The sequence below is a fragment of the Chelonia mydas genome, chromosome 2 (assembly GCF_015237465.2).
Source record: "Chelonia mydas isolate rCheMyd1 chromosome 2, rCheMyd1.pri.v2, whole genome shotgun sequence".
NCBI lineage: Eukaryota > Metazoa > Chordata > Testudines > Cheloniidae > Chelonia > Chelonia mydas.
The window spans coordinates 254,181,921-254,468,613 of record NC_057850.1 but is presented as its reverse complement, the minus strand read 5'-3'; the positions used below and the strand labels follow the sequence as shown (position 1 = coordinate 254,468,613).

The following is a 286,693-nucleotide window of genomic DNA, read 5'->3' as shown; positions in this document are numbered from 1 at the left end:
TTGCTGAGGGTGCAATCCACACCATCCTCCAGATCATTTATGAAGATATTGAACAAAACCGGCCCCAGGACCGACCCTTGGGGCACTCCACTTGATACCGGCTGCCAACTAGACATGGAGCCATTGATCACCACCCGGTTTGGTTTCAGTGGAAGTTGGGAGCCTAAATCCTTGTGGGGATCTGGCTTTAGCACTTTGTTCCCAAGTCGGCCCGTGATCGCCAGGTGTCTGGGAGCCGCGGACTCGGCTTACAGAACTGGGTTCTCATTTCTTTTTCAGGGCCTTTTTCCCCTCTCGGATGGTGCAGAGCTGCAGGGATGCTTGGAAAGGAACAAACCACCATGCTCTGTTATTCTCTATCCAGGCACTTCCCTGGCACTCGGCATGGCAATTCTGCAGCACCTTAGGCACATGGCTGTGATGGCAGGGTCTCTGCCCGCTCCGTGTATGTCCCGCATTTGGAAAAACCAGTCATTGAATCAATCTGTTCATAGCAGACAATCTGAACAGCCCTGACCGCTTACAAGGCTGTGGCCAGATGACTCAGCAGGAACCACAGACAAGTGGAGTCGGCATGGGTTTTTCCTTTGCACCAGAAATCAAACCACGTTAACACAAGCAAAACCCCTGGCCTGGGACTCAGCTCACTCCTGGGAGCCGGGCTGTGGTTCCCTGTCTTCCCAAAGGCAGCCTCAGCCCTCGGCCTCCCGCAAGCAGCCCATTATAGCCCTTCCCCTGACCATCCGTGCAAGCAGAAGTTGAGCTGAGGTGAACCCCTTGTGCACCAGAGTAGCACCGCCTGCGTGCATAGCCCCATCCAGCCGTAAATGCCCTGCGTGGACAAGGGAAAGCCTGACACCGTACTGTACTGCTTCCTAAAATCAGGCTCAGAAGGACCAACGAGGGAGAGCAAGTCCCATAGCCAGGGACTTGCTACGGAAAAAACTCCCAGGATAAGCCACGGGGGACCTAGTAGCAGCTCAGCTGATCTCTGCCCAGACGCCCGCTTGTGGGAATCCTACGCAGGTCCCACCTCTGCCTAAATGGCCACCCAACCACCGACTGCTGGCTGTAACCCCACATGGCTCTGCAGAGCACTGGGGGGCCTGGCCCTGCTTGCCTCCTCCTCCTGTTGACTCAGTGGGGCCAGCCTCAGGAGGCAAGCAAGCAGGTTTGGGGCCTGAGGGCTCAGCAGCATTTCTTCAGTAGCGTGCACCTCAGAAATGACCTCGGGTCACATGGCTCTTGCTGACAAACACACTCAGGGAGGTCTCTCCTCAGGCGCCCAGTTTGCTGAAGGCCAATACCTGGAAATCAGGAGGGCAGAGGACCAAATCGTTGAACTCTGTCTCTCAGTGGCTGGCCCTGAGCCTTGGGATAATTCACTCAGGAGCCTCTCTAGCTCTTCCCTCCGCTGCCACAAACCAGTGGGTGAGCTCCAGGTGAACTCGCTGGCTAAGACCCAGCCCGGCATCCTCAAACGTCGGCTTTGGGTGTCTCAGGGATCGTTCCCAGCCAGGTGAAGTCTAGCCAGGCGCGCCTCAGCACAGCAGCCGAGGGGTCCGCCTTAAAGGCTCGTTTAAGCCACTGAGTGGCTGCAGATCAAACATTTGCCATCACGTGCACAAGGAGGCACGGGCACGTTTCTCAAGACGTTATTCCGAGTGTGCTGCAATGGTGATAAATGAGAACGACCTGGGCAACCTCCTTCTGCTCACAGGCTACTCCTTTAGCTCATGCAGTAAAGCCCGGTGCTGACAAATTGTGGATTCAAATCCTGCTGACGATCCCTAGGGCAAGGGGGGTGTTTATACCTGCCTAAGTTCGTTTTGTCACTGGCAACAAAATTTTAAGGATCCTTAAGTCCAAGGGACTTGCCCCAGACCTTCCAGAGGATCTGTACCACTTGATCAAGAAAGCTTTTGCTGTTCGTAAACATCTTGAGAGAAACAGAAAGGATAAAGATGCTAAATTTCGTCTATTCTGATCGAGAGCAGAATTCACAGGCTGGCTCGTTACTACAAGACCAAGAGAGTACTCCCACCCAGCTGGAAGTACGAGTGATCCACGGCTTCTGCTCTGGTTGCATAAGAGTTCACTCTTCTTTTTACTGAAAGAATAAAGTCACATTAAAGACCAACCAAAAAAAGAAGAAGTATTATTACAAAGCACCCTTCAGTTTACAGTAACAGAGAGACTGGAGCGGTTATTTAACAGGATATTGTCTATTGATAAGTGTTTTTACGTGCCCAGCAGTGTAGTATCTGGGCACCAGCAATGGTGTAGGAGCATTGGGCCAAATCTTGAAGTCTTTACGCCATGATTTCAAATGGCATTTTGCCGGAGTCCTGGTGACTAAGTATTAAACTGAGTAAAGATTTCAGGACTCAGCCTCGTCGTTCAAGAACATGGTGTCTTCCCCAGGGCTGTCAAAAGAAACACTCCATGCATATGAAAAATTCCACAGCTGGGTTACCGAGAGCACTTCTGATTGTTCCACAGTTGAATTCCTTTTCTGCTGTAGCTGCCGTTTGTTTGTCTATTGTCTCCACTTCACTCAGACTGGCCAGCTTGGTTTCTTTTTGATTTCTATGAAGTGAGCTGTAGCTCACGAAAGCTTATGCTCAAATAAATCGGTTAGTCTCTAAGGTGCCACAAGTCCTCCTTTTCTTTTTGCGAATACAGACTAACATGGCTGTTACTCTGAAACCTATGTATAGTCAGTTTCTCTTGCGCATTCTCACGCACTACTAAGCCAATGCTGTTGTGTTAGGATTTCCAAGACAGCAGGAGAAGGTTTAACTCTTCAGTCTGTGCCACTCACCAAAACAAAAACACAGACAGACCTGGTTTTGTTGAAAATCCTGACATTTCCATGCGGATTGTCGATTAGGTTTCATAAGACGGTATTTAAAATACTCCATTTTGGCATAGTCCCTTTAAACTGGAAGCGAATGGAGCTTGTTGTATTTGATATGGGCGATGGTATGAGGCCATGCAGAACCAGATTCTGAGCTGTGGCCAAGGAGAACTCTGTGCAGCTCAGTGGGAGAGATACTGGCTTTAAGCTGCTTTTGTGCTCCCCTGGTCTGGACTGATCTGAGTTAGGTCTTTCCCAGGCACAATTTAGGGTATCCTCGGGGCTGCTCTAAATTGCACCGGTTGCCATTAACAGCTGGGGATCTTCGAGACATGGGGATATCCCAGCCATGCCTCCTTTTTCCCCAGCCACTCTCCCTGTATGGGTGCAGTGGAGGGTATCAGAGCAGCTACACTGGCTTTGTGTCCCTAGAGGATCCCCTTACACGTGAGTGATCTGGATGTGGCTGATCACACCAGCTCTAGGGCAGCTTTGTGCCAACGGAGTAGTGCAAAGCTCCCTTAACGCAGCCCTGGCTCTAGCCCACAGGCCCTAGTCCAACAGTATTTGCCAAATACTATTCAACAAAACACTCAAGCACGTCCCTATTCAGCAAAGCCCGCTGACTTACATGCTGAATTAGGCACATGCTTAAAGTGAAGGGTGTGCTTAAGTGCTTTCCTGAATCAGTGACAATGGGCTTTATTTTGGCTTTGTGACACATGCACAAACCACTCCCATGGGTTAGGAACCTGATTGTCATTTGAAAACATTCAAGGAATAGCTCCAGCAAACAAACAGGAGCCCAAGGCATATAGACATTCAGGCTTCCAAGCTAGTTACACAAGTATCCTGGGCCCAAATCCTCCATGGGAGTGTGATGGGATCCACTCTCTGCTGGAGGCGCCTTCTCCAGGCCAACCTAGGGATTAGTTCTGCCAGGCATTGCACTCTCCTCTGGTGGTGTCTTCACCCGTCCTGTCTCACCCTGCGGCCCCTCTCGCTCCAGGAACTGCAGCCTCCTCTTCGTGACTCGGCCCTCCGGCTAGATCTCCATATGTATTCCCCTTCCGGAGGTAGCAAAGTCCGTCTTGACCACCAGGCTCAGGCAGTCTTCCTGCTCACTGCCTCACCAATGCCCCTTCAGCAGCAGCGGGCAGGGGGACCCGGGCTTGCCCTCCACTCCGGTTCTAGCTCAGGGGCCCTCTAGTCAGCAGCCAAGGCCTGCACTGTCCTACCTTGCTGCTTTCCCCTGAGCCTTCTCCTACCTTTCAGGATTCACCAACTTCCCACCACCCTCCTCTAATGGAGCAACTGCAGCCTACTTCTGGGCAGCTTCCTTCGGTTGCCTGTTCCTCCTTACCTGGGCACTGTCAGCAGTTAGGGCCCCGCCCTGCCTGGCTTTTCCTCCAGCTGCAGCCTGGGCAGTTAATAGGCCTACCTGGCCACCTTAACCCCTTCCTGTCCTGCGTGAGGTGGACACCCCAATCACAGGAGTGAAATGCCTAATTACCTTCAAGGTGCTGGGCCCTAGTTGCCTTATCCATTGACTGTGTATTCGACCCAGTCAAGCAGGCCGGTTTTGAAGCTTTGTGACTGTGAAAACCCAGGAAATCCATCTGGTTGCCCTAGTAATTGCCAAACACTCATCATTGACCCCAGCCCAGTATTCATCCAGCAAGACACAAAACATACTCCCTGTTTTAAGAAGAGACAATATCATCATTATCTTGAAGCTTACAAAGAAACAGCGACTGCCGTGTTAAGAAGGAATGTGCTTCTATTCCTTCAGCGCTGTGATCAGCTGGATTTTCAGTACCCAGCTCCGTTGCGTACAAGGGAGCTGACTTGCCAGATACCCTTCCCTTTAACAGTCCCACTGCCCTGCTGACTTCCGGCTTTGTAGCAGGAGCAGTGCTATGTATTCAGAGGTAATTATATCAGTGAGCAGGTACTTATGGCAGTGAGCAATGCATGGCACGAGCAGGCAGCAGGTGGGGTAGAAAAGTTCCTGTTTGTGCCAGGGAAAGTGAGAGCTGGTGAACGGGGCAGAATCCTCTGATGAATCTATTTTGGATAGCTCCAGGCAGCTCTGCATTGCTGTGTGTGGTGCTCAGACACTCCAGTGACAGCAGCTACATTCAAAACAGGCTGAGCCTGAGAAAAGAGGGCAGTGAAACACTGGGAAGTGGGCTAGCTGAGTTCTAGGCCCATCTCTGCCATTTGTTTTCTGTGTGGCCGTGGTCAAGCCACGTAATTGCTCCGTGCCTCAGTTTCCCCCACTGTTAAATGGGGTACGGGTGCTGCTGCAGGAAAGTTGCTACGGACACTTTGCTTTTCAAAAGCATCTTTTTCAGCTATTGCACACCCAGCAGGGGCAAATTCAGCCCTGGAATGAAGTCAGCCCAAACCAGGGCTGGATCTGAGCAGCACAAGCGTCTTCACATAACAGAGCCAAAACCAAATCACTCCCTAGCAACCAGACCTTTGGATCGAGCTCCACGAAGCCGCAGCAAATGCCATCCCGAGGCAGGTAGAAGGGTAGGAAGACCAAAAATCTCAGCTCAACCCTGCCACTGGCTGACCCCGTCTTTCCCTGACACAGCAAGAGAGCTCCCCCTCCTGGCCTCCCAAGTCACTTGCAATGGTTGCTGCCTCTCTCAAGGGGCTGTCAGGTGTAACAGCAGCGAGAAGATCATTGTCTTTATGGCACTTGGCTGAGCAAAGATTTGAGTCTGAGTCCCGCTCGCCTGAGGCCTGTCCGGTCCAAGCACTGAGCCCCAGCGCTAGCGCCCCCGTTTCCCATGGCGTTTCTACACATACTGCTTTTATTCTCTAAAGAGCAAAGGACACAACAGTCCCCTTGAAGGAGACTGGGGAGTCGGGGAGGTGGAGGGGAATCATTGTTGCAGTAATTGGAATTGCCCGAAGAATAAATGAGCCGCATGTTAAAGAAGCCCAAAGAGATGGGCAGAAGGTAGGGTGACCGGATATCCAGGTATTATCCAGACCGTCCCAATATTAGGGCTTTGTCTTAAAGATGCAACTCTATCCTCCCACCCCTGGAAAAAAAAAGTCCTGATTTTTCACGCTTGCTAGCTGGTTTGCCTAGCAGAAAGGTTCTTACAAACATGACCAGTGCCATGGAAATGTGACTCATCCAGCCTATCATGGAGAGGTATTTCAATTGTAGAAAATCTTTCTAGAGGCAGTGGGAGAAGGGATGACACTGTGGAGTGAAGTACAGGCTTTCTTAGAAGGCCAATGGATCAAGTGCAGGTCTGCAGGGCTCTCGCCCCGGCCCCCAATCAGTGGGGAATGGGAGTGGATCCAGACCTCACTGGTTTAAATGGCATTTTCCAGTGCTCAGGATCAGGCCCCTAAGTTGGCCTGATCCAATTCCCATCTAAGTCAATAGGTGTAATTCCCGCTAGATCAAGCCCTAAGCCACCTGAGGTCCGATTCTGCTGCGTCTTGGGGCTTTGCGTGGACTGGAGGATGCACGGCCTGTTCCCTTGGTTCATTGCAGGCATCCCCACCCCACCCCAGTTCTAGGTCCCAGCCTTCCTCTCTTTAAATCACCAACTGCACTTTGCATCAAGGCCCAGTGGCATTTTGGAGGCAGGCCTTTTCAGAGCTGAGGGCCATTTGTCAACACTGCCCCGGCTTCCCCTTCTCATGTCAGCCGGACAGTGAGTTCAGAGTTTCTCCTTTATTCCCGACAGCCAATAATTATCTCCATTTCCTTTTTCTCTTTATCAAAAGAGGCCATTCTTCAGCCAAAAGGGATTACCTGAAACTGTACATCATCTGCTGACATCATTCATGGCGGGGGAAATCTACCCCTCCGGGCAAACAGCCATCACAAGGCTTAGGCACCCGGCAAGTCCTCCTCCAGCCCAGAGTGGTGCATAGCCCCCTGCCCAGGGGTGGTTCTCACCCGGTGTGCATGAAGGCTCCCACACAGCTGGCATCCAGGGCCTATGCCCGGGAGGTTTTTTTTCCAAACGAGCTTCTCGTGGGTGTGCTGCATGCATTCTGGCCACGCTGAAACTCTGTGATTCATTGAGCAACCGTGCCGCTTCCTGTTCCCTCGCCCCAAAATAGGGGCCTAAAAATAGATCCTCTTTATACATCTGGAGGAGAACTGAGCTGGAAAAGCCAGACATAAAGTGGCCTTTTATTGTTGCGCTGTTGGAACTGGTCAGCCCAGGGCCGATACTCCTGTGCTGGAAATGAACGACGTCTGCTAAACGTGTTTCTCCTGGTAAATTAATGAAACTACAGGCTACCTGCAAACCAAAAAATAATCCAGCCAAAGTACAATGTTATGGAATGGCTTGTCTGTATGGGCTCTACTGCCCTCTACTGGATCGACTCAGAACTGCTCAACTGTGTGGCACAATCTCTACATTACAAGCAGCGAATGGGGATTCTCCTTTAGCTCATGTGGTAAAAGCCTGTGATTTTGGAATTGGGCTCTAAGGAGACTGGGTGTGCTGGGCATCAGTGTGGACAGCTCAACAAAAGCCTCTCGTCAATCTGCAGCCGCAGTGGAAAATAAAGCGATCCAAGTGTAGGCTGCGTAAAGAATGAGACATAATAATACTGTACCAGCAGGTTATAAAGAAATGAGCCAGGCTTGCCTGCAGGGTGTTCAGTTCTGGCCACCGTGTCTCAGAAAGACTAGAGGAGAAATCCAGGGGTTTCAGAGCTGGAAAATGAAAATGGCTAGCAGTCTGGATAAACTTCCATAGGCATGAAGAGAGGCTGAAAGGATTGGGGCTGTTTAATTCTGAGAGGAGACGGATAGAGAGGCCTGATGATAAAGGTTTACAAAATAAGGAATGACACAGAGAAGGCAAAGCAGATGCTACTAATCACCCCCTTGCTATCGGTTATGAACAAGGGAACATTCAGAACAATTGGAAGGCTGCTCATGTCAAATAATAAAGGAAAATCCATTTTTTGCTCAAGGCACAATGAGCCTGTGGAACTCATTGCCACTGGCTATCACTGAGTCCGAAAGCTCAGTAGGATTGAAGCATTTCTATGAATAATATGAACATTCAGAGGACTTTTTCAGAGGAAGTTTGGATGGGCTATAAACCCTCCAGCTTCAGGGCATAAACCAAGCTCTAAATATCAGAGGTCAGGAAGTAACACTCCATTAGGGCAATTTATCCCTGGCCTGCCTCCTGAAGGCTTTCCTGCACCTTCCTTTGAAGCAGCGGGTGCTGGCTATTGTTGGAAACAGAATCCAGGGTGGGATAAAGCCCAGGTCTGATCTGCTATGGCAGTTCTTCTGTTCCTAGGGAGTTTTTTTCTAGCTCCAGGTGCAGAGATCTCTGTTGGAGCTGACGGCTCTGGGTTCTAGTCCTGGTGTGATTGGTTACTGTTCTGCAACACAGGGGTTTGTTTCACAATGCAGCCGGGGAAAGGCGGGGTGGGAGGCGTCTGGTGTATGCAAAGGTTAGGGCACCGTTGAATCACTGCTGGGAAGGCCTTTGTCTTAGGAGGATCCTGTCAGGGTTGTTTCCTGACCTTTGAGCCATGGAACATACCTGTGCCTGATTTATACCATTAACAGAGATTTCGAAGGCTAATGAAGTCATCTCCACTTCCTCTCGCCTCTTGATTGAGACCAACGCTCCTGCTTAGACCTGTCTCCACAGCAGTAATTAAAGGCTTTATTGAGCTGAGGGAGGGAGGGAACCAGGGGGAAAGGGAAGGCAGTTCATCCTCAGGGTGTTTCCTGAGTGAAAGGGACAAGGGGGGAGGGGAGCGGTCAGCTGGATTAGCAGGGACCCACTGGTAAATCGGAAGAATCAGGGGCTCTTTCAAAGAGATTTCCCTTTTCCAGAGGCTTCTAGGTGCTGCTGCAGCACTAATTAACAGTAACAAATATTTTTATTAATTATATCTGTCTGAGGAACACCTTGAGCCCACCCCAGCCCCTCTTGGATTTCAGCTGTCCTTCCCCCTGCTGCCAGGCCAGCAGAGAGCACATGAGTAGGGCCCTTCGTTTTTCTTTTATTTAATTTCCCCAGGAATGTATCAGTGTTTATTACCACAACAACAAAAACAGGTGAAAATCAGTGCAAAACATTATTTACACTTTTTCTGGGTAAATATCGGGTTTATTCTAGTGGACGGAAAGATGCGGGGGGGAGGGGGGGAGAAGAGTATTCCCTAGATTCATGCTTTGAATCCCGTTCGTCCATGTGGCTTGCTACGGAACTAAAACAGAGCTCAAAGCACAACGCCACCTCTGAGTTTAAGAAAACAAGATATCTCTAATCCCCAAATCAAACTTTTCATCTGAATGAACAGGTTACAATCTACTGTTGTAGACTTAGAACTATTAGCCTACAAATATTTACATTTAACAATTGGGGCCACGCCATTTGCAGCGCATACGCCTAACTTCATCCTTTTCTCCTGGTTTTGTTTCGTTAAAACTTTCAAATACTTCCTTGTGTTCTGAACCATATTCGGACACGGATTTTCTTTTTCTTCCCATTTTAGTGTGTCAAATCTTTAAACCGTTATCTGCTAATAGCCTAAAATGTGTACGTGGTGGGCGTGAGAGTCATCAGCGCGTTCAGATGGGCGTGCACTTCAGAGCTGGCGTGCGCATTTGTTTATTGTGTGTAGCTTCTAGACTAAAGCATGTTATTGGTTGTACATTTGAATGATACAAAAGTAGGGTGAAAATCGGAAAAAACTGAATAACCCTTTTTGTAAAACCTGCAAATTTTTCAGTAAAAATCAGTTTAATCTGGAAATGAAGGGGCTAGCACGGGAGGAAGGTGTCCCAACCAACCCGGGCCATCATTCCAGCTCACCGCATTGGCAAGGTCAGGCTTGACAAAGCCCTAGCTGGGATGATTTAGTTGGGGATTAGGTCCTGCTTTGAGCAGGGGGTTGGACTAGATGACCTCCCTCTTCCAACCCTGATATTCTCTGATTCTAAGGTTCCCCATAGGAAAACTTGATCCTGGTAGGGAAGCCCCCAGCCATGGGGCTCTCTGCTCTGGGGCTCCTCACATGGGCATGATACAGTCACAGGATTCCCCACACAGGACCTGGAAATGGGGTGCTTCTGGCATCTGAGGGCATCTTCTGGGTGCTGATGGGCCAGGACCACTGCTAACCAATACTGTCTCATTGTTTCCTCATACTGCCCCATTGGTCTGGCTCCATCTGTTGTCTTTTGTCATAGACTTAGATCATAAACTCTTTGGAGCCCGTCTGTTTGTTTTGTGTTTGTACAGCACCTGGCACAATGGGGTTCCCAGATGCTATGATAATACAAATCATCATCATCTAAGGTGGGTGCTGGGACTACAGTCGCAGGGGATGAACAATCAAAGCTTCAGATAAATGTCTAGCAATTCAGGAGCCCGATTCACCCTGGGTTACTCTGGTTTTGTGCCGGCGTAACCCCATTGATTTCAATGGAGTTACACCAGTGTCAATCCAGAGCAACACAAGGAATACTTGATCTGGAATTGCTGCTGTGCAAGTCAGCCTGAAGACCTTCAGGCTCTGGTTTGGGTTCTAGCTGACTGGCAAACCCTAAATGCCTCATGATGTCATCTATCAAGTGTCAGGCAAGGGACTTTGGTCCACAGGGGAAAGTCTGGCCCTTGGGGGCTGCCAGCATTGGCACTGATGTAGCTATGCTGGGGCAAACCTCTCCTGTGGTCATGCTGTACTGGTGTAAAGTGGGCCTGGCACCAATGTAATGTACTCCAGTCGTTTACCAGAATGAGCTGAGCCACCGTGAACCCCATCTCACACGCATGCAGCGCATCTGCTTTCCGGGGCCGTGCAGCTGCGTCAGTGCAAACTTCCCCAAGGGAATCAGACCTTGCGTGTCCAAACTGGCCACTGGCAGCCCCAGAGTCCTGAAGGTGCAAAGATGGTGGACCAACCACCTCCGCTCCAATGCTGTGGTCGGCTTGGCCACGCCCCAGGACTGGGGGCAGACCCTGACAGAATTTGAGGCACCCCACTGGGAGAGTGCATCAGCAAATATATGCTTGTGGGCCTGATTCTCCTTTGCCTGGGTCTCGGGCCTGATTCTCCTTTGCCCTGTACCTTGGGCCAGTGCCCAATGGCTGTGAAACACGCCCAGATCTGAATGGTAGCAGGCTGCACTAGATTTGCTGCACCGTAAATGACAACACAAGTGGCAGGGCGGCTCCGGATCAGGCCCCCTGGCTTTCCTTTTGCCGTAGCTGGAAAGCAAAGATGCCAGATTGGCTGCAGCTGTCAGATTTCAAAGCCGCTTTTTTACGGTGCTGAAATTTCACAGTGGCTTTCCTACAACTCCTAGCCCAAGCTTTCTGGCCTGCGCTTATGGCCCAGGCCTAGAACCCAATGGATCATAAAGCTTCATTTCCCATAGTTAAGCACCAGTTAACACATATGTGACAGGTCCCTCACTGCTCTGCACTTTATTACGTGTGTGGGGTGGGGACACGCAATTCCTCTTTTATTCAGTCGTTACTTTAGCTTCAAGGGGACATTATTTTCCTCCCCTACTTCCTTTCTCACTTGCAGCATGAAATCAAGATTAAAAACACGACCCAGGGCCTACGGAGAAGGGGCGCTCGCCTAAAAAACACCCCCACACTTTTACAGCCCTTCAAGTGTCCATCATAAAGCAATTGTGGGCTCTAAAAACAGCTCCCCTTGTAAAAAAGCAGCATCCCCACCCAGACCTGTCATTTCACTCCAGCAGCAAAGAACCACCTGGCCTCAGCCCCTGGAAGTAGGTAGCAATCATTGGGATAAAAATGGGTTTATTCCTCCCTGTAAACCCATCTTGTCATTTTCAGCAGGGAGTGAAATTGACCAGTGATTTTCCTAATTAACCAGAGGTGTCAACTCTCCCTCAGCAGAGACACCTGTTCCTCCTGTTTTCTTATTGTCATGACACTTCCTCCTTCTTGCCCACCATTTGAAAAGAGCTCAAACTGAGCTGAAAGAGGAACCAGACTGGACCAAAGGGCTAGATCCGTCCAGTCGCAAATTTACTTCTGACTTGAAGGGGAGCAGGATCGGGCCCTTGCTGAGCAGAATGAGGGAAGGGGACTGGGCGCTGAATCAACATGCAGGGGCCATCGGCCTGCTGCAGCTGCAGAGAAAATGATTAACACCTGGCAAAGGGGCAGGTGTCGCTGTACTGCCAGGCAGGGGCTCTCAGGGTGGATTCAGAGATTGCCACGCACAGCAGAGGCATATTTGAGACAGATAGGAGAACAGACAGGGTAGGTGAGATGAGTATGGATGTAGACACAGCAGCATACTAGGAATTGAGAGAGATGTTAGCTGAGGGGGTCAAGGATGAAGCAAACAATGAAGGTCTGGTCCCGGATCCTCAAAGGTATTTAGGTATTTTGAAATCAATGGGAGTTAGGCACCGAAATCCCTTTGAGGATCTGGGCCTAAACTCCTCTCTTACATTGCCAGGCGACGGCTAAGACAAGCCGGCCAGGCAGCAGCCTCTTGCATTGACAGCGGCCTGTGCTGGCTTGCTCTCTGGAAAAACAAAGGCCGCCAAGCTCTGGGGCTGTCACTCCAGCACCTTCCACCAGCCTGACCGTCACTCCGAATTTCTGAGAAGAGGAAAAAGTAAAACGACCGAGGCAAAAACGCTGCAGCCAAAATGTTATGGTCACCATTACGATCACTGAATCAGTTCAGATTGAATGGCTCCATGGAAACAACTGGGCTCGCTCTAGGGGTTCTGTGGCTTTTCTCTCATCACAGGTACCGTCAGCTGCAGCGTGTGATGCAAAGCATCTCTCAGCAGCGCAATGGCTCATCGCCAAGGAGAGGAGGGGAAATCTAGGGCTATGTTCCTCTTTAGCCAGATGCCTATAACTACACAGCACAATTACAAAGCCAGGGCTTACCTAGCTTCCTCTCAGGGAGTGTGGGCGTGGCTAGCGCAGGGGCTTTGGGGGAATCGCATGCTGTAGATAGCTTTTCCCCTCGGTGGTTGCCTGCGGAGAGTCCACCTGCCAGGCCATCGCCAGAGGGGAATTAGAGAGCTTTGCGTCTGTTTCTGCTACCACACCTCGTGCTTGGGGTAGCATTTTTGGCACTTGCAAAGCACAGGAGTCCGTACAGGGAAACACATCAAGTGAAATAAGAGATCAAGAATCTGGATAGACAACTATTTAAAAGGTGCTTACATGACCCACGTCATGAGCACTTCCCAGGCCTTCATATGTTTACCCTGCCAACACTCCTGTGAGCTAAGGCAGTGCTGTTACCCTCAAGTCATAGATGGGAAACTGAGGCACAGAGAGACTAAGGGTTAGATCCACAAAGGGATTTAGGCACCTAACTGCCACTTTTAAGTGACCAAGTTCAACATGTAGATCCTCAAAACCAGCCTGTATGTGCATAAATCCTTTAGGTGCCTACGTTTCTGACAGTAAAGTCACCTAACGAACAGAATGTTGGGAATCATTAAGAAAGGGATCGATAAGAAGACAGAAAATATCATATTGCCTCTATATAAATCCATGGTACGCCCATATCTTGAATACTGCGTGCAAATGTGGTCGCCCCATCCCATAAAAGATATATTGGAATTGGAAAAGGTTCAGAAAAGGGCAACAAAAATGGTTAGGGGTATGGAACAGCTGCCGTGTGAGGAGAGATTAATAAGACTGGGACTTTTCAGCTTGGAAAAGAGACGACTAAGGGGCGATATGATAGAGGTCTGTAAAATCATGACTGGTGTGGAGAAAGTAAATAAGGAAGTGTTATTTACTCCTTCTCCTAACACAAGAACTAGGGGCCACCAAATAAAATTAATAGGCAGCAGGTTTAAAACAAACAAAAGGAAGTATTTCTTCACACAACACACAGTCAACCTGTGGAACTCTTTGCCAGAGGATGTTGTGAAAGCCAGGATGGGCAGGGATGGTGTCCCAAGCCTCCGTTTGCTAGAAGCTGGGAATGGGCAACAGGGGATGGATCACTTGATGATCACCTGTTCTGTTCATTCCCTCTGGGGCACCTGGCATTGGCCACTGTCAGAAGACAGGGTACTAGGCTAGATGGACCTTTGGTCTGACCCAGTATGGCCGTTCTTATGTTATGTTCTAACATTTGGCCAGTGGGCATGGGCAAAGCTGGCCGCAGCCTGACAGCGCTGAGCAGTTCAGTGTGAGCCTCAGACTAGGGAGTTTGGGAGGAAATAGAGTCTTTGGGTTAAATTCAGACCTAATGTAAACAGGTCCAACTCCATGTCAGTCAGGGAGTCCAGACACTTCCACCTGTCTGGATGAGATCCCTTGTTTTTAAAAGTTTATCTGCTCCTGGTGCGTATTTGCCACTTGAAGTTATTCTCCTTAGTGACATCGTATTTGGTTACTGTGAAAATTACAGTGATGTCCCATTAATCAATTAAGAGGGTGCATAAACAGATAGATAGAGCAGAGTAGCTAACTAGGTATCAGGAGACCAGGATTTGAATCCTGGCTCTGCCACAGACTTATTGCATGGCCTTGGGTAAATCACTTCACCTCGCCACCTTATTTCCCTCATCTGTAAGTGGGAATGGCATGGCAGAAGTACTAGGTGGTGCTATTACACATGGTCTTAAAGTTCTTAGTGCGCGAGCAAGCTTTCAGTCCATGGAAGAAAAATTGTGTTGTTTTGTTATGAAGTAGTCCTTTGAGAGAAGCTCTCTGAGTTTGCTCTCTGCTTTATTCTCTATAATTGGTGGCAATTCTTGGGCCAGAGTAGCTTCCTGGGGCACTGGTGTGTGGGCTGAGATTTCTGCTGGAAGGGATTTCCTGCATGCTGTTTGTGACCGTCTCTGTGCCAGGACTGGCATATATGTGTACCTAAAACAAGTTCAACTTAGTGTATACTCACACTCCATGCCACTGATTTTTCCTCCCCTAGGAAGCCAATCTGAAAACCCCCAAAATTCTGCTACTGCTCCACAGATGGGTGCCTCTGGGGTTAGTGACGGGATGTGGTGGTCGGACAAAGGGGCAAGCGGGAATAATGAGAGCCACTTCCCAAGGGCTTCGTGAGGCTTAACTCATTCATTTTGGGGAAGTCCTTGGAAAGCCTCCCATGGAAGGCATTGAAACGAGGCCAAATACTGCTACGAATACAGAAAACAGATGCTAGAACAGTCATCTCTAAATGTAGGGCCAGACCCTTAGCTAGTGTAAATCGGCTTCACTCCAACCCAGATCTTCAGTTGGTGTAAACCAGCACAGCTCCACTGAAGCCAGTGGGGCCAGATCCTCAGCTGATGTAAACCAGCACAGCTCCATTCTAGCCAATGGGCCTGGATCCTCAGCTGGTGTAAATCAGCATAGCTCTACTCAGGGCAGTGGGGCTAGATCCTCAGCTGGTGTAAATCAGCGTTGCTCCATGTGCTTCAATGTAGCGCTACTGATTTCAATAGTTACAGCATTTTACGTCCGCTGAGGGTTTGCCCCCAGATCACCTGGGTTCCTGTTTGAAGCTCTCTGGCTAATGCCCCTCATTGCTGGACACTCTGAGCACCTGGTGCGGGTCAGGCTGTTGTCCCGGGCGGGCAGTGAGGTTTTTTTCTTTTATGTGCCAGTGAGTTTTTTATGCCTGGAGCCCTGGTTCCTGCCTCCCGTTAACCACAGCCCCATTTTCACACACGTGTCACGGCGCAGATGGGCAGTGCACTCCTTTACGCCAGCGTACTTAGAGCTAAGCGGCGTTGCGGGGTGGCCAGGCGGGTTGCCCTGGGGCTGGACCTTAGCCAGAACGTGGGTATAAGTGGAACAGGAGTGAAACTGGCACCCATTTGCCATTCAGTGGGCCCGAGTCCCTACCCTGGGCTAGCGCAGCATTGCACACCATGAGGGGAAGTTGGTTGATAAGTTCACGGAGCACAGGTCCATCAATGGCTATTAGCCAGGATGGGCAGGGGTGGTGTCCCTAGCCTCCATTCGCTAGAAGCTGGGAATGAGCAACAGGGGATGGATCACTTGAGGATTCCCTGTTCTGTTCATTCCCTCTCGGGCACCTGGCACTGGCCACTGCTGGAAGATGGGATACTGGGCTAGATGGACCTTTGGTCTGACCCAGGAGGGCTGTTCTTATGTTCTTATGGCTTTAAGTCCCCTTCATGGTCTTTAGATTCTGGGGCCAGCTGGGGATCAGTCTGAGGCCTGCTCTAATCACAGCCTTTACTCCAAGGGGCAGTTTTGGAAGCTGGGGAAAGCTAGAGCACAGAGACAGCCTGCCCACGCACCTTTTCCCCTGGGAATGTCTCCTGTGCTCAGGGCCTGGAGGCCGTGGCTTAGAAGCTGCTGTATGGCTTTAGACCATCCCCGGATTCCCCTTCTGTCAAGGGAAGCTCCAGCCAGCCAGTGATGCTGGATTTCGGTTTCTCTGTGCCACCAGAGCGGGGACCAGTAGCCGTGCCCAGGAGTGCCGCTTCCACCCCCAGGGGCAGAACAGAGGTGATATGAAACATTACACTCCAACATGAGAGTGTAAAATAAAGGAATGGGGCCTGTCTCCATCTTACACTCCCTGTGCTGGCCACGCCACCTACTTGGTTTCCCTTGGCACCAGGGTTGCCATGAGACAAGGGAGGACGCCTGGCATGAGGACAGCAGTGTAGCTGAGCGCGGGATTGGCCCCCCAGTGACTTCGACTGCAATCCTTGCTTGCTATAGATTGAGTTAGGCTCATGGCATCAAATATGCCTGAATTTCTAGATGTTTGCTCCTTATTGTGTTTAAATCCCATATTAAAACTGATTTATCCCATGGGATAGAAACACCTGGGACTGAAACTGGGCTCCCCATTCCTGCAGTGCTTCTCTGATAGCCCCGTGGCTCAAGCACTGAACTTGGGGGTCAGGAGATGGGGCTCCAATCCCAGCTGTGCTGCTAGCCAGCTGTGTGCCTTTTGGCAAGTCACTTCTGTGCCTCTGTCCCCCATTTTGGGGGTGATGATAATGACTGTCCCTTGCGAAGCACAGTGAGATCTATAGATGGGGAATGCTATAAAGGAGCGAAATGTTGGACTTTCAGCACCGTTATCAAGCCACGTCTGACAGTGCTGCTGCCAGGCAGGCTTGGGCACTTTGTATAGGAACTGAGGAGACGGCCCCTTGCCAGCATCCAGACTAAAGAGCTTGGCAGGCCACAAAAGAGGTGACTAGAGACACTTTGTATAGAGCTAATTCCACACCACACCTGCTCCCAGACCAGTGCTTTAATGGGTAGGTCCCTCCTAGCCATAAGTAACGGCACACCTGATCACCTCATTGCTTCCATCAAAGTCAGTCAGTTCTGCAGAGCTGATTGCCCATTACAGCTCCTAACCATTTTTTAAATTGCCCTTTGTCTTAAGTCTTCCCCTGAATGAAAGTGCCACAGTGCTCCAGGAAAGATACTCTGGGCCAGAACCTCAGCTGGTGTAAATTGGCATCGTCCCAGCTGCATCTGGCTTCGGTGGAGTTGTGCTGATTGACACCATCTGGGAGACTCAGCCCATGTCTCGCCCTGACGGGTGCCCCCATCGGATTCTGATGTACGCCGAAGGGAGAGAAGTTGACAGGCATGCCCTGCGCACAGAACAGGCCCTGCCTCCTGCCATCACAAAACAGTGGCGTGGGACTCCCACCATGCACGAGAAGGCCGTTTCTAAGGTAAGCTGGTCCTACAGGCAGGAGAAGACCCAATGGCCGGAAGCTGAAGCCAGACAAATTCAAACTGGAAAGAAGGCACCAACTTAACTAACCCCGGGAACAAACACCCAAGGACTGTGGTGCATTCTCCAGCTCTTGCTGCCTTCAGATCAAGATGGGCTGCCTTCCCGGAAGGTGGGTGTGACTAAAGCACGAGTTAGCCTGCTCAGTACCGGGGTAACCGGGTGAGACACTGCGGCCCGTTACGGATATCAGACGAGATGCTCATCTAAAAGCTTTAAATACTAAGACCGTGACTAGTTCTCTCTGTACAACCGGCAGCCAGTGCAGTGAGCGGCCCTGAAACGCCCCCCTCCCCCTCTCCTGACTTATAACCAACTTCTTCCCATTCCCTTACACCCCGACATACAGACACCGACCATCCTGCCTCTGTGGGAGAGCACAGACCTAGTCTGGTTGGGTTACACATGCAGGGGCTGCTAGCAGAGGGGAAATGAGGAGTGACAGGGCCACCTACAGGCAATGTGTACGCACAGCTAGCCTAGGTAAGAGTATTTTGCCCCTGCTGAGGGGCCGGCTGATATGCAGATAGGCCGGCTGATATGCCAAAAGGAGGGCACCACTGAGGGTGGCAAACCAGTCTGCGCCTTTCCAAGCACTGGGCTGCGAATACCTAATCACTGGTGCCAGCGGTTCAAGTCCCAGCAAGGTCAAGGCAACTCTGTGGTGTGTTCAAGGTAAGTAAATTGAGCAGCATGCAGTTTTCAGTGTTCGAGCCCTTGGGAGGAGACCTGGGGCCAGTGTGGACCTTAATCATCCCAGGCGCTTTTTGTAGCTTGATCCCAGTGTCTCCTCCCTGTTCTGCTCTGCACTGCCCTCTGTGCTCCACCCTAGAGGTGGGTGCATTTCAGATGCCTTCTAGTTTGCTTAGGAGAGCAAACGCTCCGAAGTCGGGCACTGGCTGGGCCTCCGCTCAGGCACTGACCGGCAATACAACACAGTCTGTCTCAGCCACGCAACCGGCACGGCTGTTAAGGCCATTGGCTCCCCACTGCTATTTCACCACGTGTGTGAGCTGTTGTCCCCCATCACCGTGCATATCCCAGCAGGGCCTATGGGCCCCATTCTGAGCGTAGAGCCCTACTCTGCTGGGTGCTGTACAGAAACGGGGTGAGAGAGAGGCCCTGCCGCACGAGTTAACAGTCCAAACAGACAAGGCAGGCAGAGGGCAAGAGGGGGATTGTGATGGGGAGCCACAGTTGCCAATGGGGTGCAGAGCTAATGAATCCTGGGCCCTGGGAATCCCTGCACAGCCAGAGACAGACAGACACACACACCCCACTGGCATTCACAGGCTCCTTTGTTTGTGGTCTCAGCCGAGGCCAATGCCCGAATAAGCCACATGGCCCCTGCAGGGTTCAGCCCTACTTGGGTGGAGGCAAGTCCCCCTTGTCGCCCAGCCCTTTCCCTAGGCCACTGATGAAGTGCGGAGCGGCCAGGTCCTGCAAACCCCAGAGGGGCCAGCGGCTGGCATCGGGCTCCCCCTGCCCCGGCTTCCTGCCTTTGCCGGCTGGGCCAGGCTCCCACGCGAAGCCCCTTCCCTGCTGGGAGGAGGCCTATTAATCAGATGGAAAACGCTGGAGCCAGACTGGTAGGGCCCAGCGTGGCCTTTCCTCCCCCTCCCCTTCCCACCCAACAATGGGATTCATTTGCAACACCCCCCTCAACTCCTCAGTAGCCCCCACCCCACTGCCCTGAAAAGGGGTCGCCTTCTTTAATTGACCTCCTCTTATTCTTACAGCAACAGGCGCCTCCCCTGCCCACCCCCCTCCCCGGCCTCAAACTGCCTGGATTGCACAAGCCTGGAGGCCGAGGGGGAATCGGGGGGGGAGACACTGGTGGGGGGAGCGGGGAGCCAGATTATCCCACAAGTCAGCTGGCCCCACCAAACTCAAACGCTCCCTGGTGTACTGAGAGTGAGCCAGCCCCACGTGTGGACCGGTAATACCAACTGCTAGGAAAGTTTAAAAGCATAGAGGGGTGGCAGGGTTCCTCTCTCCCAGTGGGAAATGCATCCTCTTCCCTGGATTAGCGCCATATTCTGCTGACATCGACCAGAGGGCTTGCTATGGTGCCAGCTGCCAGGACTGCTCATTGCTCCGCGGAGCACCCGGACTGGGGGCGTTCGCCGCTGCCTTCAGTGGGAGCAAGATTGAAGCGGGGCAGGGTGGGAGAAAGAGCGCCCATGCTAAGATCCCTGCCTGGCCTCTCTAAAGCAGGGTTTCATATGTAACAGTGGCACCCAGCTCTTAGATAGCAGTAGGTCTCAATATGCTTTACAAAGGAGGTCAGTGCCATTATCCCATTTTACAGGTGGGGAAACCAAGGCACAGGGCTGTGACATGACTTGCCTGAGGTCACCCATGAGGGCAGTGGCCAAGCAGGGAATAGAACCCAGGTCTGCCAAGTCCCAGTCTCGTGAGCTACCCCCTAGACTTCCCTCTGGTTCCATTCAGGGCCAAAGGGAAAGTGCCAGCCCCACATTTAACTGATAAATTGTAGAAGTTAGAGAGACAGAGTGACTAGAGGCTCTAGTCCAGGGGTTCTCAAACTGGGGGTTGGGACCCCTCAGGGGATCACGAGGTTATTACATGAGGGGTCATGAGCTGTCAGCCTCCACCCCAAACCCCGCTTTGCACTCAGCATTTATAATGGTGTTAAATATATAAAAAAGTGGTTTTAATTTCTAGGGTGGGGTCACACTCAGAGGCTTGCTTTGTGAAAGGGGTCACCAGTACAAAAGTTTGAAAACCATTGCTCTACTCCATGCCCCAGGGGTCCGTACAGGATGGGGCCTGCCTGTATAAAGCAGGGCTTGGGCCTATGGCTAGCGCTAAACAGCCCAGCCTGGGGCCTCCAGCCCCGGCGGGGGGAGGCTATTGTGCAGCGTCTTCTCTAGAGCTCTTCACCAATATCCAGCCCCAATTCCCGATGTCTTTGGCAACCTGGCAAGACTAAACGTCAGAGCTGGGTTCCCACCTCTGCCGCTGACTTGCTGTGTGACCTTGGCCAAGTCTCCTCTGGGCTACCAAGACAATCAAGGCAGCAGCTGCCCAGGCTGGTTACCAGGGCTGGGCTGGGCCCCATTTACCACAGCAGGGAACAGCTGTCGTCGAACCAGCTCCTCGGAGCTGCTCACAGCGAAGGGACTAGAGCGAGGCACATTGCAGCAGTCCAGCATGAAGCAGCTTTGTTGATTCCTCCCTTCCCAATTTCCCATTGATTTACCCCATTGACCCTTCTCTCCCATCCCATCCGTAGTCCTGCCAGCCGAGAGCCAGGATCCACTCCCCTCTTCTCAGCCAGCACACACGTACACAGGAGCCCATCGAGCAAGGGGAAGGAACAGCTAGGACAGTGGCTCCTGGTGCTGGAGGAACCAGTTCCTCGGGGGGAGCAGCCATCCAGAGGCCAGGAGGTTTTGGAAGCTAGATTTGCACCTGGCAGCTCCCAGGCCGGTGCTGCCACACCAGTCCCATTCACAGGATTGCCTATCCTTTAGTGGCAGAGCGCGTCACGGCGACAGCTACGCAGCCAGACGTCCCTTATTTGCACCCACGGCAAGGGCAGCTGCCATGCAAGTTTTCCCCGCCCGTATGACGCAGCCAGCAGGGGCATTCACTGTTGGTGTCCCTGCCTAGACTGACACCACAGAGGCCGGCTGCACTGATGGTTCCGTGACTCAGCCCGTTTCACACCCTGCCCTGGTTTCCTAGCAGATGATGGTGTCAGCAATACAGTGACCAACTTACACATTCGGGGCAGATGCTCCAACCCCTCCTGGAGAATCCCAACCCCAGCCCACTAACAGGCACAAACAAAGCTATCGAGGGCCAGGGACATCTGTCTACTGCAGGCATGAGGGCCCCTGGGCTCAGCTCTGGAGAGCACAGGCAGAATTGCTGCAGGGGCAAACCGGCCTGGCTTCAGAAGTCAGGGGAGTTGTGCCAATATACAAACAGCAGAGACTTTAACCCCACAGGACGACCTAGCAGCTATTCTGATCTCACTTCACAATCAGGGACGTTGCGGCACGGTTACTAGCTGTTTGTCCAAATACAAGTTTAAGTCTCCTAAACGTCTAGTTATTTTATTCCTGTGGGGGGGGAAGGGGGGGAGTTTACAAAACTTCCTGTGTAAGAATGTTTAAAAAAAACGGGGGAAATTTAAAAGAAAAGTGTCAGATTAAAAAAAATTTAAAAAACCAACTAAACCCTTCAGCACAGTAAAAACACACAAGGATAGCAACATCTTTTAGGCTATTAAAGCAGAAACTGTTCATCTCCAGCTGCCTGGTTTTCAGGGACACTCTGTTTACTTGCTACGTTTACCCTCTGCTTGAAACGGACTAGATCCATTGTCCATTTTTGTTGGACATCATGTTCCAGGCTGCTTTAACCTTGCTGGTTCTCATGCACTAACACAGCGGGTTGAAGACATTCACCTCAGGCAATAGTCAAAACCCAAACAAGATCTCTCTTCTATTACATTCTCTCCCCAAGATTTTCAGTAAAATTCTGGTTTAACAGGAGGTTCTGTAGTTGACGTTGGTTCTCTAAAATATCTAACTCCGGGCACACAAGTACTTGACAGCGACCTGATAAACATTTCCAAACAAAGGCCTCCATTCTGCAAGAGGTTCGCTTCCCCGGCATACAGTTATCCCCCTGCAGACATACAGGAGGGATCTGTGCACCTGGCTTTAAACCCTTTGTGGGCACAAGACACAGCGGGGCAGGGCAAGCTCAGCAGAATCAGAGAAATAGGCCCGTGGAGCAGCCTTGGCCAAGCTAAGGGCTAGACTCCTCTAAAAAGCTTTACCGGTGTAACTGCAATTATACTGGCATAAGAAAGTGCATATGCTGGTATAAATGTGTCTACACTAGGCATCTATGCTAGGGCATCGGTAGCATAGATAAGGGCATAAAAAAAACCCCCACCAACCTCTGGGCCAGATCCTCAGCTGGTGTGAACTGGTGCAGTTCAATGCACTCTCAATCCAGTGACTTCACAGCTGCACTGATTTGTACCAGCTGAGGATCTGGTCCTGTAACTTCGGTTTGGACAGCATCCCTTTAAACCAAGGCCGAGCAGTTCCAGTCTCTCCTGCACTTCCCTGCAGCTCAATCATCTGAGTCAGTGTCATGGCGCCGCTTGGCGCGGCGGTCTGGGGGGGACTCTCTGCCGTTTCCCTTGCCCCTGGAGGTTGAGTGCCGGCTATGGCGGTCCCTGCTGCCACTCCTGTCATTCCTGTGGGCTGGGAGATGTCGGCGAGGGGGGCTCCCTCCCATGCCCTCGCTGCTGGAGGAGTCCACGTCGTGCCGCCGCCTGCCGGGCTGCTTCTGTGCCTCTGGGCCCGGTGATGAATGGCTGTCACGCCAGCCGTCTGCAAGCCGCCGGGAGGATGATGAATGGTCCTTGGAGGGTGGGGCTTCCCTCCTCCTCCTGCAACAGAGAAGATGGGTCAGAGCCTGCGGGTGCAAACCCCGCAGCCCCTGAGAGGGGAAGAGAACAGACCCTCGGAGCAGGAATGGAGAGAGACAAGTGATAAGGGACCAGTCCCTGTATGCTCTAGCCTGGCTGAAAGGATGATGCAGGCAATGCTGAGATACTGCTCCGCACAGGGGAACGTAGCCCAGGGAAGAATCCTACCCTGTCTGCATCTTCCCCTTCCCTTGGGCACGATCCCGCCCCCAGCCTTGGGGCTGGGCTACGGGGGACCCAATTCTAGGACAACGAGAACAAAGTTCTTCCAAACTAGGAGCCAGGTTCTGCTTTCAGTTACACCCAGCTAACCCTGCTGCCATGCCCAGTGTCAATGCAGTTAACCCTGGATTTACGCCTCTGACAGAGATCAGAGTCTGGCCCTAGAAAAATTCATTCAGGGGGAGTTATTCTCCTGCAAAACCGTTCATACTCGCTGTCCTGTTAAACCCAGTTCATTTCAGTCCATGGCCAGGCCTCCAGGCTGGAGTGACAGCAGTGCATTCATAATCAACCGTAGGTCACAAGGGCTGCTGGATGCATAGGGGACACCCAGAGAAATCTCCCTGATCTGCACAATGCTCATCAGCATGCCCTATGGTTTGCATACAAAGCACAGAGCCCCTCAGCTGAGATTTAACAGCTGCTGCTATGGAGAGGCCGCCTATTCCTGGGACTTCATTTCTTTTGCCGCAATATACTCCAGGACGTTTACTGCTATTAACACGTGGGGTTAGCGTAAGCCATCACCACTAGCTACACTGGCAGATCCCCTGGGGAAGGGTGTGCTGCACTGCCTTGAAATACCCCCTGTGCTCCCTCACCCAGACATTGGCCAGGGCTCTCCATGCCCCTGGTGACTTGGTTTTGAAAAAGGCAGCATGGGGGCTCGAGTCAGACCACTGGTGAAGGGACAATCTCCACGTCACCACACTCATGGCATGGGTAAGGGGTGTTAAATGACCCCAATGAGCCAGCAGGAGAAGAGACAGACTGCTGGCGGTCCCCTTTGGACACGGCCAGTTACTCTGTAGTCTACACGGGAAGGAATATTAAAAAAAAAAAAAAAAAAGCAGCCGGGTTGGTAGGTTTGTTTCTGGGATTCCACAGACATGTCCCTTATACAGAGTGCGGCAGCTCTTGGCTCACAGCGCCCTCGTGTGTTAAGTATTTGCAAATGCGTCAAAAAAAACGTGAATGCACTAAAATGTAACCTTCACACGCCAGGTAAGCATGGGCCAAATGAGAAAAGCCCTTGGGATCCCCTAGTTCTGATCTCACACAGGTGTTACCCCTGGGTAATGCCACGATCCTCAACTGAGTTACTCCTGGATTACACTGGTACAAGCGAGAGGAGAATGTAGGCTTGTTTATGCTAAGAACTATCCGCACTGACTCCCGTATACTGTGTGTGTGGATTGTGGTGAAGGCTAAGGCAGTGGGTCTCAAACTTTTGTCCTGGTGACCCCTTTCACACAGCAAGCCTCTGAGTGCCACCCCCCTTATAAATTAAAAACACTTTTTAAAAAAAAATATATTTAACTCTATTATAAATGCTTGGAGGTGAAGCGGGTTTTGGGATGGAGGCAGACAGCTCGTGACCCTCTCCCCCACATGGACAAACCTCACGACCCCCAGTTTGAGAACCCCTGGGCTAGCGAGTCCTCGTCCTGAGCCAACACCCCATTGTGTGAGGAGCTGTACAAAAGCAGAACAAGACGACAATCCCTGCCACCAAAAGATCTTACAAACTATTCTGTAAGATATTAATATTGAAACAAAATGTTTTAACCGTGGCTTCTCTCCTGCCATATGGGGTAAAGGTTTCAAACAGTGCGTAGAGAAATACTTAAAAAAAAAAAAATTAAGAGCAGGATCTTGTTTTTAAATGAGCAAATAGCTAAATACTACCTAGACCCCGCAATTATACTGTAAGTTACAGTCAGACCAAAGTCTCTGTCTAGCCTTGATCCAACATCCTGTAGCCATGGTTCTCAGTTCAGAACTGGAGAGATGCAGGCTGGTTTGTAGTATAGTACTGCAGCAAGAATCCATTCTAACACCACTGATTAAAATCAGAGAGGTGTTCTGCCCTGGACTCGGGAGTCTGAGATGTGGCACGCTCGGTCGAATGGTCCAAGGAGCAGTGTGCTAGAGACTGCATGGAGAGAGAAGTCATTTAGCGCCTGATGGATGGACGATTTGTACTGGTGCTTGGTTGGGGGCATAGCTAGTATGGAAGTTAATCTCAAGCTGCTACACGGAGGGCTGGGGAAGAGGATGACGCACTGAGATTGGCAAGAGGCACAGAAAATACCTACCCGCCACAACAGAAGAGCATTCAGCAGGTTACTCCATTGAATGTTTGCATTTCAATCCCCACTGGAGAGGGCGGGGGGGCTGGCTCGGTACGACGTGCCAATCCACCCCACCGATGCCCCCCCAAGCCTTTTTACTACCCGCAGGGCTAGCAGAGAGACTCTCAGGTGGTGGGGTGCAGCCACAGGTCTCATCAGCTTGTTGTCGGTGATGCGGTATGGGGGGAGCGCCGTAGGCTTCCCCAGCTGGGTCAGACGAGCTAGCGCTCGTCCCCAACACTACAATCCACACCTGGAGCAGCTGCTGCACGTGGGCTCACGGCATTGTACAGGTGTGGCACAAATCAAGGTGCTACCTCACCCAATGCTGCTAACGTCAGAGAGTCTTCACAACAGGTGTCCTACCCCGGGGAGCGAATCCAACTACCGTGCGTCGAGCCCCAGCTTTAGTCAGTCCCAGCTAATGCAACAACCCCTTCTCCGCCTCCACCCACGGCCAATCTGTAAAGCTAGGTTACAAGAAGAAAATGAAGTGAGCTGTAGCTCACAAAAGCTTATGCTCAAATAAATTGGTTAGTCTCTAGGGTGCCACAAGTACTCCTTTTCTTTTTGTGAATACAGACTAACACGGCTGCTACTCTGAAAGAAGAAAATGGTTTCCCTCCCGCCCCCCACCTCCCATGACACACACACTTTGACCTCCCTTGTCTGGGGAAAGGAGAGAGCACAATGCAGCAGACACACTTGCCACACAAAGGCTGCGGCAGGGAGGCTTTCCAGGCTGCTTGCTCTCTACGCACTTTCTAGCAACACAGCTGTGTCGCTACACGCCGAGAGCTCTCCCTCTGACAAACAAAATCCACCCCCCAACGGGGGGCAATAGCTTTGTCAGCAGGAGAGCTCTCCGGCCGACAAAACACTGTTCACACCGGTGCTTTTCGTCGGCAAAACTTTTGTTGTTCGGGGGCTGTGGGCGGGGGAGGGGAGTGTGTTTTTCGCACCTCTGAACTACAAAAGTTTTACTGATGAAAGTGCAGGGTAGTCAAAGCCTGAGTTTGTGAGCTCCAGGGTCAGGAAGGGGCTCAACACAGGAGTAACTGAGTGAAATTCTCCAGCCACACAGAACGTCAGAAAGTTGGTCTTGGTGTTCTAACACTGGAGTCGGACGACATGATTTCAAGTCCCAGGTCTAATATCAACTTCCTCTGTGATCTGGAGCTCTGTGCCTCAGTTTTGCCATCTATAAAATGGGGCTATAATACCTAACACACTTCATGGAGCTATAATATCTAACACGCTCACAGGTTATACAGGAGGTCAGACAAGAAGATCTAATGGTCCCTTCTGGCCTTGGAGCCTACGACTGCCCTTGTGTTTGTACAGTGCCTAGCAAAATGGGGTCCTGATCCCTGACTGGGGTCTTTAGTTTGTGTTGGCCCTGCTTTGAGCAGGGGGTTGGACTGGATGACCTCCTGAGGTCTCTTCCACCCCTAATCTTCTATGATTTTAGACACTGCCATGAAAGAGAAAGATAGCAGCAGCTATGGTACCTTTCCCCATGATCTGGAGAGGGGGAGGAGGTGGTGGTGGCTGCTTCTTTCTTGTGATGTTTCTCCTTTTCCTTCTCTTTCTTGTGTTTTTTCTTCTTTTTCTTCTTCTTCTCCTTTTTGGATTTCTTGCTGCTCTCGGGCCTGCACGTTAAAGAAACAGGGAGACATGCTAACGGCACCGGCGCTTCTTTGAAAGCGCAGCTGCATTCGCTGTCCAGGGGCAAGTTGCCAGGTCTCAGCCCAGCGCCTGCCCTCAGTGGCTCACTCCTGTGGATCACTCCATGAAAGTTTTGCAAGAACGGGTTAAGCCCTGAGCTGCTCACCAGCTGCTGCAGCTATCTAATAATCTAGCTGTGTGACTGGTGGCTTCACTCACATGGTATTGTCTCTTCCACACGATTGGTTAGCCCAGTGATTCTCAACCCGCGGGCCGTTTGCGGCCCAATCAGCGCCCAGTTGCAGCCCGTGTGACATGCTCAGGGGCATACAGGTAGCATTTATAGTGTGCGGATGCGGCCCACATAACACAGAGAGCTGCAGGTGTGGCCCACCCTGGTAAATAGACTGAGAACCACTGGGTTAGCCTCATCTTTATGAAACCACTTCTGCGCGGAAGGAAGTTAGTTTGGGATTAAATGAATCCGAGCTGCTAGCTGCAACTTTGCAGATGTCCACACGCAAAAGGCTTCGCTGGCAGGGAGCTCTGTGAAATCAAAGCGGGTGCAGACGCAATCAGAGGGGAATCTGATTGACAGAGACACCCGGCTGTGGGTGAACAGCATCTCACGATAGCCCACCGCAGCTCCCGCTGTGCGTCAAGCACAAGTGGGTTGCTCTTACCATGCCTCTTCCGCCTTTTCTTCCTTGCCCACTTTTCTCTTCGCCCCTGAGGCCTCCGGACTGTTTGCCGCTCTCTGATGCTAGATTTTCGCAAGACAAAATGATGCACGAGACCGTCAGGCTGAGCGTGCCCATGGTTAACAACACAGAGCAGGTCCCACTGTATTATTGAGCAATACCAAGATTAAACAAGGTGGCAACGTAGCGGGGGGGGGAGGGGGCAGGGCTGGCAGCGTGGAGCTCCTTCGTTCTCACTCCGACACCAATTCCCTGCTATGTGGCGCTGTCCACTGCATATAAAGGTTACACCCTGCGAGTTAGGTCACAGCCATGACAGCGTTGGGGCGACAGCTGGTGCTGACCGGCAGTGCCTCCCTGCAGGAGGGCAAAGTGGCACCATCTTAGACCCTTGCTCTAGGGATCCTCTCTCTCGCCCTCAGGCTCCTCCCAGCCACGACCTCAGCTTCTCCTTGCATTTCTACTCACCCCCGCATCTCTTACCCTCCAGCTCTCACGCCTATCTACCCATGGGGCGGTTAGGGTTACTACACCAACTCGGCTGCAAGAGCAAACCCCCAATGCTCACAAGAAGGGACTTGATATTGTAGCTCCCGCTTCTCAGCCACAGAACTGGGCTGACCCCAAGCCAAACTCTCCTGAAGGTTGGGGGATGTGTCCGTACCGAGGGATTTGCCCTGTTACAAAGATAGGCGCTGGCTGCGAACTTTAGAGTTAGTCTGAAATGCTCCCAGAGTTCAAGAAGGTCAGGGGCCCAGAAAGCCAATTCAGGCTTATTTCTGTTATCCAGGTAATAAAACTATATCCCTCCTGCTCAAAATCCTGCTCCCATGACATCAGTGACAAAATTCCAGATCCATTTGAACAGATGGAGAAAGGACGGTCTCTAGTAAAAGCCCTGGCCAGGGGCTGAGGACAGTTGGGTTCAATTCCTGCTCTGCCACAAACTTCCTGTGAGAGCTTGGGCAACTCACTTACTCTCTGTGCCTCAGTTCTCCCATGTATAAAACAGGGCCAATACTTCTGTACCTCACAGGGGTGCTATCAGGATAAAATCCACTAGTGATCAGGAGGCACTCAGATACTAGCGAGGAGGGCCACGTCAGCACCTACACAGACATGCGAGTAGGATCAGCCCCTTTAAAAAAAAAAAAAAACCACACCCCAATGCAGCCCTCACAATTTGCACGAGCAATGGGGAATGTGAAACTAACCCCAGAAAGTTACACTCTGGGAGTTTCGCTTGGACGGTAAAAATGAGTGTAGACGCAGCAGGGATCAAGCCTCTCCTATGCTCTGCAAAGCACCCAGCATGCAGAATGACTAGCACAGGGTGGAAAGACTTACAGTAAAAACAGAAAGCCCCAGTTTGGCAGCCTCTTTGTCCTCTTTGGAGAGCATCATTCTGCCGGCACCGCCACTGGGGGGAAAATAAAAAGTAAAGATACACACACATACAAGAGCATACTGCAGGATTTTCTCTAGTCACCATGAGGGATGAGCCAATGACACTTTTGGAGCAATGCCTACTGGTTAAAGCAGGGGACTGGCAGTCAAGAATTCCTGAGATCTGTTCCCGCTCGGCTACTGAGTGACTGCGTCGTCTTGGCAGAGTCATTTAACTTCTGTGCTGCCTCAGTTTCCTCTTGGGGCATGAGGATTCATCGGTGTTTGGAAAGGCCTTTGAAAACTCTCTGATGAATGTGCTAGACCGGGGCACAGTATTACTGTTATTACTGTTAGCTTTTTTGACTACTGCTGTGCATTGAGCAGATGCAGAGAACTATCCACGATGGCTCCAAGATCTCTTTCTTGAGTGGTAACAGCTAATTTAGACCCCATCACGTTTACGTAGAGTTGGAATTATTTTTTCCTCGTGTGTATTACTTTGCACGTATAAACACTGAATTTCATCTGCCATTTTGTTGCCCAGTCACCCAGCTGTGGGAGAGCCCTTTAACTCTTCACAGTCTGCTTTGGACTTAACCATCTTGAGTAATTTCGTATCATCTGAACATTTTGCCACCTAGCAGTTTATCCCCTTTTCCACATGGTTTGTGGTTTTGGGGTCACCAGATTTCCTGCTTTAGCCACCAGAGGTTCTAAAGAGCGGGGAAAAGCACTGGAGTTCTTATGCTAGTGGAAAATAGCCCCATACCTGGAACTCCCCAGCCCCAAGACATGGTCTGTATCCTTCTCATCGCGCTCTGCTCCGTCACGCTTACAGACCTCAGCGAGATCCTAGGAAGGAACAGGTTAGAAGGAGCAGTAAGTCCATGGAGCTGACCAGTTAACCACATCCATGTATTAGAAGAACTGGGGGCGCTGAATTCTTCAATACTGTATTTTCCATAGTCAGGAGCACCCCTTGTGGAGCACTCAGGTGACCTGCATGTCCCCAGACTGAATGGAAATAGGAACAAGCTTTCAGTTGACTAAACCATGAGGCCCCACCATCACCACCCCATTTCTATGGCCCTTTTCAAGCAGCAGATCTCAATGCACTTTGCAAAGACAGGCCCCGATCCTGTAATGGACAGCAACAGGGCTGACCAAAACGGTCTCGTTGAAGTTAATGCACAAGTGCAGCAAGTCCACCCCATTCTGCCAGTGGGATGATTGGGACCATAGGCACAGATCCCAGTGGGGTTGAATCAGGTATGTTCAGAAAGGGCAACTCACACTGACTTACCTGTGCCACATGGAAATTCAGCCTCCCAGGGCATTTTCAGTAGGAGCCCTCCCTCTTTTCCCTTCCCTGTTGGGCACCAACCGATCATCACTCTCAGCCCAGGAAGTGGTTATGTTCCAGCACTACTGTTTGTACCCTGTACACAGCTTGTAAAGAGCTGGGGAAGCCTCTGAGATCCAAGGGGCTGCGTGTAACACTGGTACTCTGCTAAGCCTACAAAACTGCTGTGGGACAAACAATCATCCGAGGGAGCAGCTGACTGAGCATGGTCTGGAGGAAACAGCACTAGAGCGGGAGTCAGGACACCTGGGTTCTATTCCTGGCTCTGCCTCTGACCTTCCAGGCAAGTCTGTGCCTCTCCTATCCTCTGCCTGTCTTGTCAGTTTAGACTGTAAGCGCTTCAAGGCCGGGTCTGCCTCTCCGTGTGTTTGTACAGTGCCTAGCGCAGAGGAGTCCTGGCCTCAGCAGGGGCTGCTATACAATATTGTTCTATAAATAAATAAGGTCCTGATTGCACAGCCTCTGAGCACTATAGCAATAGAGTGATTCATGGGCAGTTCACAGAGAGAGGTAAATTCTGCCTAATACATTTCCAGTGAATCCCTCACTTCCATCTTTTGACGTCTTATTCGTCATTAATGTTGCATAGAGGCAGAATTTGAAAGTTAGCAAGTCCCGATGCAGCGTCTATTCACAGCAGTGTATGCTCATTCCCACTTAAGTGCCAATAATGACAGCCAGACCCGGGGGGGCGGGGGGGGGGGGGGGGAATAAAAAAAGAGTTTTAAGGTGTCATCTGGCCGGCAAAACCAATAGAGCTACAAATAATCACTCCCCAGTGGCATGTACACCATTCAATTTTAGCTCTGCCAGATCCCAAGACCCAGAACTTTAAAAATCACCTCATTCTGGTTACCATCTTGCTTACAACTTCCTAGTTCTGACCTGAGTCCAGCAGCGGATGTCTCTAGAACCAGCTACCCCAACTGAAGCAGCTTTGTACAAAGCACAACTCAACTAAAGCTCAGGAGACACTGGCTATTTAAGTCATGTCAGACTAAGGGCCTGTCTATAGCAGGGAAATTAATTTGGATTACGGTAGGGTGTGAATTTAAAGCTGAATAGCTATACCTGATTAATGCCCTAGGTGAATGCTCTTATTCTGGAATAATCCTTGTCTGTTCAAAGTAACACACACTTTTTCCAGAGTACAAGTGTCCATAGAGGGAGTTAATCAGGAATAGCTGTTCCAGACTATGTAGACAAGCCCTTAGATTGGGCAAGGAAGCACGATGGTAATCAGAGTGATGTGATTTTTTTTTTTTAAAATAAGAACTTATATTTCATGACCCAGCAGGGCTGGGAACATTTTGGAAGCAGCAGTAGAAATGCTTTATGGACCAAGTGAACTTTCTCAGAGCCCCAGTCATGAATCCAGGCTCCAAAATAAAGTATTAAATGTCAGTAGGCTCACGAGCCAAACCCAGATAACTTGGTATGGAGAGGGCCTGCGGCCCTGCTAGAGCGCCACTTCCCGCTCCCTCCCCTGAATCTCTCGCACAAAGACCCCACCTCTCACACTCAGACGCCTACCGTACCTCTTTGCTCAAGCCCGTGGGCTGTTTCTTCACATTCTTGTAGCCCCTGGAAGAAATAAAATCCAGATGAGTTACAAAAGCAAGCGATGGCTGAATCACCTGTTCCGGGAGAGGGGCTGGGAGAAAGGGAGCGAGACACCAAGACTGCTTCTCCATCGGTTGAATTGTTTGAAGATCACCAGGTCACTAGACACAGATTTGCTATTGCCACAAGACTGCAGGGGGGCTCAGAAAGTTGGGACGTTTATCCAGTCGAACCTGTTTGGTGCTCACAAATGCATTTTTATGTGGTTCTCAGACACCACGGCGATGGGCACCCTAGAAATATCAGACAGAGCTGGTTGCCTACAGTTCCACAACACTAGATGAATTATTTGCATTATGACAGTCCCCAGAGGCCCTAACCAAGATCACGGCCCCATTGCGCCAGGTGCTGCACAAACACACACAATAAGAGATCAAAGAACGTATTAGCTAGGTAGCCACAACAGAGAAATGGTGGAAGAGGAAGCAGAGGTGACTTGCCCAGCTGTAACTACAGATTTCAGATCAGATGAACCAAACTTCAAGATGCTTTTTAAACTGTGGTTCTCAATATGTCATAGGCCTTGGAGAGGTCACCCGTTAGACCCACTTGCCACAGACTTACAGAGCCGCCATCATGGCCTCCTGCTCGGCCAGCCGGACTGCAGCCAGCTCGGCTTCTCGGGAGATCTGCACGTCGCCTTGCTTCCCCTTTGCGTACCAGGTGAGGTCTTTGCCCTTCTGCCACCTGCCCACTGGAGCCATCAGGGAGTTGCCTGCCATTTAGAACAAGAGAAGCCTTCAAGAGACCTAAAGTGTTAGGCCAGTATGAAACATCACTTCTAAAACAATGCAAACGGACTAACGATAGATCACGCAGGGCCCAACACATAGGCACAGCACTGGGAGTCAGGACACCCAGGTCTTCCACTGACCTGGGGGGTGACTGCGGACAAGGCACTTCCCCGTCCATTCCTCAGTTTACTCATCTGTAAAATGGGACTACTGATCCTGAACTCCTCTGTAAAGTGCTTTGAGATCTACGGGTGAAAAGTGCTATGTAATATCTAAGCGTTATTCTTGACAAGGTCCATGGTGTGATTCAAGGGCTCCTGTATAAGTCTAGGGGCTGATCTTTTATTCTGAGGCGAAAAGACAGCATTTGGGCCAATTTGTCCCAGCCATTCAGCTTCCACTAATAGCAAACAATAACGTCTTACATTTCTATAGCACTTTTCATCCTCAGGGATCCAAAAGGGCTTTGTAACTCTATATGCATCACTGCACTGAAATGCGACCACCTCTGGGGTGGATGGTGGCAGCTAAACAGCACACAGCACAATGTACAACTTGGGGAGAGAGGGTGCCAGACCCCAGGGCAAACCACAAAGCCTACAAAAGTGCCATTTAATGAACATACAGGGCGAACAGGACCTCAGGTTTTTATATCACAACAATTCCCAAAGTGATTTAGCAGCAGTACTGACTGTATGAATAGGGTTCACTTTGCCAGCAGTGAAATTCAGCCACCTCTAAGTTGCTTGCTAAGGGAAGTGGTTAATTCTCCATCAAGTAGTTTCTATAAATGGAGATTGTTTCTAAAAAGATGGCCAAGCTGCTTTAATTCCAACCCAAATAATTGGGTTTCCCACAGGAATCACTTGGTGAGGTTACATAGGAGGCCAAATTAGATGGTCAGAATGGTCCCTTCTGGCCTTAAAAATCAACGAAACACAGTAGTGTTTAAGACCACCACCATGACAGCTCTTAGGACATAAAGCAAAGAGCAACACCATCTCCACGTTTATAATATTAACACCAATATTCCCGTGTGTCCAGTTCCTAGTTACCACATGGACATGACATAAAATAACTGTCATAGCTGGTCCCCCCGCGTCGGCAGCCTCAGCAGAGAGACCAAATCCTCCTGTTGGCTCCAGAAGTGGTACTCTCAGGTTGGGATCAGTGCTCATGGGGGAATGGCAGCAGGGAAGGTGAAAGCATGGTGCCCATGCCGCGTGCGTCCTGTAGGTATACCAAGGACATCAGCCTCCAGCGCTGCCTGTCAGGCACCTTTCACAAGAGCTGAATTCACACAAGACACTTTATGCAATGACAAGATCAACTCTTACCCAGGTAATTTTCCCTCTGTTTATCCGTCTTCACATCCTCCCAGTTGAACTGGTCCTGCCCCCCCCTCACTCCTCCCCTGGAGGAGCCGAACATGGTGCGGGAAGAAACAGCCCGCGGCGCTGGAAGTGAAATCGATCACCACGAGGTGCGCAGATCTCTGCCCTGAGTCGTCCAGATCTAGTAAACAGAGCAGGACAATCCCGAGGGTTACAGACCACATCCGACAGCCAACCAGCTTCCGCCAGACCCACATCATGTCTTCCCCCTCTGGCGTGCGAGCCATGATGGGACGGTGGCAAAGGACTGATTTTCCTAGGAGGGGCACTGACTGCTAGAATCTGCACTAATTCCTGCAGCTGGCACAGGGTGCTGTGAATGGCAGCTTCCCGTGTTAGCCTGCCCCCACAATACCTCTGTGGGGATTCACCCCCCCAGAGACAGACAGTGGCATTTCAGCTGGAGGTGCCTGCTCTCGTCTGGCTGGGGTTCTACAGAGGATCAAATGAGAGTGCATCCTTTGGGCACCCCCACTTTTTGGCCCTGGGAGGGAGAGGCTAAGGCTGTTTTCTGCCAGCATGATCTTCCCACTGGCGAGCTTTCCTCCGCCCCTGGGTTTACACTGGCAGACAGAGGTGGAAAGCTGAGCTGAATCCATTCCACTGTCCACGCAAAGTACTTGGTGGCACCGTCCTAGCCCTAGAGAAGAGCAAGAATAGGTGTCCTGGGGCAGATTCCTTCTGCCATCCATGCCCTTTGCAGGCTATCCCAAGGCATGTGGAGCAAAAGAGGACACAGGTCACATCTAGCAGAACACAGGAGTTGCACGCCAAGGGAGACTCTCAGTTCTTTAGGGCACCATCCTGACAGAGGCAGTGCAGTGCTTCAGAGGAAGGCAAAACACCCCCATAGTGCCCCTGGCAGATTTTTCACTGTTGTATATGAGGAGGAGAAGCTCTTCCTGACCCCCGTGGCAATCAGCTTGTGCCCTGAAGCATGAGATTTGATCTACCCCATATCTTAGCATGTAGAACTATTGGTATTTTTATACTGAGCCATGAACACGAACACACACACATACTACTTTGCAGACTCCCGGAAACACGAGTTCCTCCCAGGAGAGGCCTCACAGGACTCAGAAGCAACACAACCTGCTTTCCCCACAGTAACAAGGAACAAACCTCTGTGACACAGAGTTCCTCTAGGTTTTCCATCTTTTCCACGCAATGACCAGCCCCAAAGTCTTCCTCCCAAGCAACATGCCCCGGGGGAGGGTGTGGAGAAGCCTGGCTCTAAATTACCCCTTCCTTTACATTTCCCAGGATATCCAGATCTTTCTTTCAGGAGTAGCAGCCGTGTTAGTCTGCATTCACAAAAAATAAATGGAGGACTTGTGGCACCTTAGAGACTAACAAATCTATTTGAGCAGAAGCTTTCGTGAGCCACAGCTCACTTCATCGGATGCATTCTTTCTTTGCATCTCTGCTTTAGGCCCAAACACGGCAAGCTCACCCACTCTCAGCCACGCTGACCTACAGGATGGGGGCGCGGGGAGGGGGGGTGTCTTAGGGATGTTTATTTTTGCAGAGCATGTTGTCAGCACAGCCATCAACCATAACAGGGATCGACAGACGTTATAACTGCTCCTGGACGTTGCCCGGCCCTTTTTTCACATCCAGACACAGCGTGCAAACATTCCTTATGAGACAGCAAACCAAATTCTCTCCCGTAGGCCTTTAGAAAGGGGTCATAAGGCTGGTGCCTTCTTTCTGCAGGTAGCAGAGTTCCTTTCACCAGGATTTTAAACCCAACCACACATGGCTTTAATGCCGGATCCCAACCCCCCCTCCAAGCCAATGCCTCATTACCGGAAGACGTTGCGTGCAGCAGTCAAAGGCAAGCAGGCTCAATGCCCGCTTCATGCTCCGCCGGCCCGGCTGGGCCCCTCGCTCCACGTCTCCAGTGCCTCTGTCCCTGCAGCTGGGCCCTCCCTTGCAACACCCTACGGTACTGCAAGCAAAGGAAACCCCCGGGTTCCTTCCCCTCGCGGGGGGGCTGAGCCGCTTCCAGCCCGCGGCAAGGCTGCAGAACGCGGGTCAGCCGCGCGCCGGACCCCGGGGCAGCGATTCGCAAGAAGCAGGACTAGGGCTACCGCCGTGCCTAGGGAGCTACCACTGCGATGGGCAGCCGCGCGCGGGGGGAGAGCGCGCAAGCGGTACCAAGTGGCTGCAGGGGCGGGGGTGCGCAGGCAGCAACTCGGTGCCTTCGGGTGGGGAAGGGAGACCACAGCCCTTGCCCCCGTCCGGGCGGGGAGGCCGCGCGAGCCTGCGGAGGCTGTGCGCACGCGCGCAAGTGACTTCGTGCCCCTGGAGTGGCACCGGACTCCTTGTTTTTTGCAGATTGATTGGAAAGGCCCTATAAAATATGAATATATAAGACCCTATACAAATAAACCAGATGCATATAAAAGGCCTTATGAAACATATGTTAATATATAAGACTCTATAAAATAAACTGGGTGTATACGAAAGGCCGTATGAAATATATAGTGTATGAATATAAGATCCTATAAAATAAACTAGATGCATATGTATGGCCCTATATGATATACAATATGAGACCCTATTAAATAAACTAGGTGCATATGAATGGCCCTATGAAATATATAGTATATGGGATCCTATAAAATAAACCAGAGAGTTATATATGCAAGTTAATTCACTTTTGAAAATTTTAGATTTAGGATTTTTGTTTAAAGATTTATATATACACAAAATGTGTCAGAGTATGATGAGAACAACTCTGGGTGGGTTCCAAAAGGGGGAGAACCCCTCGCCTGTTCTAAATCCCCAAAACGCCAGGCTGGTCAAAATAATTGAGTTTATATTGACGAAGTGAGGAAGCTTTCGGTTGGTCAGAAGGCCTTTCCCAAGATGGAGAAGTGTAATACGTTTGAACTAACCAGTCCTTCTCAAGCACACTTAGTTGAGAGGACTTGTTTCTGTAAGACTGGGGAGTAAGGCTATGACTACACGGTACTTTTGCTGGTAAAACTTTTGTCAGTCAGGGGTGTGAAAAAAACACTTGCCTGACTGACAAAAGTTTTACTGACGAAAAGCACCCAGTGTGGACAGTGCTTTGTTGGTGGGAGATGCTCTCCCGCAGACAAAGCTACTGCCGCTCGTTGGGGGTGGTTTTAATTTGCTGGCAGGAGAGCTCTCTCCTGCCGGAAAAGAGCGGCTACACAGGAGACCTTACAGCGGCACAGCTGTGCCGTTGTGCGGTATGCAGTGTAGACACAGCCTAAGAAAGAGCTTCCACATACTCTCTGATATTCTTCCAAGGGAGAGTTGCCTAATGCTTACAGAAGAGGCTGAGCATCAGGACTCTTCTATTCCTGGTTCAGTGTGGTCAAGGGCATGTCCCTTAGGCTGGGATTTTCAAAGGAGCCTAAGGGAATTAGGTACTTAATCCCTACTGAGTCAGAGCCTTAAATGCCCTATACCTCACTTTCCCTAACAGCTAAAATAAGGAGAATAATATAGGTACGAATAAGAACAGGAGTACTTGTGGCACCTTAGAAACTAACAAATTTATTAGAGCATAAGCTTTTGTGGGCTACGGCCCACTTCATCGGATGCATAGAATGGAACATATAGTAAGATATATATATCAGAGGGGTAGCCGTGTTAGTCTGTATCAGAAAAACCAACGAGGAGTCCTTATGGCACCTTAGAGACTAACAAATTTATTTGGGCGTAAGCTTTCATGGGCTGTAGATGTGCTTGTTATTGGTTGCTAATAATAAAAACATTTTTTTAGAACACTTGTCATCCATAGATCTCAAAGCCCTTTACAAAGGAGGTTAGTGTCATGAGTTCTAGGCCAGTGCACTATCCATTTGACCACACTGCCTCCCTACAGCCATTGGGCTGTGAAGGCGCATTACTGAATGCTTGTTGGAACATCAGGGTCTTTACTAATTCCACACATCTCATCCTCGTCCCTGGGAGTCTGATGTAGCTCCCTGATCAAATCAGTGAAAAGATTCCTATATTTATTTATTTCACCATCCGAACAAAAGCCATTTGTGACCAGGGTCCCAAGGGAGCCAACTCAGGTCACTCAATTAGGATGAACTGCAAAGAATGGGGCAGGCAATCTGCAAAGCTGGTGGATATTCCGATACTTAGATTTACCAAACCAGCACAAAACAGCTTCTATAATACCTCACTGGTCACCCAGAAGCCAACAACATAGTTCCCTTAAAGCAACCCAGCCTTAGGCCTCCACCCAGACACCCAAGTCAAATATGATGAGGATTACTGAAAATCATATTCGTCATATAAAAAAGTTCTACCAATCCCAAAGGATCGGACACATTACCTCCCAGGTTAATGAATATTCCAGATCTTACCCAAATACACGCTTACAGCCAATTCTTATTAACTAAACTAAAATTTATTAAAAAAGACGAGAGAGAATTGGTTAAAAGATCAGTATACATACAGACATGAGTACAATTCTTGAGATTCATATTCATAGCAGAGATGGTGAGCTTTATAGTTGCAAAGAGTTCTTCCAGAAATAGTCCACAGGTTACAGTCCAATGTTTATATTCAGGGTGTTCCACCTCAGGATTGGGATCTCAGCCTTACGACTTAAGATTCCCCTGCATGAAGCATCAAGCAGGTCTGAGATGACAGGGTCAGGACCCAAGGGTCTTTTATACAATTTCAGGTCCTCTTGTGACATCTCGGAGTCCCTAGGCGAACAATAGGCACTCATGGGGACTTTGAAGTGGACTCATTTCCTAAGCATCACCAGTAATTATCTACACAGATTAACTGTGATAAATGAAGGGGGGGAGGGGGTTAAGCCCCAGTTTATGAACACCCAGCCAGCCAGTTAGCTGTAAAATCCCTCTTGGTAGTCTGTTCTCTGCTTGCTTTACCTGTAAAGGGTTAACAAGCCCACAGGTAAAAGAAAAGGAGTGGGCACCTGACCAAAAGAGTCAATGGGAAGGCTAGAACTTTTAAATTTGGGAAAAAAACTTTCCCTTTGTCTGTTGTTCTCTGGAGAAGGAGATACAGAGGAGCAATGCTGTATGGCTTGAACCAGGTATGAAAATTCATCTTCCATACCTAGAAGAAATTATTTGGATAGGGAATGTTGAGACAGACACAATCAGGTTTATTTTGGCTTGTGGATCTCCTCTGCTTTTGTTTGCTTGTAACATGGAATGGCCCTAATTACCATTCACAAACTTTCTAACATGTCTTTAAAGGTTGACTCTCGGTTATTTGGCCTGCAAGCTGCTTAACCCTTTCTGGCCATGTGTCAAACTTGTATAAGAGCCGTTGCAATTATATAACAGTGGTAGTAACAGTGGTTTGCATGGTCATATTTTAATCAGACAACATCACACCATTGCTTCAAGCTTCTGTCTGTAACTGATCATCATAATATCATTGATTTTGTTTTAATTCTTAGTTTTACAGTAATGGTAAAAAGGTCATGAAAATTGTTGCATTTGAATAAGGTCTGACCAACCAGAAAAGACTGAGATATGTTAATCTGGGCCCTTAAATTCCTAGATTTGTTTCTTAAATATGTACCTCCAGTAAGTAATATGGCCCAGATCCTTAATGGTATTTAGGCAGCTAATCCCCATTTATTAATTGGGAGTTAGGTGCCTAAACACCTTTAAGGATCTGGGCCTATGTTCTTTAACCAGGAATTTTCATAAGAACAGCCATACTGGGTCAAACCAATGGTCCACCTAGCCCAGGTCCTGTCACTGACAGCGGCCAGGGCAATTTCAAGTGATCCATCCCGTGTCGTCCAGTTCCAGCTCTCTGGCAGTCAGAGGTTTAGAGACACCCAGAGCACAGGGTTGCAACCCCTGACTATCTTGGCTAATAGCCATTGATGGACCGATCCTCCATGAACTTATCTCACTCTTTTTTGAACCCAGTTATATTTTTGGCCCTCACAACCACCCCCAGCAATGAGTTTCCCAGACTGACTATGCATTGTGTGAAGAAATACTTTAACCACTGTCTATTAATTTCATCAGGTGAACCCTAGTTCTTGCATTATGAGAAGAGGTAAGTAACACTTCCTGATTCACATTCTCCACCCCATTCATGACTGTACAGCCCTCTGTCATATCCCCCCTTAGTTGTCTCTTTTCTAAGATGCACTGTCCCAGTCTTTATAATCTCTCCCCTTTCAATCAGCTATAACTAAAGCAAAGATTATGTCACAGAATCCGTGAGTTCCAAAGACCTCCATGACATTTTCCGCTTTAGCCCCGGTGGGGCCCCTGCAGCTCCCTGCTGCCGTGGGTGGCAGGGGACCCCGCAACTCCCAGCCACTGCGGGTGGCGGGGGGACCCTGCTGCTCCCAGCTGCCGGGGCCAGCAGGGGGACCCCGGAGCTCTCAGCTGCTGTGGGTGGCAGGGGGACCCGGCAGCTTTGAGCCACCGTGGGTGGTGGGCGGACCTCACAGCTTCAAGATGCTAAGAGGGCGGGGTGGGGGGAGAGACACAGCGGCCGGTGGGTGCTGGACTCCCCTCCCTCCCCATTTTGTCACAGTTATTTTTAGTAAAAGTCAGGGACAGGTCACAGGCCTCCATGAATTTTTGTTTATTGCCTGTGACCTGTCCCTGGTTTTTACTAAAAATAACTGTAACAAAATCTTAGCCTTAGTTATAACCAGCACTTTGTCCAAGCATTCTTTCTGCAGTTTTTAGGAACAGAGGAATTGCCATATTGGAACAGACCTGTGGTCTATCCAGTCCAGTGTCCCGACTCCAACAGTAGCCAGCACCAACTGCTGCAGAGGAAGGTTCAAGAAGCCTCCTAGTGGATAATTATCTTGCCCACAGGGGAACATTTAAGTTCACTAAACTTTTATACCATGAAGTTGTTTGTAACGTTCTCCTCGCCACCATCATGGAATGCCCGTGCAGATACCGCTGTGTCTGGCCAAAGAGCGCCGATGAGCCAGCTCACGTTCCTGCCAGTCTATGGGCAGAACACACAATGCCCTTCAGTGGCAGAGAGTGGCAGGGAGCACTGCAGGGGCAGGTCAGGGAGTGCCTCTTATTAGAGACCACTTCTGGGTTGGTGTGATGGGGTGCCCACCCCACACAGGACTGGAAGGGGTTAAAACGGCCAGGCCAATTAACTCCATAGGCTGCACCAGGAAGAGGAGGCAGGGAGCAGGGAACTAACTGGAAGCAGGCTCAGATGGGGGGGTCTGTATAAAGCCAGGTAGCTGGCAACAGAAGAAAGGTGCAGGGAAGTAGGCTGCAGTCACTCCCTAAGTGGAGGGAGTTGGGAGGCTAGCAAACCCAGAGAGGGGAGGAAGCCAGGAAGGTAGGAGAAGGCTCAGGGGAATAGCAGCAAGGAATAGGAGTATGACCAGAGGGTCTGTCAAGGTTCCTTCCCCACTCTGAACTCTAGGGTAAAGATGTGGGGACCTGCATGAAAACCTCCTAAGCTTACTTTTACCAGCTTAGGATAAAACTTCCCCAAGGTACAAACTATTTTACCCTTTGCCCTGGGACTTCCACTGCCACCACCAACCATTTATCTGGGTTTATTTTTATTAGGAAAGCATCGTTTGGAAACATCTTTCCCCCCCAAAATCCTCCCAACCTTTGCACCCCACTTCCTGGGGAAGGTTTGGTAAAAATCCTAACCAATTTGCATAGGTGACCACAGACCCAAACCCTTGGACCTTAAGAACAATGAAAAAGCATTCAGTTTTCTTACAAGAAGACTTTTAATAGAAGTAAAAAAGAATCACCTCTGTAAAATCAGGAGGGTAAATACCTTACAGGGTAATTAGATTCAAAACATAGAGAATCCCTCTAGGCAAAACCTTAAGTTACAAAAAAGATACAGACAGGAATATTCATTCTATTCAGCTCAGCTTAATTTTCTCAGCCATTTAAAGAAATCATAATCTAATGCATATCTAGCGAGAATACTTACTAAGTTCTAAGACTCCATTCCTGTTCTGTCCCTGGCAAAAACATCACACAGAGAGACCCTTTGTTTTTCTCCCTCCTCCCAGCTTTTGAAAGTATCTTGTCTCCTCATTGGTCATTTTGGTCAGGTGCCAGCGAGGTTACCTTTAGCTTCTTAACCCTTTACAGGTGAAAAGATTTTTCCTCTGGCCAGGAGGATTTTAAAGGTGATTACCCTTCCCTTTATATTTATGACAGGGCCCCTGAGCTGGCATTTGGAGTAGAGGGCTGGCCCAGGTTCCCCTACCAGTCACAGGGAACGTGGTGCAGTTGATGCAGTAAATGGAAGACTGCCATTTCCTATGGAGGGACTTTCATACCCTGCAAAGGGGGAATAGGTATTGTGACCTGGCCGGAGGGATGAGTCATGAAGAGGAGCCTGCGGTTCCTGGAATAAGAGGGGTCTGCTGCGTGAGAGGATGGGAGAGATGCTGACATGGGAGGGTGCTACGCTCTTCCAGAGCTAATCCCCAGGACAAGGTGCCACCAACAGTGAGTGGACCCTGTGACAGGTGGTGTTGACTAGGTGTGGAAAGAACTTCATCCAGCATTGCTCAGCCTCATGTACCATGTCCAAAAGTGAGGGAGTGGGAGAGAAGTTAAAGGGAAGGGGAAAATAGGATACCTCCCCCCCCCCCCGCCACACACACACACACACACACATTTAAAAAGCGCTTGTGAAAATTACAAGGAAGCCAAAGGGTTAAATGGCAAAGGCACCAAACTTGTTTCTGGGCTGATCTTAACATAGGCCATTAATCTCACAGTTTAAAGCCTATTTGCATTAAATGCCATCCCAAAGGAATGCAAGGTCTGTGTTTTGTCAGAGATAATTAGATCTACAGTCTTAACCTTGTGCAGCGACAGCCCCCATGGATCCACACCTGCACACACCGTGTGCATCATATTATTTATCCTTTATTCAGCACCGCAATCTTTACAGATATTAAAGCTCAAACCCTGCTCCAGGGTCCTTACAGTTGAAGCCCCCAGTCCTACAAACACACACACGTTTCACTTTCTTCAGCCCCACTGAAATCAATGAGAGGACTACCCATGTGAGTCAATTTAAACATGTGTGTAAGCTTTTGGTTGATCCGCTCCTCAGTTTAACACGAGGAGCAGCAACTGAGTAAGGGAGGAAGGTAGGAGATGGCTGAGCAAGCGCTGCAGCATGAAAAATCATAAGATTGATTGTCGTAGATGCAGCATAGCTGTCTCCATGTCAATTTTAGTTTTGCTGCTTATCTGCTGAACAGTTTACAATTGCTGTATGTTTTGTGGAATGGATAGGAGGAGACGGCTTCTCTCTAAATACTCCTGCTGATAATAGCTCATCTTAACTAATTAGCCTCTTACAGTTTGTATGGCAACTTCCACCTTCTCTGTATGTATATATATATATCTTCTTACTATATGTTCCATTCTATGCATCTGATGAAGTGGGGTGGGGCCCACGAAAGCTTACGCACTAATAAATTTGTTAGTCTCTAAGGTGCCACAAGTACTCCTGTTCTCTAAATACTGGTTTGGGAGACCTGGGTTCAAGTTCCAGCTCTTATTTTTGCAGAAGTGCTTATGTTATATTGGTGCCTATCACCACAGTATCAGAGTAGTATCCTCAAAGTGTGTATTGAGAACTCTATTATTTAAATCAAAACTATTTTGTGAATCCATCTTCCAGCTATGAACCATACCCCTCCCTGCCCACACACTCTCGGTATTTGATCTTTACTATGTTGTCCCCATTTGTGCTTCTGGCAAATGTTACCATTGTCCAGCCCCTGGTATACCACAAGTCCCGTGGGCTTGGAGTCTGTGAAATGATGTGCTTTCTTAGCTGCCATTGAAGTCAATGGAAACTGTGGGTCCTTCTCACTTCTCAGAATCAGGCTCATTATTTCTCATGTAAGCAGGGTCTGAATGAATGCTTCCCTGACAGCTAGCTGGGAGGGGAAGAGACTATGGGTGTTTTATGTAAATACAGTTTGCTCCTGCTCTGTTTACAGCTGGGCCCAAACGTGGGAGGGGAGGGTCCCTAGGTCCCCACCAACAGCTGGGTATGGTACCGGTGCTCAGGTAGGCCTCAGCAGGACTCCAGGGCAGACCCCTTTTGTGGAGCTGCTCCCATGCAGCCAAGTGCCATGGGCTCAGTGGCACAGGATCAGGCTCTTTCCAACGGGGGTGGGAGAGGGGAGGCTATGGCAGCCTGTCTGTCCTATGCATTGTATTACAGACTGGGGCAATCAGCTCCTGATCTCCCTGGCTCCTGGCCCTGCTGAGGAACGATGGGTCTCTGCTGGCCTTTCACTTGCCCTGGGACCCCTTGGCCAGCTGGGAGCTGGTGGAAAGCAGAAGCAGCAGGAGGCTGTGGGCTTGGAGCTGGACCTGCTTGGCTGCTGGGTGAAGCCATCCCATTTCACAGGTCGCCTGGCCCCAGAGCCCAGCTCGCCCTGCTTTGGGGCCCACCAGCGACGGCTCTGAATTGCCAGCCAAGGAGGGCACCAGGCAGCTGGGGTCCAGAGGAAGTGCAGCAGGTCACTGGCGGGGGGACATGCTCAACGAGCCAAGGAGGTCAGCTCCCTGGGGAGAGCCAGAGCATGGATCCCAGCAGGAAGGGGGCCCTGGTCCGTTGCTGGCTCACATGCACAAACCATCAACACCAGCTGAGGCCCCGGCCTGGACCTGCTGCAGTGCCCCTCCCCCCGGCCTGAACCCAGCCCCGGCCCAGACCTGTGGGGGAGGGGTGTCTATCCTGCAGCCCCAGCCCCGGAGCTGCCGGGGCGGTGAGAGGTGCTTCTCCCCACCAGCCCAGGTGCTGCTGCTGGAAGAGCGAGCTGGGGGGAGTTCTCTCTCTGCCATAGCCCCAGAGAACCCTCCTGCACCCCAAACCCCTCATTCCCAGCTCCACCCCAGAGCCCGCACCACCTGTACCCAACCCTCTGCCCCAGCCCTGAGCCTCCTTCCACACTCCGAATGGCTCAGCCTCACCCCCATGCATTTTGTTATGTGCACCACTATGGAGGCGATAAGGAAAGGAGGACTTGTGGCACCTTAGAGACTAACAAATTTATTTGAGCATAAGCTTTCGTGAGCTACAGCTCACTTCATCGCATGCATTCAGTGGAAAATACAGTGGGGAGATTTATATACACAGAGAACATGAAACAATGGGTGTTACCATACACACTGTAACCAGAATGATCAGGTAAGGTGAGCTATTACCAGCAGGAGAGCGGGGTGGTGGTGGTGGTGGTGGACCTTTTGTAGTGATAATCAAGGTGGGCCATTTCCAGCAGTTGACAAGAACATCTGAGGAACAGTGGTGGGGGAGGAATAAACATGGGGAAATAGTTTTACTTTGTGTAATGACCCATCCACTCCCAGTCTCTATTCAAGCCTAAGTTAACTATATCCAGTTTGCAAATTAATTCCAATTCAGCAGTCTCTTGTTGGAGCCTGTTTTTGAAATTTTTTTGTTGAAGAATTGCCACTTTTAGGTCTGTATCGAGTGACCAGAGAGATTGAAGTGTTCTCCAACTGGTTTTTGAATGTTATAATTCTTGAAGTCTGTGTCCATTTATTTTTTTACGTAGAGACCGTCCAGTTTGGCCAATGTACATGGCAGAGGGGCATTGCTGGCACATGATGGCATATATCACATTGGTAGATGTGCAGGTGAACGAGCCTCTGATCGTGTGGCTGATGTGATTAGGCCCTATGATGGTGTCCCCTGAATAGATATGTGGACGCAGTTGGCAACGGGCTTTGTTGCAAGGATAGGTTCCTGGGTTAGTGGTTCTGTTGTGTGGTTGCTGGTGAGTATTTGCTTCAGGTTAGGGGGCTGTCTGTAAGCAAGGACTGGCCTGTCTCCCAAGATCAGAGAGAGGGATGGGTCGTCCTTCAGGATAGGTTATAGATCCTTGATGATGCGTTGGAGAGGTTTTAGTTGGGGGCTGAAGGTGATGGCTAGTGGCGTTCTGTTATTTTCTTTGTTGGGCCTGTCCTGTAGTAGGTGACTTCTGGGTACTCTTCTGGCTCTGTCAATCTGTTTCTTCACTTCCCCAGGTGGGTATTGTAGTTGTAAGAATGCTTGATAGAGATCTTGTAGGTGTTTGTCTCTGTCTGAGGGGTTGAAGCAAATGCGGTTGTATCGTAGAGCTTGGCTTTAGACAATGGATCGTGTGGTGTGGTCTGGATGAAAGCTGGAGGCATGTAGGTAAGTATAGCGGTCAGTAGGTTTCCGGTATAGGGTGGTGTTTATGTGACCATCGCTTATTAGCACTGTAGTGTCCAGGAAGTGGATCTCTTGTGTGGACTGGTCCAGGCTGAGGTTGATGGTGGGGTGGAAATTGTTGAAATCATGGTGGAATTCCTCAAGGGCTTCTTTTCCATGGGTCCAGATGATGAAGATGTCATCAATATAGCGCAAGTAGAGTAGGAGCATTAGGGGACGAGAGCTGAGGAAGCGTTGTTCTAAGTCAGCCATAAAAATGTTGGCATACTGTGGGGCCATGCGGGTACCCATAGCAGTGCCGCTGATTTGAAGTTATACATTGTCCCCAAATGTGAAATAGTTATGGGTGAGGACAAAGTCAAAGTTCAGCCACCAAGTTTGCCGTGACATTATTGGGGATACTGTTGCTGACGGCTTGTAGTCCATCTTTGTGTGGAATGTTGGTGTAGAGGGCTTCTACATCCATAGTGGCCAGGATGGTGTTTTCAGGAAGATCACCAAATGACTGTAGTTTCCTCAGGAAGTCAGTGGTGTCTCGATGACAGCTGGGAATGCTGATAGCGTAGGGCCTGAGGAGGGAGTCTACATAGCCAGACAGTCCTGCTGTCAGGGTGCCAATGCCTGAGATGATGGGGCGTCCAGGATTTCCAGATTTATGGATCTTGGGTAGCAGATAGAATACCCCTGGTCAGGGTTCCAGGGGTGTGTCTGTGCGGATTTGTTCTTGATGTGTCACACATCACCTCCAAAGTGGTGCACATAACAAAATTCATTCCACACATGGGTGGGAAAATTTAGAGGGAACACTGCTGAGGATGTGAGGGAAATTCCCAAACCTGAGCCATTCTTTTTACGTGACAAATCTGAGGAACTGTTCCACACTGAGCTGTCAGAGGAGGTTTTGGAACAAATTGATAATCTAAACAGCAATAAGTCACCAGGACCAGATGGTATAATCTAAACAGCAATAAGTCACCAGAACACCAGGACCAAGTGTTCTGAAGGAACTCAAATGTGAAACTGCAGAACTACTAACTGTAGTTTGTAACCTATCATTTAAACCAGTTTCTGTATCAAACGGCTGGAGGATAGTTAACATGATGCCAATTTTTAAAAAAGGCTCCAGAGGTGATCCCAGCAATTACAGGCTGGTAGGCCTGACTTCAGTCCTGGGCAAACTGGTTGAAATGATTGTAAAGAACAAAGTTGTCAGACTCAGAGGAACATAATTTGTTGGGAAAAAGTCATCATAGTTTTTGTAAAGGGAAACCATGCCTCACCAATCTACTAGAATTCTTTGAGGGGGTTAACAAGTATGTGGACAAGGGGGATCCAGTGGATAGAGTGTACTTAGATTTTCAGAAACCCTTCACAAGGTCCCTCACCAAAGGCTCTTAAGCAAAGTAAGATGTCATGGGATAAGAGGAAAGGTCCTTTCATGGATTAGTAACTGGTTAAAATATAGGAAACAAAGGGTAGGTATAAATGGTAAGTTTTCAGAATGGAGAGAAGTAAATAGTGGTTTCCCCCAGGGGCCTGTACTGGAATATTTAACATTCATAAATGATCTGGAAAAAAGGGTAAACCGTGAGGTGGCAAAATTTGCAGATGATTCAAAACTACTTAAGATAGTTAAGTCCAAAGCAGACTGCGAAGAGTTACAAAAGGATCTCTCAAAACTGGGTGACTGAGCAATAAAATGGCAGATGAAATTCAATGTTGATAAATGCAAAGTAATGCACATTGGAAAACATAATCCCAACTATACATATAAAATGATGGGGTCTAAATTAGCTGTTACCACTCAAGGAAGGGATCTTGGAGTCATTGTGGATAGTTCAAAAAAGCTAAGAGAATGTTGGGAATAATTAAGAAAGGGATAGATAAGACAGAAAATATATTGCCTCTATATAAATGGAGGCCCACATCCATGGTACGCCCACATCTTGAATATTGTGTGCAGATATGGTTGCTGCATCTCAAACAAGGTATATTGGAATTGGAAAAGGTTTAGAAAAGGGCAACAAAAATGATTAGGGGTATGGAACAGCTTTCTTATGAGGAAAGATTAATAAGATTGGGACTTTTCAGCTTCGAAAAGAGACTGCTAAGGGGGGAATATGATAGATGTCTATAAAATCATGACTGGTGTGAAAGAGTGAATAGGGAAGTGTTATTTACTCCTTCTCATAACACAAGAGCTAGGGGTCACTAAATGAAATGAATAGGCAGCAGGTTTAAAACAAACAAAAGGAAGTATTTCTTCACACAATGCACAGTCAACCTGTGGAACTCTTTGCCAGAGGATGTTGTGAAGGCCAAGACTATAATGGGGTTCAAAAAAGAACTAGATAAATTCATGGGGGATAAACATGGACATCACTGGTTATTAGCCAGAATGGGAAGGGATGGTGTCCCTAGCCTCTGTTTGCCAGGGGCTGGGAGTGGGTGACGGGGAATGGATCACTTGAGGATTGCTTGTTCTGTTCGTTCCCTCTGGGGCATCTGGCATTGGCCACTGTTGGAAGACAGGATACAGGGCTAGATGGACCTTTGATCTGACCCAGTATGGCCATTCATATGTTCATACAAACAAGACTGGAAGAGACCTCGAGAGGTCATCTAGTCCAGTCCCCTGCACTCATGGCAGGACTAAGTATTATCCAGACCATGAGATGATCCTGGTTGAGGTATTTTGATGAGTCACACTGGAGGATCTTGCACAGCCAGTGCCCACAATATATCTGATTAGTGGATAAACAGAGACTTTAGTCTCCAGGACTGTCAATCCAGTAGCTTTCACCAACACTAAACAACACATACATATGTGGTTGCTGGTGAGTATTTGCTTCACTCATATATATACTCATATATACTCACCAGCAACCACATACCACACAACAGAACCACTAACCCAGGAACCTATCCTTCTAACAAAGCCCGTTTCCAACTGTGCCCACATATCTATTCAGGGGACACCATCACAGGGCCTAATAACATCAGCCACACTATCAGAGGCTCGTTCACCTGCACATCTACCAATGTGATATATGCCATCATGTGCCAGCAATGCCCCTCTGCCATGTACATTGGTCAAACTGGACAGTCTCTACGTAAAAGAATAAATGGACACAAATCAGATGTCAAGAATTATAACATTCATAAACCAGTCAGAGAACACTTCAATCTCTCTGGTCACGCGATTACAGACATGAAAGTTGCGATATTACAACAAAAAAAACTTCAAAACCAGACTCCAGCGAGAGACTGTTGAATTGGAATTCATTTGCAAATTGGATACAATTAACTTAGGCTTGAATAGAGACTGGGAGTGGCTAAGTCATTATGCAAGGTAACCTATTTCCCCTTGTTTTTTCCTACCCCCTTCCCCACCCCTCAGACGTTCTTGTTAAACCCTGGATTTGTGCTGGAAATGGCCCACCTTGATTATCATACACATTGTAAGGAGAGTGATCACTTTAGATAAGCTATTACCAGCAGGAGAGTGGGGTGGGAGAAGAGAAAACCTTTTGTAGTGGTAAACACCCATTTTTTCATGCTTTGTGTGTATAAAAAGATCTTCTGTACTTTCCACAGTATGCATCCGATGAAGTGAGCTGTAGCTCACAAAAGCTTATGCTCAAATAAATTGGTTAGTCTCTAAGGTGCCACAAGTACTCCTTTTCTTTTTGCGAATACAGACTAACACGGCGGTTACTCTGATACATATAAAAGAAACAGATGCACAGAAGAGAAAGAATCTTTACTCAGCTATGAACTTTCTCGTTATAACAGTAAGTTACAATCTCCTTCTCTGCATGCCCAGGTTGCCAAATCTTCCCTTTACACTTCCACAGATCCTCAGAACAAACTCATTTCTTCTTCCAAAATTTTCTGTAATCATCCAAATTAAACTCATCATCCAACACTTCCTCCTGTTTGCTCTTAAGCCTTCTGGGATCGCGTTTCCGTAACCTCGCTCTTCTTTCAGCCTCAGAAAGAGTGTTGATGTCTACAGGCATCTGGAGGGCAACAAAAATTAATAATCAGACAAAGGCATCTTATTCAAATGCCTCACTGTTCAAAAGGAGAGAGATGGGATATTGTTGTGCAGAGGAGTCTGCCGCAAAATAAAAATCCCAATAGAGGTTAATCAAATAGGAATCATTTTATTAACACGATGCTCTTACTGACTGCTGGGGTTTCACTGGTTTGGGGGCAGATGCAGAAGTTATTCTGCATTCATCTGTTATCCCGAGGATGTATGATGTAGTAGCGAAAGGTCAGCAGAACACAAACATCTAACCTTCCAAACAGGGGTTGACTGGGCAATGGCAAAAGTAATGTGGCATGTAGAGGTTGCAGTTATTAGTACTGTGCAAAATAAGCTGAAAAAAATAATAAGTGGAGGAGGGATTGGGTTTCTTTTCAATTAGGAAGATTGCATTTTTAAGTGGATTTATTACTGGAGAAAAGTGTTGGGAAAACAGTTCTGCGGAATGTAGTCCTGTGCTTATCCACACTAGAGATACAGCACTGGCTTCCTCTCACCCCACCAGCCATGGTGCATCAACCCCAACTTGAATGGACCACGTCTAGACATGCAATGATAATTCAATTTGACTCATTCAGTACTAGGCCAATAAGAACCATTTGTGGTGGTGGGTTTTGTGCTGTGGACACCTACCCACTGGGAGCTGACCCAAGACCCACTAAACTCGTACGTAAGATCCATCAGATGGCAATAACTTTCAGTTACGGGACTGGTTTTATGCTGGTGACCTCAAGGTGAAAGGCATTTTATCCCATTATTAATCCCCATAGCCATCCAGACTCTGACTCACCTGCTCTTGTATTCAAGTGACTTTCCAAGGGGTAAAGGGGTTTGGTTCCTGGAATCACCACATTCCCCCCCAAAAGGCCTGTATCTCAAAGACCTGTCTTTGGCTAGAGGAGGCTGAGATCAGCAGGAAGGAGGGGGTCAGGGGTTGCCTGAGAAATGCCTGGAGCATGAGGTAGCTTCTGAACTATAACCACACACAGCACCCAGACAGGACATCCATTACATTTCTAGGGTAGGGGGGATTTCAGCCCCATATTCTTATAAATAGGTGAGGGGAAATTAAAAAATTCTGAAGATTAGCCCCCTCCATCTTCTGTAATCCATCTGAAGGGAAGGCGGGGAAGGGAGCCCACTTCATCATTCAGGCCAACACCTGGAGCAATGTTAACAGGCTCTAAAGGGAGATGCACCCTGCCCTCAACGAGCAGGGATTAATGAATGTAACTGGCCGTCTGAGGGTGGAAGCGTCTGGGGAAGCAAACTAGGAAGAAATTGGGATAGAGCTGAACACAACTTTCCAAAAATCTAATGCGATTGCTAATTAGTACTACTTCTACAGCTTCACAAAGTGTCTATGATGTAGGAACACTGGAACAGTCACCCCAACAGTATCTAATGATCCATCTAGCCTTATGTCCTGTTAAATAGATGACCATTAAAAATACTGGTGGCTCTGCCTCCTTGGAGGAACTTAATTGAACCTCATGTTTCAGGATAAGGAGACAACTCTGCCCCCGGACAAATGCATTTGGAGGTTTATCACCTTTCTCTACAGCATCAAAGTGGTCCATCCAGTCTAATATCCTGACCACCAATGGTCTGATCCAATATGGCAAATCCTATGTACTCATCAGTGACCGACACAGGATGCTTCAGAGGAAATTGTAACTCCACCCTTCTCGTTACGCACCTACTTGTGCAATACTCAATACAACCTCCATCCCAGCAGTTCTATTAAAAATTAGATTTTGCTCAATTTCTTACTGTAAGGATCCGCCTTGGCTCCTTATAGCGGATGTGAATAGCAGATCCATCAGGCCTGACCAAGAGCACGGGGTAGGACCTGCCGTACGTCTGCCTCTGAATGCGGGCGATGGACGTCCTGTTGGAGTTATATTGGCTGAGGGATGTATGCAGATGGCAAGCAATGGGGAGTAACCTGTGCATGGCATCCTGACGCAACAAACTAAGAGGAATTAAAACAGGGCAGGGTTAGTTATTCTTCCCCTCCATTCCACAGGGAGGCAGAGGAAAAGATAGTCAAGTTCAGTAGACCAACATACATAGAATCATAGAATATCAGGGTTGGAAGGGACCTCAGGAGGTCATCTAGTCCAACCCCCTGCTCAAAGCAGGACCAATCCCCAATCAAATCATCCCAGCCAGGGCTTTGTCATGACTAGGGCCCAACCAAATTCACAGTCCATTTTGGTCAATTTCACGGCCAGAAGGTTTAAAATTGGTCAGTTTCACTAGTTCAGCTGTTTAGATCTGAAATTTCAGGGCATTGTAACTAAGGGGGTCCCTACCCAAAATATGATCGTGGGGGGAGGGGGGGTGTCAGGGGATTGCCACCCTCACTTCTGTGATCCCTTCGCAGCTAGGCAGCAGCCCTGGAGCTTCCTACAGCAGGGGGAAGAGGCTCCCGGAGCTGGAGGTGAATCTGATCTCCCTGTGCTGCTGGGAGTGCCCTGCCGGGGGCTCCTAGCTGCTAGCCCCAGCCAGTGGCGGATAAACGCATGGGCACTCCAGGAGCCGCTGGGGGCAGAAGCCCCACAGCCAGGCACCCTGAGAGGCAGAAGCCTTAAGCTTAGCTCTGTACAACCCTCACTTCTGCGCTGCCACTGGAGGTAGGTCTGATCTCCCCACCAAGAGCGGCCATGCAGGGGAAGGACGAGTCCTGTCCTTCCCCAGCTCAGCCCAGACTAGCAGCTAGGAGCTCCCAGCAGCATGGGAAGATCAGATTTCACAGGGAAGGGCTTATTTCTTGTTCCTTGACATGTTTTTCATAGCTGTGAAACTGGTAGGGCCTTATACATGACACCATGTCACAGAACATGGACTAGAGACGGAAGAGATTTATACTCCTCCAGCCAGGCTACTTTTAAATGTCCCAAGCAAAGAAGCTTCCACCACAACCCTGGTAATATTAACGATGATGAGCATTTACATAACATTTACCTTCAAAGTGGTTTACAAATATTAAGTAATTATATTAACAATAACGATATTTTTGCTTATACAACAATTTTACACAGGACCTAAGGCATTTTTCAAAGGAAAGCAAATGCTTAATGGAGAAAACAACAATCAAGGAAATTGAACCACACAGTATTTAAGTGGCTTGGGAGGATTAGAACTCCAGGCCAGGATTAGAACTCAAGTTCTGTGCACAGATGAACAGACTAAGCCCCTCTTTTAGATCCCACAATCGGACAGATCTCATCTGCAAATCCTTGGTCCTGTAGTACAGCCTGACATTTTAATGATCAGTTTTTCTTTCTTCAAATAAATAAGTCATTTGTTGATGACAGGCCTCCAGGACAAATTGCACTAGGTTAATTTATATCATGTGACTAGAATTCACAGGGCCTTGGATCACCAATTTTCACAGAAAAGCAAAGTGGAATAATGTAAACAGCAAAAATAGGAGAGTACAGACAGGCAAGGAAAATGGTTAGAGCCATGGAAAATCTTCCTCATTAAGAGGAAGTGTAAAGATCAGGACTTTTTCGTTTAGAGAGAAGAGGAGCATGAGGGGCACAATAGATTTGGTTTCACTGGTCCTGGTCATAGAACTCTTAACTCAAGTGAACAATACCACTGACATTCCCCAGAGTGCAATCTGGACTGCTCTGTCCCCTTAGTTCTCCAGCCTGGCATGCCTTTTATACCGTTTTGCTGATGAACAACAGCCCCTGTAGGCTCTCCTCACTCTCAGCCACCAGCATGTAAAGTCACCCCCAGCTGAATACATGAATGCTATGCCCAGCCATCCATGAATTACATACAGGAGGACACCATGCATACCCTTCAGCCCCAACCTTGCTCCCCAAAAATGTGCATCTTATACTATTCAGGACCCTCCTGGCCAGTATAAGCTCATAGATAGATATTCATTACCCATTGTTGGAATGAAGACTAGGCGCTAGGCTTGTTGACCTAAGATTCTCAAAAACAACGAGGAGTCCTTGTAGCACCTTAGCGACTAACAAATTTATTTGGGCATAAGCTTTCGTGGGCTAAAACCCACTTCATCAGATGCATAGAGTGAAAATACAATACACCCAAACCCGCTCTCCCACCCGAGCCCAGCCATGAGGGTCCCCCCAGCCCACACACCCATCCCCCTCCTTCCCAGAGCCCAGCCATTGTACCCGCAGCCCAGACACCTGTCCCCTTACCACCCAGGGTTCCAGAAAGAGATACAGCCTGTTGCTGGTTCCCAGCCAGGCTTGTGTGGAGTTTTCTGAGCGCCACTGTCTCCTTCCCTCAAGGCATAGAGGAAGTTACAGTTGCTAGGAACCCTCTACTCTCTCCCCCTTCCCCGCCCCATGTCTTCTATGTGCAAACTGGGCTCTGCCAGGCCCAGTGGCCTCTAGTTGCGGCCAGCAGCACTGCAATCCATTTCTGTGGGGGAAAGGAAATTATGCGCAAAACCCATTAATTTCTGCAAAATTCGGCATTGCACAATGGTGCAGAATTCCCCCAGGAGTAACATTTCAACCGGATAATAATATTCAGCAGATTATGAGTTTTCAAATGATACCTCACAAGGCATACTTTGTACAAAATATAACAAATGGTGAACATGGGGTACAGGGTGTCAACGCCTGATTTCACTGGGGCAATCTGGGCAATAAGGGCTGGAGGATCAGATCCTGTCTTAACGAGAATAACGACAAACTTTATTCTTGGTCATAAAGGGTCTGATCTTTTGAGGTACTGAGTACCTACTGAAGAGATAGCCCATTTATTCAATCAAAATTAACACCAGGACCAACATCAGCCAGCCCTTTAGCCAAGTCACAGTATTTGAATGTGAAGCTTACCCCAGAGTCCTGCTTACTGCTGCCATCCTGCTCTTAGGTAAAACCACAGAAGTCCAAGGAACCAGTTCAATGAGGGCTGTGCCTGGAATACTGGATTTAATTGCTGCATGAAATTATTCCATAAAGTTCTTCAAGGTAAATGATCCAACTCTTACACCACAGCTCTGCACCATACATGTTCTTCTCTTTGTAGGTAACCTAATGACCAAATGGGCCAAAAAGAGATGGATCAAGCAAAGCAGCCTTTTCTTGTGACTTTAATCAAATCTCTTCTGAAACTGCCCATTTTTTTAAAAAAACAAAAAACCTTGAAATTCTGAGGTAGCTAATTAGCATTTTGGAAAGTGCTTTAAAATGAAAAGTTAGTGTAAAGGAGGATTCTGAGAACTGATGATTTCACCTTCTTTCTCTGCAAAATTATAGCATATGGCTGCTCAAATCAGGCCAATCTGTGCTTTGTGTTCTTTGATCGTTCCAGGTAGTAATGGTGCAACTTGCATTAAAGCAGAAACAGAAGATAAGGAAGATATCCAATGTATGACATTTAATTTTCGGCAGCAACATTTCTCATAGTCACTAGCAAGTTCACTTAATTCTTCATCAGATTTTATTATTAAGTCTAAGGAAAATAAGGTAATTCCCAAACACATGTCATCTGGAAACTGGCTAATTTCTAGTAGCCACTGGATTTGCTTTGCCAAAGGAGAAGGAACTGTTTTCTGACGGCTGACAGATGAGTCACACTGGGACTCTGCAATGGAGCAAACCCATCTGCCTCTGCCTCTCTGATCCCCCAAACCTCCCTCTCCTCCTCTGACCCTGCTCTCCTCCTCTGATGGTGGTTCCCAACAACTCCAATATACCAAGGATGAGTACAGAGCTCAGAGCTCTGTGTGGCAACACAATACTGGCAGCTGAGAGGAGAGAATGAATGGCAGGAGGAAATTGCTTTGGCAGGGAGGGATCATTGATGGTGGAGGGGAATCACGTGTCTGGTGAGGGGAAAAGGAGAGGTACCCAAAACATGTACTGTTCCCTTCAGTATCCCAAGGGTTAACACTCTGCTCCATATTTCAGTCTAATTGCACCTGCAGGGTTCCTGATGATCCTGTTATACACCAGGTCTGTCGTGTGGGATTACGGGTATAATCACAGGAGGGGAGCAGTATAGCCAGCACACATTTCATACAGCTGGCTGCACCCCTGAATGCATAGGGTAGGCTGCAGTTTGGCCCGAACACCTCATACATTCATATCTACCCTTGTATAGGAAGAGGTTATTTCCCCCCCTTTACTACAGTGGGCCAAATTCAACCCTGGTTGAACTCTTTAATGGGGCAACACCAGGAATGAATTTGGCCCAGTATTTTCCACATATAAAATCCTTTAGCCATTCTGTGCCATCTCTGGATACAATATCGAGGGTGCTGTGTGAATTTTAGACACCAATTAACCAAAACCTGGCCATATTGCAAGCTGGGATCTCTGCGTAGGAGCCTCCTTCCTATAACCTTCCATGACTAGTCTGTGTAGCAGGGTCACGATTAGGCTCACATGCAACAACTTAAGACTGCAATAGCTTTTCACTTGTCTGACTCTAAAAGCTCCCTAATGCTCCCATGTAACGGAGTTATAGCCTGCCTCTGCCTCCCCTACCCTTGCTCTGCACGTAGCACTCACACATGCTAAACACATTACTATGTGTTATTTGTGTTGTGGCAACACCTGAATGTTTCAAACAGGATCAAGCCACATCTCAATAGGCTGCTGTACAAACACCTATCCGATTAAGATCTGATACATCCTGTGCTGGGGTCTCCCCTCTTGCACTTGCAATGACAGATTAATTGATTGAGGTGTTATAGCTAGAACTCCTATGATCCTAAAGCATCCCAACAGTGGGAACCCAGGAAAATAAAACCTCAAGGTCTGAGAAAAAAAGAAGTAGGGAGAAGCAGGGACAGAGTGATGGGCAGGGTGACAGGCAGGGTGTTGGGCATATATGGTGTAGCAGGGCAATAGGCAGTGACAAGAGCAGGGTGACAGGCAGTTATAGGGGCAGCCAGAGCAGGGTAACAGGGATGTGGGGGAGGGCCATGAGGATAACAGGTGCCCCAGGGGGCATGGCAGGAGAGGGGAGGTGGGTCACCCAGGGAACATGGAGGCAACAGGGCCAGGGTCAGAGAGGTAGCAGGACTATGGGGCATAGAGAGAGCTAAGGCAGCAGGTGCAGGGGGCGGGCCATGGAGCACAGGGTGGGCTGAGATAGCTGCATGCAGAAGGGGGCTGAGGTAGCAGGTATAGGGAGCATAGGGCCCTGGGAGGCAGGGGGTGATGTGGCAGGGGAGGGGGGGAATGGCTGTGGAGCACAGAGGAGGCTGTGGTACTGGGTGCAAGGGGGGGACAAGCTGAGGTAGCAGGTGCAGGAGGCATAGGGCCCTGGGGGTGATGTAGCAGGGTAGTGGGGGGGACGGGGACAGGCCGTGGAGCAGAGAGGGGGCTGAGGTAGCAGGTCAGAGGGCACAGGGCCCTGGGGCACAGGATGCAAGATAGCAGGGGAGAGGGGGGGAAAAACAAGTCAGGGGGCACAGAGGGGGCTGAGGTAGCAAATCAGGGGGCACCTCAGCCCCCCTGTGGCCCCCAACCTGCTCGCTCGCCCCTCCCCCCTACGCCCCAGGGCCCCGTGCCCCCCGGCCTGCTCCCCCCCCTGCGCCCCAGGGCCCCGTGACCCCAGCCTGCTTCCCCCTCCCCCCGCGCCCCGTAACCCCAGCCTGCTCCCCCCTCCCCCCAGGGCCCCGTGACCCCAGCCTGCTTCCCCTCCTCCCCCCGCGCCCCAGGGCCTTCCGGCACGGGGGGGGGGCGCTGAGGTCCTGGGCGCAAGGGCGGTGGGGGGGGGGGGGGGGAAGCTGAGGCAGCAGATGCAGGGGCCGCAGGGGGGGCGGCGGTATCCCGGCGCGGGGGGGGCCACAGGCCTTACCCCATTGTGAGGCTGCCCGGGAACCCCAGGGGCGAGGCCTGCGGTTTGGGGGGGGCGAGGTCCCGCGCCCCAGCCAGGAGACGCCCGCGCACCAGCCCCGCGGCCGTCACGCCCCCGCCCTCACGGCTGCCCCCTGCCTGAGGGCTTAGCCCCGAGGCCCGCTTCCCGCCACCGTGCCCTGGCCGGCCTGGCAGCGACCCCCGCGGGCACACGAGCGGCCCCTTCCCTCGGCCGGGCCCGCCCGCGCGCAGCCGCGCTCGCTGCCGCCCGCCCCCCGCTCCGCACCGCGGCCCGGCCCCTCGGGCGGCGCCCTCTCCGCACGCAGCGCCCTCGGCGAGGCTCGCTCCCCCTCACGGGACTCACGCCCGGGCTCGGAGGCGTTTCTTGCGCGAGGCCTCCCGCCCCAACAACCACCGCGCGCGCGCCCTTCCTCGACCCGCCCGCCGCCGTCAGCACGCGGCGCCGGCCCGCCCATGAAGCAACGCGCCGTCTCCAAAGACGCGGAGCGCGCCGCCGGCTCGCCCACGTGGGAGGGGGAGGGGTCGCGGTCGCGCGCGCGCGGTGACGCGTGCAGAAGGTTGGCGGGGGTTTCCCCCTAGCAGGAGTCTCCCTGGCCCGGGGGGCCCCGCCCGGCCCCGGCTTCTCCCATGAGTTGGCGCCGCCTGTGCGGCGTGGCAGCGGCGGGTGAGTTCAGGGGAGAGGGCTCCGGTTCCTCCTCCCTAGCGCCCCCCATGCAGCCCCAGGGCTCCCCCCTACAGTCCCCGCTTTCCTCCCCCCCTACAGCCCCGGCCCCCCTGCCCTCGCCTTCCTCCCCCCTCTACAGCCCCAGCCTCCACCTTCCTCCCCCCAGCTCCCTTCCCCCCGCCCTCGCCTTCCTCCCCCCTCTACAGCCCCAACCCCCACCTTCCTCCCCCCAGCTCCCTTCCCCCAGCCCCCGCCTTCCTCCCCCCTCTACAGCCCCAGCCTCCACCTTCCTCCCCCCAGCTCCCTTCCCCCCGCCCTCGCCTTCCTCCCCCCTCTACAGCCCCAACCCCCACCTTCCTCCCCCCAGCTCCCTTCCCCCAGCCCCCGCCTTCCTCCCCCTCTACAGCCCCAACCCCCACCTTCCTCCCCCCATCTCCCTTCCCCCAGCCCCCGCTTTCCTCCCCCTCTACAGCCCCAACCCCCACCTTCCTCCCCCCATCTCCCTTCCCCCAGCCCCCGCCTTCCTCCCCCTCTACAGCCCCAACCCCCACCTTCCTCCCCCCATCTCCCTTCCCCCAGCCCCCGCCTTCCTCCCCCTCTACAGCCCCAACCCCCACCTTCCTCCCCCCATCTCCCTTCCCCCAGCCCCCGCTTTCCTCCCCCCCTACAGCCCCAGCCCCCCCGCCCCCGCCTTCCTCCCCCTACAGCCCCAGCTTTCCTCCCCCCTCTACAGCCCCAGCCCCCACCTTCCTCCCCCCAGCTCCCTTCCCCCCGCCCTCGCCTTCCTCCCCCTCTACAGCCCCAACCCCCACCTTCCTCCCCCCATCTCCCTTCCCCCAGCCCCCGCTTTCCTCCCCCCCTACAGCCCCAGCCCCCCCCGCCTTCCTCCCCCTACAGCCCCAGCTTTCCTCCCCACTCTACAGCCCCTGCCCCCACCTTCCTCCCCCCAGCTCCCTTCCCCCAGCTCCCGCCTTCCTCCCCCTCTACAGCCCCAACCCCCACCTTCCTCCCCCCAGCTCCCTTCCCCCAGCCCCCGCTTTCCTCCCCCCCTACAGCCCCAGCCCCCCCGCCTTCCTCCCCCTACAGCCCCAGCTTTCCTCCCCACTCTACAGCCCTAGCCCCCACCTTCCTCCCCCCAGCTCCCTTCCCCCAGCTCCCGCCTTCCTCCCCCTCTACAGCCCCAACCCCCACCTTCCTCCCTCCAGCTCCCTTCCCCCAGCCCCCGCCTTCCTCCCCCTCTACAGCCCCAACCCCCACCTTCCTCCCCCCAGCTCCCTTCCCCCAGCCCCCGCTTTCCTCCCCCCCTACAGCCCCAGCCCCCCCGCCCCCGCCTTCCTCCCCCTACAGCCCCGGCTTTCCTCCCCCCTCTACAGCCCCAGCCCCCCCGCCCTCGCCTTCCTCCCCCCTCTACAGCCCCAGCCCCCACCTTCCTCCCCCCAGCTCCCTTCCCCCCGCCCTCGCCTTCCTCCCCCCTCTACAGCCCCAACCCCCACCTTCCTCCCCCCATCTCCCTTCCCCCAGCCCCCGCCTTCCTCCCCCTCTACAGCCCCAACCCCCACCTTCCTCCCCCCATCTCCCTTCCCCCAGCCCCCGCTTTCCTCCCCCCCTACAGCCCCAGCCCCCCCGCCTTCCTCCCCCTACAGCCCCAGCTTTCCTCCCCACTCTACAGCCCTAGCCCCCACCTTCCTCCCCCCAGCTCCCTTCCCCCCGCCCTCGCCTTCCTCCCCGCTCTACAGCCCCTGCCCCCGCCTTCCTCCCCCTCTACAGCCCCAACCCCCACCTTCCTCCCCGCATCTCCCTTCCCCCAGCCCCCGCCTTCCTCCCCCTCTACAGTCCCAGCCCCCGCCTTCCTCCCCTCCCTACAGCCCCAGCCCCCCTAGCCCTCGCCTTCCTCCCCTCAGCTCCCTTCCCCCAACCCCCGCCTTCCTCTCCTCCCTACAGCCCCAGCCCCCGCTTTCCTCCCCCCAGCTCCCTTCCCCCAACCACCGTCTTCCTCCCCCTCTAAAGCCCCAGCCCCTGCCTTCCTCCCCTCAGATCCCTCCCCCCAACCCCCGCCTTCCTCCCCAACAGCCCCAGTGCCCCCCATGCAGCCCCAGTGCCCCCCCTACAGCCGCCGCCTTCCTCCCCCCAGCTCCCTTCCCCCAGCTCCCGCCTTCCTCCCCCTCTACAGCCCCAGCCCCCCCCCGCCCCCGCTGTCCTCTCCCCAGCTCCCTTCCCCCAGCCCCTGCCTTCCTCCCCGACAGCCCCAGTGCCCCCCATGCAGCCCCAGGGCCCCCCCAAACCCCGCCTTCCTCCCCCCCACAACCCCAGCGCCCTCGCAGCTCCCTTCCCGCAGCCCCCGCCTTCCTCCCCCCCTACAGCCCCAGCTCCCCCGCAGCTCCCTTCCCCCGCCTTCCTCCTCCCCTGCAGCCCCAGCTCCCTTCCCCCAGCCCCTGCAATACAGCCCCATCCCTCGTGCTCCCCTCCCCAGTACAGCCCAGCCCCTATGTACATCCCCCAAAACAGTCCCATCCCTAGTGCTTCCCCCCAGCTTCCCTTCCCACAGCCCCCATACCACCACCACCACCTCCTCCTCCTCATGTTCCTATTTAGCTCCAGAAGGTGTTCCTGGCTTTATTCATTTTGTTCTGGATGTCCTGGTTTGTTCTACCGACCTCTGGTGTCTGTGCCTTGTTGTGGTGGGACAGCTTGTGTGCTCTAATGATCCCCAGAGTCTGTGTCGGTGGGGGCTTTTTGCTCCTGGTAGGTTCAACCATGCCGAATTGGTCTGTGGGGGAGGGCTGGACCAAAAAAAAAACCCAACACCCTGGTCCTCCAGGTTGGGGATTAGGCAAAGGGCTAACAACCCTGTCCCCATAAAAAGCAAAATATGTTTCGGAAACAGCACCGGAGAAATCAACCATTACTGTGTGTGATGGCCTTCAGGAGTGAATGACCTGTATGACTGCCGGTGGTGAAAGGCGAAAGGAAGCCACTGGCATGAAGACTGAAGTGCTCAACACCAAGACAAAAACTTGGTTTTTGGAACGTGCAGACAATGTATGAAACAGGGAAGCTAGCTCAGGTCACAGCAGAGATGAGACGCTACAGCTTACACATCCTGGGTGTCAGCGAGAGCAGATGGTCAGGCTCAGGAAGATTAACAGCTTTGTGAGAAACTTTGCTGTTTTCTGGATGGGATGATGGACAACACCATGAGAGTGTTGCCATCCTTTTGAAGAAGGGAGTGAAGCATTCCCTGCTTGAATGGAAATCCATCAGCAGCAGACTTATGAGAGCCAGACTGAAAGGAAACACAATAATATCTCTCTGATTCAGTGCTATGTTCTGACAAATGACAGTGATGAAGAAGTAAAGGACAAATTCTACCTTACACTACAGGTGGAGTTAGAGAGAGTACCACACCATGACCTAATTATCGTCATGGTGTTGCACCAATAAAATAAAAACCAGCAGGATCTTATTAAAGGGAAAAAGGCAAAATACCACATTTATTGTGAATACAGAAAGAATCATAGTAAGCAGTTAGTTACAGCTGTAACATTCCATTCAATCTCATCTTTATTCACACATTCATTCATACACACACACACACAGATTCTGCAAGGTTGTTATCATAGTAAGCAGTTAGTTATAGCTATAACATTCCATTCAATCTCATATTTATTCACACATTCATTCACTCACACACACACACACACACACACACACACACAGGTTCTGCAAAGTTGTTATCATAGTTACCAGCCTTAGAGTTGCTCATGCCAAGCCACTGGCCAGGTGGCCTGGACATGAGGAGGGAGCAGGGCCTTGTCAGATGCTCATCTGATGCTCCTGGAAGTTGGTTTGCAGAATCAGACCCCAAAGTTCTCACTTTTTAGAGTCTATTTTTATAGGAATTTCTTTCTATGCCAGTCTATGGGAATTGCTGCATCATGCTGTTGCTGAATCAATCAGCAGATGGCACATTCCTGACGGCTCCAAGATGTTATCTTGTTCTTTGGTTCTCCCATTCTTGAGGCTGTTGGGTGGATTCCAGTCTGCCCTCCGGGGGTCCTCTGGTTATTTCCACTTGACGCCTTCTTCAGCCGATGGACACTGGATTCTTAGGCTGGCACCTCCCTGATCATTCAGTTATTATCCACACCAAGCATCCATCCACATACATCCTCTATCTCTATTTTAATCACAATTGTTAATACAACAAAAGGGCGGGGAGTCTCTGGGTGCTGTTTCTATTGTTAGAGTATTGCTTTGAGTCTCTGTGAATTGCTTTGAGAACAGACTCTGTCTTAGAATGTACTAACACAACTAGCAGCTTGCAAGTTTCACACACAGAGGGAGAGAAACAGTACCAAAAACCAAGAGACCTCTTAATTAGTAATACCCTGGAATTTAAACTATGGGGAATCAAACTCATTTGTGGTTTTAATACAGAACTTCTTTAATATGATCCAACATAATCCCCCTTTTGACACTAAGATTTATAATCGTCAGTGTCACTTTCTATGTAGCCTATTCAAGAGAAGGTACTGTGAGGCAATTTGAGTTTGTGATTCCAATTCATGCCACATACACGATCCTAGTGATGTATCTTTACTACAAGGTTCTGGGGCAACAGGCAAGGTGAGGCACACCCACTTTTGAGGAGTCCATTCGGTACAACCTCTAGTGTCCAATAGCTTCCCTCCCTCCCCAGCCCACTGGCTCGAGGTCCAGGGTAGCCAGAAGGATCCCATGTGTAATATGGGTAGTGGGCTAACCTTCAATACCTTTGCCTCCAGGGATTGTTGATGTGCAATTTTGACAACAATTTCTCCCATTAACAAGTCTGGTTTTACAATACTGGAAACATATTGCATCCATTCATATTGATAAGTGTCAAACAATGATCTCTTTCTTTTTTAACAAATGCATCAAACCCTTAATATTTCCCAATATGACCCAGAACATTTTGTGTTCCAAAGTAGCTAGTGCAAGTATCTGCATTTCAGTGCATCCCATAGCTATGGCTGTGTAGTTTCCTATTTCTAATTTTTTTTTTCTTATGGATAAGCCATGTGATAGTATTAAGCCATTACTAAAGATTCCATCGGCCTTTTAGGTTACCCAGACCAATTTGGACCAAGTCTACATTGGCATGTACTTGTTTTTGTATCAGGCTGTCCTGTAGTTGGGACAGAAAGCTTAATTTATTTTTAAGTTCCTGCAGGTCTTCAGTATTTTTTTTTTTTTAAACACACAACAGTGCTAGCAACAAGACAAAACACAAGACAAAACATAGAACACAAAACACAATTTCTATTGTGACAGTAGATTCATGGTATTGGGTTCTTTTCAGCTGGCATCAGCTTTTCCTGATTTTCTGAAAGACAAAAAGAACATGTTTCTACCCCTTTTGGGGTGGCAGATTATTGCTTAAAATATTTCTTTTACAAATACCCTTGCTGATTGCAGGCAAAACAGAGGAATTGCCCCCACATTTTCCTGTTTTTGTTCTATAGGCAGGCCAGGTTTCAATGGCTTTTATCTTTTAAGGGTTACGGGGAAATTATCCCACTGTTTAGTCATTAAATCCCTGAGTTTTCCTTCTTATACAGCAGACCAAGTTTATAATGTTTTTCCTGCTGTGTTAAGCTTTAAGTTTTATTTACAGGTAATAACTGAGAAGCATCATTACCATACGACGTAAAAGGGTTTTTCCAAAAATCATACACACTATTCATTGTTACAGGGATACTTATTATCATTAAATTTATTAAAATTATCTTGTTATCCCATGCCTTTTATTTAGACAATTTGTTTGCTGACCAGGTATGTCCTTTATCTGCAGCTCCTTTGTGCTGCTAGTTCTTTCCTTCCTTTATCATTTAGGTAATTTGCATTTTCACAGAAGCTTCCTGCTTTTGGATTTAAAGCCATCAGCAGCTCAGAGACTCTATCTTAAAAGGGGCACAATCAACTTTCACCAGAGTTTTGATTACTTTTAACTTCTGCTTCCAAAACACACAGCAATCTGAAAAAGAAAACCCAACCTACTGTGGCTCCCTTTGGAGCCCTAATAGCACTTTAATTAAGTAGCATGGTATTTTTGCATTTCTTTTGCCCCTTCTACAATATACCCTGCACATGTTCTGGGGCAAATGCACATTCCTTCCATAGTTTAGCTTCTGTAACATTATCCAGATCCATTTTTACATAAGGTGTCACTATTTCTTTTTTTTGCTTAGAGTTTTCATGTACCTTTATCAAAGTGACAGTCTGATTACTCAGAGCCATTTTAAGACTCAGTGTTTCTAACATTGCTTCTTCTTGTTTTGTGCACCTTACCCCTGCTGTTGCTTCAGAGAGGCACTGTCTTTTTTTTTTAATTTTTTTTTTTTTTACTACAACTCTCATCTGCTATTTTGTTACAAAAACAAACAAACAAAAAACAAACAAACAAAAAGAATCCAGAATTTTTTTTTTTTATATTCTCCTGATTTTGACTGCCCTGCTGCAGCCACAACTTAAAAACATTTTAAATTTTGTAAAGCATTGAGTTACCTTTTAAGGGTTAAATGCCAAATCCCAAAGCCAAATAACACTAATTACCTGTGTCTAGCAAAAAGGTCTGTCAGTTTTGCAACTTTGAATTAAAGAGTCAAATGGATTTTTAGTGGCATTATTTAAAACAAAAACAAAACCAACTGGTCCTTAGAACTTTACATATTTACACACACACAGACAGATACATACACATTTTCTTTTCCTTAACATCCCTTCCACACTGCTCTGTTTTTTACATCTTACATTCCCTTTATACATTTGAGGCAGTTAAGTTCCAATAGAATCCTCTTATGTTCTTTTAGCAAATTTGACTAAATTGTTCAGTCAAATGATTTTAATCAGATAGTTTATTTTTGCTTGGCTAATTTACAGACATTCCTTTGGAAAAGGGCCCATTTTTCTTTCAGAATGGCTGCAAAGAAACCAAGAATGCTCTTTCTCTAACACTTTTCCTTTTTAACATTTTCACAAAGTTTAGCTGCTTAATTCCCTCCAGCCTCTGCAGAGTTAACTTTTTCACTCTTTTTGTATTCCTGGAGTGCCTCTTTCACTATTTTCAGCTGGCTTTGGGTATTTGTAGCCAGCACCTTCCAATTGTCTGCTCCCTTTTCCATTTGTGCCTTTTCCTCTTTACATGAAGACAAGCTGAGGGAAGAATCCTTACATGCCTCCCACAACAACCAAATTGCTGCTGCATCTCTTTTGGCAGCACTAGAAGGTTTGTATATGAGGATATACTGAGCCAATCTATCCTCTAGGTCCGAAATAGTGCAGACATCAGCTAGGGCTTGTTTAGTCCAAGGACTGTGGCCAAATTTTTGAAGGATTTGTTTAAAAGGTGTAATTTCTTTAACAAAAGGTGAGGTTGGAGTTCCTTCTGATTCCATTCCTCCCTCTGGTACTGGCTTACCCTGTTTTCTTTTAAACATCTTAACATGGATATTTCAATCTCTTTGTCACTGATGGTATTACTTAGCAAGTGACACAGCCTAGATTCTGAAATCATAGCTTAATCTATGCGTTTTTCCCCTGCTACCTTCCCGGAGGCCAGCAGGTCCCCTGCTACCTTCCCGGAGGCCAGCAGGTCTGGTTAACCTATTTCTCCCTGCTACCTTCTCGGAGGCCAGCAGGTCCGGTTAACCTGTTCTTCCCTGCTACCTTCTCGGAGGCCAGCAGGTCCCCTGCTACCTTCTCGGAGGCCAGCAGGTCTGGTTTAATCTAATAGAAATGCCTAGCTCACTAGAGCTGGCGGTGTGCACACCAATATTTACAATAACTGAGGTTTTTTACCAATATTCCCCCTTTCGCAATTCTCCACCAAAATGTTGCACCAATAAAATAAAAACCAGCAGGATCTTATTAAAGGGAAAAAGGCAAAATACCACATTTATTGTGAATACAGAAAGAATCATAGTAAGCAGTTAGTTACAGCTGTAACATTCCATTCAATCTCATCTTTATTCACACATTCATTCATACACACACACACACAGATTCTGCAAGGTTGTTATCATAGTAAGCAGTTAGTTATAGCTATAACATTCCATTCAATCTCATATTTATTCACACATTCATTCACTCACACACACACACACACACACACACACACAGGTTCTGCAAAGTTGTTATCATAGTTACCAGCCTTAGAGTTGCTCATGCCAAGCCACTGGCCAGGTGGCCTGGACATGAGGAGGGAGCAGGGCCTTGTCAGATGCTCATCTGATGCTCCTGGAAGTTGGTTTGCAGAATCAGACCCCAAAGTTCTCACTTTTTAGAGTCTATTTTTATAGGAATTTCTTTCTATGCCAGTCTATGGGAATTGCTGCATCATGCTGTTGCTGAATCAATCAGCAGATGGCACATTCCTGACGGCTCCAAGATGTTATCTTGTTCTTTGGTTCTCCCATTCTTGAGGCTGTTGGGTGGATTCCAGTCTGCCCTCCGGGGGTCCTCTGGTTATTTCCACTTGACGCCTTCTTCAGCCGATGGACACTGGATTCTTAGGCTGGCACCTCCCTGATCATTCAGTTATTATCCACACCAAGCATCCATCCACATACATCCTCTATCTCTATTTTAATCACAATTGTTAATACAACAAAAGGGCGGGGAGTCTCTGGGTGCTGTTTCTATTGTTAGAGTATTGCTTTGAGTCTCTGTGAATTGCTTTGAGAACAGACTCTGTCTTAGAATGTACTAACACAACTAGCAGCTTGCAAGTTTCACACACAGAGGGAGAGAAACAGTACCAAAAACCAAGAGACCTCTTAATTAGTAATACCCTGGAATTTAAACTATGGGGAATCAAACTCATTTGTGGTTTTAATACAGAACTTCTTTAATATGATCCAACAATGGGAGACCTGAATGCCAATGTGGGTAAGGACAGCACAAACGATGACAGAGCAATTGGAAGACATGGGTGTGGCACCATAAATGCAAATGGAGAAAGGCTTGTTGATTTCTGTAATATGAATGACCTAGTCATCGGTGGAGCCCTATTTGAACATGGTGAAAGTCACAAACTGATGCGGTGGTCTCCAAATGGCAGAGATAAGAATCAGATTGACCATATCGCAAAAAGAAAAGGAGTACTTGTGGCACCTTAGAGACTAACCAATTTATTTGAGCATAAGCTTTCGTGAGCTACAGCTCACTTCATCGGATGCATGCTGTGGAAAGCACAGAAGATCTTTTTATAGACACAAACCATGAAAAAATGGGTGTTTACCACTACAAAAGGTTTTCTCTCCCCCCACCCCACTCTCCTGCTGGTAATAGCTTATCTAAAGTGATCACTCTCCTTACAGTGTGTATGATAATCAAGTTGGGCCATTTCCAGCACAAATCCAGGGTTTAACAAGAACGTCTGGGGGGAGGGGTAGGAAAAAACAAGGGGAAATAGGTTACCTTGCAAAATGACTTAGCCACTCCCAGTCTCTATTCAAGCCTAAGTTAATTGCATCCAATTTGCAAATGAATTCCAATTCAACAGTCTCTCGCTGGAGTCTGGTTTTGAAGATTTTTTGTTGTAATATCGCAACTTTCATGTCTGTAATCACGTGACCAGAGAGATTGAAGTGCTCTCCGACTGGTTTATGAATGTTATAATTCTTGACATCTGATTTGTGTCCATTTATTCTTTTACGTAGAAACTGTCCAGTTTGACCAATGTACATGGCAGAGGGGCATTGCTGGCACATGATGGCATATATCACATTGGTAGATGTGCAGGTGAACGAGCCTCTGATAGTGTGGCTGATGTTATTAGGCCCTGTGATGGTGTCCCCTGAATAGATATGTGGGCACTGTTGGCAACGGGCTTTGTTGCAAGGATAGGTTCCTGGGTTAGTGGTTCTGTTGTGTGGTGTGTGGTTGCTGGTGAGTATTTGCTTCAGGTTGGGGGGCTGTCTGTAGGCAAGGACTGGCCTGTCTCCCAAGATTTGTGAGAGTGTTGGGTCATCCTTCAGGATAGGTTGTAGATCCTTAATAATGCATTGGAGAGGTTTTAGTTGGGGGCTGAAGGTGACGGCTAGTGGCTTTCTGTTATTTTCTTTGTTAGGCCTGTCCTGTAGTAGGTGACTTCTGGGAACTCTTCTGGCTCTATCAATCTGTTTCTTCACTTTCGCAGGTGAGTATTGTAGTTGTAAGAATGCTTGATAGAGATCTTGTAGGTGTTTGTCTCTGTCTGAGGGGTTGGAGCAAATGCGGTTGTATCGCAGAGCTTGGCTGTAGACAATGGAATGTGTGGTGTGGTCAGGGTAAAAGCTGGAGGCATGTAGGTAGGAATAGCGGTCAGTAGGTTTTCGGTATAGGGTGGCGTTTATGTGACCATCGTTTATTAGTACTGTAGTGTCCAGGAAGTGGATCTCTTGTGTGGACTGGACCAGGCTGAGGTTGATGGTGGGAGGGAAATTGTTGAAATCATGGTGGATTTCCTCAAGGGCTTCTTTTCCATGGGTCCAGATGATGAAGATGTCATCAATGTAGCGCAAGTAGAGTAGGGGCGTTAGGGGATGAGAGCTGAGGAAGCGTTGTTCTAAGTCAGCCATAAAAATGTTGGCATACTATGGGGCAGTGCCGCTGATTTGAAGGTATACATTGTCCCCAAATGTAAAATAGTTATGGGTAAGGACAAAGTCATAAAGTTCAGCCACCAGGTTTGCTGTGACATTATCGGGGATACTGTTGCTGACAGCTTGTAGTCCATCTTTGTGTGGAATGTTGGTGTAGAGGGCTTCTACATCCATAGTGGCCAGGATGGTGTTATCAGGAAGATCACTGATGGATTGTAGTTTCCTCAGGAAGTCAGTGGTGTCTCGAAGATAGCTGGGAGTGCTGGTAGCGTAGGGCCTGAGGAGGGAGTCTACATAGCCAGACAATCCTGCTGTCAGGGTGCCAATGCCTGAGATGATGGGGCGCCCAGGATTTCCAGGTTTATGGATCTTGGGTAGTAGATAGAATATCCCTGGTCGGGGTTCCAGGGGTGTGTCTGTGCGGATTTGATCTTGTGCTTTTACCAGCAGGAGAGTGGTGTGGGGGGAGAGAAAACCTTTTGTAGTGGTAAACACCCATTTTTTCATGGTTTGTGTGTATAAAAAGATCTTCTGTACTTTCCACAGTATGCATCCGATGAAGTGAGCTGTAGCTCACGAAAGCTTATGCTCAAATAAATTGGTTAGTCTCTAAGGTGCCACAAGTACTCCTTTTCTTTTTGCGAATACAGACTAACACGGCTGTTACTCTGAAAATTGACCATATCATGATCAATGGCAAATGACGACGCTCACTGGCAGATGTGAAAGTGAGAAGGGGTGCAGCTGTTGGCAGCGACAACCACCTTGTGACAGCCTCCATGAAGCTAAAACTGAGAACTGTGGGTCCACCAAACAAGGGACATAGATGTTATGATATTGAGAAGCTAAAGTCCCTTGAAATACAGAAAGCCTTGGTTCTGCAGTTAAAGAACAGGTTCCAAGCACTTGCAGACCTTGATGAAGAGGAGGGGAATGCAGATGAGGAGATCAACAAGAAGTGGGACAAAGGAACAGCAATATATGAACAGAGCTGTTAAGCCTGTCTAGGCTTCAGGCAGAAGAAAAGGAAGAAGTGAATCACACCCAGCACATGGAACGCCATGGAAACCAGACGAGCCCTGAAGAAAAAAGTTTTTAGACACAAAATCCCAGAAGCTAAAGGACAAATACCACAAGCCGTATAGCAAGGCACACTGGGAGGTCAAATGCCTTGCGAGAGTGGACAAACAGTATTATATTGATAATCTGGCAACACAAGCAGAGGATGCAGCTGCTCGTGGTGGACAAGGAACCATCTACAAAATGATGCAGCTTCTCAGTGGTAAACAGCAGACACCAACAAGCACTCTCATCAGGAACAAACAAGGACACCTACTAACAACCGAAAAAGAACAAGAAATGCGCTGGACATAGCATTTCAAAGAATTGCTGAACAGGGAGCCACCTAAAGAGGAAGCAAACATCCAGGAGGCAGAAGAAGATCTTGATATCAACACAGACACCCCGACTAAGGAAGAGATCATTTAAGCCATCAGATCCTTATAAAACAGGAAAGCTCGTGGCAAGGATAACTTGAATGCAGAATTGTTCAAGGTAAATCCTAAAGTAGCAGCATCTATCCTGGCGCCTCTATTTACATCAATCTGGGAAAGGGGAAAAGTGCCAGAGAAGTGGACCAATGGGGTTATAGTGAAGATACCAAAGAAAGGAACTCTGTGATTGTAATAACTGGCATGGTATCACACTTTGCTTGGCACAGATAAAAGTATTGTGTAAGATCATAGTTCAGCGTATATCAGAGGCAGTTGATAGTGTTCTCAAAAAAGAGCAAGCTGGTTTTCGGAAAGGGCATGGATGCACAGACCAGATCATAATAGAACAGTGCTTAGAATGGCAATGGCAACTCTACATAAATTTCATAGACTTTGAGAAGGCTTTTGATAGCATTCACAGGACCAGCCTATGGCGTATTCTGCAGGCATATAGAATTCCTTTCTGCATAATCAATGTCATCAAAAGCTTCTATTTCAACTTTATATGCAGTGTTGATCACAGCAAGCTCAGTTTTGAAGTCAAAACAGGAGTATGTCGGCGTGTGTCATGTCTGCAATCCTCTTCAACATCGCCATCGACTTGGTAATGAGGCGTACAACAGAAGACCTGCCAAGAGGCATTAAATGGACACTCTTCTCATCCCTTGAAGATCTGGACTTTGCAGATGATGCCGGTCTCCTATCACATACCCAGCGCCATATGCAAGAAAAAACAACTCAATGCACTCAGCCAGCAAATTGGACTGAAAATCATCCGTAATAAGACAGATCGCAGATCTTTAATATTGCCTCGCCATTACCAGTGTGGATAGAGGATTATGTTCTCACCAGTGTAGAAACATTCACATACTTGCACAGCACCATCAGCCAGGATGGTGGAACAAGCCAGGACACCCGGAACAAAATCAATAAAATCCCATAACTCTCCTCCCTCAATATAGGCCTCTCCCCAGGGCTCCCCTCAGCCCCCATACTTCCCCTCCCACAATACAGCCCCATTCCCAGATCCCTTCCCTGAGCCCCTGTTTGCCTCCCCAAATACAGCCCCATCCCAACGCTCCCCCCAGCCCTGTACCTCTCGTCTCCCAATAGGCCATTCCCAGTGCTCCCCCCGCGCTCCCCTTCACACAGCCTCCTTCTGTCCCCAGCTCTCCCTCCCATCCCCCAATACAGATCCATCTGTAATACTCCCTCTCCCGCACAGGTTCCCCTCCCACAGCCCCCCCCCATGCCTCCCTCTCCCCAGCATTTGCCCCTAGCTTCCTGACCCCTGCACCCTCACTCCCACAGTCCCCCGTGTTCTCCTCCAACAATACAGCCCCATCCTCCGTGCTTCTCCCCGAGCTTCCTGCTTGAGCTCCCTTTCCACATGCACTCCAGCTCCTCTCAGCCCCCTGCCCCTTTTCCATAGGCTCTCCCTCTCCTTGCCTCTCCTTTCCTATCCCACCCTCTGGCTGCAGGGAGAACTCTCCCTCACATTTGTCATAGTACAGGCTATGGCATTTTAAATATCTGACAGCTTCTGCCCCAAAGCCCTTTGCATGCTGGGCGTGCATGATGCCAAACTCAGTGTGGGGCTAGCCGCCATCACAGCCCTCTGCTTGGTATGGCAATTTCCTACTGTGCTGATGCACTGTTGACACCTGAGCAATAGTGTTGAAGTGAAGGAGAATCCCCTATGCTCCAACCTCCAAAATGCAGTCTCCCCTAGAAGGGAAATTTGGTCTCTGTTTAGCTGTACGTAGAAAAATCACCCAATAATACAGCTCAGGGAGTGAAAAGCAGCAGCATGTCTAATTAAAACTGTAGGGAGAGGCAAAATGGAAATGCCCATTTGGAATCATGATGGTAGGATCACAGTCTTGCACTTACAAAAACTGCCCTGGATTCTTTTAATGACTCCAGGAGGTCAGGGACTTGGCTTTGCACCAAGTCCTGTATGTTAGCAGGGTCATCAGTTGCAGCATAAGGAGCCCAAAATCCCTGGCCCGGCAAGCTCTGTGTCCCCTGTGAGTGAGAATTCCTTTTTACAGGGTTATACAGAACCAGCTTATGGTTCTTGTGTTGCATTCATGTTCAGAATAGAAATGAAACCACTTAAACATCTTGGGCCACTGAAGAAACTTTCCTTCACATCCTTGCCATTCATGTGAGGAGAATTTTCTTGGACCCAGCACATCCTTAACCAGTACAACCCATGAGTCTGAACTGTAATGTGCACCTGGGGCCCCCACTGAAGTTAATGATCTCTGCATTCAAGAACAGAGTTTGTGACCTGCGTAATAGTTTACCAGATAAGCAGGGCCGGCTCCAGGCGCCAGCTTTCCAAGCAGGTGCTTGGGGCGGCAATTAGCATGGGGCGGCAGTCCGTGTCCTGCGGTGGCAATTCGGCGGCTGCTTGGGGCGGTAAAATTGCTAGAGCTGCCCCTGCAGATAAGACATTTTAATATAACCCAATGTATCTGCCACCAATGCATGCTTTAAAGATGAGTCCCTTGGCACTGACTTGTGCTTTAGAGGAAACCAATGTATTTCCTAGTGGGGTTGTAAACCGTTTTATCCTTTTGCAGCAAACATTAAACCCTGTGTCGTGTTAAACTCTTCATGTGTTTCTCTGTTTGAATAAATTGCAAAAAATGTCGGGGACTTAATATAGGGATGGAACAGATGTCCTGACTCTGTCTGTGACATTGAGGGGAGGAAGGTTGTATTGTTGTGGGACTGGGGGGTGGGTGGGTAATATTGTTCCAATTTATTTCTGTTGGAGAAAGGAGGCTGCTTATATTTAGGGTTTTTTTAGAGCTCACCCCTTTGGTTTTGACCCATTTAGGAACTGGCTTCGTTGGCAGGAGGTCTAGAGAGTAAATGATCTTCTAATTTTGAAGGGATTTTGAATTATTGCAGAGGAAGATGAGTTTTTCCCCCCTCCTCAACTGTGGTTTTGTGCAGGATTGATTGGTTTAGCGATGGGATGGTAGAGAGTATGTTAAACATTCAATCCCGTGAAGAGAGAGACTCATTAAATGGGTTGGGATTATCTCGGTAGAGTTTTGACTGTCCCTCCTTTCATTTTTGGGGGGCGAGGAGTGGGAAGCTGTATATTGGATTGCATTGTTGCCATGCCAACTTGCTCTGAAAGTCCTTCTTGGTATGTCTACACTGCAATAAGGCCTGAGCCCATGTAAGTGGATTCTGACTTGGGCTGCAAGGCTATAAAATTGCAAAGTAGATGTTCGGGCTCTGGCTGGAGCCTGCCGGAGCTTGAGCCCAAATGTCTACACTGCAGTTTTATAGCCCCGCAGCTCGAGCCCTGTGAGCCTGAGTCAGCTGATGTGGGCCAGCTGCGTGTGTCTTACTGCAGTGTAGACATACCTTCGGTGTCTAGTTGCTGCAACTCTTCTGCTCCTTGGGGCTCTTGTGTCATTACTTTATGGATGCCTGGAACAGGTTTCTAGTACTTTTCCGTCTTTTCTCAACACTCTGTGGAAGACTGGCCTTTTCTCCCTATTTGTACCTCTTTGTTTTTCTCTCCCTCTGCCATTACTTAACTCTGGGCTTGTCTGTGCTTAAAACACTGCAGCTGAAGACACTACCCTGATGGGAGGGATTCTCCCATGGGCATAGGTACTCCTCCTTTCTGAGAGCTGGTAGCAAGGTCAACAGGAGAATTCTCCCATCGACTTGAGTGCTATCTACGCCAGGGGTTAGGTTGCTTTAACTGCTTCACTCCGGGGTATTGATTTTTCGCACCCCTTCCCTCAGTGACCGTAGACAGACCTATTTTTCTAGCATAGACAAAGCCTTGGTTATAAAAGGGCCCCAATATTTGGGTATTTTACAGTGTTTTGTAAATAGCACTGAGTTCCCTGCATATGCACAGGGGACTTATGGTATTTATATGGCACATCAAATCCTGGCCCTTCCCATCCTAGTCTCTCTCTCCCTCCCTCCTTGTTAATCCTCAGCATCCAGTGTACTTTTCTCTTGCACTTATTAGTGCTCTTTGCCTCTAATGCCTTTTCTCGTAATGTATTCCACAAACCCGTTTCACTGCTGTCAGTGGAGATGATTTTCCATCTCCTTCTCCCCTGAACTGACAAAACTCAGGAGCGTGCCCTTATGAAACAGTGTTCCATAATGCTTAAATTGGTTTACTAGTGAATTATATTGATTTATCCTAATTCAGTAAGTAAGAGAGAAACAATTTGTGAACCGGTTTAAATAACTGGTTTAAGGAAGTTAAACAGCAACTACTAAACTAGATGCTTTTAAATCAGCAGGTTCAGGTAACTTAAATCCAGGAGTTTTAAAAGAACTGGCCGTGGAGCTCTCTGCACTGTTAATGTTGATTCTCAATAAATCTCAGAACACTGGGTAAATTCTAGAGCACTAGAAGAACGTGAATGTGTCAGTATTTAAATAGTAAACAGGACGATCCAGGTAATTATAGACTTATCAGACTGACATCAATGGTCGGCAAGATAGTGGAATGGCTGATACAGGACTTGATTAATAAAGAATTAAAGGAGGGTAGTATAATTAATGCCAATCATCATGGGTTTATGGACAATAGATCCTGTCAAACTAACTTAATATCTTTTTTTAAAGAGATTACTAGTTTGTTGATTAAGTATATTACATAAATACTATTACCTTTGACTTCTGTAAGACATTTGACTTGGTACCACGCTGCATTTTAATTCAAGTAGAAGAATACAAAATCAACTTGGCATGCATTAAACAGATTAAAAACTGGCTGGCTGATGGGTCTCAAAATGTAATTGTAATTGGGGAATCCTCATTAACCAGGTGTGTTTCTAGTGGGGTCCTGCAGGTACAAATTATTGGCCATATGCAAGAGGTTCTCCAGCTGTGGTCCGCGAGCTCCATTCATGTGGTCCGCGGATAGTTCCTTCTAAGGTGAGCACCTGGGCGGCTGCACATGAGAGAATGAAGGGCTGCCCACCTAATTAGTGGAGCCGCGCAGGCGTGGCTCCACTAATTAGGTGCTTGGACCCTGGAGAAGATACACATGTAAAGTGAGGTGGTGACCTTGGGGAGGATAGGGGGTAGGTGGGAGGGGGCAGTGGGGTGAGAAGAGGGGGTGGGGGTAGGTGGGGGTGCAGCGCTGCAGTGGCCAGAGAAAGAGGCGACTTTCTCCAGTTTCAGCGCTATGGCTGCCGGGGAGAGAACCCCTTCCTTCCCAGCCCAGCTCGGGGACTGCGATGGAGGGGAAGAGAGGAAGAGACACCCCCTTTGCCCTGCCCAGCCCAGCTCAGCTCAGGGGCTGCCATGGCGGGGGAGAGACTAAAATATGAGTTATGTGCTTTTATTTGTAGAACAAAAACACATTTATTATTTCGGGTTTTTTTTATATATAGCACTTTTTTCCAAAGTGCTTTACAATAGTTAGCTAGCGGTACAAACAACCTTTGGAAAGATCGTTAAGTGGTCCGCCACAACCCTGAGCAATTGTCAAGTGGTCCACGAAAAAAAGTTTGAGAACCTCTGCCCTATGCTATTTAGCATTTTTATCAATGACCTTTAAGAAAACACAAGCATTACTGATGAAGTTTGTAGATGATACATAAATCAGGGGAATGGTAAACAATGAAGAGGATAGATCACTGCTACAGGACAATCTGGATCGCTTTGTAAACTGGGTGCAAGCAAACAATATGCATTGTAATATGGCTAAATGTATACATCTAGGAACAAAGAATGTTGACCATACAGGATGGGGGACTCTATTCTGCGAAGCAGTGACTATGAAGAGGACTTGGGGGGTCATGCTAATGGAGCAGACTGCGTAGGGAGCTTGTGGAAGCTCTTCACTGAAAGGTTTCGAAAGGAGTCTGGATTGCCATGTCCTGGGTGGTTAGACGCAACAAATCCTGCATCTTGGTGTGGGGCAGGGGGTTAGAAAAATGACCCTTGCAGTCCCTTCTAACCTTACGGTTTTGTGATTCTGTGTTGGATAATCAGTAAAACATGAGTTCTTAGTGCGATGCTGTGGCCAACAGGGCTAATGAGATCCTTGGGTGCATAAACAGAGGAGTATCAAGTAGGAGTAGAAAGGATATATTACCTTTGTATCTGGCACTGGTGTGACAACTGCTGGAATACTGTGTACTGTTCGGGTTTCCACACTTCAAGAAGGATGATGACAAATTGGAGAGCATTCACAGAAGAACCATAAGAATTAATAAAGTATTAGAAAACATGCCTTAGGGGTAGGTTCCAGGAGTGCAATCCCTTTAGTTTAACAAAGAGTAGATTAAGGGGGTGATTTATAACAGTTTATAAGTATCAAATTTGTTCCCCAAGTAGGTAATTGAGGGATCTTCAGTCTAGCCAATAAAGGTCTAACACAATCCAATGGCTGGAAGTTGAAGCTAGATAAATTCAGACTAGAAATAAAGTGCATATTTTTGACAGGGTAATTAACCATTGGAACAATTTACTAATGGTTATGCTGGAGTCTCCATTGCTGGAAATTTTTAAATCAAGATTGGATGTTTTTCCAAGAGAGGTGCTCTAGTTCAAACAGGAAATAATTCAGGGCAAACATAATACCTGTCTTTAAAAAGGGGAACAAAAAAGACCTGGGGAATTATAGACTAGTCAGACTAGCTTCAATATATGGAAAGATACTGGAGCAAATTATTAAACAATCAATTTGTAAACACCTGGAGGATAATAGGGTTATAAGGAATAGGCAAATCCATGCTGACAAAAACAAATCATGCCAAACCAATTTTAATTTCTTTCTTTGATAGGATTACTGACCTAATAGGGGGTGGAAGCTGCTGATGTGATATACCTTGGTTTCAGTAAGGCTTTTCACAGTTCTTCATGACATTCTCATAAGCAAACTAGGAAAATGTGACAGGTTTCAGAGTAATAGCCGTGTTAGTCTGTATTCGCAAAAAGAAAAGGAGTACTTGTGGCACCTTAGAGACTAACCAATTTATTTGAGCATGAGCTTTCGTGAGCTACAGCTCACTTCATCGGATGCATACTGTGGAAATTGCAGAAGACATTATTATATACACAGACACCATGAAACAATACCTCCTCCCACCCCACTCTCCTGCTGGTAATACCTTATCTAAAGTGATCATCAAGATGGGCCATTTCCAGCACAAATCCAGGTCTATATGTGTATATATATATGTGTATATATATATATGTCTATAGAAAATGTGGTCTATATGAAATTACTATAAGGTGAGTGCACAACTAGTTGAAAGACTGTACTCAAAGAGTAGTTCTCAGTGGTTTGGTAGGGTATCACTGTCATTTTGTATCAATGACATTAGGAGGGTATTTGGTATCAATGTCAAATTGGGAGGGTGTATCTAGTGGGGTCTTGCAGGGGTCAGTCATGGATGCAGTACTATTCAATATTTTCATTAAAAACTTGGATAATGGAGGGGAGAGTATGTTTATAAAATTTTCAGATGACACCAAGCTGGGAGGGGTTGCAGACACTTAGGAGGACAGGTCTAACATTCAGAGTGACCTTGAGAAATTGGAGAATTGGTCTGAAATCAACAAGATGAAATTCAATAGACACATGCAAAGTACCTTTGCTTAGGAAGGACAAATCAAATGCACAGCTACAAAATGGGAAATAAAAGTCTAGGTGGTAATACAGCTGAAAAGGATCTGGGGATTATAGTGGACCACAACTTTGAATCTGTGTCGTCAATGTAAAGCAGCTACAAAAGAGGCTTATATGATTCTGGGGCATATTAACAGGAGAGTTGTATGTAAGACACAGGAGGTAATTATCCCGCTCTTCTCAGTACTGGTGAGGCCCCAGCTGGAGTACTGTGTCCAACTCTGGGCACCACAATTTAGCAAGGATGTGGACAAACTGGAGAGTATCCAGCGTAGAGCAACAAAAATAAAACGTTGAAAAAGCTTGATCTGTGAGGAAAGATTAAAAAAACTGGGTGTATGTTCAGAGAGAAAACTGGATGTGTGTTCTTGAGAAAAGAAGACTGAGGGGGGACCTGATAACAGTCTTCCAACATGGTAAGGGTTGTTATAAAGAGAATGCTAATCAGTTGTTCTCCATGCCCACTGAAGGTAGGACAAGAAGCAATGGGCTTAATCTGCAGCAAGGGAGAAGAAGTAGGTTGGATATTAGCTACCGTTACAGTTAGAAAGTTTTTCTTAAGATCTGGAATAGGTTTCCAAGGGAGGTCATGGAGTCCCCATCATTGGAAGCTTTTAAAAAGAAGTTGGACAAATACCTGTCAGGGGTGGCCTAGGCTTACTTGGTCCTATCACAGCACAGGGGGCTGGACTTTGTGACCACCCGAGGTCCCTTCTGAGCCCTACATTTCTATGGTTCTTTGATGGTATGGCCTGTATTATACAGGAAGCCAGACTTGATCACAATGGTCCCTTCTTGCTTTATAATCTATGAATTTATAAAATTGTGTCCACAGAATGGTTTTCACTGGTTGAAATAAATTGATTTCAGAACTGATTTTAGTTGAACCCCTGCAGGTTTTGTATGTAATGACTACAGACCTGAACTGTGAACTGGAATTATAATTCCTCGATGATTTCCTCTGTAACCTTGGGCAAGTCAGTCAACCTTTGTCACAGCTTTCCACATCTGTGAAAGGGAAATAATAATGCCTGCTGCACATAGGTGTTCTGAGGATTAATGAGCATTTGTTTATAAGTATCTTTGAAGATGAAATATCTAATATTAGTGCCAAGTAATATTACCGTGATGTGGAATTTTAAAGTTGCAATTGGATATTTAATCAAGCTTTTATCTTGTCTTTTGTGTTGAGAGGAAGGAATTTCCCCCCCTATTGATTTACTTAAGCCCAGCATAGAAACCATTGAAGCAGAAAATATCTAATTGCAGAGCCCAGCAGGGAGTACAGTTAGGAATGCAGGCCACCCTCCATTTGTAGCCATTTATGTGTCTATGTATCCTTTGTGAACCAGACCATATGGTAACATGGGGCAAGTAGCCTCTCTTTATTTCCTAATTTAAATTTTGTGTGGCTGGATATGAGGTGATCCAATTAAAAAGTATGCTGCAATCTGATGATGATAAGGATTCAGATAACTTCCTCTTCTATTCAGCTTTGCAAAGCCTTTCTACTAAATTATTTCCATATAGATAGACAGCGGAAGCCTTTGTTTCGTTTCGGCTTGTTGCCAGCAGGCTATCCTGAGGCCTATTGATGTTAAAACCACTTGGATTAGAGGTACAGGAAAATAATTTATATTGAAAACAAAACACAAGCTTACTGTGCAGGGTTTCTCAACCAGCCTGCCCTTCCCACATTGCTATATGGGAAGGGTGTCCTGTTCTACAATAATGACAGGTTTCAGAGTAACAGCCGTGTTAGTCTGTATTCGCAAAAAGAAAAGGAGTACTTGTGGCACCTTAGAGACTAACCAATTTATTTGAGCATAAGCTTTCGTGAGCTACAGCTCACTTCATCGGACGCATACTGTGGAAAATACGGAAGATGTTTGTTTTTATACACACAAATCATGAAAAAATGGGTGTTTATCGCTACAAAAGGTTTTCTCTCCCCCCACCCCACTCTCCTGCTGGTAATAGCTTATGTAAAGTGATCATATGCACCGGGGGGGAGAGAAAACCTTTTGTAGTGATAAACACCCATTTTTTCATGATTTGTGTGTATAAAAACAAACATCTTCCGTATTTTCCACAGTATGCGTCCGATGAAGTGAGCTGTAGCTCACGAAAGCTTATGCTCAAATAAATTGGTTAGTCTCTAAGGTGCCACAAGTACTCCTTTTCTTTTTACTTGAGGACTGAGTTCTTTGGCAAAGATTGAAAATTATACAGGTCCACGAGTGCTACTGGACCGGGTCCGAGAAGGTACTGCCAGGCTGAGAGAACGCGTGATAGGCTGAAAGTTCATTATCTTGTGACTCATAAGGCTAGCAGTGAATACTGTACATCTATTGAAAGCTGGTGTTTCAAACTTTCATGTGATATGAAGTAGTGGTTTCTGCCTCCAGCTGATCGTGGGGTAGCAGCCAATCACTAAACTCATGTCATGGTTGCAATGAGAGACTGTGGAGTGGAAAGCAAGAAGTTAATCAAATCACTGGTCTTACAGTCCAATAATCTCCCAGTATGGGATGGCTTAGAAACATTTATTTTTTGAGACTAGACCAGAATAAATCTCTTTAGGATCAGCAGACACCTGCAGATATTGGTCGTGGAGCAGAGATCAGAAATAGATATTTTTTGGTATCTGACTGGGAAAGAAAAAGAGGAGTGCACAATTCTAGAGGAACAGCAGAATGAGGAGTTTGAGTCTAACAAGAACCTAAGCCAATAAGGTTCAGGCAGTAGAAGTATTTAGCTTGAACTTCTTTATACTTTCAAAGTATTAATTATATGGGTTAAACTACAAGGTTGCTGACTGGATAGATTGGTAAAAATGCTTCTAAAATTGAGCTAGGGATAAATTAAAGTAATTGATATTGTGGATATTCACGCTCCCCAGTAAAAACCTCTGTGATGCCCAGAGAGTTGGCACTCCTTTTTATTCACTCCAGTCTGAGGACTTTGAGCAGGGCTTCCCTCTATCTTAACACAGGTTGATTCTTTAATGGTTCTCACAGCCATTCTATTATGGATATTTTTCCTTTGCTGTTTGGAGAATTCCGGGAATTTATTGTCTGTGTTTTATAACGTCTATACCATCCATACAGCTCATGAGAGCACTTAATAATACCAGAAAGAAGGAAGCAAAGAAGCGCTCTGTGAGTGTGCAGCTGTATGTGTATATAACTTTATATGTCAACGATTTTTCCTTTTAGTGAATACATTTTCCAGCAAACTTTCATTGCTACCACACTGAGGAATTTTCGACATAAACAATGCCAAAAATTATATCTGTAACTGATGATTTAAAAAAACAAAACAAAACTTGTTTGATTTAGTTTTTGCTTTTCTGGAACATAAGAAACTAAAACCTCTGTAAGAAGTTTGTGGCATTGTGCTTTTATTTTAAGAAGGTGCTGGGACATAATATACCAAATTCCAACCCAGAATGAATTTTTAGTCATGTTTATAAAAATCCTGATGCTGGAGGTTTATTCTTGAGTAGCTGACTCAGTGGCATTGCACAGGTCCTTCAACTTTATCATCACAGGTTCCAAAAAATCATTGTATCTGGAAGGAGTGATTTAATCAATTAGCATTGTGCCTAGTGAGGTCTTGAAAATACTCTCTTGGCTTTCAAGTGGGCCGAGAAAAGTGGAGCTCTAGAATAGGTTGATCCCTTTGGGGGATAGAATTGAATGTATACCAGTTTAGATTACATCCTTGTCTCTTATGCCTGTTCACCATGAAAATTTCACACAGGCCATTCTGCTGTCAGAATGCTAATTAAACACAAGTCTTGGCACGTGAGCTGGCCGCAGCAATTCTGTTTCCCGAGCACATGCTGTCAATTGCACACTGCTGTCTACAGTTGTTTTGCAGCATGCCCCACCCTAAACAGCCTTCCTCTGGACAACAGCAGGTTATGATGCTTTACTGTTCAGTTAAGTTATTGCACTGGGCTGGAAGGGAAGGTACCATGTTATGATCTGATGTCTTTGAAGCCCAAAAATGCTGTGTGTGTATATTGCAAAGTATTATTAATTTTTACCATATTACTTAAAACTTCAACTAGATTAGCTTTCAGAGCTTTGAAGGCCCTACCAGTTGTCCCATGCTTTAGAAGGGTGGGGATGTAGTGCTTATAAAGAACATGCTAAAAATAGGAAATGAGATTAAAGGTGTCTAATCCAGCAAACCTCTCTTGAGGCTATAGAAAAACTGTCCTCTGATCTTCTTTTCTGCTCCTAAAATGGCTTCATTACCTTCTCTCTTCAAGCCTTTGCTAATCAGTACTAGTTTTGCTGAACTCTTTCTGTTCTCTGGCTTACCTGCTGTGGTGCACTTCCCCCATGAAAATCAATGGAATATTAGGGTAGCCCAGTGGAAGTCTGCTTGGATGTATGTGAAATATTCATCAGTCATCTAGGAGACATTTATTTATGCTACTGGTTAACATACTTGCTAGCAGGGAAAGAACAGTCATGTGCCAGGCACATGTCTCCAAAATACCAACAGCAGTGAAGGACTCAGTTGTATACTCTGTCACGCTGTCTGAAGTGGCTCACAACTATGAGTGCCAATCTCAGGTCAGACTGTCAGAAAATGGGGCAGACGCTCCAAATTGGCGGTATATTCTATAATTGGATTTCACCAAGCCAGCAATAAATGTGCACTCCTGGATCACTACATCTGTCTTCCCACGGAGTCACAAACAGTCCTTTAGGATCTCCAGCCTACTGTGCCACCCAGACAAACTGGACTTCGTATTGTTGATCGCTACACCATCACATTAGGTTACTCCCAACCCCAAAGGGTCAGTCACTTACCCCAGATCAATGGATTCTCTTGATCTCACACTGAAGACAATGCTGGCAGCCAATTTCTCTAATAAACTAACTGAAGATTTATTAGCTAAGGAAAAGAAATAAGTTATTGAGAGGTTAAAGCAGGTAAAATACATTAACAGGTGAGTCAAAGTTTGTAAGTCCAAAATGATAGTGGAGATGTAGTGATCTTCTAGTTTTCCATAAGTCTGTCAGGGTTACCCAAAATAACTTTGGGAATCTCTGTCTTGCATCTGGAGCGCTCCCCTGTGAGTGTTCAGAGATGCAGGATCATTCCCTTTAAACCAGCATAGATCCTGCTCACAGAAGACCATCTGAACAGTGTCTTCACCTACTTGGGTTTTGATGAATAGCACCTGCAGATTGTGTCTGAATTTCCATTGTTGAACACAATGACCCATGCTTTGAAGTTAGCAATTTTTAACATTTCAAAGGCTCCAATCTCGTGTGATGGGTAAACGTAAGGTAAACACAGTGTGAGGCCTGAAGAGCCACTATCAGACCTCGCATAAAGGAACTAGAAAACTCCAGCAGCTGTGAGTGTCTTGGAGAACTTGGATTTGCCCTCTCTGAGGTAAAATCTACACTCTGGTGTCAGACTGCCACCTTCATGCCGTTCAGTTTCTCAGCAGGGTTGGTGACCAAACAAAGCCTGTGGTTTCGCAGCAGTGCACTTCGTGGAGGCCATCTTCCACAAATGGTACAGTAAATGCTATTTTTGGCAAACACTGGCCCAGCAGTGACCATTGCCAAGTGGCAGTGACCTAACAAATGTTCACTAGCAATCACCCACATTGACTGCCTCAGCTATCTAATCTTATGGAAGGAATTGCTTCATTATTTGCAATTCACATATCAGTTCTTCCTCCACCACCCCAACCTCTCTTTTTAGTCTGCACAGGCCTGCTGTGATGGTTGCCAGCAAAGGTGGAGAAGTGGGAACAAATTGGGGCGGAAATCCCTGCTTCTGCTTCTGCTTCATTTATCTTTTCTCTTTTGAAACCAGACTCCAATAGTGACGTTCAGCAGCATGGGTTGTGAATCAGACCTGCAATGACCTCCAGGGTAGTTGGCAGTCCTTCACAATGTATAAAATAGCATCCTTTAAAAATGTGTATATTAACATAGGCGTGACCCATTTTACATTCTGATTCGCGAAGAGAAGGGTTAGTGTTAGAAAATGTTCAATGACTATCCAGATTCAGAATTAGTTGGGATGGGGTGTTTTGTGTGTAGTAGTTAGAGAACTCCTGGATTATATGTTCCTGTCTCTCCCACTGGCTAGTTGTGTGACCTTGGGCCATGCACTTAATCTTTTTGGCCCAGATCCACAAAGGTATTTAGGCTCCTAACTTCCATTGATTTCTTTTATCTATCTATAAATTCATCTAATATTTGCCTCCTATTGATGGCATGAGATTTAATATTTATAAAGCACTTTAGATACTTTCCTGAAAGACACTCTCCAGATGGACATACTGTTCTTATGCAATGATTTCCTAAAGGAAGCTATAGGTAACTGTTGCCCAAGTGCATCCTATCTGGTTGGTTCTCAGATTTACTCTTATTTCCTGCACCTCTCATAAATGTCAGATATCTTGAGTGTTGTTCATAACTCATGACTTCCATTTAAAAACACAGCCTGCAATTCAATCAGCAAAACAGTTCTGAGTCACTAAAACTGTCCTTTAATGTAATCTTACACATTTTATCACTCTCTTTATTAAAAAAAAATCCTACCCTGCTCCATAGGATTTTTCTTTTTTCATTCAAATGCAAACATCTTTTTAAATCTCAGATGGGATCCATTTAATTATCAGGGCACATTTCTGGCTCTTCTACATAGCCACCAGGAGAGAAACTGAGCGGCTTCTGCATTAAAGTTTTAGCCCTTCCCTATCAAAAGGCAGTGATGGAGGCTGTAAACAAAAAGAAAAGGAGTACTTGTGGCACCTTAGAGACTAACCAATTTATTTGAGCATGAGCTTTCGTGAGCTACAGCTCACTTCTGTAGCTCACGAAAGCTCATGCTCAAATAAATTGGTTAGTCTCTAAGGTGCCACAAGTACTCCTTTTCTTTTTGCGAATACAGACTAACACGGCTGTTACTCTGAAAGCTGTAAACAAAATGATATCTCCAATAAAACGCAATGGCTTCAGTGTCTTGTTCTGTAACACCCAGTTGGAGATGCGAGTCTGATGTGTCCATACCAATAAAAAGCAGCTGTGTTTGTTGCTTTCAGAGTTGCTGGGGTGGGGGAACAAGAAATGTAAGTCTCCTTCCCTCCCTCTAACTTAGTCATCTTTGCTCAAAAGAGGGAGAGAGAAAGGAGGTGCATCTTCCCCCCAGTATTGAAAGATTCAACTGCCTCGTGGGTACCATGAACCAGAAATGCCTGCCAGGCCTTCTTGACTATCAAAAGGCCCAGCTCTGCCCTACCCTGCTGGCAAACCTTTCTGCTTTTCCTTGACAATCTCTACAAAGCAGCTACACCCTTTCCTATTAATGAAGCTGTGGCATGTTGAAAATTTGGGAACGATGTAAAATGGATTTATTTTGATGTTAAAATAAATAACACCTTGGATAGTGTACTGATTGGACAGGTCATGGTAGAGGGCAATGAGTGGGGGTGGCTTTGGGGAATCCCAGATATATAACTTGAGGGACCTGCTGCGTAGTTTAATAAACTTTCCAGTACAAATGACCCTGGGTATTGTCATCTGAATGCATTGTTGTTTGAAATAGCACCTCTGAGTTTGTGCAGGTAATGACACCTCCACCCCAAACCCAGATCTGCCTTCTAAATAGCTAAAATGCTCAAATACAGTGGTGAATGGGCATAGCAAAAAGAAATGGTTACCCATCTTCTTGTCGTGTTCTCATACTGCTTCCGGCTACATCCGTGCACGTGTGATTGCCTGATCATTGCTGTCCACCAAGTGACTGGAAGACATTTGTGCTCAGGCAGCTGGCATTCCAGGACCTGCTTTCTATTTTGAAGCTCTCTTCTGCAGTCACAGAGGAGGCCAGTGATGTAGTTCCACTTGATCATTGCATCTCTAGACCAGCCAACTCCAATGCAGAGTCGATTAAGGTGACACCATGTAGCCCTGGGCTGATCTGCACTGAGTGGTAGGGGCTCAACTGGTGGGAGCTGGAGCACACATGCTACAGGGTTGTTCTCCACTCAGTTGCCATAAATGAACCCTTGTGTGTGTCATGACAATGTCAGGGGTTTAATGGTGGCAAGAAAACTTTGTCATGACTTCGGTCAACTCAGCATCAGTGTTGCATCATATAGCAGATGTTGTGGATCTGTGCATTGCCTTGTGTGCTTGCCTCTACCAGCAACATCCCGGCATATAACAGGAGGAGCAATGCCCGGGAGGTTACCTGTGTTCCTTCAGTACTTTGGTGCATTCCAAGTTCCTGTTGCGTTTGCGCCTTCTCAGATTTTATGCAAATACCCAACATGCATTGACCTCTAGTTGGATATCAAATTCCCCCGTCAACCCTAACATTAGTACCCAATAATGCCGAAAGCTCACGCTGGTAGAGTTCCTCATAAGGCCAGTTTTGTTAATTTTTTTTTTTTTTTTAATGTGGCGTTTTTTGGGTAGAATAGTTTGTTCTTTTACGTAAAGAACTGTTAGTCCACTTTGTAGCACCAAACTGTGCTAGCTACAACCCTGTGCGAACGCATTTCTCCAGCCAGTGTAGGCTGGGCTATAGGCATAGGCCCTGTTCAATATGATTGGTTTGCAAGCATATTTATGGTGACCTTTATAAAACTTGCAATGGAATACAGGCAGCAGAAACAGCAGCTAGAGGAGACTGGTATGATAATAGAAATGGTGAGTGACGTGAAACATTTAAAAATCAGTCGTGGCACAGTGAGAGTCCAGGTAATGACTCAAACTAGGTTACAAAAATAACCCCATCTGTCTGCAGGACTGAGCTGGACATGGAATCTAGCATATGCCCATACAGCACTAAGCAGTGGGTCTATACTGTATTTTTGTGTATTGGTAGATCCAGAGTCTGTGTTATACCAGTATAAAATTAAACTCGGCGGAGCTGCGGGTGTAAATCCAGAATGTGACTGAGATCAGGATCTGGCCAAGTTCATCTGCAATCACTGTGCTATCTATGGAGAAAGATATAGATAAAATGAAGATCTGATTACTAAATTTTCCTCCAACTGTCTTTTTACAGCTATGCCTGAGAGCTCAGCATATAGAATGCAGTCAAAGTTGACCCAAATTTCCTTCCTTTAACTTGAATTAAATAGCAAACCCTTTCTCTATTGTACTTGTTTCTAGAGATGATCATGTCTTTGCTGCTAAGATGTTTCTTTTTATGGATGTGTAATATTTCAGATCAGTTACATATAAACAGTCACTTAAGTTGGTCCTTTGTATTTCTTAAAAACCAAAGTATGCTTTGATGTGGAAGGCTTATGCTGGCATTTACCAGAGTGTTACCCGGGCTTTCCTGGAGATTTAGCAATAAGAATAGTAGGAGAGTGGAAGAAACCACAGGAGGAGATTAAAGATCAACGGAGAGTTTTCATTGGCTCTTTTAAGATGGAGAATCTGTAATTAAGGATTTAGATGGTTCACAAATAGCTCAGCTTACTGCCTGCTCACTCACATTATCAGTTTGTTGCTGTTACAAAGAGCTGGATTTTATACTTCGACTGAAAGGGCATAAAAGTAAAAGGTAAGGCATGCAATTGGGGAATGCTGCAAATGTGCCAGTGCTATTGAAGCAACCACGATTATCTCCGTCTCCTTTCCGGATCAGTTTTGAATAGAGTGGAGTTCCTGTAACAAATGTTGTTGCTTTAAATTTCCCTTTCCTGTTAGTGGCTGTTAACGGATAGGAAAAGAAATGAGAGCAGAGAAAAGAAAATGTAAAAGAGGAGACAGCAAGAATAAAAAGTATCCAAGCACTCCCGACTGGCATATACAAGTAGGAGACTAAAGAGTTCTATGTTTCAGGCAGCCTAAGGAATTCTTGTTAGCAGGCAGATACTGTGGTGAAGAGTTCCACAGAATGCATCCGATGAAGTGAGCTGTAGCTCACGAAAGCTTATGCTCAAATAAATTGGTTAGTCTCTAAGGTGCCACAAGTACTCCTTTTCTTTTAGTGAATTATTAACGCCTAGATAAGCGGCAAAGATCCACATTGGCATTTGAGTGTCAGGGTGCGTTGGGGTTGATTTAATTATGCCCACGGGAGAGCTTTCTCCCTTCGGCGCAGAGCGGCTACTTGGGAGACCTTACTGCACCGCAGCTGCAGTGGTTCAACTGTGCCATTGTAAGGTCTGTAGTGTAGATGTGGCCTTAGTTATTATTCAGCTTTTGGAGGGCTGGAGAAAAAGCTGCCTTATATATCTGGTGCTTTCCTAGAACAAAACAGTAATAATAATTTGGACTTGCAGAGCCTCTTTGTTGTTAAAAGCATTTTAATTAAGCTGCGTCATGACCCTATCACTTAGCGGTTTTCCGTATTTTATGGATGGGAAAAGTGGACACTGAGGCAGAGAGAGACTGAGTGACTTGTGCAAGTTCACACAGTGAGTTAGCAACAGAGCTGGGAATAAAATGTGGGACTTCTTATTCCTCATCCTCTGCTCTAACCATTAAGATCCTGTTGCCTCTTCAGTAGTTGGCTAGTGGATGGGAATGCATTTCCTCCACTTTGGAATCTAGCATGACTTTTGAAATTCAGCGGGTACTCCGCCAAAGACTGAGGGCTGGAAGGAAACACAATGTAGGTTGAAATTCTAACTGTGAGGTTTATTAAACCATGGATGTGTATCCCAAGGGAAGTGGTAAAAACTAGATAGGATAAAGCACTAATAAATATGCTGTGGGAACCAATTCCTGGGGAATAAATTAAATAATAATCTAATGTCTCTTTGTTTTCCAGTTGCTATGTTTTTAATAAGAGTAAAATGGTACAGTCCCTATTTGAATAGTGCTTTTAATTAACTTCTAATTTAACTTTAACTTTTTAAATTAAAATTAACTTTTAATTAAATCCACCTGCCCTGTTCTACCTGCCCTGAGTCTGAGTTGTCACGTGAGGTAAGCCTACAGTGCATATGTGACTGGAACTAATTCTGTAAGTGTCTAATTGTTTGTGTCTTTCTGAGTTTGAGATGAGACCTACTGAATCTTCTAGTCCAGCAACGGTTACTTGTGCAGGATTGTTCCTTTGGGGGTGCTCTGCATGCCAACACAGGATGCAATTCATCTGCACCTGTTTGAGCATTGGATAATTATTAACTCACCTCACACCCCAGGAAATTATGCAAGTGAACATTCCTTCTTCCCTTACCCCCCTCCCTACCAGGTAAGCAAACAGTCGCAGGTAGGTTGTGTCTGGCCCAAGGTCGTGCAGTGAGGCAGTTTCACAATGGGATTGAGTAGGGGAGCTGCCTACCTTCCAGTTTAGGGTCCGAGCTAGGCTCGCCCGTGGAGGGACGAAGGGCACGGAGACTGGGAATTCAGTATTGTGAAGGAATTCTCGCTCCCTGCCAAGTGTGATAAAAGGCTGGTTTTGTGTGTGTGTCCTAACAGCCCATCTACCACTGACCACCAACAGAAAGGCTTTATTTACTTTAAAATATATATTTATTACTCAGTTCTGTCATCTGTCTGAAACAGCCCTCTTCCCTCTACTCTGCATGAGAGTAAGATCCTTGCTGAGAGTCACCTGCAGATGCTGAGCCAAAAGAGGCCGGGTCTGCAGAGAGAGGGCATTCAGAGATCAGAATGTACATTGGGATGTTATTTAGGGGAAGGCTGGGGGGCGGGGAGGGAAAGAGTAGTGGGGATGAGAGTCTTACCTTTTAGTTGAGGAAAGACTTCATTGAGGTTTGAACCTGTAACCTTCAGTACAGGAACTTCTACTGTTGGAGCTCAAGCTTGAGTAATTCTGCTACTTTGTAGCTGTAGTAGACCCTTATCCACTTGTGTGGCTCAACCACTAGAGGGAGACAAAGACCCAGTCTCTCCAAGGTTGGGGTATGTTTGCACCCTCATAACAGGGTCCAAAATGTTGCAACATGATAATGTACTTTTCTTGTAAACTTTCATGTAAACTCAATACTGATGAAAGTGCAGTGGTTGATAGCCATGGGGATGGAAGTCCTCACCTAGCCATGGAACGGTGGCTTCCATCACCACAGTGCCTCTGGTATGACCTGGAGGGGCCAACTCTAGCAATGAGGTGGTGGTGGACACACAGACCCATTCCATCTTCTGCTGAGTTTTTCAACTATTTATGGTGGAGGGGGGTTAGGTGGACTCTTGTCCAAAGCAGACTGGACAGACCACCAAACAGCTGTCAGAGGGTAACAGTTTTCAGTCACTACCAGCCTGGCCAGGATTTGGTAAAGGTGAAGGGCTCTGCAGTGTGTTACCAGTCTCCTAAGACAGGCCTGTCTCCCGGGGTTTTTCCTCTTTGAAATAAGCGGTTCAGCTTGTTCACGATGAAAGTTCTGTGGCAACATCCACAGTGCCTGGGTCAGTTGCTCTTCTTTTACATCTCTGGCCTGGTAATTCAAGCTTTTATGGCTGAGTTGGATTTTCTTCCCCCATCCCTCCCAAGCTGCATCATACTTAGGTTTCTTATCGGTGGGTCACTTAGAACAGGAAGGGTTATTCCACTGGCATCAGTGAAAATGAAAAAAAAAAAAAAGAGCAGATTTTACTTCCTTGAGACCTTGCAGTGCAGATGTTTTTGCTCACCTTTATTAAACACATGTGGTAAACGAACATCCCATTGTGTATGTACAAGGTGTTATACTGGGATAACAGATGACATTTATATAAACCGCAAGTACACTGGGGGAAAAAAACATGGTATTGAGTATAAAAGGGTCCCCTGACAACTTACAAACCAAATACCCATGTAAACATGCTTCTTTATAATGTCCCGCAAACTTGCTACTAGTCCCTTTTCTGTTTAGAGAAAAGTCCACCCCTTGGGACTAAATGGCTCAGGGACCAGGTAATGGGAAAAAGGGAACCTTATGCTCTCAGGATGAAGCCTGCCCAACTCAGTAGCCACTGGCATCCGTCTGACTGCTGCTCATTGGGACTATATAAAGTGACAGGTTTCAGAGTAACAGCCGTGTTAGTCTGTATTCGCAAAAAGAAAAGGAGTACTTGTGGCACCTTAGAGACTAACCAATTTATTTGAGCATAAGCTTTCGTGAGCTACAGCTCACTTCATTGGATGCATACTGTATTTTCCACAGTATGCATCCGATGAAGTGAGCTGTAGCTCACGAAAGCTTATGCTCAAATAAATTGGTTAGTCTCTAAGGTGCCACAAGTACTCCTTTTCTTTATATAAAGTGAATTTGATCTCGGTTCAGTTCCTTGAGTGCACTTGCCGACATCACAACGAACTCGCCCTACACTTGGCACTAGCTGTCCCTCTTGTTAGCAGGCTCAGTAGAGAGGCCATAACTGACTGGATCCTGGTGACTGAGCTCACTTTGGCCTAGGGATGTTCCTTCCAGGTCAGGGTTGAGGCACAGTAGGAGGAAATCTTGTCTTGTTGCTGCTCGTCCTGTGTTTGCTCTCTGGATAGAGGATGTTGCTCTCTAGGACTGTCAGTCCAGTGCTTTTCACCACCAGCACTAAACTAGTTACTTCAGCCATACATTGTGGGTATGTATGCTTATCCGATTTCATATTTCATCTCAGTTCCACTGCTACTGTTTCTTCTGCTACCCCTCTTCCTCCCCTAGGCGGTGCCATTTGTTTTCTGATGATTGCTTAGTTGGCTGCAGTCGCTTGTAAGTGAAGGCAATGAACAGAAACCTTTCTCTCTGCATGAGGCATCTGCAGGAATCTAAAGCTGGCATTTCTTATGATTGTGTGTTTCTAACCAAGAGATGCGTTTGGTTTTTTCCCCTCTGCAGCCATGACGGGACCAAGACCAGTAGTTCTCAGTGGCCCATCGGGTGCAGGAAAGAGCACTTTGTTAAAAATGCTGCTTAAAGACTACGGCAATGTCTTCGGCTTCAGTGTCTCTCGTGAGTATTTGTGCCGGCTGGGGCAGGGAAAGCAAAACCGAAGCTGCTTAACAGCTGCTAAGGGCCTGACTGCGTAGCTGCTACAGGACTTCAGTGGCAGTTTGCACATAGTTAGCCCCCAAATCATAAAAATTGCATGTTAGATCCATTAACCCAAGCCACAACAGCGATCTTAACTTGTGTGCTAGTAAGTATGTTTACGTAACTTGGGCCACGTTTTACTACTGGTGTAAATGGACATGACTCCAGTAACTTCATTAGAATTGCACCTTTTAAGGGGTTGGTATCTTCATGCTGCCCCTAACACAGCATGCAGTGGATGTTGTTCAGAGTCATCCCTTCCTGGGGGTTTGTCTTTAGTCTTAAAGTCACAAAGCCCTAAAGCGGAACTGTACTTACAAACATACGACTTGTGTCCTGTAAACACCCCAAGAGAATTGATTAGGATTTCTCTGTGGAAGACCCCATCTGCTTTAACCTTCCTGTGGGTGGATTTAATAAGACTTACGTGGTCTGGCTGTTAGGGTGAGTCAGCAGAATCGTTTTGCTCTTCTATTCAGATTCTTATATCCTGACACCGGGTTACCGACCCGCTTGTGCCAGTGATCGCTTTGGCTCATCGATTTATTTTCCTGCTTAGAATTGTAAGCTATACAACAGTCTTTGTTTTCTCTACATGAGAAGCGTGTGGTGGATTCCTTTAGTATGTAAATAGCCCTATTATATGGCTAATTTATTGTCCCTCCCATTCACCTCCAAAATATGGAGAACTATGAATGCTGACTTTATCATATATATTTTTCTAGTGCCCAGATACTAAGGTGACTGGCACTCACCTAAGATAAGGAGTTAGATAATAAATGAATACCCCACGGCTGGATCATTGCTACTGGACTCTGAGTAGATGACCTGTGATATAATCTGTGCTTTGTCTTTATTGATGTAACAAGAAGATGTTTATTTGCTTGTTTCCAGTAGCATTCTCCGAGTGGTAGGTGTTATACAGACATATGGGAAGGCAGTCTTTGCCCCAAAGTGATTACAGTCTCTAAAAGATACGTATTACTTGAAGTTGTGATATTCAATTTCAAATGAAAAATGTTTAAATGGAACAGGATAAATGTAACCCTCCCATTTACAGGCATTAAAATGTATTTGAATGATAAAGCCTCTATCACTGGATACGCTATCCAGGAAGTTGTGCAAGATTTAAAAGTTAGCCCAAATCTCTGACCCTTTGGTCCAAAGAAAATGAATCCAAAAAAGAAAAGGGAGGAGCTGATTGGAAAGAGGGGAAAGCCAAATGCCTAACTATGTGCTGGTAGTTACAAGAAGGCCTTGTGCTGAGCCTTGAAAATGCCACGGAGGAGTTCCAGAGGACATCCTCAGAGGCAGAGGAGTTCCACAGACAAGGTCCTCATGAACACCCCGTCTTGGCCCAGTTTATATGGAACCTCAGGATTGAGACTAAGGATAATCCAGATGATCTTCCTTGCCTGAAAAGTCATGTTTTAGGTCTAGATTGAGGGCCTTCTCTATTAGCAACCAGACATAGCCAATTTCCAATCTAGAATGCACATTCGTATAGCCCAGTTCTCTTGGATCATTAACTGCTTTCTTTAAACCGATTTTTAAAAATCGTCTTTGGAAAATGTGGTTCTATTTTTTTGTGCTCTGTAATTTTTAAAAGAACGACTGTTGAATGTTAATGATGGTGCAGATTCTCAGACTGTAACCTGGGTGAATTGCATTCTGAATTTCCAGAGGATGGCTAGGCTTGAATTTCCTGTCGTCTTTTACACAACCTGTTCACCGCAAAACATGCGGTTAGTACCCACTGCCTTAACTGACCACTTAGAAGTATCTTCAAGACTTTGAGAACAATGGCATTCATGTTGAAGTCCAGCTCTGCTGGGTAGCTTATTTTTGCTGGGACTTTGGGTGGTGTCTTTAGATCTACTTATCAAATGGATTTTTACTGCAGTAGGAATTTTCTGTACCAGTAGCTTGGAGGCTGTTGGCAAAATCCTGGCCCCAGACTTCCACAAATTCCTCTCTGAATCTTGTGACTTTCAGAAAAGGTTTAAAAGTGCTTGAGACTAAAAGACTTCAAAATGTCTCCTTTTGATACACGTATAATGCTTCTTTGTTTGTCTCTAGCAACCCAACAAAATCTCACATCACAAAATTCAGCACAGAAATAGACTTTATTGTCTGTCCCCTAGGCTGCCTCTGAGTTTATAATCCATGCACAGAAGCTTATAGATGAGACTACACTCTTCTTTTGATCAAGTCCATTCCAATCAGTGTGAAATAAGTCATTCATACTGTGTGCCATGCTGACTGCCACAGGGTGTATCACAGTTTCCAGAGTACATGATAGCAGAGGTGCTAGAACTAGGGGTCCTGCTGCACCCCCTGGCTTGAAGTAGTTTCCATTATATACAGAGTTTACAGTTTGGTTCAATGACTCTCAGTACCCCCACTATACAAATTGTTCCAGCGCCCCTGCACGGTAGTGCTTCAAAATAACAATTTATAGTGGTCTCCATATGGATTCTAACTTGGTCTCCTATCTCATTCAGGACTTTGACCTTATTCATTAAATCTATCTATCTATATGAGCACCTCACAGTCTTTTGAAATGAATTTATCCAATACTGTGGGGTAGGGAAGTAGAATTATCCCTGTTTTACAGAGGGGGAACTAGGGCACAGGAAGACTTAGGCCTGGTTTAAACCTAAAACGTAGGTCAACCTAGCTACATCGCTCAGGGCTGTGAAAAATTTCACAAGCTGTGCAATTTAGTTAGGTCAACCGAAGGTGTCTTCCGTCGACCTAGCTACTGCTTCTCAAGGGGGTGGATTTACTACAGTGATGGAAAAACCCCTTCCATTGCTGTCGTAAGTGGTGTAGCTACAGCAGTGCTTGTAGCATGTACATAACTGTAGAGGGGTTGGCCAGGGCTCGTCCCTCTCTGGAGTGGCGGGGCGCCACACTGCCTCGCTACTTCCTTCCAGCTGCTGACAGGGAATTAGCCTGGCTGCAGGAGTCTCTCGCCGTGGCAGCAATAGAGGCAAATACAGACAGTCATTTGCGCCCAGCCTGTGGTTGGAGGCAATTACGAGTCAAGGGCTCAGGCCCTTAGACAGGAGCTGAGCAACAGTTTATGCAATTAGCAGGCCCAGGCCTGGGTTAGGGCGGGCAGCAGAGAGACAATGGCCCAGGCCCTCAGGGGGCTGAGCAAACGCAGGTAAACAACCAGCCCAGGCTCTTGGCTCAGAAGGGCCTGGGAGAGTTGGGTGGCAGGGGGGACGCAGGCCCACCCACTCCACAGTGTCCCAGCCCGGGGCCCTAACAGCGGCAGAAGACCAGCTGTTGAGTCAGTGGGGATCCTGGCCACAACACACTGACATAGGCTCTGGGTGTGCTGCCCCCGGGCTACTTCCAAACTCCCACTCTGGTGGTACCTGGGTCCGGATGGTGTCCTCCAGGGGGTCCAGCACCATGGGCTCCTCTGGATAACTGGCGAGGGGCAGGCCAGGCAGCTCCTCCAGGGGGTCAAGCACCATGGGGTCCTCTGGGTAACTGGCGAGGGGCAGGCTGGGCAGCTCCTCCAGGCTCTGGTTGGCATCGGGAGTCGGCAGGTCAGGCCAGTCCTCGGGTCCACTGTAAGTCGTCGCAACCGGGAGCTAGGCCGGAGGTGTCTGGCCTCTCCACCAGCTGCCTCCCAAATGAGCTCTGGGGTCGGGCTTTTATACTTCCTGTCCTGCGCCATGACCTCTGGGGGACTTCCTGTCCTCCACCCACTCTGGTGTCAAGAGGGGCTCGTCCCTCTCCAGGGCGGCGGGGAACCATACGGCCTCACTACAATACCCTAAGGGCTTGTCTACACAGGAGATTATTGCACAGTTAACTAGGATGTGAATTTAAAGCACAGTAGCTACTCCACACTGACTCTGTCAGACAGTTTATCTTAATGCACTGCTGAAGTTTATTAAGCTAATGAGCACAAGGCATTCTTAGTGCACAGTAAGAATGTTTACGTGGGAAGACAGAGCAGAGTAGCTAATGCGGGTTTTTTCCCTGCATAGACAAGCCCTAAGTGATTGTGCTGGAACAAGGAATTGTATCTGAGTCTCACAAGTCCCAAGCTAGCACCCTAACCACTGGACCATCCTTCCCCTCTACAAGCAATAATTGAATCATCTAATAATACCTGCTTAAAGCAACTAGAAACAAGTGATGCAAATTGGGTCCAGAAACTTTGATCAGATTAAAAAGAGAATCAAATTACCAAGTGATCGAATTGAAGCCTGTGTATGCTGCTGAGTAAGTGGCTTTGTATTGCTTTTACATTATTTTATTTTTGGGTGAACTACAAAATTACAAAGATTGTGTTTGCTTACAGATACCACAAGGCAACCAAGAGTCGGAGAAGTGAATGGCAAAGGTCAGTGTATTGCACTTGTGTGTATTGTCAGATTAGGCAGGGCTACTGCTCTGAGAATTCTGGATGGCGTTTCCTGCTATATAAAAGCTTGCAGAACCTGAGAGGAGTAGCCAGTTTTGCTGGTAGACAATGAAGAGCAAACAAGGCTTGTAACCAATAGATAAGTACATGTTTGAGCAAGTTTTGTTGTTTATGGGCACGTTGCGTGACAGTTCAGTTGTGGGGAATCAGACCTTATTTACTTAGCATTTATGGAGTGTATTTACTTAGTACGGGTCCAGTAACAGTGTTTTACACTTACATAGGACTTTCATTCTGAATGATCCCAAAGGGTCTTATAAACTGAAGATACAAACTATACACAGGGATCACTTCACCTTCAAATGAAATGCAGCTGCCACTGTTGTAGGAGGTAGCAGCTGTGTAATAGCACACAGCAACCTTACACAACAGTTTAGGACAGGATGTGCCGAAGTGCTGAGTACTCAGCAGCTCTGATTAACTTCAATGGGAGTTGCTGGGTGCTCAAACCTTTTGAAAATTAGGCCACTTAATTTAGGTACCTACCAGAGGATTTAAGAGTGAAACTCTAGACACCCAGTTTTGAAAATCTAGATCTTAAAGTATTAGAGGGGTAGCTGTGTTAGTCTGGATCTGTGAAATCAGCAAAGAGTCCTGTGGCACTTTCTAGACTAACAGACGTATTGGAACATAAGCTTTTGTGGGTGAATACCCACTTCTTCAGATGCATGCATCTAAAGAAGTGGGTATTTACCCACAAAAGCTTATGCTCCAATACGTCTGTTAGTCTAGAGGTGCCATAGATCTTAAAGGCCACTGCTAATCGTAAGGCTCTGGATTTCATCCCTGATCCAAGAGACCTTGCCTCCAGTAGCACAGAATAGAACCCGGAGCCCCTCCCAAAAAGCATTCTAGGGCCATTGTTTTACTACTGACTTGGAGGGAACCGTGTAATTTAATTCAATTGCCAGAGCAACTGAGGTTTAAATGCAGCGACATTAGAGTCAACCCAGCACCAAAAAGCATCTGAAATGTCTTACTGGTGCCTTTATGCCTGGATAGCTCAAAAAGGTCCACATGAGATTTGTACCTACTTTCCCCAAGGAAAGTTTACCTTTCAACTAAGAATAAGAAATTTCAGCCGGGGTGGGGACCAGGGGACACAATAAGCTTCTAAAAATAGGCACTTAGCCTGAAATGACTTCTCATCTACTACTGTAGTGTGTTGTAAGCAGGGCACTGTAATGAGAGAGGTCACTGGAGATCTGGAGAATAGAAGAGGCAACGTAAACAGCAGCGACAGTATATCTGGCCAATTATTAAAGATGTATTGGAAATAACTACATACCACGAGCCAGGTTCGGGGATCCGTTGTGTTTCTGATTGTGGTAACCAAGGGCCAAATTTTTAAATTTGAGTGCCTGAAAACTAGGCACCTAAATAAGCACTTAGTTGCCTAACATAAGCATTTAGGTACTTCAGTATATTTTAAGTCCCCAAATGTGCACGCTTGGCCCTGAGCCTTTATCTTGTTCTAAGTCAGATGAAAGCTGCACATTGATATAGATTTGTTTTTCAATATTGCTGGATCTAGAGTACCACTTTGTGACCAGAGAACAAATGCAGAAAGAAATTGATGCTGGCGAATTCATTGAGCATGCGGAGTTCTCTGGAAACATGTATGGAACAAGGTATGTAACTGTTACGCTCTATCCAATAGCTCATGTGGACTGCGGATTGACATTTACTGGCTACTTGTGTTCTGCCCTGAGATGATGGGGAAATATTTTAACATGCCATGACACTATTCTCTCCCTAGTCTAAGCTTTTCACTCTGGCAGCATGTCTGCTATTAATTTTATTCTGTCACTAGTAATTGGTGACATTCACCCTTGTGCAAAAGGTGAGTATCGGGCGTGTGCAACACTCAAATTTTGCTTAAGCCCCAAGGTGTGAGTGCAAGATGGTTCATAGTGCTCATGCTGGCCCTTCACAGAGGTGAAATTTCACTCATACAGAATGTTTACAGTGCTCTCCATCTTCAAAGTGCTCTACAAAGATTAATTAAACAAAGTGGGACTTAGATTCTGCATTCACTCCCTGTGTTATCCAATGGCCTGAGTGTGATCAGATCAGTGGCGAAAGGAAGTGACACATGCCTCAGTCTGGTACAGTAACACTTACAAATTAATAAATTCTCTCTGGTGTTGGCACCCTGTGATTAGGATTAAAGTGTAAAGTGGATTTTAAAATAGCATTGCTACTGGCATAAAAGTGATCATCAGTGAAACACTAATTAAGCTGCAATATAAATTTAAAAGTCAGATATCTTACATAATACAAAATTTCTGACAATTATTACAGCACAGATTAGATCTGAATGGCAAAAATAAAATACGTTCAATTGTTTACTAAGATATCAAATCAATAATAGAATGAGTTGATTTTAAAATTGCAAATACCTTTTAAGGGTGAACTGAAATGCTTTAAAAATAAATGCAAAAAACGTCTAAATTTCCAAAATGACTAGTGATTTGGAGGGCTGAACTTGACAGTTTAAGGAGACCTGTCTTCTAGAGATTGGGTGTTCAGCATGTTCTGAAAATCAGGCCCCTTTAAGGTGTCTCAATAATTGGGGCAACCAAAATCACACATCCCTTTTAAAAATTAGTCCTAAGATTCTGAGTGATCAGACTGCATTATCAGAATATAAAATTACAGATCAATACATTTTAAAACAAAACAAATGAAAATGATTTTCTCTCACTTTACAGTATCTGCCTACACTTCAGTTCTAGTTTCTGTGTCTCTTGAAAGATTAGACATTATTTCACTAAAGCAACATAAGGAAGGCAGCTTCCTGCTTTACTCTAGCTTTTCTGATGTCATTGGCTTGCACAGGAGGAACACGTAATCTTGACCTTCGATCTCAGCCGTTAGAAACCTTCCAACTCACCTTGAAGGAGAAACCAATTTCAAGCCTCTTGAATCCATGGATTCAATCTGCTAGGGAGAGTTTGCCTTTGAACAGGATTTTCTCTTTAATCCAGGAAGCCCCTCTTCTGGGATATCTCTCAGGGGGCAAGTTGAGCTTACCAGCCCCAAATGGCAATGGCTGCTGTTTGGTCAGGAGAGTATAACGCAAACTCCTCTGCCTGGGGAGGCATTGGGCATGGGCCAGACAAAGATGTGGCACTCAGTTGGGTGTGATCGGTGTCAACTTTTAGGACCCTATCTGCTCATACATGAGTTACCAACTAAAGATTAAAAGACAAATGTCATTACAGAGTGAAATGCAGAGTTTATTTTTTGCTCTTTTATGTCAGTTTAACTCTTTTCTGGGTAAAATAGGAAGGAGAAGGGGAACAGTGGAGAAAGAACTGGGGAAAAGATAGTGAGTTGAACAGGGATGGGCAAGAAGAGCAGGAGAAGCCAGTGAAACAGGAGTTCTGTTTCCTCCCCTCTGTGGAGGAGATGGTTGTGAAGAGATCTGACTGTGCCACCGTGTTCTGCCATCCCGTTTCGATCTCCAGCACTAGCGCAGTTGCACATTCAGTACTTTTCTGGAAGAATTCAGTGGCCAGATGTTAGTTAGGGACTAGCTGTGGCTCTTCCCTCTGAGTCCGAGCCCCAGCCCAATGATAGGGGTGCTGTGCTGAAACAAAATGGAGGGCCTTTCTGTTTGTGGTTCTTAATGATCTCAAGGCATTTTTTCTATGGTTAGAGGTGGGTCTCTGGCTGAATTCCCACTCTGGTAACACATCTTGGCTACTTATGTGTCCTCTGCAGTTTCAGGTAGATCAGTGGTTCTCCATTTTTTTGGGCTCAGGACCCATTTGTAAATTTTTACGGCCTGTCACGACCCAGTGAATAGTCTGGAGGTGGAGGTCCAGGGGTGGTTTTGGTTGGATCCTGCCCCTGGGGGGAGGTCAACGGGTGGTTGGGTCCTGTCAGTCACTCACCCCACAGTGGTGGCTCCTGTGCTATGGGGCTGGCAAGGCATGGCTGTCATCTTCGGGTGTTGCAACTTATGGGGTTGCAGCATCGCTCAGGTTTGGCCTCGCCCTTCTTGACTGGACCAAATTTGTGGGAATGGAGCTGTGACCTGGCTCATGGGGTTGCAGTGCCACTCACTCAAAGTTAGCCCACCTGGACTCCCGTTGTCATGATGGCTGGGCTAACCCTGAGTGGTGCTGGGACACCAGAGGTTGCAATACCTGGATCAGGGAGGCAAGCCCAGCCAGCCCCGTGGGACAGGAGCTGCCATGCGACCCTTTGAAACATTCTGATGATCCAATTTTGGGTCTGGACCGACAGGTTAAGAAACCCTGAGTTAAACTAAGTATTCTTCCCTTCCTGTCCTAATCTGTTTACATCACGTTAATATGCACTACTATACAGCTAGTCATGGTGCACCCCAGAGGCAACTGCATCTTAGCAGTGGGGAAGTGTGTCCTGTATGTACGCTATATCGGTGTGTGTTTAGGCACACTTCAGAATCAAAGGTGCTTTGTAGTAGTAACACATTTCCCCTCAGGTTTTCCCAGCATAGAGACTAAGGTTTGTTTTCTCCATTTCCCCCCAAAATGCTCCAGACATGATCCATCAGACTATTTAGGGCTGGGTCCTAAGCGGTACTGAGCACCCACAGTTTTCATTGCAGTTACCGTTGCTCAGGACCCGGCATGTCCTAGAAGTGCTAAGCTATGTTACTGTTCGTTGTTGTGCTGCAGGAGCATCTAGGAACCCCAGTCCTGGAGCAGGACCCTGTTGTGTTAGGTGCTGTACAAATACAGAATATAACTCCGGCAAAGCCTGCGTCTGATATCTGAATGACGGCATACCAGGAACTGCTACTGCAGAATGGGGCTGTTCACAGCTGGGTTGAGCACAGGCCTTTTCATCCAACGACTGTGAATGTGACTCAGTCCTGGGATCATTAAACTTGACCAAGAGCAATGTAAGGGCTACCTCCTTCTCTAGAATACTTCCATTCCTTCCCGCTAGTTTTCTTGGAGATTTAAAATCATCTAGTGGCAACCTTTGTATAGACATAAACTTATTTCCAAACTATTCCCATCCCTTCAGAAACAGCTCAGGCTTCAGTGCAGACCTAGGGCCAAATTCAAGCCTGGTGGAAGCGAGTGCAACTTTGTTGATTTCGTCCACTGAGCTGCTTATGCAGAATCTGAATTTTCCCCTTCATCTTTTCTCCCTAGATACCGCCACCCTTTATGCACTCTGCTTTGCCCATCTGTATACATTAAGGAGAAGATATTTTAAGTCCGACAGCTGCTTTGCTTTACCAGATATTTGTAGGTTCATTTCTAGTGCACACCTTTGGCCATCTTATGAATGCAAGGATTGCCAAGTACTGAAATACGCGACTATACTTACCTCACCTAGTCTGGTGATTAGTCTGTCTCCAACAACTGCTAATGCTGTGCCATGGATACAAGCTTCTTCCTTCCCCATGTCCTACTGGCTTATGCCCTGAAACATGCTGATGCCATTCTTCATATAATATTGTACATTTCTAGAACACCTTTAATCCCAAAGCAATAAAATCAATACTGAAACGCAGCCTTCTTTGAGCTGCAGCCAACTGGTGCATACACCATGCTGGCAGGGAAAGGAAATGTTAACTGAGGAAATCAGGAAAAACCTCAAGGCTTACTAAAAAGTGTGGTAGAAGAAAACAGAGGATTTAAGGCCATATCCAAGAGATCTAATCCTTTCATGACTGAAAGCTTTTTCCAAGACATTTTGGTGATGGGAAAGATATAAGAACCTGAACCAAAGAGAAATTAACTTACTCCAGGAGGCGTCAGTCATTTTGAAAAACAAACTCATCCACAAACACCGCTTCTCTGACCAGAAGGGTTAAGATTTTTCAGACTAATGGTTCTGGATGCTTAATTGGAGACCACTTAAAGGAGCCTGTGTTCCAGAAAGTGCTGAGCACCCACTCTCTGAGAATCAGGCCCCTATTAGATGCCTCAAGATAGGCACCCAAACTCAGTAGTCCCTTTGGAGAACCTTGACCAAGATCTTTGCTGAGTGTGTGCATCCCACTCTAGGGTCCAGTAATGTGAGGTGCTGAGAAATCACTAGGAGTGGAAGAGGCAGTACCTTAGGCATCTCGTGTGCTTAAATCTGAGGATGAGGGGGGAAAGCATCTCTGCATGGTTAGCGTTAGAGCAATTTTTGTGGATTTGTGACAGAAAGCAGTCTAAGCCATAGCTCTAGTTGCTAACATCTTCCGCAGTTTGGGGAGGAAGAAAGGAGAGCTGCAATCCAGCACAGTCAGTGAGATCGACATGCAAGGCAAGCTCGTAGATCTCCGTGTTTGTATAGTGTGCAGCAATGATGATAAGGTGGATTTAAAGGCTTTAGGGCAGGATTAATGTGGAAATCCCAAGAATAACTTTGAAAACCGGGACTCGCGTCACCTGCTGCAGCAGGATGGGTCTTGCTCGCGTCACCTGCTGCAGCAGGATGGGTCTTGTTAAATCCGTTCCTAACTCCAGCTTTCTGCTCCAATTTGTTAAAACAATTCTGGGAAGAGAAAGTGTCCTCCTTTTCCATCTGTCCTAGGTATTTGTCTGGCCCCCATCACCGTAGCACCTCACCATCTTTAATGTATCCTCACTGCATCCCTGGCTATTATCCCTATTTTGCAGGTAGGGAACTGAGGCACAGAGGGGCCAGATGGCTTGCCCAAGGTCACACAAGAAGTCTGTGTTGCAGCAGGGAGTTGAACCCAGGTCTTGCAAGTCCCAGGTTAGCACCCTCACCACTGGGCCATTCTTCCTCTCCATTTACCGAACAGGAGCTTGTTTTGCCTGTGTGTGCCTGTGATCGGTACGTGTGGCTTGAAGTTAGACTTCTGGATGTGAGGTCTGTCGTTCTGAAATCATGGCAGTAATCACTGCAAACCTGTAAAAAGGAAACAGTTAACTCTCTCTCTCTCCTCTCTTCCACCATTCCCTAGCTGGTACAACACCTCACAGTTCCTTCGGCCTGAGATGGGGTTTGTCCTCCAGGCTTAAGCTTAGGTGGAGCTATACAGTGCTGCTCCCTCCATCTCTGTGACGTGGGGCAGGTATGACTGGAAAGTGCTGGGGGAAAGGGAACTGAAAGAAGAAGTGGGGGAGAGAACTGGGTGGGAGTTAGTGGGAGAAATGAGCAGGGCAAAGGAGAAATATAATACCCAAGTAAAATGAGACACAGGAAGAGGAGGTGGAAAGGGTTGGGGGGAGAGCAAGGGGAAAACAAACAGGAAACAGATGATGATTTAAAAAAAGTGCTCTTGTATAGCACTCTTCCATCCATAGATCTCAAAGAGCAGTCCCAAGAAGATTGGAATCATTATCCTCATTTTGAGATGGGGAAACTGAGGTGTAGAGGGAAGAAATGTGTTCCCAACAGTCACCCCGCAGGCCCGTGTCAGAGCTCAGTGTAGAACCCAAGACTTCCGAGTCCCACTCCAGTGCTCTAGCCATAGCCAGCACGCTGACAGGTAGGGAACACCGTGGTGGAGAATCCCAGGTGCAGATTGGTTAGAGGTGGGGTCCTCCAATCAAAGAAAGTTGGGAACCACAGCGCTAATGGGTTTCACTGCTCCCATCAGTGGAATCAGAGCTCATCTAGGGAGACCTTGCTTCCACCACGATATCCTTGGCTTAGGGGGACACCCCAGCTCAGGAAACAGGATTCCCTAGGAATCATGCCCCACACCTGGCTGGAGTGAGCTCACCTCATCAATCCTGCTGTGGGCAGCCATGGCGTCACTGTCCTAATTGGCTGCTATCCTTCAGGTGTTGTGGCAGAAGAGGGTCTTGGGAGAGGAGGAGGTGATAGGGACTGAGCAGATCCGTTCAGGGAGATGCCCCACGTGTAGGAGGCACACACACATTGGTAGGAGGAGTGGACAGATGGGCTGGCAATCCATGGTAGCAGTAACCCAGGTAAGGAAGAGTATGATCATTCGCATTCAAACCGTACACCCAGGGAGAGGACGTGAGCAGTACATAGACAATGGGGGGACAAAGCCAAACAGCCACACCCATCCCCTAGAGGTTGTTTAGTCTTATCTTGTCTCTGAAGTGCTATCCTGACAGTTTGGCCATGTAACTGAGAATCAAAATATGGACAGAACATTAGCCAGGTCACCCGTCTACTGAAAGGTCAGTTGGATTTTTTTCAGTCAGGTTCCGTTTAAGTCATGAAGTTCATACGCAGTAAGTGTGTTACTGGTTAGAACTGGGAGAATTATTCTTACTATAACAATTTAGGAGAATATATGCTGCATTCTAGCACACATCTTGTTAGGATTGGTCACTTTTACGTAAAAAGGGTATGCTGTACGGACAGATACTGACAAAAGGAATGTTTGGTCACACACACACACACACACACACACACACACACACACACACACACACACACACACACACACACACACACACACACACACACACACACACACACACACACACACACACACACACTCGCTCATATTAGCAGAGTATATGACAGTCCACACTCAGCTTGTAATCAGATAGCGGACTGGACTAGCGGACTTCTTGAAGTCCCTTCCAGCCCTACATTTCTCTGATTCTATGAGCACCTGTAGGGAGGGCCTGGGATCAGGGTTGGGTGGGGCGAAGGTTCACAAGAGGAGCTACAGCGTAACCTCTGTGGGAGAGTATGGAGGCCTTCTTTAAAGAGCTGCTCTTTCTCTTATCCTCTGTTGCCACCATGTGGCCATTCAATTTAACTAATTTAAACCCTCCATAACCACCTCAAAACATTTTCTCAGGTTTTCTCCTCTTATTCTTTATCATTTGTAGTACATGAGTGCCTAGGAGCCCCAACCATGGACCAGAACCCCATTGCGCTAGGTGCTGTACAAACACAGATGGTCCCTGCCCCAAACAGCTAACACCCATTTATTATAGGATTCAGATTAGTTTTTCTTTATGCATTCAGATAATTGGAGTCACTGCTCTTTAGATGTTAGTTTGTTCTAAGAGGATCATAGAGAGAGTTTGGAGGGAAGGTCAAAGCATATCAGATGCAGCCCACAGTGTGGAAAGCATATGATTATCTTTGCCAGTCCAAAGGAAAAATATTTTAATACTCACCTTCTTAACTTGGTATCTTCCAAGACTGGCAAATCCTATGAAGGGTACTGCACTCTTCAAGAGAATTTATTAGTATGGAAACTTGTGACCTCTTATAGAGAAGTAACCTTGTTCAGTGGCTTTTCCTCCTTAGTCCAAGCATCTGTGATTCATAAGATTCCAGGGCCAGAAGAAGACCGCTGTGATCATCTAGTCTGATCTCCTGTATAACACAGGCCAGAGAACTCCCCCCCCCCCGCCCCCCCCCCCAAAGAATTCCTAGAGCAAATTTTTTAGAAAAAGCATTGTCATGGTTTAAAAATGGTCAGTGGTGAACAATCCATAAAAACCCTTGGTAAATGGTCCCACCAGTTAATTACTTTCACTGGTAAAAATGTATGTCTTATTTACGTTCTGAATTTGTTTAGTTTCAACTTCCAGCCATTGCATCGTGTTCTACCTTACTTTTGATGTTGTCACCCTTCTAGTCCTTCGGGATTTGTATGGGCTTTGGTGTTTGAGCCTTTCCAAAGGAATGATGTCATTGCTAGCCTGTAACTGAGATGCTCTGTGTTTACCTCAGTGGAATGCAATGCCATCTCGTTAGCCATTTCCACACACTTAATTTCTCTTGATGTAGCAATATGCACTTGTAGGAAGCTCTAGGCACCTATATGATTTTGTAAGAATATGTCAAATTCTGTGGTCTCAGCCCACAAAAGCTAATTCTCCAGTGCCCACCATAAAACTCCTCCCTCTTTGACAGCCCCTTGTGAACCATTTCTTCCCTCAGCCCCCCTTTCAGGGCGAGCCTGGGAGAGAATAGCGATGCCTTTCAGCTTGCCCTGTAGGCCAACATATGTGGGCCCTCTTGGAAAAGGGGGTGGAGGAAATCTAGAGTTGGGCACCAGTCACTGAGACGGTCCTGCTATCCACCCCCTCCTGTTGAATCCAAGGAGCTGTGATCAAGTCCCTTGGCAAATTAGAACTGCTACAGTTTTCCATGAGGAGATAGAGGCAACGATTAACGAAATGTGTACAAATAATAATGCCTGGTTGTTATATAGCACTTCTATCTGTAGATCTCAAAACGCTTTCCAAAGGCGGTCAGTATCATCATCCCAATTTTACAGCTGGGGAAGCTGAGGCAGAGAGGGAAAGTGACATGCCCAAGGTCTCCTAGCAGGGTAAGCTAGGAATTGAACGCAGGTCTCCTGAGTCCCCCGCATAGTGCCCTATCCACTAGGCTACACTGCCTCCGTTTCTGAACTTTCCACTTCTAGTTCACTCACCTCCCTCTTGTGACCATGTGGGCGACACCTCTAGGGACGGGGGCTGGGAAATATCAATGCAAAAGAGAACGTCAGTGGTGCAGCATAGCTTGTGAACGGTTCTTAATGCACGAGGAGTAGATAACTAAGATTCCCTGGCTCTCCCTGCATGGCATCCCCACCCCAGTATGTCCAGTAACCAACTTCTTCTCTCCCTTCCCCCCAGTAAAGCTGCGGTGCAGGCCGTGCAGGCACGGAACCAGATCTGCATCCTGGATATCGACTTGCAGGGCGTCAAGAACATTAAGAAAACTGACCTAAAACCCATCTACATCTCTGTCCAGACTCCGTCCATAGAAGTCTTGGTGAGTGAGCCTCCTTTCCCATGTCCTCACTGTGCTCTTACTAGGGGAAAGTTATCTTGGGGTCTTTCCAGCAATAGCAGAAGATGATCCAATTAATGGATGAATTCAGTGAGGTGATGAGAATTTCCTGCCTCTTCTCCATTGATCAATTTACTATATAACCCCAAAATAGGTAATGGCTTTTGATCAAACCTCTGCCTATCCTCTCTCCTCCCTGCTCCTTGTGTCTCATACTCCTCCTCTTGGCTTTGTGCATGCTCATCCTTCTCTTTAAAAGGCTCCATCTCCCATGCTCCTTCCCTTGCGTCTCTCGGATCCTCTTCGTCGTCTGATCTTCCCATCTGCCATGTGTCTCAGCGCCTGCTTGTGCTTGAAGCTGTGTTCATGTTAGTTTGCAAGATCCCTAGGGCATGGCCTGCGTCGGTCCATGTTTAGGAAAGCTTTGTGTTTATGATGCTCTCTAGGGTTATGAGGACTTCAGTATCCTTCTATTACAGTAAATCCTAGTGAGGCTGGTATCATGGGGTAACACCATGGAACTCTTATCTGTGGTCTCACGTGTCCCCATATATTAATGAATGTATCCCCATAGCTTCCCTGTGAGGTTGAGAAGTGTTGTCACCCCAATTTTGTAGGTGGGGAACTGAGACGGGGATAAAAGTGACTCGCCCAAGGTCACACGGGGAGTCTATGAGAGAGTCAGAGATTGAACCCAGATCTCCTGAGTCCCAGTCCAGTGACTCCGACAAGTCATCCTTCCCAGACTTTTTCTTCTGTTTTGTTACCCTAAGTCCATTATGTGAGTGGTGTTCCTCCTTAAGAAGAAGAAAGGCCAGGCAATGAGCTGCTGTCGCAAAGTCAGCTCCAAAGTGTCGCCTAACCGCTGCCATTTATACCTCCGTGGCTGCTCCGTTGGCAGTAGTGTTGCAAGAAGCAGCATAGTCCAGTGGCCTGAGCACAGGGCTGGAAGCCGGGAGCTCCTGAGGTCAAATCCCAGTTTGGACAGATCTGCATCGTGGCCTGGGGCAAGTCACTTAACGGTTTGCTAAAGTGGGGATATACTCCCTTACATCCCATGGTATATGTGAGGCTTTATTGGTCAAGGCCAGTACCCACAGCCGGCCTCTTGATCTATTCCTTCTGGCCAATGGACAGCACGGTGTCACCTGGCTCCAGAAAGAGCCATGTGCCAGGGGAGAGGGGGTTTGAAATGACTTCCTGTTCTCTGCCTGTGGCACATGACGGTCTAGTCTTCTGTGGGCTGTGACGCTTTGGTCTCATTCCAGTTGTTGGCTTTAGTGTATGGGTGCTGGGTGGCGTTGGTGGCCTGTGATCTACAGGAGGTCAGGCTAGACAGTTGGGTGGTCCTTTCTGGCCATAAACGTGATGTCTGTGACTTGGAGCCTTGTGAGGGTGGTTGTGATGGCAGTAATGGGACTTGGGGGCCGGAGCCGACTGTTCTCCTCCAAACGGCGCTTGGAATGTGCATTTACACTTGTCGTCTTTGGGCTGTAGGAAAAGAGACTGCGTGACAGACAGACAGAGTCCGAAGAGAGTCTCCAGAAGCGGCTGAACGCAGCTCGTGTAGACATGGAACTTAGTAAGTACAGGAAGCTCGCACAGACACAACCCCAGCGGGGACTGGGGGTAGGGGGCGGGGGAAGGCACGTCAGAGTTTTTGGCACCTTGTCATACGCAGATGTCTGGCTCCCTGTCTCAGAGGTTTATGGAAGATCCGGCCAGATGAACTGACCATGACTATTTGGCAGCTGGGAGCTAATTGCAGGGGGAAGAGGGGATTCACTGCCCTGGACTGATGAGGAGGAGCGGGGCCATGTCACCACTTAAACTAGCATGGAAATCACAGCTGTAAAGACCTCACAGGCTCCGGGTGTGTTTGTGAGAGAGAACACCTCAGCCTTCCATTGTCTGCGTAAAACCTTAGGCACTAGAAGCGAAAATCCTCCTCTCCGGTCCCTTCCCCCTCCCTCTGAAAGAGCAGGAGCCCTGATTCCCTTCCCTCACCCCTTGGCACAGCACCATGGGAAAGATCCCCTCCCCCTTACAAGCGGGTAGGACCACCTAGCCCCTTCCCACCTCCCCTCACTCCTCCAGACCAGTTCTTCCCATCCTTGGCTTCCACTCCTGTTACATCCTCCCTGCCCCCAGTCCCAGGCATGAGGGGGATGGGGCAGTTCAGTCTCAAAGATGCTACGAGGTACTAGGGCCACTGATGTACTGTTCAGCATTACACTGTTCTTAGTGCTTCAGGGTTTGTGTAGAGTGAGTCGGGCTTGTTGGGGTTTTTGTTGTAGTTTTTTTTTTTTTAACGGTACCAACCACACCATGAAAATACTTTGACAGCTGTTAATGCGCTCCAAGGTCGCTGGGAGCACTAAGTCAAGTTTCAAGATTTTAATTTATTATGAAGTAAAGTGAATTTCACTTTTTAACAGCTTCCCTTATTTCTATCTTAGGTCCTTATGTGGCCCCCCCATCAGGGTAGTATCCGAGTGCCTCATAATCTTTAATGTATTTATTCTCACAACACCCCTGTGAGGTAGGGAAGAGAAGCTATCCCCATGTGACAGATGGGAGAACAGAGACATGGTGAGGTGAATGACTTGCCCAAGTTGACAGTCTGGTTTTTTTGTTTGTTTTTGTTCTGTTTGTACAGCACCTCGCACGATGGGGGTCCCAGTCCATAACTAGGGCTCCTAGGTAAATAAATTCACACAGGTAGTCTGTGGCGGAAATAGGACTTGAACCCAGGTCTCCCAAGTCATAGGCTAGTGTTGTACCCACTGGACCTCTTTCCCTTTAGTTGCATAGAGTTGTTTAAAAGGAAAATCCTAGAGTTGCCTCAACAAACTTTATTTCTGCCTTTAAATTACTGATCCTTTCCTTGTTCTAGCCCATCTTCCACATCCACTCTTACCTGGGAGAATCCTGTGTAGTTTTTCAATAATTCTGGGGACCATATAGCAGTCAGTAACAGAGTAATGGCCATTCTCCTGCTCTTCTAAAGTCTTGTATTTTCATCCTCTCTATTTCCTACCTCTGGTGATTGTTTCACAATCTGTTGGATTTAGCTCCTTCAGACTTCATTTATGTTGGTCTTAGTTTTGTAATGAGTTCAGCAGCAAAGCAATGTTCGTAGTCTCATCCGTAACATCTTATGTCTCATCGTCAACTTAATTTTCAGAATCCTTCTAGGTCATATAAGTGAGTCTCTCTCCATGCCATGTGTTCCCTTTTCTTTTTGGTTTCAACTAAGCTCCTGTTTGTTCAGGATCCTCCAAGAAATTTTGCTTTCTCTGTACGGAGTGTATGCAGAATGTGCTCTCTCTCAAAAATGTATGCTCTAGCTCAACCAGAAGATACGGGCTTGATGCAGAAATTACTGAGGGAGGTTCTATGGGCTATTATGCAGGAAGACCGACTGGATGATCATAATTGGCTCTTCTGGCCTTAAAATCTATGAATCTGTGCTACATTCAGCTCTTAGCCTGTTGCAGTCTTAAGACTAGACTTGATATAAGTAGAACGCAGCATGCTCTCCTATAAAACTACTTCACAAGGATAGCTTGACAGAGGAGATGATTAGCAGTGGCTGAAATAAAATGAAAATGTTAAGAGTCCACAAGAATTAGAGTCCCAAAAAAGGAGGCAAAGGAGCCAGCGTTCCTTTCCTGTGTTCTAACTCCTGTTTTGATTCACTAGGTAATGAACCTGGCCTTTTTGACTTGATCATCATCAATAATGATCTACAAAAAGCCTATTCTGAACTGAAGGAGATTCTTGCCGAGGTAAGTCATTTAGGGCTCTTCTGTCTTGGGTACAGTCCAAGCTATTGTAAATGGAGAGTCAGCTGTTAGAGAGCATCAGAAGGAAATGCTTGACAAACATTCCGTTTCTGAGAGAAGGCAAAATTATAGCTAGGCATATAGCCCTGACTCAGTAAGATGTCTAAGCACATACCTAACTTTTTAAGTATGAGTAGTCCCATTGGCTTCCATGGGATGCTACTCCCATGCTTGACATTAGGCATTTGCTGAAGTACCTTGCTGACTCAGGGCCTTAAAGAGGGAACTCTGGTATTCAGAGGTTTTTCTGTTGGTCCGGGACCATTATTTGCAAAAGTTTACCCAGGGCAGGGGCCACGTATTCTGTTGTGTTGGACTGGGCCAAGCACAGTGACGCTAGTCAGAACATAATCAGTAAATGCGGTGACCTTCATGCACCCAAAACCAGGACCCAGTGGTTGGCTTTGTGAGCCCTAAAGGTCACTGCTGAAGCAGTTACTTCTGAAGATTGGACATGGGTGATGTAACGAAGAGCAGAACTTTAAGCTTTGCAGTTAGGCTGGGAGAATTGTATCTTGGAAAGCAGGGCCTCTGAAAAGGACATAGGGGTCCTGATGGATAACCAGCTCAACACAAGCTCACAGTGTTATGCAGTGGCTAAGAGGGCTAATGGGATCCTTGAATGTATAAGCAGAAGAGTTTCAAGTAGGAGCAGGGTGTGGGGTTACCGCAATGTCTGGCGTTAATTGAGACTCTTGTGGAGTTCTGTGGTCCCTGTTTCAAAGAGGATGTTGAAGAATTCGAAAGGGTCCAGAATAGAGCTGCAAGAATGATGCCAGGTCAGAAAAATCTGCTTTATAGTGAGAGATTTAAGACTGTTAATCTATGTATTTTAACAAAGAGGATGTGAAGAGGTGATATGATCGCGGTCTAGAAGTACATGGGAGAAGATGTTGGATAGCTGAAGATGTTTTAACCTAGCAGACAAAGGTGGAACGAGATCTGATGGCTGGAAGCTGAAGCTAGACAAATTCAGATAGGGAGCAAAGCACGCGTTTTTAACCCTGATGGTGAGAGAACCATTGGAACAATTTACCAAGAGATATGTTGGATCATGTGAAGTCTCTTTAAATCCAGACTGGATGTATTGCTAAAAGGAATAGTCCATTTCAACCATAAAATATGGGCTTGATGCAAAGGTCACTTGATGAAATTCTATGGCCTATTCTATGCCAGAGGTCAGACTAGATGATCATAATGATCCTTTGTGGCCTTACAATCTATGAAGCTATGAATTATTTACAGAGAGCAATACACGATAAATCATTTTCTTCATCTGCTTGCAGGAAATCCAGAAGGTCCAAGAATCCAAGAAGTCCTGAGTTCAGTCTGCTTGGCTGCCATTCCTCACGTGCTTCACAGCATTCTGTTCCAAGAGAGACATTCCCTTTAGCCTGATTCCCTTCTGAGTTACTATGACATTTATATTAAAAAACAAACGCAAAACCAACCTTATATTTATATTAGCCGGGGCTTTTGCTACTTGTGTGCGCGTGCTAAAGCATCCAGTGCTCTTCTAGGTTTGCATGGAGATTCCAGGCAAAACAGTCTGAAAGTCCCTGTACTGTATTTCCTGAACAGAATTATTCTGAATTCATTTGTATTGCCTGATCATAGATACAACCCCATGCTGATACAATCCGTGCGTGTAGTGTGTGAAACTAAGCAGTAGTCTCCTCCATAGCATTTTTTGGTGGATACTCCCTTCCCATCCCTGGGCTGCCTGCACCAGATGCCGCCTGCAGAAGGGAATTGCTTAGTATGACCTGACTTGGCTTTCAAATGGGTTAAAGTGTGCAGTGGCATCAGCTGGCCTGAAGTGACCAGCTGAGAGAAGAGATGCAACTGAAAAGGAAAGAGAGGGGCTGAAGACCAACTCGGAACAAGGGTGGAGCAGAAGAGAGGACGGTGCTAACGCTGGTGTCCCGCCCTCCCCTGTCCCCCATAAATGTTCCACTAAGCATTGAGAGCTCCTGCTCTTTCCCTTTTGTCCTCCCATTAAGCCAGCGGCTCCAGCCACCACTCCTTTAGGTGTTTAACATTCTCAGCGAGTCTCTCTGCTTGATCTTGATGCTGCTGCTGGCTAGGGCTCGTTTCAGCAGAGCTTGGGTAGCTCCAAACCTCAGTCCTCGTGCTCAGGACTTAGTCAGGTGAACTGCTGGGGTTGCTTGAAAAAACTGGAGACCCGCTTAATCTACCAAGAAATAAAATCACATCCTGACTTCTCCTGGCTAAAAGGAGTTCCTAGGGGAGCAATCATTCAGCACCTGCCTGCCCTGCAAGACTGTGGGGTGTGGTCATATATGTTATTCTGTATGAATGCAGCGGTGGAAAGGTTTGGGTGTTCCCAAGTTCAACTCTCTGGGGAATTTCTTTCCAGGCTGTGCAGTGCTTTTATTCCTGGAAGAACTGACAATGCAAGGGGACATTTTACATAACAGTTTCTGAGATCTCTCTGCCTGCTGCCATCCTGTTCTAGTTGAAGGCTTTGAAATTTCAGGGTTTCCCTTCATATTGAACATCCTAGAACCAGTTTAATTCTGAAACATCCAAACCATTTTACTCCTTTTCTCCTTGATGGTTTTCCAAAAGGAAGAGTCGTGGTTGCACCTACCATTCCCCAGATTATCACCCTTCCCCGCCACCGCCTACACCCATACGGTGAATGGTAGAACAGTAACATTCATTTAATGTCCATTTCCTCACAAAAATTGCATGTGATCTGACAAATACCTTCAAAGCCGAAGCTTGGTGCAGCGTGGTTTCTGGGAGGTTGTTCATTAATTCCAAAGTTTTTGCTTTCAGGCTCTTCCCAACATGGATTGGGGTGGAATTTTAAATGGCACTTGGCACCAAAAGAATTAGCAATATCATCTGTGCTGGGCCCTAACAACTCCAAGTGTTAAGAGGCTTAAATGCATATGTCATGGAACAATGAGGACTGAAATTCTGCTTTCCCGTCGTTGCCCTGAATCTGCAGTCAGAAGAGCTCTACGTGTTAACTAAGTGACCTCTGTATTCCAGAAGAACTGTGTGTGTCTTAGGAGGGAAATTTCTCACTTATGAAATAATGAAGCATGGAGGGTTAGGGATAGTGGGGTGGTGGTAAGAACATGTGAGCCTTGACTACCCTAATGCTCCTACTAGTGGTGAATTAAAGGTTTTGTTTTGTTTTTTTTACTTTAATTTTTTTGCTTGTGCAGATGCAGCCTGATTCTCTCATTGGCTGTGTGTATTATTCTGTCCTTAGGGTTCCTTCTCCCTTGAAAGTGCCCTGGGAGATGTGAGCATAAGGAGATTCTGGAAGCCAATGCTAAAAGGTCCTATGGGAGATATTACAGCCATGGTATAAGGACCAACAGCTGCACCAGTGATATTTCCCATGAGGCCATCCTGTGTTTTAGGCCACGCTGTCCGTGCTGGGATCCTACAAACTTTTTCCCTATTGCAATCAGATTGCCTGATGGGAGTTTACTCTGTGCCTGACCTATATCAACACAGCAGGAAGCCCCCATGACCTTAAGCAGTTCAGATAACCTTAAACCGTGCACTAACCCCACTATACAAATCCCCCTCATTGATCAGCAGAAATTCCACTGCTTCCTCAAACGGGGTCCTTGATACATGGTCAAGGGTTCTGATATGTTCCAGCCAAGAGAGAACTGCAGAAATAACGAGTGACGTACAAAGCTGGTTGCTTAAATGAAGAAAACTGAGTGAAAAGAGCAGGGTGTAGGTGTTTCCCTGCAACCCAGCCCGAGCCATGGCACTGGCCTCAGGCAAGAGAGTGGGGAAAGGAAACTAGTTTGTGTGCCAGCTACCGTACCGAAGAGAGTCAGCAAACAGCACTAAAGATGAAAAATTAATGGTCTTCTCTCTTTTCCCCATCTGCCCCTTTTAATAGTCAATAGTGGTAGTAAGACAGGTAAGAAATTCCCCCCTCCCACCCTTGCAATATCTATTTTTCATCTGAGCATGTTCCTCATTCCAAGGCTGTATCCTATAGAGCATCATCCTGGACGTGGTGGTAGGGGATGGACTAATGATGTAATAGGTCTGTCCCAGCTCTGCTGAGTCTGATCTGATGCCATTCCCTTTTTCCTCTCAAACACCCTCTGAACTCTCATGGTGCCAGACCCTCTACCTAACTCCTTTCATTGCATTGGGAAATCAAGGAGTGGTAGCTGCCTAGGTGCCCAGGCCTCAGCTCTCTGTAGGGACTTGGGCATTGCAATGCTGAGCGTCCTGGCAGCTGACGGTTAAGTGCCTGGAAAATCACAGCAACGTGCTGTGATCCAGGAAGCCGTGTTAGGCACCTAGGCTCCCTCTGCAATGACATGGGCGAGAGAGGCACCTGAGAATGCAATCTACAAAAGCCAGCATGATAAGCCAGGAGCCCCATAAGCTAGCCACTGGCTGATGCAGACCAGAGAGGTGTGTGCTAAGTTCCGCTCCTGTCCGGGAGAAGCGTGCCTAACGCTATGCTCCCTGAACGGGAACCCATCCCCTGGAGTCAGGTGATTTAGGTGTCTAAGTAGTTTCTGATGTGAGTTCGGTGCCTTCCTCGCTCTGCACAAAAGGCAGGGGGAGGGGCTGCTGCTACCACCCATCTTATATTTTTTAGCCCCGTAGTTGGAGTACTGACCTGGGGTGTAGGAGAGCCGGGTTCAGTTTCCTCTCTCTTCCAAAAGGGGTGAAAGGATTCAAACAGGGGTCTCCCATGTCTCAGCTGAGTGTTCTAACCACTGAGCTGTGGTATATGCTGATGGGGTGGGAAGCCCTCCCTCGATCTCTCCTGTTGAAACTGTTCCCCTGTGGGATAACTGATGATTGGAGCAGGGGACTGGCCCCTGCGTCTCCCATCTCCCCAATGGGAGCACTAATCACTGCGGTTACAGTGTCATTCTCACATTTCTTGTCTCTCTGGCCCAATGACTATTTCACAGGAGAGCATGAGGAAGTCCTCATCAGAATGCCCCATGACTCAGTGGTTCGAGCCCTCATCTGCGTGGTGAGAGACCCTTGTTCAAATTCTTTCTCCCCCTCTGCTTGAAGGGGGAAATTGAATCTGTCTCCCGCACCTCCCAGGTGAGTGCTCTAACCACTGGGCTAAAAGAAGGTGGGTGGCAGCCCTTCTCCAGCAATCAGATTTTGAATGGGACCAATCCTCTCGGGGGCCTCTGAGCATGCCTACCACAGTGGGACCTGCAGGCAAGTTCAATGGAAGAACATCTAGCTTCTCTGGGTGATGCATCGCTTTTGGGCTTAGCTGGGAGACTGGCATCCAAGTACCTAGCTTTGAGGCAACAGTGCGCAAGCCCCGAGACAGAAACTTAGGCACTGAGCGACCTTTTCCTTTGAAAATGTAGGTGCCCGTGAGTTTAGTTGCCTACATGGGAGTTTTGGAGATCTCAGTGGAGCCCAAATTGGGACTTATGCACCTAAATGCACTAAACTTAGGCACCAGATATTTCAAGGTATTTAGGCTCCCTCTGGGAGTTAGGTGCCTAAGTACCTTTACAAGTCAGGCCCCTAGTGCTCAGTTGCAATTTAATTTTAGAAAGGGTTAGTTGCAGTCCAGGTAGTGGAGCACTAGAGGGGGCCCATGGCCCTAAGAAAATTCATGGGGACCCTTCTGCCCCAACACAGAGAAACAGAGCTGTGCAGTACATTTCAAGGAATCGCTGTTGAGGTTACAGGGACAAACCATCCCGATGAGTCGAAAGAATAGTAAATATGGCAGGCGACCAGCTTGGCTTAACGGTGAAATCCTAGCGGATCTTAAACATAAAAAAGAAGCTTAAAAGAAGTGGAAGGTTGGACATATGACCAGGGAAGAGTATAAAAATATTGCTCGGGCATGTAGGAATGAAATCAGGAGGGCCAAATCGCACCTGGAGCTGCAGCTAGCAAGAGATGTCAAGAGTAACAAGAAGGGTTTCTTCAGGTATGTTGGCAACAAGAAGAAAGCCAAGGAAAGTGTGGGCCCCTTACTGAATGAGGGAGGCAACCTAGTGACAGAGGATGTGGAAAAAGCTAATGTACTCAATGCTTTTTTTGCCTCTGTCTTCACTAACAAGGACAGCTCCCAGACTGCTGCGCTGGGCATCACAACATGGGGAGTAGATGGCCAGCCCTCTGTGGAGAAAGAGGTGGTTAGGGACTATTTAGAAAAGCTGGACATGCACAAGTCTATGGGGCCGGACGAGTTGCATCCGAGAGTGCTAAAGGAATTGGCGGCTGTGATTGCAGAGCCATTGGCCATTATCTTTGAAAACTCGTGGCGAACGGGGGAAGTCCCGGATGCCTGGAAAAAGGCTAATGTAGTGCCAATCTTTAAAAAAGGGAAGAAGGAGGATCCTGGGAACTACAGGCCAGTCAGCCTCACCTCAGTCCCCGGAAAAATCATGGAGCAGGTCCTCAAGGAATCAATCCTGAAGCACTTACATGAGAGGAAAGTGATCAGGAACAGTCAGCATGGATTCACCAAGGGTAGGTCATGCCTGACTAATCTAATAGCCTTCTATGATGAGATTACTGATTCTGTGGATGAAGGGAAAGCAGTGGATGTATTGTTTCTTGACTTTAGCAAAGCTTTTGACACGGTCTCCCACAGTATTCTTGTCAGCAAGTTAAAGAAGTATGGGCTGGATGAATGCACTATAAGGTGGGTAGAAAGTTGGCTAGATTGTCGGGCTCAACTGGTAGTGATCAATGGCTCCATGTCTAGTTGGCAGCCGGTGTCAAGTGGAGTGCCCCAGGGGTCGGTCCTGGGGCGGGTTTTGTTCAATATCTTCATAAATGATCTGGAGGATGGTGTGGATTGCACTCTCAGCAAATTTGCGGATGATACTAAACTGGGAGGAGTGGTAGATACGCTGGAGGGCAGGGACAGGATACAGAGGGACCTAGACAAATTGGAGGATTGGGCCAAAAGAAACCTGATGCAGTTCAATAAGGATAAGTGCAGGGTCCTGCACTTAGGACGGAAGAACTCAATGCACAGCTACAGACTAGGGACCAAATGGCTAGGCAGCAGTTCTGCGGAAAAGGACCTAGGGGTTACAGTGGACGAGAAGCTGGATATGAGTCAGCAGTGTGCCCTTGTTGCCAAGAAGGCCAGTGGCATTTTGGGATGTATAAGTAGGGGCATAGCGAGCAGATCGAGGGACGTGATCGTTCCCCTCTATTCGACATTGGTGAGGCCTCATCTGGAGTACTGTGTCCAGTTTTGGGCCCCACACTACAAGAAGGACGTGGATAAATTGGAGAGAGTCCAGCGAAGGGCAACAAAAATAATTAGGGGTCTGGAACACATGACTTATGAGGAGAGGCTGAGGGAACTGGGATTGTTTAGTCTGCGGAAGAGAAGAATGAGGGGGGATTTGATAGCTGCTTTCAACTACCTGAGAGGTGGTTCCAGAGAGGATGGTTCTAGACTATTCTCAGTGGTAGAAGAGGACAGGACAAGGAGTAATGGTCTCAAGTTGCAGTGGGGGAGGTTTAGGTTGGATATTAGGAAAAACTTTTTCACTAGGAGGGTGGTGAAACACTGGAATGCGTTACCTAGGGAGGTGGTAGAATCTCCTTCCTTGGAAGTTTTTAAGGTCAGGCTTGACAAAGCCTTGGCTGGGATGATTTGATTGGGGATTGGTCCTGCTTTGAGCAGGGGGTTGGACTAGATGACCTCCTGAGGTCCCTTCCAACTCTGATATTCTGTGATTCTATGATTCTATGATTGCATGAACTGGTGTTTCTCGGGATCGTTCTTTGTACCAGTTAAGATTCTGTGCCCATTACCAGCTGAAAATGCACCAAGCTGAACCTGTGACTGTCCTTTAGCAAGCTCTATCCTCAGACGTTCCTCTGGGCTCCCTTGAATTCTGGAAGGCACTGCAGCCAGTGTGACATACAAGCATTACTGAATCCTCAGAAAGTCCCCCTGGGCTAGATAAGTGGCAGATAGGGATTGCTTCACTCAGCATTGACATGCAACTGTCTCTGGGGTGGAAGGCAGCAGTTATTTAACACTTCATAGTGACACTATAGAACATCTTAGAAAAGGGAGCAGAGAAGACTAATGAAAGAACAAAGGGAATTAAAATAATCTCAGATTCTGCCCCAACAGCCCACCCTTACAATCCGTGCCATGGGCTCTTTAAATGACCCCAATGAAATAAATTGGTAAGCATGTTATTTATAGTTCCATCTCTTTGTGTGGTGGACTAAAGCAATGAACACTTCATTCTCTCATGCTAATGGGAAATGACATGCTCGGTGTCAGGATTATGATGCGTGAAGAAAAAGAAAACGAGCTTAGATTGCTCTTGCGTCTCTAGGCGGTGGACTGTATTTCATTATGAAAGAGACATGGATGTTGTAGACAGAAACCCTAATGTAAGAGCACAGGATTTTCGTATGCCTCTATGTCGTGATTGTCAAATTAAAGCCCAGTGTCTCTTTCCAACCTCTTGAGCTGCTGGCAGCCACTGTCTGGAGGTGACACAGCTGAACAGGAGAAATAAACCCAACAGACAGAGTACGTGTTTTGTGCCTTTAAAATGCTGAAGAAGTTCTGGAGAAACTGGCTATTCAGAGCAGGGATGTCAAACGCCTGGTTTGTGGGTTGGATCTTGCCTGTTTTAATGTATTTATGGGGCCTGTGGAAAGTATTCAGATTCTTTAGCATCTCAGCTTTCATTAAAAGAAATTAACTTTCCAAGTGTAAACCACTGCAGCATCTTCCTGAGTCTGCAGACAGCCTTAAACAAGAGTTTGGATGTGCATCTCAATGGGGTGTTGACTCTGAAGCCTACAGATGACATTTCCAATGCTAACATAGATAACTATTTCACCACGGATCATTTTAGCAGAAATATCCAAAATGTGTGTTCCAGGCTTAGGTCTCCCTGGCCATCTTCGATTCTGCTGGGATGGAAATGGCTCAGTTATGAGCCTGGCAGCTATGTGCTACAGAAGTGAGGCTGGAGAGAGATGGAGAGGAAAGAAACTTGGCACTTGTGCAGCACTGTGAAAATGTAAAGGGGCATGTGCAACTATTAACTAACACAGCGATGTTACCAATGGCCATTTGCCATGGTACGGCCTAATTCCAACCTAGTAAGGGCCTTGGGAGTGGATGTTAAGGGCCTGATCCTGCACCGTTGATGTCTCTGAAGTGTGCATGTCCAGAGGCAGAAATTTAGGTACCTAGGGAACTTCTACCCTGACAAATTAGGCACCAAGTAAGTTTAGGCACCTACAAGATTAGGCAGCAGCCACAAGGGAGTTTTGTGGATCACAGTTGGTGGATCACCTAAGTCTGGGGTTTAGGTGCCTGAATATCTTTGTGGATCTCGGCCTGAGTGTTTTGCCATCAGAGCCCTAATCTTGTAAACAGATATACGCAGGCAGACCCTGGCTCTGGTGTGGGGTCCTACTGAGGTCACTAGCACTCCACATGGGGAGAGGCTCCACCCAGGCAGATCCAATTGCAGGATTGAGTCTACAGTCAATTGAAGAGGCCTTCATTCTGTCAAGGTGGAGTCCTGCTCACCTTACTGATGTGAGCAATTCCATTATGGCCAGCAGGGCTCTGCATGAGAGAGGTGAGCAGCGGGAATTGGCTCTCAGTGGAGTCCTAATTCCACATATGTGATGTCACAGTCACTTCCATAACCGTGCCGCATGGTGTCATAAAGCCAGGCTATGGACTTCATTGCAGACTCTCACAGGGTGAGCTGGCCCTTTCAGAGGGTTGATGATGGCTCAGCTGCACCTGTGCCAGGTTTGGCCTGCCTCCCCAGCTGGAGGCAATGGGGGATGTCAGCTGAGAAGGAGTCAGGCAACCAGGAGGTGGGTCTGGGACAGAACAGGGCATAGCTGGGTGGGTGCACAGCTACTGGAAGAGGGCTGTGGGGGAACACTGCTTTTGGGGTCAAAGGAGGGAGAAGAGACAGCAGCAAGATGGAGGGGCTGCTGTAGAAGGGGAGGAGTCCTAGGAGCAGGTGCTCTTCAAAGAGCATGAAACCAGTCAGGTCGTACAGGAGGATGTGCTGGGGAAGAGACTCAGCTCCCTCTTTTCCCCCAGGTTTGGCTCTGGTGGTAAGGTGTCCAAATCTTTAGAGCTTACAGGGCCAGGAACCCTTAGAAGAAGGAGGCTGTAGGGTCCCCCTGTATTGCCACCTGGGAAGGGGAAGTAGTGACCCTTGATATGAAAGGGAGGAAGAAGGGATTGTTGTGTGCCTGGCATGGGGCTGGGATGGAAGAAATGCACCTCCTGCTGGACTTTGATTACCTCAGAAGGGGTGAACTTCTGGGGTTGGGCCAGAGGGCCCAGTTACCTCAGCAACCAAGTGGGGAAAAGGCAAGTCACCTTGGCCTGATTAGGCTGCAGACTGAGAAGGCACAGTTCATGTGTATGCAGCTCATCCTAGACAGAAGAGAGATCAGCCTGCAGGGAGCAGCCAGGAAAGAGGGCTGAGAGCACTGAAGGGAACTGGTAGTTAAACAATAAAATGTACCAGGGGCCTGAGATGTACTTGGGCATTTGCTTGGAGCTGCTGTGGGAAGAGAGCAGGGGTGTGGAGAGAGTCAAATATTCAAAAGGAAACATTTTCCAGGCTGGAAAAGGGAAGCTGGGTAGTTCCTGGGAAAGAACCTTTCTGTCAATACCATTGTTCCTTTTCTCATGTTTGCTGTGGCATGAAAGACCCACTTCGAGGCTCAGCTAAGCAGTGACCCAGCACTAAAGCGGAAAGCTTGAGGCCCTGAGCTGGAGTGAAAATTAAACAGACTTTGGGGGGAAATATGCTTAAAGCCACCAGTAAAAATCATAAATAGACAACCCCTGCACATGTGCACCTGTGGGGTTTTTTTTATGTTTATACATCTACACTTATGTGCATTACATTTCAAAATGGAAAAATTACATTTAAAAACAAAAGGCCCGAGAGCTCTGCCATTTTCACTCCATTCTTACTCCATCTTTACTCAGCCAAAACTCCCAGTGACCTTAATAGGAGCCATTAGGTGCTCAACACTGCTGCCCTAGAAAGCCCAGGGCACTGAGTCTCTGAGCCCAGGTTAGCTGGCTCAGGCTGTGGGGCTGTAAAATTGCAGGACAGATGTTGGCACTTGGGCTAGAGCCTAGATTCTGAGCCCTCCCCCATTGCGGGGTCTAAATGAGCATACAGAAAATAATAGCTCCCTCCATGAAATACAGCGTTCCTTGCAAGGGAAGCTTATCAACCTTCTCTGAGAGCTACTGCATCATTGTGAATGGCTGTGGTCAGAAAGAGAGTCCAGAAAATAAGATGGAAGCAGGGTGTTAATTTTAGAAGTGGAGTGTAAGAGAAGGGTTGGAAGCCCCCAAACTAGACAGATGGATGTCAAACAAAAGGATTTGATGAGCTGTGGTGTTTCTGAGGAATTGTTTCAAGATGGACTGGAATGGAGGAGGAGGACTTGAAGATGGGACTCAGGTTGGAAGAAGAAGAATCTAAGTCTGTTGAGAGTTTGATTCTGTTGTGGCTGGCGGGGAGAGTGGTCATCGCTCACTCCTCATTTACAGGGTCTTTTTCTAAAGTACCGCCTTCATTTTTTAGATTCAGGTTGTATGTTAATACTATGATTGATGTCAGTGGGGTGGCACAGGTGGGAGGTAGTGCAGCCTAGTGGATAGTGTGCTACCCTGGCACTTGGGAGAGCATGGTTCTTTTTCCCTGCCCTGCTGGGTGACCTTGGGCAAGTCATGTTACTGCTCCGTGTCTCAGTTTTCCCATCTGTAAAATGGGGATAGTGATACTGACCTTCTTTGTAAAGCACTTTGAGATCGATTGACAAAAAGAGCTATGTAGGTATTGGTATTATATAGCTGCTCTATAGCTTCATTATTTCTCCATTTTCTTAAGCTAGGTACATTGCTCATCCCAGTACTCTTCTTACAATACCTTTCCCCCACTTCCTTCCTTTCCCTCTAATTTCAAACCAATTCCATTTGCTCTAGGTATCTTAACAAAAATTGGGGAGGCTTCCATTGTGGGTTTCTCACCGAGGCTTTGCAAGTCACAGGTTTAACGTCTCTCTTAAGTCTGTGTCTTCCCTGATGTCTGGGCAATGCAGGAGAGGGTGCAACTTGTGCTCCCTCTGCCTCCGCAGCAGCAGCACCTGGGGAATAATTGTAGGGTCGCTTTCTAATCATGGCTACTGACTTTTTAACACGAGAATCTCAGCAATGTGTGGATAACAAAGCCAGAAAGATTTCCGAAGCTAAAGGCTAATAACATCACACTTTTTTAAGGCGGTTCATAGGTTGGTACCAACATACTTGATGTGGTTCTGTTAATCCAAACATTTCTCTCCATGTTTGGAGTGAAATCCTGCTCTACTGAAGTCCATGGCCCAACTCCAATTAATTTCAGTGGAGCCAGAATTTCACTCTTTGTATTTAGCAATATCCTTCTGTGGTAGCCTGAAGCTAGGATTCATAAACTGCTCGATCTTTCTAGCGGGCACAGTACACAATTGGTTTTGTCTCCAGTGTATGTGTGTTTCTAGGGCACTTATCGCTGTCCTGTTTGGGTGCCCGTAAGTGTTGGCCCCTGCTGTCTGGGACTCAGCTGTGTGCTTGCTGACTATACTGTGCATTTTGTATGTTGACAGACACAAATATGCCAGGGGCGTAAGCGTCACATGTCAGAGCTGTCATGAAGCAGTACCTCTCCCCATTAAATGTCTGCTGGTTGTGCTTCCTGCTAGACTCATCACACTGTTTTCTTCTGCCTTCAGAATATCTCCTGGTATTTATTGTGGTCCTCAAACCCTTAATTATTAAAGCAGATTAGATGAGAACAGTTGTTGCTGTGCCTCAATGAAAAATAGTGTTGGAGACTGACGTACCAAGCTACACCTCTTGATACGGCTTCCCACAAGCTCTGACCTACAGACTGTTGCAGCCCTTCTTTATCGTGAGCGACAGCTGAGTCAATGTGACTGTACAGCACCCTAACCACCACGTCAGGTGGACTGATCTGCCAATCCAACCGAGTAACCTGCCAGCTGTGGCTAGCTTAGCTCACTAGTTTAACAGAACGTGCCCCCAAAGAATGGACGTGCTGAATGGAAGACGTCCTGCCTGCTTTACAAATGACTCACTTTCAACGTTGCTGTCCCTCTTTGCATTGCTTATTACTCAATATTGCAAATAACACAAAGTTGTGAAAGAAGGTTAAACGTCAAATGTGCTAAAGAACAACGTTCCAGTTGTGACACTAGCTGTCAAATCAGGACATATCTGTGTCTATTTATGTCTTAGTGGTTAGTTTACTGGAGCATGTACAATTTAAGTCAAAGGTTTTTGGTTCTTAACTGGGAGAATCTAATTTTTAACAGTGGAAGCAAAACTAAATTAAGCTTGTTCACCCCTCTCAACATATCCCAGTTCTGTGGAGCTATTAACACTGCCTAGCAGAAAGGGAAGATTTTTGTTCTAAAGGGCAATCAATCCTGTTTCCAGAAGAAAGTGCCTGCTTCTATAATAAATCTTTTAGAAGTGAGTACATTTCTCCTTTAAATGGATGCAGAGTTCAATCTGAATGGGACAACACACTGAATTGTACTTTAGTGGACAAGAAATATACCAAAATATTGGTTAGCACCCTCAAGCATATAGACTTTAATGCAGTGGTTTCAACCTTTTTTCATTTGCAGACCCCTAAAAAAAATATGAATGGAGGTGTGGACCCCTTTGGAAATCTTAGACATAGTGTGTTGTCTTTGCAGGATTGGGGCCTGCATCCTGGATCTTGCACCCAGAACTGCACGGGCAGACCCCTGTCCCTGTGCAGAGCCCAGCTGACGTCATTGGGTTTTGTTTGGGCATCAAGGTCTTGGTGCAGGATCAAGGCCTCAATGCAGACAGGATGCAACAAGCGGGGATAACAGACAAGAAAAAGGGGGACAGGGAAGATGTAAGGAGGAAGGAAAAGAGTTACAATAACATCACGCACCGTCCCTTAGTAAGGCGTGTACTCCCCTCCATGGTGCTGTTAGATTTTTCTTTTTAATTCATTCCTTGGCAGCAACACCGGATGTGAGTGTTTAGCAGGACACTGAATGGGGAGAGGGAGGTGGCTTGGAAATTGGACTCCATGCTTAGGGAGTAGCATGAACGAAGGCCCAAAAAGTGGGCATGGGAGAAAGAAACCAAGGCTGGGTCATGGCTGTGACTTGTGGAGCAGATGCGGAATAGGAAAAACTGGGGCGGGAGAGTTATCCACTGATAGTGGCTGTTAATGTGGTGACGAAGAACCTCAGGGGGGATGCTATTTGAGATAGTTAGTGTCATGTTAATGGAGCTAGAATATATATTAACAGTGCTCTGCAGCCCTGTCAGCAGCAATCACTCTGAGCCAGTCTGAATGCAGAGAATGGCTCACCACAGGATCTATTAGTCACTTGGCCTATATGATCAAATTACTGCCATTCGCTGCCTGTTTAACCTTCCTAGGGAAACAGGCAGAGCTGACCTCTCCTCAGCTGGAAATCCATCTCTGGAACATCCTTGGGAATACTGTCTGTCCCCTTCCCTCTATCTCTATGGTCCAGCATTGTGGTCCAGTTTAAACCTCCTTCCATGCAGAGCTTGGAAGAAACTAGAGAAGACTTGGGGACACATGAGAAACTTTTTGCTGTTTGAGGAAATCCACTCTAAATACCAGACTATCCCGAGCTGATCTGGAGTCACTCTGATGGGGCACTGAGCTCCTGCTACACCCACTGAATTAATGCCCTGTTGAGGACCTTCCAGGAGTCAGCCAATGGAAGTTCTCTACTGACTTCAATGGGTCTTAGGTCAGGCCTAATCTGAGGCATTGATCTCTCCATTTGGATGAGGTGTAAACCCAAGGAACTGAGTGCTTGTGTCCATTCAGGATCTCATGGCCTTCCCAGGAGCAGAGATGTTAGCTCTGGCATACCTGACCACAAAAAAACTTTCCCTCCCTTTCACTGTTGTCCAGTGTGCTTGTACAACTGTTCCCTACCCCAGAAGCAGTTGCATTTTCAGTGATGGTGTCTGTACATTTTTCGTGAGGCACTTCAGTCCTTTAGCTGCTCTATCAATGTAAAATAATGGGAAAAATAATATAACCGGGAAATGTCAATTCTGTAAACAATGCATTTTTTCCTCTTGGCAGTGCATGGCACCATTCTATGTAAACTACTAATTGTATGTAGGTAAGTATGTGTGAGACTCCCGTTACCATAGAGTCTGAACACCAATGATGTATCAGGAGCGTACAATAACAAAAGCAACAGCTTGGCCACTTTCCCAGCACTCTACAATCTAAATAAAACATTAATGGACCTAAAAGTCATCAGGTCTGACTATAGTTGGTCTATCATTAGTTCACTACACTGGAAGTAAAACAAAGTGGTATTGTCTGCAAAGGTTGCTCATTCAGTGTCTCACCTTGTCCAAGTCTAGGACCTTTTGTAAAATCTTTGGGACAAATTCTCTCTCCTCAGCGTTTCTTTAAGCCTGGTGACTTACGTGGATTTGCAGAACAGTGTGAGTGAAGATGGAATTTACTCAATACATTTAAGACCAGAACAATGTATTCCCATGAATCCAGCAGATCCATTTCTAAGGAGGAAGCCACGTGATGCTGATTTGCATTTTTTTTTTACAAAATGTGCACCTGTGGCTTTCCTTTAATATGAACATCGGATTTAGGCCTTAGTTCAGTGAGATAGTGAAGCATGCACTTAAGAAAGGTACTTAACCACAGCCTTGGCTTTAGCCAGAGCTTTAATGTGTAAAGTGATTATTATTATTATTATTTATTAACCTAGTTATCCACTTTCTTATCTGTTTTCTCCTCTTATCCTCTGCTTTTCACCCTGGTCTCCATTTCTTTCTTCGGTTTACCCTTGACCTTCAGGTACCACTAAAGCAACTTACCCAGTAGCAATAATCGTGTAGAGTCAGCAGTCAGGTACAGAAGTGCTTAATGTCAGTTCTGTCTTGCTTATGTACATGATGTGCTTTACCCTGCTAGTACAGAGAAGTGAACGAACCTGGTCCACTTGTATTCATTAGGTGCTTAGATACTGCGGGGATGGAAGCTGGACAATACTGTGCTTGATAAACCTTTTAGAATACATTATATATACGTAAAAATAGTGGGCTGTATTTTTCTGCCCTGCTCCTTGGGCCGGAATGTGTTCAGATTTTGATCACAAAAATTCCATCAAGGTTTTTAAAAACTGCTCTGAGTGCAGCGCTGTGGTTCCATCCAGGCCTGCGATAGGAATATTGAAGCAAATGGCCCATCTTGCACAAAGCTTTCACAGTCCTTTCCAGTACAATGATTATTATTATTACTTTTTTTAGTACCAAGCTGCAAGAAAGCACCCAGCTGTGTGATAATCAGCACAATAGACCGTGCTTGGCTATTGGCATTTAGCTGCAGGAGCACAGTGGAATCATTCCCTAGGACAAAAACTTGCTGGTTATGAAAAGAAAAGGAGTACTTGTGGCACCTTAGAGACTAACCAATTTATTTGAGCATAAGCTTTCATGAGCTACAGCTCACTTCATCCGATGAAGTGAGCTGTAGCTCACGAAAGCTTATGCTCAAATAAATTGGTTAGTCTCTAAGGTGCCACAAGTACTCCTTTTCTTTTTGCGAATACAGACTAACACGGCTGTTACTCTGAAACTTGCTGGTTATGGTGACCCTGGGATTCTTTGGTAAGAGTCATTATTATTTAATCCTATGTCTGCATAGCTATGGACAACCATTTCTACAGCATCTCCCCCCACAGTATCTATATATGTCTTTGTTCTTATGGTCACAAACGTCAAAACAATGCTTCAGAACTAGATGCTCTATGTTAGAGATTCCCTGCCAGAGACTGTATTAAAGCACAGCTCAAATGAGAAGCATTATTTGGGTCTCAAAAGGGTGTTCTGCCTCTAGATGTTCCGTTAACTTTGCTGCGGGCATGTCGACACTGCAGTCACAGCTGTTGTACCGTGTGTGTAGCCATACCCCAGCTAGTTCTGATCTAGCTAGCTTGAATAACAATGGTGGTGAATTCACGTTTCAGAGTAACAGCCGTGTTAGTCTGTATTCGCAAAAAGAAAAGGAGGACTTGTGGCACCTTAGAGACTAACCAATTTATTTGAGCATAAGCTTTCGTGAGCTACAGCTCACTTCATCGGAAGCTGCAGGAGCAGGGGCTGTACAAAGTCTGCCCAGGACCCTGGGTATGTACTTGTCTTTGCTACCCCACCTTGGCTGTTGTTGTTATTTGAGGTACTGTAGCTTGCTCAAGTAGGTCTACGTGTGCTGCAGTCGCACCTCTGATTGCACTGTAGCCGTTTTCTGTAATTCTATCACGTGAATTCAATGTGGCTGGTCCATGACAGAGCCCGGTCCAGCAGAGCCCTTCAACACATAAGTATGTGTAAGTGTGTGTGTGGGGCGGGGGGGCTGCTGTCTGCACCAGAATTGAACTGGGGAGCTCCAGAGCTAAAAGCATGAGCTGTTAAAGCTTGAGCTAAAGAACTGTTGCATGCTCAAATGCTCTGCAGATCAGGTGCAGGACACCTCTAAAACAGTCTCTCTGGTGGGTACATAAGCATGTGGGTCATCCCATTGACTTCAGTGGGCTACTCACCTGTTCAGAGTGAAGCACGTGCTTCAGAGCTTTGCTGAACTGGGGCCTAATTCTGCTTTGGCTGGGTACCCGTCCTGCTTATTTGGGACCAGATTCGGCTAACATTACTGACGCGGACTCGTACCTTCTCTGCACGTAGCTTCACTGAACTCAATAGCACTACTTGTGCAGTGAAGAGCTGTGCAGCCGGAGGAAGGTTGGCAGAATCTAGCCCTTTGGTGTTTGGTTGAGTGCTACAGCCAGAGATGCAGCATACGGCAGGTGTCCAGCACTGATCAGAAGGAGGAGAGGCAGAGACCTTGGGGAATGCTAACGGGGAGGCTGATCCAGGTACAAAGTCATGAGGAGGAAGAAGAGGCGGCAAATGGAGAGTAGCTTATTCAGAGCCTAGGGAGTGGGATGGAACGCAGGAGGAAATGAACTCAGAAGTGGGATCCAAGCCAATATGTTGTAGTGGCTGTGTGGAATTCACAGCTGCAGATGGCAATAGTTACTCTGGCTGGACACGTGCAATGGGCTGGAGACATATATGGTCCATAACAAGACCCATGTAACAAGATGCATGTTAAAATAAGACCATTGGATCTTGTGCTGACCTGTGTGTCTACCAGGGCCAGGAAGGAATTTCTTCTCTATATCTAGCTTAATTTAAAAAAAGGGGGGGGGGGAGGGGCAAAAGGGATGTGGCATTTCACTGGTCCCTTACCCATCCTGTACAATTATTGCTGAAAGCTAAGGGCTGGGTTTGATGATCCAATCTGGCCCATCCTCTGTTCCTAAATGCATCACTTAACCCTAGAGATCGGTCCAGGCCAAAACCAATGCTCTGCAACACTGAACCGGAATCTGAATGTCACGGTTTCAGGGCGAGTTGCACCTCTGTCCCCTTTGCAGTGTCTCTGAGTGCGCCCGCTCAGGACTCGTGCCTTTCTCTGTCCCAGGGTGGAATTCCACAATTCTCCTACTCTTAGCTAGACCTGGACTACAGCAGCTGGTGTGTTACAGTGCTTACCCAGCAGGTCGCTGAATATAGTGAGCAAGCATGGCCTTTCTTAAACTGAAGTGTTTGCTTTGTTCCTACGGTTAAAAGGTAAGAGAAAAAGGATTTTAAAACATCAAACAGTCTGTTCTACCTAACGGCTTACCACGCTCTGATTGTAACCTGCGCAGGCCTAGCAGCTTCAAACACCCTCGCAAGTCCTGCATGTCCATCTGTTTTCCCTGAACAGCTCCCCCAGAAAGAGGGAGTTTCTTTATCCAGCCAGAGTTCCCCATTCTTGTCATTTCCCGGGCTTTTCCAAAGTAGAGCAGTGAGCTCCGCAGAGCCACCCCCATTCCCTGCAGCTTGCTGCTCCTAACAAGCTCGAACTCTTCATCCGTATTTCCAGCTGGTGAGACAGTTGGGCGGCTCTACCTGTGAGTGAAAACAACAGAGCACAGCCCCATCTGCTCCTTACACGACTCTGATGTCTAGACAGTCTGGCAGTTCTAAATGGGGTGGAAAATGAGCCCTGCTCAGGGTGGTCTCTTTCCACCAGAGCAGTTTCTCTCTTCTGATTCTGACCTACATTGCTGTGTCCCCAGATAGCCCCTACAAGCAGGATTCTGCTCCTCGGGGAGAGCGGTATCTTACCTCGACACACATAGCCTGAGTACAGACTAAGTAAACTCTCAGTCCTTCAGGTTTGGCCCCTTTAAAAGAGCCCCGCTGGAGTTTTCTGGAGCTCTTGTGATGCGGATGGGACACCAGCAGGTGAAAAGCAAGTTGTTTGGCCCGGGTAGTGAGCAGGCTCCCTGCTGAGGGTGGCAGCGCTTGGAGAGCATTTGGGGAATCAACTGAAAACAAGAATGTTAGTTTATGTCAGGGGGCAGCTGGAAGCCTTGGGGCTCATGTAACTTTCCCCCTGGCCTCTGCTGTAAAGACAGGCAGGGTTCTAATGAGTAACTTTCCTTGCAACTGTGCTTTTGATTTTTTTTTTAAACCAGAATTAAAAATAGCCACATTCTGCTTTGCTAATTAACGGCTTCGTTGGTGCCTGAAGTACTTTGTGCCTGGGCCAAAATGCACCTCTTGTGCTCCCCGAGTACTCATCCGGCAACACAGCCCACTAGCCCTGTCTCCAGTACAGTGCCAGATCCATGTGCTACAGACACAGTTACACCATGTAAATCACAGAGAGGGGCCTAACTGAGGGAGCTGGGAGGAGAACCTTGGTCCTTTGGCTCCAAAACCTCAGGCTTCTGGAATCTGTGCTAAAGGAAACCTGCTCTGACTGGCCGCAGAGAGATGTCCCTTATCTTCTCTCCACCAACCCCTAGAGGGCAACATCGAGCACACTGCATGTCCCCTTTGGAATGGTACATCCCAGTGGAATGGTGATACTTCCGAGAGCCCCCACTGTGTTCTGTTGCCCAGGCCCAGAATCGGCAGCAGGGCCCAGTGGTGAAGCGATTAGTCGTATGTGAAAATAGTCATTCTGTCTTCAGTGTAGCATGCTGGAATTGTTCCATGTGACTCTTATTAACATCAATGGTGACCAAGTCCTTGCACATTAATCCCCAAAGACTTAGATACATGACCTATGTGAAGAATACAAAATTATTATTTGAACATTTGTACAGAGGCAGGGAATGCAGGTTTTGAAGCTGTCCTCCAGAGCAGCTTCAGCCTCCTTGACTGCTGATGAAGAAGTCCCTTTAGAGGAAGGGTCTATTTCTCCCCCAAGGATGGTGCTGGACGGCATTGCTTGTCAGCTGCTTTTGCAAAGCTCTGCATGAGACAGAGTTTGTGCAGAGATCCCAGGAACTCTTAGAGTGCATGTCGGGTACTTCGTCAATGTGGTGCGAATACCCAGGCAATGCCAATGGTTCCATAAAGCTCAGCTTGTGTCTTAATTTCACGTCAGTGCACTGATGTAAACCTCTCCCATGAAGGAGGGATACAGTGAGCCCGGGAACAGGTCAGGGCAAGCTCTGGAGAAGGTCCATGAGATGGTGTAAGGCACCCTTCTCTCATCTCTTTCTTCCATCCCCCTCATGCTCTTGATTGCTGCATGATTTTGTTTCTTATTTAAGTGAGGTCGGAATGGCTTCTCCTTGGCTCTGTGTTAGAATAGTGAGAATGTGGCTCATGTCATTGTCTGTATGATATTTTAGTTTGTATTGACTTTGTATGTAGCCTATTGTAAAACTAGGCAAATATTTAGATGAGTTGATGTACCCCCTGGAAGACCTCTGCGTATCTCCAGGGGCATGCATACCCCGGGTTGAGAACCACTGATTTAAGGTACTTATCGGGCCCTCATCACTGGTACTTGAGCACCTCACAATCTTTAGAGTCTTTTATCCTCAACACCCCTACGAGGCAGGCAGGGATGTTATACAGATGGGGAACTGAGGCACAGACAGACCATAGCTGAGTCCCCACGGCATTACTGGCTTCCGCTTCAGTGGCATTTGAGCGCCAACCAGCAGTCCCTGAGAGGCCACCTATGTTGAGTTTAAACCCCATTTGACTGGAGCTAGAGACTTTTGTGTGTGGACTGAGTTGGGTTATGGTTAACATTTGGCTTATACCTCAAGCTAACTGTGCTGTGAAGACACACCCTAAGGGCTAGTCTACCCTTGAAATGCTACTGCGGCAGAGCCGCACTGCTGTCTACACGGAAGCACTACTCTGCCTATGCCAATGGAAGGGATTCTCCCACCGGGGTAGGTAATCCGCCTCCCTGAGAAGCGGTAGCTAAGTCAACAGAAGAATTCTTCCATCGTCCTAGTGCTGTCTACGGAGAGACTTAGGTCGGCTTAACTGCACCACTTAGGGGTGTAGATTTTTCACACCCTTGACTGATGTAGTTAAACTGACCTAATTTTCTAGAGTAGACCAGGCCCAAGTGATCTGCCCCAGGTCCAAGGAAGCCTATGACAGAGGAGGGAATCTTGGTTCTCTAACCCTAGTGCCTTAAACACTGGGCAATCCTTCCTGTCTATGAGAGACTGAAAACAAAGAGTGGAAACGAGCAGTCCATCCTCAGCATGGCAAAAGGCTAACAGCCACGAGGATCCATAAGAGTTCTGGTGTTAGGTTTATTAACGAGCTGGAAAGGAGGTGGTCAACAGCGAACTGGCAGATATTGCAGATGGACCCAATGTTATTTAGACCAGAGATGGCTGTCAGGGATTTAACAAAGCTAGGAGCGTGGATAGCAATTGAGTCGACAAATGCCTTAGGATTACCTAGTGGAAAGAACAGCTTGAACTGCTCCATGGAATTGTGTTCACAATGAACTGCAACCAAATCAGGGAATAAAATCTTTGCCGTGGCATCACTGTGGAGGGCTCTATTAGTATTTATTAATTAATTTATTATTTGCATTGCGATAGTTTGCAGATTTGCCAGTCGTAGACCAGGATCCCACTCTGCTTAACCTTTGCTCAAGGTGCAGCAGTGGTTAAGAAAGCAAACAAAATATGGGGTGTATAAAGAATAGGATAGAAAATAATACTGGTAATATAATAACGCCATTATTGTAAGCTCTCTGGGGGCAGATCCCCTGCTTTTTGTTCTGTGTTTGTAGAGTGCCTAGCGCAGTGGGAGGAGTCGGGGGGAGGGCGGGAGGGGTCTGGTCCTTGACTAAGGCTCCTAGGCACTATGGTAATAAAAATAAGTAATAATAATTTGGAAGTCTCAGTAATGACTCTGTAGTTAAGATTGCATAAGGTTTGCAATTAAGGCAGGACTAAAAATCTTTAAGTTTCCCACTTGGGGCTGGACTGGATTGAATTTCATCTCCAACTCTATTGCAACAACTTGTCACCATAGGTCCACTGAGTCTTCGGTATAATTGTTTTTAATATAATAGTTACTAACTTTTGCTGAGGAAACATGCTCATGACAATATTAGCTTGGCTTAGCTGAGCCACATTGCACTTAATACTCTTGACCCTATCAAATTCGTGGCCATGAAAAATGCGTCACGGACCGTGAAATCCGGTCTCCCCTGTGAAATCTGGTCTTTTATGTACTTTTACCCTATACTATAGGGTTAAAAGTATACAAAAGTACACAGCATTTCTCAAACTGGAGGTCCCGACCCAAAAGAACATCTCAAGGCTATTGTAGGGGGTCATGGTATTGCCACCGTTACTTCTGTGCTGCGGCTGGTGGCAGTGCTGCCTTTAGAGCTGGGCACCGGCCAGCAGCCGCCGCTCTCCAGCCACCCAGCTCTGAAGGCAGTGCAGAAGTAAGGGTGGCAATACCGTGACCCCCTTACAATAGCCTTGCAACACCCTTTTGGGTTGAGACCTCCAGTTTGAGAAACGTTGAGTCTTAAGGGCTTTACATGTTTATATTTTGCCGTTTTCAAATACATATTCATGGTTTGTTACACCACCATGAAATTTAAGATTTAAATATCTGAAACGGTGAAATTCAAGATTTTTAAAATGCTATGGACGTGAAATTTACAAAAATGGACCATGAATTTGGTAGGGCCCTATCTATAGATCTAAAGCAACATAGCCAATATTTACTTAAACACTTATCTAGGAAAAGTTGTATGGTTTTGGTTTTGTTTTAATCAGTGAATATCACTTTTCCCCAATTATATTTAATGTCATGGTGAGAATACATAGACTTCATGGCTCACTTGGTAAATTTTAATAAAAATATTGCAATAATTTTATGTTAAGATGTATAGTACACCTTAACTAGTCCTCTGAAATACTGCACATGTACAATGTGGGTGAACTAATGTTATGGAAACATTAGCTATTGCATTTCCTGACTTCTAAATTTGAAAACTAGCATTGCCTCAATGTTTTTTTTTTTTTTTTTTTTGCATTTAAAATAGTATATGTAGCCATGCAAATATACTTAAGAGAGTCTGTAAAACTTTTGAAGAGGTTATCAGCAAGGCAAATAAAAAGTGAAAATATGATGACACATTTTATGCTAGTGATGCTATGTAAGGGTATGTCTACACTTATGTTACAAGTCCGGTAACATAAAGCAGACCCTCGAGCCTGCCAGAGATGTGTGTTCTATGCGCTCACCCAGTGTCTCTGCATTTTTGCTCAGCCAGAGAGAGCAAGCAGAGCCCACCCCCTGCCCCTGACGTCTGGGATGTATTAGTGAGTGCATGGCTGGAGCCCAGTGCTGGGTAAGCCGAGGAACTCTGCATAGAGTGAATAGCCTGGACAAACCCTCCTCTTCTCTGAGCTCTTTACTGTTGCAGTCCTTATACAGTAGCCGCAGCTGTGTGCTTTGCTCTTGTCAGGCACCAGCTTTGACCCATGACTCTGTTCCTCTCCTGTGAAGAGCCAGACAAATACAGTTGTGTAGCTAGGTGGGATTCTTTTTGGTCCCTTCCACGGTTTTGTGCGTGTGTGTGGCCTTTTGTGATGCCGTCTGAGCAGAGGACGGTCCATCGCGGCTGATAGCAAAAGGAACGGGCCATGAGGGGTGAGTAGCTGCTGACAGTTTTGCCTGATGTGCAGTGGATCTGGCTTGGTGAGTGTGGGAAGCAGTGACTGACCCAGAACGGTCTCAGTGGTGTATGTGACTCTGAAGAGCAGTTTGTGAGTGTGCACTATGTGGTGTGTCTTGGTATTTTTTTCTGTGTGCATCTGTGTGTGAGCACACGCGTGTGAGGTGTAGGTATTTGGGGTTTGTGTGCATGCATAATATCTGTGTGTAGCGTCCGTGCGGTGTATGTGGGTCAATTGTGTGTGTGTGTGTGTGTGTACGTACTGGGAGGGCAGTCTGAGACTTGTGCACCATGCGTGTGACAATGTAATATCTGTGCAGAAGGTGTCTCCATGTGTGGGAGACGGAGAAGAGAGTGCATGTGTCTCTTAAGATTTCTACTGGGTTTTGCATTATGTGTAGATAGTCTATGGACACTGTATGTTGTGCTGGAAATTAATGTGAACGACATGCAAAACGAGGGAGCAGTATTACTGCAAACACTGTTTCTCTTTGGCTTCTGTGGGACACGGAATGTAGGAAGTGAAGAAGCAATACAGTCTAATCTAACAAGCATTTTTCAACAGAAAACTTTAAAAAACTCTATGGACATAAATCAACTTGCATAGCATCCCTCTGAGGTGCGTTAGTATGACTGCCTGCAGGTCGGTAAACTGAGGCACAGAGAGGATCAGTCTGGTGTTTAAAGGCACACAGCATGTCTCTGTGGCAGAGCTGGTCCCAGGCCATTATTCTAAAAATAGGCTCTCTGATTTGAGTGTGTCTTTAATTAGAGTTTTTAAAAATGGGTGGAATAATGCAGTAGCAATTCGAAGGTGATTTGGAGTGGGGTTGGGGGAGCAGGAGATGTTGTATGAAAGCTGGTAACCTTTAGGCAGAGGCTGATAATTTTTCTTTTGAGCTGGGGGAGGACAGAGGAGAAGGAAAGGAAGAAAATCTATTCCTAACCTGAGTGAACTGATGCTCACTTCATGTTGCATCTTCAATGTGGATTCCATCACGTTGCTGTGTTTAGGATCAGCACTAATTGACCCAGAGGGCTGTTCGCACAGAGCAGGGAGCAGTGCCCTGGTAGGGTCACACAGCAGAGGGGGACAGAGCCACACTGTGTTAATGTGGGTGACAGTAGCAGGCACAGCACGGAGGAAGCTGCTTGAGCATAAGGCGTGGGTCCTCCAGCAAAGGCAGGTGGTGCTGAAGGGGCACTGTGTCGTTAGGATGATGGGGTGCTAGCTGGAGGCCTTTAATTTACAGGCTGGCTAACGGCCAGTGGCACGATGTGGGCAACGAAGACCCCAGGTTAAATTGATTGGCGCTCACATGGGGACATTTGGGGGGCAAGGAAGGGGTCCAGGTTTAACCCAAACTTTTAAATGCAGATTCATGGGGTAGAAAGAGTGAGGGAGGCCTACCCCTACTAACAGTCTGTATATAAGCACTGTCTCTCCTTGCTCGGGGTGCTGTGTGCTCAGAGTGTGACAGTGTAGCGTACAGTCAAACTGAAGATGAGACACAACTGTTTAGCGTAACAAATAGAAAGCTAAGGGGTGACTCAATTACAGTTTGTAAGTATATACATGGGGAACAGATATTTAGTAATGGGCTTTTCCATCTAGCAGAGAAAGGTCTAATGTGATCCAACGGCTGGAGGTGGAAGGTAAACATATTCACACTGGAAATAAGGCGTAAATTTTTAACAGTGAGGGTAGTTAACCAGTGGAACAATTTACCAAGCATCATGGTGGATTCTGCATCACTGATCATTTTAAAATCAAGATTGGATGTTTTTCTAAAATATCTGCTTTGGCAATTACTTTGGGGGAAGTTCTCTGGCCTGTGTTAGACAGGAGGTCAGACTAGATCGGTCGTTTTCAAACTGGGGTACACGGACCCCTAGTGGTACGCAAGCTCTTGTCACAGGGTACACGAGAAAAATCCTGTGATGGCGGACAATGCACTTTATTTACTAAGACTTGGTAACCTAATCATAGGTATATTTGACCCTATCTCAGATGTGGGTACACAACGGCCTACATTATTTGGAAAGAGGTAGGCAGCCTAAAAAGTTTGAAAACCACTGGACTAGATGATCACAATGGACCCTTCTGGCTTTGGAATCTATGCATCTAGGACAAATGGGTCGAACAAAAGGAGGGAGGGTGACCTGACACAGTCCTCTTAACTACTGGAGTGATCTACGGATCATTTAAATCTGCTGCACAGACTTCTGGAGGGTGTAAGGAGGGGTATTTAAAATGTCCTCGATCTGAGCGTGGCAGGCTGCAGTGCCATGGAGATGGCTGATCTTCCTGCCCCTTCCTGTGAGGTACAGGGAAATTAGTTTGAATTGAGGATCCCCTCAACCTGTGGCCCTTGGGGCCTAATTGGGGCTGATAAACCCATTGTACAGACTGGGTAACCGAGACTGAGTACCCGATTCTCCCTTGTACTCTGTCTCTTTGCTCTGTCATTGTAATGAGGCCACAAAGGCGGGGAAGAGGCTCCCAGGTAATACCTATTGCTCCATCTGTTGGTGTAGGGCTCCCAGAACAGATCTATGCTAGTCCGGCCTCTCTCTCAGTTCCCCTGGTGAAGGGACTGAGCTGGGGAAGAGAAGAGATGAGACGTGACAGGGAAAGATTTTGCTTCCGCTAGTGTAAAGTGGCAGACAATCCCTAGAAAGCTATTGCAGCTGGAGCATAAGCTAGAGCAGCCCCAAGGCTGCCTTTTGGGTCGGTCCATGGCTGCCCCAAGAGTGATATCTTTTCCAAATGCAGGCACGGAGCAACAGAGAATCAGGTCCAGAGAGGTTAGGTCTCAGCCAAGGCCAGTAAGGGGTCATTTGACCCTGCTTCCTTATCCCCCCATGTGTACAATGGGGAGAATTGAATAGACCTACCTGAAATTTTTCTGACGCAAAATGGGTTTTCAACCTACACCAAAATTGTCTTGGAATGTTTTTCACTTTAGTTTATTTTTTAAAAAACTGGGAAAAATTTGACCAATGTATTTTATTGAAAACTAAACTGTATTCATTTAGAGTGGTAGCCGTGTTAGGCTGTATCAGCAAAAAAAAAAAAAACGAGGCGTACTCGTGGCACCTGAGAGACTAACAAATTTATTTGGGCATTCAGGGCCCCAGTTCCGAAAACCAACAAAATAGAACCGGAGTGCTATTTGGTTCTGTTTTGTTGGTTTTCGGAACTGGGGCCCTGAATGCCCAAATAAATTTGTTAGTCTCTAAGGTGCCATGAGTACTTCTCGTTTTTTTTGTATTCATTTATTTTTTACCAAAATAGTTTTCAAAAAACAAAAAATGTTTAGGTTCCAGTTCCAGTTAAAACCTGGAAAACGTATCCTGGGGAAATCTGGCAAAACAATTCTTTCAAAAAATTTCCCTGACCTATAACAGGCATTTTTTTTCAACCAGCTCTAATGATCTCCACCTCTGTAAAGCACTTGGAGCCCTACAGATGAAAAGCATTGCTTAAGCGCTAAGTGTGAGCTCTTGAGACAGGAGCTCTCTCTTATTGTGTGTCTGGACAGCACTAGCCCCAAGGGGCTCTGATTTTACCTGGGCCCCCTATGTGCTAGTGTTACACAAACAGGAAATGTTGTTGCTCTTTGTGAGTTAGTGCGCACTGTGTAGTAGTGCTTTCCAGGCAGCGAAGCAGGGACAGTCCCACCTTGAAGAGCTCATGGTATAAGGCAGAGGGTACGGGAAGGAGAAGCGAGATGAAAAGGAGGACTTGTGGCACCTTAGAGGCTAACCAATTTATTTGAGCATGAGCTTTCGTGAGCTACAGCTCACTGCACCGGATGGTTATTTTAGAAGTTAGGTTCACTGGGGCTGCACAGGACAAGTGGGTCTGTAAGAGGGCGTGGCGTGTGGGCAGGGTACAGGCTCTGTGGCTGAGCGCGGTGAGCTTGCACCATGCACACGAGACTGCAGAGGCAGTTGTGGGAGAAGATGACGAGCGAGACGACAAGGGTGAGAATGCAGGTGGTGCAGAGGGGGTGGAGCGCTAGGGGATATGGCTCAGCGGTGTTGTGGGCTGGTGGTTAAAGGATAAGGGAGGGACACCCCTGTAAGGGTGGGGGTGACCAGAAGCTTAAAATTGCTGGGCTAACAGATGCGGAGCCAGTGGAGGGACTGGGAGTGGTGAAGGACCTGGTCAATTGGTTGAGCTGGGGAGATGACCTGAGTGGCTGTATTTTGTATGGGTTGAAGGGAGGCAACGTCTGTGTGTGCACTGGGAGAACAGAGGAGGCTGTTGTGTCTGAGGGGGGATCTCGTGGGGGCCTGTTTGAGAGGTGTGGTTGTGAGGCTGGAAAGGAACAGGACTGGTCTAAGAGCTGTGGAAAGGGCAGGAATTCACAGCACTGGGCTCTGCCTCTCGTCAGGATGTTTCCTGGCTCAGCCAGGATGCCGACTGGTGTCCCTGCGCCAGGGTGAGAAGGCAGCTCTCGCTAACCACAAGGGCTGCGTCCCTGCCTTGCTTTTCAAAGGCTGGCTGGGCACGGGAATGTGGCAGAGAGTCGCTCCTGTGACCAGCGACAGGAGCGCAGGAGCCCAGCTTAGATCACTCCCCTCTCGCAGACTCGGCTTTGACCTGATGCACAGTGCGGCGAATGATTTCCTCCTTCCACCTCACCGACCCACAGTAAATGGTCTGTAACCCTTCTGCCAGGTGGAGCCAGCAGCAACCAGGGCCGGGTTCAATATCTAGGGGTTCCTCTCCATCGTTCCAACACAGAACCGGCTCGAGCCCCCACCCAGTAACCTGGGAAATTTATACATCACCTCTGGGTGCCTCTGAGAGGCAAAACTTCCCCACTCACACGCACAGAGTCTGAGTGTAGAAAAGAAACTTTTATTAAAAGGAGGGAAGTAACTTGGCATTAATTTGGGAAAACATCACAAACAGGGTTCATAAACATAAACCATGAGTAAAAACCCACCCCCAAGTAGGTTGGGCAGTGCCCTTTTCCCCTCAGGTTCTTAAGTTCAGCAACCCAAAATGTGCCTTCATGTGCCCGACCCTTCATGTGCCCAGTCCTTTACACCCCACTCACAGTTGCTGTCCTTGGTCAGTGCAGACCCAGAGTTCAGAGGTGCATCTGCAGAGTTCACCTCCCACCCTGGATGGGGGGCATTGGTGACCACAATGTCACTACCCCGGCATCCAGTTCTAAGACAATTTGTGACCCAACACCAGCCAAGTTGATTACAATGAGCAAAACACCGCTCCATCAGCTGAATATATAGCAAATCTAAGCAAAGTAGGAGCAAACTGTATTTACATAATCACACCCAGGGTCTCTTCCTCCCTCCCAGCTAGCTGTCTGGGAAGCATTCATTCAGACCTATTCATGCTCACTCTGCCTGCCAAACTGGAGCCGGGGTACATCCTGCACTTGTCTGGCTGGTTCGGCCTTTGCCTCCAGCAGTAAAATACGAGAAGCAGCAAAGCATTACATAAGCACTGAGTTAGACAAGAGGAGCATTTTGGCAGGCCCCTTAGCAGAGAGAGATGGGTCCAGATCTGGAGCTCAGGCCTTGTCCACCTTGGGGGTTTCAGCCACTAGTGTGGCTGCTCTGATGTAGGCAGGCAAAGCCAATATAAGCCAGTGCATCTCATCCTGATTCCAAGCAGGTGCAAATCACAGCGTCCAATATACAGTAGTCTGTCTATTCTATAGCTTGCATTGGTGCAGCCACACCTCTGGGCTATAACTGGGGCCAATCTTCAGTGTAGACCAAGCCTCACTTAAACTGGTTTAAATCTGGAGTGACTCTGTTTGAAGTAAGGCCAGAGTACAGGAGAAAAGAATCTGGATCCTAGTGTTGTGCAGTGGTCCAGCAGACCCATGTCCAATGTCTTTCCCCCTCCAGGTTGCACCTCCTGCTGTGATGTGCGATGATTATCCAAGGCTGCAGGGCAGGGAGGGCTGAGTTCTGCTGTGAGTGTGACATCCCCTCTGCCAACTGGATCACCGCTGCAGTCTCTGAGGGTGATGAGTAGAACAAGGGTTAAAGAGGGTTCGCCCAGATTGAAACGGTCCCGGTGAATGGAGCAACTTTGTAACGTCAGCTAGTACTTATCTGTGCAAAACTGGCTGCAAACCCGCCGGGAGCTGCCACCACCTTGACAGATGCGCTGTGCTGCCTTCAAGATCCCGCACAGATGTTCCTCATCTACCCGACAGGAAGCTTCGTTGAGCCAAGATTAGCGGTAAATACGGGTGTCTGCCTGTCTCGTAAAATGTGCATGCTCTGCAGCACTGTGTGTAGGTACAAAAATAACCTTGAGTTAACATTAAGGCTGGAATGTCAACAGTCAGTAAGTGCCTATCTTCTTTCCGGAGTCACCCGCTCCTCTCCCCCGACAGCGGCCCCCAGACTTATTGCCGGTGCTTCTAGGCCTCTCCTTGTCAGCATTCAGTCCCTAAATGGGCAGCTCCCTCGAGTGTGAAGAGATGAAACAGATAAACAGATGCCTTAGAGCCTTATCCAAAGCCCACTGGAGTTAATGGAAGGCCTCTCATGGCCTGCAGAGGGCTTTGGCTCCGGCCCATCATCGGTTCATTTCTTGGAGGCGGTGGGTCTTTGGGAGAGATTTAATGAGTGCAGGGCAGCGACCTTGCGGGCCAGCTTGAGAAGGGAGTTTCATGGGTCAGAGGGTGATGTGGAGGGAAGGGCAGGGGAGAGGTGGACCGACAGTGCACTGGAGTGGGCATTGCTGGCAGAACGGATGGGGATGCAGGCCCATGCAGTAAGCCCAGCAGGGCGTAGTGAGGGGCAGAATTATGTAGGGCATTGAAGGCAACTGCAGGGGGCTTGAATTTGGTGCAGTGGAGCCAGGCGAGCCAAAGGAAGGATTTGAAAAGGAAGTGACGCAGTCGGAGCTAAGGGCAGGGGAGCTGATCTGAGTGGCTGCATTCTCTATGGACTGGATGGGGCAAGAGAACAGGTAAGTTACAATAGGGGGTGGCCTCCCTCACGTACTCTTACACTCTCCGGTTAGCTGCCTTTCCTACTACACCCCTCTCTGTGAGTCATGCTGAGTTGGGCTGGCTTACTGGGACAAATGCAGAGATGAATGTGTTGGCGGGCAGGGGGTGATGTCTAAGTTGCTGTAAGGTGTGTACCGAGGTCCTGGTGCTGGTGCCAGTTACACCGCTGGCTTTTATGATGTTAACCCTGACCTACACCACTGAGAGAGCAAAATTGTGCTTGGCAAGGTCTGGGGGGTGAATTCTGCCAACTTAGACTCCTCTCTGTATTTGGTCCGTCCTCTCCTGACACACAAATGGAGCAGGTCTGAACTCTCATCCAGCTGGCTGAGAGTAACTGTGGTTCCCCAGAGTCACGCTGCTTTGACTAGCCACTGACTGGAAAAGGAGCCTGCCCCCGTTGAAGAAGAGCTGGGCCCAGGGTAACCCTTGGTGTGACAATGTGGAGGGAGCAGCACGTTTTTGATTGGCTTCTTACCTCCCACTATGAGGCATTGGATCCTGCTCCAATCCCGCTGTGCAGTTCCCAGCAACTCCTCCTTCCCCCAACCACTTCCGTACCCCGTGAACCCATCCCAGGCCACCAAGCTGTATGTGAGACAGTGTGAGCGGACAGGGTTACAATTGTCTGCCCTTGGTGCATGATGCATCGGATGCCACTGTGGAAGTCCTTTACCCAGGACAGCAGTGCAGCAGATCTACACAGGCAAATGGAAAGCTGGAAGATGCCTTTTGACTTACACTGCATTTTAGTCTGAAAGCAGGACACTGTTCCACATATGGAGGTGGGAGAATGGGTGTGCCACATTCTGGTTGGTTTGCCATGATTCGTGAGTTGGAGAGGTATATTTCTAGCCCCTCTAAAATGGGCAGCTCTAACGTTTTTTATTTCTTTTAGAATTCTTTCTATGCTCTCTTGCTAAAAGGAAGCAGGCACTCTGGGCCAGAGTAGTCCTCGGAAATAATTGCACTTCTTGCTCTCTGAAAGTCCCATGTCCTTCGGCCTCATGTCCCTGAACACCACTCGAGGCGTCCAACAGATCCCCTAAAATCCATTGCCTGGGAGTGTCTTATTGCCTAATTATGGCCCCTCTGATGGCTTCCTGTTTGAGCTGGCATTGCATACAAAATTGCTTTCTTGGTATTAAAAGCTCCTGGCTCCCGCTTAGACCCATGTACAAAATAAGCCACAATTAAAATTCTTCAGGTGGTTGCATACATTGTGCCTATAGCAAAAATCTGCACTTCCGTTGTAAACCCGTGTGTATTTCCACCAAATGCTTGCTTCACTCCTTTCAATCTGACTTTCTCTCTTTGGATCATAGGCTGCATTATATAATCTCTCTTAAACTTTGTTTTTCATTTGTCTACTTTTGATCATTATTTATTTGGCACTACAAACATTTAGGGTTTTACTGTGGACCACATGGTGACTTTAGCATCCACTGAGAGATTTTAAAAAGGACAGAAAAAAGACCATTATATGCCAGGATTTCTGGGGGTATAATTGACTGAAAATAGATGATAACGCAGTAAGTTTATCTCTTCAGATGTGAAAAGCATGTAAGTTAGAACCAATGTGCCCCAATCATGATGCACAGAACACAGTGACTCTGGAAGACTTTTTAAAGTAGAGGTGCTGCATCCCCACACTGCCCCTGTCTAAGCCCCCTGCCGCCCCTAGAGCTGAGGCCAGGAGCAGGGCCATGGCTTCAGGATGGGAGGACGCGGACAGGATGGGAAGGGGGCCCAGGCTGAGGCCACAGCCAGGGGCAGGCACAGAGCCCTTACCGTGGGGCCAGCAGTCGGGACCCTGGTCGTGGGGCCAGGAGCTGAGCCCCGTGTAAAACCTGGGGGTGCTGCAGCACCCCCCCGCACTGCTAGTTCCCGCGCCTATGCACAGAACTTAAGCACACATATTGGGCAAGACTGTAGCTACAGCTGGGTGTATGCTACTGAAAAACTCCTCAACAAATGTTGATTTGAATGCTTATGTAAATTGATTTAGCAGTGTCCATACTCCATTCGTGTTTGCTTTCCGTGACCATTCTAGTGAATGGGTTCACTGGCAGGAATGTTTGCAGAAACAGATTTTCAAGTCAATAGTGCAGAAATGCAGAGAGCCAATTTCAGATTGGTGATCATAAGTATTTGCACTAGCAACTTGATCCGAAGAGTTACGTTACGCTCCATCCACTCAGCAAACCGCAACGTCATGGGACTTGTGTCCAGTTAAAACATCTTGAATTCTGAATTCCTGTCGCAAGCTGTCTGCAATCAAACTACTGACTAAGAATTGTTCATAGAGGGCCACATTTTCAAAAGCACTTAAGTGACTAAGGCCAAGGATATGGTAGAAACTTTTGCTGATACAGCAGTATCATTTAGAGGTGTGATCTGTGTTTGTGACATTGTTTGTGACATTTTTACAGCCTTGCAAAAGCCCTAGTCTAGAGACAGTTTTACGGCCATAAAAATGCTTTTGGTGGTGTGGGTTATTTTGCTCCAGGAACCAGCATAAGTTATACCGGCAAAAGAACCATTTACCAGTACAAACTGCATCTGCACTAGGAGGGTGCACTGCTATGGCTTTCACCAGTATAGCCAGCAACCTTTGCTCGTGTACTCCTGGCCTTAGAAGTCTAAGTCCCCTTGACTTTCAGTGGGACTTTAGGTTCCTAAAGGTGTCACAGATCTGGCCAGAATTCCCCTGCTGGCAACCCACCAGACTGTTGGAAGGCGACCAAGCCTCTGGAGTCTGAACACAGCCCAGGTACTGGCCCAGTCATAGGGGCCATAGACACACTGCCTGGGTGCAGACTCTCTGTCTAGCACCTTCCCACTCCCAAGAGCTGCATCCATGCAATCCCTGTCCTGCCCCTGGAACCAGTGCTGCTCCTGTAATTTAGAGTGGTAGCCATGTTAGTCTGTATCAGCAAAAAGAACGAGGCGTACTTGTGGCACCTTAGAGACTAACAAATTTATTATAGCATAAGCTTTTGTGGGCTAAAACCCACTTCATTGGATGCATGGAGTGAAAAATACAGTAGGAAGATATATATACACACAGAGAACATGAAACAATGGGTGTTGCTACACACACTATAACGAGAGTGATCAATTAAGGTGACCTATTATCAGCAGGAGAAAAAAAATGTTTGTAGTGATAATCAGGATGGCCCATTTCCAAGAGTTTACAAGAAGGTGTGAGTAACAGTGGCGGGGTGGGGGGGGGAGAATAAGCAAAGGGAATAATTTGTTAGTCTCTAAAGTGCCACAAGTACTCCTCGTTCTTTTTCCTGTAATTTAAACATACTCTCTCCCACAATCCCACCGAAGGTATGAGTCTTCTGGGACACAGTTCAGCTGTCTCATGGGGCATATGGCATATACAGATACTTTGTACAGGCATCTAATACATTAGTGCTCTTTACTTACTTGTATGAGAAATGTACAGATTGTTACAAAAATAATACCCCATACATGCATTTCCCCTCTCCAGCTGACCCTTCCCCTGTGTTCAGGGAGGCAGGGTGTCCTGCACCTCCCTTGCCTCATCTGGCTCCTGCAGTTGCTTCCCTCATCTTAAGGAGTAAAAATGGCTGAAGAGCCATCATCTAAAGCCACTCTGGTCCTCTTTAATCTTCCGGCCTGCTCTGTCAGGTGACTCCCTGGTTGGCCTCAACAGCTGACCAGAGTTCTGGCAGGTCACCTCGTTGCTAGGTGACCTCTTCCCTGACAAATCAGTTCTCCAGGGTAGGTAGGGTTGCCAGCCATCCGGGTTTTGGCTTCTGTGCATGGGTGCCATTTAGGGTTGCCAGATGCCTGGTTTTTGACCAGAAAGTCTGGTCGAAAAGGGGACCTGGCAGCATCCAGTTAGTACTGACCAGATACCAAAAGTCTGGTGACTGCAGGGAGGGGAAAGGTGCTGGGTCATTAACCTGTGCCAGCCCCGCTCAGCCAGGGCTGCCTCCTACCTGCAGGCAGGCTCCTTGTCAGGCCGCAATAGGTCCCATCCCAGTCCTGAAGCAGAGGGAGCCCAGCTGAGGGGGTGAGGGAGGTGGAGACAATCCAGCGAGTGACGGAGGTGGGTGCAGGGGGAGAGGAGCAAGTGATGGGGACGGGGCCTTGGGGGAAGGGGCAGAGTGGGGGAGCCTTGGGGGTCCAGTTACCAGCAATTAGAAAGGTAGCAACCGTAAGGGTAGGTGCCAGCTGTTTGTCTAGGGTGCTTTCTTTTTTAATAGAGTTCCATCCAGATTTAACAGTCCACTTTTGTTAGGCCTTTGCCAGTTCCCCAGTTAGAATTTCAGTCCAACATGGAAGTGAAAGGATAATAAAGAAGACAGGAGGCTATACTTTCAAAATGGAGATTGCAGCTTGGCAGAGATACATACAGAGACCATGATCTCACACACAACTCATAAACAGTGTTATTTTCACCACGCACACACAGAGCAATTAGATAAAACATAAAATACTGGAAGGTTGCAGTGAAATATAACTTTATTTCTTAGAATTCAGAACAATAACACAAGAACCAAAACCAAAGAGAGACAAAGCAGGCTGCTCTCTAAGACAGACAGACAGACACAGGCACAATTCACCCCACCTTACTCAAGGCTGTCTGTCTTCAGGCTGACTCTGATCACAGCTAAAAAGTAATCCTTTTGCTTCTGGTAGCATCACGACAACTGTAAAATGAGCATCTAGTAACAGGCACATCCAGTCCATGATCTGGTTTATGGTTGGAGAGCGCATGCCAGGAAAATTCATACTAACTTTTTCACTGCACTTTATATACAGGTACTGCAAATACCGGAGAAACAGAACGACTTGCTGAGCTGAAAGGTCTTTCAGATGAGGCAAGAGAAACGTTTCACTGTATGGTGAATGGAGAATGGCATTTAACAGTGCTGCCTTTGGGTTCGTGAAAGAGCCACCTAGCCTGCAAAGGAAATGCAAGGAAATGCCTTAGAAATTTAAAGTGATAGCTCTACAATTTGTACACAGTTTTCAGTACACCGCAGACTGTAAAGACGCAGTCCCCAGATCGTCATATTAAGTTGCTCAGCTTCTGAGTAAAATTTTCCAAAGTGCTTGTTTGAGAAATAAGTTTGAACAAAGTGCAATCTCTTCATGGACAACTTAGGAACAGAAGAGGCGGAATGTGTTTGAATAAACCATTAGTTATGCAGATTGACCTTAATCTAATTGTAGCTTTAAGCCATTTATTTATTTGTGTGGTGGGCTGTGGTGGGGTTGTGCATTGTCAGCTGTTCCTAGAGGCATTGTTCTTGGTCTCTGCAGAGAGGCACAAAGAAAGGATCCGTCCATACTCCCAGGGAGCTAGAGTTATGGCAGCCTTCTTAATGATTGTTTAAAATGTCACATTTTGTATTTTTCCAGGCACACACAGATAATGCACCATGATGGCTGACATTTTTCCTTGTGCTGAGATATCCCAGTGCGTACTGTGCTAGCAGTGTCTGGTACCCCTGCTCTGTCCTGGAGCAGAGAGTCTTTCCCAAAGGAAGTTGTTTTAGTCACTATCCATCTGTTCTCTCAACTTCATATTCCTCTTGCTTTGTCCTCTGAGAACATTTCAGACCCTAAAAGAGCAGCCCATTACTGAATAAAAATCAAACTGACTTTCCGTGCTCCACTGCCAGATAGCCCCCTGCTCCAGCACTGGTCAGCGGTGATGTCGCCAATCCATTGCATGCTGGGACATCTCAGTCAGGCCCAAAGTCAGCAACGCCCCACATCACTACACCCTGCCTTGTCCCAAAGATGGAGGTCCCACCAGCACCCCTCTTAGTCTGACAGCAGCGTGCAGTCCTTGGCCCTCTTTCTGTAGTGTCCGATATGTGCCGGGGGGGAGGAATCTAATGTGGTGTGGCAGTCCCTTCTGTGATCGCAAGATCCAAGCTGGGACTTAGTGAGAACGAATGTGGTAATGGTAGGTAGCACAGGTTCTGTCAGTCAGGCTGGGAGGTAGAGAGCCAGGGAGGACAACAGCTAGTGTCAATGTCCCGCAGCTTCAGTAAAGAATCCTTTGTATATTCAGCATAACAGAGTCCTGTCTGTTTTCTACCACGCAGGATGCTGCAGCCTCCACAGAGGGACTGAGTCTGCCATGTGCTCAGCTCAGGGAGTGAGAGAAGCCAGAGCCATCCCCCTTGTGGGGCTGTGTGAAATGTTGGGCCCGATATTACAATGATTGTATAATGCAAGCCCCAAATGAAACAGCCAGCCACGGGCCGTCAGCCTTTAAAAGAAGAACTGGCACAAAGCCAGTAGCCAGCACTTTACCCACAAAGGGACCAGTTCCCAACTCCAGAGGGAGAAATGGGGAAAACCAAAGGGAGGGTCAAATACCGGCACAAGGGCCATAAGAATAATCCATCTGAAATAGACCAGATTTGTAACATGCCCTAAGGGAGGAACATGGGGATGACCCAGTCCTAATGGAACCTAGGGACAGATCCAAACCATAGCAGCTAACCTTTACCACCCAGCAGGGGCATGGAGGAGCCTGGCTAATGATGTCTTCATTGTCAATGGCTATTTTAGGGGGAAGCTCAGTCACAGGGAAGCGAGGTGCCAGGGGAGAATTGATTTCTCTCTCAAACATGCCGTATTAGTTACATTACAGTACAGCAGAGGCTCTGGGAGAGGTACTGAGCACATTCCAGAAGCTGAGACTCTGGAAATCCTACAGAAATATGGCAGCATCACTCCTGGCTGAGAATGCCTGAATAAGATGATGATGATGGAGATTAAGTTGCAGTGTCTATAGCCGAGAGAATCCCACACCAAGCTAGTAGAATTCACATTGGTACATAAAGCAGCACTCCAGTTGGCCAAAGAACCTGGCTCTCCTAGCTTGCCTGCCAAAAGAACAGGTTTTCCGACAGATACTACTTCTCAGCTTGTTTGATCTCGCTCATTTTCTCTTGGAACTGTAGATTGTTAACAAAATCTCTCCTCCGCTGTTCTGCCGGCCCATACAGAGACATGGGAAGTTGGCATAAGATCGAGGGTGAAAAACTGTTTTTGAGCGGGGTTAATAGACAAAACATTCAAGCGTTTACACAATGCTGGCACAAACACCACACACACACCCCATTTAGTGCACGTGAACTCCACACGGATGCTCTAAGTACACCTTGCGTACACAAATTCAGCAGGTTGTGTTACCACACCACAACAGTCATGCTTACAAACTACTCCTGTGCACTCTCAGCACCACACGTGTGCCGCACCGAACACCACACACGCTCTCTGCAGCACTCCTGCTGACAAACACCATGCATGCACAGCAGTGTGTACACACCCACGCTCAGAGCACTCCACAGACTTACGTGCACACCCACATCACACACCTGCATGCTCTTTCTCATGCACGCGCACACACACAAAAACACTCCAACATTTAATCACAGTGAGGAAAATCAGGGGCAGAAGAGTCCTGCTGGAGACAGAGATGGGGCCTGAATGCTGGGGAAGCAGCTGCCACGTTATATCAGTCCACCCGAATGACAGACATGTCAGTTTAATTTGCATCTGGCTTGCTTAACATCCTTTATCTTACATAATGCAGCTCTTTATACAGTTGTAGTGTTTAATGAAAAGAGAAATTGAATCCACAGTGAACAGACTTTTCCAGGTACATTAGAACTCTTGGGAATATCACTCGTAGCAGACGGCTTAGGAGAAACAGTCAATACCTTGCAAGTGCCTAAGAACTGAGACATTGGTGTGAGTAGCTGCTTTTTAATGCCATATTTGGTAAGCTTTGTCAAAACCAGGGACTCCTAATTACTTTTCCTGGTTGTTGATGCTGAATGCTGCTGCATGCCACCTCAGAGGTGGCTGCATTTCATTGGTAGGGGAAGCGCAGTTTGTTACGCACGTTGGAATCTTTGGGATCGGAAGTCGCTCTGTAAACATCCAGTATTGTTTTCCTTTATAGCATGTGTTTAATTTAGAGCTTTTTGGACGAGCTGGAAGAAGGAAATCCCTTTTCCGGAAAAACTTCACTTAAAAAAAAATTGTCTTGAATTAGGACGAAAAGTCAAAGGTGAGGTTTTTTGTGGGAAATTTTAAAGAGAAATTCCATTTCAGAAGAACCAAATGGAATTTCTCATCCTTTCTCCTGGAAGGCTCTTGTCCATGTCAGTTGTGAAACTGACCAGAACCTTCCCTGGCCAGAGTGCCTGGCTACTCAGCCTCCCTTCCCTTCCTTTCCCCTGCAGCTCCAGGAGCCAAAGAGGTGGGGTGCTTTGTCTCCCCATTTTTCCCCTTCCCCTCCCTCTAATCTCTAGAGATGGAGAGACTCTGGCTCCGCGAGCTGCAGAGGAGTGAGCAAGGCTGAGAGCTCCAGCTCTCTGCCTTTACAGCTCCTGGAGCTCAGTGGAAGGCTAAGCTGCAGAGTGTCTCTGTGATCAACGTGGGCCAGGAAAGTTTTTGTCAATTTCCCTTACGGGAGGTGAACCTTCCTGGCGGTCAGCCGGGAACGTCATTGTGGTTTTTCTGATGAAAATTTTCCAGCAAAACTAAAGTTTTCCCCTGAAAATTTTTTGTTTTGTGAGAAGAGCATTTTTCATCAGAAAATCATTTGAATGAAAAACTTTTTGACTAGCGCTACGGGCCACATGATCATGACGGTTTGTGCTTGTGTGACACCCTACCTCCCCCGATGTGTGTGTGATACAAGGTTTCTTCTGTGCCCAATCTGCAGAGGATAGGGGGCTGCTGCTGGGCCAATTAGACAGCCTGGGTCTCTAACTCAAGCTGTAGCAGCCTATGCTTTTTAGCTTTGGGGGTCCACAGGTAAATTGCCAGGGTGTCAGCCAAAATGGTGACCATCACACTTTTCCCCAGTGGAGGCGTGTGCATGGGTTAGGTTGTTACTAGGCAAGGGCAATATGCATAGCTGTGTGGAGGCACTTGTGCCATAAAAAGCAGGGCATGCTGGGGCTGGAAATATTTGCTGGGGATTTATTTGTAATCTGTCAATGAGGGCTAAAACAAGAGCTCTGTTTCATGAAAAATATCAAGGTTTCCGCATCTGGGTTTCATTTCTCATCAGAATGAAAACTTCTGAAACTTTTCATGGAAAAAACAAGGGAGACCCACCCCAGAATGGCCAATTAGTTAGGACATTCACCTGGTACTTGGGAGATCTAGATTCAAGTGCCTGGCCCAAATCAGGCAGAGAGCAGATTGAAACCTGGGTCTCCCAAATTCCAGCAGAGTGGTCTAACCACTGGGCTATTTGGTATCCTAAGGCAGGTTTTGCTCTTGTTTTGACCAGAAATTCCATCCTCGACCTGAGACACCTTTCAGTCGGAACTGATACATTCTCAGAAACGTTTTCGGTTTCAATTAAATCTGCATTTTCGGATGAAAAAAAGCTTAGTCGAAAAATTCCCAATCAGCTCAATTGCCAGTATAGCAACAGTCAATGGAAAGTGACTATGTTGCCCCAACACCATTGTCGTTGTCTTTAAGATCTTTTTCTAGCATCCAGCGCCACTAGTGAAGGGTGCCGGATTGCCAGTCTGGACACTAAAGCCTCCCGTCTGTCAGCAGGACAGGGACCCACGTGGATGGGGGAAAAGCCTAGCCCTATTAAGCTAGCCCTATGGGCTGAGAGGATAGGTTAGCCTCTATTTAATCCTTTGCATCTCTGCTGAGATGGCCAACAGGGGCATCCTGTGGGCACCTGTTCCTTGTGAACCAGACTGAAATGACTCTGCCTGTTTCTTGTAGGGTACCACAAAGCCTTTGGATGGTAACTGCCTTCAGTGTAGCTAGCAACCTGCCGGACTAGAGGGGTCCTAGACCCCATTATCAACCCCTCCCCAAGCCATCCAAGCTCCTTGCCGGCTTTTTGTTTGTTTGCTGAGGACACTTGTCATTTCCTGTTGTGGGCTGTCTGAGTGAGGAGCCCGTCATGGTGATGGCTCCAGCATGCGCTCTCGTTCAGAAGGGACAAAAGGGCGCTCCACGCTGCCTGTCCAGCTGTCTTTCTGTAACCTCTCCATGACCCTCTGTCACCCAAGCTGGTTACAGCAAACACATGGTGAGTTGTGTCCATCCCACAGTCTTTCCGCCTCCTGACTGTGTGTATCCACGCGCAGCTCAGCTGCTACAGGGCGGCTGCGCCAATGCATTGTGGGAAAAGCTGGTCAGCTCTCCCATAGTGCACTAGCGGCCGACAGAGAGCCTGGAGCCAGCGGCGTGTGTGTGGCGGGGCGGGGTGCATACACACTAGAGCCATGATACTCAGACCTCAAGGGTTCAGGAGCTGAATTAGCAATCCGCATTACCCAACAGAGCCAGAGGTGTGTGCATGGATTGACTATATAGCACTATAGTGGATGGAACAATCACAGAGAGCATTTTAATATCATGTGCTGCACAGAGCTGCAGGAGACGCATTACAGAGCCACTTGGGACTCGCGAGCCTCAGTGTGAGTATCCCTGCTCTGGAGTCTCCAGTTGCACAGAGGAAGGAGGCTCTGCCAACCTGATGCCATGGGCACAGCCAGGGGAGCCTGCCCATGTGGCAAAATGCCGCATGCCAGCTTACAGAAAGGCCCTCGTGGCCCAGCCTAGGCCTCTAGCAGGGGTGAGGCATGGTTGGCAGCCGTGGTTACTACCCAAGGGCCCGCTCCAGAGCAGTCTGAAATCAGTGGAAAGGCTCCCCCCCGATGAGTGTGGGCTTCGAATCAGGTGTCAAATGTGGTGTGTGGCATTACACTATGCTTGGAGCCAGCCAGGCCGCTGACCAGTTAGAACGGTGGCTCAGAGCTGTGGCATGGCCGGGCTGGGAGAGCCCTCTCCCGTACAGCAGTCATGTTTCCTGTTAGTGCCGCGGGTAGCCAAAGTGCCTCTGACCTTGGCCCAGCAGGACACCGATCTATAAGTCAGAGTGAAGCCCAGCCGCGGCAGAGCCTGAAACAGCCTTTTCTGGAGGGCGGAGAGGAAGCGAGCTTTGCTGAATGCTTCCTGGATATTTTCGGTGGTGTCAGCGAGCCCTGCTAGGTCTCAGTGGTTCTCCGACGCCATGCAATAAGCTGCCAGCATCAGACGGTTACCATGGCTAAATGCTGTATTGAAACTCTAACTATGCTCTCTCCCTGTTATCCAGCCAAGGATTGATCACCGCATAAGTGCAGGGGCCTGTGCTCGCCCCAGGGCTGAGTGCTGTTCGTGCTCCCCACCCACTCAGCTTGGCAGAGCCTGGGGGAGCAAGGGAAGGAGGCAGTGAATCTCCCCGCTGTGTGATTGGCTTTGGTTCTCCTCCTCCGCCCCTGTCTGCCCCTCCGGGAGTGAGCGCATGTCATGCACAGCGGACCAGCCGCTCTCCTGGCTCCTCCTGCAACACGTGAACGATCATTGGTAAGCAATGACTTGGGGAAATGGTCCTGCTCTTCAGGGCAGAGAGCCGGGCTCTTCAGATAGCGTGTCCAGATTCCCTTAGTCGCAAGGGATCAATCTGAGATGGAGCCCCATAACAGTTCCCTGATTCTGCACTAGCTTTGGTTTACTGCCCTTGGCTGCTTTTCAGCAGCCATTTTCCATGGTTTCACTCTCACACAGAGAGAGAACAGTGTACGGGATACTAGTTTTCAAGGCCTCCACTGCACGGCCGCTCTGTCTGCAGCTCTCTGAGACAATGGAGCTGGCAAGCCCACGGTAACACTTGTGAAAGCTTGTCGTGGATCAGTCTTATTGGAGTGGGATGACCCTATGTCCCGTTTTGGCCGGAACAGTCCCTTTTTTAAGCCCTGTGCAGGCCCTCCCGACTTTTTTGGCAAAAGTGGGCCTTTGTCCCGTTTGCTCTTGCCAACTTGATCAGTGCAGAGGAACATGTGGGGGTAGGGGGGGTGAGCCGTGATGCCAGCCCCGCACTGGTGGGGGAGGCAGGGCTCGGGCGGGGGGCAGGCAGAACTCACCCCAGCCTCACGTGGGGGGCAGGCAGGGCTCAGGCAAGCAAAGACACCAGCCCTGCATGGGGAGGGAGGGGCAGGGCTCGGGCCAGCCCCGCGTAGGGAAGCGAGGGGTGGGGAAAATGGGGCTAGCCCCACGTGGCGTCCCATTTTACCTTTGGGAAATATGGTCACCCGACATGGGAAGCACCCATGGCTATGGGAGCAGAATTTGAGGAGATGAGGCTTAGGCTAGGTCTATACTGCAGCAGCTGAGAAAGTGAGTCAACCACCCAGGGCAACTCTGCGCTGCACTGGAGTTCTTGGGGGAGGGACGCCGAAGGTGCAAAGAGAGGCAAAGGGAAGAGTCTGCCCTGGTGGTTACCATGGATTTTCCAACACCACAGCCAGTTATGGCCCAGCTCTCTCCTCCAGAGCCAGTTCTCGGGTCCCATTATTTAGGGGGTGATTAGTGGGCAGGCCCTGGATGTCACGACTTAAAAAACCACCAACCTTCCAGAAGTCCAGGGACTAGTTGGACCCCTGGAAAAATCTCCGCTTCTGAGAGTTAAAACACGTAATATTTGGCTATTGGGTCAGTATTGTGCTGTGATTTATGATTTACATAAAGGATGGAAAAAGAAAAGGAGTACATGTGGATACAGACTAACACGGCTGCTACTCTGAAACTTATCATAAAGGATGGAGATGCTGCAATCTGCTGCCGTTCCACTGCTTAATTCTGGATAACTTTGTACAGATTCTGGCCTTTCTGGCAATAATTTGGAGCCCCTTAAAGGTGAGTTTTGGAGGGGGGTGGGATAAATGTCCCCTTTGCCCCCCCCCCCCACCACCAGTAACAGTACGCCTGCTCTCCTCTTTTGTGCACCAAGCCATGCGAGAGATTGTGGCACACTGGTAGTGTTGCCAAATACACATAGCCATAGGCTTTAGGGCCAGAAGAAACACTGTGATCATCTCATCTGATTTCCTGCTTAACATAGGCCAGGGAATTTCTCCCAGTGGTTCCTGCATTGAATCCATATGTGGAATTCTGTTAGCCTGCGCTTAGCCTTCCATGTGATTCTGTGCAGGAGCAAGGTCACAGGGTGCTATGAGAACGGAGCAACGGCAGTGAGGCCAAAATCATCTGAATATCAAGACCCAGGAAACTTAAGGAGTGAAGAACAAGGGATGATCATGCCGCTCTGGTTCTTGGCCAACCTTCATCTGCGACAGACAGAGCTATCAGCCCTTTGCAGTATGTAGGAGCTGCTGCGATAAGGCCAAGAGGTACAGCCGCACGAAGAAAGGTCTATGGATATATTCACCTGTAAATCCATAGGCTTAAAAAGCTCAGAAGAGGAGGAGATGGAACTAAGTAGCGTATTCTGCTTGAAGCAGGTCATGCGGCAGTTTTATCTGCCCTTGGTTTGTTATGTAGACAGGTCGTACTTGGACAGGTTTGTTATGATCCCTGGAGTTTCAGAATTGCCAGCCTAATGCCAGGGATGATTATAAACATTTGTATTGGCTTGCTTGGCGTCAGCATCAGTTACAATTGACTTTCTAGGAAAGTTGATTATTTAGATGATGATGACTTTAAAATGAAGACCACTAGGAGATGGTGTCAGGTAGTATAAATGGACACAATACACTGGGAATTGTGAAAGACTTCTCATGAGAAAGTGATCAGAAAAAATATTGCCTGATGCTGGGAGGAAGGGGAGACACAGGAGGCATCAGAGTTACGTTATGTAGCAATCAAATGAAGAATGGATGCGGATGACACACGAATGCAGGAGATCAGACCCAGACACAGCATGTAACCCTGCCTTGGGCAGCTCTTGCACACCTCTGACAAATACCTGAAGGGGCTCTGTCTCTTTTTAACAGTAGTGTAACTTGCCATGCTAGTAAAGTCTCATTGAATTGGATAGAGCCTTGGTTTGTGTAACCCTTCTGCCAGATGGCGCTGGCAGCAGCTGGGGGTGGGTTCAATATCTAGGGGTTCCTTTTCAGCCATACAACACAGAATGGGCTTGAGCCCCCACCCAGTAACCTGGGAAAATTACACACCGCTCTTGGGCGCCTCTGAGAGGAAATACTTCCCCACTGGTAAGCACAGAGTCTGAGTGTAGAAAAGAAACTTTTAATGAAAGGAGGGAAGTCACCCGACATTAATTAGGGAAAATGCTGCATGCAAGATTCATAAACCTAAAACTATGAGCAGGACACCCACCCCGGAGTGTGAGGGGCAGAGTCTTCTGCCTCATGTTCTTGAGTTCTACAACCAAAAGTTCCTTTACTGTGCCCCTCTCTGGTCCCTCACCATACCCCACGCACAGCGGTTTTCCTTAGTCAGTGAGGACTCAGGGTTCAGAGGTGCATCTGTGTCACTGCATCTCCCACCCGAGGAAGAAGACATCTGGCTTGCTGTGCCATCTGAGCACTTGCTCTGGCTGACCACCCTGCTAGGTGCTATTCCTCTCTGCTGGCCGCCCTGCCAGCCACTGCTCCTTGCGGCCTGGCTGCCCTGCCAGCCGCTGTTTCTCGCTGTCTCCCGCCAGCTGATTGTTTACCACTTTTGCTGGTCGTGTCTGCTGGCCACCTGTCAGTCACCTTCTACTGCCACCTGCCTCTCTGCTGTGACCTCTATAGGTCAGTCTCTTAGTGATTTTTAGCTCTTTGCAGGCTGGGCAGAAACACTGCCCCACTACAAGTGATTTCAGCTCTTCATGAGTACTTAACATAACAAAAAGGCTCCTAATGAAGTCTGTTTAACTCTATCTTTGAACAATGGGGAGAAACAGGCTAAACCAGACCAGGGACCCTTAGGGGGAGTCCACATCTTCTGGCTGGGACACCGTCCTCACACCTCTTACTTTCACAGGGGTCTGGCGTTTGAGCCCCTGGCTTAACGAGGTCCTTTCAGCTGAGGGTAACCCCCTCATTTGGGACAGGTTAAGCACAATTCTGCTCCCCTTTACTCATACAATAAAGACAACAACATTGATAACAGATTTCACTGCCCCTGCATTCAGTACTAAAGTGATTTGTAACCCAACACCAGCCAAAGTTGATCACTTTAAGCAACACAGTGCTCTATTTCCTGGATACCTAAGCAGAGTAGGTGTGTTCATGTAAATACAATTTGCTCCTGAAGTCTCTTTCCCCGCCCAGATAGTTATCAGGGGAGAGTTCATTCAGACCCTGCTTACATCTGCGTTTGAATGAGTTACAGTTACCATGTCTGCTCAAATCTTGGAATAATTCTGTTTGCTGCTGAAGAGCTAACGGCGCACAACCACCCCGAGAGATTTCTGGGACAGCACATAGTACAAGAACACAAGGGCAGCTATTTGCTACTCTAAGGATAAAGGACATGGTTGAGAGTCTCAGACAGCATCATGAAGTACCAACTGGTTAGCCTTTTATTGGTAGCTGCTGTGTAGACCCAGTGAGTTCAGCTTTGACTGCAGTCCCTAAAGGGGATAAGTTTCAGAGTAACAGCCGTATTAGTCTGTATTCGCAAAAAGAAAAGGAGTACTTGTCCTTGCCTACAGACAGCCCCCCAACCTGAAGCAAATACTCACCAGTAACCACACACCACACAACAGAACCACTAACCCAGGAACCTATCCTTGCAACAAAGCCCGTTGCCAACTGTGCCCACATATCTATTCAGGGGACACCATCACAGGGCCTAATAACATCAGCCACACTATCAGAGGCTCGTTCACCTGCACATCCACCAATGTGATATATGCCATCATGTGCCATCAATGCCCCTCTGCCATGTACATTGGTCAAACTGGACAGTCTCTACATAAAAGAATAAATGGACACAAATCAGATGTCAAGAATTATAACATTCATAAACCAGTCAGAGAACACTTCAATCTCTCTGGTCACGCGATTACAGACATGAAAGTTGCGATATTACAACAGAAAAACTTCAAATCCAGACTCCAGCGAGAGACTGTTGAATTGGAATTCATTTGCAAATTGGATACAGTTAACTTAGGCTTGAATAGAAACTGGGAGTGGATAAGTCATTATGCAAGGTAACCTATTTCCCCATGTTTTTTCGTACCCCCCCCCCCCCAGACGTTCTTGTCACTTTAGATAAGCTATTACCAACGGGGGGGGGGGGGGGGAGAGAAAACCTGGATTTGTGCTGGAAATGGCCCAACTTGATTATCATACACATTGTAAGGAGAGTGATCACTTTAGATAAGCTATTACCGGCAGGAGAGTGGGGTGGGGGGAGAGAAAACCTTTTGTAGTGGTAAACACCCATTTTTTCATGGTTTGTGTGTATAAAAAGGTCTTCTGTACTTTCCACAGTATGCATCCGATGAAGTGAGCTGTAGCTCACAAAAGCTTATGCTCAAATAAATTAGTCTCTAAGGTGCCACAAGTACTCCTTTTCTTTTTAAAGGGGATAAGACACCAGAAGCTCAGCCTGTACTTCCCCTAACAATAGTCATGTTGTTGGACTGGTGTATTAGGCCTGAACCTCATGGGCAGACGTGCAGCACATCCAGGCTCCCGTGACTCCCTTTGTCTGGCACTTGTCCGCACCTTTGTAAATGCTGCAGCTGGCCATGAGCTGTCTGCAGTTCAGATTCTCGGCAGCAGTAACTGGTACGGCAGGACGTCTGTGAGATCAGGAACAAAAAAACCCTTCAGTTGATTTCCCTTCCCTTCTCTCCCAGGGACACAAAGAGAACGAGGAGCAGGATGTTTTGCTGGTGTTTAATTTCCCTCTACGTCCAACCCAGGTCATCTCTGAGAAATGTGGGATAAAAAAGCAGGCAGGTCACGGAGCATCCACTGCCCAGGTCAACAGGACCAAAAGCCAGGATCTTCCTTAAGAGCAGCGACTCTTCCCTTTCATGCTGTTTGCCTGGCCTTGGACTTTTCTTGGATTTCTAAGGACAGAGGGGACCATTAGATCATCTAGTCTGACTTCCTGTATCCCTGAGCCCATTACATTTTACCCCGTTACCCCTGTATTGGGCCCGATAGCTGGTGTTTGACTAACGCACATCATGGTCGGGTTTATCCTCAACACAAGCATTCCAAGAGACTCTACGTCACAATAATGAATAAGGCTGCCAGCTGGAGACTCCCAATTCTAGTTCCCTTTCTGTGCCTGGGTCTCCACTCCCACTCTTTGTATCTAGCACACAGAATCATAGCAATGTAGGGCTGGAAGGGACCTCGAGAGGTCAGCTAGTTCAGCCCTCCCACACTGAGGCTAGATCATCCGTGACAGGTGTCCGTCTAATAGTGATGGTGTAGGTAACGTCTACACTGAAACAATACAACAGCTGTTCCACTGTGGCATTTTAAGAGTAGACAAGCCCTTCGTGACCTGCCCCAGGGAAGACTGGTGGAGCAGAGAATTGAACCTGGGTTTCTTAAGTCCCAAGCTAACACCCTCACCAGTTGGCTCCCCTCTCTCTCTGCAAGCAGTGGCAGATTACCGTACAGGCCCATGGGGCTGTGCCCAAGGGCCCCGGCCAATTGGGGCCCCCGCGTAGGCCGGAACTCCAGCCCTGCACACTTGCTCCTCCTCTCCCTCCCCCTGGGGTCCCGCCACCCTCTTCAGGCCCTGCCCCCTGGCCAGGCCGGAGGGGAGCTGTGGTAGGCTGAGCACTGAGATATTCCTCCCACGTGAAGCTGCCCTCCAAGCCCCTCTCCTTCCCCCTCCCTCCTGGGTGGAGCTGCCCCCCTCCAGCCCCTCTCCTTCCCCCTGCCTCACGGAGCTGGGTCCCCCCCCAGCCCCTCTCCTTCCCCCTCTCTCCCATGCAGAACTGCCCCTCTCCTTCCCCCCGTTTTACACATGGGTATAGTGAAACACACAGAGGTTAAGTGAATTGCCTACAGCCAAGCACAAAGTGAATCAAGTATCACTGCTAGTTGGAGAACTCAAGAGTCCTGACTCCCAGTCTCCAACACTTGCCAATAGACAACACTGTTTTAATAGAAAACCTCATGTCTCAGCTATTACAATATTTGGCCCTTAGGCAGAGTTCTCTGGCATAACGCTGTGTTATGTGCACAGACAGCTGCAGCTGTCTACACTCACTCACCTGAAACTACAGGCTCCAAAACTACTGTCACAAGGATCAGCAGGGTTATTAATTCAAAACCAAACAATTTATCGACAAGACGAAACTTTAAGATAGCCACATTTTTAGTGCATTGAACCATTTATGTTCACTGATATTTATTTCTATGCCTCCTGGGCAGCTGTAGGGAGCCCCGGACACTCCACCTGTCCTGGGCGAGGAGTTAGGGTGCCCGAGACCAGCCCCTGGCCCATGTCCCTGCCCTTCAGGGCAAGTCGTCCAGGACAGGTGGAGGGTTCAGGGCTCCCCATAGCAGCCCCGGCTCCCCAGGCAGCTCTTACCACGGGCCGACTTCCGGCCAGGCCAGGAGGCAGGGCCATGAGGGGAAAGAGAGGAGCAGGGGGTGGGGCCATGTGGGGGGCGTGGGGGTCTCCCCAATGTCCTTTGTGCCCAGGGCCTCAATAAATCTTAACCCGTCTCTGTCTACAAGCTGCCGTCAGGTGCTAATCTAAAGTTTCTGTTCAGTCCTGATGCAGGCAAAACTCCCACTGAATTCATGGAGTTTACATCAGTGTAAACAAGAGCAGGATGGGACCTTGACTTCAATGGAGTTTTCATAAGAGGCTGAGTAAAGCTCTCAGAATCTGGTCTGTACATTTGTGTTTTCCGGCCTTGGTTGTGTCTGTTTTGGGGACACATTTCAAATCAACAGGAGTTTTCCCCTCCGTTCAGGATTGAGCCCTTCATGTGGATTTAGTGTTATTTATTTTTGGCAGTGGTGGAAAACCTAGTAATCTTGATTAGCAGGCAGTGCTGCACCAAATTGATCCTGGCCCCCCATGGCGACTACCCCTAGCTGCCAGGCCCTTCATCGGATAATTAAAGTTCATTTGCAATTTCTTTCACAGCCTGGCATGTGCTGTGTCCACCAGCTGTGCAGCGATTCTAATCAGGATACCTTTTTTATACGATTTGTTTAGTTAGGAAGTCTTTATAGGGTTACAAATCCTTGTAATGTATATATCAGCAACAAAAGAATCATTACAACAGCAAGGTTTTGTTTAAAGACATTATACAATAATATAGTCATCATCTCTCTGTTTAACGTGGTGTTACCCTATTACAGTATAAGCATCATTACAACACCCATGACATGTTGTTCCTAGTGATTTTGTTAAACTGAGTGAACTCTCTAATTACACATATTTAATAGGCCAGGCATGTGTATCAAACGCTAATATTCACAAAAATTGGACAGGTGTGCTGGTTGGTTTGTTTGCAGGTGAATATTCTCTGTCTGAGGGTTGAATAAATGAGATACAAGGTAGGCAAGATAATTATTGGACCAACAGCTGTTGGTAGAAGGTGCAAGCTTTCAAGCTACTGAGAGCTCTTCTTCAGATCTGGGGAAGAAAGCAGAGTGTCTGAGTGCTTGTCTACACTTAAAACACAACAGTGGCATAGCTGCGCAGCTGAAATGCTTCAGTGTCGACATTACCTGCACCGAGGGGAGGGAATCTCTCATCCGTGTACGTATTCCACCTCTCCAAGAGGCGGTAGCTAGGTTGATGGGAGAATTCTTCCATCGACCTAGTGCTGTCTATACCAGGGGTTAGGCCAGTTTAACTGCATTGCTCAGAGGTGTTGATTTTTTCACACCCCTGAGCGCTGTAACTATCAAATGTCCTAGTGTAGACCAGGCCTTAGATCAGATTAACTACGCCACTCAGGGGAATGGATTTTTCATACTCCTGAGCAACGTAGTGATGCCGACCTAATTTCCTAGTGTACATGAGTCTTGAGATAAATACAGGTTGGGACAGATTGTTAAGCAGAAGGGGTAACGTGGGAGGTGGTCACTTGAAATGAAATGGATAATTGGGGGTTAGATTGTTATGCATAAAGGGTCTGAAGTGGACAGTTAAAGGTAGCAGGCTTTGGGGCATGTTACAAATTGTTGTAATGAGCCATAACACCAGTGTCTCTGTTATGTCCATGGCAGAGTTATACATTTAAGTTCCCAGGCTTGCCTTCTCTGAAGGTGTTGTGCAGGTTTCCCCTGAGGACAAGTATGGAAAGATCAGATATGGAGTGATCACTTTGTGAAAAGTGTTTGCCCATGAACGATCTGGTGTTTTTGTCGTTTATCATTTTTCTGCGAACAACATATTGAATAAATGGTAACCAAATAGCTAAGTATGTATTGGTCCTCTGTCTATTTTGCTGGGTACCTTTTTGGTGGCAGGCCACATCTTTAAGGCTGGTTAATGGCAAAATAATCCAACAGCGCTGTTCACAGTGGCTAAATTCCATGACTGCGTTGTTTCATTGTGTAGAAGGGGATCATTTTAAAGCTATCCAGAGTGTGCACTGGGGACACTTCCCTTTGGCCAGGAGTATGATCTAACATATTTTATCGATTTGATATCGGATTGCTAATTATGTTGTGACATGGTAGGCTGCCCTGCAGAGGCCAGCAAGCAATTATACTTCCAGTGATCTGACCCAGTGCGTATGCACTGATTTATTTAAACACTCGGTAGACGTGACCTTCGCTTGTGTTTGGGTTTATCCAGTGCTGGGGATCGGGGGGACAGCTTGACTTATGCTAGTGGTGTCTGTAAATGAAAAGTGACATGAGCTGCAATTCATTCACATGGCAGCCACATCTTGAATGTTCGTCTGGAAGGAGCATGTCCATGGGTGGAAAGGGGATGCACCTTGCAGATCCTGGTGGATCTGCCAGATGGCAGGACTATCCACCCCATGGCCCTGGACCAGCTCTGATGTTACCTCCTCCCCATCATCTCCCCTTCCGAGGCAGCATGGCTCTAGTGTACTGTTGGCAGCTGCCCTGCTCTTACAGGAGGTCCCATAGGGTGGGGTGGGCTGGAGGAGAAAATGATGTAAAGGTAATGCAACCTTGTGGCACAGTGTATGTCACCTCTGGCTCTGTCTTTGTGCATCCTTCCTCCCATACAGCTCCCTAGGATTAGAAGCGGGTCCAGGAAGAAGCAGATGCAAGGTGACAATCCCACCCCTTTATTGTAGAAAGGCCTCTGTCATAAATAAAAAGGGAAGGGTAACCACCTTTCTGTATACAGTGCTATAAAATCACTCCTGGCCAGAGGCAAAACCCTTTCACCTGTAAAGGGTTAAGAAGCTAAGATAACCTCGCTGGCACCTGACCAAAATGACCAATGAGGAGACAAGATACTTTCAAATCTGGGGGGGTGGGGGGAAGGGTTTGTCTGTCTGTGTGATGCTTTTGCCAGGAACAGATCAGGAATGCAGCCTTACAACTGTTAGTTAGTAAGTAATCTAGCTAGAAATGTGTTAGATTTCCTTTTGTTTAATGGCTGGTAAAATAAGCTGTGCTGGATGGAATGTATATTCCTGTTTTTGTGTCTTTTTGTAACTTAAGGTTTTGCCTAGAGGGATTTTCTATGTTTTGAATCTGATTACCCTGTAAGGTATTTACCATCCTGATTTTACAGAGGTGATTCATTTACCTTTTCTTTAATTAAAATTCTTCTTTTAAGAACCTGATTGCTTTTTCATTGTTCTTAAGATCCAAGGGTTTGGGTCTGTGTTCACCTGTACAAATTGGTGAGGATTCTTATCAAGCCTTCCCCAGGAAAGGGGGTGTAGGGCTTGGGGGGATATTTTGGGGGAAGACGTCTCCAAGTGGGCTCTTTCCCTGGTCTTTGTGTAAGACGCTTGGTGGTGGCAGCATACGGTTCAAGGACAAGGCAAAGTTTGTACCTTGGGGAAGTTTTTAACCTAAGCTGATAAGAATAATCTTAGGGGGTCTTTCTTCCAGGTCCCCACATCTGTACCCTAAAGTTCAGAGTGGGGAAGGAACCTTGACAGCCTCCCTCAGAAAGCACTCTTCAGAAACCCCCTCTGCATCCTTGACTTCAAGGGAGACAACCCCGGCCACCTGAAGACTTGGACTGTGTGAGTTTTGCACTGGAAAATAGTTCATGGATGTTTATTGGTATCAACCATGTTGGCAAACCACCATTCACAAAGAATGGATGGAAAACACTGGGTATAAGCAATTGTGGGGTCAAGGCGCCATTTGGTCAGAACCTGCCATTCATGTTAGCGAAGAGATCCCTGCACCTATGGAGAAGAGTGGAAATAGATTACAACACCAAGCAGGGATTTGGATCAGTGCCTGACGCACCCACCCTGGCAATAGGTGTTGGCTCTGGTGATTGAGCCTTGCTCACTTGCTGTTGAAAATGACTCACTCACTCCAGCCTTGTTGTGAGGGAGGTGGGAGTGACTCCCCAGAGAGAAGATGGTGGGTTTGGGCTGAACAGTCTGGAGAAAGGAACCCTAGGAGCAGCCAAGCCCGATGGGATGGCTCAAACTGGAATTTGTGCTGGATTGTTGCTAGTTTCTTTGTTAACATTCAAATGTCAGCCAGCGCTGCTATATACAGAAAACCCCCTTTGCAGTTTTTTGTCCTTACGTGTGCATTATACGTGTATTTGTTATAAGCCAAGGCTATCGTCACTTTGAATGGAGGTGGCTAGTTTGTTTTTGGGCATTTGTTTTTTCAACAAAAAATCAAAACTTTCTGTGGAGAACAGACACTTTTCTCAAAAAACGCCCAAGTTGGTTAGTCAAATTGTTTAGTAGAAAAACCAGCAGGTTTATCAAAATATGACCAGCCCTGGAGGATATTTTTATGTGCAACTGTCTGATGCCTTGGCACTAGAATTAGCCCTTGTTAATGCCGCTCTGATCAAGACAGAAGTGTACACTTAAAATATTATCACCGCTTTCTGACCCGAACAGCTAGCCAAAGTCTGTGGTCCCAACAGCATTCCAGTTGGGAATAGAAATTGACAATGGAGCCTGGTATTTTCTTTGATGCAATCTTGTCGACTTACAAGGAATGTACAAAGTCCTGCTTCTCTGAATGCTGCAGAAATCAAAACAGAGGTGAACGTCTTTGCTTACAGCCTCTTTAGCCAGCACCTGACCCCGAAGTCCTTTCTCTAGCTTCTGCAGGCTCATGCACTGGGCTTGTTCAGGCTGTCCCCACATCTCTCCCAGTCTGCCTTCCTTCAGCTTGTTCAGTATCTCTGATACTGACCTGATCCATAACAATGTTTAGCCTAACCCACTGCAATGGGGTTTATTAATAGGACAGAGCCTTTCAAGCCACTGGTTGAAAATCCATCCCAAGAGAGTGATGAGCCAAGGCTGTTAACATTTCGTTGCTGTTCAGGGGTTTGTATGCACTCAGCTTAGTTGCCATTGCCGAGTCTTCATTAAGCAGTGTTCCCACATCTCTGAAAACAATCACCAGCCAGCTGGCACTTGCTGGAGTCTCAGCTGGGAGGCCATGGACTGATCGGGCAATAGAGCAAGCTACCTTCTTACTCATAGAGGCTGTGCTTTCAGGTCAGGCCTGAGGCACACGGTTGGAAGCATACAGGGGAAGCTTGCATTGTGTCCTGGGGAGAAATGGAGGATTTCCTTTGCTCTAGAATGGGAGTGTGAAATGCTTCGTGCAGTGACTGATCTGGTAATTATAATGACCCAGGACCCTGTTTGCATTGAAACAAAGGAAATCAAAAGGGCAAACTGAGCTATGCAGCTTCACTGAGTCCCACAGATGTGAAAAGAGGCAGGTGAACAGTGTTGAGGATAGCCAGCCTACGCGTGAATTAAAGAGCATGGCAAGCGCTCCTTGTCTCCTTGGAAGCCGGGTACACTTGGGACACATCGTCGTGTGGAACTGTCATTTCTCTAAGTTTTTCTTTCCGTTCCCCTGGAAGAGAAACATCAGCCCCAGAGCTGCTGCCATGGCCATTTAGAGCCCACTCACTTTGGTTCTCCTAGGGCTGCTGCTGCTCCTGTGGCTTGAGGATTAATCTGTCTTTACACTGCAGAACCACAGATATGAAGCTGATTGTCTGCTTAAGTGACCGAAGTGCGGATGAGACCTGAATGCTATCAGCTGCTGGCCAGAATTTGGGCACTGGAAGGCTGGGCCAGGACTTTCTGTGTGGGACAGGACCTGGCGCAGCGGGAGCTTTGAAGTGTGACATGGGAGAATTGAAACAGCTCTTCAGGAAGTCATGGAGCTAGTGCTGATCTGGCTGGGTTAAGGGAAACAAAGTGTTAAATGTTTCGGCACACGTTCAGCCTAGTCATGTTTGTTTTAGGCAGAATTTGGAGAAAAGGGGTGAAAGGGGCAAAAAGTTACTGCAGGGCTCCAAGAAAAAAATACATGAGGCAAAAATACCAAGACCGCTAAGTACAAATAAACAGGCTGGACTCGGCCAGAATAGATCACAAGACCAATGCTGTTCCCTCTGACTTGGATACAGTCAAACAGATTTCCACCCTTGTACTAGACGTGCTGAGATCTGTGGTTTTAAGGGTCTTGTGTTATTGACACTGCCTTAGAACATCGACAGCTATTGCTGTGGCATGAGTCTGGCTGCTAGTTGAGTAGGACATTATCTGAAGAACACCCAGCTCCGGTGCTCCATAATCTGTTCTGAGCACCACCAAATGGGATGCCAGGTGTTGGCTTTAACCGATGAAGCCCTAAATGGTTTGGGACTTGGTTTACCTTGGGGGCCGCCGATGGAGCCATCCCCCCTCCCCCCGCACCTTCAGGTGGGTGTTCAGCCCACATGGGTCTCTACCCGCTTCTCTGGGCTGGCCAGCGGGCACCCGAAGCTGTCCTCGGCCATGAAGATCTTGGTGTCTCCTGTCTCCTTCTCCAGCCCCATGGTGGCTCCGCTCATGCGCTGCCTCCGGGGTGCCCAGGGCTCTGCGGGCTCCGCTGCTGCCCTGAAGAAGTGGGCAGAGACCCACCTGGGCTGAACACCCACCTGAGTGCCCCGCTGCCTCCACGGGCTAATCTCTGCTCGCCTCCCCTGGCCGCTGGGTCCTTGCGAAGCAGGTGGCTGCAGCCCCTGTGCCTGAGCTCGGGCACCTCCTTGTCTCCCCAGGAGCCCGGGAGGTTCTGTGCTTCTAACAATATGTTTTAACATAAGTGGTGCAGGGTGGCAGCGGAGCCCTGCATAAAACGTGGGGGTGCTGCAGCACCTCCTGCACCCAGGGCCGCTGTTGGGGGTGCGGGAAGCAAAAGGGGCAGCTGCCCCAGGGCCTGGCGATTTAAAATGGCCCGGGGCTCCTGGCCCCTGCCATTGCTACCGCGGCTGGAGCCCTGGGCCCTTTAAATCACTGCCAGAGCCCCGGGGGCACAGCCCGGCCAGCACTGAAGCCCTGGCTGGGGGAGGCTAGCCTCCAGCCCTGCTTCTTCTGGCCGAGGCCCCGCCCCTTCCAGGGGCCCAGAGCCAGCCCCCACACCTTGCCCAGGGGCCGGCAATTCTGTTGGAACCCTGCCCACACCCCTAGTTCCCTTGCCTATGGTCCCAGCTGCCACCCCATGGCCTGTGTCCAGGTCTGGACCTGCACCTGGGGTGGACAAGGGTCTGATTTTATTTTTCTTGGCTGGGTCCTGGGGGTGGGGGGAGGGCACGAAAATGAAGCTGCACACAGGGCCCCACTAACTCTAAAACCACCACTGAGTCCCAGTGATTGGAGTAAAATATTCCTAGATTATAAAACCAGCAGGGGCCATTCTGACCATCTGGTGTAAGCACCTGCATAACACAGTGTGACATTCCCCAGGGTACAATCTGGACTGTTGAACAGCTGTGTCCTCTCAACCCTTCAACCTGCACACTGCTTCACTGTGAGAATAACCACTCTTGGTCTGTTTACACACCGCCTGTAGCATGCAAAATCACTCCTACCTGAATTATATAACTGCTTCTAGCCACCCACTCCTGAATTATACTGCAGAGTGACACCAGCAAATTCCCAGTCCCAGACATATCCCCAGAAGAGTGCATCTTGTACTGCCTAGCTCTTTCCTTCTGTTTTCCTGCAGTAAAAGCTCATAGAAAGTCCATTGTTTCATTAATAGAAAATTATATGCACAAACCCTGTTATCTCAAATGGAAGTTCCAGACACTTCAGTCCAAACACACACTAGTTTAGATAAAACAAGTTTATTAACTACAGAGAGAGAGAGAGATTTTAAGTGACTACCAAGTAATGAGGCATAAAAGTCAGAATTGGTTACAAAGAAGTAAAAGGTAAAACACAAACTAATACCTAACTTATCAAGCTAAGTGGACTTAAAGCAAAAAGGTTTTTCTCACCACAGGATCACAGCAGTCTAGCTGGATATTTCAGGCAAGACCTCTCCCCCAATTCGACGATGCTCCTTTTATCTTTCAAATGTTGTTGATGCCATGAGTAGAGATGAAGGGAAAGAGGTGATTTGTATCCTCTGTTCCTCATTTTTATATCTTTCTCTCCTCTCTGAGAATCATCTCCAGCTGGGGGACAGGTGACAGCAAGTCTGTCTGCCAAGGTGTAACTTTCTCACTCACACCCTTCTTCCTGCCAAAGGCTGCTTAACTGAGTGATTATCCAATTGATTTTGTTGCCACCTGGCTGAGGCATCAGTTTGCTCTTTTCTCTGAGGAACTGGTTTGTGCCAGCTTTTCTAAACATGGAGCATGTCTCAGTAATGTTATACAGTAGAATCTTATAACTTTACATACAATGTTGCCACACATGTTTTACCATGACAATAATGATCAGCAAATTATGAATTTTCAAATGATACCTCACAATGCCTACTCTGTATACAACTTATCATAGTCTTGTAAAACTGGTGAACATAAGGGTACAGTCTGTCACATACTGTCCCCAGAATCTCACCCAGTAATCCCTAGTCAAGCCCATAACTTCTGTGTGAGCTAGAATATGTCTTTTAGAAAAACATCCAGTCTTGAGTTAAAGACCTAGTGACAGAGAATCCACCACACCCCTAGTTAAATTGATTCAATGGTTAATTACCCTCACTTAAAAACGTGCACCTTATTTCTAGTCTGGAGTTGTCTAGCTGCTCTCTTTTTCTGAATGGGAGTATGGGTTTCAGAATCTGACTCCTACCAAACCAGGGTAGAGCTGGGAGTAAAAACCAGATGTCCTGTCCTTCTCCTTTGTCTTTGCTCCACAATACGTATATTGTGTTTTTATAACATTCTCTGCAGGTCATTTGACAGAAGTGCAAGAAGGATATTCTTTTACTGGTGCCCAGCCTTTGTGTTTTGTTATGGTGCCTTTGTAGTAGCTGCCCATGATCACATGCCCATGGGGTGGTATCTCTGTCAGGAAGAAGTGAATGAAGCAAGGGGCAAAACCTTTGATTGAAAAATGTGTACTATTCTTGGCAGTTCTGCAGATGGAACAATGAGACCCTTGAGAGCGGAATCTGAAATGATGCCTCATAGTGCTTGGTGGGGAGAGCTGCCTGCCTGAACCCAAAGAATGATGAATTGTCTTTCTTTCCTTTTTTTTTTGTTTTTAGTACTGAAGCCACCAGCAGCAGCAATTTTGTCAAAACTTTCCGGCTATGCAGTGAAGATCTGCAGCTACGAAGCAGCTTTTTTTTTTTCCTCTCCGTGAAAGGTAGGGAACTCCTCATAATTCGGTTAATAATATACAGCTCAATGTGTATCTCAGGCAGGAATAAAATACGATTTTCACAGCAAGGGGTCACCTCACACTTTAACCTTTGCCTTTGTGGGATTCCAAGGTGTTGACCCTTGTGATATGGACAAGATTGGAAAGAGTGAAACTCGGCTTACCTTCTGGTTTCCCTTATGCCAACTTTCAAAGTCTTTATGTTAAAGATGAGCTTCAGCTGTAGAATTGAGACGCCAGTCTGTATTTTGAATACCCCCAAATTTGGATCTGCGGTATTGGTTCAGCCCATTAAAAAGATGAGGGTGGGTGGGAACTTGATCCAGATCTGAAATAGAACGTGGGTAAGATTTTCAAAAGTGCCTGAGTAATTTAGTAGCCTAACTCTGCTTGAAACTTAAAGCTTTACACATTTTTTACTGAAGTCTGTTTGCAAAATTGAGATCTGGATCTAAATTTGGCTTTCAAACACGACAAGCAATTTTCTATGGAAAAAGATCCTGGGTCTGGCTCCCCTACCCTGTATAGTCAGTACGTTTTCCATTTTCTTTCTCCCATGCATCAGCTGGGGCAAGAAACAAAGTTTTAAAAGCAGGAAAGCTGGATTGCAAAACCACAGGGGCAGGTGCGTGAAATTATTTTTAACTCCTCTTGTTCGGTTGACGAGGCTTCATATCAATGGTGCCATTTATAAACGAAAGGAATTTTGAAAATTAAACGGTTTTGAAAATGTCCTTTTGAAACTTGGAGGTTTCAGTAACTTTGTTGAAGTTGAGCTGCAGAGCACAAAGAAACTGTGTGTGAGTGTGTGTGTGAGAGAGAGAGACTCACCTGTTGTATCACATCTTTAGGACAGTAAGTTCACCAGGGCCTGGAATGTAAATGTACCTGTACCGCACATACCTGGCCTGGTTGGGGCACTAGAGATATGTTTACAGCCTCCCAGCCCGGGTAGACAAACCGGCACTAGCTTCACTCGTGCAAGTGCGCTAAACGTAGCAGTGTGGCCGTTGCGGCACTAGCCACTCGAGTCCAAGCCCGACTGACCCCTGGGTCTGTGCTTGGCTGGCTAGTCTGAACTGCCACCTGTGCGGTAACATTCCCACTGGCTATTTTTAGCACGCTCGAGCGGAGCTAGCATGATCTGTCTCCCTGGGCTGGGAAGCTCACTGCCAGTAGGGTGTAGACATACCCTAGGTGCTACTGTGATATCAATATGGCATTGCCAACCTCAGTCAGGAATCACGAGTCAGGCCCCACAAAAATCATGGCATTGGTTTAAAAATCACTTGGGCTGTTTAATCATCTATTTTGGGTAGTTTGTGTTTACCTTGAGGTTTTTGAGCCTTCAGGGTGCACTTGGTTTGCATTTATAAGCTTTTCCCCACCGTCATGAGGGCTAGAAATTTACTGTTTTTAAAAACATGCAAGCTGAGAGTCTGATGTAACCACATGACTCCAGAAGCTGAAGCTTTAAGAGAAACCTCATTAATTCTCATGAGACCAGCAATAAAACTACGAGGTGGACTGGCAACACTGCATAGATGATGATAACCACGAGGTTACGGCATATTAGTTATACCAGTTATTCAGTCTGCATTTGTTGTAATGTCAAGGTGCAGAATAACTCTACCAGCCTAGGGGTATTTTTAAAAAAGAGAATTTCAGGTGCTCAGTCAATTACTCAATGGCTTTTTGGAAATCATAGAATCATAGAATATCAGGGCTTGAAGGGACCCCAGGAGGTCATCCAGTCCAACCCCCCGCTCAAAGCAGGACCAATCTCCAACTAAATCTATTTAAAGTTCCTATCTGGCCCCTATTACTGTCATATCTGAGCACCTCATGGTCTTTAATGTGTTTATCCACAGCATAGTGTGGTAGGGCAGTGCTATTATCCCAGTTTTACAAATGGGAAACTGAGGCACAGCAAGCCTAAGTGACTTGCCCATGTGGTCACACAGGAAACCAGTGGCAGAGCAGGAGTTGAACCCAGGTCTCCCAAGACTAGTTCCCTAATCACTGGACCATCCTTCTCCCAGACAAAAACCCATTCTCTTTTCCTCTCCTCCCTTCCCCAGTTCCCCTTGGACCAAACATGGCTGCATAAGCCGTGGCTGCAAAAGGGAAAAAGTAGAGGGTGATTGTATTCATTTGGTCTTAGCTTGTCTTGCAGTACTGTGAAAATAAAACTAAAGGTCTCTAATGCGAGTGCTCATGCATTGGTTGGGAAAACCCTGCATTTGGATGCACAAAATTAGGTGTGCATACATATTTTTGCAGGTAGAACCTAGTCAATGGACCGGATCCTATGGTTCTGTTAGAAGGTAATGCTGCCTAATTGGGCCCAGTGTTTCTAAGGGGAAAGAAGGTGAAATTGGAGCTCTAGCCTTAGCAAATATGAACAGATGCATAACTTAACCTCCTTACTGGTAGTTCCTGCCTGAATCTCTTTGCAGTGATGGAATGTGGGCAGGTTCTTTCAAGAGCTGTTGCATCAGTGAGATGTAAAGCACCTTGAAAGGCTATGTACAGGTGAGGTAGAGCAAGGAGTGCATTTTGGGAATGCATTTCACTTTGGACTCCCATGCCAAGGGGATTATGCAGCAGTGGTGTAGATACGTCCATTTGTGTTCCCAATGAGCTTGGTTTGCCACTGCCTTTCCCCCTGGGCAAAGTGGTGGTAAAATGCCACCATGCAATCTGGCTGGTGTTTTACATCTACTGCGCAGTGACTGAGCATAGTGTAAATGATTATGTGAGGAGGTGCAGAATGAGGTTCACATATGCAGTTTTGGCAACTCTCATGTTGTTTGGTATTTTTTCATGAAACCCCAATTTTAGGAATCATATGAACAGATTTCAGCTTTCATGGAAAAAAAAAAGTTTAGAAACTTTCAGGTTGCAGAGAAAAGTGTGAAAACATGACCCGCTAAAGCCTCAAAAACCAAAAGTCAAATAAAGAGAACCCAACTGTTTTAAAATTTATTTTAAATAACCTCATGAATTTTAAGATGATTTCATGATTGTTGAGAGTCCGAGCCATGATTTTGGAGCTCTTGGGTGGGCAGTTGCATACACTGAAGCACATTACATATGTTTTCTCAAGCACTGACACAGCAAAGAACTTTGTTTTAATACATATCTTGGTGTGTTTTTAGGCTGATTTTTCTCTTTCACCAGTACAACTCTACTGACTCCAATGGAGTAAATTTTTATTTGCATCAATGTAAAAGGAGAACTGGGCCCATTTAGTAATAACTTTAAAAATAACATAGGGCCATACCCTTTGAGGCATGCTTAGCATTTATTTTGTCCTTCCTCAGGGAAAGAGAGCAGACCCTTAGTACACCCTAAAGCAAATCCTGGAGGTCTCTATTTATCTTCAGAGTACTTAGGCAGAGCAGTGAGTACTATGTGCCTTATTTATAAATACTCCTGGGTCTCCGTTAGAGTTTCGTGTCTTTGCCTGTCTCTTTCTTACAAAGTTTAGTAAGAAACAGCCACGTGAAGTGCATGAATCCAACACAGGTGACTTAGATGGGTGGAGGGAGGGAATTTTCCTTCTGTCTTTGGGATTGGTCCCAGAATGCTTATGCTTTCTAGTTTGGGGGGGGTGTGTGTGTTTGTGGCTTTGTCAGCTCTCTCTCCAAAGCAGAAATGAAAAAAAGACGTGCCCTGGCCCATGGCTTCTGTTCCAACGGACCAAGTTTCTGCTGCATCTAACCATCAGCAGTGAAGGGCATGCTGTGGATAGGGCCAGATCCTGTGTTCTTTGAACATTCAGCCTCCCATTTCAATCACAGTGTTGGGTCATGCCTGTATATGCTTGGTTTTCCCTTATTTATTTCGAATTTCTAAAATTCCGCCCTATGGCTAAGGGCATAGTAACAGAACTGATTAAACACACTTGCAAATCTGTCCCTGTTCAGAGGCAAAAGAGAGAAGGACAGTCCCTAAAACAACTAGTCCTTCACCTCTCCCTTAGCCAGGCATACCCTTTTCACCCATTTGTCCATTTCATCCACTGGGTTTGTCTTTAACCAAGATTGGGTTGGGGCAGGACTGTCTCACAATTGAGTCCCTCTCCATCCTTTCTTATAATGCTGAAAAAAAGAGATTATGCTTTAAAGATTATCAAATTTGAGTCTGCTAGACCCAGGCACTCGCAGAAATCCGCTGTCTCTCATACAGGCAGCAGGCAGTGTGTTCTAATGGTTAGGAGCGCTGGCCTGGAAGTCACAAGGCCTGGCTTCTGTTTCCGGCTCTGCTACTCACCTCCTGTGTCACTCTGGGCAAATCACTTTGCAGCTGTTTTCCCACCCTTTGTCTGTCTTGTCTGTTTAGACTAAGAACTCTTTGGGGCAGAGACTAGCCCCTACAGATAGTGGAAGTTCATTGTTTAGCGGGCCTCTCTATTCGTCCGCAGGACGGGGGTATGCGTCGGGGAGAAGCTGCAGGGGTACTGATGGTTGGGGTGCGCTGAGGGTTACATAGGCTACTCCCTTATGGGTATTTTGTAGCTTTTTTAACCAAGTCAGATGTTTGCCCCCCATTCCACTGTGTACGGTTTGCTCCGTACTGCATCAGGGTTCACCAGGCTAGTCGGCAGATCTTATTATTAGTTAGCGCTTTTTTTGTTTGTTTGTTTTTTTGTTTCGAGGCATTGGCCTAATATTCCGGAGATTTGGGTATGCCCAACCCCTTTGCCTACCCCTATTCCCTCGTCCTTGGGAGCGACCCTTAGCATATCCTTCCTGGTTCCCGATGGTCCCTTTTGTAGCGCTCTCATTTGTATATGTAACAGCAGGTTTTATTGCCGCCCTATAAGAGACCCGTTTTTTTTTTTTAATGGTGGATCGCAGTCCAGAGTGAGTGGTTATTTGTTCCCCCAGGTTAGCTGGGTGATTATTTTGCCAAACTTCAAGTTTACCAGAGTAATACAGGGCCAAAGAGGCAGCGCAATCCCTTAAGGACCGGACACTGAATGCTAACTCATTTATCAAGGTGGCACCCTCGATTGCCACCAGGCCAGCCGTTATTTGCATTAGAGCCCATCGGGTTAAGTAATTTTCAGGGTCCTTGTTAGGCTTTTGAGTGGAGGCTACAGCTTGTGCTATAAAGTTACGCCTGCCTGTTTGTTTCCCAAATGTCGCCATCAGGGCCAGGAGACCATCGGCATTGATGACTGCTATTTTATCCAGGGTGGCTCTAATTTCCGGGGCTGCACATACCCCCATGAATCGATAGATTTCTGGGGTAGTTAGCCCTTCTTTGCCTGCCAGTAAAACTGCATTGTTGCACCATTTAGAAAAGGTGTTTTGGTTCAGGGTCCCCAAATAATTAGCCATTGCTTTTAAATCGGTGGCTGACACTGGGACTGTAGTAATGGTCATGCTACCCCCACCATCTACGGGGGTTGTCACCGTGCATCGTTGGATAGCTGCTGTCAGGGCTATGGGAGTGGGAGTGCACCCGTAGTGTAGACATATTTGCGGATTATTTTAAATAGGGTTTTTTTTGGTTTTTGGGGGGTGTTTATTTTTTTTTTTAAAGTTGGGGTGTTTTTGGACAGTGTTTGATTCCATTTTTTTGCTGTAACTGCTGCAACCTGATGGGTTGCAAACCCTAACTTCTGCTAGGCTGCTTAATAATTGATTCGCAGCGATTATGGCTTGCAGGAGCTCTACCCTGCTCTAATATTAGGCTTTTTATTATGCTTTGTAGGACCTGGGGTTTTTTTATAATTTTTTAAATTTGTTTTATAATTTTTTGTTTTGTTTTTAATGTTTTTATAGTATTTTTAAGCACGTTTAATTAGCCATGGATTCCCGTACTTACTGCTTTCCAGTTTTTTGCGTTTTGCTTTTTTGTGCTGAGCTTTTCACGCAGTGTGGTGTTTTTTGCTTGGCAATTGGCCAGCTGGAGGAATGCCTCGTTACAGGCTTCCCATAATAGCCAGAGTGCAGCCAGATCCCTTTTTGATGGGTTTGAAGGTTTATAAATCAACAAATATTTTGCCAATTTGTCTTCTAAATCGGCTATTGTGTGGACATTGGCTATTGCTTGTTCTGTCCATGGGCTGTGGCCAAATTTTTGCAAGATCTGTTTAAAAGGGGTGATCTTTTGCACACATGGCAGCTTTTTTAGCTCTGCCAGCGTATTGTCCGTAGGGGACTCTTTTCGTTTGAATATTTTGTATTTAAGGTATTCAATTGTTATTTTTTAATTATTTTAAGATTTTGTGTTTGCCCGTGCCAGTGCCGGGGCTTATAACTTCTTTCTGTTGCCCATCAAAGTGCTGGGACTTACAATTTTAACCCTCTCTGGGCCAGAGGGAGAGACGCTAAGCCTCCCTCTGTATCACTCAGCCTACTACCACCGAGGCTTCATACACTAAATATAAAAATCCCTCCCAGGATTAGAGCAAGAAACACTAAGTTCTCCTCTTGAGCTCAGTCTTGCTACGGCTGAGGGTGTCTGCCCCTAGGATTTTTCGGTTTGGAGCAAGGATCTCTAAGTCCTCCTCCTACTGCCTGCATTCTCCACCAAAAATGTTAGGCTTAAACAAAGCACACGAGATCTTTTATAGGGGAGAAGGCAACACGCCGCATTTATTGAGAATACAGCAGTTAGCGTATGCTTTTCAATCACACCCACCCACCACGCACACAGTCCCGCCAGTCGATGTTTATAGTTACCAGTCCAGAATCTGGATTAATTTAGTGGCCAGCCAGATTGGTCGCAGAGGGGAGCCGGGCTTTGTTGGTCACAATCCGATGCTTTTGGAGTAGTGGCAAGATGAACCCAAAGTCCCATGGCCAAGCACCCTGTTTTTATAGGGTTTTGTTGTTGTTGAAGTTTATGGATTTTGCTGTTTCAGTTTATGACCGGTTACTCCTTAATTAGTGTTATTTTTTGATGTTAACATTTTAAAACACCACCGAGAGGGTCATTCTGTCCTGGATTTGATTTAATCAATTGTCTGTAGGGGTGTCAGCCTCCACCTCAGGGTCGTCAATCTGCCATTTCTTAATTATGGGTGTGCGTTGATGGTTCTTTGGCGTTAATAGGTTTTTATAAGTGTTTTGGTTTTTTTTGGACCATTTAGTTAACAATGGCCTTTACACCTTTTTTTTTTTTTTGGATGCACGCATTTCTTATGTACACAAACAATCTTTTACAGAGACCTTTGAGAATACACACAGCAGTATTTTATATCGAGCGAAAAGATATTGTAAATTAAACCTTGCTAAATTTTATAACCAAAACAATTCACATTGAGGCCCAGGCCTTCAACGTTTCTTTAATTTACTTAACATAGACACAATACAGGATTCTCTTACTAACTAAACCTTAAAACAAAAAACTAAAAGGGCCCAATTTGTAATGCATATGGGAAACAGAATCCCATAGTCCCAGAGGGTCATTCCTTTTTGCTATTTAAAAAGGGTGGCTGGCAGGATGAAATCAAATCATACATTACTTCTCATAGTACAATTATAAAATTCTGCTCCTACAGGGGGACAGACCTCGAGTTCCGCTGTGCCTCTGAAATCCAGGTCCAGCAGTTTAAACCCAGTGTGGTGTGGACGCACTAGCACAAGCTTGGAAACATTGAGTTCATGAGCCTGGGTCCCACAGACCCAGCGTTACAATGCTGTGTACACAAACCCGAAAAGGGCCCCTGTGATCCATGAGACTCTATCTTCTTTAACCCCTCTGGTGATGGCTAGGCCACAGAGAAGCTGCTGAGTCTGTCATGCTTCTGTATCAGAAATAAGACTAACTCCAGCCGTTGCTTATACACACCAGATGTGTTCACCATAAGATCCTTTAGTGCTCTGCCAGGTATAGCTGAAGTTCATTTAAATGAGGTATTTTACACACAGTGCCTCCTGGTGGCTGAGTGGCATAATATGGATTAGCATTCCACTGCACAGCCCTCTATCGCGTTGGCTAACACAGGTGGGTCTTGGAACTCAGGCAGTAGAGGCTCACGGATTCAGATCCAGAGGTCCGAGGTTCGCTGCCCACAGCCCACGCGCAATGCAAATGGAAAATGATGCATCCAGATTACAAATGCTTGTTGCTTACAACTGGATCAAGCCACGTAATTTCTTCTTACAACTGTGTGTGTTACTGTCCCTAGGAGAGATGCAGCATCTGTGTTGCCAAATAGGATTTGTGGCCAAAAGGAGCTTTTTGGTGACATGGACCCTAGAAATGAGGGTGCGGTCATCAGATCATTATATACCTCTTGCAAATATATGTAGGCCCAAATTTTCAAATGCAGCTACTAATTGTGAGCACTGGGAGCTCATTTTAACACCACGGGCCACAATTCCAGTTCAAGTCAATGGGAGCTGCAGGTGCTTTGTACCTCTCTATATTCAGCCCCTTAAAAAGCTGGGCACTCAGAATTTGAAGCCCCCCAAATGACTATTCTTGAAAACACATTAGCTCAGTTTCTCCAAGTCGCACCCACTGAGCAGTGTAATTGGCATCGCTACATTTGGCGGTGCACAGTGTCTGCTTTCTCTTCATGACAGCTGTGGTTCCTTCCGCAATGCAACAGCTTCCAAAAGCTAAAGATATTTTTGTTTGAATGCAGCCAGGAAGGCAGTCAGTTTTTACAACTGCTTCAAGGCTTGGCTTCCGGCAGAAGCAGATCTAATTTGTCATCCAGCAGCTGTCAAAAGCACTGTAAAATCCTTGGACTCCTCCTGTGTAGAGAACAAACAAACCAATGGGAGATCGGTTGAGAGTGCAGGGACTGATTCTTCACCACCTTGAAACTTGTGTAGTCACTTACACTTGGGCAGAGTGGGTGTTCAGTGATTAGTCAGTGTTTTACATCTACTTTGCGCTGAGGTAAATGATGACACCACAGTGCATGGGAATGGAGAATCCACTATCTCTGCAACATTGGCCCTGCTTTTCAGTACAGACTTCCTTTGTCTTATGTTATCTGGGATGGAAACACATGCTAGAGCTCAAGGATGCTATCATGTATTGGCTCAGTTCCTGATCCTGCAACAGGATCCACACAGAGAGAGCTTTATGCTTACTCAGAGTCCGTGGAAGTTAGTTGGATGCTGTGCAGGTGTAAGGATCTAACCGTTGGGATACATTTGCAGGATCAGGGCCATAGTTCATAGGTGATTATGTGGGCCCTAGAGAGGCTGGCCCATGGAAAGGATATAAACCTTAGTGCTACAGACAGCTGATGGAGATTCTCCTTTAGCCCAGATAGTACAGATGCATGTTTTAGGAGCCAAGAGACAAAGTTTCTGTCATTACAATTGGCTGTGATTGATAATTGTGGTGATCCCAGTGCTGGCTGCAAGGGTGAAGCACCGAGATCCCTCTCTGTCAATGCCAAGAGGATAAAATCTGCCCTGCTCCTTGCAGAGATGCCCAGCCTAGTTACCCCGAATCTGATGGCCAATTGCCACATGGCATGAGGCAGCCACACAGGCAGGACCTGACAGGAATGTAAAGTTTGTTTTTCCCCTATGGAAAGCTACAGGGGAAAAGCGGCAGGGTTCCTGCTGTAGAACCAATGGGGAGTTGTTTCTCTTCACCAGCTCTGGGGCTCCATGCTCCCTCTCCAGATACTGGCCACCCTGGCTCCAATGCTCAGGTCTTGTCTGCCAACAGCGGAGCCGGGAACCCCTGGCTATTGCACAGTGCAAAATGGAGCCATGGGAAAGTGAATGGGGCCTCGGTGGGAGCTAGAGCTGGCTGGTCACTTTTGGGTGGCATGTCTCTCCATCGGAAAATGCTGATTGGATAAAAGTGAAAAGTTTCACAGAAACGTGTCGCCTTTGACCATGACACGTTTGGAAATGAAAACCAGCCTTTCAGTCAGGGCGCTAGGTTCCATTTTGCCCATTTAAGAACGGGGCCGTTTCGATTTTTCCCTCTCTAAATGGCTTTTCATTTCGATTTTTCATTTGACATCTGGCGGTGTAAAACAAAACCAGTGTCAAATCAGAATGAAACATTCTGATGGACCCAAAATACAACTTTTTTTGTGGGTGTGGAATTTTGGTTCAGAGAAAATGTTGACGTTTTTTGTTTCCATTCCAGAATGGAAGAAATTTCAAAATAGTAAAATTCCTCCACAAATGAAAAATCCGGTTCCTGCACAACAGGAGCTGCTGTGCATTGAGCGCTCTGGAAAATCAGGGACTTTAGTTGGGTGCTTGAATATGCATGTAGGAGCCTAACTTCAGGTCCCTGTTGTTGGGTTTTTTTTAAAATAACTTGGCCCTACTTCCTTAGTTCGACACCTAGATAAGTGCCCTGATTTTTTCTGAGGTACAGAGGGCTCTGTGCTGTAATTGGAGTCATCATATTGTCGTTTTTCTGGATGAATTTCAGACCAGAATAAAACTCTTGGGGGGAACTGGCAGAGGAAAAAAAGACTCCTTTGTCCCCCCAGTGGAAAGGAATCTGCAGCACGTCTTCTTGATGTTTACTCAGTCCATGAGTCAGCCTTCCCATGCCCCGCTCCTATTGGAGGGACCATCTCTCTCAGGGAACTTTCCCCAGCCAAGCTCCAGCATTAGAGTCTCCAGGCTTGTGCAGCGGGAAGAGAGATTGATTTGAAGGAGGGGAGGAAAAGAAACAGTTTGAAGCTCTGCCTTTGCCGGCTGTTCCTGCCTAAATTCCCGGGCCGGCAGAGTCCATGAAGCGGGCAGGGAGTGGGAACAAGCCGTGGAAAGTGTGTGATTCTTTCCCTGCTGGGAATGAAGATACCAAAGCCAAGAAGGATGGGACGGTTTTGCAGAGCGCTGAGTCCAAGAATTCTCAGTATGTTGATTTTCTTTTCCTATGCTGCTTTTAGCCTGAAAGTGCTGCTGATTCTTCTACAGGAGCTTTGAAAATGATCCCTCTCTTGAGCCAGCTCTGCCAGTGCTCAGACATCTCCTATCTTCTGTCTTTATTTTACTTCCTTTTATCTCTCATTGGGACATCTGCATGGGAACGGAGGGCCCGATTCTCCATTGCTCTGCACCTTGTGCCATCGATTACACCAGTGCAAAATGCAACCATTCCAATCTGGTAGCATTTTATACGCAGTTTGCCCTGGTATAATCACCTCCACAAGGTGCAGGGCATGAGAAATGTGGCCCATTTCTTTGCTGTATAGTGGGTCCTCCAGGTGCAAGTGCTGAGTGTCCCCAACTCCCATAGCCCTTGAGGGTTTGGGGTCTGATCTGGCATTTTCTGAAGCCAATGGAAAGACTCCTATTGACTTCAAGGGATTTTGGATCAGGCCCTGGGCCTGGTACTTGTACCCTGCTTAGGGTGAGCAGACAGCAAGTGTGAAAAATCAGGATCGGGGGGGGGAGAATAGGAGATTGTATAAGAAAAAGCTCCAAATATCGGGACTGTCCTTATAAAACTGGATCTTTTTTTCCTGCTAGAAGTAACGACCCCCAGTGACTTCAGACACAAATGCAGATTGTGACTTCACTGATTGCAAGGGACAATGAAGCCGCAGGAGTGGTTGGGAGGGCAGATCAGTTAATTCTGAACTATTACCAAACAGGAGGAGAGGCAGACAGAAAGCACCCTCTCACCGCAGAATTGCCCGTTAACAGAATGGTCCCGGGAGGAGGCCCCAGCAGCTCCGTAACGTTAGATTTCCGCACCTAGAAATGCATCTGGAAGCACTTAGCTTTCAAAGGTCTTTTTCTGTTAGCTGGTAACGGCTTGTTGGGTTTGAAATGCTTCAGTCTGAGGAGCAGAGCGTCCCGCATTGCTGGCAAAGGGGGAGAGAACTGGCTTTTAGCGCTGCTGGGGTAGGTGGGAGGAGACTCTGAGAAGCTACCAAGGGGCCCGGTGCCCCCTGCATGCTGTTGAGCCCAGCTCTGCAGGGGCTGCCCAGAGCACTGGGATTGGAGTGGGGAGGGTTAAAAATAAGTTATAGTCAGATAAGGACACCTTCTCTTGAATGAGATCATCCACCTGGAGTCCAGCACACTTTGAATCACCGTAACTTTCCTGAGTGTCCCTGTGCAGACAGGGCCTTAGAGGAGCTTTCTGCTTGTCCTTGTGAGTCCGAATGTCCTGAGTCACTGGCATGCACTGCTGCCTCCATCCCTGTGCAGCAAAACACGTAAGCATCTGCTTGACTTTTAAGTCCTTGGGACTTAAGCACAGGGGGTCTGGTGGACAGAGCACTGGCCTGGGATTCAGAGAAGCTGGGCTCTATTCCCAGTTCTGCCACTGCCCTGATGGCTGACCCTGGGCAAGTCACTGCACTGTTCTGTGCCTCAGTTTCCCCATCTGTAAAATGGGGATAATGATACAACTCTCCTTTGTAAAGCACTTGGAGATCCCTGGGCAAACCGAGCTAGGTATTATTATTTATTATAAAAGTTAAGCATGCCCTTACGTGTTTTGCTGAACTAGGGCCCGTAATTGTCCCTGGCAGGGAAGCCTACATGGCTGCTTAAAGAAGCAGCTTGTTTTCCTCCTTGAATAACATGATTCATGTGGTGGCTGCTCTGCACAGTTTCACCTCTTCCTGTACAAAGAACTGTTCCTTGTGGGTCCTGTGAGATAACAAAGTACAGCTGTGACTGGACGGCTTGAAAGAAGCAGCCCCTGAAAACTGGCCGCTCCTGTGTTTGAAAGTGGTGGACAGATCCCTCCAATGTGGCCTTAAAGACAATGGGCCAGATGGACAGCTGGCGTAAATTGACATTGCTCCACTGACTTCCATGGCGCGATGCTGATTTACCCTAGGCAAGAAGCTGGCCCAGTCCGGGTGTGCCGTGTAACATCTTCCAGGCGCAGGGATGGGCCTAGCCCTCTGCACATCCCATTTCTGCTGGGAGTGTCGTGTGTTGGGGGTGTTGTCAGAGCTGGTATCCCAGAGCAGTGTGTGTGTGGAGGGGGTGCACCACAGAATGCAGTGACAGAGCTCAGTGGGAGAGGGGATTTCAGAGGCGCAGACGTTGGTGGGGGTGGGGAAGAGGTTTATTCAGGGGGGAGGAGAGTTGAGAGGGAAAGTGGATGAGATGGAGGGAAAATCCACTTGCGGCAGCTGGGCCTGGGGGACCCTGCAAGGAGGGCCTTTGAATCCTTCCATCAGACCCTTCCTCTCTCCCACACCATGGATGAAGCTGGAAATTCAGCTTCTAAACCCTGGGGATCCCTCCCCGTGTTCTGTGCAGACTTTGCGGCTCCCACCATGCAGAAGCTTTGTGCCTGATCGCCGGCTCCTTGGACCCTCCAGCTCTGCCACAGTGCAGTTATGGTGCCCCCCGCTCCAGCCTCCTCCGCCTCCCACTGCGGAGGACCCACCACTGCCGCTGCTTTCAGTGGGCCCCCATTTTGCCCACGGGTGTCCGTGTCTGGAGCTCTGATCAGAGGTCGGGAGGTCCTGGAGCCTCAGGCCATCAGAACAGCCATTAGCAAGCGGACCTAGTGCTGAAAGGATTGGGCAGGATAACGCGTTGAAAGAGGCTCTTCTGTGGAAATGGTGAGACGCCGCAGGCCATGTGAGTTAGTAGCACAAAGCCCACCCAGAAACCCCTGTGGATTTCATTCCCCCCAGCGAGATATTGTTAAGAATTCTGCACTTTCCAATCAATGTGGGGGAGGGAATCGAAGTGCCCCAGTGAGTGTGATCGCTCACAAACTTGTCATCTCCCTCGCACTAGGGTAAGGCAGAGGAAACTCAGTCGAATTGAGCTGCTCTGAGGCAAAACCCAGGGGAGGTCAGAATCAGCTGCAGATCCTGGAGTTGGATCCACGAGTGGATCCTTTTCCCCATTCTGAGCCCCATTGAAAGCAATGGGCCAGATCCCCAGCTGGTGTATGAACTGGTGTAACTCTGTGGAGTTGCGCTGAGTTACACCACCTGCAGATCTGCCCCACTGACTTCACTGGGGCTCTGTCCAGACACCGGGGGTGACCCACATGCATCCAACGTGAGATCAGGACCAACGAACGTATTTAGGGCTTGATCCTGAGATGTGCTGAGCAGTCACAAGACCGTGAGAACTCTGAATGGTGAGCACCTCTCAAAACCAGCCCCTTGGAATCCGCCCCATCTGTGCCTTTGGGTGCTGGGTTCATTTGCTCTCTGGAGAGGTGGTAAGCACGCAAATATATACGAAGATGCATATCATAAAGTAAAATAAGCCCATGCTACCCACAAGTGTCCAGTGTCGTCTTCTCTAATGTGAGATGGTGGAAAAACTCAGCCCAAAGATGCCCAGGTTTATGGAGTGGTAACCATGACGTTTCCTAAAGCTACGATGCTTTTTTTTCCCTTCAGTCATGAAATTTTTTCCTTGTGGGACTCAGCTTACGCTTTGCATTTTTAAGCAGTAAGGAATGCACGTTAGAAACTGTCATCTGCATGATCTCTGATCTCTGGATTCTTTACAATGTGTTACAGTAGGAGATACCACTTCCTAGCTTGTTCCTCTAACCCTCATGGAAAAGACCTATAGAATTTAATAGAAAATAATACCTTTTTGCAAAAGGTTTCTTTTATTAATAATAGTTTTTATATAGCATTTTTCATCAGTAGATGTCAAAGCAGTTTGCCTTGGAGTTAAGTATTGTTGTTCCCATTTACAGATGAGGAAACTGAGGCACAGGGCAGTGATGTGACTTGCCCAAGTCACCCAGCAGGCTAGTGGCAGAGGTGGGAATACACCTCAGATCTCCTGAGTCCCAGTCCAGTGCGCTATCCACGAGATCACACTGCCTCCTTTTAAAAAACATTGTATAGGATTCAAAGAAAATTCTACCCCGGCTATAGGATTCTTTAGGATGGCTCCCAAAATCTATAGAAGGAATCTTATTCTTTATTATATTTTTCATTCTCTCTTCAATTCTGTAGGAATTTAGAGTTGATTCTATAGACCCTACTACATTTCTGTAGAACCCTATTGGTTACATGCCAATTAAAACTTCCTTTAAGGAAAGAAATCCTTTATTAGCAGACATTGTCTTTGGAAGGAACAATGTGACTTTTCAGTTATGTATTAGGGACCTGATCCAGGAGTTTAATGAGCTTTGGGTCAGATTCTAGTGACCTACAGTTAAAGAAGTCGTGCGGTCCTGTTGTGCACAGAACAGGTATCGTGCTTCTTTCCTTGTAATATGTGATCACTGCTAAACGGGGCACCGTGTAAGGGAATGAATTGCTCAGGGAGACAAATTATGGGTTTTCAAAGCATTTAATTAATCTCTAGGTCACTGGTGCAAACCCAGCTCGCATTGGCAGTAATTGAAGTCTGTCTCCAGCCGAAGGGTGTTCATTGACTACTGTTCAATGAGATGATGGACCTCTATTCGGTTTCTGGCAGACGAATAGCTAGCTATCTTCTAAACCCTCTGGCTACCCCGGGCTCCGTGCAGGTCTTAGAGATCAGAGCTCATGCAACTTATTACAGCAGGAAATACCACTTCTGTACTGGTCTCTTTAACCCTTATGGAAAAGACCGACAGAATTTAATAGAAAAAATACCTTTTCCATAAGGTTTTTTTTTTTTTTGATTGTACTAGTTTTTTACATAGCACTTTTCTTCAGTAGATCTCAGAGCACTTTGTAGTGGAGTTAAATTTTGTTATCCTCATTTATAGATGGGGAAACTGAGGCATAGGGCGGTGACATGAAGAAAAGTAAAGTAGAAGTTGCAGATGCTTATAGGTGTGTATGTGGCCCCTATTAATGTAGTGTCTGAGCCTCTCGCAATCCTTGTGTAATGATCACTTCCACAGCAAGCTTTAAGTGTCTCCCCTCCCATCCTGACTGAGCCTAGACTACCCTGATCCCGAAAGAGGATCCATGCAGGTCAGAGTTGAGACACTTTGGCAGGGCATCGGGGTGAAAATTACACTGCTGTCTCTGGTTCTGTACATGTTCTCGACTCCTCAGGGCCATCAGTCCAGCATCTCTCCCCGGTGCTATGAATTCACTTTGAGGAGAAAATGAGAGAAATCTAAATGTGGACCAAATCGTTGTCTTAGACATATGCCCCCAGGACAACTCTGGCCTGATGGGAGGTGCGTGCATATGTACATTAGGGCCAGAAGCTGGATTTGCATCGAGTCCAGCGATTGTAGTTGCCAGAAATGACTTCTTGGGTCCTCCAGACAGCCAGGCTTCCTGCCTCTTGCAGTGTATTTCCCTGGGTCATTTCCACATTTTTTGAACCGTAGTAATCTCTGCCGGTGTCTTAGCAATGAGAGCTCGTAGGTATTTCCATAGAGTGAATCTGGATTCTTTCCATGCATAGGCATTTCTCCTCCTCCTTTCACTGCTCCCAGATAATCCAAGTGAGTAATCCACCTCCTTCCTAGCCATTATAACCTTGGAAGCACTGAGGCATTCTTTCCGGAACACTTCGGTGATACACTGCTCCAGTCCTGTGTTGGCTTTGTGCTACGTCTTGAGAACAGGCAGCCAGCCCATTTCACTGCAGCCCACACTTTGCCCTGCAGATTGTGACCATGGCAACTTGCCAGGAGCCTGAGGCCCGCATACCGTTTGCATGAAGTCTGGAGCCAGATGGCAGCTCTCCTCTTTAATGGGGAAGGGCTGCCCGTGGAGATCTCAGGTCCTATCTTACAATGCTCGGTCTTGAGCCGAGCAGCTGGCAAAAGGAATATAGTGAGAGGTGTCTGCCTCACAGGTGCGGTAGCTGTTATTAGACATTTGTCAAGCGCTTTTGAAGATGAAGAAGGCAGTACTCTGGTGAAGTGAAGTGCTGTGATTGTGATGCTTGAAGGTTATAGTCTGAAGCTCAGCTGACATGGGCCTTGATTCAGCCCAGCACTTACATAAACAGATTCATAGATTTGCGGGACAGCAGGGACCGTTAGAACCTCTAGTCTGTCCTCCTGCATAACACAGGCCAGAGAGTTGGATCCACTTACTCCTGTGTCGAGCCCAATAACTTGTGTTTCACCAAATTATATCTCCCAGCAAGGCATCCAGTCTCGATCTGAAGGCATCAAGAGATGGAGAAGCCACCACTTCCCTTGGTAGTCTGCTCAATGGTTAATCACCTGCACTGTAATCAAGTTTATGCTTATTTAAGTGCCTGTTTGAGTCCCTCCCTATTCAGGGCTTAAGCGCATGCTTACGAGCTGTGCTGAATAGAGATGGCCTTAAGCATGCGCTTAAAATTAAGTGCACACTTAAGTGCTTTGTGGAGCTGGGAGCTTGGTGGGGGAAAAACACAAACCTTTCCCAGAGTTGCTGCTGTGGTCTAAGTGGAGTCGCAATTGGCACCCACCGGTGAGGACGAGTAACTGAAATGCTGGGGTGGTAGTTAGGGAGGGAGTAGCAGGGCCTAGCAAGGGGCCACAGCAGAGTGAGTCAATCCCGGGGAGCAGTATGGAAGAAGGCACGTGGGAGGAGATGAAGGGATTGGTCACTGGCTCGGGCTGTGCACTGGGGCACTATGCAAACTACAGTTGCTCCTTCCATTCCAATGCAGGGCCCTGTCTGACCTGCCCCACATGGACAACCCTCCCTGCAAGCTTCTGCATGCCACTGACACCCCTCTATTGCCAAGTGAGTGCAATGGCCTCTAGGGTACAAAGAAACCACCCAGCTGGCATGCCAGGAATACAAGTGAAGAGGGCATGGGGACTGGTCAGAGAAGACCACAGACTTTATAACGGCAGGCACTGGGGTGAGATATGCAAAGAGTCTTAACTCTTCTGGCAAACTCACAAAATCTCCTGCTAGCTGAACAAAATAGGGAGATGCAGGTTCTGCTCTGACCAGAGACGGATGGCAGAGGCGTGATTCGACTCTCCAGTGTCCATTCCGGGATGCAGAAATGGGCTCTTCACTCACTGTGGTCAAAACCACCCCAGAGCCTAGAGCAGCGAGGAAGTAAAACGACACCACTGCCCAAACAAAGGGAAGCAAAGGAGCCCTCCCTGAGATTCCTAGGTAGATGTGTGCTGTTCCAGAGTGCCAGAGCGAAGGCTTTATTCTCATTTAACCCCAAATTACCACTAGATGGGGCACTGTCCTCCCCTGAAAAGAGGAGCACGGTTAAAAAACTTCCCTTGTGCAAAGCTACTTCAGTAAATCCAATTTAACAGGGCTGGGGTGAGTCATGGAGGGAAAGGGGCATTTTAATGACATGGCAACTGTGCTTTATAATTCTGCAAGCCACCAAATTTACTTTTAGAAAATGCTTTCTTAGGTGGTTTTCAAAAAGATGGAAAACTGAGGGAATAGATAGCCAACCAGTCTGTGTGTCTATTCTTAATTTGAGGAGAGGTGGACTACTGAATAATATATTCAAGGCCAGATGTTCAAAATAACTCTGCTGCCAAGAGCTCCCATGTAGGTACATATATAAGTGGGCAGATTTTCAAGAGCCTTTGACTCTCAGTTACCCATTAAGAGAATGTATCTGATTTTCAGCAACCAGCACTCAGCGTCTCCCATTGTTCTTACACATGTAAATCTGGCCCTCAATGAATTTAGCTCTTTTTTTTTCTGTTCATAAATTACCCTCGGGCAGGCTGTGATTTTCCTTACTTTCTTGCTCCTTTGGAATTTTTCAGCCCAGCATGCATCTCGCCATACACGGTGATCTATTCCCTTTGACTGCTGGCTCTTCGCAGTGTGTAATTGACCACTGGTGTCAGTTGGTATTTTTTTTCTCCAAGATTTGAAGACTGAAACTTTTACAAATGGGAGAAGGAAAAAGGGGAGATTTCCACGTGGGCTGCTGAGTGCTTCCAGTGCGAACCCTGAACCAAAAATATTACTTGCCATGGAAAACTCATAAAAGGGGGATAGCACATCCTTCCAAACTGAGGTCTTGGGGCCAGTTCCTCTGATGATGTGAGCAGCATAGCTCCATTAATGCCAACGGAGCTCTGCCAGTTTATACCAGCTGCAGATCTGGCCCATGGTTTTCATTTGAACAAATGTTCACAGATGCTTTTTTCAGTTGTCTCCGAATTCTGCTGTGGATCCTGACACAACAATTAAGGTCCTTGGGGAAGTCCTTGCTGCCAGAACCCCAAGTCTAAAAATCTAATTTGTTATATGTATCTTATATATAATATATATGAGAAAGTAGATGAAGTTATATGCATTTTCACTGCACTCATTGACATACTATCTAGGTACTAATATATATGATTAAACTTGAACGGTCAGGTTTTAATCTGTTGCTTGAGACCGTTAGAACTGAGCCCTGTGGCTGGTTATTGCTAGTTAGAACTGAGGAACTTTTACTTAAGGCCTGAGGGTAGATTTAAAAAAAAACTTTTGACTGTGTTAGTCTTAAAATCCATGTCAACTTTTGCTGAGTTCCGAGTTTTACAAGTGTCTACTTCAGATAAAGGGAGGGAAAAGCATCTTCTAAACAACCAGAGACAATAAAGACCTGATCCAATGCCCACTGAAGTCCAAAGAGTCTTTCCATTGACTTCAATTGGGCTTAGGTGTTTTTCCAAAGCTTCCCATCCGTGGGCTACCAGAAGAGTTTACATTTCAAAACACTGATGCCTGATCAAACTTGAATTTAAACAGACCCCTCTCAGACACACTTTTATTGTCATCTCTTTCCTGTCCAGGACAATGCTATTGCTTGTTGTTTTGCCCAGCTATTTCCTCAGCTTACTGCAGACAGCGCTAGTTAACCAAGTCCCCTGCACATGTTAAAGTTCCAATTTCCTTTCTGCTGCAACTGTTCTTTCCCCCCCCTGAAGTGCTTACAAATTGCTGAAGTGAGCTCCCCAAGTTTTGAGGGTGTGGAGGATGTGTGGTCAATTTGCCGTAGTGCTCGGGCACTAATTTGTACGGGAGGTTTGTGACTCGTTTGTCTGGCTAATCTACGTGATTCCACTCATTGCCATAGCATCCACGGCCATCAACCGCGGAATTGTTTGTTTTCCAGTTATTACTATTTCTATTATAGTAGCGCCTAGAGGCCCCCACTGAAATCTGGGCCCCATTGTGCTAGGCGCTGTACAGACTATCCCACCAGGGTTCTTCACCCTGCACCTGCTCTATAGAGTTTCCAGTCTAAATACATAAGCCAGAAAAAAAATGGAGAATTGAGGCACAAAGAGATGAAGTGAGCTACCCAAGGTCAGACAGGAAGCCGGTGGCAGAACCAGAGCTTGAACCCAGCTCTCCTGAGTCCCTGTCCCATGCCTTAACCAGCCTTCTTGAACTCATGTATTTCTTAAATAGCATTGCACTGTAGGTCAGTGTAGCAATGAACCAGGTCACCCCCTGATAGCAAGAACCAGCCACAGGGCCAGAGAGGTTGGAAAAGTGCATGAGGTTCCCCTCATGGGAGCAAGGCCTTGTCAGCTCTGTGTAGCCTTATTACTAGCCCCCCCCCCCCCCCCCCCCCCCCCTGCTCTAGTCCACAGGGCTCATGTACCCATTGTCAACATGACTTTCCAAGGGCTGTCTGCCACTGTCTGGGCCCTTCTGCATGTGATATCTAGGAAGGCAATGTGCTCAGGTACATAGAATACCAAGCTATATACATCAGTTCCCAATTCTGCCACATCCTTTTTGTGTGAACTGAGCAAGTCACTTCACCTCTCAATCCCACAGCTTCCCCATCTGCATAGTGCAGGGTGACACAGTGTTTGCCCACATCTGTAGAGCGCTTTAAGATCCGGGGGAGAAAAACTCTATAGAGGGGATAAGCATCATTCCTTACAGCTGCCAGGTTGTAGCACTTTTCTAGGACATTGGTTAGAATCCAACGCAGGATGATAGTGATCCATCCAATGACGGATTCCTGGGTTGATGTGAAATGAGTCTGAGAGCTTCATTTCATTTCCTAATGGATGAGCATCACTGAAACCACTAGTACAGTTGAACCAATCAGCTCCTTTGTTGGCCAAGGATGGAATAGGCCTGGCGATACAACTCTCCTTTCCTCCGATGAAGCGGAGGACAGTGTGGGCAATCCAACATTGTTGCTGCTTGAGGGGTACCCGACCAGCAGATAAATGGTGGCTGTCATTTTCCAGGACGGTCATTCTAACTCCTAGTCCCCTGAAAAGAAAGTGAACCTCTTTATCCCTGAAATAATTATTATGGGCAGAGGAATTTCAGCTTTGTGTTGTCCCATGCTGTGATGTATCGGGCAAATTGACACAACCCATTATGTTGTCTGAACAGTGGCATTCAGGACACAGAGAGTATTCCTCAGCTGTGAAATCTTACAGCTGTCTGTACTGAAGAGGCAAATCCACGGTGGATCTGATGGCGATGTCAGGGTTAAGGGCTTGTATTTAGAAGACAATGGGCACACACAGCGATTCACTTATCAGCAGTGTGCTGCTCGCTTGCTGTTCAAGAGAGTATCTTCTCTCCCCCTGATGTAACTATTCCTCCAAGGGCGTCTAGTGCTGAGAATAACGTGCAAGACGCACAAGGCTGGGAGACTGCGTTTCAATGAAGCATTGTTGAATTAAAACAACGCGCTGCACCCTGATTGGTTACAGCTAGAGGTGCCCACAGTCGGACCACAACCCTCCGGCATAAAGCATTTTCTAAACAAAGGGGCGAAAGGGAGAACCAAAGGCATGTGTAAGTGTGAGGCTGCAGCCCGGCTGAGCCACCCTCGACTAAATCAGGGGCTCTGAAATACGGACGGTGGGCGGAAGCGTGTGGATGCTGCACTAAACATAGGCTGCTGGATCATTGCTGCTCTGTCAGATCTGGGGAAAAGATGTTACTTAAAGGTTAGATGTGGTCTTGGTGACCAGACTGGTCTAACTGATCCAGGCAAATTCAAGAGAGGGACTGATTCATTGCCCGGTACTGGAAGGTTTTTGGGTGCGGTGCAGAGACATATTTTAGATGTGCATCCTTGAAATTGTCTCCACCAGGCCCAGAGCAGAGGGACCTGGCTATGGAGTTTAAGGTTTCCATAAGTAACCAACTGATTCAAAGTGTAAACACAAGGAATTAGAGCGGGAGTTCAAGGCTGAGTTGGACTTTCCAGATGTGGTGGGAGCTGACTAAGGCTTTCTAAAACCTGCTGATTGGAAGGCTGTCAAATGGGACCTACCGAAGGGAAACGGAAGGTTCTGCCTGGAACGATGTGCAGTGGCTAACCCAAATGGTGAGCACTAACTAGGGGCTCTCCCCACACTCTCGTGTCCTCGCTCTTTAGTTCTGAGACAGCTTCTCTGAAAAGCATCTGACATTTCTGGTGTGTACGCCTGTGCGTGTGCGTGCGTGCGTGTGTGTGTGTGTGTATATATTTAAGCATTTGTGAATGGAAGGGTTCTCCAGATGGTCAGCTCATGGCTAGAACTGAGCTGGAAGAGGCAGAAGGTTTTCTCTCGGAGCTGTTGGGTCCCAGACGTGTATGAACAGAATTTCAAACACTTTATGTATGGATGAATTAAATTAATGCTGCTTGGGCTGTGCATGTTCTGGGAGCGCTAAAATGACCAAAGATGTAAACATCACAACCCAAGGTGTTGGCTTGGAACAGGATTTAGATCAGTCTTTTTCTCTTCCTTTCTGTGGTCTCATGTCCTTAGCAGCTTAATTGCTGTCCTCAGTATTCCCATTTCTTAGCAATTCCCCTGTTCCAGAGAATGAAAACAGTGCAGATCAATATTCTATGACTTGTATCAAAATGTTTAATGTGTTTACATGAGAGTGCCCTAGAAGTAGAACAACTGGGAAGCAGAGTAGAGCTCTGAAAGGACCCTGAGCCGTGATATGCCACCAACATTGTAACCAGGGGCTCCCTCAAATTTTTTTGGCTTAAGTCAGTGATGAGTACAGCGCTGCCTGGGTCAAATAGCCTTGTTTTCCCTCCTTCCCCCTAAAACTGAATCATTCCAGTTCTTTTCCTGCCAAAAAACCCATCCGTTCCATGCTCTTCCCCACTCCCACGTCCATCGTCCTTCCTCACTGGTACCTCTAGGCTTCTCCTCAAAACCACCATTGAGATTCCCCTCTCGGCAGCTGTTTCTTGCAGCATTATTTGGGCAGGTGGGTTGTTCTGAGATCTCTGCTAGCAGCAGTGATGGCCGGTGAGACAGCTCGCAGGCTCTGGTTGGACAGAGGAGGTGAGAGTGCTCTCTGGTGTTGGGCTGGGTGGCCAGCTGGGGAATGGCTCCTCTTTGGTTCTTTTGTTGGGCCGGTTTTGTTTTGAGTTTACAGGTCAGGTTCTGATCTAGGTTACACAGATATAAATCCAGAGTGAAATTGGTTGGGAATTTTTCGACAATTTTTTTTGGGGGGGCGGGGGGGGAGTCAGAAAATGCTGATGCGTCAAAACCATAACTTTTCACGGGAAAGGGGCAGTTTTGACAAAAATTTCACTTGGCAGGGTTCTCAGATCCAGGGGTAGAATTTACGGTCAAAACCAGAAAGAGACGACGAGACAGAAAAACCCCAGAATAGCTAGATTCCAAGGCTAGAAGAGACCACTGTGACCATGTAGTCTGATGTCCTGCATAACACAGGCTGTGGAATTTCCCTGAAATAATTCCTAGAGCAGCTCTTTTAGAAAAAGCCAGTAAGCTGGCGGTTAGCTCACTTACCTGGGATATGGGAGATCCAGGAGCAAGTCCCTGCTTCAGAGGAAAGACATGACCTGGGTCTCTCTATGCCCTCCCCAGTGGGCTATGTTGCTTCTGGAAGGCAAGGCTCAGAGGGATTGTTGTGAGGTCCCATTTATTAGTGTGCATTGAGTTCATTGTGATTCATAAGTGAAGGGTACTCAGGTATTACAATCCTGGTGAGTGCCCCAATCACCAAGCGATGGGCTATTGTGGGTGGGCATCTCTCAGTCTTCCCTGTTGGAGCTGTTCCATTTTGTATAAATAATTTACATATTCATTGAGCTAGAGAGAAAGAGATTGACCCCCTAGCCTGAGGCTTCAGGCCCTCCTGAGATGTGGGAGACACAGGGACTGGAACGTGTGTCTCCCACATCCCACGTGAGTGCTGTAACCACCAGGCTATTCTGGGGTGGGTCTCTCTTTTCCCGGCTTTTTGTGACATTTTTTAAAGCTCTTGGCTTTTGTCCCAATGCAGAATGGGGAAAGTTTTGAAATCTCATGGGACGGGAAAACCATTTCTCACCCTGCTCTCACCCAGAATCACTTTACTGCCAGCAGTGGAGTGAGTCCAGGTTTATCCTGGTGTAGTGGAGAAGCTGACCCTCCGCTTTAAGGGGAGTTGGGTTTTACTGATCCAGCTCTGAGCTGGATTCGCTCTAGTTTGCAAAGGAGAAAATAGCCATTGCTGCTACATGCAGTGAGGTGGGGTTTTGGCTGGTGTGACTTGGTCTGAGTAATGCACTAGGGTGGAGACAGGCGCAACAGTTGAAGAGTCCACCCTCTCATGGCTCCCCAGAATGGGAGGCTTCCAAGGAACAGGCCAAAATAAATATTTTCAGCATGGGCAGGGATTGTCTGAAGGGGGTTGGACGATGCAGGAATGTGCCTCTGCAGGCAGCCAGGAAGGTGACATAACCTTGTGTGGGACAAGACCCTGAACTCATTCATTGAAAGGAATTCAGGAGTCACTTTATTGTGTGCCAGCTTTGCAACAGGAGCAGGGAATCATTTTGCAAAACCAGACCCACCCGGGGATGCCTAATCTGTTTTGCACCCTAGAGAGTCTAGTGTTGCTTTGGACAGGAGTTCTTTCTTCCATGGTTTAATAGAGGTAGTTTGCACGGATGTCCAAGAAAGATTAGGGAGCTGACAATCCCCAGGTTTAGTGCAAAGGCAGATGATGCACGTTAAGCAATTGTAAATCGGAATTCTTTCCAAACGGAGCAGGGAGAGTGCAGTTAGGTGGTTCATAATCTGCCTTGGTTTTGTGGCTTCAGAGTCAGATGGGGCACCAGGGTGGTTCACCAGCAATCAAGCAGATGTATGGGACATGCTGCCATCCAGGCCTTGTTTAAGAGCTTGTGATAGGGCCTTTTGTGGCTGGGCATCCTAGTGGCTAGATCGTTGGTCGGTCAGGCCAAAGGGGCTGGTAGGGAGACCCGGGCCCTCCCTCTCCACTGGGTCCCAGCCCAGGGCCCTGTGTAGTTCAACCCCTAAATAGAGGGGATGGGTCTCCTTCTGGCAGGGGCTGGGGCGGGGGTCATGACCAGTTTCCCTGGGCTACTTCCTACATGTCTCATTAGTTTGGGGCATGGCCTCACTAGTCCAGTTGCCCCACAGTTGGGGCTTATCTGCAGACTCCCATTGGCAGGGAAAGACTCACTTGCCTCAAGTTGCTGCGCTGGCTGTCAGGTCGCTGATCCGTCCTTTCAGGCACACAGAGAGCTCCTGCCTCCTTGCCAGTCAGCCCCCAACTGAGCCAGGCTCCCTTCTTTTCTTCCCCCTGCAGTCCTGGCATTGGCTGCAGGTATAGTGGGGCGGGGCTAGCTGAACCCATCGGTTTTCTTCAACCCCTGCTGTGCCAGGCGCCGGTTTCTCTGCTCCCTCACAGAGCTGTTGTAAAGAGCTGCATAAAGGAAGCCATTTGCAATGCACAATCACCAACTTTATTGGTCCAACAAAACCCATCAAGAATGCTTCATATTCTTTAGCACCCTCTACTAGCACACTTCCAATTAATTAACTAATGACATATGTGTAGACAGAGCACTCTCATAACAGGCTGAGGTGGCTCTGGAGGTGAAACAGTGGTTCATTCTCCATCCAATCCTTGGCCTCTCTACTGAGGTGAGACTCTTCATATCCCATCACCAAGCCCCTGAGCCATCACCCCTCCTCCACCCCCCACTCCCTGTAATTTGGAATTCCAGTCTCAGCAAAATAATACTGGAAAGAAATAACAGACAATAATACTCATATGTCATCATAACTTCCCCAGGCATCGGCGACAATAAAGGGGTCAGTTCCCATGGGCTGGAGAAGGTTGCCCTCATTTCAATAGCTGGAACTAGGTGTAGTTGAACTGCCCACACTGTGAGTCAAACAAAGTGATTTAGTGTCTGAAATGCTCTAGGTTTTTCTCACTTGATGCATGGAAGGAGGGGCTGGCAGATGGAGGCAGGAAATGAAATCTGCATTCTCAAAGGCAATGACAATGGTGCTATTCTACCGATCCTTTAATTTTCCATTAGGCTTTGGAAAATGTTTCTTGGAGATTGCAAATGGGCAATTAAACGAGGAGCAGAAAGTAACTGTGTTGGCCAAGGGCGAAAACATGCTTTCAACTTCATTTTGAAAGGGGGTGGAGATGAAGTGATGGAGTAAAGCGGAGCTGGAGGCCTTTCCAGATGGCAGGATCTGCAGACCAGAAAGCCCTTGCACCAGACATGGTGACATTGTCTGGAGGGGAGCAGCGGGGATCTGAATTAGATGAGCAGAGTAGAGAACAAATGGGAAATTTGGCAAAGACCAAGGGCAATAACAATAATTCACTGTGAACTTGCTCCTGGTATGGTTGGAGAGCCAGTGTGGTATTTGGGGAAGGAGCTGACGTCTGGAGAGCTGAGTCTTGGAGAGGACCCAGGGAAGGGACCTGCAGTAACCAAGATGAGAAGCCTGAGGGCGTTAGCATGGGTGGAGCTGGGCGAGCGGTGTGCCACGGTGTTGGGAGGAGGAGAGTTCAAAGCGCGCAGGATAATGGTCAGTGGATGGAAAGTAAAACCAGATGGAAAATCTGTGTCAAGGACGGAGACAGGACAAAAGAAACAGCTGCATCCAAGGAGGCGTCTCCTGCCCGAGAGAAGAGAATTCACCAGGGGCGGGGCCTGGGCAGCATTTTTGTGCCAGTATAGCTGGCCCAGAGGGGCTGCAGTGCAGAACTGAACGCTCACGGGGAGCACAGGTGGAAGGGCAAGGCTGGCCCGCATGAAAGTTCCTCACCCAAGAGAGGAGAAGGAAAAGGAGATGGGGGAGTTCGGGACTGAGGGTAGAGAAAAAGGAAGGGGATGGAGAAAATACACTGGTGGGAATTGGGAACAACTCCACAGACGTCATTGGTGAAAAACTGGTTTCAGCTACAAGAGGGGACGGGGTGCTCTAAGGGACAGTGTGCTGGACTGGGGACTTGAAACCTGGCTTCTGTTCCCAGCTTGACCACTGTTTCTGTTAGCACATCTCCTCACCTCGCTGTGCCTGTGTCTCCACTCCCACCCCTGTGTCTTGTCTGTTTAGATCATAAGCTCATTTTGGGGTAGGGCCTGTCCTGTATCATGTGTGTGTACAGCTTTTAGCACGGGATGGCTCTGCTCTTTGTTGAGACCACTAATAAGAGTAGGCCCAGGCTGTGTGTGACCTCATCAAGCCCTCGGATCGCTACCCCTTCCTGCTTCTCCACGTGGGCACCAATGATACTGCCAAGAATGACCTTGAGCGGATCACTGCGGACTACGTGGCTCTGGGAAGAAGGATAAAGGAGTTGGAGGCGCAAGTGGTATTCTCGTCCATCCTCCCCGTGGAAGGAAAAGGCCTGGGTAGGGACCGTCGAATCGTGGAAGTCAACGAATGGCTACGCAGGTGGTGTCGGAGAGAAGGCTTTGGATTCTTTGACCATGGGATGGTGTTCCATGAAGGAGGAGTGCTGGGCAGAGACGGGCTCCATCTTACGAAGAGAGGGAAGAGCATCTTTGCCAGCAGGCTGGCTAACCTAGTGAGGAGGGCTTTAAACTAGGTTCACCGGGGGACGGAGACCAAAGCCCTGAGGTAAGTGGGAAAGCGGGATTCCAGGAGGAAGCACAGGCAGGAATGTCTGTGAGGGGAGGGCTCCTGCCTCATACTGGGAATGAGGGGCGATCAACAGGTTATCTCAAGTGCTTATATACAAATGCACAAAGCCTTGGAAACAAGCAGGGAGAACTGGAGGTCCTGGTGATGTCAAGGAACTATGACGTGATTGGAGTAACAGAGACTTGGTGGGATAACTCACATGACTGGAGTACAGTCATGGATGGTTATAAACTGTTTAGGAAGGACAGGCAGGGCAGAAAAGGTGGGGGAGTAGCACTGTATGTAAGGGAGCAGTATGACTGCTCAGAGCTCCGGTACGAAACTGTGGAAAAACCTGAGTGTCTCTGGATTAAGTTTAGAAGTGTGTGCAACAAGAGTGATGTAGTGGTGGGAGTCTGCTATAGACCACCGGACCAGGGGGATGAGGTGGATGAGGCTTTCTTCCGGCAACTCACGGAAGCTACTAGATCGCATGCCCTGATTCTCATGGGTGACTTTAATTTTCCTGATATCTGCTGGGAGAGCAATACAGCGGTGCATAGACAATCCAGGAAGTTTTTGGAAAGCGTAGGGGACAATTTCCTGGTGCAAGTGCTAGGGGAGCCAACTAGGGGGGACGCTTTTCTTGACCTGCTGCTCACAAACCAGGTAGAATTAGTGGGGGAAGCAAAAGTGGATGGGAATCTGGGAGGCAGTGACCATGAGTTGGTTGAGTTCAGGATCCTGACGCAGGGAAGAAAGGTAAGCAGCAGGATACGGACCCTGGACTTCAGGAAAGCAGACTTCGACTCCCTCAGGGAACAGATGGCCAGGATCCCCTGGGGGACTAACATGAAGGGGAAGGGAGTCCAGGAGAGCTGGCTGTATTTCAAGGAATCCCTGTTGAGGTTACAGGGACAAACCATCCCGATGAGTCGAAAGAATAGTAAATATGGCAGGCGACCAGCTTGGCTTAATGGTGAAATCCTAGCGGATCTTAAACATAAAAAAGAAGCTTACAAGAAGTGGAAGGTTGGACATATGACCAGGGAAGAGTATAAAAATATTGCTCGGGCATGTAGGAAAGATATCAGGAGGGCCAAATCGCACCTGGAGCTGCAGCTAGCAAGAGATGTCAAGAGTAACAAGAAGGGTTTCTTCAGGTATGTTGGCAACAAGAAGAAAGCCAAGGAAAGTGTGGGCCCCTTACTGAATGAGGGAGGCAACCTAGTGACAGAGGATGTGGAAAAAGCTAATGTACTCAATGCTTTTTTTGCCTCTGTTTTCACTAACAAGGTCAGCTCCCAGACTGCTGCGCTGGGCATCACAAAATGGGGAAGAGATGGCCAGCCCTCTGTAGAGATAGAGGTGGTTAGGGACTATTTAGAAAAGCTGGACGTGCACAAGTCCATGGGGCCGGACGAATTGCATCCGAGAGTGCTGAAGGAATTGGCGGCTGTGATTGCAGAGCCCTTGGCCATTATCTTTGAAAACTCGTGGCGAACGGGGGAAGTCCCGGATGACTGGAAAAAGGCTAATGTAGTGCCCATCTTTAAAAAAGGGAAGAAGGAGGATCCTGGGAACTACAGGCCAGTCAGCCTCACCTCAGTCCCTGGAAAAATCATGGAGCAGGTCCTCAAAGAATCAATCCTGAAGCACTTAGAGGAGAGGAAAGTGATCAGGAACAGTCAGCATGGATTCACCAAGGGAAGGTCATGCCTGACTAATCTAATCGCCTTTTATGATGAGATTACTGGTTCTGTGGATGAAGGGAAAGCAGTGGATGTATTGTTTCTTGACTTTAGCAAAGCTTTTGACACGGTCTCCCACAGCATTCTTGTCAGCAAGTTAAGGAAGTATGGGCTGGATGAATGCACTATAAGGTGGGTAGAAAGCTGGCTAGATTGTCGGGCTCAACGGGTAGTGATCAATGGCTCCATGTCTAGTTGGCAGCCGGTGTCAAGTGGAGTGCCCCAGGGGTCGGTCCTGGGGCCGGTTTTGTTCAATATCTTCATAAATGATCTGGAGGATGGTGTGGATTGCACTCTCAGCAAATTTGCGGATGATACTAAACTGGGAGGAGTGGTAGATACGCTGGAGGGGAGGGATAGGATACAGAAGGACCTAGACAAATTGGAGGATTGGGCCAAAAGAAATCTGATGAGGTTCAATAAGGATAAGTGCAGGGTCCTGCACTTAGGACGGAAGAACCCAATGCACCGCTACAGACTAGGGACCGAATGGCTAGGCAGCAGTTCTGCGGAAAAGGACCTAGGGGTGACAGTGGACGAGAAGCTGGATATGAGTCAGCAGTGTGCCCTTGTTGCCAAGAAGGCCAATGGCATTTTGGGATGTATAAGTAGGGGCATAGCGAGCAGATCGAGGGACGTGATCGTTCCCCTCTATTCGACACTGGTGAGGCCTCATCTGGAGTACTGTGTCCAGTTTTGGGCCCCACACTACAAGAAGGATGTGGATAAATTGGAAAGAGTCCAGCGAAGGGCAACAAAAATGATTAGGGGTCTAGAGCACATGACTTATTAGGAGAGGCTGAGGGAGCTGGGATTGTTTAGTCTGCAGAAGAGAAGAATGAGGGGGGATTTGATAGCTGCTTTCAACTACCTGAAAGGGGGTTCCAAAGAGGATGGCTCTAGACTGTTCTCAATGGTAGCAGATGACAGAACGAGGAGTAATGGTCTCAAGTTGCAATGGGGGAGGTTTAGATTGGATATTAGGAAAAACTTTTTCACTAAGAGGGTGGTGAAACACTGGAATGCGTTACCTAGGGAGGTGGTAGAATCTCCTTCCTTACAGGTTTTTAAGGTCAGGCTTGACAAAGCCCTGGCTGGGATGATTTAACTGGGACTTGGTCCTGCTTTGAGCAGGGGGTTGGACCAGATGACCTTCTGGGGTCCCTTCCAACCCTGATATTCTATGATTCTATGATTCTCAGGCATGTCACTCAACATCTGTCCCTGTGGGTCCTCATCTATAAAATGGGGGTTTACCACCTCCGCGGGGATGCACTGTGGCTGAATTCATCAGTTTCTGTAAAGCCCTCTGCGACCCTGAGATGGAGGGGGAGTAGAAAGGCAGAGCATTGTTAACAACGGCAAATCTGTAAGGACCCCATTAAAATGTCAACATGAATCAGCGTCGGCGAGCAAAGACGACACGATACGCCAGGCCCGTTCGCCCTGCTCAACTCTTACTGCTCCCTCCACCCATGGCAAACTGTGCTGAACGCTGCTCTGCCTCAGCTACCAAGAGAACTGGGTGGAGAGCTGAAGCCCTGGGCCTCATTCACACGGTTGCCTTTAGGCGTAGCTGGTATTAGGGCCGAATAGGATGCTAAGCGGTTTTTTGGAGGTACGCTAAATAGAAAGGAAGGATGGCCCAAGAGCCCTAGCCTTGGACTTGGGAGACCTGGATTCAAGGAGAGATGCCCAGACAAAGGACATGAGAGCAACATCAGTCGCAAGTGGCATTCAGTAAAACTACCCTTACAGGGAGAGCAAAACTATGCCATGGGTAGGGGATAAACAATGGAGAGTCTCGGTATGGTACGCAGCATTACAAACCAGGTGGCTTAGCTGTAGCTGCTTTAAAAAAAACAATGTTTATGGTTTAAGCACTGGGGTGTCAGAAAATCTGGATTCAGTCACTTCTCTGCCACAGACTTCCAGAGTGACCTTGGGCAAGTCACTTAGCCGCTCTGTGCCTCAGTTTCCCATCTGTACAATGGGGACTGTAATACTCTATTCCTCCCACCTATCTTCTGTCATGTCCAGGTAAATCATAAGTTCTTCGGGACAGGGACAGTCTCTCACTATCTGCCTGTACAGCGCCTAGCACGATAGGGCTGTGCTGTTGGTTGGAGTCTTTTGGTGCTACCTTAATATACAATAATATGTAATGTTATGGGAGCATTGCCTAGTAGTTAAAGTACTAGCCTGCATTTCAGAAGACCTGGGCTCTATACCTGCTTCTGTGCCTGACTTCCTGCCATACCTTTGGAAAATCACTTATACGCTCTGGATGAAATCCTGGCACCATTGATGTCAGTGGCCAAACTCCCATTGACTTCAGTGGGGTCATCCTTTGTCTTTGCTTCTTCATCTGTAAAATGGGAATAATATTACCTCTCCCTTTATTAAGCATTTTGGGGCTTAATTCATTCGTGTTTGAGCTCCTCACTTGGAAAGTGCTATAAAAGGGCCAGGCTGTTACATTGTGGGGGTTTTTAATACGGCCATGTGGTTTTTACTGTCGTGTATGAATGACAGATGAAGCGTTCACTGTAGTAGTGAATGAAAGATGCAGCATGCAGGTGCTATTAATATCCAATACTGTATACTGCAATCACTGCTCGGTGTAATGCTTGTTACTGGGGGACTTTGGTGTCTGCTGTTTCTAACTACCCACGGGCCTTATATTGAAAAGTAGTGTGCTGTTCTATATTAGTGGTCCAAAATATTGCATGGATTGTCACATTTTGGATTATTACTGTAGGTTTTTTTTCTCTAAGGGGAGTGATAAAACATGACACCCGTAGGGGTTTCCATTCTTACTTCTTCACTATCCACTGGCACATGGATCATGCTGAGGCTTTTTGTATAAACGAGCTAAAGGAAGGATGAACCAAAGATTGAAAAACTGGATTTTCAAGAACTCCCTCCCACATCATCCTTACCCTTCCCTTTCCTGCCCAGGGTGAATCTCTCTGTTGCAGACGTTTTCAAACCCCAGCTCTCCACTGAGCACTTCTGTGTAGCTTCTGTAACAACAAAGCACCCCTCAGTCTTCAGAGGGTCAGATCCTCAGCTGGTGTAAATCTGCATTGTTCCATTGAAATGAATGGCACTCTTTTGAGTCATACCAGTTCAGGATCTAGCCCGGAGACACTTTCTGCTAGCTGTAGCCCAGTCCACGCTGTTTTAGGTTTCCTCGGAGCTTTTTGTAACAAACTAAAGTAAAACCAGTTTCTTCAGGCTTTTATTTATCTGTTGCTTCTTTGGTGTGAATTCAGCTATGATCAAATTTGCAGACCACACCAAAATTGGAAAGGGGGTAGCCAGTGTGCATGAAGACAAAACAATCAGCAAGAGGACCTGAGATCAGAACGGGGGTTCCTGCAGGATTTGGGACTAAAATCTGATCCCCCAGGGGTCGGAAGTTATCAGCACCGATACACAATGTAACCAAGAGGGAGCAGCCATTGTCCTGAAAGAGAGTCTATTATTTGATTTATTTGTATTGCAGTAGCACTTGAAGACCCTAGTGAGGATTGGGTTCCCAGTGCGCTAGGCAGTGCACCCACGTGCTCACTAAGATGGCGGTCAGTTTTCTCCATAACACCGTACTAATACTGCTTTTTTACATAACTTGCACCCAAGAGCTGCTGCAGAAGTGTGGAGGCCGGGGATTCTGAGGTGCCCAGTTTGTCCCTTTAAGATCATGCATCTGTTGGAACCCAGGAAGGCTGCATGGTCAATAGTGAAGTTTAGTGCAAGAGATGCTGGGGTACACAAGCTGTTCACTGCTCGAGCTCTGCTAATAACACATTATTAACCTGCACCCGTGTGTGTGCGCACACTTGGATATGTCTTGAGAGGATTTCTGCCTTAAGGACTGGTCCACAGCATGAAACAGATGGAGAATCTCTGTTCTCTCTGTTTCAGAGTAGCAGCCGTGTTAGTCTGTATTCGCAAAAGAAAAGGAGTACTTGTGGCACCTTAGAGACTAACAAATGTATTTGAGCATAAGCTTTCGTGAGCTACAGTTCACTTCATCGGATGCATTCAGTGGATGCATCAGATGAAGTGAGCTGTAGCTCATGAAAGTTTATGCTCAAATACATTTGTTAGTCTCTAAGGTGCCACAAGTACTCCTTTTCTTTTGTTCTCTCTGTCTGTCTGTCTTAGAGCTGTGTACTGGCACCCAGCCCCATAGTACCTTTGCTCCTACCCCATTGCATTGTCCCACACTGAGTTGCAAAAGCATCACAAATTTTAAACAGCTTGGGAAGGGCTGACTGGTTTCCTCCACACCACATCCCTCTTCCTTCTGCCTTATAAATGTTCATTCATGAAAAAATTCCCATAGTGTTGAAAGGGGGGACAACTGGCTTCCACTGATGTTCTTGCTTCATTTCCGCACTCAGGCCAAGGTATGAACATGGTAGGATCTCCATTTTTAATCTTTGTTTTCACAGCTGGATTTTTTTTTTCTTTTCTGCTTTTTATTACAGCTCATTCTCCGGAATGGCTTGTTTTAGTGCGGTGTATGCGCTCGTGTTTCCATGCTTGAACAAAAAACCCTGCCAGCTTCCAGCTAGGCAGAAGAGGTTGAAACTTGTCTGAAGTAGGGTGAACTGGGAAGCCAGTGAGTAAAAGCAAAAACTCACTGCACAAGCAGATATTTGAAAGGCCTCGCAGTTGTAAAAAACAAATAGAAAAATAATGCCCCGTGGTGATGACAGAAATAGATCTGTGCCCTTTGTGTTCAATGAAGCAAAGGGCACACACAAGGATTCTTCCCAGTGGTAATTGATTATGATTGGGTCGAATCCTGAAGTCTTTATTAAATGAGCATTCAGTCCCTACTTAGGCAAAATGCTATTAAAGTCAGTGGGAGTTTGGCTGAGTAAAGGCAGAGTAAGAGAGGAAGGATGGTCGTGTCGGGAAGGTGCTGACATCAGACTCAGGAAACCTGGATTCTATTCTGCCTCTGCCACAGACTCTATTTGACCTTGGGCAAGTCATTTAATTTTCCCATGCCTCAGCTGTAAAATAAGGATAAAAATATTCTGTTATATAACTCTCTTGGCTAGTTAGTTAGACAGTGAACTCTTCAGGGCAGGGGTGGTCTATTTGGGTATGTTTGTGTTTGTGTGTAGTGTGTATCACAATGGGGCCATAATCTCTGTTGAGGCCTCAGGGTAATGAACAATAATTATCAAGATTTGGTCCCCATTGACTCCAGTAAGTGTTTGGCCTCAGTGAAGCCCTTTGGGATATATAGGCATAATGTTCTTATTAATGGATTTCCTTCATACAGGCCCATTGATTTGCATGGCACTTTAGAAACCCAGAGGAAGCAATTCCCTGCCCCAAAGAATTTACAGTCTAAGATTCGTAGACGCATAGACTTTAAAGCCAGAAGGGACCACTGTGATCATCTAGTCTGACCCCCCTGTATAACACAGGACATAGGACTCCCATGAATTAATTCCTGCTTCAAGTATAGTAGCTGCAGTTGAATCTGAACATATCTCTTAGAAAAAACATCCGCTCTCGATCTGAAGATTTACAGTGATGGAGAATCCACCAGAACCCTTCAGGAGCTGTTCCAGTGGTTAATTACCTTCACTGTTTAAAATGTGTGCCTTATTTTCAGTCTGAATTTGTCAAGCTTTAACTTCCAGCCATTGGATCTTGTTATACCATTGTCTGCTAAATCAGAGAGCCCTCCGTTACCGTATTTCTCTTCTCCATGTTACCAAGGCTTGCTGATTTTAAAAATATCTTTCTTTAGAACCTGCTATTTAACATCCTCTTTAGTTATTATTTGGAATGGAAAATATTTTTCCATCAATGAATGATGTAACTACGTCATCTGGCTTTCCCCAAATACAGAACAGATATATTTAATGAACATTTCTGCCTTTTCTGCATTATTATTGATAGTTCTACCATTTCCAGCTGGTACTTGACAAGTACCGTTATTAGGATTCCCTTTCTTCCTGATATATCTAAAACAACAACAACACCTCCCCCCTCCCATCCCCCCAATAAAACCCCACACTTCTTTCAATTTTTCTTATCTCTGCTGGCTATGGAGTTCTCCTAGTGTCCTTTTGCATTCCTTATCGATTTTCTACAATTTCTAGCTTGTAATTTGTATTCATTGCTATCAACATCCCTCTTTTCCCATTTGTTTTTCATATATCTAATTATAGCTGCTTTCTCTTCCCCTCTCAGCCCAGCTATTTTTTTTTAAACCAGTGTAGCATTCTTTCTCAATTGTGAGGTTGTGACTTTTTGGGCATTTAGTAAAACATTATTAAATAATTCCCAGTAAAATCAGTAACATTTTTCTGTTTCTGTTCTGTCTCCCATATGATTTGATTCCTAATTGTTTTCTGAAATTGATCCTTTTAAAGCACCAAGTGCTTATATTACTAGTTTGGACTGTATTCTGTTTACACATAACAAAACACATAAGGGCTTTATCCAATGGGCAGATTTCCCATTGATTTCAGTAGGGGGCAGAGGCAGGTCCTAAGTTATGCAAGAGCAAAAAAACCTACAAGACACAGAACAAGGGACGCTTATAGAGAGATTCCTGGTGGAAGAGGAGGTAGGAAGAAGTTCCCGGAAGAGAAGGAGGGATCTCTCTCTAGGTTCTTATATTGGTGTTCATTGGTTGAACCTGATGGGGATGGATTCATATGAACAGAGTAATGGGAGAGGAAGACAACCTTTGCAGCAGAATTTTCGATACATTTTCAGGAGGAAGTTTACAGAGCGTATAATGTTCAGTATCTTCCTTGGCGATAGAGCTGATCAGTGGGAATTTTCAAAACTGTTTCCATTTCACACGGTTCAAATTGGACCCATCTGTGGTGAAAGTTTCACAATGTATTGATTAATAATATTTTTAGTGTAATCATGCTTGAATTCATTTTTAAACATTTGCATTATCCATAAATGAAAACTGCATTCAAAATCATTATTGAGCAGTCTTCATATACCAAAATTCACCCTTTCAATCAACAGAAACATTCAATACCTATTTCAAAGACAATTTTGATGAAAATTTCAATTTTGAAATGTCAACAAAACTTTTGCAAAAACTGGGAAATGTCAAAGATGTCAAAAAATTTTGTGAAAAGTTCCATTTTCGAAAAAAGGCCTTTTTCCATCGGGAAAAAAATATTTGCATGAAACAATGTTGACCAAGCCTACTTAGGATATTTGCCGTGGGTAAGGAAGCCTACGGGGGCACAGCACATTGTGGGGAGGGGGAACGTTGACCAATATACCCAGCCAAACCTTGTTTGAAAACTGCCTTGCGAATTACAGTGTCCATGCAGAGCAGACAGGCCCTCGAGATTTCCACGTGTCATCTGCAAAACTCTCCACAGAGTAAACTAACTCTCTGATAGCTAATCTGTCTCTCTACCAGAGGAACTGGATGACCTGATTTCAGTCTGTGTCTTGGAAAGCTGAACCTACCCTGCTGAGATCTGAACCAGTAAAGATGTTCCAAAGGTGATCGTTACACTTATCTGGGCAAAGCAATATGACCATGGTGAGGGGGTGTGGTAGGGTCCATTCCTACCTGGGACAGTGAGGTACTATGCAGCCTCTTTGCATCCATATCCCCATCTGTAAAGCAGGCCTTGATACTTACCCACCTTTTATAAAGCTCTTTAAGATCTGCTGATGAAAAGTTCGGTATCCATGTGCTGATTTTTATTGTACCTCTCCTTGGTGCTGGGAATCAATAGCTTCTTGATGTGAGGTGTGATGCAAAAAAAAAAAAAAAATACGTAAGCCCTGACCTGAGAACAGCTGACCTATCCAATGTCAGAGGGGTCAGTATCCATCTATGTAAACACTTTCAGGAAGCCCGCTGCTCATTTTCTACAGCAGTCTGCTCTCTCCTTCAAATCAGACTTGCCATCCAGCCGTTCACAAATGTACTGAGTGACAGCACAGCTTTCACCAACGCTGCTCCTCTCTTTGATTGGAAGGGGAAGGTATTGTACCTTGTCAGGGCTGTTGTGCATGTAATTGTCTGTATGTGCATAAAGATGGGGTGTGTGTGTGTGTATTTATATATAATATAGGCTATTTAAATATTTAGTAGCAAAAGCTACACAAGAATGCTAAATCTTGATTAATGTATTAAAATAAAGCTGCCTGAAGAAACTCATGAAGATCAAGCAGGGATTCTGGTCTGCAGAATAAGAAGGAGCTTGTAGTAAATGTTTCCTTTTATTTTAATTTTTAGTTGTTTGTAGATTTAAGAGCAGTTGGCAAAGGCACATTCAACCCATTTGTTTCCTCATTTATCACATTCTGGTTTTCTTTTTCCTATATTCAGGCCTTATTAGTAGTGGAAAAACAAGGCATGAAGTTGGATTTAAGCATCTGGCAATTTCGTGTCGGCTGTTGCCTTTGTGTCTCTGGCATTCTTATTTAGCTGGTTTGGGACTCCTGAAATATGATGTCTGGTGTTCACCCTTGTCAACTGGCAGGTTCTTCCGCATAGGCTCTTCTTTCCTTTCTGCCTTTCCTTGCCACATTAACCTTTCTGAAATCAGGCTTACATTAATGGCTTTGATAATTATGTCCATATGTTGTTGCTGCTGCTAATATGACATTAAGAATTCTCTCTTGGGATCAGACTATAATGTAAGCATATAGCACCAGACAATAATAATTAGATAAATCATGATGCTGGATAGTGCAGTGTTTTCTCCCTGCCTTCCCCCACCCACCACTGTTCTGTCCCCTTCTCTGAACCACTTGGCTGTTGCATTGTACCTCAGAGGTGGCTGCCTTTCCAGGATGCTCTATGAAATGAAGCGCCTGATCCTGCAGTCAGCCAAAACTCCCATTGGCTTCAGTGGGCATTTTTCCAGATTGAGACTGCAGGTTTGGGTCCCTAGTGTGAGAAATACACAGTGGTCCAAATGCTGACGTCTTTTCTGAAGTCGAGGCTTTCGAAAGCAGGTGCCTAACTATGGCCTGAGGGGTGGAATTTTTAAAAGCGTCTAAGTGAGTTGGGAGCACAAGTCTCATTGAAAATCAATTGGAGTTTGGCTTCTAGGTCACTTAGGCCACTTCTGTAAATCCTGCCCAGGAGTCTAACTTTAGGCACCTGAGTAAACGGCCTGATTTCTAAAATGCCAACCACCCAGCCGCTGACACTGGGGTCACGGGGCGCTCAGCACGTCTAAAACTCAGGCCACTTATTCAGGTGCCTGAATATGGATGTTGGAGCCTAACTCTAGATTCCTGTTTTTGCAAGTCTTGCCTAAGTTTCCATTTGGTCCTTGTTCAAGCGAAATTGCCATTGATGTCAATGAGCGTTCTGCCCGGGGCAACGGCTGAATGAAGACTTCAAGATTTGATGCTGTCAAGTGTAAATTGGTTGTCATTATAGTTACTCCATCTTCCCGCCTCATGGTCTGTAGCTGGCTGCATTTAAGAGGGGAACTAAATGGAAGAAGATGGTTTGAAAAGGAACCAGAGAATGTATCAGCAAGAGCTTCCTCTTGTTCCTCCTTTATCTGCTCTTCAAATCTCTTTTCAAACAGAGCGAGGCGTCTGAACTAAACACACCTGGCTTTTAACAAAACAGTCTCTTGAAATATGCATTTCTTTGTGTGAGGCACTGATCCTGTTCACCGAAGGTCCCATGCAGGCATGGACTTTATAGTAGCTAAAAAGTCTTCCTGGCGTGCCAACTTTAGCAAAGCTTCATCATATCTTAAGGCCAGTACAGCGTGTTGCTTATACAAGCAAACCAGCACAGGGCCATGCTGCTCAGACTCCCATCATCACCCTGGGAATGCACAGACTTTTCCCATCAGGAAGCTGGTCTGTGCTGATTTGCAGGGGATTTTCCCACTGGAAATCTTCCCTGTCCCTCTGTGACGATTATGCCGGGGTTGGGATGTGGCTGGTGTAGTCTGCCCATTTTTATGTTTGCGGGCATATCTAGGGTTAATTTGGGAATGAGAAAAGAGACTGAAATCTTGATTCCAGATTCTCATGTTGCCCCCTCCCACAGTACACCCCAGGAAATCTCTGTGAGGTTCCCCTCATGGAGGGCCCTATTCGCTATGCCTTGTGCCATGTGATGGCCGCCGTCTTAGCTGACACTGGGGATTAAACCAGGGACTTCCAGAGCTTAAAACATGAGCTGCTATAGCTTGAGCTAGAGCCAAGGCTCTGCGGGTGGGGCTGTAATGGATCCATATCCCCATAGGCAGCGGGTATAATAGGACAGGGAAGGCTCAGTTTTCCCTGGCACAGCTGCTGCCACGGGATGCCATTTGCGGATGTGTGTTTATTATTATGCACCATGCAGGTTCCGGGGCGGCTGATGAACCCGGGAAGCAGAGTAGCAGATACCGCCTCCTCAGCCGCCCCAGAACCTGCATGGCACATATCAAAAGCTCAGCATTCTTCCACTGGGCAGCTGGGGGAGGCGTGCTGCCTTTCCCATTCTCCGTCCAGCGCAGCTCAGGCCAGCCCGTGGCCTGCACTGCTGGGGCTGGCGTGGCTGGGCCGGGGCTGCTCGGACCGGTGCGGCTGGGGCCAGCTCAGGGCTCGGGCTGCTGGGGCCAGCCCGGGCCGGGGTTGCTCAGGCTGGCGTGGCTGGGGCTGGCCCGGGGCTTGGGTCGGTCGACTGGCATGGCTCAGGCCAGGCCCTGGGCAGCTGGGGCCAGCCCTGCTTGGGCCAACCCTGGGCCAGGGCTGCTCGGGCCGGCCTGGGGCTGCTCAGGCTGGGGCTGCTTGGGCCAGCCCGGGGCTCCTCCAGCAGCGGGGTGGGGAGCTGGATTCCAGTGGGCCTGATGCTTCTGCAGCCGCAGAAGGGGGGGCAGAGGGGCCTCAGGGCTGCGCCACGGGGGAATGCAGTGGGGCTTGTGCAGAAGGGGTGGGGCTGTATCGCCTTGTACAGGGCTAGTGGCGTGGGGAATGATGTGCATCTGGGCCTCTGTCCTCTACGTGACTAGACCTTGCCACTTCCTGTGTCTGGCTCTCAACCTTGCAAGTGCCCTCTTACTCCGGGGCGAGGAGGACGGTGCTCTGTAGGCAGCAGAAACCGCCCTTTGCGAGCAGGAAGGGGTAGGTGTGCGCCCAGCCAGAATCCCGTCTCCCACATACGGGCTGGGAGGGTGGGGCCAGGACCAGCAGAGTCAGTGGGAGTTGTTCGCCCACACCTGAGGAAAGAGTATGGACCTTATCTGTGAAGTCCCTCTTGAATTCTTCTTGTTTACTTGTGCATTGCAGTAGCACCAGGAGACTACAACCCCAGTGTGCTGGGAGCTGCTCAGATGCAGCACCGATTGATCCGAAGAGCTTAGTTAGCTTAATTGCAACCATGGATATTGCAGGTGCTTAAAGTTAGATCAGGTCTAAACACACAGAGCTGCACCCCAGTGTATTAACTGAAGGTGTGATGTTAAACTGACTCAGTTTCTGTGTGATGAGGATAGTCATGTTTTCTCGACCTTCAATCATTTTTGTTGCTCTTCTAGAAAACATAACCTATGAGTAGGGTGACCAGCTGTCCTATTTTTAAAGAGACAGTCCCGTCTTTTGGGACTTTTTCTTATATAGGCACCTATTACCCCCCCACCTCTTGTCCCGTTTTTTCACAGTTGCTGTCTGGTCACCCTACCTATGTGGAAAGATTGAAAACATTGGGTTTGTTTGGTCTGGAGAAGAGACGACTGAGAGGGGACATGAAAGCAATTTTCAGGTACATAAAAGGTCGTTACAAGAAGGGAAAAAAATTCTCCTTTACCTCTGAGGATAGGACAAGAAGCAATGGGCTTAAATTGCAGCAAGGGCAGTTTAGGTTGGGCATTAGGAAAAACTTCCTAACTGTGAGGGTGGTTAAGCACTGGAATAAATTGCCTCAGGAGGTTGTGGAATCTCCATCATTGCGATTTTTAAGAGCAACTTAGACAAACACCTGTCTGGGATGGTCTAGATAATACCTAGTTCTGCCATAAGTGCAGAGGACTGGACTAGATGACCTCTCGAGGTCCTTTCCAGTCCTATGATTCTGTGCCCTGGTTTAGTTAAACCAGTTTAGTTAAACCCTGTGTGAATTAGCCAGTTTTAAACCAATATAAGTTAATTCAGTTTAGCTCACTTCTGGCCCATCAGTTTAACAAAATCAGTTTAAGATCGCATTGTTAGTGGGTGCAACTCGTGTGTGTAGACAGGTCCGACCATCCAGCTGCTTTAATCCATCTGTTGTTGATGGACAATGTGCATAATGCCTGTGTCATCACCACTGCTCCTCTTATTAGATCCACTGCAAGAGTACACTCACTCCCTCGCTCCTTTGGAATTGCATATCTCCCAGTCCTGGATCAGAGAGTTTTCCATACCACAGCAAGGCATATATGTGTTCCCAGGCATATGAAAACAGGAGTGTGGCTGGGATTGGAAGGTGGGGAGGGAGGTGTTTGGAGCTATTAAATTGCCTGGATTATACTGAGTTATACTCCTGCTGGAGTGTTACCCTGGCTGTATCTTGAAATTAGAGTGTCCAAAGCATATGGATGAGGGCCCATATACAAATGTCTTGTATAAATCCAAATAAACAAGCATCAGCTCTGATTACTGGTCTGCCCAGACCAGTGGCCAATGCTTGCTGGTAGTCAGTGGCCCAATGCCTGCTTCTGAGGAAGGTTGTGGGGAAACCCATAATACATCTGACCAGATATGCAATCCTGTACATAGCTGATCCTTACCAATTCCCCTTACATCCTGACACACGAGATTTGGGCCAAATGTAGATCATACCATTTATGCAAAGTCATCAAGGTGTCCTTGATTTTGGTACTTGGAATCTTACTGATTTGTTGGTTCCCCTCTGACACTGTGAATCGGTTCGTCATACATTTTCACATCCAGAAGGAACCATTCTGATGATCTAGTCTGACCTCTTGCATAACGCTGACCACAGAACCTCACCCAGTGATTCCCACATCAAGCCCATAGCTTGTGGTTGACCTTAGAATCTTTCCATCCCTTTTCTCTCCATCTTTTTGTTTCTGCTCCATTTTCTTGGTGCTTGTCCAATCTTTTGCTCCATGTGTCAGAGCTGGCCATTTGCAGGTGTTAGAAAAACACCTCTGTGGAGCAGCCAGGGGTCTGGCTCTTCACAATGCCGCTTGACCTTTCAATGTTCCCGATTCTTTCCCATGCCCTTCGATCTTCTCCTCTGCCTTCCTTTGCGTTAATGTGCCTCTGCCATGTTTACTGCTACACTGGGAGTGGAGCGTGGAGTAGCAGCAAGAGGTGTGCAGCAAACGCATCTTACATGATCCCTGTTGTTGAGCATCCGCTTCCTTTGATTTTGTATGAAGCTCAGGAAGGTCTGCGGCAATTCAGGCTCTGGACTCACTTCATAGAAGCATTCTTTAAAAAAGCCAGTGCTGGAAAAACTGGATGGAAATTTTATTATTTCCTGTTATGAGGGTTCAGGGAGCCATGGTGGGTTGTTCGGGAGGAACCAAGGTCAGCCCTAATTCCAGGGACTGCACCAAAGTGCTTGGGAGGGGCAGAATGTATCCATATATTTTTCTCTTTCCTTCTTTGGCCGCCTCAGAAAAAGGAAACAAATTGAAAAGCAACTAATTACTTTATTTGGCCTTTGCCTCTCTCTGTCTTTACTGTGCTTTCTTTGGAGTGGGAACAGACAAAGAGAGAAACGGAGTGAACAGTTATGCTGAACTACCAGAGGCCCTCCGTATGTCACCCATGTGCACAATGTTCCCTCTTAAGGGACCTCAGAATTTCATGTCTCTCACCTGGAGACCAGTTTTCACTAACTTTGATTAAACTAGCCGTTATCATTAGAGACTAGAGCTGATCAGAAAATTGTCAATGGATCAGTTTTCTGTCAGAAAATACAGTTTTGTCTAAATTGAAACATTTCATGGGAGTGTAATGATTTGGATGAAATTATTGATAGGAAAAAGGCTAAATGAATCATTTTGACTACCTTGTTTTGATAATATTGAAACGTTTCATTTTGACTTTATCATTTTGGTTAATTGTGTATAGACAGTTAATATTAAAAATATTGTCAATGTAACATATACATAGTATATTTAATATTTCTTGTTTTGGCATTATCCAAGCGAAATGTTTTAGTTGGTTCTGAATTGAAGTTTTTCAGAATTTTCATTCTGTGGGAAATTTAGAAATTCCAGCTTTTCACTTGAAAATGAACCAAATGGAGACATGTTGGACTCTCCTGCAGAATGGAAATTCCTTTTTCCAACCAGCTCTAATAGAGACACAAGGTTCTGATCCTGATTGGAACTTGCCCAGAGTTCAGGATATCCAGCTCTAGGGCCCATGTTTTCAGAGTGCTTTTGGATGTACAACTTGATACACCTTTAAAGGGGCCTGGTTTTCAGACGCATGCCCCTGTTGTGTGTTCTCCAGTTGGGCACCCAAAATCATGAGTCACTTATGAAAATTTTTGGGTCCAGGATTTTTGGTTGGGCCCTTTAAAGAACCAGCGGCCAATTACAGAGTTCTGAGCTGAGTAAAACTTTCCTCAGTTTCATCTAAAGAGTACTGATGGGTGCAAGGTAGTGACTTGAAAACAACAAATGATGTGGTGTTGACTGGTGCTGTGCAGATATGGGGGTTTGATTTGGGCCACTCTCTCTAGTTAAAAAGAGTTAATTGCTCTACCCTCTTCCTCTCTTGCACTGTGAAAAGATATCATGAGAAAGTGGATCCCAAAATGGGGTAAACTTTTATGTTGTGGATTTTTTAAATTCAGATGATCTTGAAGTTTTGACTAAGGACTTTGAATCGTGTTCTCTTAGCATGAATCCTCATTATCCCAGAGCCTTGAAGAACATCCAGACATTTGGATAATGGGTAGTTTGGATAACTGGGAGTTGCAGCTGTGCACCACTGGCCCGAAACTAAAGCTCTTACATTGCGCTGGATCCTGCTATCACAGAGGACATTACCAACATCCTGTTAATCCGGTGTTTCAGTTAATTAGGTTTCAATCATTGTCAGTGCAGGAACGGTGCCCCCAAAGTTAAATTATGCAAAATGCTATTTCTGCACCTCCTGCTGCTGTGGTTCCAAAAATCTCCCCTGCGGGTCTGATTCATCACCCAATAAATCACCCCTGGGCTAGGTACAAAGGGTGAGGAGTACATAGCATCCAGAGAGGTTGCTGCTCTAATAATAATAATGCTTTGCATTTCCAAGCACCTTTCATCAGTGGATCTCAAAGCACATTACTAGGGCCCTACCAAATTCACGGTCCATTTTGGTCAATTTCACAGTCATAGGACTTTAAAATTAGCCAATTTCACCGTTTCAGGTGTTCACATCTGAAATTTCACAGTGTTGTAACTGTGGGGGGTCCTAACCCAAAAGGGAGTCATGGGGGAGGAGGGTGTCACAGGATTGCCACCCTCACTTCTGCGCTGCCTTCAGAGCTGGGCTGAAAGCCGCAGCCACGGAGCTTCCTGCAGCCAATTAGGTACCCAGAGGTGGGTCTGATCTCCCGCCAAGAGCAGCCGTGCAGGGGAAGAGGAAGTCCCGTCCTTCCCCAGCCCGGGACTAGCAGCTGGAGCCCAGTGCACGGTAGGAGCCCCTGGCTGGGATGCCCCCAGCCCTGCCCCTTCCCCTGCCCTCCAATAGCTAGACTCCACAGGGAAGATCTGATTTAACGGTCCATGACATATTTTTCCTGGCCGTGAATTTGGTAGGGCCCTACCCATTACCGATATGAATGAACTATCACTCACCACGCGCCCGCGAGGTGGGTATGTATCATTATCGGAGATGGGCCAGAGTCAAATTCCCAGCACCGTCCACTTTGGAGAAGTCTGGATTCACACCCTCCCTTTGCAGCTCAAATACATCTTTAATTATTATCTCTGCCAGAACGGAAATTTTACCTTCTCTAAGAGCCTCACACTCCCTTGAGGGATGCTCACCAATGCTAAAGGAATTCCTAAGTGAAGCACTTTTTTAAAAATGGCACTTTCTCTGACTTTTCATCTTCTGATTTCAAGGCCAAACCCAGTGGTTTCTCACCCAAATGGCCACAAAATCAAGAGTTTTCCAAGCAGTCAAAAGAGAATCATTACTTAAGGCTGCATCAGTCTTTCCCATTACTCAGACTGGTCGACTGTGTGGTATTAGCACGAACAAACGGCCCCAAATGTTATGGCTGTTTTCTAGGGCTTGTATCGCAGCCTCTTGGTGGGTTTGGAGCTGACACGCAGGTTTTCTCACTGTATCCCAGGCAGCCCCGAATCCCTGAGGGGAATCCTAACTTCCCTCCAACAGCACCTCTTCAGCATGGATGAGGAGCAGCGTGAACTGCCCTAGCATGATACGGTCTATTTGTACATAGCAAACCTCATTGCAAAGCTCTGGGGAGACAGAGTGGGACGTAAGCTAGAGAGAATGCTGAGCGGGGAGATTGAAAGTGAGGGGCAGGCTTGATGCTAAAGCACCATGTGACATTCAGAAATTCAGGACAGCACCTCCAAATGCCGGCCCTCTTGTGCTGTCATCAGACGGAGGATCTCCCTCACGGCAAAGCACAGTCATCTCTGTAGGCCAGATCCCCTGCAGAATACAGAGGCAGCAGGGAGGGTGCTCTGATGACGGCAGTGACAGGGGCAGTGACGAGAGATCTCGGGGGGGCTAGAACCCCTCCAAGGACACCTCCTCTTAGGCATGTGTGGAGTGATTGATTATCCTTCACTGCAAAGGCAGCGGGAAAGCCCTGTCCAGGGCCCCTCCACATTCTGCAAACTGTTTGGTTTAGCTGATGGTGACTTTGAGGTTTGAATGAGTTCAGTGCTAGTAGAAGGTGTGGGATTCACAGGCCTGGGGGCTGCTGTCCTCTGTTTATCTACAGAAGACAAGGCGGGTGAGGTCATATCTTTGATTGGCCCAGCGTCTGCTGGTGAGAGAGACAAGCTTTGCAAGCCACACAGAGCTCTTCATCAGCGTCTCTCGCTCCCCAACAGACGTTGGGCCAATCAAAAATATCACCTCACCTACCTTGTCTCTCTAATATCCTGGGACCAGTACAGCTGCATCTACACCTCATCTGTACAAATGAGGTACAGAAATAATGCAAGTTTCAATGTACTACTCCTCCGGTGCACTTCCACCCTGGGATGGATGGACCACATCTAGAAACAAGAGAATCATTCAGGCTGTAGTCACTGCTGAGACAGTCAGCAAAGGCTGATAACTGAGACACATGCCATTGAATAGCCCACAGATAGCCATGACTTTTGGTTATTTTCAGTTTGGACTGGATTCAAACCAGTACGATAGAGGTATAAGGCGCTGTAGTCCATCACCAATCCCCTAAGCTAGTCAGGTCCCCTTTAGAGGGTCACTATTACTATTCATGTGTGTCGCACAATGGCTCAGTGGGTCCATTGTGCTAGGCACTGCACATACTACTCCTGGGGGAATTCTGCACCAAAACATTAAAAATCCTGTGTACAATATTTTAAAATTCTGCACAATTCTGCATACTTTATTTGTCAAAATAACACTACATAATCACACCAGTTTCAATTATTTTGGTAATTTATTTCAAAATACCTGTCAACAAGTATGTCTGTAACGAAACAGACAACCAAAAAGATTCAGGAAATGTTTTCTGACAAATAGATTCCTTACTAGGTGTATTAATACAGAACCTTGAGTAATAATTCATTTAAACGACAATACAGAAAAGTATTTCCTGCACCCCTCAGAAGCAGTGCAAAGGCTTGAGGGAGTCAGGGGTAATGGAAGAGCTGAGGGGGAGGGAAATAATTGCTGGAAGGAGCCTGGCAGTGAACCTGGAGGGTTGCTGGCTGTGGGTGGGAGAAGTATGGATCAGGGGTTTTTGCGGGGGGGGGGGCACTGTTAGGGAGCCTCCCCCATACAGACCCTGGCTGATCCCTAGCCTTTCCCATTCAGTCAGACAGATCTGCCCCTGTCCCCAAGTGTCCCTGTGCCACCCTCCTCCATCCCTGATTTAGTTGGATATTGGTCCTGCTTTGAGCAGGGGGTTGGACTAGATGACCTCCTGAGATCCCTTCCAACCCTGATATTCTATGATTCTATGATCCCCATGCACCCCCTCCACTCATCCAGCTGCTGGCACAGGTGGGGTCATGTGGCTGGTGGGGCGGGCGTCGGTCGAGCCATGCTGCTGGCGCTTTGGGGTTCTGTTCTTTTAATTCTACAGCATGAACCCTATAGCACCCTCACTCAGATTGTGTATGTCCTGCTGGGAGAAGACTTCTGTGTATAAAATCTTCCTGACAGCTTAATGCACCATAGCTAATTATTGTTTATCCAGGGAGGCTTCTGAGCTTCTCCTACAATATATGTTTAGCTGTGTGCCAGACAAAATACTTGTAAAGTGTTTTGGTTCATTATCCCTTGGTAGGGATTTTTGTTCCATAGACAATGCCTTGAACTCCAGAGTCTTAGTGTAACACGGACAGACCCCGGTCGTCGGAGGGCAGGATCGAACCTGGGACTTCTGGAGCTTAGTGCATGAGCCTCTACTGCATGAGCTACAAGCCAACTGACTCTTAGCAAAGGCTGTAGAGCAGACTCATTTTCTCTCTCTCTCTAAGTGGTGTTGGTGCCACTAGATGGGATAGAACCCCACACCCAGAAGGTGCGTGGGTTACATTGGCAGCTGATCCTACAGCCATAGCAGCAATTGAGCTCACTGGGATTGACATGAGTTTGAAGGCTGCAGGATAGTGCTCCTCAGAAATACCCAAATCACTGGCAAAATAAATGACCGAGGCCCCAGTCCTGCAATGGGGCAGACTCCTGCTCCCACTGCTGAGCCCCAATGACTTCAGGGGACTGCTGCACAGAGCCACTTGCACAGTCTGGGCCTAAGGGGCTGATCCTGTGAGTTGCGAGCACCTCCTGGATGGTGCTGAGTGCCCTGCACTTGCATTGAGGAGGTTGATAGGAGGTCAATGGGAGTTAACAGCTCTCAGCACCTTCCAAGGGACCTGTAAGCACCGGCAGGATATTGGCTGGGATGGAAAACATCTTGCTATACTGCTGCGTTAGCCATGACTGGAGTCTCCTGTGGAGGAGACCTATGAATGCTTCCAGGTTGTTTAATTGCGCTGCAAAGTGTTCCTAGTTGTTGAACTCTCTTTAAAATGTTCTTTCCCAATATAAGGGGCTGCTCTGATTTGCACCAGCTGGTGGTTGTCCCCAAAGGACCTTTTCCCAGCTGGGAGCTAACACACTGCACTCCAGTCACACCCCTTCCTGCCCCCAGCACACCAATTTTGCCAGGTCTGGGTCTGAGGAGTGTCAGAGGCAAGTTGTGTTGGCTCCGCAAACTACCCCAAGTCAGCTGGCCAGATCCAACTGTTTCCTGGCCCCTTTGCACTGCATGACTGGCAGAAAGTGGCAGAAAGTAAGTAGAGAATCTGGCTCTTAATGGCTCTTGCAGGAGACTTTCACATTGGATTTGACAGCACAAGGCCCAGTTATACAAGTGAAGTTCCAGGCCCTTGCTAAGGCAGAAAAGTTCCTTTCCACTGTCATAGATTAAAACGGCTCCCCTTTTCTGAAGCTGGGAACCCCGAAGAAGCCTGCCATCAAGATGGGGTGGGATCATGATTGTCATCCCAAGCTTATGCTTAGGATGGAGCTAAGATATGCAGGGGTTACCCTGAATTTGGGTGACGTTACTGTCTCTACTCTAGGCTTTTTGTCCAATATTTCCCACCATTGCTATCACTGGTGCAGCTTCACTGCTGGGAGTGCTAGAGCAGCCAGGGCTAGAGGCAGCCACTGGTGTTTTAACCATCACGTCATCTAGCCCTGCTCAGAGCAGGTCTACTCAGTGCTTACTACACCCAGGGGCTGCCGGCACCTTGTCTGCATTAGCACTTGCTGTCACTACCCCGGAAACATGCTCACCCCCCGTCCGCGCCTGTTAAACTCCACAGCTACACAGAGCTACACCAGGGAGTCAAATCCTTTTCCCTGGACACTCTCTGCAGCCTGCCCTCCTGCCCTGTGCAGCAGAACTGTACCAATTCCAGTGGCATAGTGCCTTCCCACCTGCACAGGGAGCAAGAATCTGACCTAATTTTGTGTCAGTTAGCTGCTTTAGCAACATCTGCACACAATAGTCTGCTCCAGAATTGGTTGCAGCACTGTCTATTAAGCACCGAGTGCCAATGCAATGTATAACCCTCTTCACAAACGCGATTGCAGCTTATAGTGGTGTCTGGATGATCCTCTTCGTGATAACACAGTATTTATATTTTATAGCAAGGAACTGTGATCACCGGTGCCAATAAAATTGTCCACATGGCAGAGCCTAACCCAGACTAAAACTTCGCTTTGCTTAAACAACCTGGGCCTGATTCTGATCTCGTACGCGCGAGTCTAAATCTGTGGATGTCAGTGGGAATTACTCTGCATTTACACCTGTATGACTAGGCGCCCTTTCTGGTTGTTCACAAGGATAGCGAGTGAACGTTTTAAGGTTATGTGGCAAACTGGCAAATGCAAGAAAACTTGTCCCAGCAACAGGGCCCAGTGGAGGTCAGTTAGGTAACAGCAAGACGGTATCTTGTTCTGTCTAAATAGCTTGTCCCGAGGCAGCGTTCAGAGAGCACATCAAGTTCCTTTTAAAATCCAGGATCTTGTCTGCGCCACTTCTTTATTTTCCCCTGCCAAATTCCAAACGTTCCTGCTGGAGGCTTTGCTTGCCAAGTTTAACTCCAGTGCAAATTTTTGTAGGTGAACTACATACTAATGGAAAAATCATGACAACTTATTACAATGGCAGTTGCCAACAGAAGGAAGTGAAATAAAATCAACCAGAGAGTTACCTTGGTGTAGGGACAGAAATGGGCCAGATCCTCAGCTGGTGTAAATCAGCATCACTTCATTGAAGTCAGTGGAGGTGCACTGATTGATACCGACTGAGAGCCTGGCCCATAGAGCCAGATTCAGAGGTGACATGGGAGGCGGTGTAAAATAGACATCAATGAATCGGTCTGTGGGGGTTTAAACTGGTGTAATTGACGCATCAGGGGGCCAGAAGAAGTTGTACGTTAGGCCATGTCTACACTACAGCTTATGTCGCTATGGGTTGTGAATAAACCACCGCCCTGAGCGACATAAGTGTCAGCGACCTAAGTGGTCGTGTGCACACCGCTATGGCGGTGGGAGAGCTGTCATAGCTTCTGCTGTTGGCGGAGGTGGTTTTATTATGCCGATTGGAGAGCTCTCTCCTGTTGGCATCAAGCGTCTTCACCAGACACGCTGTACGTGTAAACATGGCCTTAGTGGGGGAGGGAGGAGTTTCCTAATTTAACATATGCCTCTTTTCCAACCACTTATTAGTTGCTTTTCCCACTACCCATCTCTCCTCCAGACAGGTAAGTCATACCAGCTCTGATTCAGTTAGACTCTGTAGGCTACCACCTTACACATCACGGAGCATATGTTGCCATGGTCTGCATTCCGAGAAGTCCTTAATACAAAACCTCCTCCAAATCTTATGCAGCAAACGAAAACCTTTTCTTTATTATGTTGCCACAACATATTTTCCCCTCCCTCTCTGCATGCAATCATTAATAGATACATGTAAACGAGATCATGAAATCTGATGAGATTACAAGTTTGGTTGACAAAGGTAACTGCATGGAAGTAATATATTTAGGCTTTTGTAATGCGTTTGACTTTAGTACCGCACGACATTCTGATTAAAAAGTAGCACGGTACAATATCAACAGACCATATGTTAAAAGGTTTAAAACTAACTGCCAGTCTCAAAAAGTAGTTGTCCGTGGGGAATAATCCCTTAGTGGGGTGTTTCTAGTGCAGTTCCACAGGGTCTGGTGCTACGCCCGATACTATTCAACATTGTCACCAGCCAGCTGGAAGTAAAGATAAAACAACTGACGGCAAAAGTTGAGAACGACATAAAGGTTGGCAGAGTGGTAAATAATGAGGACAGGGCAATCGTACAGAGAGCGATCTGGATCAGTTGGCAAGATGGGCCAAACTGCATTTTAATAAAACCTAATGCAAGTTTCATCCATCTAGGAATGAGGACTGCAGGCCAGACCTACAGAATGGGGGGCTGTATCCTGGAAAGCAGGGACTCTGAAAAGGACTTATGGGTCAGAGTAGACAAGCAACTGAATATAAGGTCCCAGGACCATGCTGTGGCAAAAAGCTAATGTAATCCTTGGATGCAGGGGTGCTGGAACAATTTGTATAGTGGGGGTGCTGAGAGCCACTGAACCAAACTGTAAACCCTGCATATGATGGAAACCACTTCAAGCCATGGGGTGTGGTAGCACCCCTAGTGCCAGCACCTATGCTTGGATGTATAAGGAAGGGAGTAGTGAGTAGGGGCAGGGTAGTGATTTTGCCTATGTGTGTGGCATTGGACAGACCAATACTAGGATACTGTGTACAGTTCTGGTGTCCACATTTTCTAAAGGATATTTAAAAACTGGAGATACAGGAGCCACAAAAAAGTCTTACAATGAGAGATTTAAGGAGCTCAGTCTATCTTATGAATCAGAAGGTCAAGAGTAGAATTGATAAGTGTATGAGTACCTCCAAAGAGAAAGTACTGGATACTAAAGGGTTTTTTAATCTAGCAAACAAGGCAGAACAAGAACCAATGGCTGGAAATTAAAGATAGACAAATTCAAAGGAGAAATTAGGCACAGATTGTTAACCACTGGAAGAAACTACCAAGGGAAGTGGTGGATGTTCCATCTCTTGATGTCTTCACAACAAAACTGGATGCCTCTCTGGAAGATACCAAACACAAGCTATTGGGCTCAATGCAAACGTAACAGGGTGAAATTCTGTGGCCTGTCATATGCAAGAGGTCAGACTAGAAGACCCGTTAGTCCAGCAGTGGGTAAACTTTTTGGCCTGAGGGGCACGTCGGGGTATGGAAATTGTATGGTGGGCCATGAATGCTCACAAAATTGGGGGTAGGAGTGCGGGAGGGGGTGAGGGCTCTGGCTGGGGGTGCAGGCTCTTGGGGTGGGGGCAGAAATGAGGAGTTCAGCGTGTGGGAGGGGGCTCTGGGATGGGGTGTGGGGGGGCAGTGAGGGCTCTGGGGTAGGGCTGGGGATGAGGGTTTGGGGTACAAGAGGGGGCTTTGGGCTGGGATCAAGGGGTTCGGAGGGCGGGAGGGGGATCAGGAATGTGGCAGGGGATTGGGGCATGGGGGGGCAGGATCAGGGGTGCTTACCGCAAGCAGCTCCTGGAAGCATGTCCCCCCCTCCGGCTCCAAGGCGCAGCCAGGCAGCTCTGTGCGCTGCCCCGTCCGCAGGCGCCACCCCTGCAGCTCCCATTGGCCAGGAACTGCAGCCAATGGGAGCTTTGGGGGTGGCGCCTGCGGACGGGACAGTGCGCAGAGCTGCCTGGCAACTCCTCCATGTACTACGCAGGAGCTGGAGGGGGGTCATGCCGGCTGCTTCCTGGGAGCCGAGCCGAGCGGGGCAAGCCCCCAACCCCACTCCCCGGCTGGAGCGCCGGAGCGGGGCAAACCCCCAACCCCGCTCCCCAGCTGGAGCTGAGGGCCAGATTAAATGGTCTGACGGGCTGGATATGGCCCATGCGATAGTCCCTTCTGGCCTTAAACTCTATGAATCATGCACACCCCTTTGTGTTTGCATGAGAAGCAGTTCTTGAGACAATAAGGATACTGCCAGGAAGAGATGAGTTCAGGAAAAGTAGGAAGTATTTCAGGAAGATACTGCAGTTCCCTAAGGCACATGTTTACATCCGAAGAAAATCTCTGTTGAAAAGCCATTTTTGGAACAGCAATGCCTCCAATAAATAGCTGTGGTTTCCTGAGTTCAGCTAAGGCACTGCATGTCCGCAGTTTCAAAGAGGGACATGAAATTTACAAGACTATGGCTGATGTCCGACTAGCTCAATACGTGCTTGATTTATTTATGTTCACCCTGTACAATGAGTCAGTGATGTGATATCGTTATTACTGTGTCTATTCCGGGAGTTCCTCGAGGCGTCATTGTGCTAGGCACTGTACACACAGAATCATAGAAATGTAGGGCTGGAAGGGACCTCAAGAAGTCATTATATCCAGCCCCTAGGACCAAGTGTCCTTAAAAACCTCCAATGACAGGGATTCCACAATCTGTCTTGGAAGCCTGTTCTGGATCTTAGCTACCCTTAGAGTTAGAAAGTTTTTCCTAATATCCAACCTAAATCTTCCTTGCTGCAGATTCATCCAATTACTTCTTGTCCTACTTGTAACCCACACACCTTCTGGGTGTGGGGTTCTGTCCCATCTAGTGGCACTGAGACCACTTAGAGAGAGAGAGAGAGAAAATGAGTCTGCTGTACAGCCTTAGCTAACAGGCTGTTGGCTTTTAGCTCATGCAGTAAAGGCTCATGCACTAAGCTCCAGACGTCCCCGGTTCGATCCCTCCGGGATCTGTCGGTGTTATACTACCATCACTGGACATGGAGAACAATTGAACCCAAGCCCTCATTATAACAGCCCTTTACATATTTGCTCAGTCTCCTTTTCTCTAGATTAAAATGTCCTTTTTTTTAAAAAAAAAAAAAAATCTTTCCTCATAGGTCAAGTTTTCTAAACCTTTGATCATTTTTGTTGCTCTCCTCTGGACTCTCTCCAGTTTGTCCACATCTTCCCTAAAGTGTGACACCCAGAACTGGACACAGTACTGCAGCCGAGGCCTCACGAGGGTTGAGTAGAGCAGGACAATTACCTCCCATCTTACATATGACACCCCTATTAATACACCTCAGAATATTAGCCTCTTTTTGCACCTGGAAGGGACAGTAGCCGCCTTTGTGCAGAACATTTGCTCTGCCAAGGGAGTCTTCCAAAGAGCGTGTTACGATAAAAACACCAGTTTCTCTTGTCTCTCTCTCCAGGCAGATAAAATGCCCTTCATCCAGGCTGCAGAATGGCGGGGCTTGACTCACAGTGGGACTTGGGCTCTTATCCATCCCCCTAGCAGGGTGCTAGAGCTTGGGTCCTGAGTGCTTGCTGACCTGAGTCAGGCTGTGTGTATGGACAGAAGGGAAGCTTGGGCTCAAACCTGAGTCAGAAGTTGGGGTTAGTGTAGACATACCTGTAAAGGCCAGTGATAGAATAAAATGCCTGTAGGGAAATTTCTAATCTTAGGCAATTTTTTCCATTTGTCTCAATTGTTTGAATTCAAGAATACCTGTTCCACTGCCATAAAATTCCATTGTCACCTAAGCCTTGGTCAAAATTAAATTAAAACAAACCTTCACACTTGAGTTTTTCATATTTCATTTTGATTTTGTGAAACTGATCCAATTCCCCCCCCCGCCCCCAAAACAGGTGAAATTTCATGGGCTTTCATTTGATAAGTAGGATTGTTATTTGAGTGAAGATTTGATGAAAGGGTCCTTAACACATGTAACTGGAATAAATGAAAATCCAGAAGATTATAAAAATTAATATATTTTTCTAATGTGAGCTACGTGATATAGAGATTCATAGATTTTCAGGCCAGAGTGGATTATTATGATCATTATTCTGACCTCTAGCATAATACCAGGACAGAGAATTAGTTTTATTCTTCTCCCATAGAGAATAGTAATTGAATTACTATTAGTGTTTAATTGGAATTCTATAGAGGACTACAAAATCATGAATGGTGTGGAGAAAGTGAATAGGGAAGTGTTATTTACCCCTTCACATAACGCACGGACCAGGGATCACCCAATTAAATTAGTAGGCAGCAAATTTAACACAAATGTAAGGAAATAGTTCTTCATACAATGCACAGTCAACCTGTGAAACTCATTGCCAGGGGATGTTGTGAAAGCCAAAAGTATAAAAGGGCTCAATAAAGAACTGGATAAATTCATGGAGGATAGGTCCACCAATGGCTATTAGCCAAGATGGTCAGGGATTCAACCCTATGCTCTGGGTGTCTCTAAACCTCTGACTCCCAGAAGCTGGGACTGGATGACAGAGGATGGATCACTCAATCGTTGCCCTGTTCTGTTCATTCCCTCTGGCGCTGGCCACTGTCAGAAGACAGGATACTTGGCTAGGTGAGCCACGGGTCTGACCCAATATGGCCATTTTTATGCGTTATCCATAGCAGGTAAGGTGCTTAGTTATCTAAAGGTATTTCTTCATTGCCAAGCAAGAAAGTGTGTTCTTAACATGGGTTAAAATAGCAGTGAAGACATGGCAACTCAACCTGTAACTTGGGCTTTAACTCAAGTTGCTAACACAAGGCAGACCGGGGTTGAACTTGAGCTGCCAGCTTGAGTTAAAAGCCGAGTTGCCGTGTCTTCACCGCTATTTTAACCCGAGTTAGCTAACCCATGCTAAGAACACACCTTGGTTTTTTTCCCCATAGAATACATACCCTAAAATAAATACCTATAGATTGGTGTTTTAGAAATACAATGGCGGGATGGATGGACAGATGACAGCCACTCTTTCAGTACATTCATTGTCCCTTTTTTTTTTCCTTTTTATTTAATTCCAAGCTTTTTAATTAGAGCCCAGAACATGGAAGAATTGAACAGACAAAAGGTGCCTATTACTGTTTCGGTCTTTGCGTATTTTATTCATGGCTAGAAAAGCGACGCCTTGTGGCGTCAGGTCTGCATTGTTTTGTGTTTGCTTTCTGCCGTGAACGAAAGACGACACAAACTGTTTACGGCAGTATGCATATTTCTGGCATTCTCAGTTCTTATCTCTGGATATAAGCAGAAAATCACTGGTATCCACAAGACCTGTTGCTTTTGGTGATATGAATCGAGCGAAAGCATAATGGCTTGATTTTCCCATTGCCTTGCACCTTGTGTAGTCATGTATTCTTGTGCCATGTGACTACAAAATGGGTATAAAACACTGTCATTTTGATTTGTTTTACACCTGTCTTGCACTCAATTTGCACAGATGTAAATGGCAACACATATGGCACAGAAAGACTAAGCCCTGGTCTACACTACAGGGTTAGGTCAAATTTAGCTGCGTTAGGTTGATTTTAAAATGAATGTGTCTACACAACCAACCCCTTTCCGTCAACTTAAAGGGCTCTTAAAATTGACTTCTGTACTCCTCCCTGGCAAGGGGAGTAGCGCTAAAACCGACCTTGCTGGGTCGAATATGGGGTAGTGCAGACGCAAATCGACGGTATTGGCCTCCAGGAGCTATCCCAGAGTGCTTCATTGTGACCACTCTGGACAGCACTTTGAACTCCGATGCACTAGCCAGGTACACAGGAAAAGCCCCGGGAACTTTTGAATTTCATTTCCTGTTTGGTCAGCATGGCGAACTCAGCAGCACGGGTGACCATGCAGTCCCCCCCGAATCGTAGCATGTAGAATGTTTCTACACTCCCCCCATCATCTCCATCCCTGAGGTTATGGCAGATTAGAAGGCGGAAAAAACCACACTCACGATGACATGTTTTCCGAGCTCATGCAGTCCTCCTGCACTGATAGGGCACAGCTTAATGCATGGAGGCATTCAGTGGCAGAGGCCAGGAAAGAATTAAGTGAGCGTTAAGAGCGGAGGCAGGACGCGATGCTGAGGCTAATGGGGGAGCAAACGAACATGATGAAGCATCTGTTGGAGCTTCAGGAAAGCCAACAAGAGCACAGACCCCCGCTGCATTCAGTGTGACGGGGTTGGGACTCACTCACTCCTGCTGTTGACTCCGGGAATTAGCTCAGTTCATGCAGAGCGCCCTCTGCCGGTGGTGTCCCATCCGTCTCTCACCCTAGATTGGCGTCTCGACCCGCGTTGCTCACAGCACCCTCTTCAGGACACTGCCCGCTGTCAGTGCCCACTACTCTGGACTCACCTACTTCCAGGGGGTTGGTGTTATCAGCAGTCCTTCTCTTCGCCCCAGCCACAATGGCCAACCACATCCCCAAAGTCTAACCCCTTTTGGCAGGGGTCTGGTGCAGTCCATGATGGCCACTCCTAACGGCCAGGTGGAAGTGCAAGGGGCAAACCAAAGCCCACCCTCTACTCTGGGTCCTGACCCAGGGACCCTTTGGCAGCAGCCTTCCTGCCTGCCCTCCTTCTCTCCCTTTGTCCATCTCTCTCCCTGGGCCATTTCCCCTACGGCCCCTTTGCACCGGCTAGGCCCTTTTTCTCAGGGCCCACAGCCTGGCAGGTACCGGGCAGGAGTTCCCTTCTGTTCTGCCCTGCCCTGCCCTGCCCTGCCCTGCCCTGCCCTGCCCTGCCCTGCCCTGCCCTGCCCTGCCGCTAGTTTCCTCCGACAGGAGACAGACCTTCACACACTAAAGACCTAGGAGAGATTGCCTGTTCCCTTCCTGGGCAGCCTTTATATAGGGCCTAGCCTAGCCCTGATTGGCTGGCTGTAATACTGGCCCTGATTGGCTCTCTAACAGGCCCTCCCTGATTGGCTGCCGCCTTGTGCAGCCGCTCTGGCCTGTTGTAGCCCAATTTGGCATGGGGGTGGGGCACCGCCCCATCACAAACTGCCTACCCTCCTCCCCATGTTCCATAGCCTCCTCACCCAGAGGCCCAAGAATGTGGGGCAGGAGGCTCCAGGCACCCAGCCACTCCACTTCAGAGGATGGCCCAAGTGACAGAAGGCTGTCATTCAAAGAGTTTGATTTTTAGTGTGGCTACAGTAAGCAATGTGGCCTTGTCCTTTGCTCCTCCCCAACCCCATCCGGACTTCCTTGTCCATTATCTCATTTGTTTTTTTTTAATTAATAAAGAAAGAATGCATGGTTTCAAAACAATAGTTACTTTATTTCAAAGAGGGGAGAGTGGTTGGCTTACAGGGAATTAAAATAATCAAAGGGGGTGGGTTTGCATCAAGGAGAAACACACACAATTGTCACACCAAAGCCTGGCCAGTCATGAAACTGGCTTTCAAAGCCTCTCTGATGCACAGCGCACCTTGCTGTGCTCTTCTAATTGCCCTGGTGTCTGGCTGCTCAAAATCGGACACCAGGCGATTTGCCTCAACCTCCCACCCCACCATAAACGTCTCCTCCTTACTCTCACAGATCTTATGGAGCACACAGCAAGCAGCAATAACAATGGGAATGTTGGTTGCTCTGAGGTCTGACATAGTCAGCAAGCAGCACCAGCGGGCTTTTAAACATCCAAAGGCACATTCTACCACCATTCTGCACTTGCTCAGCCTATAGCTGAACTGCTCCTTACTACTGTCCAGGCTTCATGAGCCATGGGAGCAAGGGGTAGGCTGGGGTAGGTGCGACTGCAGTGCTGCCAGCTGGGAGAGCAGCCTGAGGCAGAAGCCTCCAGCTCGCATGATATTCCAGGCAGGACTGAATCTCCATGAGATGAAACTTAAAGAAGAGAATGACCTAGAGTCTCTGGCTCCCATTTGGTGATCTAAGAGGAGGATAGCCATGTCTGTCCGGGCGCCCCTGATCGACCTCACCGAGGTGTGCCAGGAGCACCCAGGAGATGTACAACGGCTATCAGTCCCACTGCACCGTCTGCTGCGAAGGCAAGGAGCTGCTGCTATGTAGCAATGCAGTACCGTGTCTGCCAGCAGCACCCAGGAGACGTACGGTGAGCTGAGGGGGCTCCATGCTTGCCGTGGTATGGTATCTGCACGGATAACCCAGGAAAAAATGCGTGAACCGATTGTCTGCCGTTGCTTTCACAGAGGGAGGGAGGGACGGGGGCCTGACGACATGTACCCAAAACCACCCGCGACAATGTTTTTGCCCCATCAGGTATTGTGAGCTTAACCCAGAATTCCAATGGGCAGCGGAGACTGTGGGATAGCTACCCACAGTGCACCGCTCTGTAAGTCGATGCTAGTCACGGTAGTGAGGACACACTCCACCGACTTAATGCGCTTAGTGTGGACATACGCAATCGACTGTATAAAATGGGTTTCTAAAAATCGACTTTTATAAAAGCGGCCTAATTTCCTAGTGTAGACATACCCTTAGTATAAATTGAGGGATCACTATTAGTCTGGTGAAAAGACAGGAGACTGGTGCCAGGCTATTAGGCCTTTCATCTCTAGGTCACTGCTTCAACTCCAACAGGATCTGTAGTGACTGGAAGTCATACTCAGCTAGTGGCTATTAATAAATAACTAATAATACTTTTTGCTTGTGTATAGCTCGGGTCTTGCCCCCAGTGGAGTTAATGGCCACTTTGCCATTGTCTTGGGAGCATGCCAATCATACCTTTCATCTGAGGATCTCAAAGCACTAAATGAAGAGAGGTATTGGATGGTCTGTGTGAAATGAGTTTGGGGTTTCTGTTCAGCTGCCAGTGGACAGGTGTCCCATTATAACTGTACCACAACGCCACCATAATTACCAATGATCAGCACATTGGCTGGCTGTGCCAGAAGATGTGGGCCAAGGACTGAACTCCCATCTCATCCCTAGAGCTGGTCCCTCCAGCTCAGGACTGAGGCTCATTCGGAGAGCAGTGGGGACATGTTACGGTCTGATGCACAATCCCCAAACGCAAGGAGATCGAAGCAATATGCGCTGGGAGGTGGTCAATCAAAACACGTAATAACCATGAAACGGCTAAGTCAGCAACAGTCTGAGCAAACATAATAACAGGCTCCCCCCCCCCCCACACACACACACACAAGTCATCCCAGGGCAGGGGGGAGTTCACTCTGCTGTTGCCTTCATTGGGAACCAGGCATGTGCACTCAAGGGCAGAATTTGGCTGTAGGCATGTTGCAAAGTGGGTTTGTCGTGTTGTTCGTGTTCTTGCTTTCAGCTGAGCTCCTATCCAGGCATGTCAGATCTGTCACAAAAGGTTCCATGGAGCCTGTTGAGACATGAGGTGTCATTATATTGTTTGAAGCATTGCTATTCAGTACAAAGAATGTAGCCCCAGTTCTGCCTCTGTAAGAAAGAGTGCGGTGGCTGTCGAATCAAAGCAGCATTATGTTCTAGCTGCTTAGGCCTGTTTCATTTCTGTTCCCTGGCAACTTAGCTATTGGGGGCACCACTGGCCATATCACCAATGATTTGCAGCATTTATCAGCCCACAGACTCCTGTATTCAGGTAACTGCAGACAAGACCATAGGCTCTTTTGGGATCCAGACTGGATTCTAGTAGCCATTACAGCCTTGGTCTGTGCACCAGTTAGGTTTCATTAGCTAAGCACGGCTGGCCTGATAAGTACTTGGATGAGTGATCCAAGGAGCCGTGAGGTGCTTTGGGGGGTTGACGCAGTGTGTGGCCCACTTCCTTCTGAAACTGACCCAATACCCCAGCACGATGCTTCGGGACAATGTGCTTCTAGGGGTGCTGCCTTCCAGATGAGACCTAAACCCAAGGCCCTGACTACTTATGGTCATGAAAGATCCCATCGACTTTTTCTCAAACTTAAGTGTGTTTACCCCAGTGGCCTGATCATATTTACACTCATGCACCTCACATTTCCCCTGTATTGTCAATTGGATATAGAGTTCTTTTTCACTTCCTGTCCCTGGAGATGGCTGCATTTGAGAGATGGGTTAAATGATCCCTGTGTGTAGTGTGTATATTATTTTAACTGTAAAGACTTTGAGACCTTCTGCATGAAAATCACAGTAAGATGCTGTAAGACTTTGCATCCTCCCGCTGCAAAACCACAGGTGCTGAGAAGAGCTAAAGGAGAATCCCTGGTAGCAGTAGAGGGCTTATGACAAACAGACAATAATTTCCAACACCATCCAGTAGAGAATGGTGGTGCACATATATGCTAGACAGTGCATTATACTGTTAATATTATCAGTTGAAACCGCTATGCCATCTCCTTGAACTGTTCCAAAAGGTGCTCTTACTTTTAAAGAATGTGTTAACATAAATGGAACCTTCATATCCCTTTGGGGGTTTTGTAATGTTGCAGTGTGGACACTCAAGCACAGGCTTGGAAACACTGAGTCCACAAGCCTGGATCCCACAGACTTGGATTTACAAAGCTGTATCGTACCCATAGTTACTTATTTCCCTCTCTGGCTAGCATTGCATTTTGGAGTGTCTTTTCCCCTCTCTAATTCTTTGTTGACTCTCACTGTTGCTTCCTGTCTTCTGCACAGGAATTACCTTCTATACAAAGTTTCAGAGTAGCAGCCATGTTAGTCTGTATTTGCAAAAAGAAAAGGAGTACTTGTGGCACCTTAGAGACTAACCGATTTATTTGAGCATAAGCTTTCATGAGCTACAGCTCACTTCATCGGATGCAGCTTATGCTCAAATAAATTGGTTAGTCTCTAAGGTGCCACAAGTACTCCTTCTATGCAAACTTTCTGCCTTACCTTTCCGTCTATTCTTAGCTACTGTAGTGAAACCAAATCCTGATCCCATTGAAGACAAAATGGCAAAAGTCCCATTGACTTCAGTGTGGAAAGGATGTAGCTCTGGGATTTCAGTGCTTGGTTTCTTTTTAATTTGGAGCTTTGCGTTGGATTTCATATAAACTCTGATTTCCCACCTTCCCCCCACCCACCCACCCACTTCTGAGAATAAGCCAAGAAGCCAGGCATAGTTTTCAAAGTCTCCTAGAATCCTTGGTACTGCCTACAAAGGGAATGGAAAAAGTCTGCATTCTGCTTGAATACTGAGATCTCAAACAGCGTGAGCTTTTAGCCAAATGCAGTGCTCACTTCAGAGGAAGCCTAAGTCATTAGCACAGTGCAGAATGGCCTGAAATGGTTTTTTCTTATTAAGGTGTCTTTTTGTTTTCCACACATGGATCTTTCATCGACATGTGTTTTCCATATGTTCCTTATTAGTCATGCTTTCTATCTCACAAATCTGTTACTGATGCCATGAACTTATGCAATTAACTTGCTTAAGAAAAACACAGCGAAATTCCAGGCAGAATCCCGAGGAAAGCACTGGGCGATGGGTTTTTTAAAATGTTTTTACTCCTGCTTGTGTAGCATGTTCCACCTCCTCGCACCGTTGGAGTCCCTTGTGAATGAGGACACTGGAATTCATTCCTACATGCTCTATTCAGTCTTTGTTCCGAGACCTTCCTATAGATATCAGAGAAGGGGGAGGAGGGAAAATGGGACATTGCTTTTAGCTGTTTTCCTGACTCGTACAGGCAGGATTCTCGGGGGATGGGCGCTTAGCTGTCAGAGAGGCGGAGACCGACAGGATGTTTAAATACTTACCATAAAGTCTCCTTCCAAACTGGCAGGGTATGGGTTTGGGGAGACGTCGGTACATTTGTCTAAGGAAAGGAAAAGGACACGAATAGCAGGAAACTTTCTGATCCTTGGTTGCTGGGAGAGCCCTCAGCAAGAAACACAATGTCTCCGTGAGTAGCTTTTCCATAGCACTTTCCCTTCAGTTTAAACGACTGTACAATGCTTTGTGTACGGGAAAAGAGCAAGAGGGTGAAAAGATTGGCTTGGAAAATCAGGAGAGAACTCTGGCTAGCAGAAACATTTGTCTTATTTCACTTATTTTAGCATCTATTTTAAGAGTTCCCCTTTAGTTCCAAATTCTCTTCTTGGTTACGCTGTATGACCCCACAGTGTAGCCTGCACTGGTGTAAACGAGAGGAGAATCTGAACCCTCAAGCCAGCCCCTGCTCTCAGTTACTTTTTCACCCACATAAGGGCTTGATCCAAAGTCCATTGAAGTTGGTGAAAAGATTCCCATTGATTGTAATGGGTTTGGATCACGCCCTAAAGGAGTAAAATCTGACCCCCAGTCTGTGTTTAGTTATCTAGGAATGAAACAGTTACTCTGTGTGCATTTTGTAGGCTGAATTTGATTTTCGATTCATAGATTTTAAATCCAGAAGGGACCATTCGATGATCTAGTCTGAGTTCAATAGTAGGGAAGCTATGTAATCTATTCCTCCTATCCACCAGTGCAGAATTGTTCCTTACTCTTTTTGTCCAGTGTGAGTGGACTACATAGGCTCTTATATTGTACAGTGAAGATACATAGGTGCCTATATGGAAAATACGTACTGTTTTTCTTCTTTGACAGCATGTATCACTGGGAGATGGTACATGACATTTTCAGACTGTTGTCCTGTTTGTTAAGCTAAATTGATGTGATCATATCCTACGATGGAAACTGGGTTTATCTTATAAGTTCTTTGAAAATGTAAAGGGAATATTTAAAGAAACAACCTTATGATTAAAGCCTTCGCAATTATATTTGGCAGCTGTATAGTTTCCTCGGTTGAACAGTTGCAAAAAGCACCCCCAAATTAAACTGAGCATTACAACTGGAGATCAAATGTTCCAAGTGTCTCTTCTCATTGTCTCCTGGGCTGGTTATATTACTCACAGCTATTTTGCCTGGAAAGGTGGGTGGACTCATAGCATTATAACATGGCTGTTGGGATGTATGAATTTGCCTGGTTCTTCCAGAATGATGGAGGCAAAAGTATTGCACTGGGAATTAAAGAAGCTACTACATGCAAAATTAGTCCCTAATCCCGCATACGTTTACACACGGGGTTAAGGGTTTGCAGGAGCTTTAAAATACACTGGGCTCAATTTCTGCTGATAACTGAATAGTTTGTTAAAAGTTTACATTGACTATTATAGGAATCAAATAAGAGGGTTAATTGCCTGTGGTCAGAAGCCATTATTCCTTAATTAATTCAATTACTTTGCAATCTCCCCCCCCCCACACACACGCATACACCATTTGGCTTGTTAACATTTAAAAGAGTTTAAGTCTCCCAAATCTGCTTCCACTGGCATTAATGGGAAGTTTGCCAATGACTTCAGAGAGAACAGAATCAATTCCTCAAATCCTTGCTTTGCAATCTGACCATACTGGTCGAATCCTGCCACCGAATTGCTGCCGCGGGACACGGACTGCCACCCCATTCTAATTGCCACCCCAAGCACCTGCGTGGAAAGCTGGTGCCTGGAGCCAGCCCTGCTAGGAAGGGTATATATTTGACCGAGGAAGGGCACGAGGAATATTTTTGATGGTAGACCACAGTTGACTGAAAGTCTGAATCCCATTTAATGAACAGTGAACTAAAAGGCAATACTCTATAGTCCCACTGGCAGCCCAGCGGCCGCATCCAGCCCACAGGACAATTCCCTCCAGTCCTCAAGGCCAGAGACCCGTGCCACAAAATGGTGTCCTCCGCACGGCGTGACCTCTCATGTATGGTGCGTGCGAGGATACGCCGCATGGAGGACGCCGTTTTGTTTCTGTATATGGCCCGCGGAGGTGCCACACAACTGCGCACGCAGCCCACGTCACTGAAGAGGTTGGACCATTCAAATTGGGGCCCGATTTTTGAAGTAGCCTCTAATTTTGTGCTTGCAATGAATTGCAGAGGTAAATGATGTCTAAGTATGAGCTGGATCAGACCACTGCTCCATCTAGTTCGGTATCCTGTCACCACCAGTGGGCAGCACGAAGTACTTTGAAGGAAGATGCAAGAAAGCCTGAAGTGGTCAATTATAACATCGCCTGCTCAGAAGGGAAGTTTCTTCCTACCCTCCCTCCATTAAAGGTTGACTGAATACACGGAATTTATGCCTGCAAATAACTGAGCTTGTAATTTTGCCCACAATTGACTCCAAACTAGATGCTCTGTTAAAGAGCCCTTAAAATTTTAACCATTAGAGTGAAAAGAGCAGACAAAAATCATGTAAGAGAGATAAGGTGGGTGAGGTGATATCTTTTATTGGACCAACTTCTGTTGGTGGAAGAGACAAGCTTTCAAGCTCAACAGAGGTCTTCTTCGAGTCTGGGAAAGGTACTCAGAGTTTTACAGCTAAATACAAGGTGGAACAGATTGTTTAGCATAAGTAGTTAACATATATTCTAGGGGAGTACATCTGTGTACCCTTCCCAGACCAGACCAGAACAAGAGTTCTGTTTAAACTCAAAAGCTTGTCTCTTCCACCAACAGAAGTTGGCCCTATAAAAGATATTATCTCACCCACCTTGTCCCTCTAATATCCTGGGACTGACATGGCTACAACAACACTGCAAACAAAAATTATGTAATGAATTTGGGGTGTTTTTCCTTCTTGCTCTTGTTGTTCAACTCAGGAAATCCAGAAGTGGCATGAGTTGCTTTCTGCATTGTCACAGGATAATTTTCAGAGTAGCAGCCGTGTTAGCCTGTATTCGCAAAAAGAAAAGGAGGACTTGTGGCACCTTAGAGACTAACAAATTTATTTGAGCATAAGCTTTCATGAGCTACAGCTCACTTCATCGGATGCATTCAGTTGAAAATACAGTGGGGAGATTTATGTACATAGAGAACATGAAACAATGGGTGTTACCATGCACACTGTAACCAGAGTGATCACTTAAGGTGAGCTATTACCAGCAGGAGAGAGTGGGCGGGTGGGGGGAGACCTTTTGTAGTGATAATCAAGGTGGGCCATTTCCAGCAGTTGACAAGAACGTCTGAGGAACGGGAGGGGGGGGCGGGGGAGGTGGACACGACACACACGACATGGGGAAATAGTTTTACTTTGTGTGATGACCCATCCACTCCCAGTCTCTATTCAAGCCTAAATTAATTGTATCCAGTTTGCAAATTAAGCCCAATTCAGCAGTCTCTCGTTGGAGACACAGAACGCCACTAGCCATCACCTTCAGCCCCCAACTAAAACCTGTCCAATGTATCATCAAGGATCTACAACCTATCCTGAAGGACGACCCATCACTCTCACAGATCTTGGGAGACAGGCCAGTCCTTGCTTACAGACAGCCCCCCAACCTGAAGCAAATACTCACCAGCAACCACACACCACACAACAGAACCACTAACCCAGGAACCTATCCTTGCAACAAAGCCCGTTGCCAACTGTGTCCACATATCTATTCAGGGGACACCATCATAGGGCCTAATCACATTAGCCACCCCATCAGGGGCTCGTTCACCTGCACATCTACCAATGTGATATATGCCATCATGTGCCAGCAATGCCCCTCTGCCATGTACACTGGTCAAACTGGACAGTCTCTACGTAAAAGAATAAATGGACACAAATCAGACGTCAAGAATTATAACATTCATAAACCAGTCGGAGAACACTTCAATCTCTTTGGTCACTCGATTACAGACCTAAAAGTGGCAATACTTCAACAAAAAAACTTCAGAAACAGACTCCAGCGAGAGACTGTTGAATTGGAATTAATTTGCAAACTGGATACAATTAACTTAGGCTTGAATAGAGACTGGGAGTGGATGGGTCATTACACAAAGTAAAACTATTTCCCCATGTTTATCCCCTCCCCACCCCCCCACTGTTCCTCAGACATACTTGTCAACTGCTGGAAAAGGCCCACCTTGATTATCACTACAAAAGGTTTCCCCCCGCCCCGCCCCCGCTCTCCTGCTGGTAATAGCTCACCTTACCTGGTCACTCTGGTTACAGTGTGTATAGTAACACCCATTGTTTCATGTTCTCTGTGTATATAAATCTCCCCACTGTATTTTCCACTGAATGCATCCGATGAAGTGAGCTGTAGTCACGAAAGCTTATGCTCAAATAAATTTGTTAGTCTCTAAGGTGCCACAAGTCCTCCTGTTCTTATCACAGGATAATGTGATAGCATTTTCTTGAGTTACAGCTTAATTACGCTTGTGTCCAACAAAGACACTATGTAATTACCGCTGCTTAGTCTTTATGAAGCACCATTTCACAGCAACTCACAACAGAACTCTGTCCCCTACCTGTGCACACTATTATTATATAGTACTTGTATTACTGGAGCGCCTTGGAGCCCTAATCATGGATCGGAATTCCATTGTGCTAGGTGCTGTATAAGCACAGAACAAAAAGGCGGTCCCTGCCCCGAAGAGCTTACAATCTACCCTTTTGGTTTGCTGGGTTGGTTCATGTTCATGGCTGGAAATGCACAATTTGACCAAGAAGGCTTTTGAGAGACATTGGGATTCAACAGCTAGACTTGTGGTGTGGGAGACAGGAGACGTGGGTTCTACTCCCATCTCTGCCCCTGACCTGTTTTGTAAACATGGGTAACTGTTTTGCCTCTTTGCCTCAGTTTCCCCAATCTGTAAAATGAGGATAACAACACTCTCCTCCTTTGTAAAGCTCTGTTGATTGAAAGTGCTAGATTATTATTATTATTAGGAGTCTTGCAGCCAGTAGGATTTTAAAAACTGGTGGGTCTGTGTTTATAAAGGGCTTATTATGTATAAAAATAGTAGCACTGGAAATTTCCATTTGACTTTACACCAGACCTCTGGACAGTAAAAGAATTTTCACTATATTTCAAGACCTGGATCTGATTGTTATCTTCTGTGGTAGAATCAAGGCTGTTTGTTGAGCGAGCAGCAGTGTTGTATTTGGCTCATAGCCTAAGAAACATCAGTAGAAAAAATGGAGGAGTCTTTGCAAAGGGACAGAATTTAGATGTCAAAAAAACACAACAAACAAAAAACAAACGTCACATTGGTCCCAATCCGACATGCACTGATTTCAAATGGTTCAGGGAAAGCTCTCATTGACTTCAATGATCCAGAACTGGGTCCTTAGAAAGGAAGACTATAGGAAAACATCAGTAATTCAGATAAAATGATAAGAGCTTTTGGAAAGCTGATTCTAGCCCAGATCTGTGTACAGGGTAGGGGATGAGAATTTCAAGCCATCCCTCTGGCTAGAAAGGAATAACCAAAACCAATGGGGCCTGATTCTGCTTTCGATGGCAAACCTAGTGTGCATGAGATGAGAACTGGGTCCATCAGTTTTACTTGTATCATGTATAGCAGGATCGCTTGGTCATCTTTGGTTGAAAATGCATGGGGCAAGGCATGAAAATGCATTGTGTTCTTCTGCAGGAAAACACTCAGGATTTGGCCCTTAAATACAATAGGTGAGTAAATGAAACGGGCTGGATTCATCCCTCGCATAATTCCATTGACCAGCAGCATTAATGTGCCCTACATTACAGCCAGCAGCAGCTGCATGCACTTCCCCCTCCAGGCAGATGGTTCCTGGCCAGGAGTGTGAACGATCTACATGGGGGAGCTCTGCCTAAGGGGTATCGCTGGCTGAATGGGGGTATCCAAATAGGACCAAAATCGTGCATGCTTCTGAGCCCCGGCAGCTCCCATTGCCTTCAATAGGCATTGCAGGTAGTTGGCGCTTTGTCCTGGACTCTTTCAAGACCAATATGGTCTTTAGCAGAAATGAGAAGGCAGCTGGTGGCTTTAAAACACAAGAGTCCTCCAAAAAAAAAAAAAAATGTGTGTGCGAGAGTCAGGGGGAAGGGCAGAAGGACATGTGTTCTGCTAAGAGATTAGAACAGTGGTCCCCAGACTTTTCAGGGTTGCGCCCCTCCCTTGCCTGTCCATGCCCCCCCCCCGTCCCGAGTTGGGACTGGGAGTGGGGCTGCGGCTCCTGGGGGGGAGGTGGGGACACAGCCAGGGGTAAGGCGACTGAGGCTAGGACTGCAGCTGGGGACGGGAGTGGGGCTGGGGCTGGGAACAGAGCTGCAGCCAGAGGCCTCGGCTGGGGCCAGGTGGAGTGTTCTGCCTTGGTTGGGCTTTTTGTGTTTATATTAACATTAACATGTATTAACATGCACACACTGCTCAGTAGAGCTAGGATTTATTTCACTCCTCGTGCTTGAGGGGCCAGAACCTGCACCGTTGGAAGTGCATCTGTGACATCTGCAGGGGTGAAAGTAACGTAAAGGACTTACTGGTACCCTGGAGTCCTGAATGGGGGCGTGGCCTCAACCAGAAGCAGCGATTTAAAGGCCCTGGGGCTCTGGCTGGGAGACCTGGCACCTTTAAATCACTCCGCTGCAGAGGCGGTGGGAGCTCAGGGCTCAGGAGTGACCGCAGAGCTCCAAGCATTTTAAATCCCTGCTGGGGCCCAGCTGCCCGAGCCCCGGGGCTCCAACAGCCAGGCTCAGGCGGAGATTTAAAGGGCCCGGTGCTCTGGCCACTGCGGGGAGACCCCGCCCGAGCCCCACTGCCGGAGCTCCGGAGGTGATTTAAAGGGCCCGGGGCTCCCCGCAGTGGCAGGGGAAGCCAGTCCGGTCCGGCATGGCGTACTGTCTCTTGCCAGTACGCCGTACCGGACCAGACCAGCTTACTCTCACCTCTGGACATCTGTGATGCCGAGCCAGGCCCAATGTGTGTGATGTGTATTGCTGCCCTGCTTTAGAATGCAAACTACATGGGTCAGGGACAGTGTCTTCCTTTGGGTCGCAGACGGTACCAAGCATGCTGACGGGACTTGGTGCAGAGCAAGAGTAATTCATACAAACTGGATTCCTTGCAAAGCACATTTCTGTAAATGGCAGTATGTAGATGGGAGTCTGAAAACAGCAATCTCATTTTGCTCTCAATTTTTTTTTTTTTTTAAAAGCAGGTTCAGAAGATCCTGATTTATAAAAAGCAAACAGAACAAACAGCTTCCCATGTTGCATCTGCAATTTGGGCCTGTCAATAATTTTGTACTATAATTATGGAGCAATTATTTGCAGGCACCAATGAAGGCATGTAGATGTTATGCCGCTCCCCTGGGTGGGTCGTCAGCAGAATGTATTGAATCTCTGGTTTGAGATGCATGGGCTGCTCCTGCCTGAGCTAAGAAACCCATTGCTGATAACTGAGGCTCTAGCTGGCTCATCAATCTCTGTCTCTGGCCCAAACACCCGGGGGGGTGGGGAGGGACGCACAAAGTGCCTGACCGAATGACATCTACACTGCCTCACAGTTCAGACCAAGGGGGTGTGAATAGCAGGGCACAGCAAAGTGCCCTGCTGTAATTACCCCCACATGGATGCTGTGGGCACTACTCTTGTAGAGGTCCGGAGCTTACCCTAATGAGGTGTGCTTGCAAATCAGGCAGTAATGTCTACTTGCCTTTATCTGTGTGTCTGAGTAGCTGGGCCCTGAAAAGGGAAAGTGGGGAGGTCCTATTAAAAATAAAGCTAATGCTGACCCCAAATCTGTATAATAATAATATACTGTTCCTTCCCAATCATCTGCTTCTTGCAATACTCACATGCTTTTAAGTGATTGCTTTATGTGTGATTCTTTACAGGGCTTGTATTTGATTTAAACTTTCTTAAGCACCTGGTTTTCAAAGGGTTTTCAAAAGCTCCATTACTCTGGGGAAAAAAATAATCCTGCTCTTGTTTGCTTGGTTTTGTGTTTCTTGGCTTGCTTACAAAACAGGCTTCAGGAATCAGAGCTGGATTCTGCAGGATGTTGAACATCCTCTAGCCCTGCAGCACCACTCGGGATCAGGTCCATAATTCATTCTTTCCTGTATCAGCTGCTGACTGAGTGGCACGGGCAAGCAGGATAGTGTAGGATCGTGGTCAGTTCAGAATACGGGGAACTCTGACACACCCACTTTCTCCACTGCCCTATAGTAATGAAAATGTAACCCTTCTGCCTGTCAGAGTTGGCAGCAACAAGGGCCGGGTTCACTATCTAGGGGTTCCATTCCAATAACACAATGCAAACCGGCTCGAGCCCCCACCCAGTGACCTGGGACAAATATATACCACCCCCGCTGGGCGCCTCCAAGGGGCAATACTTCCCCTCTCGCAAGCACATAGTCTGAGTGTAGCAAAAAGCCTTTTAATAACAGAGAGGAACAATGTGGCATTATGTTGGGGAAACACCACCAACAGGATTCATAACACAACCCATGAGCAAAAAACCCACCCCAAGCAAACTGGGGCATGTCCTTTGCCTTTGGTTCTTGAGTCCAGCAACCCAAAATCACCCAAAGTCCCAAAAGTCCAACGATCCAAAAGTCTCTGTCCCTGGTCAGGGCAGCCCCAGAGTTCAAAAGTTTATCTGCAGAGTTTTACCTCCCAATCTGGGTGGAGATTGGGGGAGGGGGGAGGGTTAAGGGGCACCTTACGTGGTCTAAAGCTGATGGCCCCACCTCTCCATGGGACTCCGCTATGCCAGCCGCCCCATGAGCTGCTCTAGGCATCTGACAAACTGCTCTGCTCCACCAGCCGCTCTGCTCGCTGTCCTGCAAACTGCTCTGCTCCACAAGCCGCTCTGCTCGCCGTCCCACAAACTACTCCGCCATATGTCTTCAGGCTCCCCCACTACTTAACACAACGCTCAGTGATTTCAGCTCTTAGTAAGTTTAGCTCTTTTGTGATTTCAGCTTGTAGTAGGGGAGCCTCAGTGCTGGTGCACCATTAGCCCAAAGTAAATTCAGCTCAGCAGCCTGTAACTAGACTCCTAATGGAATCAAAATTAGCTCTGATATTCCACAGTGGAGAGAAGGAAGTGCAATTAACACATAAGGCCCTCACCAGGGGGGCCATACCACCAAGTATTAATACCTATCCCTAGCCTACCTCTCTCTCTCAATTCACAGAGTTTTGGAACCCAAGTCCTTTTGCCTAGCAAGTACTACTTAGTTGATGGCGAGTCCCTCCATCATAACAAAAGGCCAAGTACAGTTCCACTGTCCTTGATTCCCATAATCAGGGTAATAACAATTTATTCTTCCTGCCCCAATAACTGAGACACTGGGGATCCCACAGCAGCCAAAGTGACCATTTGGGCAGCTATGGCCTCATTCTAGGCAGGGTGGGTGTGCCTATGCAAATGAGATCAGCCCCTGAAGTTCTTTTCCACAACTTGCCATACCTCACCACCAGATGTCAGGGTGGAGCTCAGCCTAACTCTGCTTACATATAGGATCCCAAAACTCGCTGTTACCTTGCAGTCTGTTTCAAGACACTGGTCTGATGCAAGTGAAGTTAAAACCAACTGACATCCCCAAGCTCACTGCAGCTGGTTCTGAGTACTTGCATCTTCTGATGCATGCATCCAACCATGATTATTGTTTATATTCCAGCAGTGCCTAGGTGCCCTAGTCGTGAACCAGGACCCAACTACTCTTGGGGCTGGACAAATATAGAACACAAAGAGGGTCCCTGCCCTGAGGGATTTGCAGTGGTTGTTTACCAAGGAAATACTGTTTGAATGTAACCAGAGAAATCTATCTATGGTACTGCAGCTGGGATTTGGGGGGAGATTGGGACTGGATGGGAGAGAAACTGGGACTGGCTGGGCAAGGAGACTGGGGACCGTAGGATGGAGGGGAGACTGGGACTGGGAGTTGGAGTGGGGAAGAGAGAGGAGGCTGGGACTGGAATGGAAAGGAGATTGAGACAGAGCGGGGGAGGGAGAGGCATCTGGAATTAGTTGGGTGGGGAGGCTGGGACTGGTAGTTGTGGGGAGGGGAGGCTGGAACAGCTTGGGGAAGGAGACTGGGACTGCAGGCTGGGAGAGACTGGGTCTGGGAACCAGTGATAGAAATGTGGGAGAGAAGGAAAGACAATCCAGTGGTTAAGGTACTTGACTAGGACTTGGGAGAGCCATGTTCAATTCCCTGCTGCTTCACAGGCTTCCTGCATGACCTTTGGCAAGTCACTTAGCCTCTCCGTGCCTCAGTTCCCCATCTGTAAAATGGAGATGAGAACACTGTTCTGCCTCATGGGGGTGTTGTGAGGATAACAATTCTTGCATGCTCAGGTACTGCAGTGATAGGGGACATTTGAGGGGTGTGTGGGGAGGAGGAGATACAGGGACTTGGATAGCTAGCCCAGAGGGGGAGATTGGGACTGGGTAGACAAGGAGAATGAGTCTGAGGCAAGGAGCCAGGGATGGGGCAGGTGGGAGGAACAGGGAGGAAGGGGTCAGGTTTGTGGGGAACGGACAGAAGAGTCTGAGCCACTAGAGCATATGCCCTTCCAGAGCCTGGACTGGAACCCAGATTCCTGAGTCTCCCCATTCCTCTGCTGTCAGCAATACCTGTCAAACCCACTTGCAAAGTGTGCATCTCGTCCCTCTGTGAGCCTGGTCCACACAGCGCATGACAACCTACTACTCCCTTAGCTCACATGGCAGAGCTCTGTGCGATGGATCTAAAGGTTCCAACCCTGCGGAGGGCTCGTGGGTGTCAATATGACGCCACACAATGACATTTTTGTTTTTTTCAGTTTGCATTTTAAAAAACCTAGGACATTAACACAAAACCTGTCAAAAGAACATGATTAGGGTTGTAAAGTCAAGCACGCAAAGGTCGGGAACTGCCAGAGTTAAGGATGCCTGTGCAACCTTATTTCAGTTCCCTCATATGCATGCATTATGATACCGTCTTTAATGACATGATCACATACTGTTTTTTCCACAGGACATCTGCCTCATTCAGTGAACAGCCTGGACAGTGCCCACTTAGTGAGCAGCGCTATTCAGTATTTTGTTTTAGCCTCGTTGTTCAGTGTGCAGCCCCATGACTTATTTACCACACACTATTCAAACCCTGCTCTTATTAATTTCCTTGTGAGATTTTCTATGGTGCTCATCACTGTAGTATCCAGTGCTTCATAAACATTAATTAATTCATCTTCACAACACCCCTGGGAGGTGTGGGAGTGGTGTTATCCCCATTTTACAGATGGAGGGGTGAGGCACAGAGAGATTCAGATTAAAAGTGTAAATTTGGGTGAGACGATGAGGACTTGATTTTTCAGCATTAAACAGCAGTTTATTTGTTCAAGGCACCACGCCCATTGACTTCAGTTGCAACTGTGAGTGCTCAGCACTTCTGCAAATCAGACTCCAGGCTTCCAGAAAATGAGGAACACACAAGTAGTGACCATCCATGGCCTTGTCCCCTGGCCCCATTGGAAGCCAGAGCCGCGCAGTGCTCACAGCCACTATGGGTAAGAGCCACCCAAGCGGTGGGGGACCCAACTCTGGGGCTGACAGAGCCTTCAGGGAGCTGCCTTGGGCAGCATGCCCCAGTGGGCGGGGACAGGCCAGGGACTGCTCTTGGGCACCTCTGCCCCCAGCCCGGGCAGGGCAGCAGCTGCTGCTCTCTCTGCTCTGCCTTCAGAACGAGGCAGTCAGAGAATGGCAGTTGCTACAGATGCCATAGATAGATTTCTCTGGTTACATTCAAACAGTATTTCCTTGGTAAACCCCCTGCCCCCAGCACCACCCCTGGTTCTGTGGAAAATATAGTATGAGATCTTTTGATTAAAGACTGTGTCTTAATGCATATGCACAAGGGGGCCAAGTTAAGGTTACACAGGCGACCTTAATTCTGGCATCTCCTTACCTTTGACTGCTTGACTTTGCAACTTTAATAATCAGGGGGGTAGCCATGTTAGTCTGTATCCACAAAAACAACGAGGAGTACAGTGGCGCCTTAAAGACTGACAGATTTTTTGGGGCATAAGCTTTCATGGGTAAAAAACCCTTACCCACGAAAGCTTATGCCCAAATAAATCTGTTAGTCTTTAAGGTGCCACCAGACTCCTCGTTGTTTTTGTCAACCTTAATGATGTTCTTTTAGTGTAGCTTTTGTGTGTGTGATGTGCACAGATACCTGCTTTCAGTGTTTATGCACCTATTGACTATCTCTTACATATTGTAATTGACTACTAGCATGTTAGGCACTCCACTGACAGAATCATAGCTATTCAGCTGTGTCATAGGATCTGTATTGCTAACAGAGAGTCTCAGTTAGCATTTAGCTCAAGTGATAGGGGGACCTGTGTTATTGGAGTAGGAGAATCAGGTCTCTGTCCCCACGTCATCAAGTTCAAAGTGCTGGTGACAGCATAGTGACAATTGTGAGATTCCTAAATGGCCATCAGTTTGTCTACAGTATAAGGCCCTGATCCTGCAATGAATGGACAGACCTCTCAACCCACACGGAGTCCCATTGACTGAAAGGGTTTGTCCATGGGAGATCACTATAAGATCAGGACCTAAACATATCCAGTGTACTGCACTTATTTGTGCAAATAATGGAAACTACTTACAATGAGCTTGGATATAGTGATGTAAAGTAAAACTCTTAATTGTTTCAGTGCCTTGCAATGTACAAATTAAAATTCCACTTATGCTGAGCCTCTCATAATAGTGATGCTGATCTCTGGAATAAAATGACTTCACTCTGCTATCATCCTGCTATGTCCCAATGCCACTATTATAATGAGGTCTGTTGCCATGAACAAACAGAGCTACGTGAACTTATATGTTATGTTTTTTCTTCCTGCTTTTCTTGCAGGTTATAAATGATTAGCCCTTATGACCAACATGAGCTGGAGTTTTCTCACCCGCCTGCTAGAAGAAATTCACAATCACTCCACTTTTGTGGGGAAGGTCTGGCTCACCGTACTGATCGTCTTCCGTATCGTCCTGACAGCTGTCGGAGGGGAGTCCATATACTCAGATGAACAGAGCAAGTTCACATGTAACACCAAGCAGCCAGGCTGTGACAATGTCTGCTACGATGCCTTTGCACCGCTGTCACATGTCAGGTTCTGGGTCTTCCAGATCATCATGATCTCAACCCCTTCCATCATGTACCTGGGCTATGCCATCCACAGGATCGCTAGGTCCTCCGAGGAGGAAAAGAGGCTTAAGGTACTCAAGAAAAAGAAAAAGCAGTTTGCTTTGAACTGGCAGGCTGTCCGTAACTTGGAAGACCCTTTGGAAGCAGACGAAGAGGAGCCCATGATCTCCGATAACACGGTGGAAAATGAGGAGAAAGCGAAAGCAAACAAGAAGAGCAAGGAGCAGCAGAAGCACGATGGGAGGAGACGCATCCAGCAAGAAGGGCTGATGAAGATTTACGTCTTCCAGCTCCTTGCCAGAGCTTCATTTGAAGTTTGTTTCTTGGTTGGGCAGTATTTTCTCTATGGCTTTGAGGTGGAAGCGTATTTTGTCTGCAACAGAGCCCCTTGCCCTCACACTGTGGACTGCTTTGTGTCAAGGCCAACAGAGAAGACCATCTTCCTCCTGGTGATGTATGTTGTGAGCTGCCTGTGTCTGTTGCTCAACATGTGTGAAATGTTCCACTTGGGGTTTGGGACCATTAGAGATGCCATTCGCAACAGAAAGATTAATAGTTTCAGGCAGCCTCCATACAACTATTCCTACTCGAAGAATATCTCCTGTCCTCCCGAGTATAACCTGGTCGTGAAATCGGAGAAGCCTGCAAAGGTTCCAAATAGCCTGTTGGCCCATGAGCAGAACTTGGCTAATGTTGCTCAAGAACAACAGTGCACAAGCCCAGACGAGAACATCCCACCAGATCTGTCCACCCTTCATAAACACTTGAGGGTGGCCCAGGAGAAGTTAGACATAGCGTTCCAGAGCTACAATGCTACTCAGGCCAACATGCAGCCTTCCAGAACCAGTAGCCCACCTTCAGGTGGGACTGTGGTAGAACAGAACAGGGTCAATACTGCCCATGAGAAACAAGGTGCTAAGCCCAAAGCCAGTTCAGAAAAAGGTAGTTCTAGCAGCAAAGATGGAAAGACTTCTGTATGGATATAATTAGGTGCTTGACCGTAGCTCACAGACAGGGCAATGTAAGTAGGGGCATGGTTTTTTCCAGCATTGTCTAGAATTCAATTCACAGAGCACAGGCACAATTTGTATGTGGGAGTCAATGTAGATGAAGGATGAGTTGTTTCAAACATTACATTTGAATAATGTCTTCTGGTGTGTTAACAAAGACATTCCCTTTCTTGCCTAGTCCATATTCCCTCTGGGAACCTCCATCGAGCTAAACTGTATGGTGCCGCCCTCCCCCCCTCCCCGCCCCCGGCACTGCTTAGGGGCAGGAGTAACAGCCTTTCTTCTTATGTCACTCACTAGCTGTTTGCCCAGGATGACCCACTGCCAGCTCTCTGCGACAGAGACTGGACTGACAAGCGAGCTGGCTGGTGGGAAGGGGACTCTGCTGATCATTCAGAAGAAACGTCTTGACTATCCTGAGCTGCTCCTGTCCTGCATCATGAGGCTATAGTACTGTACTTGTGTTGAGAACTGTTTAATTACTAAATGTCCTTCCTCCAATTAATTTGAATTCCTCTGTTAAAGGGGAAAATGGTGAGATGTTACATAAATGGCCACGATCCACTGGCCTGGCTCGTTTCCTGCCTGGATTCTTACATGCACTAACAAGCAGTCATTGGAGATGAACTCAACAGAGGTTGCAGCCAGGAGCTCTAACCATGCATTAACGGAACATGAAGACTGTCAGAAGCACAGTAGCCATATTTTAAAGAATGTACGCCACCCTGAGTGATTAGCGTTGAGGTAAATGTTGTATCCTTTCTTTCCCCCAATCAGTGTTGAACTGCAAAGCAACCGGGATCAATGGCTACATCGCGTCTGCAGTAAATTTGCGTTGTAACGATGCTGCAGTGTAGCATTCGTTCCAGAGCTGGTGGGAATTGCAGCAGTTAGACGTTTTTTAACACTGCTACTGCACATCTTAAGCAAAAGTGCCTTTCAGCAACCAGTAAAATGAAATTCAAAGTTTCTAATGTCTGTGTTAACTCTTGGTAGAGATCAGAAGACCAGTGCTGACAAATTTTGTTATCAAGTACTTTTGTTTTAATCAAAAGCTTAGAAATAGTTGCAGACAAATAGATCAATGCATAGTGTGTACGGCGTGTGTGTGGAGACGTATATTTAAGTATATATACACACACATACAAATATTGTGTGAGCTACAGATATATATAATGTAATATCAACCACACAATGATTTTTACAACTTCCCACCCCCACCAAAAAAACCACCAACTCAGAATGGTGGCTGATCTTTCTCTCTTGGAGGTCAAATCGCCAGCCCTTGGGCCAGATCCTCAGCTGGTGTCACTTGGTTCAGCTTCATTTACTTCATCTGACCCAAGCTGAGAATCTGCCCGCTTGACTTTAATGGGGACAGGAGAGGGACCGTTCACAAAAAGGCAGTTTAAGGACCAAATCCCCTTGCCTTGCTCACACGACTAGTTCCACTGGACTTGTCTACACCAGGTTATTTTGGCTAAAGTTTACCACTGGAGATACCCACAATGCAACGCTAATGCAGACCAAGTCTATGCAACATGGTGCTTAACAATGCCAGTGGCCGCTGGCACCTTGTCTGCTCTAGTTCTGTGGGAGAAAGTGAACCGATGGTGGGAGAAGTGGGAAAATCTTAAGAAAAGAAGCCCAGTCTAGACACCACCATTGACTTCCATGAGGCTATTCGTGTCAGTGAGGCAAGCCGGGCTAGGACCCTAAACACAGTGTGGCTCCAACTAGAAGGGTTTCTCTTTTTCAAACACTCTGTGTAAGAAATACGTTGGCAATGTGTTTTTTTCATCATGTATCTGACTTGTACAAAACTGAGTGCGTCTGTGGCTTTGTTGGGAATGAACTCTGGTAACAAGGAGCAGAAATGTAATCCTGACCCCTGGGAACATGGCTGAGTGATTTATCGGCCTAGGTGTCACTGGACCAGCTGAAGTAAAAAAGTAAATGAATAACTGCCCCATTTTCTGCTCTGTTGCTCTCGCGGAGAGCCTGATCCTGCCAGGTGCCTACATGTCCTCAATTCCTACTGTGGCTTTGCAGGGTGCATTCAAGAGCTTCCAGGATTAGACCCATAAATCTCAGTCCATGATAAACCTCTAAAGACTCTGAATGAGCAGAGCACTTAAGAATGTGCTTAACTTTAAGCAAGTAAGTAGCCCTATGGGCCGACTCGTGCTGAAGTGCTGTATTCAGGCAGGACCTAATAATGCACTTTCCAAAGCCCTACAACATCATCAGTGATCGTGACTGAGCAAATGATTGCTTGAAAAGGAATACAATGAGCAGCTCGTGAGAGCTTCTGGCGAAAATGTTTAATATATTTTGCTTAGCCATCTATGACGTAATTTAGAGTTTGATCCTGTTCCCATTGGAGGACATCTCCTGGAAGCAGAATCTGCTCTGTACTATTTTTGAAAATGAATGAGTGACTCGAAGGGACTGATCACAAACCATCAGTTCTGTTTAAAGCAGGGGTGGGCAAACTTTTTGGCCTGAGGTCCACACTGGGTTTCCAAAATTGTATGGAGGGTCGGTTAGGGGAGGCTGTGTCTCCCCAAACAGCCAGGTGTGGCCCGGCCCCCGCCTCCTATCTGACCCCCCCGCGTCTCACCACCTGATGGCTCCCCCGGGACTCCTGCCCCATCCAACCCCCCCTGTTCCCTGCCCGCTGATGACCCCCCTGGAACTCCTGCCCCATCCACCGCTCCCTGTCCCCTGGACCCGCCACCCCATCCAACCCCCCCTCTCATTCCTGACTGCCCCTCCGGGACCTCTGCCCCATCCAACCCCCCTGTTCCCCACCCTCTGACTCCCCTGACCCCTATCCATCCCCCACCCCTGACCACACCCCCAAACTCCCCTGCCCTCTATCCAACCCCCGCTGCCCCCTTACCACGCTGCCTAGAGCACCGGTGGCTGGCGGCGCTGCAGCCGTGCCGCCCAGAGTACCGGGTCAGTCTGTGGCTCTGCAACTGCGCTGCCCAGCTCCCCAGAGCGTGGCGTGGCGTGCTGAGGGGGAGGGGGAACAGCAGGGGAGGGGCCAGGGGCTAGCCTCCCGGGCCAGGAGCTCAGGGGCCAGGGAGGAGGGTCCCACGAGCCAGATGTGGCCCACGGGCCGTAGTTTGCCCACCTCTGGTTTAAAGGAATGCAGCTTTATTCTTAAAGGGCACGTGTAGTGGATTTCCTCAACAGGATAGGTCAGGATTACTCCATGTGTCTGTCTTAGGGAAGAACTCACTTTAGCCGTGAGTTTTGCACAAAAGGCTCCTAATATTTACAACATGGTGAGGGTGGAAGAAACATATCTGTCTGCTCCTCATGGCTGAGCCCTTTCTCTTTGCTCCATGGAACGACTTTGCATTTTGCATGGAGTTAAATTATTCCTGTTAAACTTGGGCCATATCTAAAATCTAAGAGGGGTTGTTTGATAATGGTGGGTTCCATTAAAAATTCAGTGTGCTGCCGATCCCTTGACTCTGGTGCATATTCTGAACAGGAGAGATGCCGTGGTGAAGTCAGGCCCACAGCTGGCTATTGGTTTACGTTTTATGCTGCCCAGGGTGGACGTTTATATTTCACATCTATGTGAATCTCCCTGGTTTAGCTTTGACCCTGTGCCCCCCATGATGACTCTGATGGAAGACTGAGGGTTGGAAGCTGCATGCTTTTTTCCTTAGAGATGACTCACAATGCAGCAGGCCCATTGAAACGTGTCCCCTGGAGCAGAGCAGTGACTCTCCGCTGCAAGGGGGAGTTTGGATTGTTGCTGTTATAACCAGGATAAACACACAACAGCCTCCATCCCTCAGCATTTCCTGTATAACTCCTGATGGATTGTAATTGACCCCAGGTTTCCATTGGCCTCATCAGCTAGTCATTAATCTTCAGGGAGTGCTCTGTGTGCCTCGGTTGCTGTTGTTTAATTCAGTCCTGCTTTGATTGCTGTTGCTGTACCAAGAATAGCCAGCTGGAGAAACAGAGCCAGCCCCTTGGCTCTGACTTTATTTGTAAGTGTGGCTAATGCAGAGCATTTGCCCAGGAGGCAGAGAAACAAGCTTTGAATCAGACATCTCAGAGTCCATCACATGAGCTCGGTCTAATAAATGTATACTCGGCCCTTATTGTTTATTATATTAGGAAGGGATGCACAACCTCTTTGGGTCTGTGAGGGCCATTGCAGCCACCATCCCTGGGGCTAAGGACTGTCAGCGATTGCAGGATTTTGCTGTTAATACTCTCTTGTCGGTTCTAGTAGACCCTCTTTTCTGAGTGGTCTATAGTTATAATCTCTTATCACCCACGCCTAATGCTGTACAAAGAGCTAACTAACCCGCAACACACCTATTATTAACCCCACTTTATCCAGCATGGTTAAGACACTTACCCAAGGCATCCAGCGGGTCAGTTTCAGAGAGAGGATTAGACTGCAGCAGTTCAAGCCCCATGTTCAACCTCTTGGCTCCTGTTCACTGTTTTAGGCAGCCCAATATGTGGCATACAGGTTTTCCATGTAGAAACATTTTCTGTTCCAAGATGATTGTATCGGGGGTTTGGTTTGGTTTCCTGGTGTCACTTGCTGTGGTGAAAAGCAGATGACTTGAGAGCCGTGAATGAGGACTTGCTTGTGATGCCTTGTTAAAAAGGGAGTGAGTTAAAGATGGGATTTCAGAAGCCTCTCTGAATTTCCTGACCCTTCTGGGTAGCCTATGCCAGGTTCTTAGTGTTACCATGGGTGATTAATGAGCTGTATTTCTGCTGGACACCAAATTAACACCCAAACTGTAGGGAAGTTGGGCACTCGGTACCTATTGAATGTCTCATTGTGTGATTCTCCTTACCCCCCATTCTACAACGTGAGCTTAACGGGTCAGATGATGGTTGCGAGCATGTCAGCGTTGTACACAATAGTCCAAATTCTGTCCTGATTAATTCGCTACCCCAGTCAAGTGAACCCGTACGATCAGCAAAATTGCATGGGACATAAGATGGGGCAGAACGTAACCCAATGTTTTCCATATACCCCAATGCATCTGCATTGCAGTGTTGAACAGCATGCCTGCATGGCTAGGCAGTGGCAATGTGATAATAGTAGACTGCAGAGTCCTGGCCCCATTCAAGTCAATAGGAGTCTTGCCAGTGACTTCAACGGGGGAGCATTTCACCCATAAAAGTTAGAGTCGGGAACGAGCTATGAAGTCACATCTGGTCCAGCCCCACAGGGGCCAGGACTAGCTCATTTCTTGCAGCATATTGTCCAGGGCTCTGTCCAGTCTCGTGTTAACTTGTCAAAGACCCGGGCGTGGGGCTTCCACCACTTCCCTTGAGAGAATATGTCACTGCCTTAGAGCATTCGTGGTTAGGAGATTTTTTTTCCCTGCTATTCAGCCTGTAAGGCAGGCGTGACCGAGTGGTTGGTGATAAAACTGAATCAAGAGACCTGTGTTCTGTTCCCCACCATGGTACTGATAATCTCTGTGACCTTGGTTGAGTCACTTACCCTCTGTTTCCTTATCTGTAACATGGGGCTGATAACGTTTACCCCCCTTGGTAAAGCACCTTGAGACCTGCAGGTGAGAAGACCCGCTCTGTGTTGCACCTCTGCAGAGCTTCTCTAACCTCCAGCAGCCTTTGGGATGACCCGCGACCCAAAATCTCTGTGGCATTCAGTGCTATGGAGGATTCCCTTTCAACTCACAGCCAGCAGCACAGCAAGAGTCCCACACTGGGTAGCCTAGGCACATTATAGCTGCTCTTACACTAGGGGAATTCTTCCCCAGCCCTTTTGACTCAATTACAGCCCTTATTTGCCCTGGGAGCAGCATGCAGGAGCCAAAGCAAGGGACAGAATTGGCCCGGAGAAATGTACATTAGTATTATTATGTTATGTTGCTGAATGCCCTCCCATTACTCCTTTCAGATCCCTCGGGGCCCTCCCAAGCAGTTCTCCCTCTTTTGTTGGTTATACCCTCTAAGGCCTTCAGAGGTCATCATTGCACCAGGCTACCGGGATTTAACACTGCCTCGTAAATGAATCTGTGCCGCTCTCAAAAAAGAAATCCCATTTTTTTATGGGAAGGAGAAATATTAGGAGGCACAATAAACATAACCATCTTAAGCAATATGGCAAAAAGTCGGGTCCCAGATTAGGTAAAAATCCATCAGGAGCTAACCGTCTGACTGCTCATACAATTGTAACGAATTCACATGCAGCGTCCTTCCTGAACGAGATCACTATATGGTATGTGTTTAATGCTTCGCTTCTTTTACAGGTTAGTCATTTCATTTACAGAGCAGATGGGTTTAGTTGTGTAGTTTGTTTAATCCTAAATGCTGAATATATTCACTAAACCATGTCAGATAAAGTGCTCATCTTTTTTATTCAGGGCCTGGAATGTCCCAGGTAGAAGCCAAATTACCTTGTTGCTTGCATTCCATTCCACTGGAAAATACTTGAACTTAACTAAAGGCCATAACAAATCTGTGCGGTCACAGAGTTTCTGGGGGGGGTTTGTATTAACTGTATTTGTATTTGAAACTTTTTGTGTATGAAATTGAACCTGTAAATATTTTTCAGTGTAAATGTTACATCTGGAATGTAGTTAGAATGTTGCACATATTTGTCAACAAAACAAACCCCAGCTCTTTGGATATTCAATTTCCAATACTAATAAAATGGAATAAACCATATATTGTTTACAGTATGCAAAGTGTGTGGTATATTTATATGGCAAGGATCATTTGGAAGATGTTGGTGGGGAGACATGGCGGAGACTTTTAAATCTAATTTGGTAGCCAATTCAACCATATATTTTCATGGCTGTAAATACGTAAGAACACACACGGGTCCAGAACAATAGTCCATCCAACCCAGTATCCTTCTGACAGTGGCCACTGCCAGGTATTTCAAAGGGAATGAACAGAACAGAGCGATTGCGAGTGATCCATTCCCTGTGATCCCCAGCTTCTGGCATTTGGAGGTTGTGACCCTGGCTGTCTTGGCTCATAGCCATTGATGGACCTATCCTCCATGAACTTATCTCATTCTTTTTTGAACCTAGTTATACTTTTGGTCATCACAACATCCCAATGGCAACGAGTTTCCACAGGTTGACTGCGTGTTGTGTGAAGAACTTTTTTTTTTTTTTAATCTGCTGCCTGTTAATTTCATCATTTGACTTCTAGTTTGTGTGTTAAGTGAAGGGGTAAATAACACTTCCCTATTTACTTTCTCCTCCCCCCACCCCTTCGTGATTGTATTGACCTCTAGCACATCCCCCCTCAGTCGTCTCTCTTCTAAACTGAGCAGGCCCACTCTTTTTTACTCTCTCCTCATCTGGAAGCTGTCCCGTACCCCAGTCATTTCTGTTGCCCTTTTCTGTACCTTTTCCAATTCCAAAAGATCTTTTTTTGAGACGGGGCAACTAGAACTGCATTATTGAAGGTGTGGGCTTACTGTGGATTTATACAGAGGGATTAGGAGATATTTTGTTTTATTATCTATCCCCTTCCTAATAGTTCCTAACGTTAGCTTTTTTGTCTGCCCCACTGCACGCTGATCGGATGTTTTCAGAGAACGGTTCACGATGACACCAAGCTCACTTTTTGAGTGGTAACGGGTAATTTAGACCCTGTCATTTTGTATTTATAGTTGGGATTATATTTTTCCAAATGTGCATTACCTGCAAAGTACTTTTGCCTTACTGTGACCTTCTGGTTATCTGGATTCTGCTCTCTCTCTCTCTCTCTCTCTCTCTCTCTGTGTGAAGAGGCATTGCCTACAACTTCTTTAGGCATTGAGCTGAAGTAATGTGGAATGTGCCTAAATTTTCTAAAGTGACTAGTGATTTTGTGGACCCAACTTGGGACATATTAAAGGGGCCTGATTTAGAAATTGGACCCATTCAAGGTGGCTCAAATTCAGCAACCAAAAACTGATGCATACAAATCACTTTTGAAAAGTTAAGCCACTGGATGGATCTTCTGTGTAGCCAGCAATACAATTTTTTGCAGGTTACAGAAAAGGAATAGAGGAGTACATTAAGCCAAATGTTGATTTAGCATAAAGGTGACCAGTAAAGGGGGAGAAAAGCTTAAGTTAACAGCTTCCCCCCTTCCTTCATATAAATGTTTCTCCTTATGTTTTATATTAGAAATTCAGATCTTGTCCATCCTGTTTTTCCTCAGCTGGACAAGTAGGAGGAGATAGGACTTCAGAGGTACTGAGTGAGCAGAATCTAGCGACATTACAGGGAAATTTATATTTATTCAGGCTGCTTAAAACTCTTGGTTATTTGTGACCCTCTATTGAACTCAAATCCATGGAAAACACTTGGAGGAATATTGTCTTTGTTAAACATTTACTACCTTTGCCCTTCCCATTAAAAGGATGATCACCCGCAGACTGTATCCCGGAAACCTCCAATGATTCCTCACAAAACTTTGATCAGTTCTATAGTGACTGGAAAATTTTGATGAAAAACATGGTGGGAAACTCCACTATTTTCTCCGTTTTTTGACCAGCTGTAGTGTTACTTCCCCACTCTTCCAACCCGAACAACAAAATAAGCCCATCAAGTAAACCTTCCTAGAACCAGGAAAGAATATTTTATGAAGTTCACTGTGCACATCAGCATTTACTCATTCAACGCTGATTTACAACAGTGATGGGTGGTACAGGAAAACCTAAGAGATAAAAAGTCCAGTGGTCAATTAAGGTCACCAGCAGGGCATCAAGTTACAAGTGATACATTATCAGAACCAACCTTCAGTGGCTGCATATCCTTGATGCTGTCATTAGCTATAGCCTTTACAAATTAATCCTTTAGTGAGTGTCCTGTATGCCACATTAAGGGCTATAATCCCACACCAATGCTCCATTGGGATCTTTGTCTCACATCTGGGCTGTGGCAAGTTACCAGAGGTGAAACAAAGTTCCACTGTGTTGCTCTTCACAGAAATGACATCACCGTGGGGGGGAACTAATGAGTGATGAGTAACACTAAATCTCTTCTTCCCAAGATTATGGCAGACTAAAACTACAATGAAGATATTTGCTAAGGACCAGATCTTCTGTTGGGGTAAAGCAGCACTGATCTCCTGAAGTCAATGGATCAATGTTGATCTATGCCAAGAATCTGGTCCTTGAATTACTTCCATTTACAAATCTTTTCTAGGTACAAAACTCTCCCTCACAATGGGAATAGCTCCCATTGCTCTTTCCCTTGGCTACGGTCACTTTAGGAGCTGTTTGCAGCTAATGACCGGCTTGTGTGCTCTTTCAAAAATCATTATTGTAACTTTCTGGGGCGACATGTAGGTGCTTGTTGCATTTTGCTCGGTCTACTGCAGTCTACAGTGCAAACAGACCCGACCCACAATAAACTTTGCCCGTGTCATGGTTCAGATTAGGGCTAAAGAGGAAATCACTGCTGTTGACAGCAATGCAGCCAAAGTGCCATGCCTGGGAGAGAGCCAACAGGTGACCTGATTCTGATCCCCAGCACTCCAGAGCATTTCTGCCAGCCTGAGCACAGACAGGGAACCTTCTCACACAGGCGCTATTCCCCAGCTAGAGAGATGTTGCTTTCCAGGCTGCTTTATGCTGCTGCAAATTCCCATCATTCGGTCACTGCACTGTCCTCCAGCTAATTAAGAAGTGGGTAGCTCTGTTCAGGCAGACTTATCCTTGATTTACACCAGTGTAACTAAGCAGAATTTGCCTAAAACACAGATGGTGGGCCTCTTCCACACTCTTGTAGACCCCCTTCTTCTCCAGTCTAAACTAGCAGCCACATGTTTGAGGTGGCAAATCCTAAGACGAATTTACTAACAGAACGAACACATCTGGAGATTACCCTACTGCCTGCGGAAAACTTGGAGGGTGGTTTGCCAAGAGCCCAGTATTGAGATGCCCTTTTAGTAGGACCAAACCTGGAGGCTGAACCCCGGTGGTTGAAGCTACAGGCGGTTGTACTGGCATTACGAGCCTGGAAGCCATTATATCCCAAATACAGAATTGGGAAAGGTTGGCTGCCATTAAAGCAATATACTCCCTAGTAGGACAGGCAGCCTGCAGCATTTATAGTATTTGCTTTGGTTTAGAGTTATAAAAAGTGGAGTATTTCCACCATTTTTAAATTTTTAAATGGTAACTAACTGTTCAAATTCACCCCAATGCATTTGCCTTGACTTCGGTGAATTACACGAGAGATGGATTTGGCCAGTTGTCTTTTATTAAAGAGATGCATATAAAGTGACAGACGACGGGAAGACATGGCTTAGCCAGTATGATTCCAACAAATGGTACATTTCATTTTCCCACACACACTAAGCACAGGACAATGACAGCGGTCTTTTAAACAAATAACACTGTTAACTTGCAAAAAGAAAAGGAGGACTTGTCGCACCTTAGAGACTAACCAATTTATTTGAGCATAAGCTTTCGTGAGCTACAGCTCACTTCATCGGATGCATCTTAACTGTTAACTTGGTGAACACTACCAGATACTGTAGCTACATAGGGGCAGCCAGGCATTTCTGTCAATCAGGCATGTGTTCTGTACATGTTGCATTAAACCAGTGAATTCAGAGGCAGCAAAAGAGAAAGGATTGGAAATAGTTTCAATGGGTTTGTTTCATACATGGAAGGAAGCGACCACCCTTTAAGGCTATATAATGCCGTGCTTATTGCTTGAAGCATAAAAGATCAGGCCTAAACTCTACACTGATGGCAAAACCTGGCCTAGTGTAGTATAGTATTATCAGATGGCGTACTTGCAGAGTCAGGTATTACTTTGCATGAGTAAGGGTGGCAGTATCTAGCCCAAGAAACATCAGTGTTCAGCAGAACAGCTCCCTAGCAAAGTATGATTCTCTCTGGGCTCAGAGCTGGCTGAGACCTGAGAGAAAAAAAAAAGGTTAATCCATTTTTTTTTTAAGTCCCCAAGAACTGGAAGGCTGAGGCACGTGCTGCAGGATGAAAAATGAGAGCTGATGGCAAGCACTGACAGGAAAGTGCCCCAGCAGGAAAGAACAGCGCTCTCCTGTCATTCCTAGCCAAGCAGGAGGAACGGTCAGAATGGTAACAGACGATAAGGGTCGGTGCAGCAAGTAGTTTTTGCATTTGAGTAAATCAAATGCCATCAGCTTACTTGGCTGAAAATCCTAGCCCATTGCTTATCATAATTCCCCCATTAGCTCTCTAGTGTTCTGGAGAGGTGACGGAAAAGAGAGATGGCTGGGAAAAATCTGTGGGCTTGATTCACCACTGCATTACTCCATTAAAACCAAGTGGAGCAACACAGGGTTGAATTGGTGTTTATGCACGTGGACAGGAGAGAGAATACTGAAAGGCAGATTCTCACCTGTACTAATCCAATTTCTGCCAAATTAATCCCACTGAAATCTCTGGAGTTACCCCAGCAATAAAGTTTTTTGGCACTTGTGTCTCAAGATTAGACCAGTTTTTGCTTTAACCAACTCACTTTTAGAGGACAGTTTTTCAAGGGAGTGGGTGTTCTCAGTCCCCAGTGATCTCAGTCAGAATTGAGGGCACTCAGTACCTAACAGGACTGAGCCTTTAGGGCAGGAGTGGGCAAACTTTTCGGCCCGAGGGCCACATCAGGGAATAGAAATTGTATGGCTGGCCATGAATGCTCACAAAATTGGAGGCTCCAGCTGGGGGTGCTGGCTCCGGGGTGGGGTGGAGATGAGAGGTTTGGGGTGCAGGAGTGTGCTCTGTGCTGGGATCGAGGGGTTTGGAGAGCGGGGGTGGGGATCAGGGCTGGGCCAGGGGTGTGGGGAGAGGCTCAGGGTTGCAGGCTCCGAGTGGCGCATGTCCGGAAGCAACTGCATGTCCCTTCTCAGGCTCCTAGGTGGAAGCACAGCCAGGCGGCTCTTTTGCATGCTGCCCTGTCCACAGGCGTCGCCCCTTCAGCTCCCACTGGAGCACCAGAGGGGGCCATTGGAGCGCGTAGGAGCCGGAGTGGGGCCATGCTGCGGCTTCTGGGAGCCGCGTGGTGCAGCCCCTGACCCTAAGCCCAGTCCGGAGCGCTGGAGTGGGGCCGAGCCGCAAGGTGTGGCCCTGACTCAGCACCCCGGCCATGTACATTGCCATGTACATTGGCCAAACTGGACAGTCTCTACGCAAAAGAATAAATGGACACAAATCAGACATCAAGAATTGTAACATTCAAAAACCAGTAGGAGAACACGTCAACCTCCCTGGACATTCAATAACAGACTTTAAAATGGCCATTCTTCACGAAAAAAAACTTCAAAAACAGACTCCAACAAGAAACTGCAGAACTGGAATTAATTTGCAAACTGGACACCATCGAATTAGGCCTGAATAAAGACTGGGAGTGGATGGGTCACTACAAAAAGTAATTTTCCCTCTGCTGATACTCACACCTTCTTGTCAACTGTTGGAAATGGGCAATGTCCACCTTGATTGCATTGGCCTCGTTAGCAGTGACCCCCCCACTTGGTTAGGCAACTCCCATCTTTTCATGTGCTGTGATATATATACTGCTTACTGTATTTTTCACTCCATGCATCTGGTGAAGTGGATTTTAGCCCACGAAAGCTTATGCCCAAATAAATTTTAGTCTCTAAGGACAATGTGTTTGTCAGTAGTTAGAGCTGTGTTCTTTAATAAACCCCTTGCATTTAAGACTGATAGTGATTCCAAATACAGTATATGACATGCCCCCTTTGCCCTGGCTTCTGGAGAGTCAGTTGTAATTGCAGTCCCTCAGGATTTGCTCCTGCCATTCTCTAGAACAGAGATAGGTGGAGGGAGTCAGCACCCTGCAGGATTAGGCCGTTTGATGGCTTTGAAGCAATGGAGGAGATGAAGCACCTTGTGGGCAGCGGTGAAGAAGTCACCATCACTATAGAATGCAAACTGTAGGAAGGGGGTTCCTCCCCCTCCTATGGCTTGCTGAAATCTTTAGAAATCCCTCTCCCAGCTCTGTGCAAGGTAGGAAATAAAGACCTAGCTTCATCCCTAAAAAGAAAGGCAGCTCATAACACATTTCACTACGAAGAAAGGGGGAGGGTACATGCAAGGTCATATTGAACCATCTATTTTCAATTGCCAACATTTATAACACTTTATACATAGTTAGCACCTTCCATTCAAGGAGCCGAAGCACTTTGGCTCAGCTCAACTGGAAGTCAGGAGCTTAAATAACTTTGAGGATCTGGATCTTTGCCCTCAGTTAAGACTCAAAATGCCCCCAGTGAACATCATTTTACAGGTGGAGAAACTGAGGCAAGGAGTCACATAAAAAAAAATCTCATGTATGTCCAGCTCTCATGTTGTGCTTTAAACACATCATCCTGCCTCTCCTTGCCAGTGTTCACCCTCATTACCAATGCTGGCATTTCCACATTGGCTAGAACCTTGCTAACTCATGCTAATAACCCAGCAGAATGTGTCTGTTGGAGTGTCCAAGGTCACCTAAAATCACATCCGCAGGCTGGGGTTTTTTTTCTTCTCAACATTGTTTTTTTTCTGTTTACGCAGCTGCCTAACAAGTGTCTGCTTTCATCTGGGAACACCCCGTACACTAACCAGAATTAAAAGCCAGATAACATTTCATTGAAAGGGAGGGAAAAAGCTATGCTCTTCAAAAATGGGAGGAATCTGGCTGCAGCTCAAGGCCAGCCATTTAAAAAGGGAGTCAAAACCATCACAGCTACAAATCTGTTGCAACCGGACAAGGCTGCATGCCAGAGAAAGCTGCATGTGGTCATGGTCAAGATGTTGCTCTGTTATGCTGCTAATGCTGGCACACAATGGCAACTACTCTAGAGGGAAATTCACCCCTGTTGCAGAGGGCCAATGTTATACTTATAAGAAGCACACAGGATCTTTATAGGGGAGAAAGCAGCACGCCGCATTTATTGAGAATACAACAGTTAGCATATGCTTTTCAATCACACCCACCCACCATGCACACGGTCCTGCCAGTTGATGTTTATAGTCACCAGTCCAGAGTCTGGATCAATCTAGTGGCCAGCCAGATTGGTCGCAGAGGGGAGCAGGGCTCTGTCGGTCGCGTTCCGATGCTCCTGGAGTGTGGCAAGATGAACCCAAAGTCCCATGGCCAAGCACCCTGTTCTGATCGTCTGGATTTTGCTGTGTCAGTTTGGGACCAGTTACTTCTTAATTGGTTTCAGAGTAGCAGCCGTGTTAGTCTGTATCCGCAAAAAGAACAGGAGGACTTGTGGCACCTTAGAGACTAACAAATTTATTTGAGCATAAGCTTTCGTGAGCTACAGCTCACTTCATCAGATGCATTCAGTGGAAAATACAGTGGGGAGATTTATATACACAGAGAACATGAAACAATGGGTGTTACCATACACACTGTAATGAGAGTGACCAGGTAAGGTGAGCAATTACCAGCAGGAGAGCGGGGTGGGGGTGGGGGGGCATTTTGTAGTGATAATCAAGGTGGGCCATTTCTAGCAGTTAACAAGAACGTCTGAGGAACAGGGGGGGGAAATAAACATGGGGAAATAGTTTTACTTTGTGTAATGACCCATCCACTCCCAGTCTTTATTCAAGCCTAAGTTAATTGTACCCAGTTTTCAAATTAATTCTAATTCAGCAGTCTCTTGTTGGAGTCTGTTTTTGAAGGTTTTTTGTTGAAGAATTGCATCCAATGAAGTGAGCTTGTTTGTCTCTTAGGTGCCACAAGTACTCCTTTTCCTTTCACTTTTAGGTCTCAGAGTAGCAGCCGTGTTAGTCTGTATTCGCAAAAAGAAAAGGAGGACTTGTGGCACCTTAGAGACTCAAATAAATTTGTTAGTCTCTAAGGTGCCACAAGTACTCCTTTTCTTTTTACTTTTAGGTCTGTAATCTTAATTGGTGTATCTTTCTATGTTAACATTCCAAAACACCTCTGAGAGGGTCATCCTGACCTGGTTTTGATTTAATCAATTGTCTTTAGCGGTGCCAGCCTCCACCTCAGGGTCATCAGTCTGCCCTTCCTTCATTATGGATGCACGTTGATGGTTCTGTGGTGTTGTTAAGTCTCTTCACTCCTTCCTTGACCATCTGGCTATAACAATGGCCTTCACACCTTATCTTTTCCTGATGCATACATTCCTCATTCACAAAAACAGTCTTTTACAGAGACCTTTGAGAATACACACAGTGTCAGTTTTTTGAGCAAGACATTGTAAATTAAGCCTTCCTAAATCTTATAATCAAAACAATTCATATAGGGGCCCAGGCCTTCAACGTTCCTCTAATCTCCTTAACATAGACACAATACAAGATCTTGTCTCTTACTTACTAAACCTTACTTACTAAACAAAGACATGTATATTTAACTAGAGTGCCTAATTTGTAATACATATAGGAAACCATAGACATTTTTCAGAGTAGCAGCCGTGTTAGTCTGTATTCGTAAAAAGAAAAGGAGTACTTGTGGCACCTTAGAGCCTTAATGCTCTTAGGCACCTTAATGCTCAAATAAATTTGTTAGTCTCTAAGCTGCCACAAGTACTCCTTTTCATAGTAGACATTATAACTTATCCTAAAACAAAAGGGTGACCATAATCAGTCATAAGGATTGTTCTGGTCTGTCCCTGCCTTAACATCAGTATAGACACTGGCAGTCTGTCAGATGCATTTCTACCAATGTCCCAGAGTGTCACTCCTTTCTGCTATTCAAAAAGGGTGGCTGGAAGGATGAAATCATATCATACATTAATTCTCATAGTACAATTATAAAATCCTGCTCCTACACCAATACAAGGGCTACGCACCATTTAAGTTCAAGGTCTGCTCCCCGTCAAGCAGCAGAGGGGAGATGCACTCAGCACCTGCAGGATCATTCTCTTTTATGGCTTTGAGTTCAGTGGAACACTAGCATTGTTTCAGAGTAACAGCCGTGTTAGTCTGTATTCGCAAAAAGAAAAGGAGGACTTGTGGCACCTTAGAGACTAACCAATTTATTTGAGCATAAGCTTTCGTGAGCTACAGCTCACTTCATCAGATGCAACTAGCATTGTGAAGCTCACGCGTGGCTGCAGCCCTGATATGCCTCTTATCACAGTGGTCCCCACAATTTTCAGCATTGCACTCCCTCTCTGTCCCCTGTGAGGGCTGGCCCAGACCCCCCTGAACATTCCTCCATTCCCCCTTAGGGGGGCACACCCCACAGTTTGTGGGACTCTGTCCTATCAGCTCCACAAGGTCCCAGGTGACACTAAGGCTAAGGCTCTTGTGGTGTAACTGTAAAAGCTGATTCTGCATTCATGCTGGGACCGACATAATTTACATTTAAATACAAACTAACTCAGCCAACATCGCATTCAAGAGGTTGATTGAAAGAGATGAAGGCTGGGAAATGCAGAGTGAAGCTGACACTTCGGCTATGTCTACACTTGCAGAGTTTTTGCGCTGTCAGTGTCAGCATGATAGTGAACCGGTAAAAGAAAAGTGCTGGCTTGTGTACTCACTTCCACAGGCGTCAGAGAGCGTTTACATTTGCAGCACTTCCATCGCTGATGAGAGCAGCACCATGAAGGCAGCTATCCCACAGTGCAGCTCTGTCCTTTTGGATGATAGGTCTTGTGGGAAGGGGGGGAGGTGATTGCGGGACATCCTGGGTCCCTGCACAGCCTCCTCTCCCCAAACATTGATCAGCTCCAGTAGCTCAGCATTGTTACAAGCAGGGGATCGTTTGCTCTATGGAGCAAGCATTGTCACCTGGCCAGATGATAAGTGAGCACTTGCGAAGAAAACCAAGGGGGAGTTTCAAAGTTCCTGGGCCTTTACAGGGGGAGGCGTGGATGTCTGTTTACCTGACGTCAGAGCAGCTGGCCAGAGTGGTCACCTGGGCACTGTGGGATATCCTGTAGAAGCCAAAAGCTCTGTAAACAGTCTCTAAGGTGCCACAAGTACTCCTTTTCTTTTTGCGAATACAGACCAACTTGGCTGCTACTCTGAAACCTATGTCTTCACTTGTACATCACCACAAAAGCATCACGGGTAAGAGCTGTACACATCTCATGGACGTGGTTTTCTTTTTGCGGTGAAACTTCTGAGTTTCACCGCAAAAAGTCATTGGCAAGTGTAGACGCTCCCACGGTTTTTGCGCAAAAAAGGGACTTTTTCCACTTTAAATGGCAAGTGTAGACATGCCCTTAGTTCTTGTTCATATGGTTGTGCCTGGCTGCTGACACCAGACATGGTATAAAACATCCTTTATTGTCCTGAGATCCTTGTAGAGGACAGAAAAGCTCTGAGGCAGCATGTTTAGGCACTGGACTGGGAGTCAGGAAAACCTGGGTTCAATCAGTATTCTGCAGTGTGACCTTGGGTAAGCCACTTTCCTCTCACTCTACCATTCCCCCCTTGCACCCTGTGTCTGTCTTGTCTATTTAAACTGTAAGCTCAAGGTCAGAGACTCTCTCTGAATTATGTGTATGTATAGCACCTAGCACAATGGGGCTCGAATTTCAGCTGAGGGCTGTAGACACTACTGTAATATAAATAAGTAGTTCAGGGTTGAGTGGCAGCCTATACTCAGTTGCTTCCGACAAGTTTCAGAGTAGCAGCCATGTTAGTCTGTATCCGCAAAAAGAAAAGGAGGACTTGTGGCACCTTAGAGACTAATGAATTTATCTGAGCAAGCTTTTGTGAGCTACAGCTCACTTCATAGGAATGCATCCGATGAAGTGAGCTGTACCTCATGAAAGCTTATGCTCAAATAAATTTGTTAGTCTCTAAGGTGCCACAAGTACTCCTTTTCAGTTGCTTCTGACAGTTCTAATAAATTAATTTTGTCTTTTTTTCCAGTTTTGAAATTTCTTCCTCTCATTATACAGCTGAGATCACAAGGGATAACTTTTGCTGCAAAACTTCAGTCAGGTAATTTTTGCTGTCTTGAGTTAAACATATGTGTTCTGAGCCTTGGTATGCAGAACAGAGAATAAGCTTCTGGGGCAGGGGGAGGAGGAACAGAGCATAAGCCTTTAGAGATGACTCAATAACATTTTTTTAAATCTGGGAGATGAATTCCACTGTAATGCATTGGAGTTTAAAGCAAGGCTATCATAGCTCTTCGCATATATTTCCCCTGGAGTTAGTCTAGTATTAATGAGCCAGGGAATGGTGATTTTTAGCTCTCACCTTCACATTGGCAAATCATTTTGACAAGACGCATACATCAGGGGATTTTTTTATTTCAGAGTGAAGTAACATAACTCAAATTCCAATCTTATTAAACATTCTGTACATTACCATCAAATACCACTGTGTGTTAGCAAAGAAGCTGTTGATAATGTTCAACCTCAGTTTTCATTTAAGCCTGGGGGAGTAGCAAAGAGGTTAGAGTGCAGCAGAAAGCTTGGGAAATGCCGGAGAACTAGCTTGAAGAGTCAGGCATCCAGGAAGGCAACTTGCAGAGCATTAAAACGCAGGAAGTCAGGAAGCAGAATCAAAGAGAGAATTAAACAAGGCTCAGGGAGCATATGAGGAAGAGATTTTTAAAAGAATAGTGGGGAGAGACCCCAACAGAAGGGAAGCAGCAGCAGAGAGCTACGGACCAGTAAAAAAAACCATTGGAAAAGCTTAACCCTCTGAATGGTGGCATTTTCCAGTGTACTAGTCACTGAGTACTTAGGAAGATTTGTATGTACCTGCTCCAGTGATTACAAGGAACAACAGAGAGGTCTGGAAAAGATTAAGCAACACATTGACAATCCAGAAGGACAATGGAAACGGACGAGCAGGGAGAGGTCCTGACCCCACAGGAATCATAGCACAAATATTAAATTGATTTTACTTGAGGCACTTCCCTTTGCTTCTTTAGAGAAGACGTACCTCAGTTCCGTATGTGCACTATGACATATAAATAGGAGCCGATCTTCAATTCCTTGACAGCTGGAGAATAATGTAGGTTTTATGTGAGCCCAGCAACCATATATCCTCGCTCTAAAGTTAATAGCAATGCAATCAATGTCTGAGTTCCTTAGCAGATACGTAGAAACATGTTGAATAACAACCGCAAAAAAAATCTCCAGGTCCAAAACACATCCTCCTCTTCGAAGCCCTGCCACATGGCTGATCAATTCCCAGAGAGCAGGAGAAAGATGGCAAACAGATGATCCCAGCCGTTTTAGTCGGAAGATGGCTCTACATAGTGTGTATATGTCAGAACTGCACCTACTCAGGACAGGCTTTGCCATTTAATCCTGACTACATAAAAACCAAACATACTCAAAGAAAGCCAAGCATATGCTCTTTGTTGAGGTTACGTATGGGCCAGGTGCCAAGTTTTATACCAAAGTTGGGTCCTAGCGGCGTCGCAGCTTGAGCATTAGACTGGGACACAGGAGACCTGGGGTCTAAACCCTGCCTGGTCACTAGTCTGCTGGGTGACCTCGGGCGAGTCTCATCTCTGTGCCTCAGCTTCCCCACCTCTCAACTGGCAATACTGACCTCCTCTGAGAAGTGCTTTGAGGGGTATGGCTGGCCAGCATCCCATGCTGCTGGGAAGGGGCAGTCTCACCCCACACTGGCTCATGCGATGGATGTCTGCCAGCCTCTCCCGGGGCCACCCGCCACGCTCTGGAAGGCGCCAGAGCAGCAGCTGGTACCTAGGCAGGCTGCTGCTGCACCAGGTGGGGGTCAGTGTCAGGGCAACAGGGAGCCACCAAGGTCCCATACTGACTCGGGGGGGGGGGGTGAAGTGAACCCCCTCAGTTGCCGGGGGGGGGGGGGGGCCACAGAGGGCAGGGGTTGCCTGAGGCCTTCCCTCGCTGGTGGGGGTCCTGCCCCCATAGCCCCACCCCGCAAGGAGCACTGGGCGTGGCTACCTAGGAAGGGGCGGAGTTAATGGGTCGGGGGCGGAGCGTTTTGTTACCACGCCCCCCCCGCCGCGCGCTCCGCCTCGCTCCCAACCGGACACGCGCAAGATGGCGACTGCGACTCCGACAGAGGTAGCTCCCGGCGGTCTGCCCTGACGGGCCTCCGCCGCCATGTTGGTGAGGGCGGGTGCGGCGCTGCTAGGTCTGCCCCGCAGCCCCCGCCCGTGGGTAGGTGGGGGCGCCCCTCCCCCACCCGCAGCTGTTCGGTGCTTCCCGCTCAGCCGCGCGCTCCTGCGCGTGCAGGGGCCCGAGGCGGCCACCTTCCTGCAGGGGCTGCTCACCAATGACGTGGAGCGACTGGTGTCGGGTGGGGCGGACCGTCCCCCGGAGGGCGGGGCTCCCTCGCCACAGAGCTCGCCCCCGCCACGCGCTCAGTACACGCATGCGCTCAACGTGCAGGGCCGGTGCCTCTATGATATCATCCTCTACAGGTGAGACCAATGCAAGGCGGGCGTGGGGGGGGGGAAGGAATGGGCAAGACTTGGAAGAGACCATTGCTAGAGTCAGTACCACTATTTTGCTAATAGGGGAACTGATGAGTTTGCTTGCTGTGAAGTCAGATGTGGACGCAGTGTCCCTAATTGTATAACTTGGCCAGATTTGGTGCGTGCAAAGTTAATTTAAGACCTCATTGAGCAAAACAATTAAGCCCTGGAAATGGGTGCAGTTTAAATTAAGCATGTGTTTAAGTATCTTGCTCATTTGGGGCCTTCTTAGATTATTTGGTGTGATTTTTTTTAAAAAGGTCACTAAAGTCATGAGCCCACTGCAAATTAAAGCAACCTTACAATAATAAACTTGCTGGCCCATGCCATGGAGGGAGAGATGCCTTTGTTTCACGTTTGCAATGGTGGTTTATTATGCATAACTGTTGGGGAAAAAATCCTGTTGAAAAATGGTGGTGGTCTTTTAATGTCAACTAGGTATAGCTAATGTTACAGGGCCTGAACTTGCCTATGTCCATGGTCAACTTTATGCATTAGTGATGCTAAAATCAATGGGACCACTAACTGTGTAAAGTCAAGTGCATGTGTAAGTCTTTGCAGGATCTGGGCCATATCAGTCCTACAACATGCATTAGTTTAGCTTTTCTTGTTCATTTAAAAAAAAAAAAAAAGGTGGATGAAAGGTCTCATCTTTCCCCGTTTAAATTAATTTGTATTGTTTTGTTCTCCCTTCACTTCTGTTCTTCAGAGGTAATTCCTGTCACTAGTATTTAAGAATTTTTGTGTATTTCCCATTTCACATACAGTAATCCCCCAAGATGTTTCATGCAGTTTATCGTAGTTACATGTCTTTTTTTTAATCTGTAAATAGTGCTGGCACAATGGACTCTTGATTGCCGGGTGGAGTCTGTACGCATTAGCACAATGTAAATAAGTAATAATGAGGTGCCTGTTCCTAATGCATCAATCACTACAGTACTGAAGCACCAACTCTAAAAATGTACTATGATGATATACGAACATATTGGCTCTGATTTTTCCACTGCCTTATGCAGTCATTTACATCTGTGCAAACTTGGTTTAAACGGCTACCAGAGTAGAATGGCAGTGTTTCACAACTCCTTAACATAATTATAAGGAGTGACAAATTGGGCCCTTGGATATTCTCAGCTCAGTTATTTTTATTACTTAACATTTATATTGTGGTCGTGCATGAAAGGCATAGAGAGATCAGGCCCCATTGTGATAGGCACTGTACAAAAACATACAGTTGTTGCCCATAACAAGTGGATGATATGAACAAGCAGGCCAGGGTAGGGGAAACAGGATAACTAATATAATAGAATGTGTGCAGTTCTTAGCTATTCAGTAGTAGTGATCACAGGCTTCATCTTCCTAGTTGTGATCAGGTTACAGTTTAATCTACACATTATGGAAGGCGTAATTTTGAGGAGGGACTTCAAGGAGGGCAGTGGTGGATTTAGAGTTAGAGGGGCCCTGTGCCACCCTCATTTTTGAGGGCCCCCCCTTGGGACCCAGTCAAGAAAAAGCATTCTCCCTTATCTCCCTCCCCCCCCATTTTTCATTATTTTTTCCGTCATCCTCCTCCTATAAGTAATAGGAAGTAAATGAAAATAAAGTGAGGTACCTTGATGAGGGCAGGGGGTTGGGGTGCAAGAGGGGGTGTGGGGGTTGGGCTCTGGGCAGGGGGTTGGGATGTGGGAGGGGGTGAGGGGTGTAGGCTCTGGGAGAAAGTTTGGGCGCGGGCTCTGGGCTGGGACAGGGGATTGGGGTGCGGGAGGGGTCAGGGGGGCAGCGCGGCTCCCAAAGCAACATGCATACCCCTCTGGCAGCGGCTCCTAGGCGGGCAGGGGAGGGGAGGCTAGGGGGTCTCTGCACGCCGCTGCATGCAGGCGCCACCCCCACAGCTCCCTTTGGCCGCAGTTCCCAGCCAATGGGAGCTGCGGAGGTGGCGCTCGGAGCGGGAGCAATGCGTGGAGACACTCCCCCCAGGGGCTGCAGGGACATGCTGGCTGCTTCTGGGAGTGGAGTGGTGTGGAGGGAGGGAGGCAGCGCGGGCAGGGAGCTGCCCTAGCCATGCTGCTGGTATGTCTCTGCACACCCCTTTTGGGGAGGGGGGCAGCAGGTCTTCGTGCACTATCTGGGGCGGGAGCAGTGTGTGGAACCTCCCCCCTCCCCCCTCCCATCACGCCAGGAGCACACAGAAATGTGCCAGCAGCCAGCCACTTCCGGGAGCGGCGTGGGGCCACGGCATGCAGGCAGCCTGCCTGCCTGAGCCCTGCTGTGCTGCCAGCCAGGACTGGGGGGCACGTTGCCAGATGAGATTTGTCCTGCATTTTGGGGACCCCCCTGTCATGGGGGTCCGCGTGCCACCGCACTGTTTGTTTCATGGCAAATCCACCTCTGAAGGAGGGTAAAATGATGGCTTACTGGGACTGGGAGTCTTTTCCCACTCATTGAAGGGGGGCAGATATGGGTGAAAACACATTTGTCAGAGCAGTGGAGAATTGGGTGCTCACGGCTGGCATCGTTGAGAGCAAAGGCAGGAGTTTACCTTACAATAATAGAATAACTTGGATAGGTTTGGTGGGACTTGGTGAATCTACGTCTAGATTTCCATTCCTATATGATTTTACAATTTTGTTTGGTTTCCTTTTTTTTTTTTAAACAGAAAAAAGTATGGTGCAAATATTTCATAGTTGTCCAAAAGGTTGAGTACTGCCCATATCAGCACCAGTAGCATTCAGTAAATTCTGCATATCATTGGACTTGGCTCAGGATTAAGGTAAAAAGCTCTGCTGAAACTACTTCTTCTGTTTCTTTTAACGTTGGATGTGTTACTTTTTCAGGCTTCATGAAAGTCAAGAAGAGGAACCAAATATCCTGCTGGAGTGTGACTGCTCAATGCTGGATTCTGTTCAAAAGCATTTGAAATTGTACAAGATCCGGAGGAAAGTAGATGTAGCCCCCTGCCTTGATCTCTCGTTGTGGGCAGTCATCCCAGAGGAACAGTCTGGAGATGTTTCCAGTATCCTTGATAAATGTGCAGACAAAACTTTGGTTTTAACTCCTGATCCCAGAGCAGAAGTCATGGGTTGGAGATTGATTACAAACAAAGAGGAAAATCCACTAGAAATTGTCCCTGGAAGTCATATAGGAAATATTAGCGATTATCATAGGCACAGGTACAAACAAGGTAAAGCCGATTTAAGTTTTATACGCTAGTGTATTAGCAAAATGAGGGAGATGTTTGTTACTGTGAGAACTCCATACTCAAGATCTAATGCAAGACACTAGAAGTTAAATGCTAATTATTGGATGTCTGAATGTGTTTGCTGACAGGGTAGTAAATACAGCTCTTGTTTAATACTTTTGGACTAAATTTGATTTAGTAACTATAACTATATTTTGAATACAGTATCCAGCTGCTGGAGTTTTTAATACATGTATGGATGTGGGCATGCCTATAGGATTACTGGTTTCCATATGGTCAGACATTTTTGTGGTTTGAGTCATTTTGATTATTTTTGGAATATTAACTGTGCTTGCTTGTTTGTTTGCCTGTTGCTGTGGGGAAAAAAAAAACAAACTTGGCCTGTTTAGTAAAAATGTATGACTGGATTCATAAAGAAATTTACGATCAAAGCGATATGTATTTGCTTTGAGTTGGTAACTAAGATACTGCAATCTCATGTGTGTGGGTTCACCATTGTGCCCATGCAGAGCCCTGTTGACTTCCATGGGACTCCAGCCAGGCATCAGATGAAACGAATCACTGGACAGGAAGTTGCATTTAATGTGGGCAAAGGGAGAAATGTAGTATATATTCTTGGTTCTTCAAAGGGGCTAATTTCCCAAAGCTGAGGAAAATTATAAGTGAAGTTGATGGAAAGGGAAAATTTAGACAGAGAAATGTGAATGAAGATTGAGAGTTCTTTAAGAAGAGTTTATTAGATGGCCAAAAAGCCACGATTCCACAATCAAGAAAAAGGACAATTTTGGCCAAAAGTCTATCCTGGTTCAGCTGCAGAGCAAAGACAGTAATTATAAATAAAGCAACATATAACCAAAGGAAAAAGGAGGAATAGATAACTTCTCATTTATATTTATTGTTATTAAGTGTGGATAATAAGGGGAGTTAAAGTCATCAGGGAAGAATCTATGGCTGGCAGGGCTAAGGACAATAAGGAGATTTTACTTAAAATCAAATGTATTAGGAACAAAAGAAATCCAAGAAATGGTATAAGCCCATAGATGGAGATGGTAAAATTATTAATAATGATGCAGAAAAGGCAGAAATGTTCAATAGATATTATTCTCTGTATTTCGAAAGAAGCAGAATGGTGTACTTGCATCATATACGTCTGATGAAGTACTTTACATTCTATTAGTAACTAAGGAGGATGTTAAACATCATCCACTAGATATTAACAGGCCTGGATAACTTGAACTCAAGGGTCCTAAAACAGTTGGGTGAAGAGCTCTGCCCACTGATGTTAATTTTTAATTAATCTTGGAATGCCAGGGCAATTTCAGAAGACTGGTAGAGTGCTGATGTTGTGCCAGTATTCCAAAAAGGCAAGGAAGATGATCTGAATAACTATAGGCTGGTTAGCTTGACAAATCCTAGGCAAATGAATGGAAAATCTGAAATGAGATTCAATTGATAAAGAATAAAAGGATAGGAATATAATTAATGCCAGTCAATGTGGTTTTATGAAAAATAGGTCTCGTCAAACAAACCTGATTTCATTCTTTGATGAGATTACAAGTGTGGTTGACTTCTATAAGGTAATTGACTTAGTAATGCATGATATTCTGATTTAGAAAAGTGAGCAGTATACAGTGTCAGCAAAGCACTAATTAAATGGCTTAAGACCTGGCAGACAGACAGATTGCAAAGTATTTGTCACTGGGAAATCATCACTAAATGGGTTTGGTCCTAGTGGGATTCGTGCTAGGCCCAGTGTTATTCAACACTTTATCAATGATCTGGAAGTAAATATAAAATCGCTGTGGCCGACACAAGGATTGACAGAGATAAATAATGATGAGGACAGGGCAGTCATACAGACTGGATCTGGAGCACTTGGTAAGCTTGGCACATTCAAACAAAAGGTATTTTAAAACAGCCAAATACGAAGTCAGACATCGAGAAACGGAATGTAGGCCATATTTCCAAAATGGGGGACTGTATCCTGGAAAGTAAACAAATGTAATCCTTGGGTATAAGGGAGAGTAGTGAGAGAGCAGGAGTGGGGAGGTGATTTTGCCTTCATGTCTGGCATTGGTGAGACCAACATGGGAATACTGTTGTCCACATATTTTAAAAGATTTTGAAAAACTAGAGAGACTGCATGAAAGAGCCACAAACATGATTTGAGAGCTGGAGAAAAATGTCTTCTAGCAACAGTCCTAGAACTCAATCTGTTTAGTTTATCGAAAAGAAGATGGAGAGGTGACACAATTAGTGTATAAGTATCTTCACGGGGAGGAAATGCCAGGTACTAATGGGCTCTGTAATCTAGTGGAGAAAGGCATAATATGAAGTAATAGCTGGAAGCTGAAGCCAGACAAATTCAAACTGAAGATAAGGCACAAACTTAATAGCGAGGGAGGCTGGTTAACCACTGGAACAAACTACTAAGGAAAGTGCTGGATTCTCCATCTCTTGTTGTCTTCATATCAAGACTGGATGCCTCTCTGGAAGATACACGTTAGTCAAACATAAGTTATTGGGAGCAATACAGGGATAACTGGGTGATATTTAATAGCCTGTGATATACAGGAGCTCAGACTAGATGATCTAATTCCCCTCTTTTGGCCTTAAACTTTACAGGGTCTGCCCTTCCAGATCAGATTACAGGACAGGATCAGAGCCTGTCTTAACCACAGTTCTAGGTTTAAAAAATAAAGAAGAGGACTTGCGGCCTAATTTTCATAGGTACCGAGCACCTGAAGCTCCTACTGAAAATTAGTCTACTATTGGATAATAACAGGAAATACTTCAGTTAAACTATATTTTTACCTTAAGTATTTAATATATTAGAGTCTGAGCTCCTACAGTATAATGAATCTGTGGTCATAATGAAGATGGGTGCATAGTTTTTAATGGATCCACACTGAGTATTTCCTTTACTAATCTGTCATCAGAAGTTATTTATATTGTCAAAAAGGAGAAAATATTAATGTTTCCATAAAGCTGTTATTAACTAATTTGATGTTTTTTATTTCTCTGTATGCCCTGACTTTTAAGATAAAACATATAATTGGGCCGTTTGCTGAAGAGGTATTTTCATTTGACCATCCTATGTTTATTACATAGCTTTTGACCAAAAATAACTCTTTTTTTGACCCTAAAGTCTACTTATGTGATTAAGGTGAGCAGGATATGGCCCTCTGTATTAAATGTATACAAGTTCATTTGGGTCCAGGTTTTGACTGCCTGGTTTTGACTGCCCTCCATTTCAGTAGTGTGCTTGTGAATGCTTAAAACGTCAGTAGATCAGGCTCTGATACAGCTTTTTGGCTCACCTTTTAAATCAGCATTTGCTAGCCCTGCTCAGTGATGACTAGTGATTTCAACTTGGGTCTCCAACCAAAGTATTGAAAAACCAGTAACTTCAAACTATTTCTACTTTTTTTTTTTTTTCCAAATTACAATTTTCAGCGAACAAGATAGATGCTAAAAGTGCTATATATTGTGAGAGCCTGACAAAACTTACCAGTTACTTCTATTTTCCCCCCAGGAATAGCTGAAGGTGTAAAAGACATCCCCCCAAGAGTAGCCTTGCCACTGGAATCCAACCTGGCCTACATGAATGGCATCAGTTTTACCAAAGGCTGTTATATTGGGCAGGAGTTAACAGCTAGGACCCACCACATGGGTGTCATCCGCAAACGCCTATTGCCAGTGCAGCTTTCAGCTCCTTTGCCATTGGGAAGCATTCCCGAGGGTGCTGCGATCTTAACTGAATCGGGAAAATCAGCTGGCAAGTACCGCGCTGGTGGAGATGAACTTGGCATAGCTTTGCTGCGATTAGCTAACATAAATGAGCCACTTCATATCAATTTACCAGGCGACACTAGTGTGAACCTTACTGCATCTATACCTAACTGGTGGCCAAAAACTACCAACAAATAAATGAGGAATCCTGTGTGGCACATCTGCCTTACTTAACAAACTTTGTCTGATAGGCTGGGAAATTCATTCACTCTCTCACTCCCTTCCATCATGTTTTCCTTTGTCTTTACCTTTTATTTGCAGCACTTGAGCAGTGTGTATTACAAAAGGGTCCTTGGGAACTGGGCCAAAAGGCAGAAGGAACCTGATGCATCATCGAGTCACTGACAAATCAAGGGCTAAGTGGAGAAGCACATAGGAGAGCAGAGAAATATTCAGCAAAGTCTTGTAAAGTTCAGGAGCAGGAGTTTCTGCTGCTTGCTTCCCCTTAAGGGAGAGGTGTATCGGGAGGGAGATTAAGGAGACTTGGGCTGTGCTGGGCAACTAGGCTCCATTCCTGAAGATCCTTGACCCAGCCACAGCACTCTTGTAGCCCATCCTCTCCCTCTGTGACCTGTACCATACTTCCCTCTTTGAAAGAGAGTGAAGACAGGCCAATTATTGCTGGTTGTATCAGTCCCATGGGAATTTGCATGGTACAGAGGAGATCTCTATACTGACTTCCACTAGCTGATTAGCTCACCCAAAACCAAGGTCCCACAGCTCTGCAGAGAGGGACTTCCGTGGGCTCTGGAACCATAGAGGAGCCTGTCACAGAGACACTGCTCCCCAGCTCTGTGTCTGGGAGCTTTGCTGGGAGTTTTTGGTTTCCTCCCATGACATAGTGGATGGTTACATATAGCTTGAAGAGTCTCTTTGTGGCAGAGGGAGGAGGCTTGGCATGGGTGAGGAATATTAAGGAGTCCAGTGGGGCTGCTAAGGAATCCAGCCCCTACTCTATGTGAGGGTGCCCTGGGTTTATTTGGGTGGTGCTGGATCTGGGCCCTGCTGCCCTCCATTGGATGGATCAAAACTTATTCTGAATATAGTGCTGCATATATTGAAATGCTGAAAGGGGAGGTGGGAATAGGAATTTTATCACAATATGTGTCAAATGTTTTTATGTCAGGATTATTTTTGTGGTATTGTAAGGCTTTTTAATAGCAGTGTGCTGCCCATTTCTTTCAATAGCGTGTGTTTTTGCTACACTCTGGCTAAAATGTTCACTGTGAACGTTCCTTGCATCAGGCTTTTCTGCACCGCTCCTAAATTGCTGATTGATGAGAGCTTTTTCTGTCATTACTGTTAACTCTCTTTGAAGGAATAGGAATGGATTGTACTCTGTCTGCATTTGAAATAAGAATTTTGCTTTTAATACTTGACCACATGGGCTAGCAATCTATGCAGATGCTGTAATATCAGTATGTACTCTACTGTTGCAAGGTCAGCAGAGGGAGCACAGTGGTCAATAGTATACCCACAGCTGCCCTGCCATGGCCAGGATACTGGTAATAAAGGCCTGGTCTATGCACAGGTTCATGTCGGGGTGTGATATTTACTGAAATAGGTAAGCCGATACAACCCCTAGTCTGCACACGATCATACTTGTATAAAGATGCCTTCCTCATCCTTTATGGGAATAAACTATATTGATATAAACTTTATACCAGTATAAGTGGTTTAAATTTGTCAGCAAATGTTGAGGTTTTGGTTGGCGGAAATCACAAATAAGGGTACGTATATGCTAGAAATGCTACAATGATACAGCTACAGCTATGCCACTGTAGTTTTAGGCACTTGCTACAGCCACAGAAAGGGTTCTTCTATCGATGTAGTAAATCCCCCTCTCTGAGAGGTGGTAGGTAGGTTTGACAGAAGAATTCTTCTGGTGACCTACCACTGTCTACACTGGGGCCTAGGTTGGCTTAACTATGTTGCACAGGATGTAAAATTTTTCACAGTCCTGAGTGATGTAGTTGAGCTGACCTAACTTTGTAGTGTTGATGAGGCCTGAGTGTAGATGTATGCAAAACTGTGCTGCCAAAAGGAAACTTTCACTGGCAAAACTTTCTAGTGTACACCAGGCCTAAGTGTAGCCATGCTAAGGAGGTTGTACCACTTTAAATATACAAGTATAGTTAATAGTTAAAAGAGTACAACTTTCTGTGTAGACAAGCCTAAATAAAGGTACTAAGAACACATAAATAAAATATTAGGACCATGTGCCTTGTGATTCTTAAAAAAAAAAAAAAAAGTGCCCAAAACCTTCAGGAGGCAGCCAAAACCCCAGGCGGTATGACTGTTCCCACACAATCTCTTCAAAGCCAATGAAGGGACATGTCCCCTCCCCAAGGTGAGATGTCCACTCCTTCCCTGCCAACATGAATCTCAGCCCCATAGAGGGCTCTCTCTGGGGGATGGGGGACAGTGCCACAAATATGCATGAGGGAGTAACAATCCTGCCTTTGATAAGAAAATGCTGAGTAGAGCCTGTGCAGTGCCCTATGGATCTGAGGCCTGCTTGCCATGCACACTCCATGCCCTGTTCTTCCCAGCTGTCTAACTCTTTTGCCCTAAACTAGGGGGTTTTCCAGGCCCGCACTTTCCTCACTGCTTCACTACTGCCCCCATCCTCCCAACAGCTTCATGTGGCCCCCAAACAAGGCCTTCGGGTTAGTCCCTACTGCTGGCTCTTACTGAGGGTTTCTCTAGCCACCTTACTTCCTGGGTGCTCAAACCTGCACCCAATAATTTGGGGCCTCTTTGACTGCTGCTACTTCATGTTGGCTACTGCTGCTTTTTCCATCTTTGCACCTCTTCCCCCCCACCCCACTCCGGGCCTCCTCTTCCTCACTCCCTCTAACCCCAAACTAATTTATAGAAGCTGTGTGTATTTTTTTTAAGTAAATAATGTGAACTCAGAAGTGAGGTGTAGGGAAGAGGAGTGAGGGGGATGAATGAGTAGGGTCCTGATTGAATGGGTCTGGAAGGGGCCCAAGATGATGAACTAGCCCTGTTTAATATTTGTTTGAAATAACCATTGTCCAAAGAGCATTTCATCATTGCCTTGCTGTAGCCATTACTGTGAAGTGAAATGTGTATGAAAAATGCTTATATTCGTTAAAACTCCTCAGGCTTGCTGTAAAAGGAATCTGTGGAATTACTCATTAAAAGTTAGCTATGTCAATGATTTAATATTGGTGCTTCTGTGTGATTGGCCTGTAGGTTAGGTGGAGTTGCACAGACAAAGGTCTTTTATTTTTCAGTGATAGTAGTATGTTATGTTGGCAGCTGTGCTTGTCTTCACAGAAGGGTTCTGCTCATATGCCCACTGTAGTCAATGTGGTCTTAGCCCATTCTGGATCAATGTCAAGATGTTAAATTAAGCATCCTCTAACTACCGGAACAGGAAGTTAAAGATGAACTGGAAGTCTTGTTACCTGTCAAGACCGAGTTCACTTTCTGCTGTTTCTCCTGCAACGGATGATATCATTAATACCTTAAAGAACAAGAAGGTGCACAAGAAGGGTTGTTTTAGGTGGTCAGTAAGCCAGCTCCTTGTGCTTTTTATATAAAATCTCCACGTGCAGTTTGGGATCATCATTTTTCTTAATTAAAAAAAAAATCGGTTTTTCTTTAAAGATTACCCGTTACTATTGGACAGGAGCAGGGGGTAGCTGCAATCTCTTGGCCACTGTTGTGCCTCCCTTCTTAATGCCAGTACAACTACCTGTGTTTTAACTAGCACTGATCTTGAAGACTTGTCCTATTAACCGTGTATGATGAGTGCCAAGTTTGCCTGACAGTCATCATTCTGACGCTACAAAACTAAAATGCCTTTGGGATATAAGAAAATTGATAAAGAATCATAGAAATGTAGGACTGGAAGGGACCTCAGTCTAGTCCAGTCCCCTGCACTGAGACCATCCCTGACATGTGTTTGTCTAACCTGTTTTTAAAACCCTCCAAGAAGTAATATTACGTGTGTTAAATATTTAAAAATAAAAGCATCTATTAAGGCACAAGAGGAATGGGACTATAAAAGATAAAAGGAATCCTTCTCAGTGACAGCAATTGTCCCAGTATTCTTCAGTTACAGATAGGGTTAAAAATCTAATTATCATTGTGAAATAAGTTACCTTTTTTTGTTTGTTTGTTATTAAAATGTTTATTGGCAGCTCCCATTTGAAGTGTTCCATCCAAGCTTTTCTAAACTCAACCCAAGTGTTAATCTTGATGAGTGTACTGTTGTGCAGAAGTACTCCAAGTTGTCCAAGGTAATAAAAGTCCAATTTAGCCTGTTACATAAAATTGTTTATAAAGTCAGCAAAAGTTAGACACTGTTTTCTAGGGTTACATTTTAAAGAATGTTGACGCAGCTTGAAATGGCTACCTTCTTGTTTACCTATTAAGTGAGAGATCAAACAGACTTAGTCAAATAATAATTACTCTATTCTTGCTGAAAGTCTTGTCATGAAATCCATCAATGAGACATATAAGTGATGCTTGGCTACTTACCCACGAAGGAAAAAAATGAAAAAAGGCCTCTATTTTCATTTATTTTGGGCAAGGATATTTTTGTGCGATTCAAGAATTGTTTGGCTGTGGTATTGACATAGGAATGAGTCCCTGAAGAGTCTTTTTAGTGCAGTCTTTTTAGATTATGTAAGATTCCTCAGTATCAGTCAGTTCTTAGGTTGCTTATAGAGTTTTTTGTTTTGTTTTTTTAAGCTTGAACTAGAAATTAACCTGTAGTGCTTTAGACTTTCTGGATTCTCTGAATGTGACGAAGGAGAGACTGTGTAGAATATGCTTACGCTGGTTTGTCAAGAAAAGCTTTTCCCTCCGCCACCAATTGCGCAAGCTCTTCTCAGAATATTTATATGGTACTACTGTATATGCACCAGGAATAAACACAGTTTCTTCTTTTCATGGGAGCCGTATCTATTATTTCAGCTACATACACACATTTCTTACTGCCTCTTAATATGTGAAAGGCTTTTATGTTACCAAGGGCTGGATATATATATTTTTTTAATAAACACAGATCACAATTTTCAAATGTGGATGCTTAAAGTTAGACACCTAAACACATAATATACGCAACTAACTGAAAATGGCTTGATTGTCAGAGATGTTAAGCAACACCCACTGGTATCAAAGGGAGCTGTGTGTGTTCAGTACTTCTGAAAATCTAACTGCTTTAGTTACATGCTTATTCATGCACTTAAGCACTTCCAGTTAGGCACCAAAGTTAGGAAAAAATGGCTTTGCTTGTTATGAGGTTGCATTGAAATATACCTTACAGGTGGTAAATAATTAGATGTACTCTATTAATCTTAAAATAAATTATTAGACTGACTGAAATGAAATAGATAAATCTATTACTCTCTGGAGACATATGTAATTTAATTAAATTTAACCTGAAGTGGTCAAAAATGGAAAATAACCAGTGGGCTTCTTTTTCCCTCCACAGTTTTTCACATGAACTAAAATGTTTGATGTTTTCTCACTACGTCTTTCAATGACTAATCTCAGCAAAAATTAAGAAAACAACCACTACAGAGAGAAAAACACATCACTGCAAGCACACTGCCACTAAAACACATTATTAAAGGCAGGGCTGATAGGACCACCTATTATTAAAATTGTTCAACATTTTCCATTATAAGACTCTGTTTTCAGTTTCTTATAACTTTTGCAAACTTTTACTGTCTGGGCTGAAATTTTCCATGCCAGGTTTCTGTGGCCAGTGGTATCGACTAAACGTTTGGGGAAATTTCAGCCAAAACAATTAATCCATTTCCAAGAATGATGCTAGGGAAAAATACATTGTTTTGCCTGTTAAAATCTAGCACCTCCATGGGGAAAAAAGATAACAAAGGCTCTACTGGGATAGTGCTTGGGGTCTCCTACAGACCCCCCCCCAGGATCCCGTTTGGATAGGGATAGGGAGCTCTACTATTTTTAATTAAATAAATGCTACTGGGAATTGAGTGATTATGGGAGACTTTAATTTCCCAGATATAGTTTGGAGGACTAGTGCTTCTAATAATGGTCGGGCCCAGATATTCCTCGATGTGAAAGTCAACAGACTGATTCACCAAACAGTCACCGAACCAACAAGAGGTGATAGCATTTTAGATTTAGTATTGGTAAGTATCAAGGACCTCATAGAAAAATTATTTGTAGAAGACAACCTTAGTTTGAGTGATTATGAGTTAATTCAGTTTAACTTAAATGGAAGGATAAACAAACATAGGTTGGCAACTAGAGTCCTGGATTTCAAAAGGGTAAACTTTTAGAAAATTAAGGAAATTAGTTAGAGAAGTGGAGTGGACTAACGTGGAGGAGGCTTGGAATTGCTTTAAGTCAAAGTTGCAAAAACCTGCAACCCAAGAAAGGAGAAAAAAGTGTAGAGAAGGGTTGCAGATGAAATTGGATGAACATCCATCTCAAATAGTTAATTAAAAAGCAGAAGGAATTCTACAAGGAATGGAAGAAGGGATGGATCAGCAAGGAAAGCTACCATTTAAAGGTCTGAAAGTTGGCGGGGGGATGAGAACTGTCAAAAGCCAAGCACAGTTGGACCTTTCACAGGAAATTAAAACAAATAGTAAGAGAGTCTTTGGCCATACAAAGAAAACTAGGAAAGAAGAAGTGGGACCGCTAAACAGTGAGGATGGTGAGGAGATTTAAAATAATCTAGGTGTGGTCCAACACCTAAATGAATGTTTTGCCTCAGTTTTTAACAGGGTAATGAGGAACTTGTGGGCAGTGGCTAATGGAAGAAGGATGTGGAAGCCAAACTCAAACAGTTTAGAGGGACTAAATTGGAGGGCCCTGATAATCTCCCTCCAAGAATATTAAAGGAACTGGCACATGAAATTGCAAGCCCAATAGCAAGGATTTTTAATGAATCTCTAACCTCGGGGGTTCTACTCTGACTTGAGAATTGCAAATACAGTACCCCTATTTATGAAAGGGGGAAAAAAGTGAACTACTGGCCAGTTAGTTTGACCTGAACTGTATGCAAGGTCTTAGAATAAATTCTGAAAGAGAGAGAAGTTAAGGATAAGGTCTACCTGATTGCCACAATTGGGGTCAGAAAGGAATTTTCCCTTAGGTCAGATGGCAGAGACCGTGGGGGGTTTTCACCATCATCTACAGCATGGGGTCACTTGCTGGTTTGAACTAGAATGAATTGTGGATTCTTTGTAACTTGAAGTCTTTAAATCAAGGTTTGAGAACTTCAGTCACTCAGCCAGAGGTTATGGGCCTATTTACAGGAGTGGGTGGGTCAGGTTCTGTGGCCTGTCACGTGTAGGGGGTCAGATTAGATTATCATAATGATCCTTTCTGTCCTTAAAGTCTATGTGTTGGAGCAGGGACTTGAAATTTGACAGGGAGTGAGTGGCCTTTGTGTCAAGGTTGTGCCTTTTGCTGTCTCCCTAAAAATCTGCCCAAATTTGTGCAAGATATAAGCCTTTGAAAATTTTCAATCACAGTTCATACAAGTGTAGTAGAGATTTCTTAGATTTTAGCAGCTAAATTCAGTGATGATTCTGTAAGCACTGGCATGCTCCATCATAGGCTCGAGCAGGACTCTTACTGCAGTTACATCTCTGTGCTGCGGGTCCTGGTCCACAACTGGCTCTCAGGTTCCCAATCTCACTCCTCACGTGCGATGGACTGCACCTTCAGTCTTTGCACCGAGTGACCCCGGCTGTAAGGGGAAGTCTGGTGGGTGGGATGTGGGTGGAACATGCCTCTAAGGGTTTGACTGCTTTTGATTTAGAAACACAGAAAGCCAAGTAGTTTTTCCACAATAAGCAGGTGAGTGCAGCCTCAACCCAGCCTGCAGGTCGATGGCTGCCCTGCACTTCGCTCCAGAGCAGCCAGTTAGTGCAGACACTGACAGTGGCTTTCACAGGCACACACTTGGCTGCTGGGAATGGGCCCCACACTTCTCATTTCACACCAGGAGTTGGGCATGGAACTGTGAGCACCATGAGAACTGGAGCTGGGTGAGGAAACAAGGCCCTAGCCCAGGCCCTATACTTGGGTCACAAAGTAACTCCTGGTGTGGGCACGCTGCTCCTATCCTGTGTAATGGTTTGCTCCAACTCCCCCACACTCTCTTCTAATCCTGAAATGGTTTGCCCCAACCCCCTCCCAAATTCTTCTAAACCATGAAATGCGTCATCCCAAACCCCGGCCCCATTCTGACCCGACATGGTTTACCCTCACTTCCCTCCCGCTGCCCCTGAAATGGTTTGCCCCAACCCCCTCTTTTCCTTCCCAGCCCTGATAGGGTTTGCCCCTCCCTCCGCCGCATACACCCTTCTAACCCTGAAATGGTTTGCCCTCAATCCCCCTCTCTTCGCCCTGCTAACTCTGAAATGGTTCGTCCCAGGCCCCTCACACTGCGCCCCTTCTAACCCTGCTCGTCTCAGGCCCCGCCTCCCACAATAATTTATCCCAGCGACCGATCCCACTCTCATCCCCCCACCCTCCATTGGTTGTCAAGGAGCTTTTCCTTCCCCTCCCGCGCGCTCTTCATCCCGCTCTCCTCGCAGATTGGGCGACCGGGAGGGTGGGAAGGCGCGCGCGCTGAGAGGGGAGCGCGACGAGGGAGGCAGTTAGCTGCTCCACCCCCACCCTCCCCCAGCCTGGCTCCCGCCTCGCCTCGCGCCCGACGCGGGGCGGGGCGGCTGGGGAGCCGCTCACCTGTCCGTGGGTGAAGTGGGCTCGGCGGGCGCCACCATCCCGCGCCCGGGCGAAGGGGTGGAGGAGGGGTAAGATGGTGGCTGCTAGCGCCGAGCCGCGGGCTCCCCCCTTCGCGGAGGCCTCTTGGCCGGAGGTGAGGCCAAGCCCCACTTCCCCCCCCCCTCCCCCCGGGAAGGGATCGGACAGGAGCCTCCTGGTCTCCGGTGGGCGGAGCCAGGAGGCCAGTTTGGCTGGGGGTGTCCTGCTGATCTATTTCAGAGTAACAGCCCGGTTAGTCTGTAGCCGCAAAAAGAACAGGAGGACTTGTGGCACCTCAGAGACTAACCAATTTATTTGAGCATAAGCTTTCCTGAGCTACAGTCACTTCATCGGATGCATCCTTCTCCCTGGGGCTCCCCCTCCCCCTCTGTACTCCGGGCGGGCGCAGGTCAGAGTCTGGCTGCCTCCTCTAGGGCAGGGGGGCGGGTGCTCCTTGCTGCTCGACGGGGGGCGCTCCCCTTGCCTCAGAAATTGGGGCAGGTGTGTCAGCCCCCCCCCCCCCCGTACTTACTTCTCTGGCAGTGGGGGGCTGGGCTGCTCCCTTCCCTTTGCCTGTTGGGGTAGTGATCACCCCAACACACACGCTTCTCTGGCAGTGGGGGGTTGGGCTGCTCCCTTCCCTTTGCCTGTTGGGTAGTGACCCCCCACACACGCGCACACACACACACTTCTCTGGAAGTGGGGGGCTGGGCTGCTCCCTTCCCTTTGCCTGTTGGGGAAGTGACCCCCCCCAACACACAAACACTTCTCTGGCAGTGGGGGGCTGGGCTGCTCCCTTCCCTTTGCCTGTTGGGCAGTGACACCCCCCCCCCACACTTCTCTGGAAGTGGGGGGCTGGGCTGCTCCTTTGCCTGTTGGGGAAGTGACCCCCCCCAACACACAAACACTTCTCTGGCAATGGGGGGCTGGGCTGCTCCCTCCCCTTTGCCTGTTGGGCAGTGACCCCCCCCCCACACACACACACACTTCTCTGGCAGTGGGGGGTTGGGCTGCTCCCTTCCCTTTGCCTGTTGGGTAGTGACCCCACGCACACACACACACTTCTCTGGAAGTGGGGGGCTGGGCTGCTCCCTTCCCTTTGCCTGTTGGGGTAGTGACCCCCCCCACACACACACACGCACTTTTCTCTGGCAGTGGAGGGCTGGGCTGCTCCCGTCCCTTTGCCTCTTGGGGCAGTGACCCCACACGCACACACTCCCCACCCTGCTCCCACGGCATCCTCTCGGGGCTTTCGAAGTGCCCATCGCTGTGGTATCTACCTGTGTCTGGCACAGGCGGCTGCCACGCTGTACTGACCCCTCCAACAGCACTGGTGGCGGCAATGGGTAACCCAATTTTCTGCCCGCTGCTGGGGGTCTTGCCAGTCGTCCACCCTCCCTGCTACCCCTGCCCTAGTGCCCACTAGCTCCTGTTCATACCTTCCTGCCATAGTGCTGAAAGGGTTTGTTGGGGGTGGTGTTTGCAGACCTGGAAAAAGCAATTAAAAATCAAGCTGGGTCATTGAGGGGCACACTTTAATCACTTCCTGAAGCTGTTGCTCCCAAAGTATGACACTCTTCCCCTCTCATGCTTTTTTCAGACCACTTTAAGCACTGTACAGGGGTGACTGTTGATGTATCTTCCCATCTTATTGAAAGTGTAATTGAGGGAAGTTATCTATTACCACAAGTTTTAAAGTGTCTCTCAGGCCATGTTTATCTACAGACTTCTGCTGGCCTAGCTCTGTTCATCTGGGATGAGGTATGGTCCCTGACTAACATAGCTGCTGGCAGATGCAATTATGCTGGCCAGAAAGTGCAGTTTTATTGGTATAGCTTGTTTTGCTCAGGGACGCAAGGGGTGGAATAAGCTGTACCAGTAAAAGTGCAGCTTTGCCTGTATAAGTTAGGAGCACTTCGCTGGTATAGTGTACCACTTTTTCTATACGGGTGAAGTGCTCCTACTGTATATATGGATTTAGTGGTGGTTGGCCAGCCTAGACTCTGAATTATTTCTAAAATCACTAGAGTGTGGATAAATATTAAAATCTGTTTCATGAAGAACTGATGTTAAACATTCAAGGATGTTATGCAGTTTTCAAGACAAGAGGATACCTTAGTGCCTTTTATTGATATTGCAAAACAGTATAAATGAGGGCTGTGACTTGTTCTTATATGGTAAATTATATATATTTATATGTGAAAATGAAGAAGCATCTTCCTTTCCCCATCTCTATCATACATATTCCTGCCAAATATCCGTTAAGAGGTTATAGGGAGAAGTGAAAGAATGTGAGAGGTGGTGGGCTACAGAAAATAGTGACATTTCTGAACAGAGGGATGTCAGAGGAGAGTTGTGAAGTAAACAAGTACAAAAGCTTGAACTACAGTACAAGGAGGCAGGAGTCATTTGTGCTGAAACATCATATGTTAAGAGAATGCTGAGGGGAATAAAATAGCATTTACTGAACCTGAAATAAAAATTTAAATACATTTTATCCTTCACATTCACTTTTGAAATATTGCAGTAGAAAAAGGAAGGCTGTTCTCATTCCGTTATCTCTAATGTTGAAAAAAGCAAGGAAAATCTAAGGATTGCTGGTAACCGTTAAAGCTGTGTCTACACATAGCTTTTGTACCGATTCAGTTAAATCCACAATAGGGAGCTGTACTAATTAAGTACAATATGATCACTCTTCTATTGGTATAACTACATGTATACTAGGTGGTTGAGTATCAGAGGGGTAACCGTACTAGTCTGTATCCACAAAAACAATGAGGATTCTGATGGCACCTTAAAGACTAATAGATTTATTTGGGCATAAGCTTTTGTGGGTAAAAACCCACTTCTTCAGATGCATGTTTTTACCCATGAAAGCTTATGCCCAAATAAATCTGTTAGTCTTTAAGGTGCCACCGGACTCCTCATTGTTTAGGTGGTTCAATCGATTTAACTGAATAGGTTTTTTTCCTGATTTAAATTAGTACAAAAACTGCTAGACAAGCACTTTCAGATATTTGTAGATATTTCAGTATTGCGGTCAACCATTACTGTTAAGCTAAAGCATTTGTAAATCTTGAGCCAA

The 286,693-nt window shown here is 47.1% G+C and overlaps 5 protein-coding genes across 19 annotated transcripts; 3 read left to right on the top strand and 2 right to left on the bottom strand.

Moving 5' to 3' along the window:
* Positions 1–21,688: 21,688 nt before the first annotated feature.
* C2H1orf35 (chromosome 2 C1orf35 homolog) lies at positions 21,689–42,331 on the bottom strand. 2 transcript variants are annotated; one of them, XM_043541688.1, is made up of 9 exons: positions 42,273–42,331; positions 34,269–34,446; positions 32,762–32,912; positions 32,113–32,158; positions 29,981–30,063; positions 29,170–29,242; positions 27,805–27,884; positions 26,965–27,105; positions 21,689–23,057 (listed from the first exon to the last, which is right to left on the bottom strand). In XM_043541688.1, exons 2-9 carry the CDS (start codon positions 34,360–34,362, stop codon positions 22,736–22,738), a joined length of 990 nt encoding a protein of 329 aa, XP_043397623.1. In that variant the 5' UTR covers positions 34,363–34,446; positions 42,273–42,331; the 3' UTR covers positions 21,689–22,735. The 2 variants fall into 2 exon arrangements, with proteins under 2 accessions (XP_043397623.1, XP_037747174.1); XM_037891246.2 differs by lacking the exon at positions 42,273–42,331 and adding an exon at positions 36,135–36,634.
* Positions 42,332–50,288: 7,957 nt separating this feature from the next.
* On the bottom strand, positions 50,289–58,905 carry MRPL55 (mitochondrial ribosomal protein L55). 5 transcript variants are annotated; one of them, XM_043541687.1, is made up of 5 exons: positions 58,780–58,866; positions 55,840–55,932; positions 55,440–55,637; positions 52,372–52,573; positions 50,289–50,566 (listed from the first exon to the last, which is right to left on the bottom strand). In XM_043541687.1, exons 3-5 carry the CDS (start codon positions 55,463–55,465, stop codon positions 50,417–50,419), a joined length of 378 nt encoding a protein of 125 aa, XP_043397622.1. In that variant the 5' UTR covers positions 55,466–55,637; positions 55,840–55,932; positions 58,780–58,866; the 3' UTR covers positions 50,289–50,416. The 5 variants fall into 5 exon arrangements, with proteins under 5 accessions (XP_043397622.1, XP_037747171.1, XP_037747170.1 ...); XM_037891243.2 differs by lacking the exon at positions 55,840–55,932 and having other exon boundaries at positions 58,780–58,905; XM_037891242.2 differs by lacking the exon at positions 55,840–55,932 and having other exon boundaries at positions 58,702–58,839.
* Positions 58,906–58,968: 63 nt separating this feature from the next.
* Positions 58,969–113,348, top strand: GUK1 (guanylate kinase 1). Of its 3 annotated transcripts, XM_037891239.2 has the most exons (8): positions 58,969–59,100; positions 92,665–92,778; positions 97,190–97,231; positions 98,847–98,943; positions 107,878–108,016; positions 109,532–109,616; positions 111,740–111,825; positions 113,169–113,348. In XM_037891239.2, exons 1-8 carry the CDS (start codon positions 59,064–59,066, stop codon positions 113,202–113,204), a joined length of 636 nt encoding a protein of 211 aa, XP_037747167.1. In that variant the 5' UTR covers positions 58,969–59,063; the 3' UTR covers positions 113,205–113,348. The 3 variants fall into 3 exon arrangements, with proteins under 3 accessions (XP_037747167.1, XP_037747169.1, XP_037747168.1); XM_037891241.2 differs by lacking the exon at positions 92,665–92,778; XM_037891240.2 differs by lacking the exons at positions 111,740–111,825; positions 113,169–113,348 and adding an exon at positions 110,494–111,701.
* A 22,330-nt stretch (positions 113,349–135,678) lies between these two features.
* Positions 135,679–254,195, top strand: GJC2 (gap junction protein gamma 2). Of its 8 annotated transcripts, none has more exons than XR_006289161.1 (4): positions 135,679–136,033; positions 141,954–142,293; positions 170,530–170,630; positions 235,450–235,812. XR_006289161.1 is itself a non-coding variant. In XM_043541681.1 (4 exons), exon 4 carries the CDS (start codon positions 246,205–246,207, stop codon positions 247,456–247,458), a length of 1,254 nt encoding a protein of 417 aa, XP_043397616.1. In that variant the 5' UTR covers positions 135,695–136,033; positions 141,954–142,293; positions 170,530–170,630; positions 246,185–246,204; the 3' UTR covers positions 247,459–254,195. The 8 variants fall into 8 exon arrangements, 7 of the variants coding, with proteins under 7 accessions (XP_043397616.1, XP_043397617.1, XP_043397618.1 ...); XM_043541681.1 differs by lacking the exon at positions 235,450–235,812 and adding an exon at positions 246,185–254,195 and having other exon boundaries at positions 135,695–136,033; XM_043541682.1 differs by lacking the exons at positions 141,954–142,293; positions 235,450–235,812 and adding an exon at positions 246,185–254,195 and having other exon boundaries at positions 135,695–136,033.
* Positions 254,196–265,696: 11,501 nt separating this feature from the next.
* On the top strand, positions 265,697–279,792 carry IBA57 (iron-sulfur cluster assembly factor IBA57). The gene is made up of 3 exons (XM_007055563.4): positions 265,697–267,821; positions 270,707–271,053; positions 274,607–279,792. Exons 1-3 carry the CDS (start codon positions 267,502–267,504, stop codon positions 274,999–275,001), a joined length of 1,062 nt encoding a protein of 353 aa, XP_007055625.3. The 5' UTR covers positions 265,697–267,501; the 3' UTR covers positions 275,002–279,792.
* Positions 279,793–286,693: the final 6,901 nt, after the last annotated feature.

What these genes read in the sequence shown, in the direction of transcription:
- IBA57 (XM_007055563.4), top strand. Translation starts at nt 267,502, where the DNA reads ATGTTGGTGAGGGCGGGTGCGGCGCTGCTAGGTCTGCCCCGCAGCCCC. An exon ending in TATGATATCATCCTCTACAG is followed by an intron (nt 267,822 to 270,706) that starts GTGAGACCAATG and finishes TTACTTTTTCAG; the next exon opens with GCTTCATGAAAGTCAAGAAG. An exon ending in TAGGCACAGGTACAAACAAG is followed by an intron (nt 271,054 to 274,606) that starts GTAAAGCCGATT and finishes TTTTCCCCCCAG; the next exon opens with GAATAGCTGAAGGTGTAAAA.
- C2H1orf35 (XM_043541688.1), bottom strand. Translation starts at nt 34,362, where the DNA reads ATGTTCGGCTCCTCCAGGGGAGGAGTGAGGGGGGGGCAGGACCAGTTC. An exon ending in GAAAAGGCGGAAGAGGCATG is followed by an intron (nt 27,106 to 27,804) that starts GTAAGAGCAACC and finishes TTTAACGTGCAG; the next exon opens with GCCCGAGAGCAGCAAGAAAT. An exon ending in TCTCCAGATCATGGGGAAAG is followed by an intron (nt 23,058 to 26,964) that starts GTACCATAGCTG and finishes TCTCTGTTGCAG; the next exon opens with GAGGAGGAGGGAAGCCCCAC.
- GJC2 (XM_043541682.1), top strand. Translation starts at nt 246,205, where the DNA reads ATGACCAACATGAGCTGGAGTTTTCTCACCCGCCTGCTAGAAGAAATT.
- GUK1 (XM_037891239.2), top strand. Translation starts at nt 59,064, where the DNA reads ATGAGTTGGCGCCGCCTGTGCGGCGTGGCAGCGGCGG. An exon ending in CTCCGTCCATAGAAGTCTTG is followed by an intron (nt 108,017 to 109,531) that starts GTGAGTGAGCCT and finishes TTTGGGCTGTAG; the next exon opens with GAAAAGAGACTGCGTGACAG. An exon ending in TGAAGGAGATTCTTGCCGAG is followed by an intron (nt 111,826 to 113,168) that starts GTAAGTCATTTA and finishes ATCTGCTTGCAG; the next exon opens with GAAATCCAGAAGGTCCAAGA.
- MRPL55 (XM_037891243.2), bottom strand. Translation starts at nt 55,465, where the DNA reads ATGGCAGCAGTAAGCAGGACTCTGGG. An exon ending in GCAGTAAGCAGGACTCTGGG is followed by an intron (nt 52,574 to 55,439) that starts GTAAGCTTCACA and finishes AATTCCTCTTAG; the next exon opens with TTTGTTGCGTCAGGATGCCA. An exon ending in AGCCAAGGCGGATCCTTACA is followed by an intron (nt 50,567 to 52,371) that starts GTAAGAAATTGA and finishes GTTGCCCTCCAG; the next exon opens with ATGCCTGTAGACATCAACAC.